Consider the following 288,358-nt stretch of genomic DNA (forward strand, 5'->3'; position numbering starts at 1 on the left):
TCTGTGTTTCGTGTAGGCGTACATCACCGTGCCAATTTTATAACTGTGTAGATATCCATAGGACAAGGTAACTCTGATCAATATTGGCTAAATATAAGCAAAGATAAAAAAAAATTGTAGAGTGGATTTATGAAAATATGTTGACAAACGTTACCTTATCCTAGTGAGATTTACACGGGTATCAAAACGTCGAGGCGGTTTAAGCCTGCACGAAACACAGACCTTATTTGAAGTAGATCAAGACATTCTCTATGGAAGACATGAACGGTAAAATAACGAAGGAACCCCTTTCAAATTCAGCCGCAAGTTATTACAAACACGTCGACTATTTCTCTCTAAACCATATACCTTTGACTAATCTGGAAACTATCACCTCGAAAACAAAACGTTTATTCCGTTCCGTATTTTATTTAACGGGTGGCATCCATGAGTCTAAATATTCCTGTTACATTGCACAACCTTCAATGTTGTCATAATTACGTAAAGTTCTGGCAAATTAGTTCGCAAAGAGCCAGGCGGCCCAAACTGTTGCATATACCCTGACTCTGCGTGCAATGAACGCAAGAGAAATGACACAATTTCACCTGGTTAATATTGCCTGCTAACCTGGAATTCTTTTAGCTAAATATGCAGGTTTAAAAAGATATACTTGTGTATTGATTTTAAGAAAGGCATTGATGTGTATGGTTAAGTACACATTGGAGCAATGACAGTCATTGATTGATTGTTTAAAGTTTAATGCTTTAAAGTTTGTTTAAAGTTTAATGCTAGCTAGCAACTTACCTTAGCTTACTGCATTCGCTAACAGGCAGGCTCCTCGTGGAGTGCAATGTAATCAATGCAAGAATATTCTAAAATCCGCATGAATAAAATATGCAGATTATCCAACCAGATGTGTTTCCATCAAGTTCAGTGTTTCTCAATAAGCATACTACCATACTATACACTCATGTTCCAAGTGCATTCTCCGAGGACGTTCTCTTGAGTACGTTCTTGTGAGGAAGAGAGTGTGGAGAAGGCATAAAATATTTCATTTGAGATACCACTCACACTCCCTCTACCCTATAATTACAAATTTAAAAAACAGAAGTATTAAGTGTAAGTATTCAGACCCTTTACTCAGTAATTTGTTGAAGCACCTTTGGCAGTGATTACAGCCTCGAGTCTTCTTGGGTATGACGTTACAAGCTTGGCACACCTGTACTTGGGGAGTTTCTCCCGTTCTTTGCAGATCCTCTCAAGCTCTGTCAGGTTGGATGGGGTGCGTTGCTGCACAGCTATTTTCAGGTCTCTCCAGAGATGTTAGATCAGGTTCAAGTCCAGGCTCTGGCTGGCCCACTCAATGACATTCAGAGAATTGTCCCGAAGCCACTCCTGCGTTGTCTTGGCTGTGTGCTTAGGGTCGTTGTCCTGTTGGAAGGTGAACCTTCACCCCAGTCTGAGGTCCTGAGCACTTTGGAGCAGGTTTTCATCAATCTCTCTGTACTTTGCTCCATTCATCTTTGCCTCGATCCTGACTACTCTCCCAGTCCCTGCCACTGAAAAACATCCCCACAGCATAATGCTGCCACCGCCATGCTTCACTGAACCAATCAGGTTCTTGGTCACTTCCCCGACCAAGGCCCATCTCCAACGACTGCTCAGTTTGGCTGGGCAGCCAGCTCTAGGAAGAGTCTTGGTGGTTCCAAACTTTTTCCATTTTAGAATGATGGAGGCCACTGTTTTCTTGGTAACCTTCAATGCTGCATAATTTTTTGGGTACCCTTCCCCAGATATGTGCCTCGACACAATCCTGTCTCTGAGCTCGATGGACAATTCCTTCGACCTCATGGCTTGGTTTTTGCTCTGACACGTACTGTCAACTGTGGGACCTCATACAGACAGGTGTGTGCCTTTCCAAATCATGTCCAATCAATTGAATTTACCACAGGTGGACTCCAATCAAGTTGAAGAAACATCTCAAGGATGGTCAATGGAAAAAGGAGGCACCTGAACCCAATTTTGAGTTTCATAGCAAAGGGTCTGAATACTTATGCAAAAACGGTATTTCTGTTTTTTATTTTTTATACATTTGCAAAAATTTCAAAAAATCCGTTTTGCTTCATCATTATGAGGTATTGTGTGTAGATTGTTGAGAAAAATGTTTTATTTAATCCATTTTAGAATAAGGCTGTAACGTAACAAAATGTGGAGAAAGTCAAGTGGTCTGAAAACTTTCCGAAGGCACTGCACTTAAAAAAAGTATATTTGACTTATATCCACTAAACATATTTAAGTATACTTAAAAAAGAAGATTCATAATATGCTGTTCCTCATTTAGCTTTTTCAATTGTTTTGATGTTCATTTTCCAACTGAGTAATCGTGTACTTTTAACTAAACCATGTTTTATGTTCATTTATCACCGTAATGTGAACAACTAAAGTGCTAAATGCGACTGGTGCACAGTTGTACATTTTTTTAAATTTAAAATTGCCCCTTCAGCCACAACTGTTTTGCAAATAGCCTGTTGTAACATTGGCTGAGAGGATGTCTTCATCAATCATTGTAACCTTTACGTGGCTAATTACAATAGCCAATGTGGTATTACTGAGTAGGTGTAAAAGTATACCTGTAACACATTATAAGTACACCGTATTCATAAGGAATATACAGGAATTCTAATTAAAATACCATTTAATTGATCATGCTAGTATACTAATAATATAATGACGTCGATGGGTCAACTACATCAAACTTAGATTTATACAAAACATCAATTTAAGTATAATTCTAATTTATGAGAAATATACATAAAAAGTACCTAAAGTGTATTCAGCGATGAAGGATAGCTGAAGCTGCTGGTAGATGGATTCAATTTTAGACTGAAAAAAAAAAAAAGTAAGAGAAACGTATTGCAGAGCTCAAGAGAGCCAGTGAGGAGGGCGGGGAAAAACAGAAGCAATTTGCTGCCAGAAACAACTCAACAGATACAGATCAGGGAATTTTCAGAATGTGAAACCCACTTCCTTGAAACACATTAACTGACACTGTCTTTGTTGCATCCAAGATGATTAATTGCATGCCTTTTCCATTGTCTGTTATGGCTACTGGCCAAACTGTGTTTGCTCATGACAACAGTTTGCAGTGAACTGTTTTAAATCCCCCCATTTCATGTTAAAAAGCTATCTCACCAGGATCAAATGGCACTAGGCAATGCAGCCTTCCACAGGGAAGTATACATGCAAATCCACCGCTTTCCCCATCTGTAAGTCTTCCTGCAACTTCTAGTAATCTTCTATCTACCCGTACCATGCCAGTCAAATCTAATTACATAGTTGTCAAGAGTTAAACTGTCTAAGTATCAGGATATGATTTTATTTGGAAAGAGGGTCAACTTTGGGTGTAATCATTTTGAAGGGGTTAGAGAGATGATGAGAAGTCTCGGCACAGCTATCGAACAGTCTGGTGGGGAACTAACTAACTAACCAATCAGGGTTAGGGGTAAGTTACAGTCAGTGTTCTTGATTATCATGCATGCCCAAAGCCAGGGGACAAAGGTACAATACAAGAGACTAAAGCTTGGCCCATGGAATCACAATTACCAATTCATCGGGACTATGGATGTGTGAGGACCTGACTGAAATAAAAATGTATGAGATGTTGAAGGATCTATCACTGAAAAGGTGATATGCCTTATTTAAACGCTCACAGAACTTGTGTAACATCAACATAGTAAGAGAACGAGTGCAAATGTTTGCTTAAACAAAAGAGCAATGTTTGTGCAGTTCTATTGACATATTCTAAAGAGCTACCATGTACCAACACAGTCAGATGAATCATCTTGACAGACACATCTAACATTTGAGTGTTGGTTTGACACCAATTACAGATTTCCCCTTGGTTAACAACACCAATGAAAATATTTTTTTAAACTAAACCTGTCATGGAATTTGTTGATGCATATTCAATGGGCCCCACCTTACAACATCATACACATTCTTTTTGTAATATATTTTAATTGAAGAGTTGAAAGTGCAGAAGAGTGCCAACGCTGTTACACTTCTATTTTATATCCCAGATTGAACATCTCTTTCATAGACACAGACCGACTCACTCAAACCTTGATTCACCTACTATTACAGAATATCATAGTCACTCATCTTGTCTTCAAACTAAGGGCCTCTTCACACTACCGTACTTTAACAACTCAAACTAGGTCCAGCAGTGACACTTGTGTAGTGTAAAGAGACAGAAATAAAATTCAAATATCTCTTTAAAAGGTGTCTCCCATGCTAACTCCTGAGGTAGTGTTTGAGACATCTACACCACATGCCCCCCTCTGAGTGCTACAGTGTAAAGACAATGGCTCTCCTACACCACATGTCCCTGCAATTATTGCCTTAATTACCTTAGTAGTAGTAGACAGCATTTTTGCTCTGTTAGCCAAATTGAAAATTAAAGGCTTTTATGAATAATTACATGAATCAAGTGTGCAACACTATGTCAAATCAAATCAAATGTTATTTGTCACATGCGGCGAATACAACAGGTACAAATACGAATACAACTTTACCGTGAAATGCAGTTCAAGAAATAGAGTTAAGAAAATATTTACTAAATAAACTAAAGTATAAAATGTAATTTAAAGTAACACAATAAAATAACAATACAGAGGCTATATACAGGGGGTACCGGTACCGAGTCAATGTACAGGGGTACAGGTTAATCAAAGTTATTTGTACATGTAGGTAGGGGTAATGTGACTATGCTTAGATAATAAACAGCGAGTAGCAGCAGTGTAAAAACAAAGGGGGGGGGGGGGGGGGTCATTTGTAGTCCAGGTGGCCATTTGATTAATTGTTTTATGGCTTGGGGGTAGAAGCTGTTAAGGAGCTTTTTGGACCTAGACTTGGTGCTCCGGTACCACTTGCCATGCAGTAGCAGAGAGAACAGTCTATGGCTTGGGTGACTGGAGTCTTTGCCAATTTTTGGGGCCTTCCTCTGACACCACCTAGTATATAGGTCCTGGATGGCAGGAAGCTTTGCCCCCTCTGTAGCGCCTTACAATCGGATGCCGAGCAGTTGCCATACCAGGCGGTGATACAACCGGTCAGGATGCTCTCGATGGTGCAGCTGTAGATCTTTTTGAGGATCTGGGGACCATGCCAAATCATTTCAGTCTCCTGAGGGAGAAAAGTTGTTGTTGTGCCCTCTTGGTGTGTTTGTTCCATGATAGTTTGTTGGTGATATGGACACCAAGGAACTTGAAACTTTCAACCCGCTCCACTACAGACCCGTTAATGTGAATTATGTACAAAATGGTTTAGACGATAAGCTCCTGTATAGTTGGAATTGCTATCCGTTATCGTCTGCAAGCCCTGCGACATACAACAAGCATCGTAGCCAGTGTAATAGAATTCCACCTTCCTCCTATATTGTAATGTTTCATGTTTCATGTTTCGTCGGAGGTCTTAGCGGGATTTCTTGTCTGCGTCCATGTCTGTGTTCCATTCATTGTAAGCGGTAGCTCTAATGGGTAGAATAAAAATGGTCTAGAGTTTTAGCGCCCCCTAGTGGCGCAGGAGACGTGTCGGTAGATGTGAGGTAGGATGGTTTTAAGTCTCCCCTGTGTTAAAGAATCCGCCCACCAGCAACGCCACCTCTGGGTAAGCGGTTTCTTATTTGTTTATGGCCCCATACAGTTTGCTGAGTGCCAGAGTAGTGTTGGCCTGTGGAGGAATGTAGACAGCTGTGATAATTATGGATGAGAACTCTCTTGGTAGATAAAAAGGTCTGCATCTTACCGGGTGTTAATCCACTTCACTTACTGTAGTTCAATAACCAAAATATATATTTTTCAAACTCAAGGTGTCATCATAACTGACATCCCATTCTTACTGCAGAAATCTTTGAAATAGATAAGACTTTTTTGAAAATGTGGTCACATAAAAAACAGATTTTACCGGCATCCTGTTACCAAACTTTACATCTGCATTGTTCTTCGAGTAAATGTGTTTTTGTTACATTTTCAGTGGAAATTAATAAAAGTAGTCCTTGTGCATGGAGTTGGATGGTTTGTTTAACTTCACAAGGTTTTTGTTTGGCATACTTTTAAAGTAAACAAATTCTGTTACTGTAGAATTGCCCACTGGCCAAGTACTTACTTTCTGCCCTGGGAGTTTAACACTTATTCAGACTGAAGAGTGATGAAGCAAAAACCTTGCTCTGCTATTAAGATTTTTACTGTTGGAGTGTTGGGCTCAAAGAGACAATTCAGTTTAAATTGTCCTGCTTGGAGGGGGGCAACTCTCGGGCAAGGGTCGTGTGCTACCTCCGGAGGTAGCGTTCGAGACGTGAGAAATTTGCAGCTTTACATTACAGTAATAAAACTAATCTCAGAATTTGTTTAATACCTCTCAAGAATCTCCTTAAATCTCCTGAAATGTTTTAGTCTACTGTATGTGGAGGCTATCCCCCTCTTCTTCAGTCAGAGCCTTTCACTATCCCATACCTTAGACATAGGCCCATGCGGCTTTACCTTCTAATAATTACGTTTATATCCTTGTCTAACTGGATATTTATTGGCTTTTCATAAGATTTTTAGTATTTTAATTTAATCATGCCAAAAATGTTGATCAATGCCACATGAGATAAATTAATTCCAGCCATCAGTCTAGGTGATTGTATGAATGAACCACTGTTAAATTTGGTGCAAAGTAATCAGTTATATAGTGTAGTGGAAACCTGAACAAAAACTAGTGACATTAGTCATCATGACCTTTTGATTTGGAGAGCTTATTGACATTAGTAGAGGAAAAGTTACAGTTAATGAAAGCAAGTTATTCATTCTTAAGTTGCTTGCTTAGTAAATGTTACAGGCATCAATTTCCACTACCTGTACATAATAAATACATGTTTTTTGTGTCTTTAGTGCATGATTAAATCTGATCAGTTAAAAAATTTAATCTGGAGAGAAATGTATTACTGCAAAACTAGTGAACGCAAGATAAAGTATGTAAAAAATAAAGACCATGGAGAAAAGGACAGTATTTGGTTTTCAGTGATAATTTAATTATACAAATGTTCATTCAAACATACAGAAAGAGGGCTTTAATTTCTTTGCTCTGACTGTCTCATAAATGTGCTGCTGTAGACTCTAGCACAGCAGCAAGTCATCCATTCACCACTCTGGTGAATTCACCACTCTGGTGTCATCCATTCACCACTCTGACCCCTGAAAACTTCAAAGAAAGAAAAATCTACCATACCAAAAAAGAAGCAAACGTATCACTCAGTACATACATGACATCCAATTTTAAATAAAAAAGATAAAAATGGGGATGTGTCCCAAATGGTATGGTACCCTATTCCCTATATAGTAAGGGAACTATAAAAGGGAATTGGGGGCGATTTGAGACGCAACCAGGGAGATTAGAGGGCAGTGTATTAATTTGTTTTTAAGACAAGGAGAAACATTTGTCATTACCATGCTTCATAGGTTTCAAGAGCACATGCAATTAATCCAAGATATTATCAAATGCCGTCAGGGCATACTGTTACCTAGGCAGATCAACCATGACAAGAGGTGTGGTTCTGGACAATGATACTGCTGTGGCATTTTCATAGTACACAGTCATCCCTGGGGGTAAATGAGTGTGCTGCTGTTCGTTGCCCTACTCCCCCCTATGTAAAGAGAATATTTGAAAAAGGTAATCTCGCTAGCCAGGTTGTCAAAGTTTTCACTAGTTGCAGATGGAAAGATAACAAATACAAGATAAAAAAGGCATGTAGCCTTCCAGGCATGAAACTGAAGTGTACAGACAACTGACCATAGTAAAAGAAGCGATAGTTAACTACTCAGTGCATAGAGATTAGCCAGTTAGTGCAAGTAACTTAAAAGGTCTTGAACAGTCAAAATCATGTTTTTCATGAAATTGAATGATATTTGGATGAAACCAGATCAAAGTATGATGACCAAAGTATGAAAAATGACTGTTGCTTCTACAATGATAAAGTTGATCATAAAGTTGCTGGCCCGCTCCCCCATGTCAAACACTTGGATTCATTACTAAGGGGACATCACTTTAACTCTAATTTTAATACACTAGTGGTAACATGATACTGTCTTACCTAATTTAAATAAGTACCACCTTTTAACCAACATCGGCAAAGGTGTGTTTGGAGGGGCTTGGTTTATATAGCTACTCTACTGGTGCCAACATTTTACTGTAGGGTGTCAGCAAATTTGATGAAAAGTCTACCCTATTCATCTGTGGAAAAGACACATATATGTTTCCCCATTCATCTGTGTCTGGTGTTACTGGCTAGCTAGGTCTTCACCCAGCATGGAACAAAAGAGGGAGAAGGGTCGTTTAAAACGCCAACGCAGTTGTCAAGCCAACACATCCATCAGTGCTGCTGTGAACCGCATCACAAGAGACATGCCAAAACAAATATCATTGATGCCATTTCAATGTTGTTTGAGTTGCTTTGTGTATCACCAAATTAGCTTGAGATAATTGAATTGCAACGCCGCTCACCGCATCCAAGTTTCTTGACATAGGCATTTCAAAGAGCTGTCAGTCAAGGCGAGTTGTCGGTCATGAATAGAAGCACCCTGCCCACTCAGCCTGTCTTTTCAAACATCCTGGTAGTTAGCCATGAGAGAAAAAGTACTTTTCAGAATAACTGTTCAGAACCTTTCCCACATTCTTTACATAGACTCTTGAGGGACTAATGAATTGACTGCCGGTACAAACAAATATTTGAACGAACGAGTTGTTTAACATTTTAATGTCTGAACAAGAGGACACTAAATTGTGATTTCAGAATTTTCCCTCAACAGTTTATTCCAAAGCCCAGGATCATTAGCAAAATGGCTAGAAAATCAGAAAACATTAATCAAGCTGTGCCTTTTTCAAAGCAAATGTATAAGATCTTTGGGCAAAATAAGCAAAGATGCTTCAAAACAACATAGCTCTACATTCTGCAAATACATTCAACTCAAGACAATAAAAGCCAGAAACGTCATGGCTTTGCAACATGTGGACTTTTGCAATCTTACAGAACAAATGAAAACAAATTGAACCTACAGGGTGCTGATACAAATCTACTTTCCATGTATTGACCCTGATATAGTGGATCCTTTGAGTAAATGTTAGTTAATGTTTCTTTTTCTTTTTACAGGACTGGGCAACTGCAATTTTGATAAAGACCTCCCTCTAGTGGATGGATATACTGTAGCTCAACAGAATCAAAATGAAGCTACAGCAAATAGTGAACAGGAAATGCATGTGAATGAGCTGTTCTTCATTTGATGTTACCAGAAAACATCAACAACAATACATGCATATCAGGCTGCTGAATTTGTGGAATTACTATCCTGTCCCTGAAAAGTATACACTGTGAAATTAGGATAAAAAAGTAAGAAGAGAACAGATTACATTTTTTTAAAGTCAGTTTAGGAACTAGAGGATCAGTACGCAAAATAAATGGCTTTTCCTCCCTAGTCTGTCTCTTTCAGGTTGCACAACACACGCAAACACACACAACCACGCAAACAGACACACACTACTCCTTTCATCACTGTAGTCTCAACTGCATTCAGACACGACAACTAAAAAACAAAAAGTAAAGATCAGAACAAAAATTCTCATCGCTTTTAAAAAGATTTGTAGCACTCTCATTTTTAACTTAGCATTCACACATGCATACACTGGATGTGGGATGTTGTTGGTTGAGTCGTATGCTGGGACAGAACAGAGCAGCTATGTCTTCTGGTTTCTGTTTGTTTTGCAGTAAAGTGGAGGTGGGACTTTGCATAAGTGTTTATATGAATCTCAGGATACTCCACCAGCCACAGGTAATCCTCCCTCATTAGTTGATGTGAATCCAGGAACACAGTGCTGCCTGGTTGTGACGATGTTTCCCATGTCTTAAGACTGCCCAAAAGGATAGGGTCCGTGAATACCCTGTGGGGAAAATAAAGAAACATCTTGTGGATATAGAAAAATATTAATAAATACAAAGTTTTGGTTATACGTGTATCCCTAAGAAGTTTATTGTTGCTCCATATAGGTCTTACCTGGCTGTAAGTCACTACTGATAAGTTGCTTTGGAGACCGTTTGTTGCTATATTCACAGAGTTTTGTGACAGTCCATTTTGCTCTTGCTGCATTTCATCCGGGCCACCCTCCCAGGTGTCCGCGGGGTCCTTGAGACCACTGTCGTCACGGTGACTGTTGTCGTTGCTACCGGCGCGTTTCTGTGGAGAGGCGAAGGGGTTGTAGTCTCCCTCCACGTTGCGGGCAGGCTGGGTGTTAAACTCGGCCTGGAAGGAAGACAGCTGCTGCGTCACACCCAAGAGGCCTCCCACCTCCACGCTGAGGATCACCCAGATCATATCTACAGTGGGGAGAGAATAATGTTAACACAGGTTTTTAGAAAACTACACCTAGTATAAGCATTAGACCTTCAATATATTCAAGTGATGAAAGCATTGGTGGATTCAACATTTGACTGCGGTAACACGTTACATCAGAGTATACTTTCTAACGGATGTGGAAAGGTTTAAACAAATACATTTATAATTTGTTAAAATCGGTGCTAAACAGTTATAACAGTTGACTGCTAAATAAAGTTTCTCACCCCCATAGAAGAGTCCTGTGGCTGTGCACATCCTCCACTGGCCCTGGTACATGCCAGGAGCCGCTGGGCTACGCATCTGCACACTGACATCAGCCATCTCCTGGGGGTCTAATGAGCGCACCATCACCATGTTAACATGACCAAATTGGTCCCCTCCGACATACTTCAGACATACCCCAGGGGGCCATGACTCGGCTCCTGCGAGAGACAAACAAATTACACATTATGAAATTGATAAACCACTACCTCAATTGCCAGCCGCAGTAACGATCAGTAGCTTGTTAGGCTGTGACTGTATGCTGCTCCTAAAGGGTCTTTTCACTTCAACCAACCTGTGTTCTGTATCCTCCACGTCTTAGTGAATGGTGTGTCAGGGGGAACAGACTCCCCCTCACCGATCGTCACATCCCCAACAAAAGACATGCACGGTGCATTGATGTTGGGGCTTTCAAAGTCATAGTAGGCTCCGATGGCTGCTTGTAAGTTCCTATGAGAGACGTAAAAAAATGGGGGAAAGAAATGGATATCAGTTAGAAGAATACAACTATCCCCGTTTTGATGCAAAGGGTGGAGGTTGAAAAGAGGGGGAAATCAAGCAAAAATACCATATTTATACTAAAGGAAGACTTGTTTGAAGAAAACTTAACCCGTTACAAACACACCCCTATACGGGTTGAAACTGGCAGATTTGGCTACATAAGTGCCTGAATTCAGCCTGGTCTCAGAGACTAGACTAAAAGTATACTGAACAAAGATATAAAACGCAACAATTTCAACGATTTTACTGAGTTACAGTTCATAGAAGGAAATCAGTCAATTGAAACAAATTCATTAGGCCCTGATCTATGGATTTCACATGACTGTGAATACAGATATGCATCTGTTGGTCACAGATAAAAAAAATAAAGAGAGGGGCGTGGATCAGAAAACCAGTCTGTATTTGGTGTGACCACCATTTGCCTCATGCAGCGAGACACATTTCCTTCACATAGAGTTGATCAGGCTGTTGATTGTGGCCTGTGGAATGTTGTCCCACTCCTCTTCAATGGCTAGAAGGCCAACATCCCGGAGTCGCCTCTTCACTTTTGACGTCGAGACTGGTGTTTTGCGGGTACTATATAATGAAGCTACCAGTTGAGGACTTTTGAGGCGTTTGTTTCGCAAACTAGACTCTCTAATGTACTTGTCCTCTTGCTCAGTAGTGCACCGGGGCCTCCCACTCCTCTTTCTATTCTGGTTAGAGCCAGTTTGCGCTGTTCTGTGGAGGGAGTAGTACACAGCGTTGTACGAGATCTTCAGTTTCTTGGCAATTTCTCGCATGGAATAGCCTTCATTTCTCAGAACATGAATAGACTGCCGAGTTTCAGAAGAAAGGTCTTTGTTTCTGGCCATTTTAAGCCTGTAATCGAACCGACAAATGTCGATGCTCCAGATACTCAACTAGTCAAAAGGCCAGTTTTATTGCTTCTTTAAAATCGGAACAACAGTTTTCAGCTGTGCTAATTGCAAAAGGGTTTTCTAATGACCAATTAGCCTTTTAAAATTATAAACTTGGATTAGCTAACAACGTGCCATTGGAACACAGCAGTGATGGTTGCTGATAGGCGTACAGAGGCCCACTATGTAGATATTTCCTAAAAACATATATTTTAAAATAATTCTGCCGTTTCCAGCTACAATAGTTGTCTACACTGTATTTCTGATCATTTTGATGTTGTTTTTGTCCATTAGAATAAGTGCTTTTCTTTCAAAAACAAGGACATTTATAACTGACCCCAAACTTTTGAACGGTAGTGTACGTTGTGCAAATTCGTAACATATCTAAAACAAATTAATACAAACCATAGGGAACATCTATATATATATATATTTTTTAAATATAATTTATTCGCTTCAGGCCCCCTCATACTTGGCTCAAGGCAAAAAACACCTGTCTGTTTAAGCAAGAGATATTGGCCTTTTTCATCAATCATCAATTCCCCATAATGACAAAGCAAAAACATGTTTAAATTTTTTTAAATATATATATGAATAATGACTCCAACCTAAGTGTTTCAACCACTCTACAAAGTTCTTGTTAACAAACTATAGTTTTGGAAAGTCGGTTAGGACATCTACTTTGTGCATGACACAAGTCATTTTTCCAACAATTGTTTACAGAAAGATTATTTCACTGTATCACAATTCCAGTTAGTCAGAAGTTTACATACACTAAGTTGACTGTGCCTTTAAACAGCTTGGAAAATTACAGAAAATTATGTCACGGCTTTAGAAGCTTCTGATAAATGATGTCAATTAGCCTGAGTCAATTGGAGTTGTACCTGTGGATGTATTTCAAGGCCTACTTTCAAACGCAGTGCCTCTTCGCTTGACATCATGGGAAAATCAAAAGAAATCAGCCAAGACCTCAGAAAAAAAAATTGTAGACCTCCACAGGTCTGGTTCATCCTTGGGAGGAATTTCCAAATGCCTGAATGTATCACGTTCATCTGTACAAACAATAGTACGCAAGTATAAACACCATGGGACCACGCAGCCATCATACCGCTCAGGAAGGAGACGTGTTCTGTCTCCTAGAGATGAACGTACTTTGGTGCAAAAAGTGCAAATCAATCCCAGAACAACAGCAAAGGACCATGTGAAGATGCTGGAGGAAACAGGTACAAAAGTATCTATATCCACAGTAAAACGAGGCCTATATCGACATAACCTGAAAGGCCGCTCAGCAAGGAAGAAATCACTGCTCTAAAACCGCCATAAAAAAGCCAGACAACGGTTTGCAACTGCACATGGGGACAAAGATTGTACTTTTTGGAGAAATGTCCTCTGGTCTGATGAAACAGAAATAGACCTGTTTGGCCATAATGACCATCGTTATGTTTGGAGGAAAAAGGGGGACGCTTGCAAGCCGAAGAACACCATCCCAACCGTGAAGCGTGGGGGTGGCAGCATCATGTTGTTGGGGTGCTTTGCTGCAGGAGGGACTGGTGCACTTCACAAAATAAATGGCATCATGAGAAAGGAAATTGATGTGGATATATTGAAGCAACATCAAGACATCAGTCAGGAAGTTAAAACTTGGCCTCAAATGGGTCTTCCAAATGGACAATGACCCCAAGCATACTTCCAAAGTTGTGGCAAATGGCTTAAGGACATCAAAGTCAAGGTATTGGAGTGGCCATCACAAAGCCCTGATCTCAATCCCATAGAACATTTTTGTCCAGAACTGAAAAAGTGTGCATGAGCAAGGAGGCCTACAAACCTGACTCAGTTATACCAGCTCTGTCAGGAGGAATGGGCCAAAATTCACCCAACTTATTGTGGGAAGCTTGTGGAAGGCTACCCGAAACATTTGACAAAAGTTAAACAATTTAAAAGGAAATGAGTATGTAAACTTCTGACCCACTGGGAATGTGATGAAAGAACTAAAAGCGGAAATAAATCAGTCTCTCTACTAATATTCTGACATTTCACCTTCTTAAAATAAAGTGGTGATCCTAACTGACCTAAGACAGGGAATTTAACTAGGATTAAATGTCAGGAATTGTGAAAAACTGAGATTAAATGTATTTGGCTAAGGTGTATGTAAACTTCTGAATTCAACCGTGTGTGTGTGTGTGTGTGTGTGTGTGTATTTATATATACACTGCTCAAAAAAATAAAGGGAACACTTAAACAACACAATGTAACTCCAAGTCAATCACACTTCTGTGAAATCAAACTGTCCACTTAGGAAGCAACACTGATTGACAATAAATTTCACATGCTGTTGTGCAAATGGAATAGACAAAAGGTGGAAATTATAGGCAATTAGCAAGACACCCCCAATAAAGGACTGATTCTGCAGGTGGTGACCACAGACCACTTCTCAGTTCCTATGCTTCCTGGCTGATGTTTTGGTCACTTTTGAATGCTGGCGGTGCTCTCACTCTAGTGGTAGCATGAGACGGAGTCTACAACCCACACAAGTGGCTCAGGTAGTGCAGTTCATCCAGGATGGCACATCAATGCAAGCTGTGGCAAGAAGGTTTGCTGTGTCTGTCAGCGTAGTGTCCAGAGCATGGAGGCGCTACCAGGAGACAGGCCAGTACATCAGGAGACGTGGAGGAGGCCGTAGGAGGGCAACAACCCAGCAGCAGGACCGCTACCTCCGCCTTTGAGCAGGAGGAGCAATGCCAGAGCCCTGCAAAATGACCTCCAGCAGGCCACAAATGTGCATGTGTCAGCATATGGTCTCACAAGGGCTCTGAGGATCTCATCTCGGTACCTAATGGCAGTCAGGCTACCTCTGGCGAGCACATGGAGGGCTGTGCGGCGCCACAAAGAAATGCCACCCCACACCATGACTGACCCACCGCCAAACCGAGACGGAGTCTACAACCCACACAAGTGGCTCAGGTAGTGCAGCTCATCCAGGATGGCACATCAATGCGAGCTGTGGCAAGAAGGTTTGCTGTGTCTGTCAGCGTAGTGTCCAGAGCATGGAGGCGCTACCAGGAGACAGGCCAGTACATCAGGAGACGTGGAGGAGGCTGGGGGGGGGACAAATGCTTTTTGGTCTTAATTTAAGGTTAGGGTTAAAAATAAGGTTAGAAGTGTGGTTAAGTTAAAAATCAGATTTTAAGAAGATACATTTTATAAATAGGCGGGGTTTATGACTTTGCGGTAGCTAGTGATGACCGGTTAGTGGCAGCAAGAAATTGTGATATAAAAGGCGAATGCCAATAAGAATGTGGTAAAAATGTGGCTGTTTGAAAGGGGACCATATAAATATTGCCCAAATATTTTTCAGGCAACATATCACAAATCCTAAGTGAATTAATTATTAGATAGTCATGTTGGCAATAGAACAAGCTTTCAAATGATGCCCACCTGACCCAGATTGCAATTTATAAATGGGTTGTTTTCGGATTGGATAAAAAGCAACATAAATGTTGTTATGGCAGGGATGCAGGATTGTGTTCCAAATAAAACAACTATAAGTGTACTTGTTTTAGTTCCTAAAACGGCAAAGCTAAGATAGCTGAAAAAAGAAAAGAACCTCATAGTTGAATACTGTGATTCAAAAGTGCATTGAAATTACTCAGGAACTGTGCACACTTTGGAGAGGTGTGTGGCCATTTGGACACACCAGTTAGTCCTCTCACTCAAACCTTTGTATTTTTTTTGTCTTACGTTGCACAGTTTTGTTTTTGCGTCTTTTACATTCGGTTTTGAACACCAGCTTCAAACAGCTGAAAATACAACATTATTGGTTACTGAAAATATATATTTCACAGCGGTTAAGATGGTACAATGATTCTCTACACTAGACATTGCTTGTTTTGTCATATAAACTGAAATTAGTCAAACTATTCAGATTTTTGCAACCATGAAATGGCAGAACAATTTCTGCATATTGCAACTTTAATCTACAGACTAAACCCTGTCTTGAATTAAGACCCCTTGAAGTACATAAAAAAATATTTGATGAAAAACTTCACATTTGGCCTACTGCTATTAGCCCATACAAACACATTGAATAGTAGATTCACAACATTTAAGAGATAGCCCTCCCAAAAAAAATCTAAAAAGGAAGTTTATCTGAGAGATATAAGATCAGCTTTGAATTTATTTAAAAAATGTTTTTATATGTATTTAATGTTGGCACTAAAAACACTCTTCATATATACATCATAATTTTTTTCTCAACTGGTACCGGGGGGCCTTCAGACGACTTTTCAGACGTCAAAATATGTACCATACCAGTCAAAAATTTGGACACATCTATTCCACACCATTCCAGGGTTTCTCTTTATTTTTACTATTTTCTACATTGTAGAATAACAGTGCAGACATCAAAAATATTAAATAACACATATGGAACCATGTAGTGACCAGAAATTAAGTGTTAAACATCAAAATATGTTTAATATTTGAGATTCTTCAAAGTAGCCACTCTTTGCCTTGACAGCTTTGTACACTCTTGGCATTCTCGCAATCAGCTTCACCTGGAATGCTTTTCCAACAGTCTTGAAGGAGTTCCCACATATGCTGAGCACTTGTTGGCTGCTTTTCTTTTTCCATGCTTCAGGGTGGGAACCACACATGCGGTGATCATGCGTTCACCTACTCTGCGTCTCACAAAGACACGGCAGTTGGAACCAAAAATCTCACATTTGGAATCATCAAACCAAAAGGACAGATTTCCACCGGTCCAATGTCCATTGCTCGTGTTTCTTGGCACAAGGAAGTCTCTTCTTCTTATTGGTGTCCTTTAGTAGTGGTTTCTTCGCAGCAATTTGACCATGAAGGAAGGCCTGATTCACGCAGTCTCCTCTGAACAGTTGATTTTGAGATGTGTCTGTTACTTGAACTCTATGAAGCATTTATTTGGGCTGCAATCTGAGGTGCAATTAACTCTAATGAACTTATCCTCTGCAGCAGAGGTAACTCTGGGTCTTTCTTTTCTTTGGCGGTCCTCACTAGAGCCAGTTTCATCATAGCGCTTGATGGTTTTTGCGACTGCACTTGGAGAAACTTTCAAAGTTCTTGACATTTTCCGGATTGACTGACCATGTCTAAAAGTAATGATGGACTGTCGTTTCTCTTTGCTTATTTGAGCTGTTTTTGCCATAATATGGACTTGGTCTTTTACCAAATAGGGCTATCTTCTGTATACCACCCGTACCTTGTCACAACACAACTGATTGGCTTAGACACATTAAGAAGGAAAGAAATTCCACAAATTAACTTTTAACAAGGCACACCTGTTAATTGAAATGCATTCCAGGTGACTACCTCATGAAGCTGTTTCAGAGAATGCCAAGAGTGTGCAAAGCTGTCATCAAAGCAAAAAGGTGGCTACTTTGAAGAATCTAAGATATATTTTGATTTGTTTAACACTTTCTTTGGTTACTACATGATTCCATGTGTTATTTAATAGTTTTAATTGTAGAATAAAAGTGAAGACATCAATGTAGAAAATATAAAAATAAAGAAAAACCTTTGAATGAGTAGGTGTCCAAACTTTTGACTGGTACTGTACGTGTTCGTGAGAGTCTCGCCTGTGCACAGAGGGGTATTAGTGTGTAGCCCAAACTATTCGGACGCTACAGACAGAAATTGTCAGATCGGCTGTCCTAACTTCAGACGAGTCCCAAGATGCTTGGGACTCTACAATGGAGCCAAGCCCACTGTAGAGTAAAACTGAGAACACCATTGTGTTGGTGAGAGTCAAATCAAATGTATTTATATAGCCCTTCTTACATCAGCTGATATATCAAAGTGCTGTACATAAACCCAGCCTAAAACCCCAAACAGCAAGCAATGCAGGTGTAGAAGCACAGTGGCTAGGAAAAACTCCCTAGAAAGGCCAAAACCTAGGAAGAAACGTAGAGAGGATCCAGACTATGAGGGGTGGCCAGTCCTCTTCTGGCTGTGCCGGGTGGAGATTATAACAGAACATGGCCAAGATGTTCATAAATGACCAGCATGGTCAAATAATAATAATCACAGTAGTTGTCGAGGGTGCAACAAGTCAGCACCTCATGAGTAAATGTAATTTGGCTTTTCATAGCCGATCATTGAGAGTATCTCTACTGCTCCTGCTGTCTCTAGAGAGTTGAAAACAGCAGGTCTGGGACAAGTAGCACGTCCGGTGAACAGGTCAGGGTTCCATAGCTGCAGGCAGAACAGTTGAAACACTCAAAGAGTCATCTTTCTATAGAGAGGTTTTTCTAGGCCAAACCGTTCGGACGCTACAGACGATTTTGTGAGAAGACTGATTTCTGGGATGTCTCATGGTCTGACAAACACCACTCTAGCTGTCACCTTTCACTGCAGATGCGGAAGTGCAACATTGGCAGATGCGGCGGATTGAGACACATCCAATGCAAAAACTGATATATCTAGCTTAAACTGATGGATTTTTAAAATGGTGATTGTTTTATTATGCGGGGGCATGGACATCGACTACAGGGGGCTTTAAAGGACCTATCTTAAGGAACTGCCCAAAAACAGAGTGCATGGAGATGATTTATGGATGACCTATGCTCCTCATGGAATCAAATGGTTTAAGTCAAGTCAGTAAGTCAAAAGGTGCAATCTTGTGCCTTTAGTTTAACATTTCCACTGCTGTGGTAACTTGTATTGCTTCTTGAATCCCTCCCCCTGACACACTCTGATAAGGACAGGGAGCCAAGCCCACTTTAGCCAAGCCCACTGAAGCCAAGCCCACTGATCCACCACCCCTAAAGGCGTTTACTAACTAACAAGCTGCTGCAAGCTGAATGTACAACAACATACCTACTGTCATACGTGAGTGCAGCAGTTCCACATTTGAGACAGCGCAAATACATAGTCTCACGTGATTACAAATCAAGGCCTTCGAATGCCCATTTGCCACGATGCAGTAGTATGTTGTTAGTTAACTAGCCATAGTCAATAGCGAAGCAAAACTGTACAAATGTAATAGTCAATGAATGGGGTTATAACGTTCACAACCATGGAAGATAAACTGTCCAGTAACATTACTAATGATGAACGACGGCGAGATATGATGTGTATTGTGTACATTGTTGCATTAATAAACAAATTGTGAAACGTTTCCACAGCAGAACACTGCTGTGTGGGGGCAAACCTTCCACCTGCAACATTGCTGCATGTGAAACTTGAACTGCACCACATGCTGACTGCAGCACGTGCCCATGATCTAAAGGAGGGTCTTGGAACCATAGAGATCCTACTCAAGTACTATGTCATAACCCCTCAAAGTTCCAGAATGGTATGAAAATTGAAGCCATTGTGGTGTTCAGGGAGAAATCCAAACCAGTCTAATTGGAATGAATGGCAGTAGAGGCATTGGAGATGCATTTCCTGCTTTACTTACGCAGGAAAATAAAAGGCATGCAATATAAGAGTGTGCAATATAATTATTGTCAACCTAAAATTATTGTATAAACTATTTATAGTTCTAACTTTGACATCTAAAATATATGTAGACAGACCACAAATGTCTTAGTGTTTGTTTTCTTGGAAAGCTGTGTTATAATTATACAATATCAGTAATTGTTGCATTTATAAGTCCTATCATCAACTGATTTCAACCAGTGGATGGCTGTGGATGGACTGCATTGCTGGTATGGAACGTAGGTATATTAGCAGTTAGCCCAAGATGTACTCTTAAGGAGCTTACGGTTACTCCTTAAAGTCCAAGGAAGTTATATATTATTTTCAAAGGTATACTGGCTCTGGCAGCCAAACACTCCATCTAAATGTGAAACGATTCTCAATTGTGATACGGTTCAAGAAACAAAGCCCTTTACTTTCATATCACATAAACATAATTTCACAAATGCTAAATATACACTTACTGTTCACGGTTTTAACCGGCTTTATCACAGTTGCAACCAACAGTATTTTTCAGTGAAAACAGGTTTCTAGTGGCCTTCTGTTACACACAGATGTTCGGAGCATGCTAGATAATTAGCTATCACAGGTGGTCCCTCTGTCTTCCGTAAACATGCGCTGCAACATGGGGATATGGCCATGTGGGAACACTAACTCTATAAACAATTTAACCTTAACCTATCAATTTAACCTTTTGAAAATTATTTCTTGCTGATATGAAAGGTCTTTATGCTTCCAAATGTTCAGAACGAGCCGTGGCTCTTAACAAAACTCCTCTGTACAGAAGACACCTTCATCCAATGATTCCTCTAGTGTCTAAGCCTGGGGGAGGGTTCCACTTAACTAACATATGGAATTGTTTTAAGATGGCGACACCAAAGATAATTTTGCTATTTGATTTTGACACTTTAGGTATAAAAAAAATTACCAAATTATTTATGAAATACTGAATTTGGCTTTAGCGCTATTAGCCCATAGAAATGCATTCTGAAAGATAAGACCAGGAAACTACTTTAAAAAATGTATACATATTTAACCCCCTTTTTTTAGGCACTAAACTACCATATATACTTCCATTATTTTTCTTGTATCGGGCTATCTTCAGGTGAGTCTTGTGGGTGTCTTTGAGCAACCGACATGAACTTCTTCATAAGAAACTCACCTTTCCATAGATGGGTCATAATAGTTTGTAGGCCAAACAATTATATTGTGTTATCATATTTTGCCTATTCCAATGTTTGTAGAATGCATACTGGCATTTGAAAAAGGGAATCCGGACACACTGTGGGCACGGGGGACATTTAAATGTAGTTGTAGATGCATGATACATTTGGAATTCCATGATCAGAACTTTATGATCAGAATACTAAAGCTGCAAGTCTAGACACAGCCTTAAACCTACAATATGTAACTTTTTGGGCAACTACCAAATTTACATAGAAAAGTGGGTTATAGATATGTCATTCTCATTGAAAGCAAGTCCAAGAAGCGGTAGATCTGTTCTATGTGCGCTATTTCTATGCTACCCATTCTTAAGTTTAGTTTTTGGGGGTATTTTACTTTTGGTTTTGAACACCAGTTTCAAACAGCTGAATTTTTCATCCAAAAATGTTGGTTATGGAAAAAATATTTCACAGCGGTTTAAATGGTACAATGATTCTCTACATAGTGACTGCTTCTTTTGTTACATATACTGAAATTAGGCTAACTATTAGAATTTTAGCAACCAGGAAATGGCGGAGCAATTTCTGCATACTACACCTTTAAACTGGCTGGCTAACAAAAATGCTGTGCATATAACAATAAGATAGTGTAAAACAATGAATTTCATCACAGCACTGGCAGACCATGGCTGATCTATACTCTCCCTAACCAGCTGGCCTTTTATGCTGTCATAATAACAAATCATGCATTGAACCTTATTGTGACCTAGGTCATAATAACAATTATGTTCCTTCTAGTATTCTAATTCTATGCTTGGAACCTTGTTGTGACCCAGGCCGTGGTCTTGTAATGCCTGGACACTTTCATGTGGAAAGAAATGGATTGCTGAAAAAGAAAATCAGAGTGGACAAACGAGCCTCATCGGTTGTATTTGCCTAGCTAGATATGATGACTACTCTTGCTAAAGATGCGTTCAACGTTAATTCAAGAAGATCCTCTCCAGACATTATAATTAGTCTGACGGTAACATAACTGTACAGTGCAAAATAAAGATATGCAATTTACACGTCCCACAATAACGTTATAGAATGATAGTAAATAGACCCACATGTCAATGATTTTTCATTGAAGGAAGGACTATCCTGGCTGTAGCCAACTAGCTAGTTAGCAATCCAAATGACAATCCAATTAATTACATTTTACATCTAAGGATAGACACACAAAATAATAGTTTTTGCTCGTTGAATTGTAAATAAAAAAGAAAATCACAAACAAATTGTTGGCTGACTATCCGTCATACAGCTAACTAACTAGCTAGCTAAGTTAGCATTAGCAAACACAGAGAGGCCACAAGTCCCAAAGCTCACCAATTGGTCATGTCCAGGAAGAAGGCGCATCCAGCGGGGTTCAGTTGAAACCCAAGCAGTCTCTGAAACTCGGCAATGAGGATGTCTTTATCGGTGGTGCCCATGCAGCTAAATTTCTGCATAAGCTCCGGGTCCAGATCCAAATCCATGCCCTCCATCGCGGATTTCCCTGACAAGGGACAGGGTTCCTTTCCTAATTTAGTCCGAGGCCTCAACCTGTCATAAAAAAATCTAAACAACAACCCAAATGCGCATGACAGTGACAAATCTACGACTGATGCCGCATTCAAACCAACAGGGAACTCGGATCTGGGTACTCGGAAATCTCCGACGTCAGTGCGTTCAAAACAACTGGGAACTCGGGGAAAAAAACGAGCCCCGACTGGGATTTAAAAAAATGTAAAACGGTCATCCAACTCGGAATTCCACATCGGGAAATTGGGCCTCTTTCTTTTGCTCAGACTTTCCGACCTGAAGATAACTGATGTCATGTTTTGAGCTCGTATTTTTCCGAATTCCCAATTGTTTTGAACAAGGCATAATGGGGCTTTCAAGACAACTGAGAATTCCGAAAAAACAAGACGTCAAACCATGACGTCAGTGATTTTCAGGTCGGATAGTCGAAACTCTACGAAGGTTCCCGAGTTGGAATTTCCGAGTTGAATGACGATTCAAAATATTGTAAGGACCCTGGGTTTATAAGCGCGGAAATCGACTCTACCGCACGAGCATGCTTTTGCGGCTCAGTCGATAGCGCGCCGAACCTCGGGCTTGAAGGTCGAGGGTTCGAGACCTGCTCCCCGCTGTTTCATTACAATATGTTTCCAAGTTGGAGTTCGTTTTTTCTCCCGTGATCCCAGTTACCGTGAACACAGTGAAAAAGGAAGTCGGATAATTCCGAGTTTCCAGTTGTTTTGAACGCAGCATACGTCAACCCATGGCCAATACACGAGGGTCGATGTAGCGAAATAATCTGCCAACTCGGAGGTCACACCTAAAACGGTCAACTATTTACTTTAGTTTCTTTAATAGATCAATTAATCTGTAAATCGCTGCAACTATCAAACAACAGGTGGTGAACACAACAGATACACGCTATATTTTGTAATCGAGTCAGCGCTGCGCCAGCTCAGGCCGACCCTCTTGAACTAAGCCACGGTTGGCGTTCCAGGTCGCCTACATTGCAGACGTGCTGCGCATTATCATATCTCAGAAGAACTTTTTGCACTACAAAATTATTTCTTCTGAATGCATACAGTACTCACAAAATGTAATGCCAAATGGTCAAAACAAATGTGTCATATAATTTTATAAGACATTGATTCTCAGATTCTGTGCCCGAATAGTTTGCATTATTTGCAATACCGATAGTGGGGGGAGGTGGCGCTGCAGTTATTATGCGGACCCTAACGAGGACGCGTCTCATCCTCTCATCTTAAAGCAGTCGTTGTTTACTTAGACTTCCGGTAAAGGGAAAGGGTTTTTCAACGTTTGGTGTAAGCCAGGCTGATCGAAATGCCGAAGTAAGTGTTTTATCTTGTGTCTCTCAGTTGCATATTTAATTTATTTTGAAGGTATTTTACCATAATGAACACTGGGCATGTATATCTAATGGAAGTTCAGAACTATTGGAAGTTAGTTGGCTAATTCAATCGGCTTCAGCCAGAGCTTCAACCCTATTGGCTGTGAAGGAAGTGTAGCATCATTCATAGCATTCCTGTTTTGCTCCCTGATCTTACATTGATTTGGTTTTATTATGACAGCTGAAGTATATACTCTGGTTTTACCTACACTGATCAAGTTGATCTGGTGCTCAATGTCTGTTTATCTATCAGGTTTTATTGTGACTACTGTGATACTTACCTAACTCATGACTCGGTAAGTCTGCACAACATTGGTAGTAGAAGTGTTTACTGATTGCATGTGGTTGATTCTGTCTTTAAACTGCATGTGATGAGTTTCTTCTCTAGCCTTATTGTATATTCAGATTGTTGCAAGGTCAACATTGTGTCCAATGTACATTGATGGCTGTAATGTGTTTGGCAGCCCTCTGTGAGGAAAACACACTGCAGTGGCCGCAAACACAAAGAAAATGTAAAAGACTATTACCAGAAATGGATGGAAGAACAAGCACAGAGCCTCATTGACAAAACAAGTGAGTAACACAAGAAAAATACATACTTTGACCTGTCTTTGTTACCTTGATGTGTTTCGGCCACTATAACCATCCTAGGTGAAAAGGGGCCGGAGGGCTAACAATTTTTGTTTCTCTTAGCTGCTGCCTTCCAACAAGGGAAGATGCCCCCAACACCATTTCCAGGAGCCCCACCTCCAGGGGGTGCCATGATCCCTCCACCAAACCTCCGTAAGTGCACCAGTGCCATGTACATTTCTGTTAGTATGCAAAAAGCACATCCAAGCTTGGCCAAATTCCTCAGTTGGAGAGTAAATCTTACCACTCATTTACAAAAATGACATTATATACAAATATTTTGCTACTAATAAAGTTCTGAGTTACCTGGTAGTTGTTGTTAATGATGTTTTACGAATAGATGGCCCACCACGTCCAGGGATGCTACCAACACCCCAGATGGGTGGTCCTCCAATGATGCCCATGATGGGTGGAATGGGACCACCCCCACCTGGAATGATGGGTGGTCCAGGTAGGATAACCTCAACTTATTTCTGTAATGTACAGTGCATTCAGAAAGTAGTCAGACCCCTTGACTTTTTCCAACATTTTGTTATGTTACAGCCTTATTCTAAAGTATATTACATATAAAAATAATCTAAGCAATCTACACACAATACCTCATAATGGCAAAGCTAAAATGGAAATATCACATTTGCATAAGTATTCAGACCCTTTACTCAGTACTTTGTTGATGCACCTTCGGCAGCGATTACAGCCTCGAGTCTTATTGGGTATGACGCTACAAGCTTGGCACACCTGTATTTGGGGAGGTTCTCCCATTCTTCTCTTCAGATCCTCTCAAGCTCTGCCAGGTTGGATGGCGAGCATCGCTGCACAGCTATTTTCAGGTCTCTCCAGAGATGTTACATCGGATTTTAGTCCTGGCTCTGGCTGGGCCACTCAAGGACATTCAGAGACTTGTCCCGAAGCCACTCCTGCGTTGTCTTGGCTGTCTGCTTAGGGTCGTTATCTTGTTGGAAGGTAAACATTTGCCAAGTCTGAGATCCTGAGTGCTCTGGAGCAGGTTTTCATCAAGGATCTCTCTGTATTTTGCTCCGTTCATCTTTGCCTCAAACCTGACTACTCTCCCAGTCCCTGCCTCTCATAAACATCCCCACAGCATGCTTCACCCTACGGTGAAGGAATGGCTTCCATCTGGCAACTCTACCATAAAGGCCTGATTGGTGGAGTGCTGCAGAGATGGTGGTCTTTCTTGAAGGTTCTCCCATCTCCACAGAGGAACTCTGTAGCTCTGTCAGAGTGACTATCGGGTTCTTGGTCACCTCCTTGACCAAGGCCCGTCTCCCCCAATTGCTCAATTTGGCAGGGCGGCCAGCTCTAGGAGGAGTCTTGGTTGTTCCAAACTTCTTCCATTTAAGAATGATGGAGACCACTGTGTTCTTGGGGACCTTCAATGGTGCAGAAAAGTTTTGGTACCCTTCCCCAGATCTGTGCCTCGACACAATCCTGTCTCGGAGCTCTACGGATAATTCCTTTAACCTCATGGCTTGGGTTTTTTTCTCTGACATGTGCTGTCAACTGTGGGACCTTCTATACAGTACCAGTCAAAAGTTAGGACACACCTATTCATTCAAGGGTTTTTCTTTATTTTTACTATTTTCTACATTGTAGAATAATAGTGAAGACATAAAAACTATGAAATAACACATGGAATCATGTAGTAACCAAAAAAGTGTTAATCATATCAAAATATATTTTACATTTGAGATTCTTCAAAGTAGCCACCCTTTGCCTTGATGACAGCTTTGCACACTCTTGGCATTCTCTCAACCAGCTTCGTGAGGTAGTCACCTGGAATGCATTTCAATTAACAGGTGTGCCTTGTTAATTTGTGGAATTTCTTTCCTTAATACGTTTGAGCGAATCAGTTGTTGTGACAAGGTAGGGGTGGTATACAGAAGATAGCCCTATTTGGTAAAAGACCAAGTCCATATTATGGAAAGAACAAGACCGCCACAGGAAAGGAAGACCCAGAGCTCTGTTAGCTCTGTTGTAGAAGATATGTTCATTTAGAGTTACCAACCTCAAAAATTGCAGCCCAAATAAATGCTTCGAAGTTCAAGTAACAGTCACATCTCAAAATCGACTGTTCAGAGGAGACTGTGTGAATCAGGCCTTCCTTCATGTTCAAATTGCTGCAAAGAAACCACTACTAAAGGACACCAATAAAAAGAGACTTGCTTGGGCCAAGAAACACAAGCAATGGACATTAGACCGGTGGAAATCTGTCCTTTTGGTCTGAGTCCAGATGTGAGATTTTTGGTTCCAACCGCCGTGTCTTTGTGAGACGCAGAGTAGGTGAACGGATGATCTCTGCATGTGTGGTTCCCACTGTGAAGCATGGAGGAGGTGGTGTGATGGTGTTGGGGTGCTTTGCTGATGACATTGTTGGTGATTTATTTAGAATTCGATGACCTGGCATCCACAATCACCCAACCTCAACCCAATTGAGATGGTTTGGGATGAGTTGGACTGCAGAGTGAAGAAAAAGCAGCCAAGAAGTGCTCAGCATGTGTGGGAACTCCTTCAAGACTGTTGGAATATCATTCCTGGTGAAGCTGGTTGAGAGAATGCCAAGAGTGTGCAAAGCTGTCATCAAGGCAAAGGATGGCTACTTTGAAAAATCTAAAATATATTTTAATGTAACTTTTTTGGGGGGGGTTCAATGATTCCGTATGTGTTATTTCATAGTTTTGATGTCTTCACTATTATTCTACATTGTAGAAAATAGTAAAATAAAGAAAAACCCTTGAATGAGTAGGTGTGTCCAAACTTTTGACTGGTAGTGTAGACAGGTGTGTGCCTTTTCCAAATCATGTCCAATCAATTGACTTTACCACAGGTGGACTCCAAGTTGTTGAAAAATCTCAAGGATGATTAATGAAACAGGATGCACCTGAGCTCAATTTTGAGTCTCCTAGCAAAGGGTCTGAATACTTATGTAAATAGGGTATTTGTTTTTAATTTTTAATACATCTGCAAACATTTCTAAAATCCTGTTTTCGCATTGTCATTATGGGGTATTGTGTGTAGAATGAGGGAAAACAATGATTTAATCAATTTTAGAATAAGGCTGTAACGTTATAACATTTGGAAAAAGTCAAGGGGTCTGCATAATTTCTGTCTGCACTGTACGTACATAGACTCAAACAAGTGACGAATGTGCTTCGGAGTTTGCCAGTATTGAGAAAACATACCATCTAAAACAAAATACTATCATCTGAAAACAGGAATGACTCAAACCATAACCTGTAAATGCCTTCTTTCCTTCATTCTCAGGTATGCGACCTCCAATGGGTGGCCGAATGCAGATGATGCCTGGACATCACATGATGCGACCTCCCGGTCATCCAATGATGATGCGGCCAATGATGGCACGGCCAGACCGATAAACACTGTGGGTTTGTTCCACATGATCACTAAATCTTAGGTTCTCACTTCTCCCCTAAAGTCATTGGTTATGGAAATCTATGGTTGATTTTTAGTTGGTCTAAAGCATTTAATGAAGTTGCTGACATGTGCTACAGTCCCTTACATATAGCATTTGATCGTAGAAATATTGTTAATTTTGTCAAACTACCAAGTAGATTTGAAGGTGAGTAACAGATTCTGTGGAACTAACCTTTTGGCAATCCCTCCCCACTCTACATCTGTCTCTAGGACTTAACTTTACATAATACTGTTTTGGTCATCTTTCCTTTGCTGTACTCCCACCCATTTTCCCTGGATGGATTTCATTTTTATTATGCTACAGATTTTATAATGATTCCCTCTGCTTATTCCAATTTTCCCCGCTCATCCTTGTTAGTTCGGTGTCTTGGCACACGCTAAAGACAAAACAGGAACATATGAGGAGGTTGTTGAATGTGTTTTTGTCATTCACATAGAGGTGTATTAAGGCCTGTTTTTAGTTGGCAGTACCAGTCGGATGAAGCATTGTATCAACTGTTAATTTTTTATTTTTTTTAACAATTTTTATGAGCTGATGCTATTGACTGTGCATTTATTTTATAACGGTCTATTAAACGAAAATGATAACTTATTTGTCTGGTCGATAAGGTTTTCCTTCTCTTTGAACATAGTTATATTTTATATCCCTTGCTGTTCGCTATAAATTCAGCAGATGGCGCTAACGCAATATTTGTGTCAAAGCATGTCTTTGCTATGTCTTATGGGAAACATACAATTACACAAATTACCCGTGGTGAATAAGGGTAGTTTTTCATTCCGTTGAAGATGAGAGGTGGAGTGGAATGTGAAGAGATTATGCCTATACGCTAGCTAGCTACAAATAAATAATTTAGCTTGGTTATTCTCACCAACACCGCAATGGCAGGAATAATCAAAAAGCAAATATTGAAACATTTGTCCAGGTAAGAAAGATTCATAGCTAGCTTGGCTAACGTTAGCTAGTCATCTGCTTTAAACTTGGATGGGCCAGTTAGGTGTAATACTAGGTAGGCATGTCAACCAAAGATGGCCAGATAGAAGGATATTCATGATTTGTTACACAGCCCACTAGTTGTCTTTTGTGTTGGATAAATCCGCGGGCAATCTCTCAAGCTAGTAACGTTAGTGCAACACCAATCAAGGCTGATGCATAGTCTCGTTCTTGGAAGATTTTATTCATGTCAGTCACCTTACATAATGATTCAATACTGCTGACTGTAAATAAATGAATCCAGCATGATGGTACCATTTCTCATGAGTGTGACTGTGTAATAGAGTATGGAACCTATTATATTTAACGTTACCTTCAAGTGTTCTGCTTGGACCTCATCACCGTCAGTCATTCAACAGACATGCAGACTTTTCAGGACCGGCCAGCAGTGAGTGTCTATGGACGGGACAGCAGTAATTTATAGGCACAATATAAGCTCCTGAATGGGGTTTAAACAATTGTGTACAAAATATTTATTTTTTAGAAAAGATTACCCAGTTCCGGACCTGTAGTTACAGCCATGAGTGGAGCCACTCCGTATAGAGAACAATGAAGCTCAGGTGGCTTCAGGACTATTCATAAATTCCTGTCCCTCGTTTGAGTCAGGTTATGAGAGCAATTGCTGACTGTGGGTGTCATTTCAAGTCAATGATGAACGGCCGTTAGCCCTTCCTTCAGTGTAATTTGTTTTCACTTACAGTGGTTTGAATAACCTGGCATTACACCTCACAAGGATCTCATGAGATAGAATTAACATCAGTTGGTGTGCCTGCCTGCTGGAGTGTAGTGCTGCTGCTGTGCTATTTTGAGAAGATGGTCCAATTTTTGGCTTTTGTTGTCACAGATGGGGATGGGCATTTTACATGTTCGTGCACTCCCATAATTCTTTTCTCTCTCTCTCTCTCTCTCTCTCTCTCTCTCTCTCTCTCTCTCGTACTCAAATAATAAAAAATAGGTGTGTCTTGACCACCATTTGCCTCATGCAGTGCGACACATCTCCTTCGCATAGAGTTGATCAGGCTGTTGATTTTGGGCTGTGGAATGTTATCCCACTCTTCAATAGCTGTGTGAAGTTGCTGGATATTGGCTGTAACGGGAATACACTGTCGTACACGTTGATCCTGAGCATCCCAAACATGCTCAATGAGGGACATGTCAAGTGAGTATGCAGGCCATGGAAGAACTGGGACATTTTCAGCTTTCAGGAATTGTGCAGGGATCCTTGACATGGGGTCGTGCATTATCATGCAGAAACATGAGGTGATAGTGGCGGATGAATGACACGACAAATGGACCTCGGGATCCCATCACGGCATCTCTGCATTCAAATTGCCATCGATAAAATGCAATTGTGTTCGATGTCCATAGCTTATGCCTGCCCTTACCATAACCCCACTGCGCTGCTCTACCTTCTTAATAGCATTATCAACAAGGCAGGTCCTACAGGCTCTAGTTTTGTCGCACCATCCAGGGAAAATGCAGCAGCTACTCTTTCTGGGGTATAGCAAAATTAAGGCAGTTATACAATTTGAAAAACACTACAATACATTCATAACAGATTTCACAACACACTAAGTGATGTGTGTGTCCTCAAGCCCCTACACCACATATCTACAACACAAAATCCATGTGTACGTGTGTATAGTGCGTATGTTATCGTGTGTGTATGCATGCGTCTGTGCCTATGTTTGTGTTGCTTCAAAGTCCCCGGTTTATTTTGATCTGTTTTTTAATATCTGATTCTACTGCTTGCATCCGTTACCTGATGTGGAATAGAGTTCCATGTACAGTTGTGGCCAAAAGTTGAGAATGACACAAATATACATTTCACAGTCTGCTGCCTCAGTTTGTATGATGGCAATTTGCATATACTCCAGAATGTTATGAAGAGTGATCAGCTGAATTGCAATTAATTGTAAAGTCCCTCTTTGCCATGCAAATGAACTGAATCCCCCAAAAACATTTCCACTGCATTTCAGCCCTGCCACAAAGGACCAGCTGACATCAGGTCAGTGATTCTCTCATTAACACAGGTGTGAGTGTTGATGAGAACAAGGCTGGAGATCACTCTGTCATGCTGATTGAGTTCGAATAACAGACTGGAAGCTTCAAAAGGAGAGTGGTGCTTGGAATCATTGTTCTTCCTCTGTCAACTATGGTTACCTGCAAGGAAACACGTGCCGTCATCATTGCTTTGCACAAAAAGGGCTTCACAGGCAAGGATATTGCTGCCAGTAAGATTGCACCTAAATCAACCTTTTATCGGATCATCAAGAACTTCAAGGAGAGCGGTTAAATTGTTGTGACGAAGGCTTCAGGGTGCCCAAGAAAGTCCAGCAACAGCCAGGACCGTCTCCTATGGTTGATTCAGCTAAGGGATCGGGGCACCACCATTACAGAGCTTGCTCAGGAATGGCAGCAGGCAGGTGTGAGTGCTAGAGGTTGACCGATCTATGATTTTTCAACGCCGACACCGATTATTGGAGGACCAAAAAAAGCCGATACCGATTAATCTGCCTTTTTTTGTATTTTTTGTATTTTATTTGTAATAATGACAATTATAACACTACTGAATGAACACTTATTTCAACTTAATATAATACATCAATAAAATCAATTTAGCTTCAAATAAATAATGAAATATGTTCAATTTGGTTTAAATAATGCAAAAACAAAGTGTTGGAGAAGAAAGTAAAAGTGCAATATGTGCCATGTAAAAAAGCTAACGTTTAAGTTCCTTGCTCAGAACATGAGAACATATGAAAGCTGGTGGTTCCTTTTTAACATGAGTCTTCAATATTCCCAGGTAAGAAGTTTTAGGTTGTAGTTATTATAGGAATTATAGGACTATTTCTCTCTATACCATTTTGTATTTCATATACCTTTGACTATTGGATGTTCTTATAGGCACTTTTTAGTATTGCCATTGTAACAGTATAGCTTCCGATCCTTTCCTCGCCCCTACCTGGGCTCGAACCAGGAACACATCGACAACAGCCACCCTCGAAGCATCGTTACCCATCGCTCCACAAAGGTCGCTGCCCTTGCAGAGCAAGGGGAACAACTACTTCAAGGTCTCAGAGCGAGTGACGTCACCGATTGAAACGCTATCAACGCGCACCCCGCTAACTAGCTAGCCATTTCACATCGGTTACACCAGCCTAATCTCGGGAGTTGATAGGCTTGAAGTCATAAACAGCTCAATGCTTGAAGCACAGCGAAGAGCTGCTGGCAAACGAACGAAAGTGCTGTTTGAATGAATGCTTACGAGCGTGCTGCTGCCTACCATCGCTCATTCAGACTGCTCTATCAAATCATAGACTTAATTATAACATAATAACACACAGAAATACGAGCCTTAGGTCATTAATATGGTCAAATCCGGAAACGATCATTTGAAAACAAAACGTTTATTCTTTCAGTGAAATACGGAACCGCTCAGTATTTTATCTAACGGGTGGCATCCATAAGTCTAAATATTATTGTTACATTGCACAACCTTCAATGTAATGTCATAATTACGTAAAATTATGGCAAATTAGTTTCCAACGAGCCAGGCGGCCCAAACTGTTGCATATACCCTGACTCTGCGTGCAATGAACGCAAGCGAAGTGACACAATTTCACCTGGTTAATATTGCCTGCTAACCTGGATTTCTTTTAACTAAATAGGAAGGTTTCAAAAAATATACTTCTGTGTATTGATTTTAAGAAAGGCATTGATGTTTATGGTTAGGTACATTCGTGCAACGATTGTGTTTTTTTCCCGCAAATACGCTTTTCATAAGTCATCCCCCGTTTGGCGAAGTTGGTCTTCACACAGTTCGCAACGAGCCAGGCGGCCCAAACTGCTGCATATAGCCTGACTGTTGCACAGAATGCAAGAGAAGTGACACAATTTCCCTAGTTAAAAGAAATTCATGTTAGCAGGCAATATTAACTAAATATGCAGGTTTAAAAAATATATATATACTTGTGTATTGATTTTAAGAAAGGCGTTGATGTTTATGGTTAGGTACACATTGGTGCAACGACAGTGCTTGTTCGCGAATGCGCTTGTTAAATAACCGTTTGGCGAAGTAGGCTATGATTCAATAATAAATTAACAGGCACCGCATCGATTATATGCAACGCAGGACAAGCTAGATAAACTAGTAATATCATCAACCATGTGTAGTTAACTAGTGATTATGTTAAGATTGATTGTTTTTTATAAGATACGTTATATGCTAGCTAGCACCTTACCATGGCTCCTTGCTGCACTCGCGTAACAGGTAGTCAGCCAGCCACGCAGTCTCCTCGTGGAGTGCAATGTAATCGGCCATGATTGGTGTCCAAAAATGCAGATTACCGATTGTTATGAAAACTTGAAATCGGCCCTAATTAATCGTCCATTCCGATTAATCGGTCGACCTCTAGTGAGTGCATCTGCACGCACAGTGAGGAGAAGACTTTGAGGATGGCCTGGTGTCAAGAAGGGCAGCAAAGAAGCCACTTTTCTCCAGGAAAAACATCAAGGACAAACTGATATTCTGCAAAAGGTACAGGGATTGGACTGCTGAGAACTGGGGTAAAGTCATTTTCTCTGATGAATCCCCTTTCCGATTGTTTGGGGCATCCGGAAAAAGCTTGTCTGGAGAAGACAATGTGAGCGCTACCATCAGTCCTGTGTCATGCCAACAGTAAAGCATCCTGAGACCATTCATGTGTGGGGTTGCTTCTCAGCTAAGGGAGTGGGCTCACTCACAATGTTGCCTAAGAACACAGCCATGAATAAAGAATGGTACCAACACATCCTCCGAGAGCAACATCTCCCAACCATCCAGGAACAGTTTGGTGACGAACAATGCCTTTTGCAGCATGATGGAGCACCTTCCCATAAGGCAAAAGTGATAACTAAGTGGCTCGGGGGAAAAAACATCGATATTTTGGGTCCATGGCCAGGAAACTCCCCAGACCTTAATCCCATTGAGAACTTGTGGTCAATCCTCAAGAGGCGGGTGTACAAACAAAAACCCACAAGTTCTGACAAACTCCAAGCATTGATTATGCAAGAATGGGCTGCCATCAGTCAGGATGTGACCCAGAAGTTAAATGACAGCATGCCAGGGAGGATTGCAAATGTCTTGAAAAAGAAGGGTCAACACTGCAAATATTGACTCTTTGCATCAACTTCATGTAATTGGCAATTAAAGCTTTTGACACTTATGAAATGCTTGTAATTATACTTCAGTATTCCATAGTAACATCTGACAAAAATATCTAAAGACAGTGAAGAAGCAAACTTTGTGGAAATTAATATTTGTGTCATTCTCAAAACTTTTGGCCACGACTGTTGTCATGGCTCAATGTAGTACTGTGCGCCTCCCATAGTTTGTTCTGGACTTGGGGACTGTGAAGAGACCTCTGGTGGCATGTCTTGTGGGGTATACATGGGTGTCTGAGATTTGTGCTAGTCATTCAAACAGACAGCTCGGTGCTTTCAACATGTCAATACCTCTCACAAATACAAGTAGTGGTGAAGTCAATCTCTCCTCCACTTTGATCCAGGAGAGATTTACATTAATGTTTGCTCTCTGTGTACATCCAAGGGCCAGCCGTGCAGCCCTGTTCTGAGCCAATTGCAGTTTTACTAAGTCCCTCTTTGTAGCACCTGACCACATGTCTGAACAGTTGTCCAGGTACAACAAAACTAGAGCCTGTAGGACCTGCTTTGTTGATAGTGCAGTTAAGAAGGTAGAGCAGCGCTTTATTATGGACAGACTTCTCCCCATCTTAGCATTGTATTGTCCCTAATACAATGATTTTAGATTTTGACATATTTAGGACTAACTTATTCCTTGCCACCCATTCTGAAACTGAGGCTCTTTGTTGAGTGGCTTTACTCAATGCCAGGGGCATGTCGTTAGTAAAGATTGAAAAAAGTAAGGGGCCTAGACAGCTGCCCTGGGGAATAACTGATTCTACCTGGATTATGTTGCAGAGGCTTCCATTAAAGAACACAATCTGTGTTCTGTTAGATAGGTAACTCTTTATCCACAATAAAGCAGGGGATGTAGAGCCATAACACATTAGTTTTTCCAGCAGTAGACTCTGATCAATAATGTCAAAAGCCGCACTAAAGTCTAACAAAACAGCCCCCACAATCTTTTTATCATCCATTTCTCTCAATCATCAGTCATTCGTGTAAGTGCTTGTTGAATGTCCATCCCTATAAGCGTCCTGAAAGTCTTTTGTTAATTTGTTTACTGTAAAATAGCATTGTATCTGGTCAAAGACCATTTTTCCCAGAACTTTACTAAGGGTTGGTAACAGACTGATTGGTCTGAGAGCGTTCGGGACGCAATTGAGTGAATGAGAAACTGAGTGGAAAGGGAATTTAGGGAGAAGAACAGTGTGATGCTTGGAATAGATGAGAGACGGTTACTCATACTGTCATGGTTGTGTGTATCAGACAATAGCCATAGGGAAGGCTAGGCTGCATCCCACTTATTGAAGCCACTACGTAGGCTTACAAAGTCATCTATCTTTAAATGTAGCCTACAGTTGCACGCCTTTGTATTTAGAGTTACGTAGAAGCGTCAAGCTTTTGTTTGCAGCCATACCGGTTTAGGTCTAACTCTGACAGTTCTCTCTTCTTGCATGCCTGGCAATTACTCTCACTCTCTGTCAGTAAGGGCAGGGTTTTTGTGGTGAAATTTGTTGAGAGCTCACTCAGCTCCGCTGTATGGGGCAAAGGCTAAGAGGCATTGGCCTAACTCCAGTATGTCAGTTTGACACATGTTTTGCTTTGCTCTGTTTTCCAATTGTGGTGACTGTTAAATAAATCAGATTGTTCACTAGATAGGAGGTAAACGAGCAAATTCACAATGGCATTGAGAGCATACTGTAGCCTCTCAATTGCATTCTGACAAATGGTAAATATCCTAACCTTTTTTCCCTGTTATGGGACAAAATTAGAATGATGGCTTATTCATTGATTTTGTCTTCGGGAATTAGCCTGAAGAGCTCCGGTTCTTCTATCCAACTGATGCTTCTCCCTCCCTGTACTATGACATTTGGCTATCCCTATCAACACTGACTATCAGCTGTGGAAAACCATTGCCTAAGTCAAGACCTGCAACCCTACATTTTGTTTTTCAAGCTTCTTTAAGATTCGCTTTGTAACGAAAAACGGGAAATAAAATACATCTGTTATTATTGGTAATTGTATTCAGCCTTTGGTGTGGCTTAGGGCTTTATTTCGCCAGAGACACAATGTTGCTTTGGACTGTAGCTTCTTCAAGACTGCGAGTGCATTAGTATGACACATGGCCTGCATTAGGTATGACTGTTTCATTCCCCCTCCTTACATAAACTATAATAAGGACTTGTCAGAAAACATAACTCTCTTGGAGTGTTAGAACACAAGAGAAACTGTGCTGGAATAGAATAGCTAGCCTTGCCGTTTCAGTGCTGCAAGTGTTTGGAAGATGCAGACATCATGTTTGAGTTTGTCCTCTAGGTCAGTTCCATGTTACCCACTCAGCAACTCCCTGGCCCTGTGGAACTGCCCAACCCAGTCAGCTGTCTTGTTGTGGCACTGTTTTGTTGGCCAAACCGAGTGGTCAACATCAGTGCTCAATTCGGTTAATGTCCAATTTCCACCCAATCCATTCCTTAACTCTCACTCAATCATGGTCTTTGTCTGGGAAGAATGACAACAATCAAAATCACCAGGTTCAACCAAGCGCTGGACACATCACCGCTAGTGACAGGCTCTGTTACTGAGATGATCGGGAGCCCTGTTTTGGCTGTGCATATCATATAAAACAGGAAGATAACATCTTGGCCTAAAATTGACCAGATCTAGGTCCTATCTTGTGGCAAAAGATCGGTAGAAAGGGATATGACAAGTGTTAAACCTTAGCTATAACAAAATGTTGCCTTTTTGACCACTCCACGTTCCTCAGCAATATTCCTTGTCTTCAACACCATTGGACATGAGACTATTGAAAACACTGACTACTGTACTGAAAACAGCTAAACAGCATCCTTTCCAGCTCCTCATGAGTTATTCTGGAGTATTTCGATTTTAAGAAGAGGGAGGATTGACATACTTCCCTGGATTTTACATGGGGCCTGTGAGCAACGGGCATCAAGTGAAACACTCGAGTTGTGTTCAAAGCTTAACCCTCAGGTAGTTTGTGTGGACTTCATGATGGACTCCCACACACTGTAGTACTAAACAGGAGCTGCTCTCCCACAGCAAGCGTTAATGGGGTGCTCAGCAGTGTGTGGCTGGTTGGCTTCCCTCTGTTTGAGAGAATGCCCTGAAGTAGACGTCTGTTATGAAGGGATTTGAGAGGCTAGTTAAGGACCATATCTCTTCCATATTACCTGACACCCTAGATCCACAACAATTTGCCAACCACCCCAACAGATTAATGGATGACGCAATGGCCATTGCACTGCACACTGCCCTAACCCACCTGGACATACCTATCTAAAAATGCTGTTCATTGACTACAGCTCAGCCTTCAACACCATAGTGCCCTGCCAAACTCATCACTAAGCTCAGGGTCCTGGGTCTGAACCCCTTCATGTGAAATTGGGTCCTGGACTTCCTGACGGGCCGACCCCAGGTGGTGAAGGTAGGCAACAACACCTCTGCCACGCTGATCCTCAACATGGTAGCCCCACAGGGGTGCATGCTCAGCCCCCTCCTGTACTTCCTGTTCACCCATGACGGCGTAGCCATGCACATCTCCAACTCAATCATCAACTTTGCTGACGACATTGTTGGGCTGATTACCAACAACGATGAGACGGCTTACAGGGAGGAGGTGAGAGCCCTGGCAGAGTGGTGCCAGGAAAATAACCTCTCCCTCAATGTCAACAAAAGGAAGGAGCGGATTGTGGACTACAGGAGACAGCAGAGAGAGCACGCCCCAATCCACATCGACGGGCCGGAGTGGAGAGGGTCAAAAGCTTCAAGTTCTTTTGCGTGGACTTCACTGAGAACCTGAAATTATACCTTCACTCCTACAGTGTGATGAAGAAGGCACAACGGGCGTCTCTTCTACCTCAGGAGGCTGAAGAAATTCGACTTGGCCCCTAAGACCCTCACAAACTTCTACAAATCCACCATTGAGAGCATTCTGTCCGGATGTATCACCGCCTGGTATGGCATTTTCATTGTCCGCAACCACAGGGCTCCCCAGAGAGTGGTGCGGTCAGCTGATAAACTGTGTACGAAACCATTAAAATTTCAGTTAGCATAGGATCTCTGCAGGCCATGAGCACATCTGTGAGTGATCACTGTCCATGATGTGCCTTGATCCTGGTTGATGGACAAGGGAAGCTCACTTTGGAACTAAAACATGGTTTTACTCAGCATATTTCATATTGACTAGTAGATGGCCTGAAACCTTTTTAAAAAATGTTTTAAATCAAAGACATAACACTTTTCCAGGATACATTTTGTTCTCCCTTTCATTCATAGCCACGCCATTATGGGTTGAATAAGCCCTCGAATTGTTGTACCTCAAAACAATGCTAATCCCCAAAACATTGCTGTGGCCTAGTTTTAATAAATACCCTGATGGTCTGTGTGGTGTTCGACTACAGCCTATTTATTCTTTTCACCGGAATATATTAAAATGCACGGCATTGTTAAAAGGGTTGGATCCCCAGCTAGGACGTGTTGGATGCTGTGTTTTGAATACCTTTTTTTCTCCCTCATTATTGATCTGGGTTAGTGTACATCAAAGCTACTGAGTGTGCAGGCTTTTGTCCAGCCCTGCTCTAAAGGATGGAACAAAACCATGCATACCCAGTAGCTCTCCAGGAGGCAGTGTGCTATTCATGAGATAAAGAAATCTCAAAGTGCTGTAAAGCAACAACAAAAAGCAAGCTATTTAAAAACAAAGATCATTAATCATCATGTGTAGCTTCAAGAGACTGAAGGTTGAGAAAGTTCATGGCTTGATTGAGGTCAGCGGAGGGAGGAGGTGGTCAAAGGGGAGACGTGTAGGGTAACAGTCTATTTTCAGACATGGACATTTCATTATGGTTTGCTAAAGTGGTCTTGTGGAGTGAATGTAGTCCTTTAACCTAATAAAAACAGTTCTGTAAGAATGGGGTTGGTGCAGTAGGCCTAACGCATTATCACAGTTTATTGGCTATATGCCTGGCGTCCAATATTGTTCTTCTCAGACCATTTTTAATATATTTCAAAACTCAAGCTTTGATTGCAAAATATATCAGTTGGTGTAGCACTTGCGAGGCACAGCTGATTATAATTTGCAAACAATGAGCTTTTTTATTTTACTGGACTGATGGTACCTGCATCTGATGGTCATGGTGCTTTCAAGACAACTGGGAACACAGAAAAAAACATGGTCAAATCATGACGTCAATGATCTTCAGATCGGAAAGTCGGAGCTCTAGAAAGATGCCTGAGTTTCTGACTTGGAATTCCGAGTTGGATGACCATTAAAAACGATTTTTCCCAGTTGATCTAGTTTTTTCAGAGTTCCCCAGTTGTCTTGAACACGACATTAGTCTCAGCGGAGGGAGAGAGCAGCAGAGGGTCCGCTTCTCATGGTCCCTGTTCTGTACTTTCCTCCGGTGAGACTGACCAGAGAGAGGTGACACTGTCTACCACCTGATGGCGAAACTCAAGTCGCACCGCATCTGCCTCATGCACAAATTCCTGTTGTTCCTATGACCAGAGAAAGTGAAATATTCCTCGAAGTTAAAATAAACACAACGAGCTGCTAATAACACTAATAATAATAAAAACACAGGGCTATCGAAACACTTAGCTACTCATTCATTGTAGCTCCAGCGAGAGTGGAAATAGGGAGAGGCGCGTTTTGTAATAGTGTTGAATAAAAACACTGATAGTGCTGAATAAAACAATCCAACATGAACTCATAAAAACAGCAGCTCTTTGCTGTATTCTTTGGCACTCTCTCTGTGGTCATGGTTTTAAAAGTTGTTCAATCTTACGTAGGCTAGTATTAAACTGCTGTGGCCGGGGTCGTGGAAGCTCTGTAGGTGATTTGAGCTATCTGATTGGCCAGCGCAGTAGGCGCGCTCGATTTAGCCACATATCTCCCGGTCCACCGGGTAGGCAGATTTTTTTTTTTTTTTTTTAAACAAATGAAATGGTTTAAAATGTGAACACTTTGCTTACCCAATGCGCAGGGCTTATGAATCAAGTGCACCTACCGCCAACAGCGCAACCCCTACCCCAAAAAAGGAGCACAAGCCTTTATCACAGCTGTTATCGTTGGCTTTTCTACAGAAATGTTTGGTGATCGACTAGGAATGCCTTGAAGATCGATCAGTCGATGGCGATCGACTGGTTGGTGACCACTTCTAGAGTCAATGACACACCAGTATTGTGACTGGGATATAGATTAGGAGGAATGGTTGAGGTGGTGGAGTGGTTCACCTGTTTACCTTAGTTTAGCAATCGTAACGGAGGCTGGCTTAGAGGATATATCACTGTTATTTACAGGGCATTTCCATCTAAAAGGACCCATGAGCATCAATATGTAAAGTTCATAGGAGCATGTTAAATTGGGTGTTAAATTAAAGCTAAGAGCCAATACTTTTGAGAAATTAAGGCGTATATACACTTTTCTACCATTTCCCATCTTAAAAATTTGGAATAAGCTAAGGCTTTGATTTCTGGTCAAACAGATGGAAATGGGGTCTTAGACAACATCTGCCGGAAAAGCTCAAACATTGCGTTGTGATGGAGAAAAGCATCGCTAGTGACATATCGCAATATTTTTGGGGGATGATATTATATCGATATTTGATTAGTTTGTAGCTAGCGCTAGTTGGCTGTACCTGCGCCAAAAGTCTGGTATTTTTCATCCTCGTTCTCCATCTAATTTTTAAACTGACCCAACATATTTTCAGCACTTTTATTTATCTGAATGATCAAAACTTGTTTTCTCATGTTCTCTTGTCTTTCTGCAGCAGACATATAGTCAGCAATATGTTTGGAACATCAAATCGCAATAGAAATGTAGTATTGAGGAGCAATACATACAGAATTGTGAGAATCGCATTGCATATCGTATCGGCACCTTAGTATCATGATAATATTGTATTGTGAGGTCCCTGGTGGCGTTCTTCTCATATGCCAAAATTGAGATCCGTACCGAATAGGATTCATAAAATTTTTACCCGTAACCTGTCTCCAACAAAATCCGGGCATTACATTTAAAAAAATAAATATTCAATTCGGATCCGAGGTGATCCAGATCCGACTAGGGTGGCCACATGTTCCGGATTGTGCAGGATAATCCCTCATTTTGGCTCTGCGTTCTGCAACTAAACAATCATGTCCCTCATTTTATCAACAAACTCAGACACCACTCATTTAGAATAAAAGGTTAATTTGTCCCGTATTTGAGTCATACTTTCCGACCTGTCCCTTGCAGTCACGTTGCTCTTATGAAAATACATATATCATAAGGATGTGGTAGACTAAGCCTACTGGTGAAGCCCAGTTCCCCAGTTGTTGTTGAGATCTGATATTCTGCGCAGCGCAAGACAAAAAGTAATGTCATTGGCCTATCGCCAACCAATCATATTTCTCAAACCGTTTCGGGCTTAATTTCAGCCAAACTTGGAGAGGACAGTTAGGCCTAATTACTTACAAAAATGAGATTTCCTTTATATGAACTTTAACTCAGTAAAATCTTAGAAATTGTTGCATTTTATATTTTGGTTCAGTATAAATAACAGTAGACTGAAAGATATGTAATTTCATCAAACTTTTGAGGCTCACGATGCTCATTAAGTTGCTCATTCAACAAATGTTCTGCTACTTCACTAAATCATGCTTTAACTTCTCTTGGGTAGGGGGCAGCATTCGGAATTTTGGATAAAAAGCATGCCCAAATTAAACTGCCAGCTACTCATCCCCAGAAGATAAGATATGCATATTATTAGTAGATTTGGATAGAAAACACTCTGAAGTTTCTAAAACTGTTTAAATAATGTTTGTGAGTATAACAGAACTTATTTAGCAGGCGAAACCCCGAGGACAAACCATTCAGATTTTTTTCTTTTGAGGTCACTCTCTTTTCAATGAGTTTTCATTGGGAAACCAGATTTCTAAGGGACCTTCTTACAGTTCCTACCGCTTCCACTGGATGTCAGCAGTCTTTAGAAATTGGTTGAGGGTTTTTCCTTTGTGTAATGAAGATGTACGGCCATCTTGAACGAGGGTCACTTGAAGTGTCCTGTTTGTTAGAAGCCGTGACCAGAAAGCTAGCTACAGTTGGTTTTAATCCTGTATTGAACACAGATCATCCCGTCTTCAATTTTATAAATTATTTACGTTACAAAATACCTAAAGTTGTATTACAAAAGTAGTTTGACATTTTTTGGCAAAGTTTACAGGTAACCTTTGAGATACTTTGTAGTCACATTTCACAATTTGGAACCGGTGTTTTTCTGGATCAAACACGCCAAATAAATTGACATTTTGGATATATATCGACGGAATTAATCGAACAAAAGGACCATTTGTGATGTTTATGGGACATATTGGAGTGCCAACAACAGAAGCTCGTCCAAGGTAAGGCATGAATTATATTTTTATTTCTGCGTTTTGTGTCGCGCCTGCAGGGTTGAAATTTGCTTCGCTCTCTTTGTTTACAATGGTGCTATTCTCAGAAAATAGCATTGTTTGCTTTCGCCGAAAAGCCTATTTGAATTCTGACATGTTGGCTGGATTCACAACCAGTGTAGCTTTAATTTGGTATCTTTCATGTGTGATTTAATGAAAGTTAGATTTTTATAGTAATTTTTATAGTAATACATTTTAATTTGGCGCTCTGCATTCTCTCTGTCTTTTTGCCAAGTGAGACAGTAGCGTCCCGCCTAAACTCAGATTTTTGGATATAAATATGAACTTTACCGAACAAAACATACATGTATTGTGTAACATGAAGTCCTATGAGTGTCATCTGATGAAGATCATCAAAGGTTAGTGATTAATTTTATCTCTTTCTACTTTTTGTTAGTCCTCTCTTTGGCTGGAAAAATGGCTATCTTTTTCTGTGACTTGGCTCTAACCTAACATAATCATTTGGTGTGCTTTCGTCGTAAAACCTTTTTGAAATCGAACACTTTGGCTGGATTTACAACAATTGTATCTTTAAAATGGTGTAAAATACTTGTATGTTTGAGGAATTAAAATTATGGGACTTCTGTTGTTTTGAATTTGGCGCCCTGCAGTTTCACTGGCTGTTGACGAGATGGGACGCTACCGTCCCACATACCCTAGTGAGGTTAAGAGTCTCCCTTCCTAACTGTTTTACATTGACTGAGACCAACCAGAAAATTCCTTGGCCAAATATTTGCAGATTTTGTGGTCTCCCGTTTCTGCATCACCAAATTTTGCGCAGGCAAAAGAGTAAGCTAGGTGTGCTTCAATTGCTAATTTGTTGCGCGGACTGCAGGAGCCTCGCTCCGCCACTTCTCACAATGGTGCTTGTTTAGTAAAGTTTAGATCAAAGCTGAATCGATGTCTTGTAAGATCACATAATGATTAATTAGTATTTGACATAACATATCCAATGTATGATAGGGCTGACGACCCCATTTAGTCGACTGATCAATTGTTTGGTTGATGGGCTGTTGGTCGACCAAGATTTTTTTATTCGAGCAATATAAAAAATATATCTCATGGTGTACAAGTCAGCTGTCTGATTCGCGCCTGTCTGAGTGGACTAATCCATTGTGAGGCCCTGCCGGATGGCACAGTCCATCACTCTTAAGACATGTGCTACTAAAATTCTATATGGTTATATTACGTAAGAACAATGGTGCAACACTAATATAAATAATATTTGATAACAAATGTGCTTTCTCCTGTGTTGGATAGTGGTCGCTGTCCGCGGTTCTGAAACACCTCAGTGCGCTATTGAATTGGCGCCTTTTCCTAGACAACGTTGCTATGTGTATAAAAGTTAACCAGCATATTGGTGTTGAGAACAATGAGGCAGCTGCAGAATGAGGAGATGAGAAAAACAGCCCTTGTCTTATTGTCTAAGAAAAGTGAGCAGAGAGGAAACCTCAACTTAATTAGGTCTATAATCAAAAGCCTAACTGTTAAATGTGCCTGGTTTATGACCGTTTGAGTGTTTTAATAGCCTACTGATTCCTTGAGCAGTAAGCCTCATCCAACTACAGTGCCTTGCAAAAGTATTCACCCCCTTGGCATTTGTCCTATTTCGTTGCATTACAACCTGTAATTTAAATTGATTTTTATTTGGATTTCATTTAAATTTTTGGGGATAGGGGGCAGTATTCGGAAGTTTGGATGACTGAGGTGCCCAAAGTAAACTGCCTGTTACTCAGGCCCAGAAGCTAAGATATGCATATAATTGATAGATTTGGATAGAGAACACTCTAAAGTTTCCAAAACTGTTAAAAATGTCTGTGAGTATAACAGAACTGATATGGCACGCAAAAACCTGAGGAAAATCCATCCAGGAAGTGGGATATTTTTGATGTGGGTACTTTTATATTGAATGCCTATACAGTATGTAATGAGTTAGGACCCAGATTGCAGCTCCTATGGCTTCCACTAGATGTCAACAGTCTTTAGACATTGTTTCAGGCTTGTTTTCTGAAAAATGAAGAAGAATGAGACCATTTTTAAGTGGACTGTAGAATGAAGCAGAGCTGGTTTGCGCGCATGACCGATTGCGCACCCTTCGTTGTTTTTCCTTTCTATTGAATACGCTATTGTCCGGTTGAAATATTATAGATTATTTAGACAATAGACAACCTTAGGATTAATTCTAAACATCGTTTGACATGTTTCGACAAACTTTACCGGTACTATTAGGATGTATTCGTCTACACGTTGTGACCGCCTTTGAGCCAGTGGATTACTGAACAAAACGCGCCAACAAAATAAAGAGGGACTTTATTGAACAAAACTAACATTTATTGTGTAACAGGGACTCTTGTGACTGCAACCAGATGAAGATCATCAAAGGAAAGTGATTACTTTTATCGCTATTTCTGACTTTCGTGAATCCTCTACTTGGCTTGAAAATGTTTGTATGCTTTTGTAAGCGGGGTGCTGTTCTCAGATAATCGCATGGTATGCTTTCGCGGTAAAGCCTTTTTGAAATCTGACAGCGGCTAGATTAACATCAAGTTAATCTTTAAACCGATGTATAACACTTAAATCTTTTATGAATGTTTATAATGAGTATTTCTGTATTTTGAATTTGGCGCTCTGCAATTTCACCAGATGTTGTCGTGGTGGGTCGCTAGCGGAACGCCTATCCCTATAACAAAATAGTCCAAACTGGTGAAGTGAAATGGGAAAAAAAACACTAAGCAAGGGGCACCATGAAGACCAAGGAGCTCTCCAAACAGGTCAGGGACAAAGTTGTGGAGAAGTACAGATCAGGGTTGGGTTATAAAAAAATATCAGAAACTTTGAACATCCCACAGAGCACCATTACATCCATTATTAAAAAATTGAAAGAATATGGCCCCACAACAAACATGCCAAGAGAGGGCCGCTGCCCACCAAACCTTACAGACCAGGCAAGGAGGGCATTAATCAGAGAGGCAACAAAGAGACCAAAGATAACCCTGAAGGAGCTGCAAAGCTCCACAGCAGAGATTGGAGTATCTGTCCATAGGATGACTTTAAGCCGTACACTCCACAGAGCTGGATTTTACGGAAAAGTGGCGAGAAAAAAGCCATTGCTTAAAGAAAAAAAATTCTCCAAAAGGCATGTGGGAGACGGTACTCTGGTCAGATGAGACTAAAATGGAGCTTTTTGGCCATCAAGGAAAACGCTATGTCTGGCACAAACCCAACACCTCTCATCACCCCGAGAACATCATCATGTTTTTCATCGACATGGACTGGGAAACTGGTCAGAATGGAAGGAACGATGGATGGTGCTAAATATAGGGAAATCTTTGAGGGAAACCTGTTTCAGTCTTCCAGAGATTTGAGTCTGGGACGGAGGTTCATCTTCCAGCAGGACAAGGACCCTAAGCATACTGCTAAAGCAACACTCGATTGGTTTAAGGGGAAACATTTAAATGTCTTGGAATGGCCCAGTCAAAGCCCAGACCTCAATCCAATTGAGAATCTGTGGTATGACTTAAAGATTGCTGTACACCAGCAGGATCCCATCCAACTTTAAGGAGCTGGAGAAGTTTTGCCTTGAAGAGTGGGTAAGAATCCCAGTGGCTAGATGTGCCAAGTTTATAGAGACATATCCCAAGAGACTTGCAGCTGTAATTGCAGCAAAAGGTGGCTCTACAAAGTATTGACTTTGGGGGGGTGAATAGTTATGCACGTTTTTTTGTGTGTCTTATTTCCTGTTTGTTTCGCAATAAAAAATATTTTGCTTCTTCAAAGTGGTAGGCATGTTGTGTAAATTAAATGATACAAACCCCCAAAAAACAACAAAATAGGAAAAATGCAAAGGGGGTGAATACTTTCGCAAGACAGTCGTGGCCAAAAGTTTTGAGAATGACACAAATATTAATTTCCAAAAAGTTTGCTGCTTCAGTGTCTTTAGATATTTTTGTCAGATGTTACTATGGAAGTCTGAAGTATAATTACAAGCATTTCATAAGTGTAAAAGGCTTTTATTGACAATTACATGACGTTGATGCAAAGAGTCAATATTTGCAATACTTCCAGTAAATGTGTTAATTGTATGGTTTGTTAAACTTTGAAATCAATGGCTTTTGTTTGGCATACATTTTAAAGTGAGAAATCTGTCAAAGCATAATACAATTTCGGTGGAATTGCCCTACAGCTGACGACTGATAACCGACATGTTCCTGTACTGGCAGGCTACTGGCAGGCTAATTCAAATCTTGTTGGACTTCGGTTGATGCTCTATGTTATACTGGTATCTCAGCTTTCCAAATGTAGCCCTCTCATTAATAAAGTTATGCTGTTGGAACTTGCTATATACCAAAGGCTGCACTAGGCCTATTAGGCTACTGGACAAGCCCCTGACATCATCTTGAACCAGTGTTTCACTTGTCTCAGTAGCAATAAAATATGTTAACTAGACAGTGGACTGGTGAGTCAGTCCAGCACTTTAGTCAGACCTCTTGTGTATTGGCATTTATCTCTGTTACCACCAGCCAAAACCCAAGCAACACCAGCCTTTGTGTTGGAGTCTGAAATGTCAGGTTTTAGTTTTAATGAGTGTGCAATAAAGGTCATAATTGTCAGTCATGGTGAGTATGGTAGATTGGAACACTAACTGGTCTGTTTGTTGCCACATACTGGTAATCATCGTTTCAGAATACGTTACAGCTAGCCTACTCCTCACCACCGCCGTTTCACTGTGTAGCTTTGCTCTGGCAAATGGCTCAGCAGTTAATTTTAATCTGTAGTGGAGGGTAAGGTCAATGAAGCCAGATGGAGAGCTATGGTGGGACTCTGGCCAAGACACTGACTGTTACTACAGCCTGGGATTCAATTAGACCTACAGCATGAACCTCACAATTACATCTCACTGCCAATATCACTGCCAAAAGCCAACCTTGGTCAGACTAGCATCTCATTTCAACCACAGTGTCTCACAAAGCCTCCTAAACCTTGTAAACCGCACAAACATATGTAGAAATTATTGAACGCAGCAACATGTCTGGTTTACGTCACACGCAACACACATCTCAATGGTTTCCTTAACTAACCTCTCTCCCATTCCTTTGTACGAAGGTTCACCAAGAACCTGTCCCCAGACAAGATCAATCTTAGCACGCTGAAGGGCGAGGGCCAGCTATCCAACCTGGAGCTGGATGAGGAGGTGCTGCAGAACATGCTGGACCTTCCCACCTGGTTGGCTGTCACCCGGGTCTACTGCAACAAGGCTGCAATCAGGGTGAGACAACTGTGTTCTTCCGATAATAAACCATGTGAAATCCATATCAGTCTTTCCCTAGGGCTGTGACGTTCATGAAATTTTGTCAGCCGGTTATTGTCATGCAAAATACTGCCGGTCTCACTGTAATTGACCGTTAATTAACATAAACACGTTTGGCATCTCCCGGCCTCCACACTAGAGGTCGACCGATTTATGATTTTTCAATGCCGATACCGATTATTGGAGGATCAAAAAAAGCCAATACCGATTAAGCGACCGATTTTTTTTATATATATTTTTTTATATATATATATATATTTGTAATAAATGACAACAACAATACTGAATGAACAATGAACACTTTTATTTTAACTTAATATAATACATAAATAAAATCAGCTTAGTCTCAAATAAATAGTGCAAAAACACAGTGTTGGAGAAGAAAGTAAAAGTGCAATATGTGCCATGTTAAAAAAGCTAGAGTTTAAGTTCCTTGCTCAGAACATGAGAACATATGAAAGCTGGTGGTTCCTTTTAACATGCGTCTTCAATATTCCCAGTTAAGAAGTTTTAGGTTGTAGTTATTATAGGAATTATAGGACTATTTCTCTCTCTACCATTTGTATTTCATATACCTTTGACTATGAGATGTTCTAATAGGCACTTTAGTATTGCCAGCCTAATCTCGGGAGATGATAGGCTTGATGTCAGTAACAGCGCTGTGCATCCCAGCATTGCTAAGAGCTGCTGTTTGAATAAATGCTTATGACCCTGCTGCTGCCTACCACCGCTCAATCAGACTGCTCTTTCAAATATCAAATCATATACTAAATTATAACATAGTAAACACACAGAAATACGAGCCTTAGGTCATTAATATGGTCAAATCCAGAAACGATCATTTCGAAAAAATAAACGTTTATTCTTTCAGTGAAATACGGAAACGTTACGTATTTTATCTAACAGATGGCATCCCTAAGTCTAAATATTACTGTTACATTGCACAACCTTCAATGTTATGTCATAATTATGTAAAATTTTAGCAAACTAATTTCGGTCTTTGTTAGGAATAACAGTTCGCAACGAGCCAGGAGTCCCAAACTGCTGCATATACCCTGACTCTGCCTGCACTGAACGCAATAGAAGTGACACAATTTCCCTAGTTAATATTGCCTGCTAACATGAATTTCTTTTAATTACATATACAGGTTTAAAAATATATACTTGTGTATTGATTTTAAGAAAGGCCAATATTTGATGTTTACGGTTAGGTACATTATTGCAACGATTGTGCTTTTTTCGCGAATGCGCTTTTGTTAAATCATCAAGTTGAAGTAAGCTGTGATTCGATGATAAATTAACAGGCACCACATTGATTATATGCAATGCAGAACAAGCTAGTTAACCTAGTAATATCATCAACCATGTGTAGTTAACTAGTGATTATGTGAAGATAGTTTTTTTATAAGTTTAATGCTAGCTAGCAACTCCTTGCAGCCACAAGGTCCCTTTGATGCTGCACTTGCGTAACAGCCACACAGTCTCCTCGTGGATTGCAATGTAATCGGCCATAATCGGCGTCCAAAAAGGCAGATTACTGATTGTTATGAAAATTTAAAATTGGCCCTATTTAATCGGCCATGTCGATTAATCGGTCGACCTCTACTCCACACGTACAAGCTGCTGATGCGTCTTTGGAACATCTACATTTAAAAAAGCCTAATAAATCAATTGAATATAAAACATCACAATAAATCCATTATTTATTTTAGGCAGGTCTAAGGAAACATTATGATATGAAGAAAAAGTATTTCAGAAAATGAGTTGGCCTACTGTAGGTCTATGTTATCTGACTATGCTCCATGTCATAGGCTGTAGGCATGTTCATTAAGCTGACAACATGTGCTTGTAAGTCCTGTGCCATTTATTTTATGATTTTATAAAAGAAACTTCCTTTTTTTCAAGACCCTGTCTTTCAAAGATAATTCGTAAAAATCCAAATAACTTCACAGATCTTCATTGTAAAGGGTTAAACACTGTTTCCCATGCTTGTTCAATGAACCATAAACAATTAATGAACATGCACCTGTGTGGAATGGTCGTTAAGACACCAACAGCTTACAGACGGTAGGCAATTAAGGTCACAGTTATAAAAACTTAAAGTGGCCTTTCTACTGACTGTGAAAAACACCAAAAGAAAGATGCCCAGGGTCCCTGCTCATCTGTGTAAACATGCCTTAGGCATGCTGCAAGGAGGCATGAGGACTGCAGATGTGGCCAGGGCAATAAATTACAATGTCTGTACTGTGAGATGCCTAAGACAGCGCTACAGGGAGCCAGGATGGACAGCTGATCGTCCTCGCAGTGGCAGACCACATGTAACAACACCTGCACAGGATCGGTACAACTGAACTTCACACCTGCGGGACAGGTACAGTATGGCAACAACTGCCCGAGTTACACCAGGAACGCACAATCTCTCCATCAGTGCTCAGATTGTCCGGAATAGGCTGAGAGAGACTGGACTGAGGGCTTGTAGGCTTGTTGTAAGGCAGGTCCTCACCAGACATCACTGGCAACAACGTCGCCTGTGGGCACAAACCCACCGCTGCTGGACCAGACAGGACTGGCAAAAAGTGCTCTTCACTTACGAGTCATGGTTTTGTCTCACCGGGGGTGATGGTCGGATTTGCGTTTATCGTCGACGGAATGAGCGTTACACCGAGGACTGTACTCTGGAGCGGGATCGATTTGGAGGTGGGTAGTCCGTCATGGTCTGGGGCGATGTGTCACAGCATCACTGGACTGAGCTTGTTGTCATTGCAGGAAATCTCAACGCTGTGCGTTACAGGGAGACATCCTCCTCCCTCATGTGGTACCCTTCCTGCAGACTCATCCTGACATGACCCTCCAGCATGATGATGCCACCATCCATACTGTTTGTTCTGTGCGTGATTTCCTGCAAGACAGGAATGTCAGTGTTCTGCCATGGCCAGCGAAGAGCCCGGATCTCAAGCACGTCTGGGACCTGTTGTATTGGAGGGCGAGGGCTAGGGCCATTCCCCCCCAGAAATGTCTGGGAACTTGCAGGTGCCTTGTGGAAGAGTGGAGTAACATCTCACAGCAAGAACTGGCAAATCTGGTGCAGTCCACGAGGAGGAGATGCACTGCAGTACTTAATGCAGCTGGTGTCCACACCAGATACTGTTACTTTGACCAGATACTGTTATTTTGACCCCCCCCCCCTTTGTTCAGGGACACATTATTCAATTTCTGTTAGACACATGTCTGTGGAACTTATTCAGTTTGTCTCAATTGTTGAATCTTATGTTCATACAAATATTTACACATGTTAAGTTTGCTGAAAATAAACAGTTGACAGTGAGAGGACGTTTCTTTTTTTGCTGAGTTTAGTAAGAAAAATAACTGAATAAAATAAAAAGGATATTTTCACCCATCAGACTATTCTCAATTTAATCTTGTCTTTCCTAGTATGTATAATTTGTTTTGATTTAGAATGGCCCATTATCAAATGGGCAGGAACAGGGGCAGGAGAAAAAAAGACCTGTCACCTGCATTCACTCGAATAGTGAATGGAGGCCGCACGCTTTCCCAATGAGTCGTTTTTCAATGATGCCCGGTAGGCTGCTTTGGTTTTATAACGGAGGATGTGCTTAATATGAGCAGCTGAGAAATCAATATAATTACAGTTATTTCACGCCATGCCTCAACCACTATTTGAGGAGCATGCTCTCGCTGCACACCAGGTGATATTCCGCCCAAACTCTGTATGCCATGGGCTCTCCAACCTTGTTCCTGCAGCTACCCAGTGCTTCATTTGGGAAAATCGATAGTAACATGTTTTCGCAAACAAAAAAATATTTCACTAAACTGTTGACAACCCCTTTTTCTGCGCTTGAGAAAGGAATGAAGGAGAGAGGGAAGGAGATATTCTCTAGCTAGGCTGTGTAAAGGCTATTTGACCAAGAAGGAGTGTGATGGCGTGCTGCATCAGATGACCTGGCCACCACAATCACCCGACCTCAACCCAATTGAGATGGTTTGGGATGAGTTGGACCACAGAGTGAAGGAATAGCAGCCAGCAGGTGCTCAGCATATGTGGGTACTCCTTCAAGACTGTTGGAAAAGCATTCCTCATGAAGCTGGGTAAGAGGATGCCAAGAGTGTGCAAAGCTGTCATCGAGGGAAAGGGTGGCCGACTGAAAGCAAAATATATTTTGGTTTGTTTAACACTTTTTTTTGGTTACTACATGATCCCATATTGATGTTTTCACTATTATTCTACAATGCAGAAACTAGTCAAAAGAAAAACCCTTGAATGAGTAGGTGTGTCCAAACTTTTGACTGGTACTGTATATCACAGCATTCATTATGTAGTTAATATCATGACAATAGGCGAGACCCAAATGCAGACACAGGAGGCAGATGGTTGGAGTTCAAGATGTTTAAAAAATCCAAAGGGAATAGGCAAGAGAAGGGTCGTGGACAGGCAAAGGTCATAACCAGATCAGAGTCCAGGAGGTACAGAGTGGCAGGCAGGATCGAGGTCAGGGCAGGCAGGCGGGTACAGAGTCCAGAACAGGCAAGGGTCTAAACCGGGAGGACTAGAAAAAGGTGAAAAGGCAAAGCAGGGAAACGGGAAAAACCGCTGGTAGGCTTGGACATACAAGACGAACTGGCACAGAGAGACAGGAAACACAGGGATAAATACACTGGGGAAAACAAGCGACACCTGGAGGAGGTGTGACAGTTAAAGCTGGAATCCTTCATGGTGAAACAGCAACATCCGATTGCCACGTCTGTTACTGCAAACAACGAAAACAGCCCCCCCCCCCCACACACACACAGAAATCATTGCATGTGTGATAGAAGAGCACAATATGTACTCTAAATATTTTTCCCATGCTGCGGACACTCCTCGGCTCGGTAACAAAAACAATAAGAATGATGGTGGCCAGTGGCACTGTATCCCGCTACTGCGGATTCAATCTTTAAGGTCATAATTTGCAGACCAAAGGAAGATTAATGTCAAAGCAGCAAAGCACTGCCAGGCAAAACCTATTGTGAGCGGTTTGACAAGACCATGTTATTGTGGTTTCACCATGTAGCCTTTAGCTCCATCAATGAAAGCCACAGAGGGCATAAGCTACCCATGCTCCCTGGTAGCAGTCCAGAGATAAGCAGCACTGCGGTCTGATAACACTGAGATCAGTGCACGTGTCTCTAGACTCACTGCTATCTCAAGATAACAGAGAGTGAGAAACAGCGTGGAAGAACACAAAAGGTCAGAGGCTAGCAACAGCACTGGCCACAGCCCTGAATAGAGCAGCCTGTTTAGGGAGATGTGGACTAGATCCGAGGAGATGAGCTCTGTGTGGGTTGATTCTGTAGGGCCCTGGTGTCCCTTTTCTCTTCAGTATTACTAGTTTGAAGCCAGTCTAGGTCAGATATTAGTCTGTAAGGAGAGGTCTAAAAGCACAAGCCTCAGTGTTTCTTGGTGTAAGCTCTCTTTTGCACAGTGAATGATGAACATTCCAGTAGAACAGTGCTGAGGAAAGTGTTTGTGCATGACTGGTCCGTGCTGTTTTGTCTCCCTTAGATACAGTGGACAAAGTTGAAGACCAGCCCTATTTGCCTGGTATGAATTCTGCCCTTTGTTCTATTCCTCCATGAGTTTGTTGACTTTTCTCTTTTTCTTTCTCTCGCTCTCCATCTGTCCCTCTCCCTTTCTTTCTCTTGTAACAGATTGTATTGGTTTCATGTTGTTATACTGCTATCATGGTGTGGCCTCAGGCTATAGCCTACAATGTTGACCCATGGTATCCTTGCAGTTCCTGGACAAGGTAGAAGTGGAGATGAGAACGTGTGAGGAGCCCCGTGCCCCAAATGGCCCCTCCCCTATTGCCATCACTGCTGGCCAGAGGTATGCCTTATCTGTTCTCTGTTTGGAACCTTTTGAGGGATTTTATTGTTCATGCTCTTTACCAGTGAAAGGATAGGTACATAGTTATTTGCAATTGTTCATATGTTGTAAAAATAATGTGATAAAGTCTACATTCTCATCAAATGTTCTATTCCTGTGTTTTTCTGCAGTGAGTATGGCTTTGCTGAGAAGGTGGTGGAGGGTATGTCAGTCATCATCAACTCCATCACCATCAAGGTGCAGTCCCGTGCCTTCCACGCCTCCTTCGAGCTCTGGCAACTCCAGGGTAACAGTCTCAACCCCAAATGGCAGAAGACTGACCTCCGCTACACCCGCATCACGGACCCAAAAAGAGGAGAGGTACGCTCACATAATTTAATTAACACGGTTATATTGCATTTATGCATATACCTCCCCCTGTGTTCACCTTCCTTCCTGTCAAGCCACAGTATATATTGTACAGCATGTCCAGATTACATGGTACAGTTAGTACAGCATGTCCAGGTTCAGATGGTACAGTTAGTACAGCATGTCCAGGTTAGATGGTACAGTTAGTACAGCATGTCCAGGTTAGATGGTACAGTTAGTACAGCATGTCCAGGTTAGATGGTACAGTTAGTACAGCATGTCCAGGTTAGATGGTACAGTTAGTACAGCATGTCCAGGTTAGATGGTACAGTTAGTACAGCATGTCCAGGTTACATGATACAGTTAGTACAGCATGTCCAGGTTACATGATACAGTTAGTACAGCATGGCCAGGTTACATGATACAGTTAGTACAGCATGTCCAGGTTAGATGGTGCAGTTAGTACAGCATGTCCAGGTTACATGATACAGTTAGTACAGCATGTCCAGGTTACATGATACAGTTAGTACAGCATGTCCAGGTTCAGATGGTACAGTTAGTACAGCATGTCCAGGTTACATGATACAGTTAGTACAGCATGTCCAGGTTACATGGTGCAGTTAGTACAGCATGTCCAGGTTACATGATACAGTTAGTACAGCATGTCCAGGTTACATGATACAGTTAGTACAGCATGTCCAGGTTCAGATGGTACAGTTAGTACAGCATGTCCAGGTTAGATGGTACAGTTAGTACAGCATGTCCAGATTACATGATACAGTTAGTACAGCATGTCCAGGTTAGATGGTACAGTTAGTACAGCATGTCCAGATTACATGGTGCAGTTAGTACAGCATGTCCAGGTTACATGGTGCAGTTAGTACAGCATGTCCAGGTTAGATGGTGCAGTTAGTACAGCATGTCCAGGTTAGATGGTACAGTTAGTACAGCATGTCCAGGTTACATGATACAGTTAGTACATCATGTCCAGGTTAGATGGTACAGTTAGTACAGCATGTCCAGGTTACATGATACAGTTAGTACAGCATGTCCAGGTTACATGATACAGTTAGTACAGCATGGCCAGGTTACATGATACAGTTAGTACAGCATGTCCAGGTTACATGGTACAGCATGTCCAGGTTCCAAAGTCACTGTATCTATTTTTCAGGCCAGCAGTAAATCACTTAATTCGGCCAATTGCTTAGTGGGGTCTTTTTTGTTACGATTTTTTTGCCCCTCTAAATGAGATCCAGTAATCAAGTTATCAGGAAATGCATATGCGTAAGCCTCAGAGATGACCTCTTTTACATGGTCTCCCTGTTTGTCTCGTAAAGACAAAGATTGTTAGGCCAGTTTACATCTGGCTCCTCCTACACACTGGTTTCCTAATATGTATATTGTGTCTGTCTGTTCAACCTCCCAGGTATTGACGTTTAAGGAGATCAACTGGCAGAGTCTGCGTATCGAGGCCGATGCCATAGAGAGTGAGGACCAGGACCTGAACAGCACCCCACTACGCCTCATCACCAACCAGGGACGCATCCGCATTGCCTTGAAGCGCAGGGTAAGACTGGGCCATGGGGGTGGGGTTTTCTTGATGTGACTTTTCCCCAACAGTTTACCCATGTTACAGTTTCTCAAATGCAACTGTTCTCATGGTGTATCATAGGTAAATCAACAAACAACATTGTGTCATTGAGTAAGCAGTAAAGTGATTGTCTTATGACGACTAACCAGGTTTCTCCTCTCTTTAATCATACCCCAGCTGAAGGACTGTAACGTGCTGGCCTCTAAGCTGCTCTTCATCCTGGATGATCTGCTGTGGGTGCTGACGGACTCTCAGCTCAAAGCTGTCATCCACTACGCCAAGTCCCTGAGCGAGGCTATGGAGAAGTCTGCCCAGCAGAGGAAGAGCATGGCCGCAAAGTCCCTACAGGTACCATCCTTCCGCCTTCCTCTTATGTGTTAGAAACAGTACAGAGTCTGCAGCCCACACTTATATTCTACTGCAGTTCAAGTCTAACTATATTACTGAACTGCTGTCTATCTACTCTCAAACATTTTGTATAGATATTATAATAGCCTGTGTAATAATTGCAGTCATATTGTTGATATTATTCTCTCTGTGTTAGACTGCACCACCTTCCCCTGGTATTCCGGCTCTATGGACAAACCCTCCACCCTCTCCCAGTGGTGGAGTCCCCAGTACCCTGGACCAGTACTTTGATCAACACGATGTCAAAGAGTCCTCCTACCACACCTTCATCTCTCGTCTAGACCTGCACATATGCAACGACAGTTCCTCAGCAGACCCCGGTTAGTCCCACAGACACCCCAAAGATATGCCATGCACAGAATTAGACTATAACCTATGACCCTCAAACTCAACTCTGGACCTTGAAGCCAGTTCCACTGCGTTTTTTCAATGTTGCCCTCTAACCAGGGACTGATTTAGAACTGGGACACCAGGTGTGTGCAATTAATTATCAGGTAGAACAGAAAACCAGCAGGCTCCAGACCACGTAGGTTAAGAGTTAAATAGCGCTGACCTATGACCTTTGTAGCTTTTCTGCCTGAAGTGATCTTATCTCTCATTTCTGGTTGTCTTTAATTTAGACAATTAGTGGGTGAAAACACGCTTTGGTAATGAAATGTCACTTCCTATTGTTATAAAATAAAAATGCGATGCTGCTTCTCGCAGCGACTTTTGAGGATTTTACATGGTGGTGTGGTCAAATCAAACTTTATTGCTTACTTTACAAGCCCTTAACCCACAGTGCAGTTCAAGAAGAAGAAAATATTTACCAAGTAGACTAAAATAAAAAGTAACAATAAAAAGTAACACAATAAGAATAACAATAACAATAACAAGGCTAATACAGGGGGCACCGGTACCGAGTCAGTGTGTGGGGGTACAGGCTAGTTGAGGTAATCTGTACATGTAGGTGGGGGCGAAGTGACTATGCATAGGTAACAAACAAACAGCGAGTTGCAGCAGTGTACAAAAGGGAGGGGGGGGGGGTCAATGTAAATTGTCCGGTGGCGATTTAATGAATTGTTAAGCAGTCTTACGGCTTGGCGGTGGAAGCTGTTGAGGAGCTTTTTGATCCTAGACTTGGCACTCAGGTACTGGTGGTCTTCTGCAAAGTTGTTTCCACGGGTGGCAAAAAGCTAAATGAACATGACACAAGCTGAATTAAATGTAAAAGGCTTTGAAAATAAACATCCGCAGTTTGCCTCAGTGCGCCGCTGACATTTCAGAGATACGCTCGTTTTTCAGAGAAATCTATATATGGAAAGCGTATACTAAAATATTAAAATACTACATTTAATTTCTCTAAATCAATAACGGTCTTACATCTATATTGTTTTATGTCCTCCGGATTGGATAAGATGACGAGTTCAACGGTGAGCCTGTCAGTTTGCCTTAATTCTCTCACAGCATCCAGCCTAGCTGCCCTTTTCCAGATTGTTGACCACTTTTTTTCTCTGGCCTCCATTTATTTAGTCGCCCTAATATTGGCCCTCCTGCTAGGGTAAAAAACTCCAATAACATTTGAACAGATTTTGATAGAGCAGGGGTTCCCAAACTTTTTTGGCCGATGACCCCAACCATGTGAAAATAATTATGTAATTAACAGCCAATGTTAACTTTTTTTATTTGGTGCTATTGCAGTCAATTGAAAAAAATCGAACAGTATTTTTGATTGTCTTCTCAACTCACCATCGCATACTTTTAATGTGGGGCTGTATGATAGTCGATTGCAAATAAGTCTGATATAATGTCTCTTATCTCACCACCACAAATGAGATGGGTGTGCTTGATAAATGTTGCGTTGGAGCTTCTTAAAATCAGGGGACGTGGTTGACAGTGTGCACTAGAGGTCGACCGAGTAATCGGAATGGCCGATTAATTAGGGACGATTTCAAGTTTTCATAACAATCGGAAATCGGTATTTTTGGACACCGATTATATTTTTTTACACCTTTATTTAACTAGGCAAGTCAGTTAAGAACACATTCTTATTTTCAATGACGGCTTAGGAACGGTGGGTTAACTGCCTTGTTCAGGGGCAGAACAACAGATTTTTACCTTGTCAGCTCGGGGATTCAATCTTGCAACCTTATGGTTAACTAGTCCAACGCTCTAACCACCTGCTTTACATTGCACTCCACGAGGAGCCTGCCTGTTACGCGAATGCAGTAAGATCTTATAAAAAACAATCGATCAATCATAATCACTAGTTAACTACACATGGTTGATGATATTACTAGTTTATCTAGCGTGTCCTGCGTTGCATATAATCGATGCGGTGCGCATTCGCGAAACAGGACTGTCGTTGCTCCAACGTGTACCTAACCATAAACATCAATGCCTTTCTTAAAATCAATACACAAGTATATATTTTTAAATCTGCATATTTAGTTAATATTGTCTGCTAACATGAATTTTTTTAACTAGGAAAATTGTGTCACTTCTCTTGCAACAGAGTCAGGGTATATGCAGTAGTTTGGGCCGCCTGGCTGATTGCGAACTGTGTGAAGACTATTTCTTCCTAACAAAGACAGCCAACTTCGCCAAATGGGGGATGATTTAACAAAAGCACATTTGCGAAAAAAGCACAATGTTGCACGACTGTACCTAACCATAAACATCAATGCCTTTCTTAAAATCAATACACAGAAGTACACTGCTCAAAAAAATAAAGGGAACACTTAAACAACACAATGTAACTCCAAGTCAATCACACTTCTGTGAAATCAAACTGTCCACTTAGGAAGCAACACTGATTGACAATAAATTTCACATGCTGTTGTGCAAATGGAATAGACAAAAGGTGGAAATTATAGGCAATTAGCAAGACACCCCCAATAAAGGAGTGGTTCTGCAGGTGGTGACCACAGACCACTTCTCAGTTCCTATGTTTCCTGGCTGATGTTTTGGTCACTTTTGAATGCTGGCGGTGCTTTCACTCTAGTGGTAGCATGAGACGGAGTCTACAACCCACACAAGTGGCTCAGGTAGTGCAGCTCATCCAGGATGGCACATCAATGCGAGTTGTGGCAAGAAGGTTTGCTGTGTCTGTCAGCGTAGTGCCCAGAGCATGGAGGCGCTACCAGGAGACAGGTCAGTACATCAGGAGACGTGGAGGATGCCGTAGGAGGGCAACAACCCAGCAGCAGGACCGCTACCTCCGCCTTTGTGCAAGGAGGAGCACTGCCAGAGCCCTGCAAAATGACCTCCAGCAGGCCACAAATATTTTTAAACCTGCATATTTAGCTAAAAGAAATCCAGGTTAGCAGGCAATATTAATCAGGTGATATTGTGTCAATTCTCTTGCGTTCATTGCACGCAGAGTCAGGGTATATGCAACAGTTTGGGCCGCCTGGCTCGTTGCGAACTTATTTGCCAGACTTTTACGTAATTATGACATAACATTGAAGGTTGTGCAATGTAACAGGAATATTTAGACTTATGGATGCCACCCGTTAGATAAAATACGTAACGGTTCCGTATTTCACTGAAAGAATAAATGTTTTGTTTTCGAGATGATAGTTTCCGGATTCGACCATATTAATGACCTAAGGCTCGTATTTCTGTGTGTTATTATGTTATAATTAAGTCTATGATTTGATAGAGCAGTCTGACTGAGCGGTGGTAGGCAGCAGCATGCTCGTAAGCATTCATTCAAACAGCACTTTCGTGCGTTTTGCCAGCAGCTCTTCGCAATGCTTAAAGCATTGCGCTGTTTATGACTTCAAGCCTATCAACTCCCGAGATTAGGCTGGTGTAACCGATGTGAAATGGCTAGCTAGTTAGCGGGGTGCGCGCTAATATCGTTTCAAACGTCACTCGCTCTGAGACTTGGAGTAGTTGTTCCCCTTGTTCTGCATGGGTAACGCTGCTTCGAGGGTGGCTGTTGTCGATGTGTTCCTGGTTCGAGCCCAGGTAGGAGCGAGGAGAGGGACGGAAGCTATACTGTTACACTGGCAATACTAAAGTGCCTATAAGAACATCCAATAGTCAAAGGTATATGAAATACAAATGGTATAGAGAGAAATAGTCCTATAATTCCTATAATAACTACAACCTGAAACTTCTTAACTGGGAATATTGAAGACTCATGTTAAAAGGAACCACCAGCTTTCATATGTTCTCATGTTCTGAGCAAGGAACTTAAACGTTAGCTTTCTTACATGGCACATATTGCACTTTTACTTTCTTCTCCAACACTTTGTTTTTGCATTATTTAAACCAAATTGAACATGTTTCATTATGTATTTGAGGCTAAATTGATTTTATTGATGTATTATATTAAGTTAAAATAAGTGTTCATTCAGTATTGTTGTAATTGTCATTAATACAAATACATTTTTAAAAATCGCCCGATTAATCGGTATCGGCTTTTTTTGGTCCTCCAGCTTCACACAGATATGAGCTGGCGAAGGGTAGTCTACCATGAGTTTTATGGTGTTTTCAAGACAACTGGGAACTCAAAAAATACGAGATCAAATCATGATGTCAGTGATCTTCAGGTCGGAAAGTCCGAGCTCTAGAAAGAGGCCTGAGTTCCTGAGTTGGAATTCGGAGTTGGATGACTGTTGAAAAATATTTTCCCAGTCGGAGCTTGTTTCTTTCAAAGTTCACAGTTGTCTTGAACGCACTGAAGTCGGAAGTCAGAGATTTCAGAGTTCCCCATTGTTTTGAATGCGGCATTAATGCGCAGAGGGAGACGGCAGGGTATTTCCTTTGAGTCAGGAACCAAAACTCCTCCATAGTGACCCGGGAATGCGTTGTCTGCAGCATTCGGTCACATGACAGCTCGACCAGCTGTTCGATTTCACTTCCTGGCATGTTAACTGAGCCAGGATCACAGTCAAATGGATTGGGTAGTAGGTCCCAAAGTGTTCTTCCAAGCGTTGGATGTGAGCAGTCACCACTTGTGTGGGACACTCACTGATGCTGTTTTCTGTTATTTTCTTTTCAATACAGAAAGTCAACCAAGTCTGTATTTTTTTACATCCTTTGTGAACGACAACAGTTCCTCTCTCAATGTGAAAAATGTTTCCAACACTCCCCCTGGATAACCACTAAGCCTCGGTTTGAAATAGGAGACACATTCATAACTAGATTGCAGAGGCCTGCCCGCCATCCCGGCATAGATGGAGCCTCATCTGTGCAAAAGCCCACCATTCGATCCCATATGGAATCTGTTTTTCGTCAATATAGCCACGCAGCACACTGAACATCCCCTATGCCGTTTCATGCTCGGGAATCGTAAGACAGAACAATATGTACTCATGAATAGCTTCCCCCTACATGTATAGCGAACAAAAGTCAATGCATGGGCATCTCTGCCCTCACAGCTGATGTCCATTTGGAGAGCATAATCTCTCCGTTTCCCAGTCTGCTGTCCCCACATGCTTCAAGATGGCCACCATTGTTCCTGTACCCAAGAAAGCAAAGGTAACTGAAATAAATGACTATCACCCCATAGCACTCACTTTTGTCATCATTAAGTGCTTTGAGAGACTAGTCAAGGATCATATCACCTCTACCTTACCTGTCACCCTAGACCCACTTCAGTTTGCTTACTGCCCCAATAGATCCACAGACGATGCCATCGCACTGCACAATGCCCTATCCCATCTGGACAAGAGGAATACCTATGTAAGAATGCTGTTGATTGACTATGGCTCAGCATTTAACACCATAGTATCCTCCAAGCACATCATCAGTACTCCCTGTTCACCCATGATTGCGTGGCCATGCACGCCTCTAACTCAATCAAGTTTGCAGACGACACAACAGTAGTAGGCTTGATTACTCACAATGACGAGACAGCCTACAGGGAGAAGGCTCTGGGAGTGTGGTGCCAGGAAAATGACCTCTCACTCAACGTCAACAAAACAAAGGGGATGGTCGTAGACTTCAGGAAACAGCAGAGGGAGTAACCCCTATCCACATCAACGGGACCACAGTGGAGATGGAAAGCTTCAAGTTTCTACACATCACTGACAAACTGAAATGGTCTAACCACAAAGACAGTGTGGTGAAGAAATTTTTTGAGGCACCTAAAAGCCTCACAAACTTTTACAAAAGTTCAAAAGTATCTATATCCACAGTAAAACAAGTCCTATATCGACATAACCTGAAAGGCCACTCAGCAAGGAAGAAGCCACTGCTCCAAAACCGCCATAAAAAAGCCAGACTACGGTTTGCAACTGCACATGGGGACAAAGATCGTTCTTTTTGGAGAGATGTTCTCTGGTCTGATGAAATAAAAATAGAACTGTTTGGCCATAATGACCATCGTTATGTTTGGAGGGAAAAGGGGGAGGCTTGCAAGCCGAAGAACACCATCCCAACCGCGAAGCACGGGGGTGGCAGCATCATGTTGTGGGGGTGTTTTACTGCAGGAAGGACTGGTGTACTTCACAAAATTGATGGCATCATGAGGGAGGAAAATTATGTGGATATATTGAAGCAACAGCTCAAGACATCGGTCAGGAAGTTAAAGCTTGGTCGCAAATGGGTCTTCCAAATGGACAATGACCACAAGCATACTTCCGAGTTGTGGCAAAATGGCTTAAGGACAACAAAGTCAAGCTATTGGAGTGGCCATCACAAAGCCCTGACCTCAACCCCATAGAAAATGTGTGGGCAGAACTGAAAAAGCGTGTGCGAGCAAGGAGGCCTACTCAGTTACACAAACTCTGTCAGGAGGAATGGGCCAAAATTCACCCAACTTATTGTGGGAAGCTTGTGGAAGGCTACTGAAACGTTTGACCCAAGTTAAACAATTTAAAGGCAATGCTACCAAATACTAATTGAGTGTACCGGTATGTAAACTTCTGACCCACTGGGAATGTGATGGAAGAAATAAAAGCTGAAATAAATCATTCTCTCAACTATTATTCTGACATTTTACATTCTTAAAATAAAGTGATGATCCTAACTGACCTAAAACAGGGAATTTTTACTGGGATTAAATGTCAGGAATTGTGAAAAATGTAGTTTAAATGTATTTGGCTAAAGTGTATGTAAACTTCCAACTTCAACTGTACATAGACGTTAAATCACTGGCCACTTTAATAAATGGAACACCAGTCACTTTAATAATGTTTACATATTTTGCATTTATCATCATCTTTATATACTATATTCTATTCTACTGTGTCTTAGTTTATTCCGCTCTGACATTGCTCGTCCATATATTTATATATTCTTAATTCCATTCCTTTACTTAAATTTCTGTGTGTTGTTGTGACATTTTTAGTAATTACTTGTTAGATATTACAGCACTGTTGGAGCTACAAACACAAGCATTTCGCCACACCCACAATAACATCTGCTAAACACGTTTATGTGACTGATACATTTTGATTTGATTTGATCAAAGTCTCTGTAATAATGTGCAGTTTCATAGTGTAGATGGCATAGCCATTCACTGTGGGAATGATTCAAGTGCAACGGTCAGGTACGGCCTTTTCCCATGATCTAAGGGGCGCTCTCTCGTTTAATTTTATCTTTTAGATTTTAAGAATTTTCATGTAGATTTTTAAGGTTAACCACATTACAATGATTTTGAGATACAAAGACGATGTATATATTTTTTTCTTCTTCAGGATATTGGAAATTCTCCCGCGATCCCATTGTTTAGTTTCCTTAGAGGAGTATTTACACAAAAATCCACCCTCCAATTAGTCTTGATGATGAAAGTTAGTTGTCAGTTGTCAGAGGTGAACAAAGCTTTTGACCTCTGACCTCTCATGTCACACAGATGAGCCTCCTCCTCCATGCTCCCATGGTGCAATGCAGCTGACCTTCCGTAAGCTTGGTTTTGACTACTACCCCATCCACAGGCCTGGTGAGTGTACTAACCCCCGATCGGTCAAGAGACTTGTGCTACTATTTGTTATAATTAGAGCTCACGTTTATTCACTGCTGTCCACAACGTTCTTTGTTAGTGCTCCCACTGAAACCTCAACCTACATTCAGACTTCTAGTAAGCCTCCTCTCCATTCATTCATGAAAACTAATAGCCTTTTTGTACATAGTTTTAAGGGACCAAAAGTATTGGGACAAATTCACTTATGTGTGTTAAAATAGTCAAAAGTTAAGTATTTGGTCTTAATACTCATATTCATAGCACACAATGACTGCATCAATCTTGTGACTCTATACATTTGTTGGAAACATTTGCTATTTGTTTTGGTTATAATCCTGAATGAATCGTGAATAATGATGAGTGAGAAAGTTAGACGCACACATATCATGCACCCCCCCGCCAAAATAAATGCTAACCTACCCTGTTATTGTAATGGTGAGAGGTTAGAATGTCTTGGGTCTTATGATATTTGTGTGTCTAACTTTCTCAATCCGTATTATTCACGATTAATTCAGGCTTATCTGTAATCATTGTAACATGATTCCTAGTATATGAAACCTCAACCTCCATTCAGACTTCTATTAAGCCTCCTCTCCATTCATTCATGCAAACTAATAGCCTGGATGGCGAAGGATGCCCATTGCTATTATTCTCAGTGGAATTATTTGACTGTAGAATGTGGAGCACCTCAATTCCTTCTAAAACTCTCCACTTCACTTCATCAGAACTACTGGTCTGTTACACAATTATGGAAAACACATTTTAAGGGAGATTGGATTGGTTTGCTTGAGCAATCATGCTAAATCCCAGATCAAATAGTAAAAACAAAGCTTTGGAAAAAAATACTTTAAGTTGATGTATATAACTGGGATGTTATATATATATTTTTATTAGGGTGAGAGATGGAATCTTTTCAACAATAACCCTGGTGATGCAGTGAACCCTATTGTATAACCTTAATGTATGACTTTGTATGATATGACCTGCAGGTGATGGCTGTCGGCATTGGGAGCGTCACTGTGGGGCGATGGATGCCCGGGCCCAGTGGGCTGGCTTACTACTGCAGGAGTTCCAGAGGAGGGTGGAAGCGTCAGGGATCCCTGGGCCAGACTCTAAGGTCCCCAACCAGGTCAAGGACTTCCCCGCCAAGAGGACCCAGGGTGAGACTTACTACAACACACTGCCAGGTCCTCTTACTGTAGTAGGAATCTGATCCAACAACAGACAAATACTACATAAACAAAAGTATGTGGACACCCCTTCAAATTAGTGGATTCGGCTATTTCGGACACACCCGTTGCTGACCGGTGTATAAAATTGACCACACAGCCATGCAATCTCCATAGATATCATTGGCAGTAGAATGGCTTTACTGAAGAGCTCAGTGACTTTCAACGTGGCACCGTCATAGGATGCCACCTTTCCAACAAGTCAGTTGGTCACATTTCTGCCCTGCTAGAGCTGCCCCGGTCAACTGTAAGTGTTGTTATTGTGAAGTAGAAATGTCTAGGAGCAACAACGGCTCAGCCGTGACGTGGTAGGCCACATAAGCTCACAGAACGGGACCCCAAGTGCTGAAACATGTAGGGCTTAAAATTGTCTGTCCTCGGTTGCAACACTCACTACCGAGTTCCAAACTGCCTCTGGAAGCAAATTTGGGTTTGGCGGATGCCAGGAGAACGCTACCTGTCCGAATGCATAGTGCCAACTGTAAAGTTTGTTGGAGGAGGTATAATGATCTGGGGCTGTTTGTTATGGTTCGGGCTAGGCCCCTTAGTTACAGTGAAGGGAAATCTTAACGCTACAGCATACATTGACATTCTAGACAATTCTGCTCTTCCAACTTTGTGGCAACAGTTTGGGGAAGGCCCTTTTCTATTTCAGAATGAAAAGTCCATACAGAAATGGTTTGTCAAGATCGGTGTGGAAGAACTTGACTGGCCTACAAAGAGCCCTGACCTCAACTCCATCGAACACCTTTGGGATGAATTGGAATGCCGACTGCGAGCCAGGCCTAATCGCCCAACATCAGTGCCCGACCTCACTAATGTTCTTGTGGCTGAATGAAAGCAAGTCCCCGCAGCAATGTTCCAACATCAAGTGGAAATCCTTCCCGGAAGAGTGGAGGCTGTTATAGCAGCAAAGGGGGGACCAACTCCATATTAATGCCCATGATTTTGGAATGAGATGCTCGACGAGCAGGTGCCCACATGCTTTTGGTAATGTAGTGTACCTACTGATGAGAATAAATGGTTATTTACAAGTCACAGATACTGACGCTAAAAGTTTGACTTATGATATACACAGATGGACAACCCACCCCCAAGGCCAGCCCTCCTGAAAGGGAACAGATCTCCAAGAGGACCTCAATAGCACAACCTCTCCCGGGGAACCCTCTTAAGAGGCTCCGCTCCAGCTGTGTGGTGGTACGAATGGATGACCTGGATATACATCAGGTGAGACAGGACTACCTATGTACATCTCTCCGTTAGGCTTCCTCTGACATTGTTTTCTGTAATGAAGGCAGTCAAAGTATGCTATTCATTTTAAAAGGCTATCAATGGCAAGGACAGAAGACATGGAATGTAGCCGGTTTGCTCAGAATCGAGACTGGTTGAAGACAGGAAAGCCATGTGAAGAAAATGAAATACTCTCTATGCACTATTACATGAATTCCTAACCTGGCAATGTAGTCTTAGTTATATCACAGTAAGAGGGGAAACCCTTTTCTCCTCGCCACACTCGAGTGCCCTAAAGCTTGTCAGCTGTGATGTAGAAAAACCCCTGCCAACACAAATAGAGCTAAGCAGTTCCTACTTTTACAGCCATAGAGGAAATCAGATATAATATGCAGCAAGCCATGATAAGGGGTATTTTGGGCTTGAGTTGGTGGTAATTCCCCTTTTCTCTGTAGAAAAAAAAAGTAAGACCTTTTGTAGTTTCCTTTCATGAGAACCAGAGGTATTGGGACAGTGACAGTGTTTTGTCGTTTTGGCTCTGTACTCCAGCACTTTGGATTTGAAAGGATACAATGACTGAGGTTAAAGTGTAGACTGTCAGCTTTAATTTGAGGGTTTACTATTTTCATCCATATCGGGTGAACCGTTTAATAATTACAGCACTTTTTGTACATAGTCCTCCCATTTTAGGGGACTAAAAGTATTGAGACAAATTCACATATGTGTATTAAAGTAGTTTCTATACACTTCTACATTAATGTGGATGCCACCAAGGTTATGGATAATCCTGAATGAATCGTGAATAATGATGAGGGTGAAAGTTACAGATCCATAAATGTCATACCCCCCCAAAAATGCTAACCTCCCCTGTTATTGTAATGGTGAGAGGTTAGCATGTCTTGGAGAATATGATAATCTCCCCTGTTATTGTAATGGTGAGAGGTTAGCATGTCTTGGAGGTATGCTAACCTCCCCTGTTATTGTAATGGTGAGAGGTTAGCATGTCTTGGAGGTATGCTAACCTCCCCTGTTATTGTAATGGTGAGAGGTTAGCATGTCTTGGAGTTATGCTAATCTCCCCTGTTATTGTAATGGTGAGAGGTGAGCATGTCTTGGGAATATGAAATTTCTACGTCTAACTTTCTCACTCATCATTATTCACGATTCATTCAGGGTTATCCGTAACCATGGTGGCATCCACATTAATGTAGAAGTGTTAAGAAACATATTATATTCTTATTTACAATAAAAGTGAATGAAAATACAAAATACATGATTTATCATAAATTTTTATTGGGCACAAAATAATCTGAAATACAACCAAAACAAACAGCAAATGCATCCAACAAATTTGTAGTCTCACAAGCTTGATGTAATCATTGCGTGCTATGAATATGGGACCAAATACTTAACTTTTGACTACTTTAATACACAGGTCGCAAGTGCCAGGTCGCAATTGTAAATGAGAACTTGTTCTCAACTTGCCTACCTGGTTAAATAAAGGTGAAATAAATAAATAAAATAAATAAACAAGTGAATTTTCCCCAATACTTTTGGTCCCCTAAAATGGGGGGACTATGTACAAAAAGTGCTGTAATTTCTAAACGGGGAAAATACCCTCAAATTAAAGCTCACAGTCTGCACTTTAACTTCGTAGTCATTATAATTTCATCCACAGAGCCAAAACAACAACAAAATTGTCACTGTCCCAATACATTTGGAGCTTACTGTAGTTAGTGCATTAAGTTCCTTTTACACTACTTTCACTCTGACAGTCAGAAAACTCATCATTACTTTTAAGGTTTTGTGTGAGAAAAGCACGTAAGAAATCAAATTAACATGAATCATTATTACCACCCCCTCCCCTCACACAGGTGTCTACAGGGGGACGCCACAGCAAGAAGACCCAGTCCTTAATATCCTGTAACCGCAAGGCCCTGAACCTAGCAGACAATATACCAGCCATCCACCTGCAATTCACAGAGTATTACTTCCCTGACGACCCCGGTTTGCCTGGTATGAGCTAACCATATACTGTTGTGTGTGTTTCTTGCCAACTGCTATTTAGTCATTATCCTAGTAAATGATTCAAACTGTAGTTTCTTGCTGATCCTCCAATTAAATATTCAGTTCTCTTCTGGTGAAAGAAACAAACCATTAGAATATTATCTTACAACTGAAAATATGTCCCTCTCTCCATCCCCCTCTCCTTCCCCAGTACCCAATACTAACCTATATGCCCAACTGAACGGCCTACAGCTGTGCCTGGACCCTGCCAGTCTTCTGTGGGTCAACCTGTTCTCTAGGGGCCTGATGCGTACCCTGGAGCAGGTCAAAGCCTTCTACCACCTCCAGGACAGCAGCAAGGCAGAGGAGCACATGGACATCCACATGGACGCAGCTCAGATCAAGGTGAGACTGGTTGAATAAACCCAGACCAAGCTGTCAGAAGAAGAGTTGCATAATTGCAGTCAGTGGTCCCTTTTGGCAGCAGAGTACAGCTCATTACACAACTTTAAGTCATTTCAAGTGTTTCTAGTGTTGTTCAACCTTCCAGATGTTTGCCCTTAGGGACTTTTGTGTAGAAATACTGCTCTATTCGGTAATGGGTATGCAGTTCAGTTTTGTAATGCTTCTGGCTTTCGTCTCCAGTTTTCTCTCCAATGAAATGGAAAGGGCCCATTTAAACATTGGTGTTGGTGTTATTACTGGGTTAGTGTATCAGGTCAGGAGATGACATGTTCCTGTTTCTGTGCCTTTCCCCTGTCTGTCTACAGCTGATCATTCCCCTGGAGTCATCCATTATGGACCACCAGGACCGGCCCCAGTCCCTAAGCGTCACCATCCCCCAGATGGTCCTCAGCAACACACGTCACTCTCCCCACGGCACCCGGGCCGACCTCCACACCACCTACAGCAGTTTCTCCACCTGCCACTTCTTCCAGTCAACTCCCCCTTGCTCCTTCCCCCGAGACCAGAGCTCCTTCCTCCCGCTACCCTCTGCCTTCCTCCAGCACTCCCTGGAGATGGAGCCCCTGTCCCTGTCTGAGAGGAGGCCCCTAAGGCCCAAGGATGTTTGGTTCCTCAGCCTGTCCCGTCTGTCCATGAGCTTCGAGGGAGCGAGGAAAAGCAACCGGGGCAGAGCTCACCCCTTCGTGGAGCCTTTCACCATTTCTGTGTGGATGTGTCGTCCGTCTGCGTTTAAGGGCAGTTCCCTGGGCTCCTCCCCCAATAAACCAGCTCCTGTTGACCCCAACCATAAAACCCCAGAACAGCAGGAGAACCACCTCCCGCCCAACCTGGAACACAACCAGGACAGTCGACAGGAGGCTGCAGTGGCTTCTATCCACTTCCTGGCCCAGGCCATCACACCGGTCAAGGTGTGGCTCAACCACTACCAGTATGTTGCCCTGTTGCGGATGAAGGACACCCTGGCCAGGCTGGGGCATGAGCTGGGCCGGGACACCAGGGACGCTAAGCAGGCCAGGGGCCAGGAGGCTAACCCCCCTACGGTGTGCCTAGCCCTCCTAATGGACTCAGTGGAGCTGGGGCTCCTGCTACCACCTGCAGCCACGGAGCCAGAGGAGGCCCACACCCCAGGGTCTGAAAGCCCCAGCCTGACAGACTCCGATCTCTCCCCCACTCACCAGGCTACTTCGCCAGGCCCTCTGGAGGACAGTGGGATAGGAAACACCACTGCCACCGTCAACAGCTCTCCTCCACTTGAGCAGGAGGTGGATGGTGTGGTAGAGGAGGCTAGCGAGGCAGTGGAGGTCATGGAGGGGGAGATGGCCCAGGGGGATGGCAGTGGTCCTGTTCCCTCTCCTCCCTTCTCCCCTGAACACCATCCCTCCCTCCTGTCCAGGGACCCCTCTACCTTCAGCCTGGAGGGAGAGCTGTCCACTGCCCTCACCTCCACCAAGGACGTCACCAAAGATGCCTTTAGTGCCTCCCTGGACCTGACTAAAGGGGCGTTCTCCATCACAAAAGATGCCTTCAGCTTCATGAGTCGCGGGTCGGGGATGAGCAAGCTGTTCAATCCACAGGCGAAGTAGGTTTCCCAGCATGCTCTCCTGCTGTGCTGTTGTCATTACACCATATGGTTCAGCTCTTCCAGGTCCATATTGTAAACTGTATGGATGTGGTTTTACTGGTGTGAATGAACATACAGGCTGTTGACCCAAACTCACCCTCTGTTTCTGTTTGTGTAGGGAGCAGCGCGACGAGGTGTCCCACATGGCCAGCCTGCGGCTCCAGTCCATGAACCAGTCTCTCTCACAGCACTCATTTGACAGTGACATCCTGGATGGCAGCCTGCCCAACGACCACCTCTCAGTGGAAAGCGACGCCAGCGAGAACGTTGTCATCCTCATGGATGGTAACTCCCCACAATAGCAACAGTCACTTCAAACTCTACAACACACATGCATATTGTATCAAGAGAATAGAGAACATTTAAAAATTAAGATATACTATCTATCTAGTAAGATGATTTAAAAACAATAATCTTGAATCCCATTGGACAATAGAGTTTTGTCCCTGTGCGTTCTGTTGTGGTTTCAGAGTCAGGGGTAGAGTCCATGATGCGACCCAACGGCACCCCGGAGCCCAGTGGAGGCAGTCCTGCCCTGAGGACAGAGGGGGGGTCCTCAGCTGACCTGAGCAGCTCCCTGTCCCAGAGCATTGAGGACATCACACAGGACACAGTGGGTCCCATTCACATACATACACTGTCCAGTGTGACATTACAGAGGCATTGTCAGCACTTTCACTGTATATGCTCAGCAATCATACTGTATTTGTAAGCTGAGCCAAGCAGAATTGTTATTGTGATTAACTGATTGTGCTGTGGTGTTCTGTGCAGACCTCTGTGTTGTTGCTGGTGCTCAGTGGGATGGCCTGTGTGGCAGACCTGAAGGGAGAGGACCTGGTGGTGGCAGTGGAGGCCCAGGATCTCATCCTAAGACAGATGGGCAACGTCAGGGTCTCTGACCTGCTGGCCGAACTGATGCCAGGTAACTGCAAGCTACGGATGGAACTATACTTTTATCCATTTTGGATGACCGCCAGACGCAGATTTGGATAATAATCCAGCGTAAAAACACTGCCTCTGTCAGTCATCGAAAATGAAGTAGAACTTAACTACCTAAAGACCCTGCACCTTACTGAGCATCAGTCACACAACATCTGTCTCAACATACTGGCTCTCAATTTCAAATAAAAATGGTTCCTTTTGTCAGAGAACACGCTGTCCTCCCAACACACTCATTCTCTCCGATTCCCTGTAAAACACCTGTTATATCCACTCACAAAAATAAAAACTACACCTTATGGGGCAACGCAGACTGTGAAGAGACACACAGGCAAACACACTTGCAAATTCACACAGTGGCTAGCACACACTACACGCACGTACATTTTAATATTGAATATATTGTAGTGTTATACGTTTTGTGTTGTAAAAATGTAGTGGTGTAATGATGTTATATGATGTACTGTTTTATATTATTTGTTTTTTTGTGTGATGTGTGTGTCTTAATGTGCTTAGACCCCAGGAAGAGAGCAGCTAATAGGCATCCATAATAAATATAAATAAATACTCATATTGTGATATAATCACTCCTGTAATCACCTCACTCTCCCAGTGTAACTACTAAAGACTCTCAATGCTACTTTTAGACCACTCTGCATCCATAATACCCATTCTTTGACTACACAACACACCATTTTTTACATGATGTCCGTAGCGCCAGGTGGGTCTACCGTTGGCCAGAGGCAAGGCTGCAGGGCAGTTCCCGTGGTGGGCATACGGATGGAGATGGGTCCTTCTGCAGCGCGGCATGGTTCTCTGTCTGCGTTGGTGGGTCACCTGGAGCTGGGTGTGCGAGGCTGTCGGGTGGATCTGTTGGTTTCTACCCTGGCCACCCTGGGGCCCTTCCTGGAGGATGAGCTCAGTGCTGACGTCCAACCCATTAAGATCTGGCTGGAAAACATCACTATCACTCTGAAGGTCAGCTGGTAACGGAGACTATGGAACTCTGTTGGTGTCAGATAATGTTATTTGATGTGTAGCCTGTTTTTATACGTGGTAAGATCCCAACAGCGTTCCATAGGATACAGATTGACTAAATGACAGTTAGCCTGCCATCCATGTAATGGAGTTAACCAGTGTTTTCCCCCCCTGTTTAGGATGATGGTCCCAAGGTCTACCCCACGGCCCCCCAGCCCCAACCTGTCACCTTTACCATAGACCAGGTGGTTGTGGAGCGATCTGATGACGGCATATTGAGAATCAAAGGTGATTGGGGGAGAGGAGACGGACATGTCTTTGAATATTACAATGATTTTGTCTCTTTCTGCTTGAATGACATCGAATAACATTGCTAAACATGTATGGTCTTGTCTTGCAGGTGGTGAAGGCACAGTCCCAAGAGACTCAGCAGGTGGTGCTGTGGTATGTTTGGAGAAGCCAGACAGTTTTTGTTCTGTCCAACAATCGCAGATCACGGTAGATCTCTACACCCACACACTGGCTCACCAGTATCAGTAAGGATTAGGCTAGTTCGAACCACCATGTAAAATGAAAGCATAGCATACATAAAGTGATTATTCACGATAGCACAGTCCCAACAATAGTTGCATTGTACTTATGGTTTTTAACCTTAAATGTGTGTGAAACGGTTGATATAGAAACGCATGTACTCACAGGGCTTAAATTGAATACTTTTAAGTTACATTTTGGATGATTAGATAAAGATAAGGCCACACTGCCATCAACCATGCATCTACTGATACAGATCCTGTGTTCCTGTTGTAATAGCAGAAGGATCAATTCCTACCGAGACAGCTGTAGTACTCTTGTTCTTGTCTGGTTCTCTTGTTAACGCTAAGAGGGGCCAAATCAGGGTAGCAATTACAGCTGAAGAGATTTAGCATACTTGCCCTGGCAAATAAACATTATTTAGAAGTGAAAAGCAATAAAGACAACAACCTTTTCCCTTCAGAATACTTTCCTGGAGTCGCAGCTATCGGAAGCTCAGTCGGCCCTCTCTCAAGCCCTCACTGACCGAGAGCGTCTCCTCTTGGAAGTCAGGAAGTATGACCCCATGTTTGACCTGTGACCGCTTTACTTCCCCGGCCAGCAGAGGGCAATATACTGGCACTGCATCAATAAGGGAGTAAAGGAACTGAAAGAAATGTCTGGACAAAATTAGCTGTCTGAACCCAGGCATATGACAATTTCTTAAGAACAGTGATGAGTACCTAACAGTGGAATCCACCCTGATGGTTCCAAAGTTAAAGCTCTTGTAATGAATTGCACAAACAAACAGTGTGTCACTTCCAGAGAACACATAGGGGGCCCCTGTAGAAAACAGGAGCCCTACTGTAGTCACTCTTTACACACTGAGGTATATGACGGGTATTGCTGTACATTTAAAGCTATTTATACCTAGTTTGAATTTAAACCACCATAGAGAATAGTTGACTCGTTGTTGTGCTGCACATCACTGGCCATCTATCTTTAGCAAATTTTTTATTTGAAGAACACATGCCAAAATTAGTGTACTAGTGTTTACTAGTGTTTTCTATGCAGAGAACTGTCAGTTTAGTAGTGTTAAGAGTCCGTTGATGTTTCCTGTACAAATCTTTCACTGTCAGGCATGCCCTGTGAAGACCACTAGAGCGCTAGGAATGTTGGTGTGTGGGTTTACAAACACCCACCAAGCTGCAACTATAAACTGTTCGCTATTGTAAAGTAGATCCTGTTCATAGTTGTACATGACGGTACGTCTGTATAGTTAGTAGCTGTTATTTTAGATGCATTCATGTAACGTTGTTTAGGACGAATGTGTATTAAATAGAAGTGGGAAAGGGAAAGAAAAACACTGACTTAAAGCAGTACTGCACTGTAAACATGGAGCTCCTGTCTGTGGGCTCACCAGACACACCTCCTCATATCTATCCTTTTGAATGGTTGTGTATCCGAGATGGGGAAAGCTCTCTCCACACTGTTCTCAGATACCAGGTCAAAACATTCCCCAGTCTTATTTTTCTTGCATTTAAAAAAAACAAAACGTGTATGACTTTTTGTTACTGTAAAACTAAATTTGGTGGTTGAATGTTCAGATGACACATGCTTTCTGATCTTTTGAGGACAGTTAAGACAATGGTTATGGTACATTAACTGGTTTAGTTTGTTACTTGAGAGGTGTACCCTGCACTCAGACAGGTATTAGTTGATCTCCTTTACTCACCCATCTGCATGGAGAAACACCATCTAGGCATATACTAATACCTCACTGACCATCCGTAGAATTAGACTTCAATAAGTCCTTCTGCTATCCCTAACTTTTAGATACAGGGGAATGGATTGGGGTATATTCATCTATGGTTAGATGCCCCTGTTTTGGATCCCAGTATGGATGAAATGTAGTGTTATTATTTTGATATGAACTGTTACAGGCAGTCATGAATATTTACTTATTGCAGCTATTTTAAATAATTTTTGATAAGACGGTGTTGCTACTAGCAATCTCAACAAACACATTGCACAGCCATCAGATCAAAGAATACATAGAGATACTGCATCTTAATTGCGTATATATACACAAAATATGTATAATGCTAATGCTTTTATCTACACTAAAACTGACAGGTGCACTAATGTCAATTTGTTGTATTCTACCCATTGGGTACCTTTCTATTACTATGGAACACCTGTGAAGCCTTTGTACTAATTGGAGTTATATTATTTAATGTGGTTATATAATTAGATTTGTGTTAGTAATTATAGGATATCTAATGTGGAGGTGACAAAGTTTATTATTTCTAAAATGTTTCTGTTGTCTCAGAATATTGGTACTTGAGAGGAGAGACATTGGGTTAACGTTACTTAGATCAAAGTCACACTCAGCAAAACAAGTGTGAATAGGGAGAAAGTCAAATGGGTCAAGAAGAGACTTGCGTATGTGGTATGGTGCTAACAAGTTAACTAACCCTTGGTTGAGGTTTTAGCATCATTCTCCACTCTCTTCTGAGTGGAACTGCGAGACCTCTGGTGGCCATAATAATATACCACTGTACCAAGCCTCTGGGGTTGTTTCTCTGGTTGCCTTCTGATATTAATGTATGAATTATAGTGTTACATTCTGATTGAGGGATGTAGCATGAAGCAATTATGTTTTACCCATAGCCTGAGAACAGTTTTAAGCTATTTTTATTTTTTTTAAATGTAAAAGTGCAAATGCCTAAGGTTAACAAATGAACAATTGTCTAATGTGTCAGTTTTTTCCCTTGTCATGCATGTTTGTATTTGAACATTCCCTCAAGGCCATATTCAGTGTAACAAAGCAGTGATTCCGTTCTCAATAATATCAACAACTCTCAGAAAATACATACTGCTACCCAATTGTTTTTTTGATTGTAGATATTTGCTTTTAGTTTTTTTTTGTTGCATGGCCTTGGCTGTAGCTAGGTTTCCATCCAATTGGCGACAGATTTTCATGTGAATATTCTATAATACGCATTAAAACAATATGCCCATTTTCCCACCAGTCGTTTCCATCATATTGATTTGTTGCGGTTAAAGGTTGTGCGCGATGTAGTGCACATAAAAATAACTTTTGCGGTTAAATTCCCATGTACCGAATCAAAAATAAATGTTCAACTCTACTGATGGTTTTGTCACAAAAAAATGTGCGTTATATAGACGGGTTGGTTGTTTAAGCAATAAGGCCGGAGTGGGTGTGGTATATGGCCAATATACCACGGCTAAGTGGTGTTCTTAGGGACTACACAACTAGAGTGCCTGGATACAGCCCTTAGCCGTGGTATATTGGCCATATACCACAAACCCCGGAGGTGCCTTATTGCTATTATAAACTGGTTACCAACGTAATTAGAACAGTACAAATAAATGTTTTGTCATACACGTGGTATACGGTTTGTTATACCCCGGCTGTCAGCCAATCGGCATTCAGGGCTCGACCCACCCAGTGTATAATTAAGAACAGCAGGCTTAGACACTTGACAACATTTTGTCTCAAAATGTATTTATTTTTAAACAAATACATTTGCACAATAAGCACTTGTCTCTCAAATACATTGTTACGGTTATTGGTTAGCTAGTGAATTTTTGCTATATTAGCACAGGCATGACATTGGTCAAACTCTCAAAACAAGACATGGCATCAATAACATTATAAACTGGATGGTTCGAGCCCTGAATGATGATTGGCTGAAAGTACCGTATACCACGGGTTTGACAAAACATTTATTTTTACTGCTCTAATTGCGTTGGTAACCAGTATATAACAGCAATAAGGCACCTCAGGGGTTTGTGGTATATGGCCAATATACCACGGCTAAGAGCTATTTGATAAAAATAGAAGTTTCGCAATGACTACGTTGTTAGTAGTGTACTGATATAATTAGGACTCGTGACAACCCGGTAACTTTGAGAAAAAACACGTTTTATATAGTTTGTGCCTGGTCTTCACAAACTACCACAGCTTCAAAAGCAAACACCGCCCATTTCTAAAATGTATCTTCTTAAAATGTGATTTTAAACTTAACCTCAACCACACTGCTAACCGTATGCCTAACCTTAAATTAAGACCAAAAAGCACGTTTTTGTTTATTTATTTTCACGTAAACAATTTTGACGTTGTGGCTGTGATGATAACTAGTGGAAACCGCTGTGCTTGTATCTGCACGCCCATTGGCTAGAATGGTCCCACCGCCTCCCGACCGCCTTCCATTTTTGAAGAGGTTTAATTGTTTGAGCAGCCACTAGAGTATCTGGTCAATATAATGTGATACGAGCTGAAACGAGCCACATTTGATTTCCCACATAGCTAGCAACAATGACAAGAGGCTGCCATCTGACCTTTCAGGATCATAATGCACGCCTTCCTGCCATATCGATGCGCGCACATTTTCTTGACGTTGTCAGCCAATCCGTCTAAACCTGGTTATTGTAAGTGATGTGGAAGGAAAATGATGTCCCTAGTTAGAAAGCTGCAGTTATGACTGACCAAGCTCGTCTAAAATCCATGCTCACCCCCTCCTTAGAACAACTCTGTAAGCCCTCTCCGTCCGCAGCAGGGTGACCACTCAGCCCCCAGCCAGCTTCCTCTTCACAGGGGGCAGCCTGTCAAGTTACCATGACAACAGCCCTGAGCCAGCCAAATAGTGCCATGCATGAGGGCCTGGCATACTCTGACCCTTTAGTCATTAGAATGACTTTGCAAAAATATAGTATTCTCATTGTTGTGGAAGGAGTGAGTGCGTGCATGTAATAACTGAATGGATTGTTATTTTGCTCTGTGGATTATTTGCACTTTTAAGTGTGGTACATTAACTGGAAATTGCACTTGCTTAGTGCGACAGTGAGAGATAATGTCCTGATACATTTGTTGAGACCCTCTGACTGTGTTGTGTAACATTTGCTTAGAATTCCTCACCCAACATGTTTTAATGTCATTCAATAAGACTCATGTAAACTTGGTTCTGTGAACCAAATTAGTATGTGAGAATTTTGTGATAAAAAGTGATAAAATATTGACGCAACCTTTTTGTGCCATCTATTCTCCTAGTGTAGGGTGGTGACTGGTTTTTACACATTTATTGGTCAGAGATTAGGTTTGAGGTTAGTGTCCTATAACATGCACACACACACAAGCTCAATTTACGAGACTTTACCTGTCATCTAATGAGAAGATAATACATTTTATTTATTGAAATACATCAGGTACTGACACAAATTTTGTATTAAAACAATTTTTTCCATGAGGCACTAGAAGGTACCAATTTTGGATACATTCTTTCAGCTTTATGCTTCAGCTCAAATAATAAAGCTTCACACATACAAACACTAAGTAGATCTAATATTTTCATCAAACCTTGATGTTGTTCTATTATTGACAAGTATATCCAAGAAATACCCTCAACTAACACAGAGATTGACTTTGGAGTTGGACTATTCCTGAAAGCAGTATACTGCATTTGCCTTCATGGCCAGACATTCCCAATGCCAGTGGACATTGGAATAGAGAGAATGAACATGATAAAGTGGTGTGTAAGTTGCCACCATCTGAAAGGTGGAATACATCCCTGCTTGGCTCTGTCCGTCTATAATCAGCAAGGCATGAGTGGCTCAGTGGAAGAGAATGTTCTTGTGCTTTATATTGGGATTCTGTTCTTTAGCCTCTCTCATGTGCTTGGGCTGCAGGGGAGGCATGTCTCCCCTCTTCTCACACGTCCACAGCTGCAGGGCCAAACAGAAGAACGTCAGAGTAGTCAAAATGCCGCAAAGTCTTTGTTGGTGGAGATGCAAGACAATCAAGAACTCATCTGGTCAATATTGACCCAGCGATGTCCTTTACTCACCTTCTTCCACTATTTCTCCAGCAAATACCGGACAAGGCGATAACCACATTTTGAGAGACTGAGGATCCTGTGATGGACTGTATCAGCTGTAACAACCAGGTAAAGATATGTTGAAATACATGCATCAGTGAATTTTCTGATTGAAATTGAACAGATTCAGATGAAATATTACATAACTGCCTAAAGGTCTTACCTTCTTTATAGCAGCTTTAGGGAAGGCAGAGCGTCTGTACATCTCATAGCAGTTAAAGCTGCTCCTCATAAAATGAGGAGACAAACCCTGGACAACACGAGGGGGAAATGTTAATGTACGAATTCTTGCAACAAATATTTGTCTTTGTGCAGTTACCACAAACACTTTGGTAATATAATGTAGAGTATCTGAATCTTACTGCATCTTCTGTATGTCATCCTCAACCTTTTGGCACCTCTCTGTTTTCTTCTCAGGCTCCACTTTCAGCTTTTTGGAAGCAGGGTGACCTGTGGTTACCTCATCCTCATCTCCAGCCACAGAGTCCTTCAGCAGGTCATGCGAAGTAAACAGAGGATTGTAGGGAAGATGTAACAAATAGTTAACTATATCTTGAATGCGGCTAGTGAGCTCTGTTGAGGTTGTTGTAGGGTTCCAGTACTTTTGGGGCCAATTTTCTTTCTATATCATGACACTCTATAAGTTATTTTATGTCCGTCCTCCATCATGAAAAATGATAGTTCTCTGAATTATATATTGTGTTGAAAACTTGTGGAATTAGGTGTGGCTTGAATGTGTGATCACACTTATGTTGAGGTGGGTCCTATTTTGGCCTTAAGTGCCTTTCTGCACTTAACGTTACCGGTTTGTTGATTGATTGCGAGGATGGATCTTCAGTGTCTGCATCCGAGGTCACGGGTACTTCTAAAGTGTCTTCGGTTTTAAGACTTTCTCCAGCAGCCAATGATTTCGCAGAGTTGGATTCAGTCTATCAGAGCCGGGTCTGCCATAGCTCATTTGAAATCTTACCACACCGATCGAACTTATAATTCTGCAACAGTCAAAGCGGCAATGGTCGACTCCAGAAACAAACTAGCTAAGTTAGCTGCTAGCAAAAAAATGACTTCACAGCTAACGTTAACTAGGCTAACTTACTAGCCTCTTGGAACTCAGTATATCTCGTTTATTGACGGTTAGGTGCTTTAGTAAAATACTAGCTAAAGCGCGAAAGAAAAATGTTTTGAAGCAACATCAATTTTTTTTTTAGAACATTCGCGGCCGGAAGCTGCTGCTGAAATCCACTTCCTTTTCCCGGGTCGTCACTAGTTACCATAGCCACAAAATCATAAACCCCGCCCATTTCTAAAATGTCTTTTTTAAAACCTAACCTTAATCACACTGCTAACCTTACGCCTAACCCTAACCTTAAATTAAACCAAAAAGCAAATTTTTATTTTCATGATTTTTTACGATATAGCCAATTTGGACATTGTGTTTGTGGTAACTAATGACAACTCCTTTCCAACTGTATTGTTCTTTATTGAGAGAATACTGAAAACAATTTGCGATTTTGTTTATAGTTATGTCTTTTCTCTGTCAGTTGAGTAAAGATACACACACTCAGTTATATTTTGTCCAGTGCTTTAGTTGAGTATTTCCATTCAACTAGGCATAATGCTTTGCTTGTCAATGGGAAATAAAATACTATGCTTTTTTTTCAGATGATGCTCTGGCTAAATGTCATTTGGTAATCGAAGTTTTAAATTATATCAATATGTCAATAGCCTCTTATTAACTGGAAAATACATTGAACTCTGGCACCCACATTTATTTTGTGTTTAACGATCCTACAGTTTTGTTTTTAAAGGAGAGAAAAAGGATGCCAACAGCTTATTATTGCATGTACAACCATGTGCACATGCACAGTGTACTTAATGTACACTTATTGTATTTAGTACAAATATATATTTAGCGCATATTTGGTAATAGAATAATCACCAAAATTAGAAATTATGAAAAAAATGACTGATCGACGTCAGATAGGGCCAGTTTCGAGGAAGTGACGCGCGCATGAGACTGGGCAAAGGAAGTTTGCTCCGTGGTACTGAACGAAACTTTTCCCCGGAGCTACAGTGGAAGATCAGAACAATCCTGGAGAATTGTGTTGCTGGGAGAGTGATCCAGTCGTGCAGGGAACCATTGTTTTCCTCAGTACGCCTGTGAGATTGGTAGAGAACCGCAAAGTATTTTTTCTCCCGTGTTCTAACCCCCTACTCTATCCGAGATGGGGAAGGAGCAGGAACTCCTAGAGGCGGCGCGCACTGGAAATCTTGCCGCTGTGGAAAAGCTTCTTTCTGGGAAACGACAATCGACTGGAAGTGGCAGTGGATCATCGGGGACTGGTGGAAGCAGCAATATCAGTGGTCACAATGCTTCTCACCCGCTGTCCAGCCTTCTCAGGTAGGGGAGATCAGTGGATGAATGGGAGGCAGAGCGCGAGGTGTTCCGATCAGGAACGTCGGTGCATGGGCGCGTTGTAAACGGCACAGCCACGTTCAGTAAACAACCTCCCGGATCAATCAGTTTATTGTATTTCGGTTGCAAGAACAGCAGCAGCAGCTATTAATTTGTTAGTTTGCATCCATGCAGTGGACCCTTGCTTCGCCATGTTTAATAACATGTTCACGTAGCCATGCACGCGCAATGAAGTGCCTCTTTGTTAGATGATCGTCAGTGAAAAATAAATACATGTAATGCAACATAAAACTCGTTACATATTCAAGATATTCATATGTAGTAGATTGCAACCTCGAGTCCTCATTTGTTTGTGTGGGCAGCTAAACTACTCACATGCTTTTTGGTTTGTCTAGACATTTTGGAACGTTGAGAAAAATAGTCTACGATCGCCCTAGCATAATTATAAAAATGTTTTTTATTGTCACAGGTGCAGTGAAATGTGTTATTTTATACATGGTCAGCCATAGTATTACGGAATTAGGGTTACGTGCCTTGCTCAAGGGCACATCGACAGATTTGTCGGCTCTGTATTCAATTCTGGGACATTTCGGTTACTGGCCCAACTCTCTAACCAATAGGCTACATGCCTATTAATGTTTGACGCCAGACCCATTCATTTTCGTATGCCACGGTGAAATTCGTTTACATAAACCAAGAAAAACGCAATAAAACAGGATCTGTGAGTGAAATGGGTCATGATTATTCCCCCTACATTTTGTTGCACCATGCCCTCCCGAAACTTGTCTCTACTAGCAAGTGGAAGGAATTGAGTTTGTCGGTGGACTGGGCAGTTGCATGCTCTTTTTTTACTTTTTGTTTTATTTTTTTTAACTTTGAGTCTATCTTGCTCAAGGTTATTAAATAAATAACACATTTTGTGCTTTTGGGATTAGAAAGATGGAGTGCACTTGGAATGCCCACTGAGAGTAGTGAGAAATAATGTCAGAGAGACTAATTTTGGTGACACTTTTGCTCTACAGCCCTTTCATGTAAAGGTTGCATGAGAAATGGGATGAAGGGAATACACAATGACCTAGGCTATTAGTAATTGCCCTGGGACCAGTGGTGCCCTTTGTGTACTCAGTAACATAACTCAAGGGGCATTTTAAAGAGGCCATTGTTGTTATGTTATGGTGCGTACATGGTAAACAAGAGAAGGGCAGTGTGCTGTTGGGGTAGTGGAAGACCCTCCTGCACCTTGTCTGAAACTACGCTACACATAACGACCAACCCTACAGAATAAACATGGGAAAAGATTGGGGATAACATGTTGAGAACATATTTCTCTTGATGTCTATGCCACAATACACATGCCAACGAGAGAGGTTTTTCATTATTTCCTGTTTTAAACGCTAGGACTAGATAAACCACTTGCAATTAGAATGCTGGCCACACACAGGTGCATAGCAGCCTTGTCAATCAACCTCCTAAAAGCCTCATCGAGGTGCCTACGTCCCATGGCTGAGACAAGTGGTTGCTAAAAGCCCCTAGGTGATGCGTCACTGTGCTACTCATGCCAGGCTGTACACTACACTGAATGTACTCTAGCTAATTACATGAAACCCTCTTAATCGGAAAACCAATTCAGGGATGTCATGATGCATTCAAGGCTGCCTCCATCCCTGCCTGTCTGTTACAGATCTGTGGGTGGACAGGGAATGAAGAGCCCATTGTATCAAATCAAATTGTATTTATCACATGCGCAAAATACAACTGGTGTAGACTTTACAGTAAAATCCTTGCTTATGAACCTTTTCCAACGATGCAGAGTAAAATAAATAAAAGTAAATAACGAGGAATAAAATAAAATACACAAGAATGAAGCTATATATAGCGAGTACCAGTACCAGATCAATGTGCAGAGGTACGAGGTATTTGAGGCAGATATGTACATGAAGGTGGGTAAAAGAGTAAAATAAAGAACAGAGTAGCAGCAGCAAATTATGAGTGTAAAAGAGTGTGAGTTTGTGGTGTCGGTATGCGTGTGTGTTATGTGTGTGCGTATGTCGTGTATGTGAGGGAGTGACATATAAAGTCTAGTGAGTGTGCTTAGAGTCAGTGCAAGAGTGTCAGTGCAGATTGTTTGGGTACCATTAATTGACTATTTAGCAGTCTGGCAATTTAGGGGTCTTATGGCTTGGGGGTAGAAGCTGTGCCGATGCTCTAGTACTGTTTGTCGGACGGTAGTAGAGTGAACAGTCTATGGCAATTTTTCAGGCCTTTCTCTGACATCGCCTGATTATAGAGGTCCTGGATGGCAGGGAGCTCAGCCGTAGTGATTTACTAGGCTGTCCACACCACCTCTGTATTACTTTGCGGTCAAGGGCAGTGCAATTGCCATACCAAGTGGTGATGCAGCCAGTCAAGATGCTCTCGATGGTGCAGCTGTAGAAGTTTTTGATAATCTGAAGGCCCATGCCAACTCTTTTCAGCCTCCTGTGACGGTAGAGGTGCTGCCGTGCCCTCTTCAAGACTGTGCAGGTGTGTGTGGACCCTGTTAAGTCCTTAGTGATGTGGACGCCAAAGAACTTGAAGCTCCCTGGTCTAGCTCACCGAATCAATGGCTGGCAACCAACCTCTTAGAAAATGTTTGTCTAGCACTTGTTGGAAATAAATATACCGATGGTCTATAGACTGTGAATATCTCCAGCCTAGTAATATCCACTTTTCTGAAGATCTGTGAGCGCTTTAGCTTTTCAAATATACTGTTGGCATTGCCTCTGTGTATATATGAGCTATACGGAAGTATGGACATGTAGCCTATGCTTACCCCCAAGTGGCCCAGGGGGAGATCTTCTATTATTTGTGACATTTGATTTAGCGCATGTAATGAAATGACAATACATTTAGGGCACGTGTCAAACACTTTCCATGGAGGGCCGAGTGTCTGTGGGTTTTTGCTCCACCCTTGTACTTGATTGATGAATTAAGTTCACTAATTAGTAAGGAAATCCCCTTACCTGGTTGTCTAGGTCTTAATTGATGACCAAAAACCCACGGACATTCGGCCCTCCATCAAATGAGTTTGCCCTCCCCTGGTTAAGGAGCATCTGTGAAATTACCATACTGATTCAGACATCGGTTCAATAGAGTTCTTTCACTAAAGACGGTTGGCCTGTTTGTGTGCAGCTTGCTCGGCTTATTTTCATGGTGGAAAATAACTTATCTTTAGGCCTAGGCCCACATCTGTGCATGTTCAACTTTCATGTTGAACTACTTCACCTGCAAAAAGTGGTTGTTGTTACAACTGATGTAGAAATTTGACATGGTGCAATATTATTTCCAGAAAACCCATCTAGGTTGTTGTTACATTGACATCTGTTAATAGCACAGGCACAGCATAGGTAGTTGCCCTTCTTTGCACAATGCATGCAACAGTATTTGTATTCCCACAGTAACTGTCAGCATTGGTGATGGTGTGTTGAATTTGTGCAGAATTTTTGCCATTCTTCCTATGGAATGGAGTACATGTTGAGACTTGTGGTGTTTTCGTAGCCAGGCAGGAGCACAGCTTTGCTCTGCAGAATGTCTGCTCTTCCTTAACACCTGAATGGAAGATGCAATTGAACAGACAATGAACCCTTCATGTTCAGAAGCCCCACATTTGCGTTGTGTTACTCTGAAACAGAAAGAGAAATGGATGGAATGACACTGGATAGCATTCCCCACAGCTATCCTAGTGAGAGACAGGGAGCCCAAGGCGTCAACATTACCTTCTCAGCATCAATACTAACCTTCCAGACTGAACAGCAGCAGACTGACGCCTGATAAGGCTTTCCTGTTTACCAGGGTTGGGTTCAATGACATGCCACTGCCAGTCAATGCCAGAACATGTGGTATTCAGTTGACAAGTTGAATATCAATTCACTTCCTGAATTCACTTCCATTTAAATAGAATTTACCTCTGTTATTTTAGATTGCTTATATGGCCTTTTGACTGCCGCTGTGCAAACTTCTCTACAATAGCCTAGGCTTTATCACATGTTCTATGTGTCAATGGATGTGTTTTATTCCAGTGGCTCAAGATCAACAAAGAAGCAGAAGTGGTGAAGCACTATGTCATACATTAACGTCAAGCTATGCCTTTACAAATAGTGTACTGTACACTTACTGCAACGTACTGCCCGCATCTCACTCTGGCCCCATGATCCGTCTCGATCCTGGAGGTCCACAAGAAGAGCTCCTCTCTGGCACTTCCTGTCCCAGGTTGTCCAAACAACCCCAGCTGCTGGTACTGGGCTAGAGGCCGGGGTAAACGGAGTCCATGGCAGGCCAGGGAAAGAGAGAGAGCCTGGCCTGCCCATTGTGGGGAAATTAGCAGAGGAATGCGTGGAGCAGCACTGACTGAACTGACACTCACAGAGTTAAGCCAGATGAAGGGTTGTCTCCTAAATTCACAGCCAGCTCCTTTGTCCCATTGACACAGCACAGAGAGGATCGCTTTTCATATTTATCAGGCCCCAAGGAACAGTTTGGGCTTTTTCTAGACTAAGTGTCCAAATGGAAAAAGAGAGCTTTCAGTGCAGTGGTACAAAATACCTTTTTAAATGCATTCCCTTTTCTCCAAATTGACTATTTTAATAGTACTGTAGGTCCTTAGTCAGTCAAGAAAGCTGGATAGACTTTGGCTGTTTTGTAGCTAGATACTGTGGCAGTCGGGATTAGGTTGTTCAAGTAGGCCAACTGAAATGTAAGCCTGCGTTTCGCTTCTGTCACCATTTGTGAAATGTCATTGTGGGGAAGTGGTCAAGGGACAGGACCTGCTGCCAGAGGAGGTTTTAGGAAGTTTGAATTAAGTTCTTGCCCTGAGTGACCCAGAGTGTAGGCTACATACACACTGAGGCCTCTAAGTTCTGCAGGTTTGTTGGTCTTGTTTTGCTAAAATATGCATAAAAAACACATTTGAAGAAATATGTAGCCTAGACAGAGTTTACAGAGTACAGACGTCAGATGGATCCTAACCAGTAACCACAGAGGAAGGTACTGGGAGGAAAGATGTGTGCCAGCCAGGCTCAGCTCTTTTGCTCAAATCCGAGTGGTGATTATAATAAGCCCCAAGCTGCAATTGTGCAACAACGGTCACAGAAAGTGAATTGTGTTTCCACTCAAATCTTCTTGCATGTAGGGTTTCTGGTCAGTCCCTGTGTAGTTGGACCTCCCTTGTGAAAATGTAACTTGCTAGCTACCAGCTCGTAACTTGCTAGCTACCAGCTCAAGACCAAATAGCCAATGCCTTGTTAGCACATTATTTTTTTTAGCTTAGTCCAGGGGTTTTCAAATTTTTCTTGCCCAGGGACACCCACCCAGGCAAACCGGCAACCCAGGGACCCCCTCATGTTAGCAAAAAAATAAATGTCTTATCAGGTGAATAATAATGACAAGTAGAAGTAATGCATTTTTAAATGAATAGATTTGGTAGAAAGTTTCATTATTTTAACTTCCCCACAGTTCTTTGGAAGAGGGAGTGTAAACTCTAACATACCTTTCTAGCTAATAGGCTATCTTGGCGGCAGAGAGAATTTTGTCGTTGTAATGCATGTTTTCTGCAATTCTACAAATGTTTCCACTGAGCTGAGAGGACATTTTTGCAGATTTGAATCAAATTTCCAGTAATTCTACATAGTTTGCTATGGAACCGAGATCCAATCTAGCCGTTTTAAAGCTAACTTCCTGAAATTCTATGCGTTTTGCCATGACTAATGCTGTGTTCCTCTGCTCAAACATTATAACAACATCAATAGTTATGTGCCCTGGATCACTCTTTAAAAAATAAAATAAAATCCAGTTTTCTGAGTGTCTAGCTTTTGTTTTATTGTTAGTTCTCAAAGATGGTATTATTAAAAAAAAATATATAGTTCAATATATTTTCTGCATGCTTTCTATCTGGTTTTGGTAATTTAAGTTGACACTGAAACTGTTTTTACATCCCGAAAATGAACATTTAGACGCCCAGCCCGACTAAGAAATTTCTATAAAGAAAAATAACCTGTAATTAGCTCCAAACACTGTAATTTCCACCATATTAAAGGGATGGTTTGATATTTTGGCAATGAAGCCATTTATCTACTTCCCCAGAGGTGGATGAACAGGAACAGCTAGCATGCTAACTGTTCCTGTAGACTTCGAGTCATTGTGCTAACGCTATTTAGCATTGGCTTTTGAACCTACCTCCAACTTTCTTCATACTGGATGCAGAGACATAAAAATGGTGCCAAAAATGGTATTATGTTGTAGCTTGCGATATTCATTAAAAAAAATATTTTTCAAACAAAAAATCCCTCTATATATCTATATATATATTGTTTGTTTAATAACAACAGAAGTGGTTGCAATGGAACGATGCACATATTTAATGAAATAAAGCCATTTGGTTTCTCTGTTATGCATGCATGTTCTGTCCTTCATTTAGCATGACTGGTTTGTCCACTTTGTGCAATTTGAATGTTCATATCTGTCCGTGGCAGGGAAACAGCAAAGGGTGTCATAAGTATTCACGTAGTCATTTCAGCCACTCAAGAGACCATGGTGTCTCCACAGACCGTAGAGCTCTCTGCAGGAATCACTTATGCATTCCTAGAATCTGTCTGTGGTTTAATGTTAACAGTGATGTGACGCTACCCACCCAGGCATGTGGTGAACCAGGAAGAGAATGCTAATTAAATGGTAGTTCAGTAGAATGCCTGGCACCCAGGTAGTGTCTCCTGTAGCTAAGAGCTAAGTTAAAAGTTTGGTAAACAGCATGCAGTGAGTGTCACGTTCAGGGGATGGAGTGGTGATCTCTGAACTTCTTTCTGGTTCCATCCAGGAGAGAGAAGTGGTAGCTGTAAAATCTAACACCCATGTGTTGGTATTCCTAAAGTATTTGAATTTGGGATGACAGTCTGAATGTGAGGCCATGTAAGATTTACAATCAACATGTTTGTCTTGTCAGAGAAAGCTGAAGAAAGCAGTAGGCTAATAGACATAGGTGGCGGGCCTCCTTTACCCATGATGAATTCCACAGACTTGGGGGTGAAGACAGAGAGATGCTTCTGTGAAGAGGCCTCTCTTGGCCCTGCCATGTGACAGTGGCAGATTATCATTGCTGTAAGCTATGAAAATAAATAGTTACACGCTCTCGCTCTCACTCTCTCTCTCATATATATATATATATATATATATAGAATAATAGTGAAGACATCAAAACTACGAAATAACATATGGAATCATGTAGTTACTAAAAAAGTGTTGGCAAAGTGTTAAACAAATCAAAATATATTTGAGATTGTTCAAGGTAGCCACCATTTGCCTTGATGACAGCTCTTGGCATTCTCAACCAGCATCACCTGGAATGCTTTCCCAACCTTCTTGAAGGAGTTCCCATATATGCTGAGCACTTGTTGGCTGCTTTACCTTCACTCTGTGGTCCAACTCATCCCAAACCATCTCAATTGGGTTGAGGTCGGGTGATTTATGTAGGCCAGGTCATCTGATGCAGTACTCCATCACTCTCCTTCTTGGTAAATAGCCCTTACACAGCCTGGAGGTGTGTTGGGTTGTTATTCCTGTTGAATAACAAATTATCGTCCCACTTAGCGCAAACCAGATGGGATCGCTGCAGAATGCTGTGGTAGCCATGCTAGTTAAGTGTGCCTTGATGTCTACACTATTATTCTACAATGTAGAAAATAGTCAAATACAGAAACCCTGGAATGTGTAGGTGTGTCCATACATTTGACTGGTACTGTGTGTGTGTTATATATAACACACACACACACACAGTCAGCACCTCTACACAAAATGATTTTCTCTGGGTGTGCACCATCTCATGCTTTTTACATGACTATTGCTGCCACTACACATCTATAAATACGGTTGAAGTCGGAAGTTTACATACACTTAGGTTGGAGTCATGAAAACACATTTTTCAACCACTCACTACAAACTATAGTTTTGTCAAGTTGGTTAGGACATCTACTTTGTGCATGACACAAGTCATTTTTCCAACAGTTGTTTACAGACAGATTATTTCACTTATAAATTCACTGTATCACAATTCCAGTGGGTCAGAAGTTTACATACACTAAGTTGACTGTGCCTTTAAACAGCTTGGAAAATTCCAGAAAATTATGTCATGGCTTAGAAGCTTCTGATAATTCACACCATTTCAGTCAATTGGAGGTGTACCTGTGGATGTATTTCAAGGCCTACCTTCAAACTCAGTGCCTCTTTGCTTGACAGCATGTGAAAATCAAAAGAAATCAGCCAAGACCTCAGAAAGAAATTGTAGACCTCCGCAAGTCTGGTTCATCCTTACGGCAATTTCCAAACACCTGAAGGTACCACGTTCAGTACAAACAGTAGCATGCAAGTATAAACACCAGGGGACCACGCAGGCGTCATACCGCTCAGGAAGGAGGTGCGTTCTGTGTCCTAGAGATGAACGTACTTTGGTGCGAAAAGTGCAAATCAATCCCAGAACAACAGCAAAGGACCTTGTGAAGATGCTGGCCTAAACGGGTACAAAAGTATCTATATCCACAGTAAAACGAGTCCTATATCGACATAGCCTGAAAGGCCACTCAGCAAGGAACAAAAATAGAACTGTTTGGCCATAATGACCATCGCTATATCTGGAGGAAAAAGTGGGAGACTTGCAAGCCGAAGAACACCATCCCAACCGTGAAGCACGGGGGTGGCAGCATCATGTTGTGGGGGTGCTTTGCTGCAGGAGGGACTGGTGCACTTCACAAAATAGATGGCATCATGAGGAAAGACAATTATGTGGATATATTGAAGCAACATCTCAAGACATCAGTCAGGAAGTTAAAGCTTGGCCTTCCAAATGGACAATGACCCAAAGCCTACTTCCAAAGTTGTGGCAAAATGGCTTAAGGACAACAAAGTCAAGGTATTGGAGTGGCCATCACCAAGCCCTGACCTCAATCCCATAGAAAATTTGTGGGCAGAACTGAAGAAGCGTGTGCGAGCAAGGAGGCCTAGAAACCTGACTCAGTTACACCAGCTCTGTCAGGAGGAATGGGCCAAAATTCACCCAACTTATTGTGGGAAGATTGTGGAAGGCTACTTTCTGACCCATTGGGAATGTGATGAAAGAAATAAAAGCTGAAAAAAATCATTCTCTCAACTATTATTCTAAAATTTCACATTCTTAAAGTAAAGTGGTGATCCTAACTGACCTAAGACGGGGAATTTTTACTAGGATTAAGTGTCAGGAATTGTGAAAAACGGAGTTTAAATGTATTTGGCTAAGGTGTATGTAAACTTCCAACTTCAACTGTAGATTGTTTCACTGCATAACTTTGATTGTGCTCACAGTCCTATTCAAATCAAATCAAATCAAATTTTATTAGTCACATACACATGGTTAGCAGATGTTAATGCGAGTGTAGCGAAATGCTTGTGCTTCTAGTTCCGACAATGCAGTAATAACAACAAGTAATCTAACCTAACAATTCCACAACTACTTCCTTATACACGCAAGTGTAAAGGGATAAAGAATATGTACATAAAGATATATGAATGAGTGATGGTACAGAACGGCATAGGCAAGATGCAGTAGATGGTATAGAGTACGGTATATACATATACATATGAGATGGGTAATATAGGGTATGTAAACATTATATTAAGTGGCATTGTTTAAAGTGGCTAGTGGTACATTTTTACATAATTTCCATCAATTCCCATTTTTAAAGTGGCTGGAGTTGAGTCAGTATGTTGGCAGCGGCCGCTAAATGTTAGTGGTGGCTGTTTAACAGTCTGATGGCCTTGAGATAGAAGCTGTTTTTCAGTCTCTCGGTCCCTGCTTTGATGCACCTGTACTGACCTCGCCTTCTGGATGATAGCGGGGTGAACAGGCAGTGGCTTGGGTGGTTGTTGTCCTTGATGATCTTTATGGCCTTCCTGTGACATCGGGTGGTGTAGGTGTCCTGGAGGGCAGGTAGTTTGCCCCCGGTGATGCGTTCTGCAGACCTCACTACCCTCTGGAGAGCCTTACGGTTGTGGGCGGAGCAGTTGCCGTACCAGGCGGTGATGCAGCCCGTCAGGATGCTCTCGATTGTGCATCTGTAGAAGTTTGTGAGTGCTTTTGGTGACAAGCCGAATTTCTTCAGCCTCCTGAGGTTGAAGAGGCGCTGCTGCGCCTTCTTCACAACGCTGTCTGTGTGGGTGGACCAATTCAGTTTGTCCGTGATGTGTACACCGAGGAACTTAAAACTTTCCACCTTCTCCACTACTGACCCGTCGATGTGGATAGGGGGGTGCTCCCTCTGCTGTTTCCTGAAGTCCACAATCATCTCCTTTGTTTTGTTGACGTTGAGTGTGAGGTTATTTTCCTGACACCACACTCCGAGGGCCCTCACCTCCTCCCTGTAGGCCGTCTCGTCGTTGTTGGTAATCAAGCCTACCACTGTAGTGTCATCCGCAAACTTGATGATTGAGTTGGAGGCGTGCATGGCCACGCAGTCGTGGGTGAACAGGGAGTACAGGAGAGGGCTCAGAAAGCACCCTTGTGGGGCCCCAGTGTTGAGGATCAGCGGGGTGGAGATGTTGTTACCTACCCTCACCACCTGGGGGCGGCCCGTCAGGAAGTCCAGGACCCAGTTGCACAGGGCGGGGTCGAGACCCAGGGTCTCGAGCTTGATGACGAGTTTGGAGGGTACTATGGTGTTAAATGCTGAGCTGTAGTCGATGAACAGCATTCTCACATAGGTATTCCTCTTGTCCAGATGGGTTAGGGCAGTGTGCAGTGTGGTTGCGATTGCGTCGTCTGTGGACCTATTGGGTCGGTAAGCAAATTGGAGTGGGTCTAGGGTGTCCGGTAGGGTGGAGGTGATATGGTCCTTGACTAGTCTCTCAAAGCACTTCATGATGACGGAAGTGAGTGCTACGGGGCGGTAGTCGTTTAGCTCAGTTACCTTAGCTTTCTTGGGAACAGGAACAATGGTGGCCCTCTTGAAGCATGTGGGAACAGCAGACTGGGATAAGGATTGATTGAATATGTCCGTAAACACACCAGCCAGCTGGTCTGCGCATGCTCTGAGGACGCGACTGGGAATGCCGTCTGGGCCTGCAGCCTTGCGAGGGTTAACACGTTTAAATGTTTTACTCACCTCGGCTGCAGTTTTAAAGATTAACAGTATATAAGGAACAAGCTAGCTTAAGCTCTTGCCTTACAATGATCATCATTGTGGACTGGGGGCCTAAACAGAATAGAACCCTCCCCCAATTGGGTTATCAAATTAGATTTTGCGATTTGGGTAGATTCCAGAAAGACAATTACACAAAACTTTTAAGTCTCAACTGTTCCAATGTTATTTTCTCTGCCCAAAATGAGAAGGCAGAAATAGAAGCTAATCTTGACAGGAAAACTACAGCGCATTAGTTCCAGATAAGAACTTGGATCCCGACAGAAACCAGTGTTATTTATAGGTTCCCACTGCGGTTACTGTGTTAAAACAAACAGAAAAAGGACCCGCCTCTCGACTGTGAGTCTGGTATTTCACTAGAGAAACAGACACCTCTAATGAACTCTCAACTACGATGTGTTTGTTTGAATGACCCTTCTTCCACCCCTCACAGTGAATAACGTCAGTGGTACTGGAGGACAAAATGTGTGTCCTCCTAATATGAGAGACAGAGTTGTGTGTGGCATGATGTGTGCATTAGTATTTGAAAAAGTCTGTTTATAACTAGTTCCAGAGACATACAGTAACACTTTCACCCAGGCATGTTTCTGAGCCCAGGCAACAAGGGAGCTCCTGCCCCAGAAGTTATGGTCTCCCTGGCATGGTGTCTCTCCCTCTGTCTCCTTCTCCCTCACTGCTGCTCTCAGCGGTCTCCTGCCCACCTGCTGGGACCCCAGCCAACCCCCAGACTTCAAACATGTTTTACTTGAAGTCAGGAGAGAGAAATAATTGTCCTCAATAAAATGCACACAGGCCACCAATTTAAGCCCTAGCTCGTTTTAACTTCTGCTTTGCTGACATTTTCATGCTTTTCCAAGCTCATTCTTATTTATTTTGTTTGAGGAAGTCTGTTTATATTATGAAATGTCAGTGCTAAAATGGTTGTCTTGAACAAACCAGGCTAATCTGTTTTCTCCAGAGTCTATTTGCACTTCCCACTATCATATTGATGTGAACATTGATGGATGCATATACTGTTATTAGAGCAGGTTTCTTCAGTGTATTCTGGATGACCGTATGTTGACTGGTGTAAGACATTTTATTTTTTATTCGCCACTTCCTGATCTGTTGGGAAATCATGTCCTCTTTCAATTAAATTCAATGGCTTTATTGGCATGGGAAACATATGTTAACATTGACAAAGAAAGTGAAGTAGATACTAAAAGTGAAATAAAAAATAAAAATTAACAGTTAACATTACACTCACAGAAGTTCCAAAAGAATAAAGACATTTCAAATGTTATATGTCTATATACAGTGTTGTAACGATGTGCAAATAGTTACGGTAAAAAAAGGGAAAATAAATTAACATAAATATGGGTTGTATTTACAATGGTGTTTGTTCTTCACAGGTTGCCCTTTTCTTGTGGAAACAGGTCACAAATCTTGCTGCTGTGATGGCACATTGGTATTTCACCCAGTAGATATGGGAGTTTATCAAAATTGGGTTTGTTTTCAAATTCTTTCTGGATCTGTGTAATCTGAGGGAAATATGTGTCTTTAATATGGTCATACATTTGGCAGGAGGTTAGGAAGTGCAGCTCAGTTTCTACCTCTTTCTCTCTACACCTCTCTCTTTCTCTCTCCCCACACCTCTCTGTGCATACAACATACATTGTATGTGGTGTCTGTGGCCAACATCTAGCAGAGCAGGGAGGAAACACAGAGATACACGAGGAGAAACCTTGGGTCCTTGGCATGACTGGGAATTGCTGCTGCCTGGTTCGTCCGGGTGGATTGTAGCTGTAACTAAACAGCAACTTGCTATTTCAAATAAAATGCCGGTAGAGGATATAGCAAGGGTCTCCATCAGGTTGATCGCCGCCCACCTATCAGTAGCTCATCCAAAAATTCTGAAAATACATGCAAATTTCACGTTCCACCGCAAACTATCATAAACAAGTATCAGACACCGCAAGCTCCCAGCTGCTATATAATCAACTCAACATTGCAGTTAACACAGGAGTGGGATAATTTTTTTAACCTTTATTTAACTAGCCAAGTCGGTTAAGAACAAATTCTTATTTTCATTGACGCCCTAGTGGGTTAACTGCTTTGTTCAGGGGCAGAATGACAGATTTTTACCTTGTCAGCTCGGGGATTCGATCTTGCAACCTTTTGGTTACTAGTCCAATGCTCTAACCACTAGGCTACCTGCCACCCCAATGTCAAAGTAGGCTTACTGTATAGTACTGTATATAATTTATAGCGATTATTTATATATATATATATATATATATATATATATATATATATATATATATATATATATATATATATATATATATATATATATATATATATATATGTATATATATATGTATATATATATATATATATATGTATATATATATATATATATATATATATATATATGTATATATATGTATATATATATAAATAAATTTATTTTTTTAAATTTGCCATGAAATGAGCAGCAGCAGTACAGAACCATCGCTAGCCCGGCACATTAGATGTCACATTCATCACTTGCTAGATGCACAACTAAAGGGAAATTACACTCAAAAACCAATTTGTTCTACATTTTAAAAAATATAATGTATTTTGATGTGATTTAAGCATTGATATGGACTCAGAACATCCAATTTAGTTGTTTCTCTATGAACAATTGTAATTTTGAGTGAAAAACAAAAAATCTAAAACCAGGAAAAATAAAACTGAGAACCTAATGTGGGAAAATATAAAACAGAATTTGGGGAAAAATAACCAGATTTTATAGGGCCCCCTTTAGAGTGGTTTCTTAAACATTATTTGAGCAGTTACAGTGCATTCGTAAAGTATTCAGACCCCTTCATTTCCCCCCACATTTTGTTACAGCCTTATTCTAAAATGAATTAAATTAATTGTTTTCCTCATCAATCTACACACAATACCCCATAATGACAAAGTGAAAACAGGTTTTAAAAAATGTAAGCAAATTTATTTAAAAAATTACATATTATTTACATAAGTATTCAGACCCTCTGCTATGAGACTCAAAATTGAACTCGGGTGCATCCTGTTTCCATTGATCATCCTTGAGATGTTTCTACAACTTGATTGGAGTCCCCCTCTGGTAAATTCAATTGATTGGACATGATTTGGAAAGGCACACACCTGTCTATAAGGTCACACAGTTGACCGTTCATGTCAGAGCAAAAACCAAGCCATGAGGTTGAAGGAATTGTCTGTAGAGCTCCGAGAGAGGATTGTGTCTAGGCACAGATCCTGGGACGGGTACCAAAACATTTCTGCAGCATTTAAGGTGTTTTTCAGCGGCAGGGATTGGGAGACTAGTCAGGATCGAGGGAAAGATGAACAGAGCAAAATACAGAGAGATCCTTGACGAAAACCTGCTCCAGAGCGCTTAGGATCTCAGACTGGGGCAAATGTTCACCTTCCAACAAGACAACGACCCTAAGCACACAGCCAAGACAATGCAGGAGTGGCTTCGGGACAAGTCTGAATGTCCTTGAGTGGCCCAGCCAGAGCCCGGACTTGAACCCGATCTAACATCTCTGGAGAGACCTGAAAATAACTCGGCAGCGACGTTCCCCAGCCAGCCTGACGGAGCTTGAGAGGATCTGCAGAGAAGAATGGGAGAAACTCCCCAAATACAGGTGTGCCAAGCTTGTAGCGTCACACCCATGAAGACTCGAGGCTGTAATCACTGCCAAAGGTGCTTCAAGAAACTACTGAGTAACGGTTCTGAATACTTACGTAAATGTTTTTGTTTATACATTTTTGCAAACATTTCTAAAAAAAAAAACTGTTATTGCTTTGTCATTATTGGGTATTGTGTTTTAGATTTAATGAGGAAAAACAAATGTAATACATTTTAGAATAAGGCTGTAACGTAATAAACTGGAAAAAGTCAAGGGATCTGAACTTTCTGAATGCACTGTAAATTGACAGAAAACACAATTTTTATTTTATTTTTTATTTTTATTTCACCTTTATTTAACCAGGTAGGCAAATTGAGAACACGTTCTCATTTACAATTGCGACCTGGCCAAGATAAAGCAAAGCAGTTCGACACATACAACAACACATAGTTACACATGGAGTAAAACAAACAAACAAATACAGTCAATAATACAGTGAAAAATAAGTCTATATACAATATGAGCAAGTGAGGTGAGATAAGGGAGGTGAAGGCAAACAAAATATATATATAAATAAATAAGAAGTATAAAAAGGCCATGGTGGCGAAGTAAATACAATATAGCAAGTAAAAAAAATAAAAAATATAGTAGAGATAGTAGAGACAGAAATAATGGGGTGCAAAGGAGCAAAATAAATAAATAAATACAGTAGGTAAAGAGGTAGTTGTTTGGGCTAAATTATAGATGGGCTATGTACAGGTGCAGTAATCTATGAGCTGCTCTGACAGCTGGTGCTTAAAGCTAGTGAGGGAGATAAGTGTTTCCAGTTTCAGAGATTTTTGTAGTTCGTTCCAGTCATTGGCAGCAGAGAACTGGAAGGAGAGGCGGCCAAAGGAAGAATTGGTTTTGGGGGTGACCAGAGATGTATATACCTGCTGGAGCGCGTGCTACAGGTAGGTGCTGCTATGGTGACCAGCGAGCTGAGATAAAGGGGGACTTTACCTAGCAGGGTCTTGTAGGTGACCTGGAGCCAGTGGGTTTGGCGACGAGAATGAAGCGAGGGCCAGCCAACGAGAGTGTACAGGTCGCAGTGGTAATAATGCACTAATAATGCACTACTTTCTATTTTACACTAAAGACCCGGGGAAGGGTTGCAGGGGAGAAAAGTCGAATGTGCCTTTTTTGAAAGCTAGAGAGAAATTAATAGCTCGCAACATTTTTTTACTTCTTTAGTAGCACTCATTCTAGAAAAGTTTGGATACCCCTGCGATATAGCATGGAGTGTGAGTTTGGCAAGGCTGTGTAGTTACTGCCATGGCTTCTGTTGGGAAATCAGTGTGGGTAAATGCCAGCCTGTTTTGAGGGACATGCTGAAAGAATTATTTTCTCACACCATCTGATCCTCCTCATCTTTCAAATTCTGTATCTTTCTTTTCCATCTCTTTGGCACCAGTGTGCGTCTTCTTTTGGACCATTAACATGCTCTACTGTCAGAGCGGCGTGTGGCGTAAGCAGTTTATCCTCACCTCCTGCTGCATCACAGATGCTGTGTGAAACAGACGCTCACGGAGAGCTGTTCACGTGCCATGAAGACTCAATCATGCTACACAGCCATACACACAGGCTGAAATGGTAAAAATATTCTGAATTAACAACTAGATAAAGCTGTCAACTAACTATGATTGCTAATGAGCTAAACCTGACAGGCTGCCTCTGTCCATAACTATTATATGCAGGGATTTTGCTTCTACTCTCTTTTGACTAAGGTGTTGGTTACCATTTCAAGGCCAAGGATGTCTCTCTTGTCAAAATATATTTTCTTTGCCTCTAAAAATCTAGTTGCGAGAGATTTTAGGACTGCTTGTTAAGTTAGGGCTTTGTAAGCTCTTACTCTGGATGTTTTTTTTCTGTATGCAATATTGTGTTAAAGAAATGTGTGCTTTCCAGGATAAATTGTATGTTCCATCTAAAAGGACCAATGACCACCAATATGTGAAGTTCATAGGAGCATGTCAAATGAAAGCTAATAGTCTCTATATTTTTGAGAAATTAAGGTATATTTAAAATGTTCTACCATTTTTGCTCCTACAAATTTGGAATAAGCAAAGACTTCTGTTTTTTGTCACACAGATGGAATAGATGTCTTTTAGAAAACATCTACCAGAGAAGGTATTAAGGTATTACAAATACATAAAAACATACTTGGATGCAATGTTACCTACATTTTGGGAGGGCACTGAGCGATTTCAGGTCTGCTGAGTGTAAACTTGAACATTGTAAAAATTCTGTGATAACTTCCGACGAGTTTACCTTTAACACTGAGGTTGTACTTACTTGAAGTTACAGTTTTAACAGTGGTCTAGTGGGCTACTCTGGCTAGCTGATCATAATGTAAGCCTACAAGAGTGCCCTACTATCAAAAACAATGGAGCAAATGCATCCCATAACATTTTAACATGGAAATACAGTGACAAGAAAAAGTATGTGTGAACCCTTTGGAATTACCTGGATTTCTGCATAAATTGGTCATAAAATTTGATCTGATCTTTATCTAAGTCACAACAATAGACAAACGCAGTCTGCTTAAACTAATAACACACAAACAATTATACGTTTTCATGTCTTTATTGAGCACACCGTGTAAACATTCACAGTGTATGGTGGGAAAAGTATGTGATCCCTTGGATTTAATAACTGGTTGACCCTCATTTGGCAGCAATAAACTCAACAATGTTTTTGGCAGTCAGATAGCCTTACATTCTCCTGCAAAATGTCTTGATAAACTTATTCATTTTTCCGTCGATGATAGCAAGCTGTCCAGGCCCTGAGGCTGCAAAGCTGCCCCAAACCATGATGCTCCCTCCACCATACTTTACAGTTGGGATGAGGTTTTGATGTTGGTGTGCTGTGCCATTTTTCCTCCACACATAGTGTTGGGTATTCCTTCCAAACAACTCAACTGTAGTTTCATCTGTCCACAGAATATTTTGCCAGAAGCGCTGTGTAACATCGAGGTGCTCTTTTGCAAACTACAGACGAGCAGCAATGTTTTTTTTGGACAGCAGTGGCTTCTTCTGTGTTGTCCTCCCATGAACACCATTCTTGTTTGGTGTTTTACGTATCGTAGACTCGTCAACAGAGATTTTAGCATGTTTCAGAGATTTCTGTAAGTCTTTAGCTGACACTCTAAGATTCTTCTTAACCTCATTGAGCATTCTGCACTGTGCTCTTGTAGTTATCTTTGCTGGACGGCTAGGAGAGTAGCTGAACCGTGCTGAACTTTCTCCATTTATAGGCAATTTGTCTTACCGTGGATTGATGAACATCAAGGCTTTTAGAGATACTTTTGTGTAACCCTTTCCAGCTTTATGCAAGTCAACAATTCTTAATCTTAGGTCTTCTGAGATCTCTTTTGTTCGAGGCATGGTTCACATCAGGCAATGCTTCTTGTGAATAGCGAACTCAAATGTTGTACGTGTTTTTTATAGGGCAGGTCAGCTGTAACCAACATCTCCAATCTCGTCTCATTGATTGGACTCCAATTTAGCTTTTGGAGAAGTCATTAGCCTAGGGGTTCACATACAGTGGGGCAAAAAACTATTTAGTCAGCCACCAATTGTGCAAATTCTCCCACTCAAAAAGATGAGAGAGGCCTGTAATTTTCATCATAGGTACACTTCAACTATGACAGACAAAATGAGAAAAAAAATTCCAGAAAATCACATTGTATGATTTTTTATGGATTTATTTGCAAATTATGGTGGAAAATAAGTATTTGGTCAATAACAAAAGTTTCTCAATACTTTGTTATATACCCTTTGTTGGCAATGACAGAGATCAAATGTTTTCTGTAAGTCTTCACAAGGTTTTCACACACTGTTGATGGTATTTTGGCCCATTCCTCCATCAAAGTGCTGTAAAGAAACCCAGCCTAAAACCCCAAACCGCAAGCAATGCAGGTGTAGAAGCACGGTGGCTAGGAAAAACTCCCTAGAAAGGCCAAAACCTAGGAAGAAACCTAGAGGGGAACCAGACTATGAGGGGTGGCCAGTCCTCTTCTGGCTGTGCCGGGTGGAGATTATAACAGAACATGGCCAAGATGTTCATAAATGACCAGCATGGTCAAATAATAATAATCACAGTAGTTGTTTCGGGGGTCAACAAGTCAGCACCTCAGGAGTAAATGTCAGTTGGCTTTTCATAGCCGATCATTGAGAGTATCTCTACTTCTCCTGCTCTCTCTAGAGAGTTGAAAACAGCAGGTCTGGGACAGGTAGTACGTCCGGTGAACAGGTCAGGGTTCCATAGCCGCACGCAGAACAGTTGAAACTGGAGCAGCAGCACGGCCAGGTGGACTGGGAGGAATGGGTTGGTTCATTGTGGTTGCAACTTTAACAAAAAAGTAGCATCATCTTTAAATGGGTGATTGAATTTATGAACACACCCATAGCTAAACAATCAGCTGGCTAATGGTTCCTTTTGATCAGGAACCTATGTTCTCATAATTGAGTTAACTCCGTGTGTGGGCTCTAGCATACATACCTAACGTAGATCGGGCAACGAGAGAGGAGCTACGAGCCACGCAGTCGAAATCTGTGCTCTTTCGATAGATGTTTGGACAGATTGCTTGTGTTTCCCCCCTTACAAGAAAAAGTCTTGTTGCACTTGTGGCAACGAGCATTGTCAGCATCGACTCTGACTCTTTTGAACGTTTAGTTCTCTCCGCCATCGTCACTAATTAAGAGCGGGATCTTTTGTGTGTGTGTGTGTGTGTGTGTGTGTGTGACACAAGCTCCGCGCCAGAGAGATCTCTCTTCTGGATTGGGTATAGCGAAAATGCATCATAGACGAATGTCTTCATCTTATTGCAAATTAGAAATGGTTGGTGAGATAAAATGTGCAATATAACATTTATGTAGCAATAATAAATAGGCCATTTTATTTTTCTTAATTTCTCCAGTACCGAAACTAGAACCAATAACGTCAGAGCTTATCGATACTACGGTCTTTCATTATTTAGCCCCTGGGCCCGTTTAATACCGGGTTTCAGTACCCATCCCTAATCAGCTGCATAGTGCATCTTTAACTTTATTAGCAGTAGGCCTATGTTTTGAGAAGTGGGAAATGTGTGCACTGTAGCCATGGTGCTCAGTGGTTCCATCGTCTCTCGCTCGCTCGATCGCTCGCTCTTGTGCTGTGTTGGACTGACCCTTCAATAATGGCTTGAATATTAATAGGTTAGTCTGAGGAGTTATTTTTTTTTAGGCGGAGACCATTTTCTCTAGTGCACTCGGGAACAACAGTACAGCGAAGCCTAATCATTACAACAATTATTATAGGTGATGTTTTTTATATATAGTTGCACTGGTGCTCCTAATATAAAACAGCAAGTTGCACAGCAAAACATTTAGTAACATATGCGACTAAAATGGTCACACTTTAGAGCCCTGTGTGAGGGGGGTTCGTGCGTGGCTTTTGATCATTTCTTGGGGTTTTACTAATTGGTAGGAAGAAGTTTGGTCCAAACCGAATGTTACGTACTATTATTATCTGAATCCTATACATTTAAATGGCTAATTTTGGCTGCAATCAATTAGCTTAATTTCTCCAAGATATTATGTTGTTGAAATAAAATGTTGTTTCGGTAATGACGATCTCACCTGTTTCTAACTACAGACACCGTTTCAGAACAATCTGAGATGGTGGGTGTCATGGCTTGTTGAAATGACATGGAATGACTCAGCCCTGACATGCGCAGTTGTCAGTCTTACCTCAAGCTGCTGTACGCTACAGCCCTGACATCATTAAGTCATTGTGATTCAGTATAATCCACTGTGAGAGCTAGGACATTGGCAGGTAGAGAAGTGCCAGTCTCTCTAATGGGGACTGGAGACCGTACAGTACAGGTAGTGGACACTGTCTCTGAGAGGCTTGCTGAGCTACTGGCAAATGGCGCATCTGGTCTCAATGCCCGACCTGCAGCTGTCCCTCTGCTTAATTAAGCCCAATTGCCCTGGCAGTGCCCTCACTATGCGCCAGGCACCACTGGACAGCCTGCCCCAGGGTACTGCTGCACCGCTAATCCCTAGCTGTGTGGTCGCACTGCTTAATTGGCCTGAGGACAAATCTTTTTATTTGACACGGGCTCAGCCTCACCTGGTCTTTCCACCCAGCAGCACAGCGATCAGGTCCCTAAAGTCCCAGGACTGCTGCTTTCCCCTTCCACGTCACCTTGTCATGTTGTAATACTGTTGAAATGGACTTGTTTTGACATAGCTACTAACTTGAAAACCACAGGGTTGTTTGGCTCATAGCACTGTAGATGCTGCCGTAGTGGATCCGAAAGAGACAAAGACAAATGGCAAAAAGAGAGCAGCAACAGAGGCTAAAAAGGGATTTCCGTTAGAGTTTTTGGGAGAGTGACACAGAGGATAAAGGCAGAGAATGGGGTCCGTGAAGACGTCTTGGGCGTCCAAGAGTAGCTTCATCAGTCTTCTCCTTAAACACAAAGAATGCAAGAGAGAGTGAGAGGAATGGTATTATTATCATTCGTCCTTTTACTGGCCAAGCTTTGTGCAACATTAAAGCCCCCAGAATCTCTTTCAGACTTCATCGTCATCAAGCTGATATTCCCTCAGGGATATTAGGGATTAGCTCTTTCCTTTCAAAGAGGAATTCTTAAGTCAGTTGCCATGCATCATACCCCTCCCCTCCCCACTCCAACCAAATCAACTCCATTTTATCCCCGCCACCTTGCTTCTTTAAGCTCTGACTGTCCCTCAGTCCAGTTGGTCCTGAATCGCTCTAGCTATAAGGGGATGAAGTGTATTGTCAAGTGCCACTAGCACTGACTCATGCCCCTGTTAAGATGCGCAGGGGAGGTGGTGAGCCTTACCCTTAGAAGTTGCGGTAGAAGGGCCTCTTTCTGCCACATTTTAGGCTATATTTCAAACTGCTTCCAGTCAGTGTCTGTCCTGCATTCTATAACAGCCTTTCATGCTTGCAGTCAGACCTTGCCTATACTGTATGTAATCATGCAGGCAGTACAACAAGACCAGAGCATTTTTCTAATTTGGTTATGCATTTTTTGCAGTAATCTGTTATATAAAATATTTTATTATCTGGGACAGCAACTAGCGAGCTGACATTTTAGTTTTTTCTTCCGCTAGGTTTTTGTGCATGGTATGTTCAGTGGGCATGAAACTGGAAATGTGCAGTACTCCTCACTACTTAGCTGAGGTGCTTGGGGTGCTGGTCTGGACGGCATTGGACCTCTAGGGGATATCCTTCCCCTGGCAGAATAATATACTTCCCCACTATAAGTGCCTTCAGAAAATATTCACACCCCTTGACTTTTTACACATTTTTGTGTTTCAGCCTTAATTTAAAATTGGATAAATTGAGATTTTTTTTCACTGGCCTACACACAATACCCCGTAATGTCAAAGTGAAATTATGCTTTTAGAAATTATGGCTGACCCCATTTAGTCAACTAGTCAATTGTTTGGTCGATAGGCTGTTGGTCGACCGAGATTTGATTATTCCAGCAGTCGCAAATATATATATATATATATATATATATATATATATATATATATATATATATATATATATATATATATATATATATATATATATATATATATATATATATATATATATATATATATACTTTATTTTTTATGGCACAAGAGACACCCGTCTGATTCACACCTGTCTCAGTGGACTAATCCATTGTGGAGGCCGCGGGGATGACACACTAAAATTACCAGTAGTACATTTACTGTTCTAATCTGCAATCTGTTTGTTTGGTTAAGGTCATTTCTCTTAATGCATTCAATATATTATTATTTCAGTTTTTTACCGTTCTCATTGTCAGAATGGACAAGTTGTTTGCCGACCGCACAACCTAGGCTACACTTGTGTGGAAACGTTGTAAAATAGGCCTACCTGATTACTTCTTATCCCTTGCGCAAATAGTCTACAGCTGTTTCTGTCTGGAGTTTGGGGAAACTCTGAGCGCCCAGAATATTTTATACAATGTTGCAAGTTTGTTAACAAGAGCTTCATGCCGACCAAGTTGATAGTTGATACAATGTTGCACATTCCTTGCAGAGAGGCCATGCATAGCCAATGTGATTTATGGGATATTTATTTTTATCAAGATATTTTCTACCTGCAGGTTGCAATGTTTTTATTTGTTGGATTTATGTAAGCTATTTTAGTCCAAATAGCTGGTAATGGCAAAATAAGTTACTTTTAGAATTTTTATATACCACATGATGATGATTTTGAGATACTAATACTTTATTATAAATTAAATGAAACTTCCACAAAAATGTGCACATGAAAACATAACTGGCACGCAGATCGGTAGAAATTAGAGGTCGACCGATTATGCTTTTACCAACGCCGATACCGATACCGATTATTGGAGGACCAAAAAAAGCCGATACCGATTAATCGGCCGATTTAAATACTTTTATTTTTTATTATTATTATTATTTTTTAATAATGAAAATTATAACACTACTGAATGAACACTTATTTCAACTTAATATAATACATCAATAAAATCAATTTAGCTTCAAATAAATAATGAAATATTTTCAATTTGGTTTAAATAATGCAAAAACAAAGTGTTGGAGATTAGAAAGTAAAAGTGCAATATGTGCTATGTAAGAAAGCTAACGTTTCAGTTCCTTGCTCAGAACATGAGAACATATGAAAGCTGGTGGTTCCTTTTTAACATGAGTCTTCAATATTCCCAGGTAAGAAGTTTTAGGTTGTAGTTATTATAGGAATTATAGGACTATTTCTCTCTATACCATTTGTAATTCATTAACCTTTGACTATTGGATGTTCTTATAGGCACTTTAGTATTGCAAGTGTAACACTATAGCTTCCGTCCCTCTCCTCGCTCCTATTTCACTTCGGTTACCCCAGCCTAATCTCGGGAGTTGATAGGCTTGAGGTCATAAACAGTGCAATGCTTGACGCACAAAGAAGAGCTGCTGGCAAAACGCACGAAAATGCTGTTTGAATGAATGTTTTTACGCGCCTGCTTCTGCCTACCACTGTCAGATACTTAGATACTTGTATGCTCAGTCCGATTATATGCAACGCAGGACACGCTAGATAATATCTAGTAATATCATCAACCATGTGTAGTTAACTAGTGGTTATGATTGATTGTTTTTTATAAGATAAGTTTAATGCTAGCTAGCAACTTACCTTGGCTTACTCCATTCGCGTAACAGGCAGTCTCCTTGTGGAGTGCAATGAGAGAGAGGCAGGTCGTTATTGCGTTGGACTAGTTAACTGTAAGGTTGCAAGATTGGATCCCCCGAGCTGACAAGGTGAAAATCTGTCGTTCTGCCCCTGAACAAGGCAGTTAACCCACCATTCCTAGGCCGTCATTGAAAATAAGAATGTGTTCTTAACTGGCTTGCCTAGGTATATAAAAAAGATATAAAAAAATCGTCAAATCGGCACCAAAAATACCGATTTCCGATTGTTATGAAAACTTGAAATCGGCCCTAATTAATCGGCCGACCTCTAGTAGAAATGGTAAGATAATTTGGCACTCCAAATGGAAAAGGTTGCCGACCCGTAGTGTAGCCTATTACTGGCAGCTTCAGGAGCATAATGGCAGAATCTGCAAAGGCCAGCAGCAAGGAGGAGGGTCGGGAACATGTTTTTTATTCTGTTTTTCTTGATTTCTTTCTCCCTCTTGAGTCATTTGAGTGTCTTAATCTGTTTGCTTAAAGCATAAAACTACTCATTAGCCTACATATAGGCTAGTTGATATTTTAAAAACACATAGGGTGTGTAAATATATGGAAAAATACACATTTTAAAATGTCTACCAATCGATTGTTTGAAAGAACAGTCGACTCTCGGTCGACCAACATTTTCTTTAGTCGGGGACAGCCCTATTAGAAATGTTTATACATTTAAAATTTTAAGCTGAAATGTCTTGAGTCAATAAGTATTCAACACCTTTGTTATATTAAGCCTAAATAAGTTTACGAGTAAACATGTGCTTAACAAGTCACATAATAAGTTGCATGGACTCCCTCTGTGTGAAATAAGTGTTTAACAGGATTTTTGAATGACTACATCATCTCTGTACTCCACACATACAATTATATGTAAGGTCCCTCCAGTATAGCAATGAATTTCAAAAACAGTTTACACCACAAAGACCAGTAAGGTTTTCCAATGGCTAGCAAATAAGGGCACCTATTGGTAGATAAAATAACAAATACATTGAATACCCCTTTGATCATTGTGAAATTATTAATTACACTTTGGATGGTGTATCAATACACCCAGTCACTACAAAGATACAGGCGTCCTTCCTAACGCCGTTGACGGAGAAGAATGAAACCGCTCAGGCCAATGGTGACTTTAAAACAGAGTTTAATGGCTGTGAGATCAACAACGTTGTAGTTACTCCACAATACTAACCTAATTGATAGAGTGAAAAGACGGAAGCCTGTACAGAATAATACTTCCTGTTTGCAATAAGCCACTAAAGTAAAACTGTCCTGAATACAAAGTGTTATAGTTGAGGAAAATCCAATACAACACATTAGTCAGTACCACGCCATATTTTCAAGCATACTGGTGGCTGCATCATGTTATGTGTGTGCTTGTAATCATTAAGGATTAGGGAGTTTTTCAGGATAAAAAATAAATGGAATGGAGCTAAGCACAGGCAAAATCCTAAAGGAAAACCAGACACTGGGAGATGAATTCACCTTTCAGCAGGACAATAACACACAATCTACATTGGAGTTGCATACCAAGAAGACTGTGAATGTTCCTGAGTGGCTGAGTTACAGTTTTGACTTAAATCTACTTGATAATCTATGGCAAGACCTGAAAATGGTTGTTTAGTAATGATCAACAAAACATTTGACAGAGCTTGAATCATTTTTAAAAGAATAGTGGGCAAATGTTACACAATCCAGGTGTGGAAAGCTCTTAGAGACTTACCCCGAAAAAGTCACAGCTGTAATTGCTGCCAAAGATCTTTATACAATGTATTGACTCAGGGGTGTGAATACTTATGTAAATTAGATTTCTGTATTTCATTTCCAAAAATATACAACTTTCTCTCCACATGTTTTCACTTTGTTATTATGGGGTATTGCGTGTAGATGGTTGAAAAATGCATGTAATACGTTTTGAGTTCAGGCTGTAACACAACACAATGTGGAATAAGTCAAGGGGTTGAATACTTTCTGAAATCCCTCTATATCCTCCTTGCTCCCTCTGCTAGTATAGCACTAGCCTGTGCCGCAGACTGTGCCACTGGTATCTTCCTCTCCTGCTGACTGAGATGCTTGTAGCAGGCCTATAGGTCCATACATGCCTGCAATTGGGGTTGATTAGGCGATGGTAAGAACTGCTGATGTAACACTATATAGGGAAGGGCTCTTCTTACAGATTCTCTACTTCCTGGTGCAGAGCTTCGGCCTGTATTGTTCTGGAGGATAGAATGGAGAGACACTTATTTAATGAGACTTCTCCGACTGGGTTATTGCAGACTGCTCTCAGAGTTATTATGGGAGCTTTATTTTAGGGGACAAAAGCGACCGTTACAGCCAAGTGACAAAAACGAAAGGGGCTCATTTAAAGCGATGCCAGTGTGGAGCTGTGAAGGGTTGAAGGGGGGCTTCCTGTTGTCCGTGCCCTCCTACTGCCTTGTGCCCCCCCCCCCCCCCCCCCCCCCCTCTCCACAGGCAATGGTGATGTCATCATGTTGTCACCATCATCGCCCCATTCGTAAGACCTTCCTGAGGTTAAGCATCATGTCAGCACTGTAAAGTGTGTATGCGCGCCCTCCGTTACTTTTTCAGGTTATGTGCGCATGTATGATATGGATTAATGTTATGTGAACTCTGTTTCCCTTTTTATCTGGGTCAAATGTTAGATTAAATGTTAGTGTGGTGCTGCAGCAGCATCATCATCATCCCTACTCTTGATACAATCCCTCTCTAGTTTCCTCTTCAGTGTGCTGTCTTCTTGTGAGCCATCTCCTTCTCATTTCTATTCATGTGAGCCATCCCATCTCTCCTCTCTGACCATTGTTTTTCCAGTGCTGTGCTGGAATTTTCTTTTCACATGGTTCATTTAGAATGTTCTCACTGTGCAGTCACTTCCCAGTGGTACTGTAGGCCTACTGCTGGCATGGCATTCTATTCTCCCAGGACCCAGGCTTCCATTTGCCTGTTTAATTACTCCCTCTCTCTGTCTCTCTATCCACTGATTAAAAGAAACAAACCATCTCAGCTGACAGCTGAGTTCAGTTGTAAGTGGATGACAGATCTACAGCTATTAACCATTTTAGCCTGTATATCCCCCAGTCCAGACCCTTCAATAAAAGCTCTCTAACCACATTTGATGCAGTGGGGGGGACGAAGTGATCAAAGGGTGGGTTGATAATGCCGTTAATGGACTAATTATGCACATACCGAAATTTGGTTTTTTTCAGATTGTGTTGCACAAATATTGGATAACTGGCTATTCCACTGCACTGAGGCTGAACAGAGATGTTTTATTATGGTATAGGAGTGTTTTCCAGGGCTATGTAGGTAATGACTGAATTAAGATACTATGTTCCTGATAGGCCTATGTTTGCTCTAGGCAAACATGAGTAACTCGGTATGGTTTGCACTTGTATGTTTGTTGATGTAAGGGGGCTTTGTGGACACTGACCTGTGACACCAACCTTGCTGCCCTCCTGCTGTGTTAGTGTTTGTGTGTACATACTGTACCAACCCCCTCCCTCCTCCACTGCCTAGTGCTGCTGGCTTGGCCCATGCTTCCTCATTCCTTTCCCTCTCCCTCAGTCCTGTGGTAGAATTCCTTAGGAAACGCCTCCCACCTGGGTTTGAGCTGAACTGGGCTGAGCTAGGCTGTGAACCATGGTAAACAACAATACTATTTGGGGCTGGGACGTTATCAGTTTTGTTCAGCCTCACCCACCTAGTATTCCTAGCCCTGTATTAGGCCCTCCCTCTGGCTGTGTGGGAATACACTCAGATCTCATTCAGCAGGGAGATAACATTGTGGATCGTACAGGTAACTGGAAAAATATGGGAAACACTAACATAGTGTCTTAATAGGGCATTGGGCCACCAGAACAGCTTCAATGCACCGTGGCATAGATTCTACAAGTGTCTGGAACTCTACTGGAGGGATGCTACCCCATTCTTCCATGAGAAATTCCATCATTTGGTGTTTTACTGATGGTGGAGGAAAATGCTGTCTCAGGCGCTGCTCCAGAATCTCTCTTAGGTGTTTAATTGGGTTGATCTGGTGACTGACACACACACACACACACACACACACACACACACACACACACACACACACACACACACACACACACACACACACACACACACACACACACACACACACACACACACACACACACACACACACACACACTTTATACCCCCTATGCTCCTTAAAGACCCGTCTTTCAAAGTCACTGAGATCTCTTCTTCTAGCAGTGGTAGACAAACATATCTAATTTACATAAGCAGTCACACTCCTGAGTCAATGCATGTTAGAATCACCTTATGCAGTAATTACAGCTGTGAGTCTTTCTGGGTAAGTCTCTAAGAACTTTGCACAACTGGAATGTACAATATTTTCCCATTCTTTAAAAAGTTATTCATGCTCTGTCAAATTGGTTGTCGATCATTGCAAGACAACCATTTTCAAGTCTTGCCATGAGTCAAAACTGTAACTCGGACACTCAGGAACATTCACTGTCTTATTGATAAGCAACTCCAGTGTAGATTTGGCTTCGTGTTTTAGGTTCTTGTCCTGCTGATAGGTGAATTCATCTCCCAGTGTCTGGTGGAAAGCAGACTGAACAAGGTTTCCCTCTAGGATTTTGCCATTGCTTAGCTCCGTTTTGGAATTATTTTTATCCTGAAAAACTCCCCGTTCCTGAAAGGCGTAATTAAGCTCTTCCCTCACCTGAATTATACAGTGACCTTTGTTACATGATCTAATGTTCCCTCTTTCTCTCCACAGTATCTGGAGGGGTCCTAATGTAAACTGTGTGGACAGCACTGGATACACTCCTCTACACCATGCTGCCCTAAATGGACACAGGTCGGTCTATAGCGAGTCCTGTTCTTTTGTCATGGGAGTTTAGATTGATTGCCTTTGATGTGAGTTGGGGTCACCCTGTGTGAAATGCAGGGCTTGACATTAGCTTTTTTTTCCCACTTGTCCATGGGCAAGTAGGACAGATTTATTAATTTTTTTTACTTGTCTGAAATCTCACCTGTCCAACAATTTAAAACAAATCTGTAACACCATGGGCCAAAACGGTGACTGAAAAGTTTGTTTCAGCAAGGAACCACTTCCCAAATTACAATTCATTATTATCACTGGTATTGACAATGCAAGGCTGTTGGTCTCTGATCCCATGTATTATATCTCCTGCCGTTGTGGCCTTGAGCAAGCCACCCCACAAAGTAAAATACTGTGCTGATAGGCTACTGTATAAAATGTATGTTGTCAACCCTTCATCTGGAGAGCTACTGGGTCTGCAGGCTTTTGATCCAACCCTGCTTAAACATACCCAAGTCAGCTTATCAAGGGACTCTTAAGCAGAGGATTCTTTACAATGTGTTAGTGCAGGGCTGGAGCAAAAGCCTGCACACCCAGTACCTCTCCTGGAGGATGGTTGGCCACCCTGCAACATTACAGTTACAACCCAATACTTTTTTTTGTCTTTATAAAGTAATTCCATCATTCAATGAACAAGGTATCAAATGGCTGAGGTGGGTGACTTTTTAAAGTAAGGTAGCTAACTAAGACATGTTTACCTGTTTTGTATAGCTAGAATATGACATTTTCAGGGGAGATCTTGACAGCATATGAGTTACTTGTCAAATAGGCTATTCTAAGATTATTTATTTTTTACGATGTCAGAATTGCATGGCCAGTATTGAATGGAAAATCCCAGCTTTCCAACGGTGTCAGAATTATTTCACCCAGTTTTGAGTGTTTTACAACCGGAGTATGCAGCATTAGTTTAATCTGCACACCCGTATCAACTGTGTGACGGCCATTTGTGGTTGTACACAAGTGACTGTGGAAAGTTGTTGGATATGACAATAAGATGAATACATGCTAATACCTAAATAGATAACCAGCAAGATAACCAGCCAAACTATGCAATATGTTTGTTTGATGTTTATAATTATTTTACCTCCCCCAGGCTCGCTTTAATTAAAAAAAAAATGCATCTTGTGATTGAAAGACCGGTCGTGCCTGTCAATGCAGGCCTACAACAATGATTTGCCGATGCACTCTGCAGAGATTGGGAGAACAGTGTGCAACACATCCACGTTTTTTACATGTTCATTTGGACAACTTCAATCTAGAATCTGCTTGTCCAACAATGGGTTTTACTTGCCCCTGGCAAGAGGACAAGCATTAATGTTGATCCCTGAAATGCTGTAATTATGTGGTTAACACAGTTTACTGTCAACATCACCTACATAATGAACATGTACAACTCTTCTGACCCCGTTTGTCCCATCCGCAGTGAGGTAGTGGAGGCGCTGCTACGTAACGAGGCCTTGACCAACATCGCTGACAATAAGGGCTGCTACCCCCTGCACCTGGCCGCATGGAAGGGGGACCAAAGGATCGTCAGGCTACTCATTCACCAAGGCCCCTCACACCCCAAACTCAACGAGCAGGTCTGACTTCCCCCTACTACCTGTAGCTCCCTTTTCACTATCCATGTTCCCCTTTCCCACGCCTCAATGAATCAGTCTTCTTCTGCTCAGAGTAGCAATGCTTTGTTTTTTTAATCAATCTGATCTGTGTATGAGAAGGAAGGAACAGGTCTGTGCAGTTAACGTTTCACAACTCACTAACTAGTCAGTCAACTCTAGTGTTACTTCCTGTACCTGTTAGTCACGTGCAGTTTTAAAGAGCGAGATCTGGCCTATACAGCTCATCATTCATTTACACTTTTGACCTCGCTGAGCTCCTTTCTATAGCATTGATTTTTAACTAAGTACAATGTGGACAGTCTTACTCGACTCGCTCTGTCTGTGGTTTGCCGAAACCATTTGCCTTTCTTTGAGAATTGCATTTTGTAGAATACAGTATGGCATAGCTTGTTTTTTTCAGTGCAAGACCATACACATTAACTGCATTGCAGCATGAGTTCAAATGCACTAATATTTGTGTTGAAGTGACTAGACGCCAGCCAAGTGAATGTGTCTTGATTGATCTGTTTATGTTGTAATGTGTTAAAACCAGGCATGGTGTGTAGAGACTGCTAACTGCACAACCACCAGGAGCACCTTCAGTCTTTAACCTGTCCTGTCTGTGATCTCAGTATCTTTACCATTTGGGAAGAAATTACCCATTATGAGGCAATGGAACAAATTAAATCATAGCCATAAGTTTACCATCACTGTAGTACTTACCAATAGTACTTCAGAGACATTTGAGTGTATTAGACTCCCAGTTTGCAGCCATGTTAATGTATTTCTTTGATCCATTGCCATCACATTTCGTGTCATTTCTCTTCACTACTATGCCTGTTCATAAACACCTGTTCATTCATTAACTCAACTTTGTTCATATTTCTGTTAATTTATTTTGATAAATTTTTGCAACTGACTGTCATTCATTGCCTGTATGTGAGTGAAATACCATTGCCTCATTATCTTCCCTCCTAGAGCTCCTCTGTAGAGCACAAAGAGTTGAAACGCTGTGGGCCCTTTGACCTACATATTAATGCCAAGGTGTGTACCCAGACAGACAGACAGACTGCCCTATTATGCTCTTTCCTGCTTCCAAAGTATGCACACAGCTAGTTGTGCACCAGCTGTTCGCCATGCTTGGGTTTGATGCTTGGGTTTGATGCTGAGCTTGCACTGCTGGTCTGTTTCAAAGATAAGAGAACTGGACACTGACTTTTTTACTTTTTCTGGGCACATTTCTTTTGATTTCTTGGGGTTCTTTCTCTAGATAATTTCACCTTCTGGCAGGGGTAAGGTGGTACGGTGTCCCGGCAAAATAAATAGTGGGGGTATGCCGTACCGGTAAAACATGAGCCTGTCACGATAATTAAACAAAAATGTCAACAAATTGTAGGCTATTACAATAATTTTGATCATTACCGCATGTCAAAGACATGAACAATGAGCAAATGGATTTGAAAACGGGTGGATTTGATTTACAGTACCAGTCAAAAGTTCGGACACACCTACTCATTCAAGGGTTTTTCTTTATTTTTACTATTTTCTACATTGTATAATAGTGAAGACATCAAAACTACGACATAACCCATGGAATCATGTAGTAACCCAAAAAGTGTTAAACATATCAAAATAGATTTTAGATTTTAGATTCTTCAAAGTAGCCACCCTTTGTCTTGAAGACAGCTTTGCACACTCTTGGCATTCTCTCAACCAGCTTCATGGGGGAATGCTTTCCAACAGTCTTGATGGAGTTCCCACATATGCTGAGCACTTGTTGGCTGCTTTTCCTTCACTCTGCGGTCCAACTCATCCCAAACCATCTCAATTGGGTTGGGTGATTGGGGAGACCAGGTCATCTGATGCAGCACTCCATCACTCTCCTTGGTCAAATAGCCCCTACACAGCCTGAAGGTGTGTTTTGGGTCATTGTACTGTTGAAAAACAAATGATAGTCCCACTAAGCGCAAACCAAATGGAATGGCGTATCGCTGCAGAATGCTGTGGTAGCCATGCTGGGTAAGTGTGCCTTGACAATGTCACCAGCAAAGCACCCCTACACCATCACACCTCCTCCTCCATGTTTCACGGTGGGAACCACACATGCAGAGATCATCCGTTCACCTACTCTGTGTCTCTCAAAACACGGCGGTAGGAACCCAAAATATTAAATTTGGACTCATCAGGCTAAAGGACATCTAATGTCTAATGTCCATTTCCCGTGTTTCTTGGCCCAAGCAAGTCTCTTCTTATTATTGGTGTTCTCTAGTAGTGGTATCTTTGCAGCAATTCGACCATGAAGGCCTGATTCACAGTCTCCTCTGAACAGTTGAGATGTGTCTGTTACTTGAAATCTGTGAAAAATTTATTTGGGCTGCAATTTTTGAGGTTGGTAACTCTAATGAACTTATCCTCTGCAGCAGAGGTAACTCTGGGTCTTCCTTTCCTGTGGCAGCCCTCATGAGAGCGAGTTTCATCATAGCTCTTGATGGTTTTTGCGACTGCACTTGAAGAAACTTTCAAAGTTCTTGAAATTTTCCATATTGACTGACCATGTCTTAAAGTAATGATGGACTGTCGTTTCTCTTTGCTTATTTGAGCTGTTCTTTCCAAAATATGGACTTGGTCTTTTACAAAATAGGGCTATCTTCTGTATACCACCCCTACCTTGTCACAACACAACTGATTGCCTCAAACGCATTAAGAAGGAAAGAAATTCCACAAATCTAACTTTTAACAAGGCACACCTGTTAATTGAAATGCATTCCAGCTGACTACCTCATGAAGCTGGTTGAGAGAATGTGCAAGTGTGCAAAGCTGTCAAAGGCAAAGGGTGTCTAGTTTGAAGAATATCAAATATAAAATAACACTTTTTTGGTTATTACATGATTCCATATGTGTTATTTCATAGTTTTGATGTCTTCACTATTATTCTACAATGTAGAAAATAGTAAAAATGAAGACAAACTCTTGAATGAGTAGGTGTGTCCAAACTTTTAATGGTACTGTATATCCTACACTCCAAAATGCATTGTAGTTCGACCAGAACACTGACATTTTGCCAAGGCAGAGATGAGTGTCCAACAGCAGTGGCCGACAGCATAAATTCTGGCCTAATGACAATCGCTAAATGTCCTTACAATTGATGGTGTTTTGTGTAACAGATGTCTCTTTCCATTCACCACTGTTTGGAGGCTGGAAATATGTTGTGAGTGGATGAATGTGCGCGGGTAGCCTAGTAAAGGAGCCTTCTGAAGTGAATGTTTGACAAACAGATGAAAACATCATGACCGGTTGGGTTTATGCCACGATAAAAGGTAATACATTTTAAATGATACATCTATACGACTAGGCCCACAGAGATCATACAAATATTATACAGTATTTGTAATTATATTATTAGGCCCATAAAACATTTTTGAGGTCGATACTGGAATACATTCATTCTACTTTCACCCCTGTCTTCTGGTTACTGAGAAGTAATTGTTAAAGGTGAATTTGCGATGTTATTACCGTTGCTGCTGTTGTTCTATAGTCCGTTTTTCTGTTTACACAGTCACATGACGTTGAAGAACTTTGATGTACATCTCTTTGGGATCATCCTAATTAGTCATGAATATGAATGAATCCCCTGGGGACAGAATAGGGATGTGACGGTCATGACATCTTGTCAGCCGATTATTGTCAGGCAAAAGACTGACAGTGTCATGGTAATTGCCGTTAATTAACATAAACACGTTTAGCATCTCCAGGTCTCCACGCGTTCCAAAGACGCATCAGCGGCTTGTACATCTACATTTTGAAAAAGTCTAATAAACCAATTGAATATACACCATCACAATAAATCCATTATTTGATTTAGAATGGCCCTTTATCAAATGGGCGGGGGGAAAAGACATGTCACCTGCATTCACTTGAATAGTGAATGGAGGCCGCACGCTTTCCTGCCAGTCCTTTTTTCAATGATGCCGGTAGGCTACTTTGGTTTTATAACGGAGCCTGTGTTTAATTAGAGCAGCTGAGAATGAAATATAACACCACTTATTTCACTCCACACATCAACCACTGTTTGAGGAGCCTTCTCTCTCTCTCTGCAAGACACAGGATATTCTGCCCAAACTCTATGCCATGGGGGCTCCAACCTTGTTCCTGCAGCTAACCAGTGCTTCATTTGGGAAACCAGGTGAAATCTGTTGGGGAACATCGATATTAACATGTTTTCTCAACAAAACCATATTTCGCTAAACTGTTGACAGCCCCCCTGCGCGCTGGAGAACGGAATAAAGGAGAGAGACAGGAGGAGATGGAAACACATGGTGGTGAGATATTCTATATAGCTAATGGGAATGTGTCACCCAATTTGATTAGGAAAATATTTTAAAAAATCACTATTACTAGGCTGAACAAAATCAAATACGAATTCAATAATTGTAGGCTAACTGTAAACCGCACTGCACAATCAATGAACCAACAGCATGGCCTCGGGCTATATGTTCTCTCCCAGACTCATGGATAGACATTTTACAGCGTAGCAGAAGGTAACCAGTCCAGCCAGTATGCATGATAATACAGTCCACACTCAAAGGAGATTACTCAAATGTCTTTAAGTATGTACCAAAGACACCTTAAATCAGTTTTGTTTTATGTTTCTCTGCCCTGCGTAATATGCGGTAGAATTGTATTTCGGGCTTGGGCTCATAAGCCTGCATTAGCATGCATCATCTCTAATGGTCTCTGCTCAAATGCATAAGCACTGGGTGTTTTGAATGAATCATCACCTTAGAAAGCGCTGTTGTTGTGTTAGGCTTTGAAACAACATCCACCACAACCATGTTTTACACTGTTTCAACCTGCTGTTGAACTTCTTTCTTCAAACTGATCATCACACTAAGGTGAGTTGTAGAGGTATTTTAGGCCTTATGATGTGATTTCCCATTTCATTTGCATTGATGTCAGAGGGGTTAGAGGGACAATAGAACCCTGAGTACCAGGCCATTAGTACCTGATGGAGGGACAATAGAACCCTGAGTACCAGGCCATTAGGACCTGATGGAGGGACAATATAGCCCTGTGGACCAGGCCATTAGGACCTGATGGAGGGACAATAGAGCCCTGAGGACCATGCCATTAGGACCTGATGGAGGGACAATAGAGCCCTGAGTACCAGGCCATTAGGACCTGATGGAGGGACAATAGAGCCCTGAGGACCAGGCCATTAGGACCTGATGGAGGGACAATAGAGCCCCGAGGAACAAGCCATTAGGACTTGATGGAGGGACAATAGAGCCCTGAGGAACAATCCATTAGGACTTGATGGAGGGACAATAGAGCCCCGAGGAACAAGCCATTAGGACTTGATGGAGGGACAATAGAGCCCTGAGGAACAATCCATTAGGACTTGATGGAGGGACAATAGAGCCCCGAGGAACAAGCCATTAGGACTTGATGGAGGGACAATAGAGCCCTGAGGACCAGGCCATTCGGACCTGATGGTAGTTAGCAAGTCGGGTACTACTAAAGCATGTCCAGAGTGCATAAGAGGAGATTACCGTGGCTTAACAGTCATGTGGAATTTTGCTGAGGTGATACGGTCACCGCACAGCCCTAGGACAGAACCACAACTTGGAATGGATGCATGTTTATCCATCGTTACGATGAGATTTTAGTGACGTAGGTGCTGTGTGTCCTGAGTCATTTCTGACCTGTGCCAGTTCCTTGGTGTTGCTGTTTACGTTTTACTTTGTGCACTAAACATGTACATGCTCTTGTTTGTCGAGGGTCATTTACGTCCTGCTGTATGTGTAGAAGCACCATTTAACATTCAATCTAGCCTAATGACAGAGGCAATGTTCACAGCAAATTGAGGCTAACACCATCACTGGAGTGTTGAGAGTTCAAAGCTTGTGTTTTGTGACAAGTATCTTGAAATTAAACTCTTTGAAATTGTCACATTTCCTCAGTGCTAATTTAAGCGTCTTAGTTTTGGGTGCCTTAAAGCGACATGCAGAATATGTTTCACCAAAAACTGCATCATGGTGTTGAGACCATCAAACGAGTATAATTAATGCTCTTCTTAATGCAAACATTTTTATATGTGATTTAGTTGACAGACTGACCAGTTGCCATCTGTGGAGCTTAGCTTCTCTGTTGGTTTTGGAATACAGTAGTATCGGGTCCAGTACCTGGCCACAGCAGAACTAAATAATGGATAAGCTGTAATGAATACACTGTAAATCAGAAACATGGATGGATGCTCTGGCAGTGGTCACATTGGTGGTTATTGTGATGGCATCATGTGACTGGGGATCTCTCTCTGGGTCCCCCCACGGAGCCTTCCAGTTCCTACCATCTCAGTTGTGTTGTTAGAACCATAGAAACGTCTTAGAAGGAGAGGGAGCTTCTCTGTGTACCTGTCTCTTTACATCAATGTCACGCAGAGTGTGCTCTCTGCTGAGTGTGTGTGTGTGTGTCTTTACAGCAATGTCAGGCAGAGTGTGCTCTCTGCTGAGTGTGTGTGTGTGTCTATCTCCCTCTCTCTGTTTTTCTGCATGTGAGTCTGTACCACTATGGAAGAGAGCAAGGGAGAGGCGGGATGTTGTCATGGTAACCGTGCCACGGCTGATTGGTCATGCAGCAGCGGTGACTGACCCAGTGGAACACGGCCCCGAAGTTAGCTAGCTAGAGATGGTAGGGGCAGTTGTGGGCATGGGCATGGATTTATAGAGGAGGCCCTTTAAGTGCAGGCTCTCTCCCTCAGGGAAGCGCCGTAGCTCAGCCTGGACACCGCTCCAACAGCCCCCTCTCTCTGTCCTCATGGCCCCGTGCTGCCCAGCTCTAATGTTTATTCAGCTTTTATACAGCAACGTGCTCAGTGTTAACGTCTCCAATGGGCTTGCCACTTTGATGATATTCCAATAGTGCCCCAATAAGGAAAAGCGATTCATCATAGATGCGGTAAAGAGGTCAAACAAACTCGACCAAAACAATGGAACTGCCGTGAAAACGCATGTGGGAAAGATCCAGAAACTCCTCATTGCCCCAACACTTGTTCATGTCATCGTCACCAATCAGCTGCATTACAGTTAAAAACGACTTTGACTACCACCACCAATTTCTGAATGCTAACTATGCTACCAGCTTATACGAACAGGAGTTAGCATTTAGCAATCACTTCTTTTAAACCTGAAAAGGGACAGCTTCTAAATGTTTTGCAGCGATAACAGCCACATATATGCAAATTGGACTTAAGTAACCACGTTGTGGCCCTGTTACGAATATCCAGATTTGTTGAATGTGTGCCAATATGGTCAATGGAATGGTCTGCATTCAATTGACTCCTTTTCCACATCCATGGAAGCTTGATTGTGCCGCAGGGAGCCCCTCTCACCCAGACTGACCTAGATAACCTAGATTTGTCTGTTAATATTGATCTGGGGACTAAAATATAACACTTAGTCATCATTCCTTGCTTATTGTTGTTCTCTGGCTCCTATTTTAAAAACAATGTGGGCCTCCTACTGGCCCTCCAACACCACTTCCAGCAGCATCTGGTCTCCCATCCAGGGACTGACCAGGACCAACCCTGCTTAGCTTCAGAAGCAAGCCAGCAGCATACCACCCTGCATACCACTGCTGGCTTGCTTCTGAAGCTAAGCAGGGTTGGTCCTGGTCAGTCCCTGGATGGGAGACCAGATGCTGCTGGAAGTGGTGTTGGAGGGCCAGTAGAAGGCACTCTTTCCTCTGGTCTAAAAAATATCCCAATGCCCCAGGGCAGTGATTGGGGACACTGTCCTGTATAGGGTGGCGTATTTCGGATGGGACGTTAAACGGGTGTCCTGACTCTCTGAGGTCATTAAAGATCCCATGGCACTTATCGTAAGAGTAGGGGTGTTAACCCCGGTGTCCTGGCTAAATTCCCAATCTGGCCCTCAAACCATCATGGTCACCTAATAATCCCCAGTTTACAATTGGCTCATTCATCCCCCTCCTCTCCCCTGTAACTATTCCCCAGGTCGTTGCTGCAAATGAGAACGTGTTCTCAGTCAACTTACCTGGTAAAATAACGGTAAAATAAAATAAATAAATAAAAATAGAAAAACCCTTCTGTCTGATAGTGGTGGTATTTGCAAGGTATGTGGTGCTCATGATGAAGTATTTCAATGCTGCATGTCTAACAGTCCTCGGTCTCCAATATAGGTCACCTGTCTAACAGAATGTACCTTCAGATGGTTGGCTTACTGCTGTAAATATGAACACAGTCACCGTCACGCAGCCAGCTCCCCAGCTTTACACTCTATAGAGAGCGAATGAGATGGCAGTGGCACCGACTTAAAGACACACTAATATACACACTGCTTGCAGTAGACCTACACTGTCCTGAAAATAATACCAGAGAACCTAAAAAGAGACCCGGGTGAAATTTCAGTCAGGCTGTGTTTCACACCAGGTATGAGACCTAATATTGAATGGCAATGTAATGTATTTTTTTTTAAAGACTGCTGCCTTATCGGAGTGGCCAGCTTGTCTGAGGAGGGAGGTCTTGCTTGCCGCGGACACACTGCTAGCGTTCACACTGGCTTCAGCTCAGCCCTTGTGTACATCTGTCTATTGCCACACATCACATCCGACACTAGCCCCTTTTCTCGCTCCTATCTCCCTCATCATTCCTTTCTCCACTGCCATCCGGATATTAGATGCTTGAGACTGAGGAGGGTGTCTGTCCATGTGATAGGCAGGTTGCTTTTCTGTTCATTCTCTTGGAAGCATAATCACATGTAGTATATGTTTGGTTTTGTGCTCTAGAATCAGCTGCTGCTTGGTATTTTGTTAGGATCCTCATTAGCTGTTGCAAAAGCAGCGGCTACTCTTCCTGTTGTCCTTCCTTGAGACCAGTGGGGGAGAGAGAGCGAGATGCTGGAGAAAGCGGAGATGTGCATCTTGACTATCTTCATTTGAGATGATCTTGCCTCGTACCTGTGTCTTTTTCTCTTGATATGTGTGCACTGAATGAGAAACGGAGATTTACAATTCTGGGTGTGTACTGCGAGTAGTCGCGTGTAGCGATGCCGGCTACCTGTGGCCGCAACAGCGCCTTGCCCCTCCATCCCCCGCCCCCTCGGGGGGGGAGAGTGACGTAACCCTGCCTAGCCTTCGCGCTGCGCGAGTGCGTCACTAACCAGAGGTCGCTCCGTGTTAGCATCTCAGCCAGTAGCCCTACACAAGTTTCTTCTCTTCCGGAACTGGAAAATTCTAGTGTGAGTGAGAATGACTGGCATCACAACAGGGCAGAGATTAGGACTGATCTCCACATGTTCCTGGTTAGTGTTCTGTTGAGCATTTCAAAGGGCACAGAAAAACTTCAGTTTGAGTCTAGACTAGGAGAAAGACACATTTGTAATGTACTGTACCTTTGTGGAATCTATGACTGTCTGTTCATACTGGGTTCATATTGAATGTTCTCTCCAGGGATACCTACACACTTGACTTACATAATGTACTTATCCTTGTCTTGATTGTAGCTGCCCAATCAGTCAACTCTGCCCTTTGTATGACCAGGACACGTGTGTGTGTGTGTGTGTGTGTGTGTGTGTGTGTGTGTGTGTGTGTGTGTGTGTGTGTGTGTGTGTTTGTGTGGCTTTCCTTTATGTTAGCATGAGAACGTCTGTTGGTTTGCCGTCTCACATGGACCTCTGTGTGCAGTTGGCTAGTGTGGAGGGAAGGAGGCGGCTCAGGGTAGGTCTGATTCATGCTGCTCACCCTCCGCTCTGCTCCGGCACAGAGAGGCCAGCCATGGCTAATACGATCATAAGTTGTCAGACTCACAGCCATGGAACGAACAGCACTGGCCACACCACTAGGATGGAGAATAATAATATAAAACATGTTCTTCTGAAGTAGCCCGCATCTAACAGTATGGAGTAAATCTCTTTAAAAAGCTTAGGATGACAAAACAGTTGACGTGTGTCACAGATGCGAGACGGCATGCTCCTTTGTGTGTGGTTGTGCCATGTCCCTGCAGCAGAAAGAGAGGGAGGGAAAGAGAGGGAGACCGAGAGTAACCAAGAACAAGAGATCCTTAATTTAGGCCAAAAACACATAGGGGAAGCAGGAAGAAACAAGTTGTCAAATCCCAAACCAACAAATCTGCAGTAGAATTGAAGTCGCGGAGGCTTGTGGTTTATTTCCACAGAGGCTTTTTATTTTCAAGTGTTTTCTTCTGCGCTGTGGTCTTTGTTTAGTGCAGTTCACACAAGGCCAGACTCAGCCACTCAGTCTGTCTTTCTCTCTCCAGGGCTCTCTCCGCATCTCCAGAAAAGCAGGTGGCGTTTTGTTTTCCCTCTGCCTGATCATATTTTTTTTTTTACTTTCTCCTCCTCTCTCTCAGCTCAAGCTGTGACCGGCCTCTGTCAGTGAGATACTACCTCTCTCTCTCTCTCTCACTCTCACTCACTCACTCACGCGCATCTGGAGCCTCTGCTTTGTGTCAAGTCAGAGAGGAGGGTCCAACACATGTCCTGGGTGCCCTGTAACCTCCCCCTAACCCCCAATCCCTGTCTCATGGCCCTGCTTCGGTGACTCCATAACTGGCAGAATAGAGGCCCAGCTGGCACCTCCTCCCACAGGGTGTGATCCAACCTGGCACACCGTGTGTGGGTATTCTCCTGCCAGCTGTCGGCTACCCCGCTGTGGCATGACTGACACTCGGGCACAATTCTTGTTGACTGGCACAGAGAAGCTAGGCTAGGGGGGATCTAGGGGTTTCTCTTACAACGGCATCAGTATTTCATTCATTACCTTTAGGCTTGCATTATGGTTATCATTAAACCTGTATGCAAGACCTGTGTGTTCGCTCTCAGACCTGTCGTCGACAGCATACTGCCTGTAAACCAGGGGTTCCCAAACTGGTTTGGCCCGCGACCCCATTTTGATATAATAAAAAAAAAGTGAGAAATGTCCAAAATTAATCAACGGCCAATGTTTACTTTTTAATTGGGGCTATTACAGTCTTAAAAATCTTGAGTACTTTTGACCGTATTTCAATCTGAAGGAAGTATGGTTTGAAATGACTGAAATTCATCAGAAAAGTATTGGGAAGTTAATAATCTATAATCTTCAGTTTAGAGAAGAACATCATTGATTGTTATTTTTCCCCTATTCAGATTTAGTGCCTGGTCTTGTCTCCTCTGTTCTAATGAGTCCTGCGCAGCTTGTGGGCATTTTAGAGGGAAACAGAAGACGTGTTCCTGAGCTTTTGTAGCTTAATCGGTTCAAAGGATAGAGACACATTTGTAGGAAGAAAACACAAACCGCTCTGTTTTATTACATCCGCGTCTCGCGGTCACTGATGTAACCCCGGTTCTAAGAACCAAGCTTGATTTTAAAATGTTTTATATACAGTACCAGTCAAAAGTTTGTACACACCTACTCATTAAAGGGTTTTTCTCTATTTTTTACTATTTTCTACATTGTAGAATAATAGTGAAGACATTAAAGCTATGAAATAACACGTATGGAATCCATGTAGTAACCAAAAAAGTGTTAAATAAATCCAAATATATTTTAGATTCTTCAAGGTAGCCACTGTTTGCCTTGATGACAGGTTTGCACACTCTTGGCATTCTCTCCACCAGCTTCATGGGGCAGTCACCTGGAATGCTTTTCCAACAGTCTTGAAGGAGTTCCCACATTATGCTGAGCACTTGATGGCTGCTTTTCCTTCACTCTGCGGTGCAACTCATCCCAAACCATCTCAATTGGGTTGAGGTCGGGTGATTGTGGAGGCCAAGTCTATCATTGAGTTGGAAATGCATTGGATATTAAGACTATTATTCAATCTCAGCTGATCTATCAGACTCAATGTATTGTACGCCCCCTTCTGTCTGCTGGTGGTAGGACTTGAAAATAAGAGTGGAGATTTGAAAACAAGCCCACTCTACTGAATATGCTGCTGACATAGGCTAGAGGACATTTGTAATGATGTTAACATGTTGTTCCAATATTAATATATGGGTCTTATCCTATCTTGCGGTGTTATGAAATGATCTCTAATATTTTCTATTTGATTTAGAGATTACGTTTGGCTACTGCATATGCTGCAACTCACTCAGCATCGGCTTTATCTTGGAGTGTGGTTGCTTTTTGAGTGGAAAAGCCTGTTGTAATGTTGTCATAGTGAACATATTGGTTTGATCCTTTCTCTCTGCACTTGGAGATGATCTGTATTTAAAGATCTTTGCTCTGTCCACTCCGTCTGCCTTCCTGTGTAGTCAGAAATGTGACATTTGAGCATCCATCCGCTGTTCTGCTCTCAGGGACACTGACTGTATTGACATGAGTCTTATCCCTCTAGCACTGTGCTCGCTGGGTCACCCTGGTAACGTATGCTTGCTGCCTCTGCATGTGAAGCGCTGCATGGATCACACTCACCACGCTTTGTGTCTGTCACCACGCTTTGTGTCTGTCACGACAACACTCACCTCTCTCTCTCACACTGGTGGTCACCCCAATCTCTGTCTGCATGAAGCAGTTACTTAAACAACCAAGCGACACATGACATATTGTCATCACAGAAGTGTCTTTCCTGAGTCTGGTGGCCTTTACTAAATGTCAACAGACTGTCCTTTTGTCACATTTATAGCAGGCCATGCCATATAAGAAGCAGCTGTTAGCCAGCTCTACTAAACAGGGACTGTTACCAATCACGACTTCAGTCCTCTCTCCCCAGCAATCTCCCAGCAACCCCTGCTCTCAGCCAGCCAGCGCTCCCCTTTGGCTTTGTCATCCTGGTTGGTGCTCCTAGAAAACCTGCTGAAGCACAACCAAATTTCGAAATTGCACCTATTGTATTCTACAATTCTAACCCTCAACAGTAAGTTGAGACCCTGACTGAGTTCCTAAACGGGGGCAACCTTATTGGAAATGTATCCGCGTTCCTTCAAAAAATGTGGGCCACCAGTTGCCCAACCCGGATGTGACCATGACTCACGCCCCCTTCCTTCTGTACTCCCAATACCCACCACACCTACTTCTATCTCAACCACCTCTATGTTGATGCTCACCCCTTGCCTTCATTTCCTGGTCGCCCCCCCCCCCCCAACAGAACAACGACAATGAGACCCCCCTCCACTGTGCCGCCCAGTACGGCCACACCCAGGTGGTGCGTCTGCTGCTGGAGGAGCTGACCGACCCCACCATGAGGAACAACAAGCTTGAGACGCCGCTGGACCTGGCGGCGCTCTACGGCCGGCTGGAGGTGGTCAAGCTGCTGCTCACCGCCCACCCCAACCTGCTCTGCTGCAACACCAAGAAACACACGCCGCTGCACCTGGCGTCACGCAACGGACACCTGGCCGTTGTGGAGGTGCTGCTGGCAGCCGGCATGGACATCAACTACGAGGTGAGGACTGAGGGGAACACTGAGTCTGTCTCCTGCGTGCTCAATGATTATTTTCAGTGTGTTGGTGTGAGAGTGTAGAGTTGTGTGGATGTATAGAGACAGAATGTGTCCATAATAATATTTTGTATAAACACAATGTGGTATGTTGTGATTGTGTCAAATTATGTTGGATCATGGATGGCTTCATCTGCTGTTTCCAGCATTTAAGCCTACATTCAGTGCATTCGGAAATTATTCAGACCCCTTGACTTTTTCCACATTTACTTACGTTACAGCCTTATTCTAATATGAATTAAATCATCAATGTACACACCATACCCCATAATGACAAAGCGAAAACAGGTTTTTAGAAAAGTTTGCAAATATATTACAAATCAAAAACTGAAATATCACATTTACATAAGTACTCAGACCCCTTTACTCAATACTTTGTTGAAGCACCTTTGGCAGCGATTTACAGCCTTGAGTCTTATTGGGTATGATGCTTGGCACACCTGTATTTGGTAAGTTTCTGCAGATCTTCTGAAGCTCTGTCAGGTTGGATGGGAAGCGTCGCTGCACAGCTATTTTCAGGTCTCTCCAGAGATGTTCGATCGGGTTCAAGTCCAGGCTCTGGATTGGCCACTCAAGGACATTCAAATATTTGTTTTTAACCTGCGCATGACCCCAAGACTAAGGACTTATTAGCCAGCCCTACTCTGTTGTTTATGATTTTGTTGTCATGGAGGAATGATTGGGCTCATTGATTGGAGTTGAAAAATAAACACTGCGCTCATGGAATGGCATGCTTTGAGCACTACTGAAAGTACTATTTACATGTGAAAAATGAATGCATATGCTGCATTTGCTTAGGCCTATTGTTTACTTTTTTGTTGGTGATATCTGGATAATATGCAGCTGTTTAAAGGGCAAATCCACAGATGAAACAATAGTAAAATGGTCGCCGCGCCTCTTTTGGTAAAAAACTGAGGGATGGGCCTGGAGAAATGTAACCACTCTCAGATTAATAGACAGAGCTATGGATGCAAGGACTGACCATCCATGATATCAACATTATTGTTTTAACCATGTTATGAGGCTATATAGTGTTTGTTTACATTTACAAAGTTTACAAACATTGGAGGAAAATCAGCTTATATTTTGGGTTTTCATGGAGTGTGATAGTTGAACTAACCTCATGAGGCATTTATAAGTTATATTCTTCAAGAATCAATGGATATATGTATCCAAAAATGCATGTAGCAACTACAGATTGCCCCTTTAAGTCTATCAAAAGTGTGCGAGTTTGCACGTGTCCATTAAGCCTATGGATTCAAAAAATGTATTAGCATGAATTAAATTGAGCAATAAAAGCCCCACTTTTATTCCATAGGCTGGGATCCACACTGTGCAGCTGTTCACTTGGCTGTCCACTGGTTTCAAAAACAATGATTGATAGGCAGCTAAAACTTCTTGAATTCAACCATTATTGGGTTCAAATACACATTTTAGACTTGTGAACAGCCATCCACAACAACCACAATCCGTAAGGCGAAAATTGCTAAATGAGAGAGCAGCAGTGTTATTCACATGCACTATGTAGATATCAATAATAAGTGATATCCGTATCGCCATAGACTACACCACTGCTCTCATCCTTACCTCCAAGCGTTTATTTAAGTTGGATAATGTTTGGATGCCGACAGCAGTCACACCATTGGAAGACATAGCTTGGACTGTAGCCTACAAAAGCCTATTCCTGATTTTTTCCCGCGATCCATCAAACCCATTTGGTGTGTCATCATAGTGGTCTCTGACTTGTGGTCAGACTTGCTCGGGTGGAACAAACTTAAACTTGCTCCTTTTTTCAATGCTGATTTCAATGTCATTGAGAAAACAGAGAATTGTCAAAGATTTTGTTTTTACAAACATCCTTTCTGAATTTAAAAGTAATCCTCAAAGTAATAACATTTTTCAAAAGTATCTGTAATCTGATTACAATGTTTTTGCTGGTAACATAATGGATTACAGTTACCAGTTTTTAGTAATCCCTTACATGTAACGGATGACATGTAATCCATTACTCCACAACCCTGGTGCTTAGGGTCGTTGTCCTTTTGGAAGGTGAACGTTGGCATCAGTCTGAGGTCCTGAGCGTTCTGGACCAGGTTTTCATCAAGGATCTCTCTCTACTTTGCTACGTTCATCTTTCCCTCGATCCTGACTAGTCTCCCAGTCCCTGCAGCTGAAAAACATCCCCACAGCATGATGCTGCCACCACCATGTTTCACCTTAGGGATGGTGCCAGGTTTCCTCCAGATGTGGCGCTTGGCATTCAGGCCAAAGAGTTCAATCTTGGTTTCATCAGACCAGAGAATCTTGTTTCTCATTGTCTGAGAGTCTTTAGGTGCCTTTTGGCAAACTCCAAGCAGGTTGTCATGTGCCTTTTTCTGAGGAGGCTTCCGTCTGGCCACTCTACGATAAAGGCCTGATTGGTGGAGTGCTGCAGAGATGGTTGTCCTTCTGGAAGGTTCTCCCATCTCCACAGAGGAACTCTGGAGCTCTGCCAGAGTGACCATTGGGTTATTGGAACCTCCCTGACCAAGGCCCTTCTCCCCCTATTTCTCAGTTTGGCTGGGCGGCCAGCTCTAGTAAGAGTCTTGGTGGTTCCCAACTTATTCCATCTAAGGATAATGGAGGCCACTGTGTTCTTGGGGACCTTCAATGCTGCAGAAATGTTTTGGCACCCTTCCCCTGATCGGTGCCTAGACACAATCATCGCTCGGAGCTTATGGACAATTCCTTCATCCTCATGGCTTGGTTTTTGCTCTGACATGCACTGTCAACTGTGGGACCGTATATAAACAGGGTTGTGCCTTTCCCAAATCTTGTCCAATCAATTGAATTTACCAGAGGTGGACTCCAGTACAGTTGTATAAACATCTCAAGGAGGATCAATGGAAGCAGGATGCACCTGCTCTCCATTTCGAGTCTCATAGTAAAGGTTCTGAGTACTTATTTAAATAAGGTATTTAATTTTTATTTTTATACATTAACAAAAATTTATAAAAACCTGTTGTCATTTTGGGGTATTGTAATGAGGATTTTTATTTATTTAATCCATTTTAGAACAATGCAGAAACTAACACAATGTGGAAAAAGTCAAAGGGTCTTGAAATGATGGCTTTTGGCCCTATCCCCTTTCAAACTGTGCCATCCATCTGTCGTGTCCTACCTCCACTCCCCTCCTCTCTGCTGTATAGCAGGTCTGGGCCAATGTCAAGAGTCCTTCAGGCTCTGCTTCCTGCAGGTTTCCATTAGCATGGTGCTGCGAGCTGGAAAATGATCTGCTTTGATTCCTCAACCAAATAATTGTCCGTAGCAAAACACGCTGGGGTGGCAATCGGTGGGGTATAAGTAAACTCGCCAAACTTCTATTTCACGCAGGTCAAACCTGTCCTGTGTGTTCAAGAATTATCCTGCAGGTTTAGCTTTAAGCTGTATGTCCTAGCTGACCAAGATAAGAGGAGTGGAATCGAAGTCAAAGTGGTGCGGTGGGATAGATAGGTCTTCACCTGTTCCTCTCAGCAGGGAGGGTTAGACATCTGACCTCTGCTGTATGTTACTGGCGGGGAGTCTACTTTGATGTCTTTACGTGTTTTGTTATTGCTCAACCTTGCACTGTTTCGATTCTGGTTTTATTGTAGTGTGTTTGTTGGGTCTCTCTGCAGACGGAGAAGGGCAGCGCCCTCCATGAAGCAGCTCTCTTTGGGAAGACTGACGTGGTGCAGAAACTTCTGAGTGCAGGTCAGACACGGATGCCTCCAAGACACAACACAACACATTTCTATAACTGCCGAATAATGCAGATATATGGCCTAACCCTCTGCTCATTTGTCACTCCTCTCCTATTCCCCTGCTCTGTCCTCTATGTCTCTCGTTATGTCTCCGTTTGTCCTGCTCCAGGGGTTAATGTGAACATGGTGGACAGCAAGGGCCTGACAGCGCTGGACACTGTCAGAGAAATGCCCTCTCAGAAGAGCCGACAGATAGCAGCTCTAATCCTGGGTAAGAAGTACATATATCATTGGTTCCCTGTGGGACTTAAAGAAAGGTAAAGAAAGGTTACCTTGACTACAAACTGATTTCAAAAAGTCTGTTTTTGTCTCACTAATGATGTTATTTGAATGACCTTTTCTTCCGTATCTCTCTGCAGGCCATATGTCAGGAAATCCCCCTGTTTTACACTTGCCTCCTCCCCCTGTCCCTCCACCTAATGAGAGCCCTAGCCTTCGGAAAAAAGGTATGTCATAGCAATACAGAAAACCTTGAGTTGAGTGAGCAGTGACAGGATATGGTGTTTAACACGTAACCACCAGCCAAGGCTGTGTACTGGTGTGAAGCTGTGCATGTCTACCTGTTTTTGTATTGTGTGTCAATATATTAAGATGCTTAAGTGTGTTGTAGGTGAGCTGGGGGTGGTGAGTGAGCTGATCTCGGGGCTGGCCCCGGGGCCTGAGGAGGAGAGCCCATATGAGGCGCTGTTTGAGGCCACTTCCTGTCACTCTCTGGACAGCCTGGCCAGTGGCAAGTCCTCCGACAGGGACTCTGGACGACCTGACAGTGAAGCCGGAAAGGTTTGTCTGGAACTGCCTTACACAACAGAAACACACATGTGACAGAGATTTTGAGTAGATGGGCATCTAAATACTTTTCCTCCACTAGAGGGCAATGGTTCTCTGCATGTAATTGTTGTTGAGTTGAGTGGACTGGATTTACAAATCTTCCTGTCAGAATTTTGACAGCATATTTCTTAAAGACAAAATCTATGTTTGAATTCAAGGCTCCAGTTCTCATCTTTTCAGCCAACCTTGTAGTTCAAGATAATGTGTCAATCTAATGTCTGAGCACAATCACTGATTTCATTCTCTGTTTGCCAATTACAGAAAGACCGGCTTGCTCACCAATCCCAACATGCCCCAGGCCAGGAAGAGGAGCTTAACTCAGAGGTCAGTATCGTTAGCAAATGTTAGTCAGCCGCTTAGAATGTCAGTGGTGCTGCGGACGCCTTCGTGACGATTCTCTCCATGTCTGCTCAAATCACACAAACCCTTCATGAATATTAATCTGAGTGTGGCGTTGGTTAGAGGAAGGAAGAGAAGAGGAGGAGCGATAGGGGTGAAGTGGAAAGGGACTGTACTGGTTATGGGAGAGAGGGAGCAGACTCTATCTATTCAGTGGCTGACAAGGGGTAAACATGGTATCACGACACTGTTGTGGAATTATGGAAAGTACTGCCAGTGTTGGGATTATATGATGGTGTTAGTTTTAAATACCCTAGTGCCCTTAGTCACACCCTTTATTTAATGGTGTCCTCTTAAAAGCTAGGGTAGTGTTTACCCAGCCGTACAATAACCATATATGCACTCCACCCTCTGTGGTTTTGGGGTAATTTTGTATTTCTAAAAGTGATCAATTATTTTGAGCAGCCCCATATCCCATAATTCCTGCTTCTTTAGTGTGCTATGCATAAGCTGACAACTGTGGCCAAGAGTCTCACAACAGCCGTTAGAGGGCGCTGTGGAGGGACTTTTACATCACTGTAGGAGTCACCAGCATCACAGCCTGAGAAAAGTATTGATTAGCCTTATACAAATGATAATGATGCTGTGTTTTTGACCTGCCTTCCCTCTACCTACAGGCCCTGTACACTAACAGCAGCATCGATGAGAGAGGGGAGGAGGATCACACGTATGAACTGCTGCTCTCCGCCCATACTGAAGTCCCCCAGTCCGCACAGGACCCCCCATTACAGAAATGTACAGGTAACAACACACTGACAGTGGGACAGGGAGTGTAGAAAACTGTTTGGATATTCCAATTCCCTTCATGTTTCCTGACCAATGGCAGTATATGTGGGAGTAAACATTGCACCCTCAGCCTGGAGAATAAGAAACACTTGCTAACCTTTCCCCTCTCCCGCACCCCAACCACTCACAGCCCTTCCTGGTGCGTTGCAAAGTGTGACCCCTCATTCTTAACAGGATTACACCAGGGCTGGAAAGGAGCAGGGGTCAGTTTCCAAACCACTCCCTAAACCCCTCCTCTTTAGCTCTGTCTGGTAGTAACCCTGTCCCCTAACACCGCTATGGTTTAACCTCATCACCAGTAGGACAGAGCGTGGAATATTCTGCTTACGTATGATATCAAAATCAAATCACTTACATAGTTTACAGCATGTATAAATGGAGCAGTAAAAGGCTGTGTGCTAGCTCGGGATGGTCCATCCCGTATCGGGTGACTCATTCCTTAACTTTTGAATAACACTGCATTTCTTTGTATTAAAGGGGATTTCATTAACAGCTAATTGGATTCCCTCTCTGTTGATATAGATGTTTTAACAGTCCCCCATGGTTTCTGTTGTGTCACATTCATAATAAATTAATAGGATGTCATTAAACATCGTCATAGGAATGAATGTGGCGGGTCTAATTGCTGATGTAATCGCGTTCCCTTTTATGTGGATGAAAGACTGTTGGAGAAAGGATGACGTCCAATCATTAACTTGCAGTCCTCCGTAATGATGTTAAGATGTTAAATAGGGGGCTTCCCGAGTGGTGCAGCAGTCTAAGGCACTTTCTCGCAGTGCTAGAGTCGTCACTACATACCCGGGTTTGATCCTGGGCTGTATCGCAACCGGCCGTGATCGGGAGTCCCATAGGGCGGCGAACAATTAGCCCAGCATCGTCCAGGTTAGGGGAGGGTTTGGCCGGGGGGGATTTACTTGGCTCATCACGCTCTAGCGACTCCTTGTGGTGGGCTAGATGCCTGCAGGCTGACCTTGGTCATCAGTTGAACAGTGTTTCCTCCGACACATTAGTGCGGCTGGCTTCCAGGTTAAGCGGACGGGTGTTAAGAAGCGCGGTTTGGTGGGTCATGTTTGGGAGGACACATGACTCTTCCTTCGCCTCCCGAGCCTGTTGGGGAGTTGCAGCGATGAGACAAGATCGAAATTGGGGAGGAAAAAGGAGAAAAAATATAAACCAAAAAAAAGATGTTAAATGGTTTGTTTGAAGGAAGGTTTGTTTTTGATGGCTGCTTCATCGGCAGCTATTCTCTCTGTTTTAAAATGACTGAGGTTCGACCATGGTCACCAACACTACCCATATACCATATGCATAAAACATTATCTTTATTGTACTTCCCTTTCCTATTCACTTTGTATAATATCACCCCCGGAAATCTTGAGCTGAATTAAATAGAAATTAAATGATATGATATTAATTGACTGCCTTACTCATGATGACCTAACTAACTGCTGTCTGTCCTGTCTCCACAGATGAGAACGCTACCTCCCAACAGTCTTCCAACAGTCTTCTACCTCAGGTATGACCTGCTGTGCCTCTCCTCCTTCTCTCATCCTTCCATCTATTTCCCATGCAATCTGTCATCTGAGTCACTGTAGAGCGCGAGATTCCAACTGCAGGCTCTAGCTTGCCTGTGCTCAGAGTATGGAACACTGACAAACAACAAGTTATTTACAGCCAGCTAGCTACATATGTTTCCCTCAGTCACACACTACTTTCCTCTCAGTGGCACAGAGCACAACATTGACCCAGAGCACGACATTGACCCAGAGCACGACATTGACCCAGAGCACGACATTGACCCAGAGCACGACATTGACCCAGAGCACGACATTGACCCAGAGCACGACATTGACCCAGAGCACGACATTGACCCAGAGCACGACATTGACCCAGAGCACGACATTGACCCAGAGCACGACATTGACCCAGAGCACGACATTGACCCAGAGCACGACATTGACAAAGGGCTACAGAAAAGGTCCCTTGGCTCCTCCACATGCTTTGACATGTTTCTCTAAACATTTATTTTCCCTGTATGGTGCTGCTCCATGGGAGGTGTAAATCTCTCCACATACAGGTACTTCATCAGGCAATATGGCTCCCTGACCAAGGTCTTCTGTCAATCTCTCTGTTTAGTGACTCTGTAGCCGACCCTGGCCACCGAGACTCCTGGAGATTTACAGCCTCACCCTCGCTCCTCTCCGCTCTCCATCTCTTTTAATTCCTCCTTTCCTGAGATATAACCCGAGGTCCCTATGAAGCTGTCCTTTCTATTTATTATCCTATCATATCTATTTATACTGCCTTTTCATTTTTATTATCCAGTTAGCTGCCACAAGGTTTTATTTGCATTGCCCTCTCCTCCTATAAAATGTAATCACATCTGTTTTATTCCCTTTTGGAGCGACTGCCTAATTATAAAAGACAAGTCTCAGTGGCTGGCTGGCTGGCTGGCGTCCTTTGTGTTCTAATCAACAGCCAGCCATCTGAGGCTATCATCCATATTAGGTATGATGATGCACTGCAACTGTCGCTGGCAGCGGCAATGGAAGCAATCACTGGGACGCTTTTTTCACTAAATATCAGAGTGTGGGGTGAATTAGAGCTGTGGTAATAGTCTGATTTGCTGCTGTTAGTGTTTTATTAGGATCCCCATTAGCTAGTGCTAAAGCAGCTATTCCTGGGGTCCAGACAAAACATAAAACATGACATAATACAGTACATTAATAGAACAGCTCAAATACAGAACCACATACAGTCATGTGAACAAGTAAGTACACTGTTTGGGAAGTGGTCTTTTTCCCCCCTCGTATTTGGACACATGGATATTTGAGCTAAATTTTAACCACATTCATTGATAAAGGAAACCCAATTTAACAAAGCACACAGGGAAAAAAATTACTTTGAAAAAACAAAAATGCATTTTCCTTATGCAGAACAAAATAGTACACACCTACCTAAAATGTCAAAAATTGGGATCAGGTGCAAATTATTAGGAAATCATTATAGTACCTTGGGGGGGTCCAGCCTTCCATTAAGATTAGAAAGTTGGTCTGTTTTGGTCTTAACCTTATGGGTGTGTGGTAAGACATCATGCAAAGATCAAAAGACCTCAGAGGCCCTCAGAAGAAAGATTATTGATGATGCCCGTGAGTCTGGGAGGGATTACAAATCCATTTTCAAGCAATTTGAAGTACATCGTTCCACTGTTCGACAGATCATCTACAAATGGAGAAAATTCCAGACCACTGGCAATCTACCTAGGAGAGGTCGTCCCACCAAATTCAGACCAAGAGCTGACCGAAAGATGCTCATAAAAGTCTCTTAACCCCAGAGTAACATCAAGGGGTATACAGGCCTCTCTTGCCACAATCAATATCGAAGTGAGTTGATGAGTCAACTGTCAGAAAGAGACTGCACAAACTTGGCCTACATGGGAGGTCAGGAAGGAAGAGGCCGCTGCTCTCAAAAAAGAATATCAAGACAAGACTGATGTTTGCCAGACAACACCTGGGTAAAGACCAAACTACTGGAACAATGTGCCCTGGACAGATGAGTCAAAGGTGGAGTCGTTTGGCAGCAATGTCAGACGCCATTTGTTGTTTGTTGAAGACAAACACTGCCTTTGAACAGAAGAACCTCATACCGACCGTAAAGCATGGAGGCGGTGGCTTTATGTTTTGGGGCTGCCTGAGGGCCAACTTGGAATCATTTAGTCAACCATGAATTCCATATTGTACCAGAGAATTCTTGAGGAGAATGTGAGGCCATCTGTCAAAAAAGCTGAACCGTACATGGATCTTGCATCAGGACAATGATCCAAAACACATAAGCAAAGCTACAACAGAATGTCTCAAAGATGAAATGGAGGGTTATGGAATGGCTGAGTCAAAGCCAAGATCTCAATCCTGTCAATGCTGTAGGGGGACTTGAAGTGGGCCGTGAAAGCAAGAAATCCCTCCAACATGACAGTTGAAGCAGTACTGTAAAGAAGAGTGGGAAATTCCTCCCAGTCGATATACTGTAAGACTGATAGACAGTTACAAGAAACGGCTACATTAAGTTATTTCAGGCAAAGGGGGCTTCACCAGCTATTGAAGCTAGGGGTGTACTCATTTTTTCCTCACTATGGAATTGCATATCTGTCGATTTTTGATGTATAAATTATTGCAAAGTTTAATATTTCAGTTTAATTAGGTTACCTTTCTGTCAATAGTGTTGAAGTGAAGATTACATGTCCATCTGTCAAAATATTTACAAAAAAATACAACTTTCCAGGGGGTGTACTTACTTTTTCACGTGACTGTACATTTAAAGTAAGAATACCCGCTTTCATACATTTATGCCTTAACATTCCATGTATCATGTACTCATAATCATCATCAATGTTAACGGCTATACTACAGCCATTCATTTTCACATACATTTTTTCCGTACATGCTCTACAGATACAATTACTTTCTCTAAGCTGGCCATGATATCCACATCTCAAAGCTCCAGTATTCTCTAAACATCAGGAAGGCTCACGATACAATATCAGCAACAATCTTGTCCTTGTACTTTCAGCTGACTGAGGCCAATATTATTAACAGATACCGTTTGTACGTTGAATCAAACATTCAAGTCTAAGATCCTTAGCACAAACAGATGCTGGCAGGATCATGTGTTTACCATCCTTGGTGCTTCCGTCGGACGTCAGTATTCTGCATAATCACACGATGCTATTGAATGTAAACGCAACACTTCACTCACTGTGCTGGCAGTGGTGAGTGTGGTGGTGGTTTTAGTTGTAATTGACAGCTGTCACTGTGCCCATCTCTCCACTGGTTTCCTCCAGCAGCGGAAGCCCACTGACCCTAGTGACCTCCGACCTTCAGGCCAGACGGGCGACAACCTGAAGCTCCCCGGACCTCCTGTGGTTGGGCCGGGACGGACGGGCCTCGGCCTCACTGGTGGTGAGTTACACCCTCCACATGCTCTACCTGCTGGACGCCAGGGACCTGGCGTGGGAGGTTTGTTTCTAAGCTCCACATTGACACTGTGAGGCCTTGAACCACAGTGCCTCAAAACCGAATCTTACAGAAGTAATTGCTCACTGCTATACCCCAGTTAGAGCTCCCGGGTCATGAGCAAATCTGTGCTCTCGGACTCTGAGGAGCCAAAGGAGAGAGGCAAGTTTTTAGAGGAACAAGCCTGACTTTGCCAAATATAATCCATGCATGTCGCTCTAACTGTAATGTGAGAAATGTATTAGCATCTGACTGCAGCGTGAGATTGGTCTGGTTGGATTAGTGCTGCCTGGAAATTCCAGAGGCTCAGCAGCTCTGGGTCTGGATTATGCTTGTTTAGAACAGGTTGATTGACATTCAATGGCAAGCCAGCTGCAGAAAACTAGTTTGGTCTGTCACATGGGACAGAATGCATGATCATATTTGACCATATTCCTATCTAAGAACCCCCAGCCTACTTACTTTAATACAGTACTAGTAAACCAGCACGAGATGATGGGACAATTTCTCTCATTCTCTTGCCTCTAGTTCTTTGTTTATCTTGCTGCGTTCTCCTGTTCTCTCACACCATAGAAGACTCATGCATGTCCAAGCAGGCAATAATCATACACACAACACAGACACATACCGACACATAGCTACTAAGCATGCTGTTTCTGTGAAAGAGATGTGTGCTGTTTGGGGACTCTAATTGAAACAGAAGTGGGCCCAGTCCCTCTCCATTTCCATCTGAAAGCAGCTGCCTCTCAGGGATGGGAATTAGGGCTCTGCTCACGCTCCCTGCTACTCTCAGCCCCCTCCCGTCACGTCTCTCCCCCTCCACATTGTGTGTGTGTGTGTGTGTGTGTGTGTGTGTGTGTGTGTGTGTGTGTGTGTGTGTGTGTGTGTGTGTGTGTGTGTGTGTGTGTGTGTGTGTGTAGACTGTTCTCTCTGTCACCACACGGCAAGCGGTACCGGAGCTCCAAGTCTAGGTCCAAAAGGCTCCTTTAACAGCTTATACCCCCAATCCAAAAGACTGCTGAACAGTTAATCAAATGTCTACCTGGACTATTTACATTGACCCCCTTTTTTAGGCTGCTGCTACTCACTGTTTATTATCTATGCATAGTCCCTTTACTCCTACATACATGTACATATTTCCTCCATTATCTCGACTAACCTGTACCCCTGCACATTGATTCGGTACCCCCTGTATTTAGCCTTGTTATTGTTATTTCTTGTTACTTTTTTAAACTTTTGTTTATCTTTGTATTTTTTAAAGCATTATAGTATTTTCTTGAATAAAACTGCATCGTTGGTTAAGGGCTTCTAAGTAAGCATTTCGTGGTAAGATCATGTTGTATTCAGCGCATGTGACAAATACGATTTGATTTGTATGATGGAGACATGCTATGTCAGCAACAGAGACGGATCAGAGCACCTGTCACACACTTTGCCTTCCTCAGCAGGAAGGAATCTCAGAAGATGTCCAATAGATTCCACATGCTTCCTGTTTCACAGGCATCTTAGCATGCATAGTGCATTATGCTTGGTAAGATTTCACATACCCCATAGTGATTAAGTTATCTGCCATAGTCATAACAATATCCTATGACTATCAACCCATACATGAGAGGCTAGCATCACTAGATAGATATGCTATGTTCTTAGGGCATATCTATGTTGCTAGTGAAAACCACATACAGTGCATTAGGAAGGTATTCAGACCACTTTACTTTTTCCACATTTTATTGTTACTTATTCTAAAATGGATTAAATTGTTTTTTCCCCTCAATATACACACAATACCCCATAATGACAAAGCAAAAACAGGTTTTTAAAAATAAAACTGAAATATCACATTTACATTAGTATTCAGACCCTTTATTCAGTACTTTGTTGAAGCGATTACAGCATTGAGTCTTCTTGGGTATGACGCTACAAACTACCATACCCTTGTCTGTACAATATGCCCTGACTCTATCGTACCACGCATAGAAATCTGCTCCTTTTATTCTCTGTTCACAAAGAACTAGACGACCAGTTCTTATACCCTTTAGCTGTACCCTCATCCTACTCCTCCGGCGTTCCTCTGGTGATGTAGAGGTTAACCCAGGCCCTGTGTGTCCCCAGGCGCTCTCATGCGCTCTCATTTGTTGACTTCTGCAACCGTAGAAGCCTTGGGTTCATGCATGTTAGCATCAGAAGCCGCCTCCCTAAGTTTGCTTTATTCACTGCTTTAGCACACTCCGCCAACCCTAATGTCCTAGCCGTGTCTGAATCCTGGCTTAGGAAAGCCACCAAAAATTCTGAAATTTCCATCCCCAATTACAACATTTTCCGTCAAGACAGAACTGCTAAAGGGGGCAGAATTGCAATCTACTGTAGAGACAGCCTGCAGAGTTCTGTCATACTATCCAGGTCTAAGCCCAAACAGTTCGAGCTTCTACTTTTTAAGATCCGTCTCTCCAGAATTTCGTCCCTCACTGTTGCAGGTTGTTATAGACCGCCCTCAGCTCCCAGCTGTGCCTTGGACACCATATGTGAATTGATTGCCCCCCATCTATCGTCAGTTCGTACTGCTAGGTGACCTAAATTGGGATATGCTTAACACCCCTGATGTCCTACAATCTAAGCTAGATGCCCTCAATCTCACACAAATTATCAAGGAACCTACCAGGTACAACCCAAAATCCATAAACATGGGCACCCTCATAGATCTCATCTTGACCAACTTGCCCTCTGAATACACCTCTGCTGTTTTTAACCAGGATCTCAGCGATCACTGCCTGATTGCCTGCATCCGTTATGGGTCCGCGGTCAAACGACCACCGCTCATCACTGTCAAACGCTCCCTAAAACACTTCAGCGAGCAGGCCTTTCTAATCGACCTGGCCCGGGTATCCTGGAAGAATATTGACCTCATTCCGTCAGTAGAGGATGCCTGGTTGTTCTTTAAAAATGCTTTCCTTAGCATCTTAAATAAGCATGCCCCTTTCAAAAAATGTAGAACTAAGAACAGATATAGCCCTTGGTTCACTCCAGATTAGACTGCCCTTGACCAGCACAAAAACACCCTGTGGTGTACTGCACTAGCTTTGAATAGTCCCCGCAATATTCAACTTTTCAGGGAAGTCAGGAACCAATACACACAGTCAGTTAGGAAAGCAAAGGCCAGCTTTTTCAAACAGAAATTTGCATCCTGCAGCACTAATTCCAAAAAGTTTTTGGACACTGTAAAGTCCATGGAGAATAAGAGTCCCTCCTCCCAGCTGCCCACTGCACTGAGACTAGGAAACACTGTCACCTCTGATAAATCCACGATAATCGAGAATTTCAATAAGCATTTTTCTACGTCTGGCCATGCTTTCCACCTGGCTACCCCAACCCTGGCCAACAACTCTGCACCACCCGCAGCAACTGGCCCAATCCCCCCCCCCCCCACCACTTTTCTCCTTCACCCAAATCTAGACAGCTGATGTTCTAAAAGAGATGCAAAATCTGGATCCTTACAAATCAGCTGGGCTATACAATCTGGACCCTCTCTTCCTAAAACTATCCGCCCCCATTGTTGCTCTTGCTGCGTGTGATTTTTTTTTTGTTGATTTACCTCTACTCAGACGACACCATAATGTATACATCTGGCCCTTCTTTGGACACTGTGTTAACAAACCTCCAAATGAGCTTCAACGCCATGCAACACTCCTTCCGTGGCCTCCAACTGCTCTTAAATGCTAGTCAAATGAAATGCGTGCCCTTCACATTACAGACTTCACAGACTCACATTAAGCATCTTCAATCCAAAAATAAATCTAGAATCGGCTTCCTATTTTGCAACAAAGCCTCATTCACTCATGCTGCCAATCCTACCGATCCTTGACTTCGGCGATGTCATTTACAAAATAGCCTGCAACACTCTACTCAGCAAATTGGATGCTGTCTATCACAGTGCCATCCGTTTCGTCACCAAAGCCCCATATACTACCCACCACTGCGACCTGTATGCTCTCATTGGCTGGTCCTCGCTACATATTCGTCGCCAAACCAACTGGCTCCAGGTCATCTATAAGTCTTTGCTAGGTAAAGCCCTGCCTTATCTCAGCTCACTGGTCAGCATAGCAACACCCACCCGTAGCACGTGCTCCAGCAGGTATATTTCACTGGTCATCCCCAAAGCCAACACTTCCTTTGGTCACCTTTCCTTCCAGTTCTCTGCTGCCAATGATTGGAACGAATTGCAAAAATCACTGAAGTTGGAGACACATCTCCATCACTAACTTTAAACATCAGCTGTCAGAGCAGCTTACCGATCGCTGCAGCTGTACACAGCACATCTGTAAATAGCCCATCCATCCAACTACCTACCTCATTCCCGTTTTTGTGTTTCTGCTCATTTGCATACCAGTATTTCTACTTGCACATCCTCATCTGCACATATATCACTCCAGTGTAAATTGCTAAATTGTAATTACTTCGCCACTATTGGCCTATTTATTGCCTTACCTCCTTACTTCCTTTGCAGACACTGTGTACAGATTTTTCAATTGTTATTATTGGCTGTATGTTTGTTAATCCCATGTGTAACTCTGTGTTGTTTTTGTCTCACTGCTTTGCTTTATCTTGGCCGGGTCGCAGTTGTAAATGAGAACTTGTTCTCAACTGGGCTACCTGGTTAAATAAATTTTTTCAATAAATAAAATGAGGTGCCTTTTGGCTAACTCCAAGCGGGCTGTCATGTGCCTTTTACTGAGGAGTGACTTAAGTCTGGCCACTCTACCATAAAGGCCTGATTGGTGGAGTGCTGTAGAGATGGTTGTCCTTCTGGAAGGTTCTCCCATCTCCACAGAGGAACTCTGGAGCTCTATCAGAGTGACCATCGGGTTCTTGGTCACCTCCCTGACCAAGGCCCTTCTCCCTTTGATTGCTCCGTTTGGCCGGGCAGCCAGCTCTAAGAAGAGGTGGTTCCAAACTTCTTCCATTTAACAATGATTGATGCCACTGTGTTCTTGGGGACCTTCAATGCTGCAGAACTTTTTTGGTACCCTTCCCCAGATCTATGCCCTTGACACAATCCTGTCTCGGAGCTCTACGGATAATTCCTTCGACCTCATGGCTTGGTTTTTGCTCTGACATGCACTGTTAACTGTGGGACCTTAAATAGACAGGTGTGTGCTTTTCCGAGTCATATCCAGTCAATTGAATTTACCACAAGTGGACTCCAATCAATGTAGAAACAGCTCAATGATGATCAATGGAAACAGGATGCACCTGAGCTCAATTTCAAGTCTCATAGCAAAGGGTCTGAATACTTATGTAAATAAGGTATTTATTTCTGTTTTCTTTTTTCTTTATTAGCAAACATTTCTAAAACCTGTTTTCGGTTTGTCATTATGGGGTATTGTGTGTAGATTGAGGGAAAAATAGTAATTTAATCAATTTTACAATAAGGCTGTAACGTAACAAAATATGGAAAAAGTCACGGGGTCTGAATACTTTCTGAATGCACTGTATCTGTTTATCGATTTCTACGTGCTGTGGGGACCTGTGGAGAGTAGCCTCTGGCCTTGCACTTGGCCAATTGTGAATGACTGGAATTCGGGTGTTCTCCAGAACACACAGACTAGTGAATTTATCTGTCATATGTCACACAATGGATAGTTTACATCAACAATGTCCATTTATAAGGTATTCACCTTCTCGGTGTCTGTCACATAATTATACACATGCATACATAAAAGTTGCCCCTTAACCAATAACCCCAATGGAATCATTTGTTTTCTTCCATTAGGATTGAAGTTAGAATATCAATAGTTTTGCCTCTAGTTCTAAATTGAATTATAACATATGACATACAGAGCTAAGTATGCTCTCCAATCTGAGTAACGAAAAGCAATTTCCCCAGGGCCTGGAAATAAATGGACTTTGGGCCAACAGACTGTCTGCGACATCAAACATAGCAGTAACTGTAGACTTAGCATGACATCACTTTTAAAACTCTCAGCTCACAAGGACAAATTAAACACACACACACATGTTCTGTAACCAGTGACCTCATCCCTCCATAAAAGCAGTCTAAATATCCGTTTGTCTTTCATTAGGGGTTACTGTGACTGGCTCATTGTTTCCAGCCCCCGTCAGACCGTTGAATCTTGGGTAGGATAGTAGTCTGGGTCCTGGGGGTTTAAGGAAAGGCTTCCTAGAGCTGGGACAATAAACCGAAAAATTATCGACACCGACCGTACCGATCACTTATCGCAGGCATTTTGTGATATTGTTCATGACGATAAGTAGCCTGTACTAGAAAAATGTGAAGTTTGAAATGTAATAAGTTCTCTAATATGGGTGATTTGTTTATCTGGTACAATTGATGGCTACAACCATCAAACTAGTAGTAGTAGGTTAAAGGATAATAAAATAAACTGTGGTGCACATTCATTTTACAAACGTATCATTCTATTTATCGATACTGCATCAATTCGGGCATTTTATCACAATTTATAAGGAGTTTTGGCCATATCGCCCAGCTCAGCACAGTGGATTATTGTTGAAGGGAGCCATAGCGATTCGCTCATTGGGCGTTCACTCTCTCCAGCTTCCAAGGACAGGGTGGGTGTTTGGCTGTGGTCTCTCCATATGTTTATACACCCACACTGCCACACATATCTTTCCTAATTGAGTAGTAGGCAGCTGAGCGTAGATGGGCACAGGGCGTTGGTACTCTGCCTCACTGCAATCGGCCTGTAAGCTAAACAGTGCATATAGATCATAGTGTAGCAGCTCCTAGTTGAACTGTATTCATCACCACCCAGCTGACTTACAGGGGGGAGTAGCTGTTACTGTTTCCCCTGGACAGATAGTCATCTCTAACGCAACAGCTCTTTATACAGTTTAATAAATCCCTTTGATAGGTGTTTGAATGACAATGGTATTGGCAACCCTATGTCCTGTTGAGAGAGAATACTTGGTGTAACTGCAGTCCCGATCTATCTGTCCTCTGCTCTGACGGAAAAACTAAAACAGAGCGACTGGATCACTGCCCCGCTGTTACGTCACTGACACTGTCCCAGTTTCCCTGTCACCAAACACCACGACCCTCTCACCCTGAATGTCAGAGTGTCAGTGAGAACACACACACACAGGGCAGTACGGCACAGAGCAGCCCCCCACCCTACTCCAACACACAAACACTTACCATGTATCAGACTCCGAAGCCTAATTATCAGAATTTGGTACAAAGAGTCAGACTTTCGAGTGGATCGAGTGATCCCAGAGTTTCCATTCCCGGAGCTGCAGTCAGCGGCTAGTCAGTCCAGTGTGGGGCTAGTCAGTCCAGTGTGGGGCTAGTCAGTCCAGTGTGGGGCTAGTCAGTCCAGTGTGGGGCTAGTCAGTCCAGTGTGGGGCTAGTCAGTCCAGTGTGGGGCTAGTCAGTCCAGTGTGGGGCTAGTCAGTCTAGTGTGGGGCTAGTCAGTCTAGTGTGGGACTAGTCAGTCTAGTGTGGGGCTAGTCAGTCTAGTGTGGGGCTAGTCAGTCTAGTGTGGGGCTAGTCAGTCTAGTGTGGGGCTAGTCAGTCTAGTGTGGGGCTAGTCAGTCTAGTGTGGGGCTAGTCAGTCTAGTGTGGGGCTAGTCAGTCTAGTGTGGGGCTAGTCAGTCTAGTGTGGGGCTAGTCAGTCTAGTGTGGGGCTAGTCAGTCTAGTGTGGGGCTAGTCAGTCTAGTGTGGGGCTAGTCAGTCTAGTGTGGGGCTAGTCAGTCTAGTGTGGGGCTAGTCAGTCTAGTGTGGGGCTAGTCAGTCTAGTGTGGGGCTAGTCAGTCTAGTGTGGGGCTAGTCAGTCTAGTGTGGGGCTAGTCAGTCTAGTGTGGGGCTAGTCAGTCTAGTGTGGGGCTAGTCAGTCTAGTGTGGGGCTAGTCAGTCTAGTGTGGGGCTAGTCAGTCTAGTGTGGGGCTAGTCAGTCTAGTGTGGGGCTAGTCAGTCTAGTGTGGGGCTAGTCAGTCCAGTGTGGGGCTAGTCAGTCATACAGCTACAGCTTTGTCTCAACATAGCTCCGGCTCATGAAGTACTAGCTAGCAGGGAGGGACAGAGGGGGGAGCTTGACAGGCAGAAGGGGAACAGATGCACAACCTGGCTCAACTCTCAACCTGTGATTTGATGGCGGAAAAACAGGCTTGGGTGGCAGTAGCTCCTTGGAGAGAGAGTGAGAGAGAGAACCTGTTTTTGTAAGGTAAAAAGTTAATTATTTTCAACTGAATCAGCTGTACAGAATATGTAAGCAGGGATTGTTTTCATACTATAGCTCAAGGCGGAGGAAGTACGTTCTGTTTGTTCTCATGTTTGTCTGTGTTTTAGTGTGTGTGTGTGTGCTCGCACGCACAGTATATGCAGTATGCTTGTTGTCTTGCTCATATCCTGTTTCTTCCTCTGCTGATTTTCTTATGGAATTCCTCAGTGCTGTATCATTTCTGTGGAACCTGACCTCATACAGGGGCTGCTGCTGGTTAGCTCATAGGGATTGAGAGACGGAGAGAGACAGGGATGAAAAAAGTGAATGAACTGCCGAGCATTGAGTAATGTAAAAATCTTCCAAGTACCCAGAGAGATGTCAGATGGCTGAAAGCTGGGATTGGAATTCTGTAACTCTCCAAGTGCTTCGGACAGCATTCTCTAGATCCGCCTCTCCCTCTTTCCCTCTCTCTCATGCCCGTTTGAAAACAATCACCGATCTGTTTCTGGGGCTGTGTGGGCGTTGTTCCTATTAGCCCTGCTAGATATCTCCCCTCAGTCTCAGTCCGGCCTCCTGCCTGCTCGGGTGCACCACTCCTTACTCCCTGCTTCCTCTTCTTTAGTCTCTCCACCTAACTCTTTCTCTCCTCTCTACTCTCTAGATAACTCCTTGCTCGGCCAGGACCTGGTCGCAGTACCTGAAGTGTTCACAGGCCTCCTGCACGGATCCTCGCCCGTCTTTGACTGTCGGGAGGAGTCCATCAGCAGCCTGCCAGGTGGAGTACTGACACAGTCCAGCCAAGGCCAACAGCCGGCGCCAGCTCCAACAGCACCCACCAAAGCAACAGAAGCTCCGCCTCCTCCAAACAATCCAATCAACATGTCTGCCGTCCTGACAGACTGTGACCCCAAAGCTATCTATGCCACCGTGTCCAAGGGGGAGCCCAGGGACAGAGACAGGGACATTGGGTCTGGGGCTGTGCCTGCTGGCAGGATGCGCCCACCTGGGGATTTGAAGCTGGCTCGCAGCTTTTCCAAGTCGGACTCAGACCTGCTGGTGTCGCCGCCTAGCGAGGAGGAGGGAGGGCTGGGCAGCCGCAGTGAGTCCGTCTCGAACTGCAGCGCAGCCAAAAAGAGGCTGGAGAAGTCGCCCTCGTTCGCCTCTGAATGGGACGAGGTAAGAGCGCAGCCTCACTGTTAGTTTGTTAGATGTTATTATATGGCTGTTGCTGTTGATACAGTTACATGCCCTCTACCATAGAAAGAACTCAAGCTTACCAATACTATATGCCTGGAATCAATGGGGAATTCTATACCATAGTGTCTGAAGTAACTCTAGACCTCATCATGGAGTTTCCAGATAGAGTTGAAGGGGTTAAGCTGTATTTAGCTGCTGTATTTAGCTACCGTCAGGAACATTAGGCATGCATGAGTGATATCCACACAAATCCCTCTCTTTAGCCAAGTTAGCTCTCCTTCAAGAAATCATTCATATCTGCCATTTCCTGCCTGAAAACTGCATAATAACCCTGCTGGAATAGGAACCCAGCCCGGTCTATCACTGCAGTAAGTCATCCTGTCGGTGAGAAGATCATTTTCTTGATTTTATATATCCAGCCATTCAGAACTGAAATAGCCTGTCAGAGGGGCAGATAACGAAGAATAAAGAGCCGGGGAGAGAAAGAGAGAGATTAGAAGTGACGAAAAGATGCGGATAAAAACTGAGGCAGAGCGGGAAAAGTAACAGGATAGGCCTAGACAAAAGGTCGGAAAGTGAGAGGAGGAGAGGGCAGGGCCATTGAGCTGCAGCTCTATCCTCCATTCAGGACTGACCCCGGCTCCTCGGGTTGCCATGGCGTTACACTCCAACCTAACCTGAGTTCCCCTGGAGATGGACACACTGTTTATTGAGCTGACTGGAATACACACACTCTTTCCATTCAGTATTCTAAAATAGAGCCATTTACAATCATTGTTATCCGCAACAAATTGGAAATGCATGTAACTGCACCATTATGGCATTTAGAGATGCAATCTGCATGGATCGTTGAATCCACCTTACACTTCCCTCTATTTAGTGATTCAGTATTTAAATTCATTGCAAACTGTCAATGTAACGGCTCCAAATGACTCTATTCCCCTATTTTGTCTGTGGCAGAATTATGCCATGATGCATCTGTGATGCCAGAGTAAGTCAGGGGCTCAAGTAGCAGCCTCTACACAGTGACCAGATCACGTTGCTCTGCGGTCAGTTGGTGTTCCTTTACACAACTCTAGAGGTGGGGTCGATATCTCGGCTCATCTTTTCTGTGGTTAGTATGCAGGTGGCCGGTGCAGAGCCTGCCTGTGTGCCCGACCTTGAGTGTCCTGCACAGCAGTAGACTTTTATAATGAACAAAAATATAAACACAACATGTAATGTGTTGGTCCCATCTTTCATGAGCTGAATTAAAAAATCCCGGAAATGTTCCATATGCACAAAAAAGCGTTGTCAAGGTCATTCAGAGGTCACCTAGTAGATACGGCGTTTTCCAATATCGAGTTACTTCAGTTGACTAACAAGCCTTGTATGCTCTCTCAAAGTTAACAGTCCATTAGAAGATGCGTGGAATGAACTTTGTCCCATTAGCTCAGTGTTCTGTCATTCTAGTCACCTCCAGCAGGCTGTATTACGATTATCACTAAGGTTCTTCTTCCTGTAGTGTAGAGCAGTCAGGCCCAAGTGGGTAATGGTCACCAGACTGAAACAGCTTGCTGCTTGAATCTTTAATTCCCCGGCTGAAACCTTCAGCAATATGAGACTACTGTATAGCCTCCTGATAATACTGTATCTGCTGTGGCTAGCCTACATTATGAGTGAGACAGGAGTCGGATCAGACACTACGCTGTAATTACCCACCGTTTGATTAAAACCTCACCTCATAGGTGTGGAGCTGGGAGATATCATGTGGTCTTTCCAAGAGGCAGGCTGTGAATTAAGTCATATTAAACCTGGGTGGCAGTGATGTAATGTACTTAAGTATAAATACTTTAAAGTACTACTTAAGGAGGTTTTTGGGGTATCTGTACTTTACTAATAATATTTTTTACAACTTTTACTTCACTACATTCCGAAAGAAAAATGTACTTTTTACTCCATACATTTTCCATGGCACCCAAAAGTACTCATTACATTTTGAATGCTTTGCATTACATGAAAATGGTCTAATTCACACACTTATCAAGAGAACATCCATGGTCATCCCTACTGCCTCTGATCTTGTGGACTCACTAAACGCATGCTTAGTTTGTAAATGATGTCGGAGTGTTGGAGTGTGCCCCTGGCTATCTGTAAAAAGAGAAAGGTGCCGTTTGGTTTGCAATGATTTTTACTTTTGATACTTACGTATATTTACTTTTACTCAAATACGACAATTGGGTACTTTTTCCACCACTGCTAGGTGGTGATAGGAGGACGCCTCGTTTAGGTTCTCTGTCCTATTGAATGCCCTGATCTGTTTTGAGTTATTGTACCACCTTTTAAGTAGTGGCGTCTTTGGATATCTGTCTTTGACACTTTTCATGTCAAGGTTACCAAAGATCTTAGTTCCTACAGAACCTGACGTGTCCCAGGCAGGCAACACCCATCATTGCCTTCTTGCTTGTGTATGCACAGGCTCCCTGTCACTCTCTGTCAACCCCTCAGCCTGCAGTCTGTCAGCTGGTCAGATAGGATCTCTCTTTGTGGTGTGGCAGCCCGAAGAGCTGTTGACAGTTTGCCACACTGTTGACAGTTTGCTCAACCACATAATGCAGAGCTCTGAGCTGCAGTGTTCAAGATAACAGCTCAGTGCTGCTTTTCAACGCATCACACGGATTAGCATGTAGCCTATGCAAGTTATTTTATGTGGCAAGAAATAATTCATTTTTTTTGCATTTTTGATGTCCTCGTCTTCATGATTATTCATTTACTTTTTAAGTCTATTGAATAGTTAATCCATTTTTCTTTCACTAGGAGTGGGTGGACTATTACCAGGGCTGCGGTTCTCTGTCACCCAGGAAGGGTTGCCCTAGGTTTCAGTACACCTGACACATCACCTATTCTACAGTTTTCTTTGAAAGTGTGCCTAGATGAAAAAGTGAGAGAAAAAAATGATTGAAAGAGAAGAATATTAAAAATCCTGCAGTACTCTTCAACCTATTGTAGTCCCAGAGGAGCTGGGTTAATATTAATGAGCTCTGAATCTCAGAGATCATTGCTCTGGAGAACTGAAGCACACAGACTGTGCCTCTCTCATATGTTTCTCCTTTCAAGAAAACATCAGTCAGGAAAGTACATTGCACCACACCATTCATGGAAAATGCATTGCAAATGAAAGCAGCAGGCAGGCAATCTAACAAAGGTTGGTTGTTTTAGAAGCTTCCTTGCCCTTTTGTTTAGTATTTTTACAAGTTTGTGAATAGCCTATCCTCTGAAAGTAGGGCACTTTTTCTTCCCCTTTTATCTATTGCTGTTTCCTTCCGTCTCTCTCTCTGTTGCTGTGCGAATGAGAGAAGCAGCCCGGCTAACGGGTGCAGGCGGCCATCTTGCTGGTCACGGCTGGCTGCTCTGGAACACTCTACTGAGCTGTGTGACAGCGTGTGGGCGAGGGGTCCCAGGACACCAAAAAAGCTATTTATTTGTGTGTCTGGGTCTGCTAACTCTTCCTTTTGTTAAACCCTCTTCTCTTTCTCACACTCACATACACGCACACACACACACACACACACACACACAACTATAGTCTGCCTCTACTTGCGAGGAGACAAGGAGATTTGACTTGCATGAGGTCTTGGCCTACGTGCCTGCATTTAAGGGTGCGTGTGTCTGTTATGCTGTGTGTGTCAGGGTGTGTGTCAGGGTGGGTGGGTGTGTGTGCTTGTGTTTAAGGCGCATGCTAATGCAGGTTTGTCTCGGTCTTGGGATCAGATTGAACATGACAATCCAGGGGGCACATTGTGTGGGCCAGTTAGAGTAGACCCACAGATGGGAGGGGAGAGAGAAAGAGAGAGAGACGTATTGACACACTAGAGAAGAGAGGGCAGTCATCTAACAGCCCACTTCACTTTTGCTTCGTTTTCTGTCCCGCTCCCCACGGATCCAATAACCACTATGAAGCCAGCCTTTGTGAGTATCAATTATCTGATTTACACAGCGCAGCTCATAAGTCTTTTCATTTACCTGCCATTAATGGGGTTGATAAATTGTGTTGTGTAGATCTTTCTTTAAAGGGCCAATCAGCAGTTATAACAAAAACAAATTGCCTCCCCACCACTGTTTCAGTAAAAAGCTGAGTGATGGGGCTGGAGAAATGTGATCACTCAAATTCATAGAAATTCATGGATGCAAGGATTGACCATCCATAATATCAAAAAGATTGGTGTTTGTTTACAAACATTGGAGTAAAACAGGCTTATATTTTGGGTTCTCATGGAGTATGATAGTTGAACTAAGCTCATGAGGCATTTATAAGTTATATTCTTCAAGAATCAATGGGTATATATAATTAATTTATAAGTCTAAAAATGGATGTAGCAAATGCTGATTGCCCCCTTAAGGATAGACCTAGTTTCCAGATAAATATTTGCTTTTGCATTTCATTTACTTGAAATTGGAGTATAAAATGGGAAAAGCAAACGAGAACTTTAAAGGTTTATTTTCTGTGGCATTTTAAACTCCACAGGCTGTGTTTTGGGATTATATCCATGTTGCTATGATATTGTTCTGCATCTGTTGGCATGTTGAATGTAAACTCTGGTTGTTTAGTGATGGTTAAGGTCTTTTCACAGACTCTCTGTGTGCTTGAGATGAGAGTGTTGGAGACCCTGGATGATAAGAGCGTTGAATCCCTCATGCTGTGTGGGACATGCTGCCCAGATCAAACCCAACTCTATATGGTGTGTCATCACTGGGGGTGGCCAGCGGGGGACACTGTACACTAACATATCGCTCACCATATGTTTGCTGGAATGGACAAGAGAGAGTGATGAGGAAAGTTTAGATCATCATGGAAATAAAAATGCTGAAAACAAATTGGCTCCCTATTTAAAAAATAAAAAGAAGTACTAGAGTTTTGTTGCTGGTACATCTCATGCAAAATAATATTGCGATATTGTCGAGATGATACGATATATCGTCAAAAATAATATCCCGATATGTAACTATCGGTTTTCTTTCCCCCATCACTACTATAGATGTAGGCTATAGAACAGACAATCCTCTGAAGATATTGAACGGACTTCAACTCTTTGCTGAGTGGCTGGAGGATAGAGAGGCCTCCGTTCTCCTCTTTCTTTTTTTTAGTTTGGACCATGTTTGGGAGTTGTCCTCTGTAGTTGGGTTCCATTCTGTTGTGCAGATTTGAGCTTCAGAGTAGAGGCCATCACGGGGCCAAAAAGTTGGATCCGTTCTGAAATGGACATGGGGCTTTCCCATCCGGATCCAATATGCTTTCCCATCCGGACCCGAGAACATCGAGACCTGGTCGGATCCAGACCTGGTCCGATCCGAGTGAGGGAAGCAGCAGAAAATAACATGTTTTAAGCTACTTTATTAACCGGAGCTGATAAAGCGCCAGGGAAAGGAGATAGAGAGGGGTGACGCTCTAGCAGGAGCCATGCTGTTTGTGTAGGCTACCAGGGTGTGAGCAAGTGACACGGAGAACAGGAGGGAGGTGAGAGACTGCAACCAACCAAGCCAACTTGCGCCATAGTAGACTAATAGCTGCCATAGTGGATGATAAATAACCTAGCTATGATTATGTGGTACCTGTCTTGACTGCATTAAACCAGGAGAAGCTAGTTAAGCTTCTCCTGGTCAGAAACATCAACTCCATTCAGAATATAATGTAGCAGCCTACCTGTTGGCTCTGGGTTGTTGTAGTCTATCCTTCCCTTTTAATTCCATCTTCCATTGATTTAGATTTCTCCCAACTTTTGCCCCACACGGAGGCTCTATGACTGTAGCCTATTGCTGCTTTGACTTATGATTGGCCAACAAAAGCAAAAATCAGCAGCATTCATGATACAATTTCTCTTTACTGCAGCAATCACGTTCGGATCTATATGGGTCCTTCCAGACAAGTAAGTTAAAATTACACATACCCGAGACTAATGACAATCAAAACAGATCCGACCCAGACCCGTGACATTATTTAGAACAATGGACCGGACCTACTCGGGTCCCGGATCGGTTCTCGGGTGTTCGGGTACAGGTGGATCTGTGAAAACCTCTACTTCAGAGATAGTGGAAGACATTAATACGAAGTTTGCAAGTTATTGATGGCAAGATGGTACCATTTTCTAGCTCTTAGGTAAGTTTGATATTACTGCACTGTTGGCGCCAGAAACACAAACATTTCGCTGCATCTGCAAATCTGTGAACGCGACCAATAAACTTGAATTTGATTTTGATTTGACATTGGAATGAACTGTTCTACCGTGATATATCAAGTGTTCTGGGGACTGCTGATAGCTGCTGTGCGCATGCATCAATGTAGTCTAGAGGGGGTTGTCTTTGTGTTCAGGCTCTCTGATTGGTCTCTCCTCTCTGCTCTCTCTCCCTCTTCTCTCTTTCTCCATTTTTTTATTTGCATCGCTCTGACCAACCCCCTTCCCACCTGGTAGCAAACCCCCTTCCTCCTTAGCTGTTGACCTTTAACACTGTGCTGACCTCTGACCCATGGTCTTTCTATCAGGCAGATGCTGCTCATAGAGACTAGAGCCCATCACAATGGGAGACTCTCTAGGTCTATGTATGGATTCAATCTGTAAAACCCCACACTGCTCTGCAGCTCTCGTTCTTCTTCTCTGATATTAACTCTCTCTAGTCTGTGCTGTGTTTCGTCATGAGTATCTGTCCCAGTGAGAAGCCATCTTGGTCGTGTGTTGGTCTATAAGCTCTACCTTGAGGAACCAGAAGGCTGTTATATCCGCAGCTCAGATCAGGATTTATTTACTCAACCTTTCACAGTATATTAGACCTGCCTGTCAAGGCCTGCAGCCTCTAAAGTGGATTGGACCAGTTATTCCCCTCTTTACCATATACAATTTCTATTTTGGATTGAGGGAACCGAAATCCCCAGGTTGAATCAAATCAAACTTTATTTGACACATGCTCCCTTAACCAACAGTGCAGTTCAAGAAGAAAATATTTACCAAGTAGACTGAAATAAAAAGTAATAATATAAGTAACACAATAACGAGGCTATATACAGGGGGCACCGGTACCGAGTCAGTGTGCGGGGGTACAGGCTAGTTGAGGTAATCTGTACATGTAGGTGGGAGCGAAGTGACTATGTGTAACAGTATAACTTTAGTACGTCCCCTCGCCCCGACCTCGGGCGCGAACCAGGGACCCTCTGCACACATCAACAACTGACACCCACGAAGTGTCGTTAGAGCAAGGGGAACCACTACTTCTAGGTTTCAGAGCAGGTGACGTAACTGATTGAAACGCTATTAGCACGTACCTGCTAACTAGCTAGCCATTTCACATCCGTTACATATGCATAGGTAACAAACAAACAGCGAGTAGCAGCAGTGTACAAGAGGGGGTGGGGAGGTGTCAATGTAAATTGTCTGGTTGTGATTTGTATTAATTGTTCATTAGTCTTATGTCTTGGGGGTAGAAGCTGTTGAGGAGCCTTTTGGTCCTAGACTTGGAGCTCCGGTACCGCGTGCCGTGCGGTAGCAGAGAAAACAGTTTATGACTTGGGGGACTGGTGCTAGCACAGACTGCACACACTTATTTGTGTGTGTGTGTGTTTAGGAGCTCAGCTTGGTCTGTCTACATCTGTGTGATATCACCAATCACTGCTATTTGCACCTTGGGGGCCTCATGCTGGAGGGGGGTGTCAGGGTGATGTCCTGCGGCTGAAGGGAGGAGATAGATTGCAGATTCCTTCGTAAGAGCCAAGGGTGTAGCATGACATTAGTCCAGCACTTTCCCCTGAGAGCCACAGCTTCTAGACAGATTACCAGTGTACAGTACAGCCACTCAGACAGAGACAGAGGCTGCTGGGGTCTATTGTCCAACACTGCTCATTACTAGGAACTGATGACACTCCCAAGGTTTTATTCTCAGGCAAACACAGAGCCTGGAGCCCTTAATGACGCCACAGTCCTCTCATCTTTATCTGGGCAGGCTACAGTTAGAGTTTTGTGTATCCACTTTACAGCATTCCTCCACAGGGTGATTTTAATAACCTCTCCTGTTAATTACAACATAAGGGCTGGAAGGTAAGACATTTTACAGTGAAGCCAATGATACCATGGACAATGTTTGTTATAAACACGAGTGAAAATACATTTTGCGCTAACTATAAATAGATATTTGGAAAATGCAGTGTGTCCTTTTGAATAATAGCCTACAACAATGTTAATGTCCTTATTACCCTTTCCTGTCTTTTATCCAGCATGAATAATGGTTATTTCTCATTACCAGCACTCCTCTATCCCGAGTAAGTTCTATATAATAACCCTGTCCCATTTGAAAATAAATACCACCGTCCATGAGTGTCAAGATGGTTCATTGGATTCACATTCATGAACACATACATAGCCGATATATCTGCAGGGATTGGTTTCCCATCAGCATGGCGATATACAATGGGAGGAGGGTTCTGTGCTGTGTACATTGTGAAGATATCAATGCCGGCGCCACGGAGCGGACGACTTCATGAGGCGGGAGGGGCAGAGAGAACAGAGGGGGATCAAAAAAGCTCAGTGAACCCCTCTTTCCCCCCCTATTCCACAGGCTAACCCCTCTTGTCCCCCTTCTTTTGAGCATGCAGCTGCCTCATCCTTAGTGAGCACACAGAGAGGAGTGCCAGTATGGAGGTTGCCAGCTATGGAGACGCAGCAGATGATGATGGGAAGTTTAGTCCCCGCTCTTTCAAATCACCTGACTGAGTCAGCCAGCGTGTCGCTAGCTGTCATAAAAAGTCCCAAGCTGTCGCTTGTGTTTCTGTTCATGATTGTTATGCTCTTCACATGTTTATTTGTCAGCAGAGCCTTTAGCTGCAGTATTGTTGTTTTTCTGACACCTGGAGTGTAAAAAGAGAGCCTTCTCGGATGGCACTGCATGGAGAGGTTTGTGAGTGTGTTAAAGTTGTTTATGATCTGTCTAGGGTGACGGTGGGGCTGATTATTGTTCTGTATGGACTGTGTTGCTCCTCAGTGTAGGGTGTTAGAATTGGGAGATAGAGATGAGAGAGAGCATGAAAGGGATCAAAGTCACTTCTATCTTTCACACTGCATTTAGGTGAAAATGCAGTGTCTTCCATGCAGGTAATCAGGATTAACTTTGAAAATGAATAATGGAAAAGATAAGTTCAGAAGAGTAATACCGCCCACATGCTACATCTCTTTAAATGATCAGCAGGAGGGCTGTATGATGCCGGTTCATAGTTTACAAAATGGTGTTGATGCTGTAATGACCTAATATGGATTAAGACCTTAAACAGCCGGACATCGCTCGTCAACAAAGTACTCTCACAATTGCAGTTCAGTTTTTGATGCAGGATGTTCTTATCTTTTTTTTTTCTTCTTATTTTTTCTTTCTTTCTTTATTTTAATTTTACCCCCTTTTCTCCCCAATTTCGTAGTATCCAATTGTTAGTAGTTACTATCTTGTCTCATCGCTACCACTCCCGTACGTGCTCGGGAGAGACGAAGGTCGAAAGCCATGCGTCCTCTGAAACACAACCCAACCAAGCCGCACTGCTTCTTAACACAGCGCACATCCAACCCGGAAGCCAGCCGCACCAATGTATCGGAGGAAACACCGTGCACCTGGCGACCTGGTTATTAGCGTGCACTGCGCCCGGCCCGCCACAGGAGTCGCTAGTGCGCGATGAGACAAGGATATCCCTACCGGCCAAACCCTCCCTAACCCGGTCGACGCTAGGCCAATTGTGCGTCGCCCCATGGACCTCCCGGTCGCGGCCGGCTGCGACAGAGCCTGGGCTCGAACCCAGAGTCTCTGGTGGCACAGCTAGCACTGCGAAGCAGTGCCCTAGACCACTGCACCACCCGGGAGGCCCTGCAGGATGTTCTTTTCAATGAGGACCTTTGCTAAGGCCGTAAGGGATTTTTGTTTTATGTTTTCCATTTTTAGGGTTGTTCATGTCGGAAGACTGGTCTGGTTTCACACATTTTGCACTGCTGGGCCCAAAATGATTTGTGGATAGAAATGAATATGTGAAAATTAAAACAACCTGACACTCTCTCAGCAGATGCCTCCCACACTACCTCTTCTGAGATCTCAGTCCCTTGAAAGTGTAAGAGTGCACTTCCTTCATACATCTTCTGGTCCTCTTCTCTTTCTGTGGTGGGGCTGTCCTCTTCTTCTTTTTGATGGAGGTGAATAGGACTTCTTTTTGGGAAGAACCTTTTTGGGGATACTCTTGTAACTCATCAGTCTAACCTGTAGTCTGTTGTTCACTGCTTTGTATGCAAGGCAAGCAACCTAGTGAGTGGGATTCCTCAAAGTATACCTGTGCTCAATTGCTAGACATTTCGTATTCACCTTGTTTTATTGCGCCCATCGGTGTTAGCTACATCTTCCCATGATGATTGAACAGTTGTCACTCTCAACACTAATTTCCACTCTTATCTTTTTGCTGGGAATAATGAATGGCATCAAGTGTCAAACTGGCCAAGGTATCCAATTAAAATGATTTCCAAGGTAGTCTTCTCCTGTGGGGCTAATGCATCACTCTCCTCTTCCACTGTAAGGTTACATAAGAGGCCAGGCCGGGTTCTTTGTGCTTTGACCTGAGAAACTGACAATCACCTTTTGTACAAACTCGGAAAAAGCACATATAATCAATGCCCATTATTCTGGTCTAATGTGTATAATTTGGGATAACTCCCAAAGAGAGCAGTAGATGGTCGTTTTGTACCTCGAGGCAGCATGAAGTCTCAACCAGAGGTGAAATCAGACAATATGTTGACGTGATCTCTGAGAGAGGGGGAGGGATCAGACAATATGCTGACGTGATCTCAGAGAGGGGGGGGGATCAGACAGTATGGGGATGTGATCTCTGAGAGGGGGGGATCAGACAGTATGTGGACGTGATCTCAGAGAGGGGGGATCAGACAGTATGTTGACATGATCTCTGAGAGAGGGGGGATCAGACAGTATGCTGAAGTGAACTCAGAGAGGGGGGAATCAGACAGTATGCTGACATGATCTCTGAGAGAGGGGGGATCAGACAGTATGCTGAAGTGATCTCTGAGAGAGGGGGGGATCAGACAGTATGCTGAAGTGATCTCTGAGAGAGGGGGGATCAGACAGTATGCTGAAGTGATCTCTGAGAGAGGGGGGGATCAGACAGTATGCTGAAGTGATCTCTGAGAGAGGGGGGGATCAGACAGTATGCTGAAGTGATCTCTGAGAGAGGGGGGGATCAGACAATATGCTGAAGTGATCTCAGAGAGGGGGGGATCAGACAATATGCTGACGTGATCTCAGAGAGGGGGTGGGATCAGACAGTATGTGGACGTGATCTCTGAGAGAGGGGGGGATCAGACAATATGCTGAAGTGATCTCAGAGAGGGGGGGGATCAGACAGTATGTGGACGTGATCTCTGAGAGAGGTGGGATCAGACAGTATGGGGACGTGATCTCTGAGAGAGGGGGGGGATCAGACAATATGCTGACGTGATCTCTGAGAGAGGGGGGATCAGACAGTATGGGGACGTGATCTCTGAGAGAGGGGGGGGGATCAGACAATATGCTGACGTGATCTCAGAGAGGGGGGATCAGACAGTATGTTGACGTGATCTCTGAGAGAGGAGGGGATCAGACAGTATGCTGAAGTGATCTCTGAGAGAGGGGGGGATCAGACAATATGCTGAAGTGATCTCTGAGAGAGGGGGGGATCAGACAGTATGCTGACGTGATCTCAGAGAGGGGGGGATCAGACAGTATGTGGACGTGATCTCTGAGAGAGGGGGGGATCAGACAATATGCTGACGTGATCTCAGAGAGGGGGGGGATCAGACAGTATGTGGACGTGATCTCTGAGAGAGGAGGGGATCAGACAGTATGCTGACGTGATCTCAGAGAGGGGGGGATCAGACAATATGCTGACGTGATCTCTGAGAGAGGGGGGGGATCAGACAATATGCTGACGTGATCTCTGAGAGAGGGGGGGGATCAGACAATATGCTGAAGTGATCTCTGAGAGAGGGGGGGATCAGACAATATGCTGACGTGATCTCTGAGAGAGGGGGGATCAGACAATATGCTGACGTGATCTCTGAGAGAGGAGGGGATCAGACAATATGCTGATGTGATCTCAGAGAGAGGGGGGATCAGACAATATGCTGACGTGATCTCTGAGAGAGGGGGGATCAGACAATATGCTGACGTGATCTCTGAGAGAGGAGGGGATCAGACAATATGCTGAAGTGATCTCTGAGAGAGGGGGGATCAGACAATATGCTGAAGTGATCTCTGAGAGAGGGGGGATCAGACAATATGCTGACGTGATCTCTGAGAGAGGGGGGATCAGACAATATGCTGAAGTGATCTCTGAGAGAGGGGGGATCAGACAATATGCTGACGTGATCTCTGAGAGAGGGGGGATCAGACAATATGCTGACGTGATCTCTGAGAGAGGGGGGGATCAGACAATATGCTGAAGTGATCTCTGAGAGAGGGGGGGATCAGACAATATGCTGAAGTGATCTGAGGGGGGGGATCAGACAGTATGCTGAAGTGATCTCTGAGAGAGGAGGGATCAGAACCGGCATCTGACCTCTCACATGGATGCAGTCTAAAAGAATAGAGAGGGCTCTTCCATAAAGTGCTTTAGGCAACTAAATTCCATTGCTTTTAAATTTTGAGCCTTTTTCTTTACTACTGTGCAAAAGAACTGTTGATATTTGACCGCATCATCAAACACAAGGATTTTCACATCAAAACCATAAAATGAGTCCTGTGTGAAATGACTTCTCTCATTGAAAGTGATCACAGATCACTGATAAAATGAAGTGTCAGTCGTGAAATAACCATCCGTTCCAAACTATGAAAAAGGGGCCTCATGTAGGAAAAGAGTCTGTCTCTCATGACAGAGCACATATATCCTGTATGGTGGAGATGAAAGTGTTTGGCTGACAGTGGCTGACAGCTCTGACAGCAGTCTTTGTTGGCCCTCCTCTGTCCCCATCCCAGGGCCGGGCCTGGAGGAGGGCGGGCTGTGACAGTGGTCTGTGGTGTGTGTGACAGGTGTAATCTCCCTGCTGTACGGTCCACTGCTGCTGTTTCTTCGCTGTGCTGCTGAATGGGTGTCAAGAGATGGCTCTGGGGGTGTCTGCGTGGGGGTGTGTGGGTTTGCTTTCATGTGCATGGGTGAATTATCTGTGTACCCGTGTATCATCTCTGTAGTATAGGGGGATGATGCATGAGATGGGAAGGTGTGTACTGTGTGTGTCAGAGGCATGCTCAGTTGTGGTATATTCAGTAACACGTCTCTCTTGGGTTTGCATGTATCGCCTGGTGGTGGTCATATTGTGGTCTATTGTAAATTTACAAAGCAGACAGCAGAAAACCCAAAGGTCCCAGACATAGGGAAATAAAACCATCAACTTTAAGATGCAACCCCAGTTCCCATCTGATTCAGTTTGCCATTAATTACTAGAAGGCTGTAATATTAAGCCTAGCTACATTGTTACATTGTTTTGACTGCAGGCTGCAAAGACTTGAAATGAAGTTAACCAGGCTATACAGTAGTCCCTCTAAAAATACAGTTGTAACATGATACTCACATAGTCATTTTGTATCAATTCTTACTAACAGGTCTATATTTTGGTTAGCCAATTCTCTTCACACAGCCCCCAGGCCTCAGTCTGGCCAGCAAGATGTACATTATTTGTCTACCATTATGTTAAGTGTTCAGTGTTTATGTGAAGTCATGAAAGCCAAGTTCTGCTTTGATAAGGGTTCATTGTGGGCTACTGTACTGCGGTGTTGAGGTTCAGTGCATGGGGGTAACTCTTGTCCCCTTGGTGGTGAGAGGTGTGGCAGCCATCTTGTCTCTTCCTCTGACACTACTCTGTTCCCCTCCTCAGATTGAGAAGATCATGACGTTGATTGGAGCAGGCATTGATTTCTCTAGAGACCAGCAGTACTCTACCCCAGGTAAGATGAGTCCCTCACCCTAAGCATTTTACGTGACTAAAGATATTATAATAGCATATGCAATTCATCCACTTATTCCACTTAGTGAAGATGGTACAGGTAAAATTTCCCCTGTCACTTTTATTTAAGAGCATTCATACTTAAATATCTGCTCTGTTATTGGAAACTGGATTTTCAAGTAAGCCTATTCTAATATCCACTACATGACTAAAAGTATGTGGACACCTACCTGTTCATCAAACATCTCATTCCAAAATCATGGGCATTAATATGGAGTTGGTCCCCCTTTGCTGCTCTAACAGCCTCCACTCTTCTGGGAAGGCTTTTCACTAGATGTTGGAACATTGCTGCGGGGACTTGCTTCCATTCATCCACAAGAGCATTAGTGAGGTTGGGTACTGATGTTGGGCGATTAGGCCTGGCTCGTAGTCGGCGTTCCAATTTATCCCAAAGGTGTTCGATGGGGTTGAGGTCAGGGCTCTGTGCAGGCCAGTCAAGTCCTTCCACACCGATCTCGACAAACCATTTGTGTATGGACCTCACTTTGTGCATGGGGGCATTGTTATGTTGAAACAGGAAAGGGCCTTCCACAAACTATTGCCACAAAGTTGGAAGCACAGAATCGTCAAGAATGTCATTGAATACTGTAGTGTTAAGATTTCCCTTCACTGGAACTAAGGGGCCTAGCCCAAACCATGAAAAACAGCCCCAGACCATTATTCCTCCTCCACCAAACTTTACAGTTGTTCTACTGGCATCTGCCAAACCCAGATTCATCCGTTGGACTGTCAGATGGTGAAGCATGATTCATCACTCTAGAGAACGTGTTTCCACTGCTCCAGAGTCCAATGGCGGCGAGTTTTACACCACTCCAGCCGACACTTGGCCATGGAAACCCATTTCATGAAGCTCCCGGGCAAACAGTTCTTGTGCTGACGTTGCTTCCAGAGGCAGTTTGGAACTTGGTAGTGAGTGTTGCAACCCGAGGACAGGCGATTTTCACGAGCTACGCGCTTCAGCACTCTGCGGTCCCGTTCTCTATGCTTGTGTGGCCAACCACTTCGCGACTGAGCCGTTGTTGCTCCTAGATGTTTCCACTTCACAATATCACTTACAGTTGACCGGGGCAGCTCTAGCAGGGCAGAAATTTGACAAACTGACTTGTTGGAAAGGTAGCATCCTATGATGGTGCCAAGTTGAAAGTCACTGAGCTCTTCAGTAAGGCCATTCTACTGACAATGTGTGTCTATGGAGATTGCATGGCTGTGTGCTCGATTATATACACCTGTCATCAACGGTGTGGCTGAAATAGAATCCACTCATTTGAAGGGGTGTATTTTGCATACATTTACATACTTTACATAAACATGACAACTCATTCTCGTTAAAACTCCCAAAACCCATCTTTCGGGTGTCCAGCTTGACATTAGAAAGATGGTGGGTATGTGTATATATATCTATATCTATATAGAAGAAATAAATGAGTTTCTCTCCTCTAGATTTGATCTTCCTTTTATCCTCTTGTGTAATACAATCCATCCCAGTTAGAATGATGTGCTCTGTGAATCCAACCCTGTGTCCCTGATGCTTTAAGATACAACTCTTCATTACACAGTTGGCTATTTTGGCCGAGATGATTCAACAAGTACCTCGTGATTTTTTTGTTTGTTCCATTTCACAGCTTTCTGTTTTCTTCAAAGCCACATCCATTAGTCTTAATAAAGTGTATAATACAGCTGGCATTGTTGTACACGCCTTGGGATCCTGTGTGTGTGTGTGTGTGTGTGTGTGTGTCTTTAGTCATTCTGTTAGGGAAGTCACCACCACCACTTCATGTGAATACTATTTGGGCTTTGTAATGGTCTCTGGAGACCAGTCATTTGATCCATGCGAATGGCTTAAAGCCGGGGAACTGAGCCGGCTATTGAAAGATACAGTACATGCCTGAATAATGATAACCACACTGGCGGTATAGAGAGCGTGTGGGAAGTGATGAATGGAGTGATGTTGGTGATGACTGAGCCAGAGACACAAAGGTACCATCCGGGTGGGAAGCTGGCTCTTTGAATAGCACATAAGAGGGACCCATTATACAAGTGGGTCGGTCACAAGAGATTACTTTAGTGCCACATGGCTTTATTTTGAATGTAGATCAATAGTTGAGTTGAATCGACCATTGTCAGAAATGACCTTCAACAATTCCCAGTGTGTTCTATGTAGCCTAAGCAGAAGGTTTACTGTAAAGACATGGATCTGTTTGGCTCACGCTGTGGCTGTCCTTGGTTTAAGGCTGTTTATTCAGACACTTTTCTGACCCATATTGGTACCCCACTTCTGCTGGTTTTGCCCATGTTTCCTTTGTGGCTGTAGGACAAAATGGCTGAACTAGGAAGGGACCAGGTGTATTACCGCAAATTGCAGTGAATAATGTATACCACACATGTTAGCCTGCAATACTGTCTGCAGCACTCCTATAGCATGAAGCTGCCTGTCCTTTAGGTCTGATGGATGGTCACTCGGGGACCATGGGACTGTGGTAGTGAACCAGAACCATGTCCTCCATCCCTGTCAGCCTCCTCCCCCATCGTCCCATTTTCTTCTCTACAATATGCTTCTCCTTTAAAGTCACAGAAGGAAGATGAACTAGCCTAACCCAGACTCTTAAGCCGACGGCTATATTCCAATGAAAAGAGAAAAAAGGAAAACCGTTGGCCATCTCGTTATTGCATTCTGGCAGTTTTTTGCTTGTTTGTTGTGGTCTGCTTTGAAGTGAGCTGTTAAAATATTAACAGGCATCTATGTTAGGGGATGAGCTCATGTTCCCTTGCAGACTTGCAAGAATTAGTCAAGCCCACTGCAGCTGTTGTTATTACCCTGGCCTGCTCCTTCTGTGGCTGTTTGGGTTGTTACCCTGCCTCTGAATTAGTCTACATCAACTACAGCATCTTAACCACCAGCTAGACCTGCTTCGCTAAGACCATAGAGGTAAAACTGGTGTTATCTCTATGGCTCCCACTCCCCCAGCACTATCTCAACGAGCAGTAGCGGTGCTGAGGTAAAATCACTGGGGAAGCCATTCCAAGAAAAAAAAGCCAAATTACAACCGATGTGTTGTGAGAATTGCGTTGTTTGCTCTATAATCTGCTAGTTCATATAACTTGCCACTGTGATATATAGTCCGAAACAATAAGAAGACACAGTTGTAGAATACATTAAACTACTCCTTTGTTTCATCACGAAAACTGAGAGCAACATCTGTCTGGTGAAGTCCACATAATCCAGGTAGAATCAGGAATTCCAAAGGGAAGCTGTCTAATCCACTTACTTTTTTCAATCTTTACTAGCGACATGCCACTGGCATTGAGTAAAGCCAGTGTGTCTCTATATGCGGATGACAACACTATACACGTCAGCTACTACAGCGACTGAAATGACTGCATCACTCAACAAAGAGCTGCAGTTAGTTTCAGAATGGGTGGCGAGGAACCGTTAGTCCTAAACATTTCAAAAACTAAAAGCATTGTATTTTGGACAAATCATTCACTAAACCCTATACCTCCACTAAATATTGTAATGAATAATGTAGAAATTGAGCAAGTTGGACTGTCATGGTCAAACATATTGATACAACAGTAGCTAAAATGGGGAGAAGTCTGTACATAATAAAGTGCTGCTCTGCCTTTTTAAGAGCACTATCAACAAGGCAGGTCCTACAGGCCCAAGTTTTGTGTCACCTAGACTACTGTTCAGTCGTGTGGTCAGGTGCCACAGAGGGATTTAGGAAAATTGCAATTGGCTCAGAACAGGGCATTACGGCTGGCCCTTAAATGTACACGGGACGCTAACATTTAATGATATGCATGTCAATCACTCATGGCTCAAAGTGGAGGAGAGAGTTTGACTTCATCACTACTTATTTTTGTAAGAAGTGTTGACAAGCAGAATGCACCGAGTTGTCTATTTAAACTAGAGGTTGACCGGCATGGCCGATTTAATTAGAGCAGATTTCAAGTTTTCATAACAATCGGTAATCAGATTTACATTGCATTCCACGAGGAAACTGCGTGGCAGGCTGACCACCTGTTACGCGAGTGCAGCAAGGAGCTAAGGTAAGTTGCAAGCTAGCATTAAACTTATCTTATAAAAAACAATCAATCTGCACATAATCTCTAATTAACTACACATAGTTTATGATATTACTCGGTTAACTAGCTTGTCCTGCGTTGCATATAATCAATGCGGTGCCTGTTAATTTATCATCGAAAAACAGCCTACTTCGCCAAACGGGTGATGATTTAACAAAGGCGTATTCGCGAAAAAAGCACAATCGTTGCAGGAATGTACCTAACCATAAGCATCAGTGCCTTTCTTAAAATCAATACACAGAAGTATATTTTTTAAACCTGCATATTTAGTTAAAATAAATTAATGTTCGCAGGCAATATTACTAGGGAAATTGTGTCACTTCTCTTGCGTTCAAGAGTCAGGGTATATGCAACAGTTTGGGCCGCCTGGCTCGTTGCGAACTAATTTGCCAGAATTTTACATAATTATGACATAACATTGAAGGTTGTGCAATGTAACAGCAATATTTAAACTTGGTGTTGCCAACAGTTCGATAAAATACGGAACGGTTCCGTATTTCACTGAAAGAATAAACGTTTTGTTTTCGGAATGATCGTTTCTGGATTTGACCATATTAATGACCTAAGGCTCGTATTTCTGTGTTTATTATATTATAATTAAGTCTATGATTTGATAGAGCAGTCTGACTGAGCGGCGGTAGGAAGCTGCAGGCTCCTAAGCATTCATTCAAACTTTACTGCGTTTGCCAGCAGCTCTTAGCAATGCTTGATCACAGCAGTGTTTATGACTTCAAGCCTATCAACTCCTGAGATTAGGCTGTCAATACTAAAGTGCCTATTAGAACATCCAATAGTCAAAGGTATATGAAATACAAATGGTATAGAGAGAAATAGTCCTATAATAGGATAAATATATACATTCCTATAATAACTGCAATCTAATATTTCTTTACTGGGAATATTGAAGAACTGGGAATATTGAACCACCAGCTTTCATATGTTCTGAGCAAGGAACATAAACGTTAGCTTTTTTACATGGCACATATTGCACTTTTACTTTCTTCTCCAACACTGTGTTTTTGCATTATTTAAACCAAATTGAGCATGTTTCAATATTTATTTAAGTTCAGTATGTGTGTGTGTGTGTGTGTGTGTGTATATATATATATATATTGGCCGATTTAATCGGAATCGGCTTTTTTTGGTCCTCCAATAATCGGTATCAGCGTTGAAAAATGAAATCGGTCTACCTCTAATTTAAACTACTGGCACACAGCTCGGACACCCATGCATGCCCCACAATACATGCCGCCAGAGGTCTCTACACAATCCCCAAGTCCAGAACAGAATATTGTTTTAGTTTTACTTAAATACGCAAGTCAGTTAAGGACAAATTCATATTAACAATGCGGCCTACAGGGGAACAGTGGGTTAACTGCCTTGTTCAGGGGCAGAACGATAGATTTGTACCATGTCAGCTTGGGGATTTGATCCAGCAACCTTTCAGTTACTGGCCCAACACTCTAACCACTAGGCTACCTGCCACGCAGTACTACAGTACATAGAGCCATAACTACATGGAACTCTATTCCACATCAGGTAACTGATGCAAGCAGTAGAATCAGATAAAAAATATATATACACTGCTCAGAAAAATAAAGGGAACACTTAAACAACACAATGTAACTCCAAGTCAATCACACTTCTATGAAATCAAACTGTCCACTTAGGAAGCAACACTGATTGACAATAAATTTCAAATGCTGTTGTGCAAATGGTATAGACAAAAGGTGGAAATTATAGGCAATTAGCAAGACACCCCCCAAAAAGGAGTGATTCTGCAGGTGGTGACCACAGACCACTTCTCAGTTCCTATGCTTCCTGGCTGATGTTTTGGTCACTTTTGAATGCTGGCGGTGCTCTCACTCTAGTGGTAGCATGAGACGGAGTCTACAACCCACACAAGTGGCTCAGGTAGTGCAGCTCATCCAGGATGGCACATCAATGCGAGCTGTGGCAAAAAGGTTTGCTGTGTCTGTCAGCGTAGTGTCCAGAGCATGGAGGCGCTACCAGGAGACAGGCCAGTACATCAGAAGACGTGGAGGAGGCCGTAAGAGGGCAACAACCCAGCAGTAGGACCGCTACCTCCGCCGTTGTGCAAGGAGGTTCACTGCCAGAGCCCTGCAAAATGACCTCCAGCCGGCCACAAATGTGCATGTGTCAGCATATGGTCTCACAAGGGCTCTGAGGATCTCATCTCGGTACCTAATGGCAGTCAGGCTACCTCTGGCGAGCACATGGAGGGCTGTGCGGCCTCACAAAGAAATGCCACCCCACACCATGACTGACCCACCATCAAACCGGTCATGCTGGAGGATGTTGCAGGCAGCAGAACGTTCTCCACGGCGTCTCCAGACTCTGTCACGTCTGTCACATGTGCTCATGTGCTCAGTGTGAACCTGCTTTCATCTGTGAAGAGCACAGGGCGCCAGTGGCAAATTTGCCAATCTTGGTGTTCTCTGGCAAATGCCAAATGTCCTGCACGGTGTTGGGCTGTTAGCACAACCCCCACCTGTGGACGTCGGGCCCTCATACCACCCTCATGGAGTCTGTTTCTGACCGTTTGAGCAGACACATGCACATTTGTGGCCTGCTGGAGGTCATTTTGCAGGGCTCTGGCAGTGCACCTCCTGGCACAAAGGCGGAGGTAGCGGTCCTGCTGCTGGGTTGTTGCCCTCCTACGGCCTCCTCCACGTCTCCTGATGTACTGGCCTGTCTCCTGGTAGCGCCTCCATGCTCTGGACACTACGCTGACAGACACAGCAAACCTTTTTGCCACAGCTCGCATTGATGTGCCATCCTGGATGAACTGCACTACCTGAGCCACTTGTGTGGGTTGTAGACTCTGTCTCATGCTACCACTAGAGTGAGAGCACCGCCAGCATTCAAAAGTGACCAAAACATCAGCCAGGAAGCATAGGAACTGAGAAGTTGTCTGTGGTCACCACCTGCAGAATCACTCCTTTTTTGGGGGTGTCTTGCTAATTGCCTATAATTTCCACCTTTTGTCTATTCCATTTGCACAACAGCATGTGAAATTTATTGTCAATCAGTGTTGCTTCCTAATTGGACAGTTTGATTTCACAGAAGTGTGATTGACTTGGAGTTACATTGTGTTGTTTAAGTGTTCCCTTTATTTTTTTGAGCAGTGTATTAAACTTCCATCCTCTCAGGCCAGGGGACAATGTATGAATTTATGGTTGGCCGGTATGGAGAATTAAGTAAAACCACAAGTCCAAATCCCTATCTCCATCCATGGCTAATTTTGGAAATTGATTTTAGCTAGGTAGCTAGCCACCGGAGGACAACAACACAACAAAATGCAACTATTTTTCTCCTGTAAATTACATTGACATTCTGCTTTTGATGTGCTTGGTGTGAAGCCAAATCCAAACTGGCTTCCCTTGACACTTTTGTTGTTGTTGGTGCACCAGGACCATTCACAGTTGAGCTCACCCAGTTTAACTCAATGCTGATTGGCTATTATTTAATTAAAAACAATATCAAGGGAGGCCAAATGCTTGCTGGCTTCCCTTGCATTCGATGTTATGGGCGGCAACAATGTGACCAGACAGCATCAGATAGATGGGCTTGGGCTACAGAGGCAGAGGGGCTCTGTCTCGCTCGCTCGGATGCTTTCTCCGGTGAGATACATTCATCCTCTTATGAATTGAAGGAACATTATGAAACACAGAGAGACACAAGAAGCCTGGCCACTGCTGTCAGGAGATCATCATGGGACCTGCAGCAGGAGAAAAGCTCTTTTTTATGCTCACCATGTGAAAAGGCACTGTACTGTACTCTCTCTCCTCTGATCGAGCCCTGTGTATTCCTCTTTCTGCATAGTGGTGGTGGTAACTAGCAGGGGGTGCTGTGAAGTTCCCTGTTGCTGGTCCCTGTAATACCGGTCCCAACACCCTCGTCCTTCATTTCCTGCTAGCTGATGAGTTTCTTAGCAAGGACAGATGGAGAGATTTCCAGAGTAAGAAAAGAAAAGGATTGAGATCAGAAGAGCAAGGATCAACAGTGGATGTAGTGAGGAACAGGGGTCCATGTAGGTGCTTGGAATGGCAGCAGCTCACAGACCATGAACAGCAGCCCCGCAGTGTATCAGAGAGAGGGGGAGCGAGAGAGGGAAAGGGTGGGAGAGAAGGGAGGGAGTAATGGGGACGCGAGAGTGAGGAGGGGAGTGAGAGCGAGCAAAAGAAAGCGGGAGGGAGAGGAGAGGAATCGCAGGCAGAAGTACTGTGAACAGTCAGGACAATGGAAGGACACCACCCTGAGCATCTCTAGGATTTTGTGTGGACCGTTCGTTTGCCTGAACACCTTGTGTGGTGTATTGGAGTTTTAACAGAAGGAGCTGCTGTTTTAAAGGAGGGAGCCGGTGAATTACACTGTGTGCATGAAGAGTGAGCTTGAAGAGCAGTGTAGCCTGGAGACTTGAAACGGGTCTAAAAAGCCGGATGAAGTATAAGACTCTGGATACTTGCTAGATTTGTTCATACTTCAAAGTGTGCTGGCTGCGGAAAAAACTGAAGTCTGTTTGTTTGTGTGGTGTGTGGAATGACAGGAGCAGAACTCTGTGTGGACTCTGGCAAGACATTGTGTTTTAAATAGGGTCCCAAACCAAATTGATTGTTAAATAGATTGTTTTTGTATTAGTCTGTTGTAGGATTTGATGCCTTTGTATTGAGGAGTTTGATATATCTTCTACATCATTGAGGCACAGAAAAATAATTGCATCTCAAGTGCTCCTATTTAAATATTTAAATGATTTGCAATTAATTTGAATGATACTAGACAAACTGTGTAAGAGGCGATGGCAGATGTCTGCACTGAGGACAGATTATTTTAGCTGGGATGTTTTAATATTCAGCTTTGCCTTAAATTAGTCATGTCGATCACAAGTCACGAAAGCTTCTGACCTTAGCATTCTAAACGATTAGGATTAACGCACAGGTTCATGCATTGAGTTAGCTTTTATCAGAATGAACTAGTTAATGTATTAGATTTAAATTGTTCACCGGTCCAGGGTCAAAGCACCAGCTCAACCTTTGCTCATCACAGCATAGTGTATTCCCTGTTTCAGGAGCCACAAGGAGGCCTTGACTTAATACCAAGCATAGCTGGTACACCTGATTTGATTTATCATAGTCATCTCAAGCTTATTATCGTCACTCTCTGGTTTTCTGTTAGTACCTGTCGCTCCTTTCTGACACGCTGGGTTTCCTGATTCACACGTCATGTGATCCAGGTGGGAGATTCCTGCCTTGTGCGTGACAGTGTGTGTATGATCTGCTGACTGTGAGGAGAAACAGGGATGGGCCATGGGATGCACTGTTTTAATCACCCATCTCCTTGCTGCTCTGTGCGAGTTCTAAAGAACTTTTCACTGGGCCGGAACGAATTGCCTAACTTCTGTGATAGATTGTTCTTCTCTCTCGTTTCAGAGACCCTCTCCCTCATTAACAACTAGAGCAAATTAGCAGAAAGATGAATCTGCTTGCTTGCTACTTTAGACAGAATAGCCTATTTCCTATTTTAAGAGAACTCATCTTGGAGTGTTAAGGCAATTTGTTTTGTGCCAATGGAACATTTTGTTTTGTTGTTGTCATTCTAAGCAGAACAATGTTACATATGTGGCTGTTCTCGACTCTTTTCAATCTACACCTGTTTTTGAGTGGGTTTGAGCTGGTGAACACAGCAGTCTGGACACAGGACTCATACTGTTAACCAGCAGAGGGGACCCCAAACCCCTTTGACACCCAAGCCCCTGAGACCCAGGGGTTTGTTATTAAACCCGATCCTAAGTCATTGGTTTGGCCCCCGCTGCTGTGCGGGAGCTGACGCATGCCCACTGTGGTGCCACCGCCAAGCTGTCTCCCCTGCCCTCTTGGTGCTGGTGCGCTCGGCTCTGCTGGCCCAGGATGATGTGGCAGTGCCATGTTTCGTCGTCAGAGTGCCGCTGCTACCGGCTCAATGGCTTCTCCCTGCTCAAGCGCTTCCCTCTGTCTGCAGGTGGGTCGGCTGGGCGGCTGCTGGACCAGCCTGTGGGAGACTGGCTGGAACACGTGGGGCTGCCGCAGTACGAGAGCAAGCTACTGCTCAACGGCTTCGACGACCTGCACTACATGGTGAGTGACTAGTACACACCCCTCCTTCTTCTCTCTCTCTCTCTCTCTGTTTCTCTCTCTCTGTGTCTCTCTGTCACTCTCTGTGTCTCTCTGTCTCTCTCTGTGTCTCTCTGTCGCTCTCTGTGTCTCTCTCTGTCTCTCTCTCTGTCTCTCTCTCTCTGTCTCTCTCTCTCTGTCTCTCTCTCTCTGTCTCTCTCTCTGTCTCTCTGTGTATCTCTGTGTCTCTCTGTCGCTCTGTGTCTGTTTGTCTGTGTCTGTTCTCTTATATTGTACCTACGTCTCACTCCTTCTGGGCTTATCTGTGCTGTCTCATCCCCTCCTTCCTCTCTCTCTGGCTCACTGTCTCTCACCAGCTCTGGCTAACTGGCTCTCACCGGCTCTGGCTCTAACCGGCTCTCACCGTCACTCTCTCTCACTGTCAGTCTCACCATCTCTCTCTGGCTCACTGTCTCTATCTGTCTGTATCTGTCTCTATCTGTATCACTGTCATTCATCTTCTGTAATTATCTTTTATTCTGTTCTACCTGCCTACCTACTTTCAAAGTCAGAGAGTCAGTCTTCTCCTTCTCCTCCGTCAGTGGGTATTAATCAAATATCGCTGCAGCCGTCCGTTAGCCTTAGCAGATCCCATTAGCTTTCCCTGTAAATTCCAATTTACTTAAACCCCCCTGAGATTCCTGCCTCCTCCTTTCATTCAATCACACCTTTGTGATTCTCCTCTCTGCATTAAGACCCAGGTGCTCAAGGGGTCCTGTCCTTGTGTGATGTCTGTTTCAAATATTTCATTCACATACAAGCTTTTTGAAATCTTGCCTTTTGTTCAATCACAAAGGTTATACCTGAATTGCGTGATGATGAAGCTTTTCCTTTAAAATATTTGAAAAATGGTGTATGTTTATGTAGCGAACATTCCATCCAATTTGCCTTGTTGGAAAATTGAAAACAGTTCATACTGTACATTAAATGACCTGCTCAGATGACATCAATAACGTTCACCTCAGAAAGGTAGGCCTTTAGCCCTCCTGACAGGACTGTAACAGTTGGTTGGTTTGATGCCTGGATCAGGCTGGATGTTGATTAGATTTATTGGGGCCCCTCCACTCAGTGGCTGTCTGATTAGATGATGTTCACCCGACTGGTGGTGACAGGGGGCATTGGCATCACATCCCAATAATGTGATGTTCCTGTTTACTGGGCCAGTGGCTCTAAATACCTCTGTAAACGCAATTAAACCAAAGCCTTTAAAGATGAAAAGACCAGCGAACTCCCTAGGCTCCCTTTCTATCAAACACACACACTGACAGTCAGTCACGAATGCCTTGAATAAATGACTGTCAAATATTTTCAAGGACTCTGGCACGATAAAAAAAAAGAGCCGCAGTCAAGAACATGTCACAGCGCAGCAGATGGAGCAGTCAGGCTAGAGCGAGGGGGGCATGTGGAAAGGGTTAACACGAGAGCTAACTAGACTCTGTGTTAACAGAACAGAAAGCTGCACAGTGCACACCAAACCTATTCAGCCTATTCACAGGTTTTCAAGTCCAACATGACCTGTGTTATCACCCTGCTGTCAGCAGTTATGTGTTTGATGTCGTTATTGCTGTTGGGATCACCATTTACCTCCTACCACACTCTCACCTTACAGCTGCTCAGCCAATACCGGCATGGTCTCAAATTCATTCACTCGCAATCAATTGGCTGCCTGAGTACCAGCTGCTGCCTCACCGTAATATAACTATCTCAATAACCGTCGGGCTGGTGTTGCCGGGCCGACGGGGGTTATCCAGCCCCCAATGTGCTGTATTGTTGTTTTCCAGCCCTGTTTGGTTTTTAGCAGCTGCAGGGGGTATTGATGGAGGGGAGGATGGAGGTCCCAGCTGGCCTGGCAGGGGAGTGGGCTGCAAGGTGTAAATTAGAGGGCAATGTTGTCCCATCTCACCAAGGCTTACTGCTGTACCTACACACACACACACACAGCTTTGTTTTTGTGAATTTTCAGGATTTTTTGCGGAGTAAAATGGATTCCCATTTAAAATCCTATATCCCCTAACCCCTGAACCTAACCTTAAACCTAACCCGTACCTTAACCCTAAACCTAACCCGTAAGCCTAAAATAGCATTTGAACAAATTTGGGGACATGAAAAATGTCCAGACTTGTTCTTGTTTTCCTACCTTGTCCAGACATTCTGGTGACTTGTCAGAACATTGTGGTCCTGATAAGGTAGGAAAACATGTACACACACTCACACACACCTCCCTGAAATATTCATTTCACTCTCAGATGAGTGTGGTGTGTGCGTGTGTGCTTCCCCCCTAAAATATCTACAGTCACAGGTGCTGAATGTGTCCTTCCCTACTTAGAGGGGACATGATGCATTACCTACCGTTTTTAGCAGAGTGTTGGTGAAGGGATGCAGTCACAGCACTTTCTGGTTCCAATGTCTTTACTCTCTTCTCCAGACAGTGAAGGTCAATGGGAAGTGTTGATTGTCTGCTGTGGTTACAGTGATTTACGTGAGGGACTGTCATAAATTGTAGCCGAAGTGGGTCTACGGAAAAGACCGCATTCCCTTGTTCTCTCTCGTTGTATTTCCTGTTCATTTTTATCCTCCCTCAGTGGTTTTTCTTTGTCTCTGATCTAGTCACACAAGAGTGGATCAAATTCACCCATGGCTTAACCACAACCTCAGAGGCAACAGCCTGACCATCAGCAGTTTGGCCTGGGTTTATGATTCCCAGCCTTGGCCTTGTCTATATTGGCACTTTGGTTTGATGGCTGAATGGAGCAGCTGTGTCAGAGTGGATATGCTACATTAAAATGCACCTGCTATGATTATCTTTAATGAACTGTTGCATCGTGGGAGCATATTCAGCATAGGCAGGCAAATTGCAGAACATTCTCCAGTGTGATTTTTAGAGGGCTGTTCTCTCACACCTGATTAATTTATTTCTCTGGGTTTCTGCACAGACTCTGGAGCTTGGGGGAAGGATGTGGTGTTGGGAAGGGGTGACAGGTTTTGGCCTAAGATTAGTCAACTTTTCTCTCCATCCCTCTCTCTCTTGACACCAATACCTGTGTTAAATTCTCTGACTTGAAGCTCTGTCGGTTTCCTCTTCTCTCCCTCCCTGCCTTCCTCACTCCTCCCTTATCCCCTCATTTTATTCCTCCTCTTTCTGGCAATTCTCGGCACTGACAATTTCCTATCTATTTTCCTGGGCTCAGACCACCAGCTTTGCTCCATTCTGTAGGAGGGATTTGTACAAAAGCAGTAACCATTTTGTAACATTTCTTCTTGTCAGCTATTTCAGTAAATGGTGACCTGAAGGGTTCTCAATGTGTGCCTCGAAATCAGAAGTTCCCTGTTGTTACTTTCCAAAGTGCTCCCACCCACATGACTCAGTACATTCTCTCAGATGTGGGTGGATTGGTTTGTAATCAATCAAGCATTTCAAGCTTGAGACCCATATAAACAAATGTAATATATTTGCCCGGAGGTGCGGCTGTATTGGCTCTACAACAAGTACCATTTCATGCATGCTAAGCACCAGTGACTCTACATCCCTCCCTGTGCACTATGGATATCTGATGTGCACAAATCATCAGTGAGGCATCGAGAGGGTGTGTGTTTGTGTGTATTCCAAGATCTTCTTTGGGTCTCTGTCTGGGAAACAATGTGTGTATGTTTGTCTGCTCTTGCCAGCTGTACTGGGCCTGTCATTTTTACCTAATTTGGAAGGAAGTTTATATTCTTCACCAGAAGTAATGAAAACTGTACTTAGCAGGCAGATAACTATATTTAAATGAATCCCTGGACTTCTGGCCCATTAGCAGTAGGTTGTGATAGCTGCACATAAGCCCCTCATACACCCCTCTCATTAATAAACCTTCTCAGCACTGAGCGCCACATGTCGGCCAGTGGGGTACACAAACATCACACACTCCAAAAATGTCAGTCTGAAGATGCCTAATAGAGTGAGGTTTGAGTACGAAGACTGCTTTGCCAGCTGTTCAACAACTCAGATTTTAGGTTCAGCTACTCAAAGTATGTGCTGTCAGAAAATGAAATGACATTTTTGAAGCATTTTTCCCGTCTTCAAATCATACTGACTGCACAAAAATAAATGTAGGATTGAAAAGATTGTCGCCATCTGAAGCTTTTACCCTTGGTTATGGGGTGAGTCAGTGTTGTTGTGATGTGTGGTCTACAGAGCAGCCTTGACAGTTCCTAATTAAACTCAATTTATTCCAGCAGGCAGAGTACTGTGATCTCTCCTTGGCCGCGCCCACCACCAAATCAATACGATAACAGTGATTGTATTGTGTTGTCGGACACAAGCGAAGGAGAAGCCCTTCATAAAATTAATGAGATACGTTTCTCTATTGACCCAGAGGGAACGAGTCGAAGAGGCAAGCATCCCTTCTAAGACTCTCTCTACTCTGTATGCTGACAGTTAAACTGGTAATGCCTGTCGCCAAAAAATGACACTTCCTCTTTGTACATAAATTACTAGTCTAACTCAAAGAGCATCTTACTAGTGGCAGCCGGTACTGTGAGGGAAACAACACTGAGTTGGCGTTCAGTGTCTCGATCTTTTTCGAGGCTCCCGCTCTGTTGGTGAGACTTCACAGCAGCGTGTTCATCAATGCAGTCAAAAGGAATGAATTTCATTGAAGTCTCTGAGGTCAGCAGAGGAGTCGCAGGCATACACAGTAGCGGTAATGATTGCCCAGGGAAGAGACTTAGACTGCTGCTCGGCTTGCAATCAAACATCACAATGATGGCAATGAGCAACATCAGAGGAGTGGCGCAGCCAGCCAGCCAAACAGTCTTCCTCTGTGACTCCGCCAGCCTGTGTGATCCTCACAGTCCAGTCTCCCTCTCTCTCTTCATCTCTTCTGTTTCTTCGTTCTCTCGGCACAAATCAGTCACGTAATGAACACACTGCAGCCTCTGATGACTAGGTAATGGTAATATGGTAATAGCAGGACAGACTAACTGCCATGCCTTATCAACTCAAGGAGAGCGGAGGAATGGCCTAAGGGATTTTTACATTGTTATTGTGTGCATTTAGACATTTTAAAAAGGATTAGCTCAAAGTTGTAAGTTATTTTGTTGACGTCCATTTAACAATCTGCATACATACCCCCACACAAACACAACACATTTGATGCCCCTCCAGTCATTTTATTATTTAGTTGGCATAACATACTGTAGGTGGGCTAGTCCATAGCCAGGCTAACTGTCTCAGTCTCCCAAGCTCATGACCCTGCTTCTGAGAGTTAACACTTAGTCTGGAGCAGTCATGCACCTCAGGTGTAACGCTAGGCAGAACAATCCAAGCAGAGAGAAAGCAGAATTCTAATGAAGTGCCAGGGAGAGCAGAGGGAGCAGAGCTTTATTGAGATGTATGGAACGGAGGACAAACTATGACAGAAAAACAACAGTTTGATCCATTAGGTACATTATATGTTGTAACAGAGGTTACAGGACTGTTTTTGAACAAAGCATTGCATAATTTGGGTAGAATAATGTAGGTTCCTGTACCGCTGGTCCTTCATGTCTCTGTATAGTTAAAAAGTGAGGTCATTTTTAGGAGTTTTATAACTTTTCGAGGACCCTTGCATTGTTGAATTGAGTTCTGTTCACTGGTGGTATAAGATGTGATCTAAGATCACCATTTTAGCCACCATTTTAGATTCCTCTGGCATTCTATCTCATTTCCTCATTCACTGAAGCTTATCAATAGCAAAAAGGACTGTTTATCTTCCCCTTACTCACACTTGGCACTTGTTCTAAAATGTTTTGCATTCCCTGAGATTAATAAATCATTTTTGATAATTTTTTGTCGATCTCATTTGATGTACAGGTTACTGATTTTATAAACACCCACGCTCACTCACATGCTACTTTACTGTGCTTTAAACATACTGTACATTGCACATACTATGCATACCAATGGATGGACACAGGTACACAACAACATACACATGCAGTTAATGGTTCAGTCCCCTATGGTGCAGACAGCTCCCTCTCTGTAATGTATTCTTACTATAACCTGCAAAGAGAAAACATTAGTCAAAGGGCTTTAACGAGATTACCCCGTAGAGTTCCTAGTCATTTGAGTCTGATTGAGACTGTTTATCACAAGTTCTCCTGCAGTTTGAGGCCATGGCTGATGGGATTAGAATAAGCCTTATACAGGGGGAGGTGGAGGTGAATGTTGGATTTTGTCTCATATCAGGCAGTTGGAGAATTTCATCCACTCAATTGCCTTTTATTAGGAATTGGATAATCCCCTTCAAGGTTCCTTTGTCATTGAGGCAAGGGCACTCCTCTAGTCTCCGTGGTAACTGGGGTAGATGTGGGGAGTTGTCAGAGCGGTTTTAGTACAGTATGTGTGTCAGGATCAGAGAAATGCAGTCAGCCAGGGATGAGGGATTGTGTGTTACTGTGTTAGTCCTAGAAATCATCTCTGTATCGACATGGATGGCCGCCTCTGACCCCATCAGTGACTGACAATAACACTGCAAACACACAATGTCCGATTGGTCAGACCAGCATTGAATAGTCCTTACCACGGGTACTTCCTGTTTGGGTTTCTGCCTATAGGAAGGGAGGAGCAGGATGGAGGCGTGATCTGATTTGCCAAAGGAAGGGAGGGCAGGGAAGGGCCTTGTAACCATCCTGGAACGGAGAGTAGCAATGGTAGAGTTTTTGAAGCGCGAGTGGCGCAGGCGATGTGTTAAAACTTCGCTAGTGTTTTCTTCAGATTTCCTTTATTAAAGTCCCCAGCTACAATAAATGCGGAACCAGGATATGCATTTTCCAGTTTGCACAAAGTCCAGTGTAGGTCCTTTAGAGCCGTCTGTAACAATGTATTTGAGAAACAACAAGTGCTCATTGTGCAAATGTATTTGTTTTCAGTAAATATTGGAGACTAAATATAGTTTACATGTTGTCAACAATCAATGCAATCCCATTAGGTGCTTCTACACCTGCATTGCTTGCTGTTTGGGGTTTTAGGCTGGGTTTCTGTACAGCACTTTGAGATATCAGCTGATTTAAGAAGGGCTATATAAATACATTTGATTTGATTTGCCCCATAGTTGTGCACCCGTCAGTTTTGTTGCTAAACAACCAACCCATCTATTGAGAACAACATTATGCTATCACTCAGTTGAATAACTCCCCCTTTACATTTTGGATCCTCATATGGCCTCATTTGAAAATAAACTGATATGTATTATTTACCATTGGCTTGGAGCATTTTGCCACTCACTGACTCCCTGGCCCAGCATTAGCAGTATACCAATGTGTGGCAGTATGTGTTCCATAGAGGTCTTTGGTATACTGTACCTGTGTTGCGTAACGTTATTGAATCCTGGTGCTGATGTGAACGGTAGCTGCTCCTCCTTTAGCATTCCAAACACAGCATCAGTGGTGTGCTCCACACTCTAAACACTCCACATCTAGATGGTGTGGGCAGCTCTGCTCTCGCTTCTTTCCACTTCATCATCAGCTGGAGAGAGATGAATGAATTGATCAGGTCTGAGTGTAGTTGTGCTCCGAGCCGTCATTCCACTATGAGTTATTAGATGAATAAAGGAAAGATTTGTCCCTGATAACATTTTGACGGCCTCTCCCTTATGGCTCTTCTCTTACTTTCTCTCCCTCTCTCTTTCATTCTTTCCCTCACTCTTTCTCTCCCTCTCTTTTCTCCTCTCTCTCTCTTTATCTCCCTCTATCTTCTCCCTCCTCTCTCTCCCTCTCTCCCCTTGTTTTCCCCCTCTGCCCATCTCCCATTAACACACACATAATCCTAACAGAGTGGAAAATACCTGAGTCATGATCTTTACACACGCTCAGGTTAATACAGTAGAGCCAAAAGAAAGTGCACCCGCACACAGTTATATACACACACAGTGCCTGCCTCCCTGCCATGGCTGAAACCACAGGGAACAGCAGTCCACTCAGCAGCCTGTTGTCTTAATTACTCATTTCACCCCTGTGTAGATTCCACTGTGCCATAGGCACACACTGATGCCCCCTCCCTCCTATCCATCTCCCAATTTCCCTCCCCTCTCCATCCCTCCATCTTTCCATCCCCCTGACTGCTCTCATGGTGGGATTAACACAGGGCTCATACACAACACTGCAGAGGATCCTAAGTGTGTGTCACCTCCCAAGTTGATGCTCGTACAGTAGCAGATTTTGAGCAACTTAATGCACAGTGCGTACAGTACCTCACCTAGCTAATTGGTCATTTGAGTAATGGCAAATGATTCCTCTTCAGACCAATGGATGGACCCATCGAGTGACCCCGATCAATGGCGCTCGGTGGAGGGAGGCTCTTTTCAGTCAGCTTCACCCTACTGTCCTTCCATTCCCTGATTGATCCATTGATTAGTGATCCGTTGCTCCTGCCTGGCTGTTCCAGCCTTGGAGATGGTATTGTGTGGGACTGTAGATGGTATTGACCCCCTCTCACCCCTTTCTAATGCCTGTCTCCCTCCCTCCCCCATACACTTAAATTACATGTCATTTAATGTATTGACGTTTATTACTGTACAGTATGTGAACTCTATGGGAGAGGAGGGTCAAAGTTCTTGACACCCCAGAGGAATTGACCCCTTTCCGCAATGACACCATCTGGGCAGGTAGATCAATAACCACCCATATGTTTGGTCTTTGTCTTAGTCCCGTTTTATTGTGTTAGATTTAACCTAAAAGCCCTCCAACACTAAAATGATGCATTAGATTTCCATTGATTATATGGAGAAAACCACTACCTCTGTTGAATTAATCATTGTGTTATCAAATTCCTTGTCTGCAGCTAAGCCTGGCGTTATGGCGACATTGAGACCATGTCGGTAGGATCATTGTGATGTATGTCATTCTAACCTGAACTTCCTCTCTCTCTGTTACAGGGTAGTAATGTGATGGAGGAGCAGGACCTGAGGGAGATAGGCATCACAGACCCAGGACATCGAAGGAAGATCCTGCATGCAGCTCGATCCCTACCTAAGGTTCCCCCATGGCCCCTTTGCAGCATTATAGCTGTACTAGTTAATGTGACTGGCCCTGACTGTGTGAAGTGATCATTGTGTGACTGTGAGTCTCCCCCTGCAGGTGAAGGCCCTCGGCTGCGACGGCAGCAGCTCTCTGTCCTCCTGGCTGGACCTCCTGGGCCTGCAGGAGTACCAACACAGCTTCCTGTCCAGCGGATACCGTAGCCTCGACTCTGTCAAGAACCTGTGGGAACTGGAGATTGTCAAAGTGAGTGTGTCTCTCTGAAATGTAGTTTGAGCGAGAACATTTCGAAGTAGCTATTTAATTCAATAGTTTATATGTGTCAAATGGCAACATGCTCTATGGTTGTGTTTACTTGTGTCTCTCCAGGTGCTGAAGATCTCCCTGCTGGGACACAGGAAACGGATCATCGCTTCGCTGGCCGAGCAGCCTTATGAGGAACCTCCTGTCAAGCCCCCCCGCCTGTCCCAGATCAGGTGTCAGGACCTGGTATCCCAGACCTCCTCTCCCATCAGTCACATGGACTCCTATACGGGCCGCTCCATGGACCCCATCCTGCCCCTGGGGGAGCCTGGGGGGAGGAAGGGGCCCGACCCCGAATACGATGTGGCCCCCCACCGTTCCCGCAGTGAACGACACCGATCACATGAGAGGTATGAGGAGCGGCATCGTGAGCCTCGTCTGACCCTGCGACCCCCCAGCCTGGCAGCACCCTATACCCCTGTACAGAACTGGCACCACCAGCCTGAGAAGCTCATCTTTGAATCCTGTGGATATGAAGCCAATGTAAGGGCTCTCTTCCTGTTGTAACTCACTAAGGGCTTTCTTTAATACAGATGGTGTCCCACTCTCTGTACTACTATATTAATGTTCTGCTCTCCCCTCTCCTCTCTCCAGTACCTGGGATCTATGCTCATCAAGGAGCTACGGGGGACCGAGTCCACCCAGGATGCCTGTGCCAAAATGAGGGTATGTCTAGCCTCTGTTTCTCCAGAGAGACTGTATCTAACATTTCAGCTTATATCTGTTGATTTTTCTCCCCTTTGTTGCAACTTGTATTTTCTTAAATTTGATTAATTGTACCAGCTGTTGCTCTTCATTGGGACCTGCGCTTTCCTGATTACAGGAACCCAAGCTAATGTTCTCCTTTTCATGCTATACATCTCTGTTGCTCAGAGGTCAACAGAGCAGATGAAGAAGGTCCCCACCATCGTCCTCTCCATCACCTATAAAGGGGTGAAGTTCATTGATGCTGCCAATAAGGTTGGTTGGCGGGGTGCCCCCTTTTCACCTTAGGGCTGATCCATACAGTGATATCTGACAACTAGACAGATTAGTCTCTCTCATACACACACCCCAGCCATGGAGGCTAGACACCAGAGTAAGCAGCCCAGTATCACACCACACCTGTCACATTGATCCAGCCCAACCCTCTCCCTCCTACTAAATTTCACCCCTGTCTATTAAGTGAGTCATATACATGACAGATAGTCCTTTAATAGGGCAGTAGGTCGAGGGGTCACAGGGTTTAACTTTTTAGGTGTCATATTAACAATTTTTTCCCACGATGGAGATGTGAAAGTGGTTGGTGTTATTGCCGCTGTGACTCCACATTAATATTGGTTCCTCCTCCAAATACAGAACATCATTGCAGAACATGAAATCCGGAACATCTCGTGCGCGGCCCAGGACCCAGAGGATCTGTGCACGTTTGCCTACATCACCAAGGACCTGCAGACCAACCACCACTACTGCCATGTGTTCAGCACAGTGGACGTGGTGAGAATACCTGCTTACACATCAGCCCACTCATCTACTCTAGCCTGCCGTGGCTTCATTGTATACTATGCTATTGGATTAGTTGCAGAATACATCTAACTTCAGGCTGCTCATAAGAGCTCTACTTCCGAAATATTGCCCTGCACTGTGACAATTCCATGCAGAGACACTGTTCCCCTGTCCTGTCCACAGAGCATAGTTTCTCTCTGATATCCTCTCCTTTGTCCTCATATGGGATACTTCCCAGCCACCGTCTTCAATCCTCAGAGGAGATGTGACTGACTGGCAGCAGCACTTGCATCACTGGTATCTTTACTTTCTCGACCCGCTCACGTCACTGTGAGGTTTCTCACTTTGGCTACACTGATGGCATTCATTCTTCACCACACCATTCCTCCTGATAACTTATTATCTGACTAAACTCTAAGGCTTCTCAAATATAATACCGCAGGGGTCATCGAAGCCACTGACTGACTACTGGAGTCTGGTCACATAGAAATACAATTCATAGAATGACCATCCCCATTCAAGTCAATGGGTGTTTGTTTATGGCTGGTTCCACCTTTCTGATATGTCTGCTGATGACTATCTGGGGTGGGGGAGTATAAGAACCCTGAGATGTGATCAGAGCTTTTAAACAGTAATGACCAGGCTGCTACTGGACACAGGCTCATTTTTCACCAGCCCACACAGTAGTACAGATCCCAGATCAGATCAGAGGATATAAACAGAAATACATTTCCTCAGAGACACACAGGAATAAGCGGTGTTTCTGTTTTTCTTAGGGTGGAATTGTTTTGTCACTTAACTTTACAAGATTGGGTTTGGTGTTTAATTATGTCTCACTTGAGTGCGTTGAGCTGCCCAGTGGTGCTGTATGTGTCAGAGGAAGCCATTCAAATCTTTCTCTTTGGAAACAAATCAAGGACCTTTGGGGTGTACAAATAAACACACACACACACAGACCCCCCCCCCCCCCACCCCCAATGTTTTGGTCTCCGTCTCTGGTCCTGAGTGTGTTCACCTTCACCTGGTCCTAGCCACTAATTAGAATCTGTGTTTTAATGTGATGCAGCTCCAGACCCAGTTGGTTTGCAGTAGCAGGTGTTTGCAGCCAGGGGACAGAGAGGGAACAGCTTGCTGTCTCGCTCCCCTTCCTCTCTACCTGACAGCTCTGCCTGCCATTGAGTTGGGTCTGTTTACAAAGTGGTGCAGGCAAATAAACATAACAAATTAAGTCATATATTCCATTGTCTGACGAAGAGCATCTCTCCTGGAAGTTACTCTTCACTTTTCCACTTCAATCTGAGTGATGCAGCAGCATTCATATTCAGGAGCTCTGTCTGTCTGTCTGTCTCTGTCTGTCTGTCTCTGTCTGTCTGTCTCTGTCTGTCTGTCTCTGTCTGTCTGTCTCTGTCTCTGTCTGTCTCTGTCTGTCTCTGTCTGTCTGTCTCTGTCTGTCTCTGTCTGTCTGTCTGTCTGTCTGTCTGTCTGTCTGTCTGTCTGTCTGTATGAGAGACGGGAGGAGGGAGTAGAATACTGAGTAGGATTCTGTCTCCTCCCCCTCTGGTAGAACCTGACCTATGAAATCATCCTGACGCTGGGACAGGCATTTGAGGTGGCCTATCAGTTAGCTCTCCAGGCCCAGAGGACCAAACAGCACCAGGGCATCCCAGCAGGACCCGGGGCAGAGGTCATCGAGACCAAATCCAGCCGGCCCGTTCCCAAACCACGGGGTGGCGTAAGGAAATCAGGGGTGAGTTTGTCACATGCGCACACAGACAATTCTCTTCTGATTTGGACAGGAAACAAACAAGTAATTTATCAAAATGATCCTGCAGCTCCTCACATCATTGTGAATACATTGAAAATCTGCCAGTAGCATTAAAACATTAAGGAATGGATTGCCACTGAACACATGCGGCTGGTGGTACCTTAATTGGGGAGGACGGGCTCATTGTAATTGCTGGAACGGAATAAATTGAATGGTATCAAACACATGGTTTCCATTCATTTGATACAGGTAACTGCCAAAATAAAGGGAACACCAACATAAAGTGTCTTAATAGGGCGTTGAGCACCACAAGCCAGAACAGCTTCAGTGTACCTCAACATAGATTCTACAAGGTTCTTGGAGGGATTGATTACACACAATTTCTTCCTTGAGAAATTCCATAATTTGGTGTATTGTCTCTGGCGCCGCTCCAGAATCTCCCATAAGTGTTCAATTGGGTTGATCTGGTGACTGAGACACACACCACACTTTAAACCCCCTATGCTCCTTTGAGACCCCTCTTTCAAAGTCACTGAGATCTCTTCTTCTAGCCATGGTAGCCAAAATAATGGGCAACTGGGCATTTTTATATATGACCCTAAGCATGATGGGATGTTTTAATTGCTTAATTAACTCAGGAACCACACCTGTGTGGAAGCACCTGCTTTCATTATACTTTGTATCTATAATTTACTCAAGTGTTTCTTTATTTTGGCAGTTACCTGTACCATTCAATTCACTCCATCCCAGCCACTATTATGAGCTGTCCTGCTCTCACCAGCCTCCTGTGCCACTGAATGATAATGTGCTGATCACAGGGCTGCTTGGACTATTTATTATATATAACAAACAGAAGGTGTCTTCATACACAATCCTTTCCCTTAGGAAAATGGTGTTATTTTGACATAGCATGAAAACAACACAATTACGAACACCCCTAAAAACAAGCTACCACACCGTCGTCATAGCTGTGCTTTGGGATTAATAGCTATATACTGACGCTATTAGCAGAGGGGTTTCTTTATGTAATGTCTTTCTCTGCAGGAGGTATCAAATGACAGGTACCAGTCCCATCCCTCCCATCGGTACACACACCTGAATCAACACATCTCATGTCCCCCAGTTACTGGACTAAGCAGGGTGTTGTGAGAATCTGTTCCTTCTTCCTGTTCTGTTTCAGTCCTCCCCATTCTGTTGTTCCACCGTCCCTGGACTTCCCTTATTTCTTCACTCTCTTGTCCTTTCACTTCCCCTGTGTTAATGTCTGTCTCTCGCTCTCTTCCTGTCTGTCCTGTCTGTCTCTCCCAGGACTCTCCTCCCCTGCTGGACAGTCGCTCCTGCTGTTACTGTCTCACCTGCACCACCCACCGTCCCTCCTTCCTCCCACTGCACCACTCTGCCAGCCCTGTTGCCCAGGTGCTGCTCTCTCCTCATCCTCCTTTCTCCCCTTCCTCATCCTTTGATCATCCACCCTTTCTACATAATTGTATGTGTTACTGCCTTGGCTTGATCGATCCCCCTATTACCAATTCTTTACCAAAAACTCACATTTCTCTCCTCCCCTTCAATCCATCCACATTACTCCTTGGTCTCTCCTCTTCACGCCTCATTTCTTCTCTGTTTTGTCTCAATGGGGTTCTCAACCTGGAGTCACATTACTTTTTTCTTTCAAAAGATGGCGTCATGTTGAGACACCATCAACTCTCTGTTGGTTACTGTGTTGTTCTTTACTAGACCCCTTGATAGTTGTAAAGCCCTTGGGAGCCCCCTAGTGGCATGAACATTCCAGGTTGGGAATCACACTTGATTTGCTGATGTGATGTAGTATATCTTGGTCCTCACTGGTTCCTCTGTTAAGGTTTTCTTACTCACACTTAGTACATTTTACTGTGCTTCAATGAGTCATCAGTTCCTGTCATGATCTCTCTGTTTGCACAACATGTTCAGGCACAATACACTGTCGTAGCGGTATTGTTAGAGAGGAGTAAAGATGGATTTTGTTTGGGCGCCAGGCAGGCTCCGTGCAGGATTTCACCACACCGTGATCTTAGAATGACTAACATGTAATTCAGCACATTAATTGCATTTATTTGTCTGTTGATTCTCACCCTAAGAAGTGTCAAATCCTGTATCTGAGCCCCCTCTGTGTCCCCTACCCCACCAGGTGGACCCGTTGGAGCTGGAAGTGGACTCCCAGTCCCAGGGCAGCACCACGTGGCTGGTGGACCCTGTCCCCAAAGACTCCAAGAGGACCATCAGCACTAAGTACGAGACCACCATATTCTGAGTGGACCTGACACCTCTCCTGCCCTCTGCCCTTTGACCCTGGGCTTGACCTTCTGACTTACTGTACCTTTCCTCCTCCTTCTGTGTGCCTTTCACTGTGACTCTGCGTCCTGCCTCTTTCTCTGGGCCAGAACCCTCCTGCCCTCCCCTGTCTCCACCTCTCCTCTGCCTCCACCTCCTCTCCTCTGTCTCCTCCTCTCCTCTGTCTCCACCTCTCCTCTGCCTCCACCTCCTCTCCTCTGTCTCCACCTCTCCTCTGCCTCCACCTCCTCTCCTCTGTCTGCTGAAAGACTCAATGTCTCTCCTCCCCCTGTCTGTTATTCAGTCTACCATTATGATACCTGCCTCTTCTGTCCTTGCCTTGCCACTGCCTCTCGCCCTGACCACAAATCTCTTTGTGGGGACTAACTGGACAACCTCCTGGACTACACCCTGATCCCTACTCCTTTTCGCTGTGTTAAACTGCTGACTCCTCTGGGCCCTGAATCATTGCTCTGTGATCATCGTACAGTATGTTCCTAGGCATTTGGTTCCCCTTGCCTCTGTGAAGCATGATACTCTACCTTGTCCTTCCACTTCCCTCACATTGACACTGTTAGTTCTGCTTAAACTGTTCTAATGTATGGTGCTGTTATTCAGTACCCTAGCTATGATGTGTGTAGGACAGCTAATGTAATCCACAAATCCAGTCACTGATTCAGTCTGTTCAGTGGCTGCTATCTCCATTCTACCTACCTACCTCCCCACTCCTCACCATTCCTCTTTCCCTCGCCCCAAATTCTCTTAGGACAATCCTTAATTTTTCTATCCATCTATCCCTCCTTTCTTTTTCCTTTCTCCTCTGGTTGCGTTTACTGCTCTACCAGGCGACGGCCACTGTGAGGCGCTCTTGAAGAACTTTCCCCTTCCTTGTTTTCTCTCTGTGAGAGACTCCCTGTTCCAATGTTGTAGTTCTACGCTCATTAGTAGGAACATTGCCTGTTTCTCTGCAAGCGGATGGAAGACAACTCTGGACTAAACCCTAATTCCCCCCCCCCCCCCTAGGATTGGTCCATTTGGGTAAACAGAGGGAAGGGCATGTTGATGCGTATCCTGTCTGATTTATTTTTGCTCTTTGTGTCGGTTTCCCATATTTAATCTGAGTCTGGGAAACTAGCACTCTGTGTTATGCTACCAAAGTAGGCTAGGGTCCAGCACTGTGATAGGAGATCTCTACTGATAACTAATGGAGTTAACATTGATGGGGGATAGATAGGACACAGAGGTTCAAACAGATATAGATGTCCTCACTGTTATAGACAGCAGTGTGGGAAATCAATCTGAGCATGTCTTGCTCTTTGACTGAGAATTTAATATCTAGTGCAATCCTTATTTGGAGTGTCATGAAAACTTTGTGAATGCTTGGATGCTGGGGAAATATGTGCATCAAAGATGATATGACGAGAACTTAAATTGACTGTTTATTCAATAGAGTATGAGCCAAAATGCATGAATTCTGCTCTAGCCACCAGTAATAGACTTGGGTGACGGTTTCAGTCTAATTACCCAGCCTTGCCGGTAGATCCGTCAATATAGGGCTGATCGGTTATATTAACCTTCATGAGGAGGAGAGCTCATCAAATCTCACTGGAGAGGAGTGGTTAGGTGAAATGCGTCAAAAGAATAAACTGCTGCACCATCCATCTTTCCTAATCCAAGCATGTCTTAATGGACTGAAAGATGAAGGCATAACCTTGTCAAGGCACATATTCTGTTTAGTTGGCATCTAGTCTATCCACTGTGGTTAAACAGAGGCTGATGTATACAGATTAAAAGTACAGCATTACATAATGTTGCTATACTTTAGGTATAGTGCATTCAGTGTTCTCATTTGAAATTATATCACTCTTTGCATCGATCAACATTTCTAACTCATCGCCATATTCCAAATAGTGCCACGATGCAATCAACCCAATGTCTGTTGAAAGTAAACAGTGAAATAGGGGACTTTCCTTTTTACCCTTTTTAAATTTCCTTCTTTTTTTTCACTACTCATACAGTTTCTCCTTTATGTTCATCATGTTGTCATTAATGACTGTCTGTGTTTGTTTTACTATTCACCCTGCCTCAGTCGATATTCAGTGCTAACATGGAAGCGGAATTTAATCATTATCTAGAAAAATCTGTCATTTTGATATCTACGCCATTTTGTTTTCAGTTGGCTCAGTTATGTTTTTACATTATTTTAACCCCAGTGCTGTGTTGGTGTGTGTCTCCCTTCCATGTAGCTGACTACCATGACCGGACACCCAGCCAGAGTGAGAGGTCAGGGGTGACCCATACCCATGGGGTTGTGTTGTGGGGCAGGAGGCATTTTTGGAACCAGGAGAAAGGCCACTTTCCATGCACCCTTCCTACCAGTACCACTGGAGACATGCTTGCATACACCAGGAAGGCCCTACCTCCTGTCTGACACCCCTGGCCCTCTCCTCATGCTCCACTCCTTCTCACCTCCACTGAGGTGTTCAGCTCCAGGGGTCAGCGCTGTAGCTCTGTATCACACAGACAGGAAGTCAGCCCCCAAGCAGTAGGCCCAAACAACCAATATCCTCACTGCATCCACTTACTTACACTGGAAAATGGACTCAATATGTCAAAGCTTGGTCAGTTATCCAGAGACTGAAAGGTGGGTGTTTGTTTGGTAGGCATCTCTTTCAATGTGAAGCACTCGACTTTAACATCCCTCCTTTTCTGTTTGTTTTTTACAAATGGAAACATGTTTATCCTTGACAGGCCAGTGAATGCTGTTCAGACAGTGTATTTTATCTATGGGGGTTTGAGAGTGTCATGTTCCCAGTGGTTGTTCTTCCCTGACATTTTGTGACTTGTGTATCCATTCCATGAGAGTTGAAGATGGATGCTTCTCTAGATCGATCCCTCAGAGGGGCCTTTCCCATACACTTATATGTGTCTTCGCTGAGGGCTACGCTAAGCTAATGTTTACTCTGACATGGAATTTTATTAAGGTACAGACAGTGGTAATCAACATAAAAATATTTTTTTGAGAAAAGAAGTAGAGATCTACCTGGATATCTCACTGGGAAATGGGAGACCGATTTAGATAAAGGAACGCATTAAAGTTGTCCTCGGTATGCTATACTCACTAGGGTACGATTGGGTAGAATAATTACAATGCGAGATGCAGCAGTACACTCACAGGCGTTCACATGTCCATCCATTCAAGCACCGGGTCAGTTACATCAAAGCATCGCTTTATCTTCATTTTCTCATTCATAACATACAGAACTGTGATAGTTAACGTAATAGTGTACAGGAGGAATAATCTGACATGGATGAAGTTTGGAGGGCTGTTCAACTGACACTACAGCAACTTTTAAAAACAGGGGAAGTGTCTTTTTGTATGTTTAAACTGTTCAGTTACTGGAAACTATAGGACCTGTTAAGAGGTACTGTGATCGCCTTTTATTCCCCCTGATTTGATTTGATTTATTTTAAACTAGTCAATGCAGAAAACCAGTCCTGTAAGATTTTAGGTACAATGTGGTACAATGTTTTCTCCCCATATGGTATCTCTCCTGGTACGTTGACTGTTTTGGGTACTCTGTGGTCAGCTGGAGTGTTGAGCCTCTGTGGGTACATAGACTAGCTATATGGTACTCACTCTATATGATACAGCTGTCTTTAGCTGGTTGATGTGAGTGCCTGCAGCCATCAACCTGGTCCTGTCTCCGCGTTTGCACATAAGGATCATGGGTAGTACAATGGGACTATTCTGAGGATATTAATGAAGACTATGATGATGATAACAATGATATTGGATTGTAAATTAATCTCTAGCAGTCGGTATTTTGATACTTGAATGATTTTGTTTTTATAGATATCTATGTATATGTATGTACCTATGTAATTGTTTTGCCACATTTGTAAAAAGGACTGTCTTATTAAGTTCAACATATCTTGATACTGTTAGGTTCTAATTTTGAGTAAATAACTCACGGACACTAGAGAAGCTTAACCAAGTTTAATTCTTCCCAAAGGGTTGTTACAGCTGTAATTCAGACACCGACATGGCTTCCCCAGTGGTAGTATTCATACCCCACTTTGGGTGGAGTCTCCTTATCTCTAAACATTGCATCATTCTTGCTAAGCAGGGAGCTAAGTGATATGAGCCTTCGACAGTTTCTCCCCTTATCAGTACTGCCACATGCAATTGTGTTCCCTGCACTCAGCCCCTCCCAAGCTTCATTATGGCACCCCTCATGTCTCTTTAGTACCTAATGTTCCTATACTTCTGAGTATAACAATGTTCAAAGTTTCACCCCGATTCCAACAATACCCAACGATTGAAAACAGGCTGAGAGAAAGAACTTAGAGAGACATCACTACAGAAACAAAGAAAAAAGATTGTAAATGACCTTGGGCTTCCAGTCCTTTTTTATGATTATTATTTTTCATAATTGTACAACTAATAAATGAAGAAATGATGAACCAGATTCCTCTGGTCTTTTTTCTATGTACTTGACAATCATTCAGCCATGAAGAAATTCATACTGTTCTTAGTACTGTAGACTCTGATTAAATGTGTGTAGTCACAACAAGACAGAGAAAAGGTAATGATGATAGTAGGATGAACCATCATGATCACGTCTTAACATGCATGGTTACCTGACAGGCTTGGTGTTGCATCTACTGACACATTCAATTTGATATTCAGACAGTTACCAAAGTGAAATCCCCATTGGACGTCAGTGGTTAATGTTTACTGAAGACCTGGATAGTCAATAACATCTCTAACTACATTTCTATAGAAATGTTTTGTTTTATTGCTTTATACCTTAAATGTGTAAAAGCTGAATTGTCACATGCTTGTTGGGTGTCAAACCTGTAAGAGCTTGTATATGAAGGGGAAATGCAAACCAGTGACTGTGATGAAGGGTGGGTGTTAGTTTTGCATCGCCCGGAGCCATGAGTGGGCAGAACTTGCACATTTTAGACCATCTATTGGTTCTTAAGTGAAATCTCCACCTATCCGGCGCACTGCAATGCAAAACGAGCGTGCCGGTATTTTTCAAGACAAAGCTCAATCAATCAAATGTATTTATAAAGCCCTTTTTACATAAGCCGATGTCACAAAGTGCTGTACAGAAACCTAGCCTAAAACCCCAAACAGCAAGCAATGCAGATGTAGAAGCACGGTGGCTAGGAAAAACTCGCTAGAAAGGCCAGAACCTAGGAAGAAACCTAGCGAGGAACCAGGCTCTGAGGGGTGGCCAGTCCTCTTCTGGCTGTGCCGGGTGGAGATAACAACATGGCCAAGATGTTCAAATATTCATAGATGACCAGCAGGGTCAGATAATAATAATCACAGTGGTTGTAGAGGGTGTAACAGGTCAGCACCTCATGAGTAAATGTCAGTTGGCTTTTCATAGCCGGTCATTCAGAGTTAGAGACAGCAGGTGCGGTAGAGAGAGAGTCCAAAACAGCAGGTCCGGGACAAGGTAGCCCGTCCAGTGAACAGGTCAGGGTTCCATAGCCGCAGGCAGAACAGTTGAAACTGGAGCAGCAGCATGACCAGGTAGACTGGGGACAGCAAGGAGTCATCAGGCCAGGTAGTCCTGAGGCATGGTCCTAGGGCTCAGGTCCTCTGAGAGAAGAAAAAGAGAGAAATAGAGGGAGCATACTTAAATTCACACAGGACATCTGATAAGACAGGATAAATACTCCAGATATAACAGACTGACCCTAGCCCCCGACACAAACTATTGCAGAATACATACTGGAGGCTGAGACAGGAGGGGTCGGGAGACACTGTGGCCCTGTCCGACGATACCCCCGGACAGGGACAAACAGGCAGGATATAAACCCACCCACTTTGCCAAAGCACAGCCCCCACACCACCAGAGGGATATCTTCAACCACCAACCTACCCTGAGACAAGGCCTAGTATAGCCCACAAAGATTTCCCCCACGGCACGAACCCGAGGGTGGCGCCAACCCGACAGGAAGATCACGTCAGTGATTCAACCCACTCAAGTGATGCACCCCTCCTAGGGACGGCATGGAAGAGCACCAGTAAGCCAGTGACTCAGCCCCCGTAATAGGGTTAGAGGTAGAGAATGCCAGTGGAGAGAGGGGAACCGGCCAGGCAGAGACGAGGACGGTTCATTGCTCCAGTGCCTTTCACACCCCTGGGCCAGACTACACTCAATCATAGAACCTACTGAAGAGATGAGTCTGAAATAAAGACTTAAAGGTCGAGACTGAGTCTGCGTCTCTCACATTGATAAGCAGACCATTCCATAAAAATGAAACTCTATAGGAGAAAGCCCTGCCTCCAGCTGTTTGCTTAGAAATTCTAGGGACAGTAAGGAGGACTGCGTCTTGTAACCGTAGCGGAAAGATAGGTAGGAGCAAACCCATGTAATGTTTTGTACGTAGGTTAGCAGTAAAACCTTAATCAGCCCTATCCTTAACAGGAAGCCAGTGTAGAGAGGCTAGCACTGGATTAATATGATACAATTTTGGGGTTCTAGTCAAGATTCTAGCAGCCGTGATTAGCATTAACTGAAGTTTATCTAGTGCTTTATCCAGGTAGCCGGAAAGTAGAGCATTGCAGTAGGCTAATCTAGAAGTGACAAAAGCATTAATACATTTTTCTTTATCATTTTTGGACAGAAAGTTTCAGATTTTTGCAATGTTACGAAGATGGAAAAAAGCTGTCCTTGAAACATTCTTGATATGTTCGTCAAAAGAGAGATCAGGGTCCAGAGTAACGCCACAGTTTTATTTGAGATAACTGTACAACCATCAAGATTAATTGTCAGATTCAACAGAAGATCTCTTTGTTTCTTGGGACCTAGAACAAGCATCTCTGTTTTGTACGAGTTTAAAAATAAAACATTTGCCGCCATCCACTTCCTTATGTCTGAAATACAGGCTTCCAGGGAGGGCAATTTTGGGGCTTCACCATGTTTTATTGAAATGAACAGCTGTGTATCGTCTGCATAGCAGTGAAAGTTAACATTATGTTTCCAAATGACATCACTAAGAGGTAAAATATATAGTGAAAACAATAGTGGTCCTAAAACGGAACCTTGAGGAACACCAAAATGTACAGTTGATTTGTCAGAGGACAAACCATCCACAGAGACAAACTGATATCTTTCCGACAGATAAGATCTAAACCAGGCTAGAACTTATCCGTGTAGACCAATTTGTGTTTCCAATCTCTCCAAAAGAATGTGGTATCAAAAGCACTAAGGTCTCGGGGCACAAGGACAGATGCAGAGCCTTGGTCTGACGCCATTAAAATGTAATTTACCACCTTCACAGGTGCAGTCTCAGTGCTATGATGGGGTCTAAAACCAGACTGAAGCGTTTCGAATACAGTGTTTGTCTTCAGGAAGGCAGTGAGTTGTTGCGCAACAGCTTTTTCAAAAATGTTTGAGAGGAATGGGAGATTCGATATAGGCCGATAGTTTTTTATATTTTCTGGGTCAAGGTTTGGCTTTTTCAAGAGAGGCTTTATTACTGCCACTTTTAGTGAGTTTGGTACACATCCGGTGGATAGGGAGACGTTTATTATGTTCAACATAGGAGGGCCAAGCACAGGAAGTGGCTCATTCAGTAGTTTAGTTGAAATAGGGTCCAGTATGAGGCTTGAAAGTTTCGAGGCCAAGACTAATTTCAATGTGTCAAGAGATATAGTATTAAAAAACTTGAGTGTCTCCCTTGATCCTAGGTTCTGGCAGTGTTGTACAGACTCAGGACAACTGAGCTGTGGAGAAATACGCAGATTTAAAGAGGAGTCTGTAATTTGCTTTCTAATTATCATGATCTTTTCATCAAAGAAGTTCATGAATTTAATCACTGCTGAAGTGAAAGCCATCCTTTCTTGGGGAATGCTGCTTTTTATTCGTTAGCTTTGCGACAGTATCAAAAATAAATGTAGGATTGTTCTTATTCTCCTCAATTAAGTTGGAAAAATAGGATGATCGAGCAGTAGTGAGGGCTCTTCGATACTGCACGGTACTGTCTTTCCAAGCTAGTCGGAAGACTTCCAGTTTGGTGTAGCGCCATTTCCGTTCCAATTTTCTGGAAGCTTGCTTCAGGGCCTCGGATATTTTCTGTATACCAGGGAGCTAGTTTCTTATGACTTTTGTTTTTAGGGGTGCAACTGCATCTAGGCTATTGCGCAAAGTTTAATTTAGTTCCTCAGTTAGGTGGTTAACTGGTTTTTGTACTCTGACATCCTTGGGTAGGTGGAGGGAGTCTGGAAGGGCATCTAGGAATCTTTGGGTTGTCCGAGAATTTATAGCACGGCTTTTGATGATCCTTAGTTGAGGTCTGAGCAGATTATTTGTTGCGATTGCAAACGTAATAAAATGGTGATCTGGTAGTCCAGGATTATGAGGACAGGACAAAACTAGGTCCAGAGGTCCAAACTAGGTCCAACTAGGTCCAAACTAGGTCCATGTGGCAGTGAGTAGGTCCGGAGGCATGTTGGACAAAACCCAATGAGTCGATGATGCCTTTTGGAGTGGGTCTGTGGACTTTTCCATGTTAATATTAAAGTCACCAAAAAAAAAGTGAATATTATTTGCCATTACTACAAGGTCAGATAGGAACTCAGTGAGGAACGCTGTATACGGCCCAGGAGGCCTGTAAACAGTAGCTATAAATAATTATTTGAATAGGCTGCATAGATTTCATGACTAGAAGCTCAAAAGACGAAAACGCATTCTTTTTTTTCTTTTTTTCAATTTTAATTTGCTATCGTAAATGTTAGCAATACCGCGGGGGATATGGTGTAACCAGGAGGAGAGGCCTCATTTAACAAGTAAATTCATCAGGCTTAAGTCATGTTTCAGTCAGGCCAATCACATCAAGATTATGATCAGTGATCAGTTAATTGACTATAACTGCTTTGGAAGTGAGGGATCTAACATTAGCCCTATTTTGAGATGTGAGATCACAATTGCTTTCAATAATGACGGGAATGGAGGAGGTCTTTATTCCAGTGAGATTGCTAAAGCGATGTTTAGTTTTGCCCAACCTAGATCGAGGCACAGACAGTCAGTCTCAATGGGGATAGCTGAGCTGAGTACACTGACTATGCTAGTGGCAGACTGCTGCCTGGACTGCACCCTATCTCAGTGTGGAGCTAGAGCCCTGTCTATGTTCATAGATAAGATGAGAGCACCCCTCCAGTCCGTCACTCCTCAGCAGGCCAGGCTTGGTCTTGTTTGTGGGTGAGCCCCAGAAAGAGTGCCAATTATCTACAAATGCTATCTTTTTTGGAGGGGCAGGAAATAGTTTCCAACCAGCGATTGAGTTGTGAGACTGCTGTAGATCTCATCACTCCCCCTAACTGGGAGGGAGCCAGAGACAATTACTCGATGCCGACATCTTTCTAGCTGATTTACATGCTGAAGCTATGTTGCACGACCTAGGTAAAGACAGTTTCAAGTTGGACATTCAACGGATATTCGCGCTTTCAAACCACTTCAGCCACAGACTCCAAATAAGTGTCATGATGTTGGAAAAAGTGCGCACAACATTGCACGGGTCTTATTTTCACGATTTGGACATTAATTCGCTTTCCAAAGCTAATAAACATGTGGAAATGTGAGCAGCATTTTGTATTCCTAGTTGAATTAGTTAGGGAGCGTAAACAAAGTACAAAAAATGTTTTACATTCGAATTTCAATAGTTCCTTGGTCATGTGACCTAATGACTTCAAACAAGGTTCATTATGTCCACCGACTACCCTTCTATATTGCACACCCTTTAGTTTGTTCATTTTCATCTCACATGATTTTACATTAGTTTTTCTAAATGTAAAATTTCAATAGCTCCTTGGTCATGTGACCTAGTGACTTCAAACAAGGTCCATTATGTCCACTGACTACCCTTCTATATTGCACACCCTTTAGTTTGTCCATTTTCATCTCACAAGATTTTACATAAATCAATAGCTCCTTGGTCATGTGACTTCAAACAAGGTTCAGAATGTCCACTCAGTGGGCCTACACATTGCACACCCTTTAGTGTGTCCATTTTAATTTTACATCAGGTCATGTGACCTAGTGACTTCAAACAAGGTTCAGAATGTCCACTCAGTGGGACTACACATTGCACACCCTTTAATTTGTCCATTTTCATCTCACATGATTTTACATACATTTTTCAAAATGTAAAATTTCAATAGCTCCATGGTCATGTGACCTAATGACCTCAAGCAAGGTTCAGAATGTCCACTGACTATGCCTTCATATCGCACACTCTCATGTTTGTCTACTTTCCTCTCATACTATTAAACTTAAATCTGTAAGCTTGCAGGCCTTCATTTTACATGGGTGTTAAAAAAAAATTTAAGTTAACAAATGTTCCACCCTCGCAATAACTATCTTTCACATGGACACTGAAAAGATCCGCAAATGGCTGTATGTGGTATGGACCAAGGACAGGAGAGGTGTTCAAACAGAGGTGCTTAAACGAAGGCACAGGTAGGCCTCATGAAAACAATGTTTCATATGCTCTTTTTAATCACAGTAATAGGCAGTGATTTGTCAGTCAGAGTGAGCTTGATAACGTGAAAGAATCCTTTTCATAGCATCACTTTCATATACTGTACATTAAGACAAATCCTTCTACGTTGAGTATTAGAACGCAGTTTACAGAACCTGATAATGACTTGATATTTGAGTGCATTCACAACAAGCCACCTGCAGACAACTTACAAAATGCAATAGTGCATTTGAGGGTTCCTTTTTCTGATGAATATAGTTATTTGATGCATAGCCTACTATTTCTAACTGGGAAAATAAATTCCTGCGTCTTTTGTGAGTAAAATCCTTTTTCCAAAATTGATTTAGATACATTTTTGTGAAGAGGTATGAGGGTTGTGATATGGGTCATTTAATAGTAAAATCATTTAAGGGATCAATACATTTCTATATTGCTTCCCCAGTATCTGCATGAACCATCAGGCCAAGTGTTTTTGGTTGACCCTGCTGGACAGAAAGAGAAAGAGGAATTGGAACACGCTGCATTCAAATTCAGGTCTTAGTTATTCCATTGTACTGGATTTAATACATATTAGCATTTTACATACATTCATAAGTGTAATAATTTTTTATGACATACTATGAAAAACTCTCTTGGCTGCTGGCTCTGTCACTTTCAGACATGCACAGAGCAGACTGAAAGGGGGAGGGTAGCTCTTGACTTGAACCACAGGGGTTCTCCGTAAACAGAGGGTAATCCAAAAGGCACAGACACACCCCTTGACTTTCAATTGGCATCCTTGACCTGTATGTATTCTCTCCTGATTGGCTCTGTGGTGCAAAGTCTGGCAGTCTGACTAAAGTGCCAGAGGTATGAGGAGAGACATCCTCCTTTGTATTTATGGGAACAAATATTTCCTAACACTTTGGATCCTATTCTTGGACAGTTAGAAGGCTGTTAAAAGATCAATGCAAAAAAATATATAATTACTAATTACTGTCCATGAGTAACCTCAACCTTGTGGGTGTTTGGGTCAATAAAGTGCCAACTCAATTCTACCACTGACTAGTCTCTCATGCCCTTATGAACGGGGACACAGGGCAATAGTTTTTCATCTAAACCAGACCTTTTTTACTGGAGTACACTAACCCCTGATTGGGGCTCTTTTCTTGACACATAGTAGCAGTTTACCAGATAAGAAGTCAAGAAGATCAAAAAGTAGATTGTTGTAAGGGTGTATTTTGTCCTGTGCCCCATTGTCATATCCATTCTGGATTCTGAGTGGGAAAATCATAGCTGAAAAATGCCTCTATGTATGTGTATACATTTTCCGCCAACACAGAACTGCCAAAGGGAGTGGAGTTGCAATCTACTGCAGAGACAGCCTGCAGAGTTCTGTCATGCTATCCAGGTCTGTGCCCAAACAGTTCGAGCTTCTACTTTTAAAAATCCACCTTTCCAGAAATAAGTCTCTCACTGTTGCCGTTTGTTACAGACCCCAGCTGTGCCCTGAACACCATATGTGAATTAAATGCCCCCCATTTATCTTCAGAGTTTGTACTGTTAGGTGACCTAAACTGGGATATGCTTAACACCCTGGCCGTCATACAATCTAAGCCAGATGCCCTCAATCTCTCCCAAAATATCATGGAACCTACCAGGTACAACCCCAAATCCATAAACTCGGGCATCCTCATAGATATCATCCTGACCAACCTGCCCTCTAAATACACCTCTGCTGTCTTCAACCAGGATCTCAGCAATCACTGCCTCAATGCCTGCGTCTGTAATGGGTCCGCGGTCAAACGACCACCCCTCATCACAGTCAAACGCTCCCTAAATAACACTTCAGCGAGCAGGCCTTCCTAATCGACCTGGCCCGGGTATGCTGGAAAGATATTGACCTCATTCCGTCAGTAGAGGAGGCCTGGTTATTCTTTAAAAGTGCTTTCCTCACCATCATAAATAAGCATTCCCCATTCAAAATATGTAGAACCAGGAACAGATATAGCCCTTGGTTCACTCCAGACCTGACTGCCCTTGACCAGCACAAAAACATCCTGTGGCTTACTGCATTAGCATCGAATAGCCCCCGCGATATGCAACGTTTCGTCACCAAAGCCCCATATACTACCCACCACTGCGACCTGTATGCTCTCATTGGCTGGCCCTCGCTTCATATTCGTCGCCAAACCCACTGGCTCCAGGTCATCTATAAGTCCTTGCTAGGTAAAGCCCTGCCGTATTTCAGCTCACTGGTCACCATAGCAGCACCCACCCGTAGTACGCGCTCCAGCAGGTATATTTCACTGGTCACCCCCAAAGCCAATTCCTCCTTTGGCCGCCTTTCCTTCCAGTTCTCTACTGCCAATGACTGGAACGAATTGCAAAAATCACAGAAGCTGGAGACTCATATCTCTCTCACTATCTTTAAGCATCAGCTATCAGAGCAGCTTACAGATCATTTCACCTGTACATAGCCCATCTGTAAATAGCCCATCCAACTACCTCATCTCTATATTGTTATTTTTTTTCATTTTTTTTTTCTTCTCCTTTGCACTCCAGTATTGCACATCTGTCACTCCAGTGTTTATTTGCGAAATTGTAATTATTTTTCCACTACGGCCTATTTATTGCCTTACCTCCCTAATCTTACTTAATTTCCACACTGTATATAGACTTTTCTATTGTGTTATTGGCTGTGCGTTTGTTTATTCCATGTGTAACTCTGTGTTGTTGTTTGTGTCACACTGCTTTGCTTTATCTTGGCCAGGTCGCAGTTGTAAATGAGAACTTGTTCTCAACTGGCTTACCTGGTTAAATAAAGGTTAAATAAAAAATACATTTAAAAAAAATATATACTGTATGTGGGAATGTCTAATGTCTGTCCTCCGTGTAGTGTTGGTACATGGAATATTCCTCAACTGCATATATCATAAATTGCTATTGCAAATAGAAGGATTATGTTCAACAACTGACATTTTCAGATATTATTTTGACAAACACACTTTGGTGCTTACAATTCATTCTCTATTGTCATAGATTTGGTGGGCACTGTCATCTGTGATCTTTGTGATATGACTTTCTTTAAGCCCGTACTGATGAAACTGTCACTTAATATTTTTTTCTTAAAGTCTACAAACGCTCTACATGTATTCACTCTGTGATAGGGTTGGATCCTATATGCTACTTTTATTATTGTCCTGTAAATGGTTCAGTGCCTATAATTTAGGCTGTGTGTAGAATGGGGCATAAAGGAAACTACATCTACTACTAAATTACTACTAGATTATAGTGATAAGGAAAACAGCATACACATTTGGCCTGTGTATTCATTTGCCTTGAACTAATCATAATCCCATTATGTCAGTGGACATACTGAACCTTGATTGAAGTCACTAGGTCACATGACCAAGGAGCTATTGACATTTTACATTTTAAAAAATTCATGTAAAATCATGTGAGATGAAAATGGACAAACTAAAGGGTGTGCAATATAGAAGGGTAGTCAGTGGACATTCTGAACCTTGTTTGAGTCCATTAGGTCATATGACCAATGAGCTATTGAAATTCAACAATGCAAATAAATAATTTAAAATAGTGCAAGATGTAAATCGACCAAATAAATGTGTGCAATGTGTGTCTATGCCATCAGGTTAGCTAGAACAAGTTTTGAAAGTTTAGGAGTAATTTAGTAATAGGTTAAAAGCTATTTAAATTTGAAAAATGTGATTTGTCACTATGTTGACGGTCCCTAACTGCTGTTGGTGGCGGTAAGGAAAACTACAGGCGAATATCGGACCTGAAACTGTCTTTACCTCGGTTGTTGCACTTGGTGATCTCTGTTTCATCCTAACATCGTTGGTGCCGACGTGGATAACAATATCCCTATATACTCGCCAGTTTTAGCCTTAGCCAGCACCATCTTCAGGTTAGCCTAAACGTCAGTAGCCCTGCACCTTGGTAAACAGTGTATGATAGCTGGATGATTATTTTTAAGTCTAATACTACGGGTAATGGAGTCGGCAATGGCGTTCAATTTGTCAGAGCTAATGGTGGAAGGCTTCGGCATCCCAGATCCCGTGAAGGGTGGAGGAGAGACCAGAGAGACACTGACTCTGACTCGTTGCTTAATTGGGAGAACCGGTTGAAAGTTTCTGTCGGCTGAATGAGAGACACTGGTTGAGCATTCCGACAGCGTTTCCTTCTGGAAACCATGAGAAAATTGTCCAGCTGCGGGGACTGTGCGAGGGGATTTATACTATCTGTACTTATTGGTGGCACAGACGCCATTTCATCCTTTCCTACACCTAAATTACCCTTGCCTAACAATTGCGTCTGAAGCTGGGCTTGCAGAACGGCTATCCTCGCCATAAGGCGATCGTTCTCCTGTATATTATGAGTACAGCGACTGCAATTAGAAGACTTAATGTTACTACTAGCTTCGGCTGGTGGAGGTCGTGTAGAACCATGTCCAGTTAAAGCGTTGTTGAATAAAAGTTGAAAAGTTGAATAAAAAAAAAGTCGAGCGAGGGTAAAATAAAATATAAAACGGCAATTAAAAAGTAAAAACCGTAAAGTTGGCAGTGATGGTAAACTTAATAAATGGCTCAATCTACCTTTCTGCTTAATTTGATATAAGCTGGACAGAACATGTTTTTAAAACTTTTTTTTGTCACTATGTTGGTTCTTTGCTTTTAAATTATTACAGGAATATTTGTTCATCAGAGACGTATTGGTTGTGAATTGGTGGGCAATGAAAAGCAAGGCCAACTCATGATAAAGGAAGTGTTCAATGGAATTGATGGAGGTGTTCTGAACTTCAACAAACTGCAGTACAATTAACATCCTATGTGGCCAGAACTTGAGTTTAATCAACAAAGGACACAGTACGTTCAAATGGGTCTTGACAAGGTTTATCTCCCTATTTGCATTAAATAATTGAAGGACTACCTGAAGAAAGAGGAGAAACTCGTCATGAGAAAAGGTAGGCTTTGTGGACTATAAAAAAATAAATAGTCATGCCAATGCATAAACAGTAGAACCAAATATTATTGTTATGCCATTATTATACCATGTGTAAAAAGCATCAGGAATACAACCGGAGAAAATCTACAGTTGATCCATTGATACACATTTCCTCCTCAGTGAGTCCTAGAGTAAGATTCATTTAAAAAGAAACACAGATTCTGAAGGAGCCAAGAACACCTGCCTGGCCTTTCTACCACCGCCACATCAACCTCACCCTGCTGAGAGAAAGAGCCTGTGGCAGAGCATGAGCTCAAAGGGGGGCAATTGCTGCCGAATTGAGACTGGACGTACCAGCTGAGAAAGAGTCTGACAATCACTGTCCAGGGGCTGTGAGAGACACAACTACACCTGCACTGCCAGTCAGTATGGACAACAAGCTGGATGTCAGTTGGGGTAAGACTAGGAGCCAAGGGATGCTCTGAGATACAGTATCATCAGATTATGTGCTTTTTAACAACCATTATGGTCCACCTCTGTTAGAGGTTACAAATTACAAAGTTGTTCCAATAATAAATATTAGTCATTTAATACTGTCATGTATACATCATTTTTCCAATTGAATGTACTGATAATATTGTGTTTGTATTCATTGACAGATCCTGATACTAGCCCAGATAGCGCCTCCATCATTCCAGTCGTCCTGGTAATGGCAGTCGTGTTAATTCTGATTGGGAGCCTTGTTGTTTTTGGCATGTGGAAGTGGAAACACGCAGGTGAGTTGGGTTAGAAGAAGAGAATGGTGGTTACAGATGCAGAAAGTGTTTGGATGCTGATAACTTCTGTATTTGGAGTGATGGGTTTCATTGGTTGAACTAATGCAATAATTGATTGAATTAGGCTGCTCTCTTCAGGTGGAGAATGGTCTTACATGGACATATCATCCATGGATTGATGAGGCATTGGAAAAACTGTATGTTTGAAAGAGATGGGGCAAAAGGAGTGGCTAATACGTCTGGCTGCACATCTGACTTACTGCAAATTAAGAAATGATGTGACTGAACTCAACAAAAATAAGAAAAGATTGTATTATGAAGTCAGATCAATGATATAAAGAATTACGGGAAAAAACTTGAGTACTTTAAATAAGGTTATAGGCAGACAGACAAATTCAACTCCATCTTTCATTGAATCAGATGGCTTATTCATCACAAAACCATTTGATTTTACCAATAATTTTTATGATTACTTCATTGGCAAAGTGGGCAAATTTAGGTAGGAAATGCCAACAACGAACAGTGAGCCATCTTGTTCATGCATTAAAAAACTAAGAAGAGTGCAGTTTCTTGGCAATTTCTCACATGGAATAGCCTTCATTTCTCAGAACAAGAATAGACTGACAAGTTTCAGAAGAAGGTTCTTTGTTTCTTGCCATTTTGAGCCTGTAATCGAACCCACAAATGCTGATGCTCCAGATACTCAACTAGTCTAAAGAAGGCCAGTTTTATTGCTTCTTTAATCAGAACAACAGTTTTCAGCTGTGCTAACATAATTGCAAAAGGGTTTTCTAATGATCAATTAGCCTTTTAAAATGATAAACTTGGATTAGCTAACACAACGTACCATTGGAACATAGGAGTGATGGTTGCTCATAATGGGCCTCTGTACGCCTATGTAGATATTCCATAAAAAATCAGCCGTTTCCAGCTACAATAGTCATTTGCAACATTAACAATGTCTACACTGTATTTCTGATCATTTTGATGTTATTTTAATGGACAAAAAATGTGCTTTTCTTTCAAAAACAAGGACATTTCTAAGTGACCCCAAACTTTTGAACGGTAGTGTACGTGTCAGAAACCACAGCTAATGAAGTCACTGAAATCCTTAACAAGGAGTTGCAGAACGTTTTAGATTGGATGGCCAGTAATAAACTGGTCCTGAACATCTCTAAAAGTAAGAGCATTGTATTTGGTGCAAATCATTCCCTAAGCTCTAGACCTCAGTTGAATCTGGTAATGAATGATGTGGCTGTTGAACATGTTGAGGAGACTAAATTACTTGGTGTTACCTTGGATTGTAAATGGTCATGGTCAAAACATATAGATTCAATGGTTGTAAAGATGGGGAGAGATCCGTCCATAATAAAGAGATTCTCTGTTTTTCTGACACCACTCCAAAAAGCAAGTCCCGCAGGCTCTAGTTTTGTCTTACCCTGATTATTGTCCAATCATGTGGTCAAGTGCTGCAAAGAAAGACCTAGTTAAGCTGCAGCTGTCCCAGAACAGAGGCATGTCTTGTTCTTCATTGTATTCAGAGGGCTAATATAAATACTATGCATGACAGTCTGTCTTGGCTAAGAGTTGAGGAGAGACTGACTGCATCACTTCTTATTTTTATAAGAAACATTAATGTGTTAAATTCTAAATTGTTTGCATAGTCAACTTACACACAGCTCTGACACACACACTTACCCCACCAGACATGCCACCAGGGTTCTTTTCATAGTCCCCAAATCCAGAACAAATTCAAGAAAGCGTACAGTATTATATAGAGCCATTTTTGCATGGAACTCCCTTCCATCTCATATTGCACAAATGAACTGCAAACCTGATTTCAAAAACAGATAAAGCAACACCACACGGTACAAAGCCTCTCCCCTATTTAACCTATATATTTTGTGTGTATGTATTGGTGTGTAGGCTGTTTGTGCTGTTTTAATATACAGTGGGGCAAAAAAGTATTTAGTCAGCCACCAATTGTGCAAGTTCTCCCACTTAAAAAGATGAGAGAGGCCTGTAATTTTCATCATAGGTACACTTCAACTATGACAGTGTCACGATCGTCTTGAGGATAATGAGTGGACCAAGGCGCAGCGTGAGAGAAATACATCTTCCTTTTATTAGACGAAGACGTAACACGAAAACGAAACACTCTTACAAAACAATAAACGACCGTGAAGCTATAAACGAAAGTGCACACACAAGCTACTAACGTTCAACATAGACAATTACCCACGAAAACCTACTGTCTATGGCTGCCTAAAATATGGCTCCCAATCAGAGACAATGAATGACAGCTGTCTCTGATTGAGAACCATTCAGGCAACCATAGACAACTATACTAAGCCCAACCCCATACACTCAACAAAACCCCCTATACAAAACAAACACCCTAAACTAGACAAAACACACAAACATCCCCCATGTCACACCCTGACCTAACTAAACTAATAAAGAAAATCAATATAACAGAGGCCAGGGTGTGACAGACAGACAAAATGAGAAGAAAAAAATCCAGAAAATCACATTGTAGGATTTAATGAATTTATTTGCAAATTATGGTGGAAAATAATTATTTGGTCAATAACAAAAGTTTCTCAATACTTTGTTATATACCCTTTGTTGGCAATGACAGAGGTTAAACGTTTTCTGTAAGTCTTCACAAGGTTTTCACACACGGTTGCTGGTATTTTGGCCCATTCCTCCATGCAGATCTCCTGTAGAGCAGTGATGTTTTGGGACTGTTGCTGGGCAACACAGACTTTCAACTCCCTCCAAAGATTTTCTATGGGGTTGAGATCTGGAGACTGGCTAGGCCACTCCAGGAACTTGAAATGCTTCTTACAAAGCCACTCCTTCGTTGCCCGGGCGGTGTGTTTGGGATCATTGTCATGTTGAAAGACCCAGACACATTTCATCTTCAATGCCCTTGCTGATGGAAGGAGGTTTTCACTCAATCTCACGATACATGGCCCCATTCATTCTTTCCTTCACACGGATCAGTCGTCCTGGTCCCTTTGCAGAAAAACAGCCCCAAAGCATGATGTTTCCACCCCCATGCTTCACAGTAGGTATGGTGTTCTTTGGATGCAACTCAGCATTCTTTGTCCTCCAAACACGACGAGTTGAGTTTTTACCAAAAAGTTATATTTTGGTTTCATCTGACCATATGACATTCTCCCAATCTTCTTCTGGATCATCCAAATGCTCTCTAGCAAACTTCAGACGGGCCTGGACATGTACTGGCTTAAGCAGGGGGACACGTCTGGCACTGCAGGATTTGAGTCCCTGGCGGCGTAGTGTGTTACTGATGGTAGGCTTTGTTACTTTGGTCCCAGCTCTCTGCAGGTCATTCACTAGGTCCCCCCGTGTGGTTCTGGGATTTTTGCTCACCGTTCTTGTGATCATTTTGACCCCACGGGGTGAGATCTTGCGTGGAGCCCCAGATCGAGGGAGATTATCAGTGGTCTTGTATGTCTTCCATTTCCTAATAATTGCTCCCACAGTTGATTTCTTCAAACCTGCTTAAAAAGCTGCTTACCTATTGCAGATTCAGTCTTCCCAGCCTGGTGCAGGTCTACAATTTTGTTTCTGGTGTCCTTTGACAGCTCTTTGTTCTTGGCCATATTGGAGTTTGGAGTGTGACTGTTTGAGGTTGTGGACAGGTGTCTTTTATACTGATAACAAGTTCAAACAGGTGCCATTAATACAGGTAACGAGTGGAAGATAGAGGAGCCTCTTAAAGAAGAAGTTACAGGTCTGTGAGAGCCAGAAATCTTGCTTGTTTGTAGGTGACCAAATACTTATTTTCCACCATAATTTGCAAAAAAATTCATAAAAAGTCCTACAATGTGATTTTCTGGAATTTCTTTCCTCATTTTGTCTGTCATAGTTGAAGTGTACCTATGATGAAAATTACAGGCCTCTCTCATCTTTTTAAGTGGGAGAACTTGCACAATTGGTGGCTGACTAAATACTTTTTTGCCCCACTGTATGTAGTTCTGTCCTTGAGCTGTTCTTGTCTATTCATGTTTTGTGTGGACCCCAGGAAGAGTAGCTGCTGCTGCTTTCGCAACAGCTAATGGGGATTCTAATAAAAAACGTTTACAGGATGATTATCTTTTAATGTTTAGCATCTTTATCAACAATGTATCATTTGTGGGCAATATGACATGTCCCATTGGTGATCTACCTGTGTCAATGTGTTTTTCTAGGCTTTCCTCCATTTTCTGGACATATAAACTATGTTGCCAAAGATACTGGTACTTTGGCTTTATACCATATCATTATGGCTTGTACTCAATAATTCCTGTCCAATAATACTCCTCATATTGTGTTAACCATTCTCTTCCAGAGACAGAACAGAGCAACTCTTCTTTAGAGACAGAATCAACAGATTCTTGATACTACTGTACTCATAACATCTCTGCTGAAGATGAAAGGAAGTGGATGATGGTCACCTATTTCAAAAAAAAAAGAAGTAATAATTAATCCTCAAGCAAGCTTTGCACTCCAACAATGTCCAGGGTAACTCACTAATATGGTTAATGGCACAGGGATAGCCTAAACTGTGTAGCTGAATGTTATACAGTATGATTTCATCAACATACACATCTTTTTATTTATTTTTATTTTACCTTTAGAATATATATTTACATTTTCATAAGACAAATCAAATACAATGTTAAACAATAAGTCCATCCATTGTATTGCGCCATGAACTTTTAATGATTGCTACAGTCCTCATTTAAGTCGCATATCTGTAACTGTAGCCTGTAGTGTATTGCCAGTCTTGCCGTATCGAAAAATGACCACAATGGAGATAAATCCAATGAAAAATGATTTATAATTGTATTGTATTCAATTTGATACCGTAAAATGTAAATAATAGTAAATGTACTGGCTGTATAATGTGTTTCTTAAATTGTCAAATAAATCAATCCATGCTTATTCATCTGAAATGGTTCAGAATAATCTATAATTGATGGAGGTGCAAGTTGACAATAAGGCTCAACACCCCCCATCCAATTTGAATCACTGTATTCTCTCACTGAGTATGTGGCAGAAGGTAGATAGTGTATCACTGACCTAAGTATCCTAAAACCACCAAGGAGGATTAAGCCACCACTAATTTATAGGGATTATGCCTGTGTTATTTTGGTTAATCGTTGACCTGAAAATAGGACAAGAGAAGGACTGTACTACACAACTGCTCATGTCACTCCGAAAGGTTTATCTACTAGTTACATGCCCATAGATAAAAGTAATTACTGAGAATGTGTTGCTCTCCTCTCTCTGACAGAGAGAGTATGGTTAATGATTTCCCATCCCCCTCCCAACAGCATTCCTGCTATTCTCCAAGCCTCTCTGCGTGTGTGCGTGCGTGCGTGTGTGTGGAAATACATGCTATTCTGGAACAGCAGAGTGCACCATGTGCACACAAGACGTGTGTCAATAACACACCTCAAATAAGTCTCCTTTTTATTCATTAATGTATACACAACATATTTTATTGTATATATAATATGTTTTCTGTTCCTATTAGCCTATTTGTTAGCGTGTTTAACATTATTCATGTTGATAAACAAATTATCGGCATTATAGTGTGCCGTAAGTATACTCCATAACTTAGTAGCCTACATGAGGGTGTCTGCTCATCAAATCAGGTGGTTTCAGAACTAGGAATACAAAGCTCTGAAATCTAAACACAGGCACAAGTCGTCACTAGTTAATTAGTGACTGACTGAGCCTAATGTCAACATGGCTAACAATGCCATACCACTATTTCCCAAAGCTTACTCTCTGTTTTCCATATTTTTAGAAAGGACTCTTGCAAAACACTTGACCCATGAACTTATATTTTCGCCAAGAGCTTTGTCTTGATACTGTATGCATGTGTTAATACTTAAAGGTAAGTGGAAATTCAGTTCCACAATGCCAAGACAAATATTGATTTATGATTTTCCTCAATAACAGGGAACAGGTATGCAAGCTACTGTATTCCTCATACCAGCCTCATTACAAGGGCTTCTATTCTTAGACTGAACAAGGTCATTAACTACCAGTGTTTATACCATGGCATTGTTGAATACACATTTCTGATTGGCTTGAAGGGCATTCTATAGCGTGCATTATTTCCCTTTATAAATGTGGTGGTTCGAGCCCTGAATGCTGATTGGCTGAAAGCCGTGGTATATCAGACCGCATACCAACAGGTATGACAACACATTTATTTTTACTGGTCTAATTATGTTGGTAACTAGTTTATAATAGCAATAAGGCACCTCCGGGATTTGTGGTATATGGCCAATATACCACGGCTAAGGGCTGTATCCAGGCACTCTGCGCTTCGTATTTTGAATTCGATTTTCATGATGGCAAGCTAGGATTGATAGTTTGGTTAGCTAAACTAGCAAATCTGTTTGTTTGGTTACCACAGCAACTACTGTAGCTATCTAGTAAACTTGCTAGCTACTTCAGTGGATGTTGAACACATTTCTACCGAAAGTGAACACATTTCTAGCGGAAAATGTATTAAATTATAACCATGGTATAAAATGAATAATCAACTCTGGTCCCTATGTGTTTTCCAGAAAATAATGCAATTCTGTAGGTCAGTTCTGCTTGGTCATGGAACAATGGAACACACTTCACATGTTGTTCATTATTTTACATAGAACTCATGATAATGCCCGAGAAGCCGGTGTTTGGAGGATATTCTACAAAGGGTTGGTCAAAACAAGCATTGTGATTGGTTGAGGCGCGTTCTAAATCATAAAAAAATAAACATTTGGCACGGGTAAGCCTATGATGAAAACATTTTAGAGTGGCCTTTTATTGTCCCCAGCACAAGATGCACCTGTGTAATGAACATACTGTCTAATCAGCTTCATGATATGCCACATTTTTCAAGTGGATGGATTATTTTAGCAAAGCAGAATTGCTCACTTACAGGGATGTAAACAAATTTGTGCACAACATTTTGTGTGTATGGAACATTTCTGGGAACTTTTATTTCAGCTCATGGAACATGGGATCAACACTTTACATGTTGCATTTATATGGGTCGTGTCTCTGGCAACCTAACCAATAGAATGAACTGACATATTTTCTCAGCCAGTTGAAAGCATGAATCAGCATAATTTTTATGGATATATACAAATAAATGTCAATAGCAAAACAGGTCAAACGACATGAAATACCGCTAGTTTGCTGTCTTACCAGCTTCAGTTTGAAGTGAATTAGCTGTGTAGTTGGCTACCTCCTCTGAACTGTCCTGACGAGAGAGCACATTTTAAATGCCAGGCGATCATTAGCTCATTGTTATATATGTATCCAAAACACTGCCAGAGATGCGACCCAGTCGTCTTTTTGTTCTAAATCTATCGACGCGACCCAGTCATTCGTTCTAAATGTTCTGTTGCCATGATGGCTGGCAAAGTTCTTCCCTTGCTTGCTAGCTAGCCAAAGTTGGCTAACAGAGTCACGTCAAACAGTGTAGCCAGAATAACAGCAAAGTAGCTGCATTTTCATTTGTTTAAACTGTCTTCTAGTGATTTTGGGGGGGATACATCCATAACAATGCGCTAATGATGTGCGATTTCGCCTGGCATAGGCCACACTGCTCAGAATAGATAGAGATAGCCAACTACTCAGCTAACACAATCACTTCAAACTGAAGCTAGAATGACAGCAAATGAGCTGCATTTTGTGTTTTTCTATTGACATTTCTTAGTATTTATCCATAATAAAATGTGGCTGATTCATGATTTCGACTGGCTGAGAAACTGCCTGCCAGCCTGTCTGTCTCCTCCAGTTTCCCAACACTTTCATTACCATACATAGGGACTGCTGGAGATCGAATTTCAATGTTGCAAATGTCGGAGAGGCAGACAGCAAGGTTATTACAAACCTCTGCTGTTGAAAACCAAATGCTAGTCTAAAATAAATGTTAGATAATGTCTAGATTCCTTTCACCGTGTAGATCTAGAATATAAATAGCCTGGCTGAGTTGACGAGACAGTGGATTGCGCAGTCAAACGGAACAGAGTAAATACGTCATAGATTTAGCCGGTGGTAATTTGTGGATCACCATCCAGGATTGGATCACCATCCAGGATTAGACCCACCCGTTGTATAATTTGACAACAGTCATCATGGAAATATGTGTTATAATGTGTGCAGTGGAAATACTCTATGCAAAGTTATTGATTTTCATTTTTGGAATGACAACCATTGGATTTATGTAATTGCAAATCCATTGCAGTTCATGTATGTTGCATACAGTCCAACGGCTTTGTACTTCACTTAAGATATGTGCAGGTAGCCTAGTGGTTAGAGCGTTGGGCTAGTAACCGAAAGGTTGCTAGATCGATTCCCCGATAATTTTGCCTAGTTAAATAAAGGTTAAATAAAAATATACAAATAAATGTATCATATGTAATATATCATACCATTAGCCTACATGTCAATGAGGCCTAATAAATTATTTGTGCATAATATTCAAGTATGGATCCAGGTTCACTGAGAGTTAATAAGAAAAGATTTATAACACCCGTATTGCCAGTATTACCCCTGTGTACCCCAGTGTCATTATCCTGCTTGAAACGTGGGCAATTTCTCTGTTATCCCATTGGCTCTACCAAAGACACGGTAGATCAGATATGTGCTGATTGGACACAATGGAATTAGGGGGCGGGAGTCTCACTCACCTGAACTTCAACAAGACTGATTTGACAAGGCAGATAGGATAGTTGCACAGAAAACCGTAATTGTATTTAAATTACTTTGGATAATTTTGAAGATATCACGTTTCTTTGAGTGCAAAGTAACTTTGTGAAAAGGGAATTACTATTCTTCTGCTCTCAGGTGCGTTTCTCTTGTTATACTTGCATTGTCCTTTAAGTATTTAGGCTCTACGAAACGTTCAAGTTTTTATGCTTTCACGCATCAATTGACAAGGTTGGAATCCTTTGCGATGTGTAGATCATCCATAGTCTATGAGGCTACACTATTCTTGGTAATGGTAATGGTAACAATATTTTACTGAACAGTTAAAAAAATATATAATTATGACCAACGTTTGACTGTTGGTCCGCTGTGGAATACAGGTTAGCTTTGGACAGAGGCTTAATTTACATGAGTGTCATGCTGTCAGGGGCAAGGTTATTATAGTTTTGTGTTTTTATAGTCGTTTTTACTTCTATTAATTTTAATATTTGTATTTGACATTCAGTTTAGTTTCAGTTAGTTTTCAGATCCACTTTAATAGGTTTTATTAAAAAATATATATATTTATAGTTTTAGTATTAGGGACAGAAAGAACTCTATGCCTTGGCTAGGAACCAGTTTTTTGTTTTTAGGGATGTAACTCCTTGCCACTGTGGGTCAGTAATGCATAAGGGGATGGGTCAGGTCATAGTGTAGGTTAGGTTTAAAGGTAGACTCAGTGAGCTGACGAGGACGCATGAAGTAAACTGTAGAAGTGGGTCAATTTCCACATCAAGGAGCGTTGAAGCGCAAAGCTAAACTATTCAGCTGTTTTAGTCCCATAGCTAGCTGGGTCATTCCTACAATGCATGTGGTTCCTTGTTTTTTTTTGCATTATTTCAGAAAAAGGACATATATATATATATTCTAAAATATACTGGTTAAGCTGACACTTACATTATTTTTAGGTGCATTTTCCAACCTGCATAATCCTAACAGGGTGGACATTTGGAGCCTAAATTAGCCATAGCTCTGTGAGTGAATAAGATTGAGCAGTTGAACAGGATTTTAACTTCTCTATGAAAAGTATTTGGGCATTTTTACATTTGGTAAAATGTCTCTATAATTTAGCCTAACGAGTGGACATTTATGAGTGGGACATGCAGACTAATAACATGAAAAATGGATAAAACTGAGTGTTTATATCTAGCTTTGCCCCATTGTTTTCCCACCAAAGAAATGATGACACTTCCTGAATGTGGTGTCATTGTAGGACAGGGTTGTTTTCTTAAATGGAGAATTACAACAAACTAATGAAGGAAAGTGATATCAGGGACACACAGAAAATCTAATATAAAATAATCATAAATACAATTAAAAAATGTATTAATGAGAGAATTTAACTAGGACTATAAATATTTTATTATTTTATGGCTTAAATTTCTCGTGTGGAAAAAAACCCAGGCTACATCCACTGAAGAAAAGTGTTCAAAATGTATAAAATTCAATTTCAAGATCCATATTTTTGTGTTTTTAAGGTAAAGGACACCTGACCTTATATTTAAAGCCATTTGGAATCCACATTTTACACTAAATGAGAAGTGATATTTCCTGGGGATAGAAAAGCGCATTGTAGGAATGACCCGGCTACCATGTTGTAGCAGCGTGAAGCACACCCGTACACATGCGCAGATACTCTGTGTGACTGTCTGAGAGCAAAGTCTTTCATCATGCTCATTTCGATGGTCACCGCCTTTCAAAGTTTGTTGCATTCTGGAGATAAAAATTGTCTGACTTGCTCCAACATGTTGGTTAATGGAGTCAGACAGGTGTACCGTGGGAAGGTTTTCCCATGAGAGATGATTGACACATGATTCAACATCATTATCACTGTTATGTGGTATGGTGGCAAAACCAAAGGGTGTGTTCTAATGTGAGCTATAGGTTAGTAATATGTGTCAATGCATACCTGAGATTTGCCAATTCACAAAACCACTCCCAAAGCCGGCCCAACATTGACATTATAATGGTGCAGGTGCAAACTGACTCAGTAGCAAGCTTCACATTCATGCATGTTATCTGTGCAGGTTGGGAGTTGCACAACATGTTGTGAATGTCTGTTTATTTACTGTAAATCATTAACTAGTTCTTGCTCTGCCTGTCCTTCATGTTACAGGACACATATTTCCTTTTTTATCGACACAGTAAGATCATTGTCACTCATTGAAATGGAATCCAAGGCAATCACCATCCTGAATCCCACAGCTTTCAACGGTTCATAGTGCATGGAAGGGCAAGCCAGACAGTGGACACCAGTGCTACCCTTTTTGTTAACAATGCACCTGATAGGCTCTCTCTATATTTCCTATTCTGCTTTGTAATTTACCTGAAATGCACAGAGGTACATCATCGTATAGGGCGCCAGCCAGGGTGCTTAGTTCAATGACAAACCATAGGAAGTAGGCAAAGTGACATTCCTAGGTGTATTACATCTCTGTGGTGGGTGTAGTGAGTATAGGCTTCTGTCTCTCCCAGTACCGCCCTGTAGGTGTGTAGGGAGGTGCTGGGACATTCTCTTTCACTCTGTTGCTCATACCATTATGTCCTCACGGGAGGGGCAGGCAGAATACCTAATTATCAGCCTCTAGACTAACTGGGTGGGAGCCCTGGAATACTGTGTTAACAGATAGTGGGCTTTCTAGTTGGTTGTTGCCAACACCGTACTGTGTGGCCGATATTGATCCAAATGTTTCTTAAGCTGCCGTTGTTTCATTGGGTGGGGTGATATTCTGTACAGAGTGCCAGGATATATTTGGCAATAGCTTAATATTAGTGTAATTAATATTTTCTGTATTAATTGTCCCAACCCAAACCCCAAGGTAATTCAGCAGCATTGTGTGGCCTGTTGACGGATCTTCAGGGTTTTGGTGGAAATAACGCACTGTAGCCTTCAATGGAAATTCACTATCATTACTGTTCCTTTCTGTTTGTGTATGTGTAATCAAATGGTCTCATGATAGAAGTCAATAAAACACACAGTTATATTGCCACTGACTCACCTGAAAGAGTTGAGCAACAGTATAGGCTTACTCCTCTCCCCTGTAACTATTCCCCAGGTCGTTGCTGCAAATGAGAACGTGTTCTCAGTCAACTTACCTGGTAAAATAACGGTAAAAAAAAAAAAAAAGGCTGTTAGGTCTATGTCTCGGTAAAATGAATGAAAACAATCTGAATAGTAACTGATGGTCAAATGTAATTTGATATTTTATGTTCTAATGAAATTGCTATTAAAAAAACCTTCATGCATTTTATGTCAACACTAGTACATCTACAGTATTTTGACTACTGTAAAGCCTGGATGCCAACAGCTTGTTGGTGGCATGGCTTGGCATGGGGGTGATGGGATTCACACAGTGCAACTTTATAAGGTTTAGTAGGAGCTTAGGTACGTCTGTAGCCCGGATAAGAATATTGTGTGGTTAAAGATCTTACACCTCTTTGCTCCAGGTGGAGCTTAAAGTCCACAACAAGACCATGCCGTATGCCGGACGCTCCTTTGCACTTTAAAGATATACAGCGCATTCGGAAAGTATTCAGACCCCTTGACTTTTTCCACATTTTGTTGTTACAACCTTATTCTAAAATGTATTAAATATAATTTTTCCTCATCAGTCTACACACAATATCGCGTAATGTCAAAGCAAAAACTGTTTTTTAGATTAAAAATAAAAAGTATTAAAAATAAATATCTCATATCACATTTACCCTTTACTCAGTGCTTTCTTGAAGCACCTTCGGCAGCGATTGCAACCTCAAGTCATTTTGGGTATGATGCTACAAGCTTGGCGTACCTGTATTTGGGGAGTTTCTCCCATTGTTCTTTGCAGATCCTCTCAAGCTCTGTCAGGTTGGATGGGGAGCGTCGCTGCACAGCTATTTTCAAGTCTCTCCAGAGATGTTCGATCAGATTCAAGTCCGGGCTCTGGCTGGGCCACTCAAGGAAATTCAGAGACTTGTCCCGAAGCCACTCCTGCCTTGTCTTGGCTGTGTGCTTAGGGTTTTTGTCTTGTTGGAAGGTGAAACTTCACCCCAATCTGAGGTCCTGAGTGCTCTGGAGCAGGTTTTCATCAACGATCTCGGTGTACTTTGCTCCGTTCATCTTTCCCTAGATCCTGACTAGTCTCCTAGTCCTTGCCACTGAAAAACATCCCCACAGCATGATGCTGCCACCACCATGCTTCACCGTAGGGATGGTGCCAGGTTTCTTCCAGACGTGACGCTTGGCATTCAGGCTAAAGAGTTGGTCTTGGTTTCATCAGACCAGAGATTCTTGTTTCTCGTGGTCTGAGATTCCTTTAGGTGCCTTTTGGCAAACTCCAAGTGGGCTGTCATGTGCCTTTTACTGAGGTGTGACTTCCGTCTGGAACTCTGGAACAGAGTGACCATCGGGTTCTTGGTCACCTCCCTGCCAAGGCCCTTCTCCCCCGATTGCTCAGTTTGGCTCAGGTGCAAAGCTTTAGGAAGTGTCTTGGTAGTTCCATTTAAGAATGAAGGAGGCCACTGTACCCATCCCCAGATCTGTACCTCGTCAGTCCTGTCTCCGAGCTCTACGGACAATTCCTTCGACCTCATGGCTTGGTTTTTGCTCTGGCATGCACTGTCAATTGTGGGACCTTTATATATACAGGTGTGTGCCTTTCCAAATCATGCCCAATCAATTGCATTTACCAGAGGTGGACTCCAATCAAGTTGTAGAAACACCTCAAGGATGATCAATGGAAACAGGATGCACTTGAGCTCAATCTCGAGGCCCATAGGAAAGGATCTCAATTCTTATGTAAATAAGGTATTTCTGTTTTTTTGCAAACATTTCTAAAGACCTTTTTTGCGTTGTCATTATGTGGTATTGTGTGTAGATTGATGAGGAACATTTTTTACTTCATTCATTGTAGAATAAGACTGTAATGAAACAAAATGTGGAAAAAGTCTGAATCCTTTCCGAATGGCTCATTAATAGCTTCTCCTTTTCTCACTGCTTGAGCTTTGGCCAGGGCATTGTCTGTGTATCCCTCTATTGGATAAGGGCACATAGATGCTAAATAGAGAGACAGTATGCATACTATTGTCACTCCTGTACACGGATATACAGTACTGTCAGAGATGTCAAATAAAATGTGATTTGTCACATGGTTCGTAAACAACAGATGTAGATTAACAGTGAAATGCTTACTTACGGACCCTTATCAACAATGCAGAGAGAAAAAGAGTAGAAAGATAACACGTGGAATAAATACACAATGAGTAACGATAGCTTGGCTATATACATGGGGTACCAGTACCGAGTCGATGTACAGGGGTACAAGGTAATTGAGGTAGATATGTACAAATAGTTAGGGATAAAGTGACTAGGCAATAGGATAGATAATAAGTGGTAGCAGCAGCGTATGTGATGAGACAAAATAGTTGGTGCAAAGGGGGGTCAATGCAGATGGTGCGGATAGTTATTTGGTTAGCTATTTAGCAGTCTTATGGCTTGGTGGTAGAAGCTGTTCAAGGTCCTGTTGGTTCCAGACTTGGTGCATCGGTACCACTTGCTGTGCGGTAGCAGAGAGAACAGTCTATGACTTAGATGACTGAAATTTTTGACAATTTTTACGGCCTTCCTCTGACACAGCCTGGTATAGAGGTCCTGGATGGCAGGGAGCTCAGTCCCAGTGATGTACTGGATCGTACTTTTTGAGGATCTGAGGGCCCATGCCGAATCTTTTCAGCCTCCTGAAGGGGAAGAGGCGTTGTTGTGCATTCTTCACGACTGTGTTGGTTGTGTTGTGTGTGCGGACTATGATAATTCTTTAGTGATGTGTACACCGAGGAATTTTAGCTCTCGACCCTCTCCACTACAGCCCCGTTGATGTGAATGGGGGCGTGCTCCTTTGTCTTGCTCTACCATGATATCACTGATCAAACTTTGTCACTGCTAAAAAAGTCCCGGCTTAAAAGCAATAGTATGAGTATATAACATGTCCTAATCTTTAACCACACAGGCTGTAATAGAGAAATGCCACAATTTACACAAGGGAAGCTCTGTAGAATGATCATCATGATGATGTAATGATTTTTGCCTCAAGCGTTAACTTCTTTATTTTTCTCCCCCAGTTACTTCCCCATCTGGACCCATCTGTGACTTCCAGCCAATTAGCAGAGGCCCCCTGAAGCCCTGGCTCCTCCCGCTGTCCCTGTGCCATGGCGAAGAGTGACACGTGGCCAGGCGGCGTTGCCATGGAATCCTTGATCAATATGGACAGCGCTGGGAGCTATGACAGTGTGGTCAGCATGAACTCTGGCTTTGTGCGTGCAGAAGCTATTTCCTCCTTTACCCTTAACCACTAACCAGCAGAATAGCTGAGACTCGGATTTCACCGGTTTATGTTTTCTTTTGTTTATGTGCTGCACTGCTGCCATTGTGGTAAACATTTTGGAATTGATCTAGCTAGATGCAATATGTCAAAAAATGAAAGAGTGCCTTTCTCGCTCCCGTCTTGGATTTGATTTATTGACTATGAATTGATATGTTTATATACAGTAGTACAACTGTCTCCCAATGCTAAGAGTCAGTGGGCTACTGGGCTTGTTCATGTTGTGGGTGAGAGATTCAGATGTTTGTTCAGAGAGGGGCCTTTGAGAGGTTCCACAGAATGAGAGAGAAATGAGAGAGAGAGCGACTGCTTTGAGGACCCAGTCTGTTCATTTCAGAGCTGTTCAGTGGCCCCTCACTAAAATCCACTGCAATACATTCCTCTGGCAGGGCAGTATAGGATGAAAGCTAAAAGCTAGCCGGGAGGAGTACTGAGGTCATTTCTAACTCCCTCCCTGCTGTGTGAAAGGTAAACGTAACTTTGATCCGCGCTGTGTCTACAGTCTCACTGGGCTTCAATGTGCTGTTCAGCCTACATTAGCTGAGAGAAACAGAGAGACTGATTATTAAGAACTGAAAACCAAGCCAAAAGAGTTTGAAGGCCTTACCTAATTTTATACAAGGATATATTGTTCACAGACATACCTCCCAGCTAGCATATTTGGTTTCTTGGAAGTTGTGGAAACGTATATTGTTAGTTTCACATTGGTTGTGGGAACGAAGCCATACATTTCCTGACTGGTAAAACTGAAACTGTTTTAAAACTTTGTGAGAACAGGTTATAGGTTATTTGGAGGTTTATGAATAACTTCCTTAACTTTCATTGAATGTTTTAATAACACTGCTAACTTAAAAGCGCAGATGGAAATGTATTTCCTTAGTCATGCAAACGCATGTATTTTTTATTGTGACACGGTATCAGTGAGATTCTAACCTATATTCTTCTGTTTTCTATCCATGGAATTAATCCGCTGAGCTAGCATGCAAAAACAACAAAATTACGCATACAAAGCTTTTCATTTTAGTTTATTGAAACACACCCCATTTCAAAGGAAATAAGCACTCATTAAGATCAAGAGCTGCCAATTAGAGGGCATGGCCAACACACCTGAACACACTTAACATGATTGAGGAAAGAGAGAGTTTTGTTGATGCTGAGAATGGAATGTACAGTACCAGTCAAAAGTTTGGACACAACTACTCATTTCAGGGTTTTGCTTTATTTTTACTATTACATACATTGTAGAATAATAGTGAAGACATCAAAACTATGAAATAACACATATGGAATCATGTAGTAATCAAAAATATGTTAAACAAGAGATTATTCAAAGTAGCCACCCTTTGCCTTGATGACAGTTTTGCACACACTTGGCATTCTCTCAAACAGCTTCATGAGGTAGTCACCGGGAATGTATTTCAATTAACAGGTGTGCCTTGTTAATTTGTGGAATTTCTTTCCTTCTTAATGCATTTGAGCCAATCAGTTGTGTTGTGACAAGGTAGGGGTGGTATACAGAAGATAGCCATATTTGGTAAAATAACAAGTCAATATTATGGAAAGAACAGAGCAAATAAACAAAGAGAAACGACAGTCCATCATTACTTTAAGACATGAAGGTCAGTCAATCCGGAAAATTTAAAGAACTTTGAAAGTTTTTTCAATTACAGTCGCAAAAACTATCAAGTGCTATGATGAAACTGGCTCTCATGAGGACCGCCACAGGAAAAGAAGACCCAGAGTTACCTCTGCTGCAGAGGATAAGTTAATTAGAGTTACCAGCCTCAGAAATTGCAGCCCAAATAAATGATTCACAGAGTTCAAGTAACAGACACATCTCAAAATCAACTGTTCAGAGGAGACTGCGTGAATCAGGCCTTCACGGTCAAATTGCTGCAAAGTAACCACTACTAAAGGACACCAATAAGAAGAGACCTGCTTGTGCCAAGAAACACAATCAATGGACATTAGACCGGCGGAAATCTGTCCTTTGGTCTGATGAGTCCAAATTTTAGATTTTTGGTTCCAACCGCCATGTCTTTGTGAGACACAGAGTAGGTGAACAGATGATCTCCGCATGTGTGGTTTCTCCCGTGAAGCATGGAGGTGGGTGGTGTGAGGGTGCTTTGCTGGTGATACTGTCAGTGATTTATTTAAAATTTAAGGCACACTTAACCAGCATGGCTACCACAGCATTCTGCAGCGAAATGCCATCCCATCTGGTTTGTGCTTAGTGGGACTATCATTTGTTTTTCAACAGGACAATGACCCAACACACCTCCAGGCTGTGTAAGTGCTTTTTAACCAAGAAGGAGAGCGATGAAGTGCTGCATCAGATGACCTGGCCTCCACAATCACCTGACTTCAACCCAATTGAGATGGTTTGGGATGAGTTGGACCGCAGAGTGAAGGAAAAGCAGAGCTCAGCATATGTGGGATCTCTTTCAAGACTGTTGGAAAAGCATTCCAGGTGAAGCTGGTTGAGAGAATGCCAAGCGTGTGCAAAGCTGTCATCTAGGCAAAGGGTGACTACTTTGAAGAATCTCAAATATATTTGAGAGTTGTTTAGCTCTTTTGGTTACTACATGATAACATTCATGTTATTTCACAATGTTGATGTCTTCACTATTATTCTACAATGTAGAAAATAGTAAAAATAAATAAAAGCCCTTGAATGAATAGGTGTGTCCAAACTTTTGACTGGTACTGTATATGTTTTAAAATAATATTTTTAGACCGTTCTTTGGACATTACTAAAGATTTCTTGTGTTTTTTTTAATGGGAAGTTTTTTGTTAATGTTCTCGGAACAATTTGAGAACATGACTTAAAATAAATCCATGAGGAAACCTGTAACAAACGTTATGCTGAAATACTGAAATTCCCTCAGAAGAACGTTGTTTCTGAACATTTTCTAAACTCTTTGAGAACTTTTCCAACATCAAACCAATTGGAGAACGTTTCTAGAAAATTACCAAAATGTAACCATATTCTAACATTTAGGAAAAGTTATGTTAAAGTAATGAAATACCAAGAACATGTTTTATGCAAAATGACCATAGAACAACCACGCTCCCACCAAGCTCTAAGAAACATATCGTTCTCAGAACATTATGTGCTAGCTGGGCTGGCATACAGTTCTACATACAGTAGTAATGTAATCTTGATTAAAGGGTAGCAATTAATTGCATTGTTATTTTATTCTGAATCTGTTCGTACTCTACATTTCTAGTTTGTCTATGTTTATGGGTTTCTTCTTTTTGTTGTCTTTGTGTTTGTGTCTTCTTTGTGTGTGTGTGTGAGGCAGAGTGATGACAGTCTGGAGTATCTCTCTGTTGAGGAGCGGGCGTGCCTCATGTTTCTAGAGTCCACCATTGAGTCCCTGGAGATGGAGGAGGACAGTGGCCTGTCCAATGATGAACCAGACCCCAGCAGCCTGGTAGCCAAACATGACCACCTCTCTATGGGACAGACTAGACTGGAGGGTGAGTACGACTAAAAATAGTTTCATCAGGATTTTCCCATGCAGGACACTAAAAAATGTGTACAGGTTTTAGGTCAGGATTGTGCGAGCCAGTTTAGCAACCTGTGAGAATTTGATAGTAAAATAATTCCTGCTGTTTCTGCCTGTCTTCTAGATGTATCAAAACTCCAGCATGACGACTCAGGAAGAGATCGGAAGTCCTATCTGAACTGCCGAGTGCCTACACCACTTCTTCTGGCAAATGGCCTTGCCAGTATCCAGCTCAAAGTCACAGGGGCAACCACCCATCCCAGTGTCCCAACTGCAGCAATTGAGCCCAAAGCCCCATTAGTAGCAACCCAGCCGAGAACCCCAGGGGCAGTCACTGATCTGAAACCCCAAAAGGTAATCACTGAACCCACAGTCCCAGAAGTAGTCACAGACCCTAAAGCTCCAAAGATAGCAACTGTGCCCAAGACCTCAGAGTTGTCTTCTGACATCAAAGCTCCTGGGTTGGCCACTATCACAAAGGTTCTGGTGGTGTCCACTGAATCTAAAACCTCCAAAACAACCCCTTCATTAGCCACGTCAGATTTACCCACAGATGATTCTGTGGACAACATGCCTAAAGGAGTCTCTGTAGACAGCAAGCCTGCGAAGTGCAACACTAAGGTTCCGTCTGAGCTGGATCTGAAGCTGATTCCCCCTCCCTCAGACTTCAGGGATGATGAGCTAGAGGAAGAGAGTGATCCTCCAGTGCCTGCAGAACTCAGAGGTCCTCTGACCTACAGTGAGCTGGAGCAACTACGCAGGCAGGTCTCCATGAAGAGAGCTGCACCAGCCTCCCCTGGAGCCCAAGATGCACCACCTTCTAAACCCTGTGTTGATCTGCCTGTCAGTACCCAAGCACTACCCTCCCCCTCAGATGTCCTACCCACCCCCATTCCTGATGCCCTGGAACCAAAGAGCCGGCCTGCTGTGGCCCCTAAGCCCAAGAGGCTTCCCTCCAACATCATCCTGAAGTCTCACAAGTTAGACAGTCACCCAGGCCCCTCGCCCATTGGCAGGTCAATGATTGACCCCCAGAAGGTGCGCAGGGAGGCCCTACGGAAGCTTGGGCTCCTGAAGACTGAGGATGGAGACTCAGGCCCTGTTGTTTCATCCAAATCCAGGAAGTCATGGGCACCCCCTCCTTCTCACAGCCTGGTTACCACCCAGACCAAAGCCCCAGCCCAAATCCCTACCCCAGCTCCAGTCCCAGCCATCACCCTTACCCCAGTTCCTGCCCCAGCACTAGTCCCAGCCCCAGTTTCAGCGACTACCCCAGCCCCTCCCACTACCTCAGCCCCAGTCCCCATCCCAGCCCCAGTCCCAGCCCAATTCAGTGACAATGCCAAAGCTCTGCCCTCACCTGCTACACTTCCTTCACCACCCAAGCATATTCCCCCTCACATAGGGGTCAAATCAGCGACTCTGGAGCGCTCCGGCAAGGGCCTGAGCAGCTACATGGCCAGTAATGCCTCCCTCAGGGCCAACCAAGGTCCCAAAGTTGCACTGTCCCCTGGCAACCTGCGCAACTCTAGACCCCGCCCCGCCTCCCTAGGAACTGGGAAAGACTTTGTGAATGTTCAGGGTGAGGCCTCCCACCCCCAGCCAGGTCATGGGGAGTCCCAGAACAAGCTGCCCCGCTCCCATGGCATCAGTGTGCTCATCTGCCCCAACAGCAAGAGTGGAGAGGACCGACGGGAGGCCCTGAAGAAGCTAGGACTGATGGGGGACTGAGGGCATGAAGAGGGACAATGGAACTGCACCATTACAGAATCCATATGAGGGGTGAGGTCTGAGGAGGATGTTCTTAATATGGATTCCGTACGACTAAGCCATCCTCTAGTCTTTGGTCACTGGGACACTTACATTTATGGGAAGATTATTCTCCCCATAAAAATGCCTTCTTTAAAGCAATATGCAAGGAGCACTATTTGATTGATGGAGAATTACTTGGCTCTACAGACAGCTACAGTATATATTCATAGAGGGCAGTGTCTTTTTGCCTTACTGCACAGAAATGCTGTATGTACCCGAAGACTGCCTTTTAATGAATATCATGATTACAATATACTACTATGAGATACTACACTAACTACAGTATGCAGTACAGTAGGTAAATGAAAGGCTGTTTGTAAACCTCATTTGACATATTCAGTAATTTTCTAAATAAAATATAATAAACTCCATGAGGGATGTTGTGTTATGAAATTGTATGGCATCCTCTTATGAAGACCAATACACAATCTGTTTTCTAAAATGGGGAATACACATGATGTTATTGTTACAGTTAAGGATGTGCCTTTATAAGTTCTCATTCCACGTAACCTTTGACAAGAATACTATTGTTTTAACTTCCTCTAACCTCCCCTCAAAGTTATTGTTTTTTTGGGGGACCATGGCAACCAGTAAAAATGTTTTTGCTGATTTGCAATTTGACTCTGACTCAATTCAATGTGTCAAAAGACTTTGTTTGATGTAGTGATTGTCAGTTGTCAAGGAACCAAATTAAAAGGTAGAAAAATTCACTACTACATAGCGTACAGGACGTAGATAGAAGCTTCAGTCAGTCAGTGGCCAGTCAGTGATAGGAATCTGAAACATGGTTTTAGGTGTGACGCACATCACAACCCATACTAACTGGTTGCTGAGCAGCAGCCACAATGTCCAATATAGGTCTGTCAGTGGTGAGATTAGTGAAATACTGATTTTATAGTTGAGAGAGCGACTTCCTGATGGTTCCTAAAATTGTATCACCTCTTAAGATTCTACCAGTTTGGGTTTATGTAGTTACTATTCATTGTCTGTCAAAATTCATCACTCTCAAACTGTTAGCGTAGCATTTAGAATTGAAAGAGAAGGGAAAGGGGATGCCTAGTCAGTTGCATAACTGAATGCATTCAACTGAAATGTGTCTTCCGCATTTAACCCAACCCAGAAGTGGCTCATTAAGTGTTACCCGTGGCAGGACTTTTTAAACCATGTCAATGTTTGTTTTGTAAATAGAGAATAGACCTTGAAACTATCTTCATATGAACTCTTAAATTCATACAACACTTTTAACATGATGAGTATGGTATAGTGCTTTATAATATAAAATGGTTGGTCCAATGGATTTTGTTGTGAAAACAGAAGGTCAATTGCAGGTTACAGGTAGAATAACACATTGTTGATATGTGCCCATCGAAGCAGAAGGATGTTATGTTATTTATCTGTCAGCTTCATTGGGCTCTGCCTACATATGACGTTAGGAGCGTCATAGGCCCTGGTTTGTCATGTCAACGCGTACACTGTCAACAAATCGGTGTTACAGCTGCAGTGTCAGTAGTTTCATCTGATGTGACAAAAAACTGGAGGAACCTTTCATTAACTCATATCAACCATTGACTCATATCAACCATCAACTCATATCAACCATCAACTCATATCAACCATTAACTCATATCAACCATCAACTCATATCAACTCATATCAACCATCAACTCATATCAACCATCAACTCATATCAACCATCAACTCATATCAACCATCAACTCATATCAACCATCAACTCATATCAACCATCAACTCATATCAACTATTAACTCATATCAACCATCAACTCATATCAACCATCAACTCATATCAACCATCAACTCATATCAACCATCAACTCATATCAACTCATATCAACCATCAACTCATATCAACCATCAACTCATATCAACTCATATCAACCATCAACTCATATCAACCATCAACTCATATCAACCATCAACTCATATCAACCATCAACTCATATCAACTATTAACTCATATCAACCATCAACTCATATCAACCATCAACTCATATCAACTATTAACTCATATCAACCATCAACTCATATCAACCATCAACTCATATCAACCATCAACTCATATCAACCATCAACTCATATCAACTCATATCAACCATCAACTCATATCAACCATCAACTCATATCAACCATCAACTCATATCAACTCATATCAACCATCAACTCATATCAACCATCAACTCATATCAACCATCAACTCATATCAACCATCAACTCATATCAACTATTAACTCATATCAACCATCAACTCATATCAACCATCAACTCATATCAACCATCAACTCATATCAACCATCAACTCATATCAACCATCAACTCATATCAACTCATATCAACCATCAACTCATATCAACCATCAACTCATATCAACCATCAACTCATATCAACTCATATCAACCATCAACTCATATCAACCATCAACTCATATCAACTCATATCAACCATCAACTCATATCAACTCATATCAACCATCAACTCATATCAACCATCAACTCATATCAACCATCAACTCATATCAACTCATATCAACCATCAACTCATATCAACTCATATCAACCATCAACTCATATCAACCATCAACTCATATCAACTCATATCAACCATCAACTCATATCAACTCATATCAACCATCAACTCATATCAACCATCAACTCATATCAACCATCAACTCATATCAACTCATATCAACCATCAACTCATATCAACCATCAACTCATATCAACTCATATCAACCATCAACTCATATCAACTCATATCAACCATCAACTCATATCAACCATCAACTCATATCAACTCATATCAACCATCAACTCATATCAACTCATATCAACCATCAACTCATATCAACTCATATCAACCATCAACTCATATCAACTCATATCAACCATCAACTCATATCAACTCATATCAACTCATATCAACCATCAACTCATATCAACCATCAACTCATATCAACCATCAACTCATCAAACTGCAACAACCTTTCTATTCCATCCATTATTGTTCATGCTCTGTATGACTTGATTTAATGGTCATCATTTAGAAAGATTTGTGATTCAAATTTTAAACATGGTTTACACACCCTTGTTAATAAGGGATACAAAATATATCTGCTCACCATAGCATTTTGACTATGAGAATTAGGGCTGGATTCAATCTGTATCACAGAAGTATCGCAGAAGATCCGCGTTATAGCACGATTTACATGTAAAGGCATTGTCCGCAGAGATTGCATTCACAGTAAATACTGCATATGTCGTCTCAATCGGAAATTACCTTTACATTTTAATGCCGATTTTCTGTGATACGTATCGGATCCAGCCCTGAATTAAATTCTACAGCACTGGATAGAATCTCAGTACAATTTTGGATTAAATTGATGCTAGAAGGATTTTCTTGTCTGTTTCCATCCCAATTTCAAGGGTCAGTCAGAAAGACCAGTACCCAAACCCAGTACAGAAAATACTACCTGACACACCCCTTATGGATGGATTTTAAGAAAAGGTTATTGTCTGAGATGTCCTTAGTCTCATAAACATCTTTAAGGAAAAGGGCTACCTTAAGACATCAAATAATATTCAAAATTAAACTCAATTACAGTATGTTTATTTTGATAAGTGTTTTCATTTCACCTCTGTACATACTCTTTATTTTTTTTACTTAATTTTTTTATACAGTTGATAAAGTTACATGTACGTGTGCATCTTCATCTTTATGGGTTGAACACAGTGAATGAGCATTTTAAAGAACAAACGAGAGCTACAAGAAATGTAAGAACACCAATTCCATTCATTTAAAAAGACAATACAAAATCCAGACATTTTTACATGAGAAATAACAATTTTCAAGTGCAAATACCATTATCAACTCTATGATACATCATAGCAAACGCATGTTTAAAAAAAAGCTACAAAACAGAAACATCTGACGTGTTCAGGTTGCAGGGACAGAGGGAGGAAGATGGAGGGAGGGAATGGTGAGTTGGGGTAGGTGGGAGCAGTGAGCGCTATTGACATCGAAATGCTGAAGAAAAAACTGGATGATATAAATAGTAATGGCAACTTAAGACAACCATAAATGTAGCTAGGCTTTTTTTGGAAACATTCAAAGGGATACAGATATGGCATTATGTGTGACTTGTATTAAACAGTTCCTCTGGTCTGCAAGGCTAGACCACCCTTGTCATACAATTTAGCAATGTGGTCAAAATCCCTTTCCCTTATCCAGAAGCACATGTACACTATCTAAAGGTTGTGTACAGTAGCTTTTACTGTTTACACTTTTAATTTTCTCTTTTATATACAACAAAAACTGAAGAAAAAAACCCCACCAGAGTTTGCAAGGGAAATCCATATGATGTTTATGAGCAGTAATATATTTATTTGTCTTCAATGAGGGTTTGAGAGTGTTGAGGGGATTACTTGTTATCATTGTCATTAGCTTTTACATTGACAATGCAATTGTTAGCAATAATTCAATTGCAATATTATTGTATTGATCAACTATATTGGTTTTTCACGATTATTGTAGTGGGATGCTGAACTTTATTCACAACCCTAATGTCAGTCACATTTGTTTTTAAAGAAATCCAAGAATATGTTCTCAATATGTGTTGGCAGATTAAAACATTGTTATTTAGTATTTCTCTGGACACAGAGAGAGGTGTAACACAATGGAGACTTAATTCATTACACTTATACAACAAAGGTAGGATGACAGGCTCTAGATCTAGTGCACAAGATAATAACTTGGCCTGCCGTGCAGGCAGTCTTTGGAAGAGCTGGTCTTATTGGGACAGAATCTGACATGGGTGTTTGGGAAGGAAGGGGGCTGGGGTGGGGTACTTGGATTAGGGAGAGGGTGAAGCGGACATGGGTGGAAAATAGTTTGGGGTCCTGCTCAAGATAATTAGGATTAAAAGGATTCAATCCTCGTCTAATTTATTTTCATTATTTACAAGATTGAAAGAAAAATTCAATAAAATGGGTTGGTAGGCCATGGATGAAGAGACAAATGTGATGTGACTATCATTTACATGAGGACAGGTGGTAGAATTATATTTATACTTATGATGCATCTCTCTCAACTTTATTTTATATTAAAGCAGGGGTGTCAAACATACGGCCCGTGAGGTCCAATACGGCCCGCGGGTGGTTTGAGTAAAACAATAAAAACTTGAACGTTAAAACGATTTCAAAATTCCCAAACTGATTGACAGCAAGGAAATATTAAAAAAATTCAGTGCGGCCCTCCGGACCTTGTTGAAGACTGAATGCGGCCCCTGGAGCAAAATGAGTTTGACACCCCTGTATTAAAGCAATGGACTGTTAGTGTGATGCGAGGTCAGAAAACACCAGAAAAATAACTTGAGATTGAAGAATTAAAGTGACCTTTTTAAAAGAAGCAGCAAACGTATGTCCCTCAAAGACATTTCTCTGTCTCTCTCTCACAGAGTTGTGTCCAACAAAGACATTGTCTGTATCACAGAGGCGTGTCCCTTAATTAAGACGTCTCTCTGTCTCTCCCTCACCAGTCATGGTCCACAGAGACATTTCTCTCTCTCTCTCCTGTGGCTTTCACAAATCTAGTTTTCTATTTATTTTCCAAAATGTCCATCACGTTCTGGAAAAAATTATAAACTACATTGTATACGCTTTGTTAAGTTAACTTGGAAATAGAATAACAGAAAATGTCTGAACGTAGGTAACAGACAGTTATACAATCTGGACAGAAGAAAAAAACATAGAATAACTGTTTTAACAGTAATACCTTAACAAGAAGTTGCTCTAAGAGCTCAAAAATAGTAAGGCTTTGAATGTTGTGGAATGTAACTGAAACTGTCAGGTCCTTCTCCTTGAGGCTTGTTCATTGAAGATATAGATCTACAAAAGGTTATACATTTATCAAAACAGACTCGTCCTGGAATGGATTGAGCTGAAGCTGGAACTCAAGTGAAAGACTATTTATTAAAGCACATTTACGATAACTCAGTTCCAGCTCTAAACGAATGTGACAAACATATTACCCTTGTAACATCCTTCTTCTTGTCTGACAAAAATGCCACTACCGTTGTCCATTTTGTCAACACAGACTTAACATGCGTCATCTGAAATACGCACACATCCTTCGCATTGGGGATTGCTGTGAAAATGACATACAAGGTCATACATGCTAATAGAAACAGCAAAAAAACTAAGACACCAACATATTGTATTGGTGATAAATATTCAGAAAGAAGAGATGAGAAAGACAGCATTTACTGTACTTTGACTCAAGTTGGTTGACTTCATGGACTGTATGGTTTTGGAGGAAATGAAATGGCTTAAAACCAAACAGATGGAGAAGATCAACATGTGGTACTGCATAGCGAAGTGTGTCGTCAAAGCCTCTACAGTATGAAAAAATAGATTTATTTTAATTTTATTTTGGTCAACTTGTTAAAAGTCCTGTGAGAGTTCTGTGTTTGGCCTGTAAGAGGGGGCGGGGTCTGGTGCTTTAGGGGCGGGTTTGGTGTGGCAACTACTTATATGGACGCAAGAAGCCGGAGACTTTGCTGCTTATGAGGCGTATGAACGAGCGCGGCAGCATCTCGTTGGACTCCCGAGTGGTGTACTTGAAGTAGTTGTTTGGGTGGGCCAGCACGTCGAAGAGAGTTTTAATCAGCTTTTTATCCTGATGGAAAGAAGACAACAACACAGCACACTTATACAATTATATGACAAGTATACAATTATTCAGAGAACACCTGACTTGAACATGAACATGACCCACTAAGGGATGTAATAGTATGTATCTTAGCAGCAGGCACTAACCTTTAGGATTTCTTGATGGTTTTCAGAGGCATAGAGTCTTCCATCCCTGACAATATCCTCTACAAGCTGTTCATAATCCTCTGTAAATACACAAAAAAACATGATACATTAAACACCAAACAGCTCAGAATCTGAGGACTTACCCACTCTGTTTTACCATTGAGAGTTCATGTGATGGGTGAGAGTTTACCATCGTAGGTGACATAGGGGATCTGGAAGCCTCGGGCACTGTTAGCCTCGTTGGACTTGAAGTTGATCCAGAGTCTGCGGGAGCGGGCGGTGAAGGCGATGGGTCGCTCGTACGTCTGACATGTCTCATAGGTGGTGATGGACGTAGCCGACCCTGGAAGAACGGACATGAATAACAGAAGATTGACTGAATACTCTAACTTGGCATACTGGATTGATATTATGGTTGTGGAACACCACACTGGTTAGAGAGGAGGCTGGTGAAGGGAGGAAGGCTCATAATAATGGCTGGATGAAATGGAATGGTATCAAACACATGTGCTGGGATATATGAGAGTTCTCACAGTTCTTCCTCATAACCAGTACGTCTCCACACTCGTCCTCTGAGGGCAGGAAGATCTCAGGCACCACAATGAGGATCTTGCGTTTGCTGGGCGGGTTGATGTTCCAGATGCATTCCACGTTAGCTGGGTAGTTCCCGGGGTAGTTGGGGGACTCAATGTAACCTGTGAACTCGCCCATCTCTCCTCCGCATTCTCGGTCTAACATACACATACATACACAAAAGAATACACGTTATTAGTGAATGCATCTGGAGCTTTGGAAAGAGAGACAATATCAAAAAAAAAATACAATAGATTTTCATTTGGCTGGATAAATGAAACATTTTTCAATTAGTCATGTGGGAATTTTGGAAACATTTGGATAATTTATGCATCCTGTATTTTGAATTTGATATTCTGAGAAAAGGCATGGACCTTTTGAAAGTCCAAAAGTGAAAGATTTTCCCTTTGAAAATGATTCCTATATGCAGATAGCAGGTTTATACAATCAGGCCCTTACTCTTGCACTGAGAGACACTGGTGGCCCCATCAAAGTCTGTAGTGGTGTTGCCAGGACAGGTAATGCAATAGTTCTGTCTGAACTCTGTCTGGTAGCTGCCCAGAGGGCAACGAATACAGCGGTGCACCGTAGTGTTGTAGTAGTGGCCAGGGGAGCACTGAACTGCAGAGAGGAGAGGGATGACACATACACACATTTACAAACCAGATCTGAGATGAAATATTGAACTGATCGCACAGATGTGTGGATCTCTCTTGTCGTGATGTGTGTTTTGTCCTACATTTTTTATTTGAATACCCCGTCCCCACAGGAGGCCTTTTGCCTCTCGGTATGCCATCATAGTAAATAAAAATGTGTCCTTAATTGACTTGCCTCGTTAAAGGTTAAATAAAATAAAAATAATATGATGTAACTGGTTGGATAAACCACTGACCTTTGACCTCACAGTCATGGAAGGAGCTGGCCCCCTCCCGCTTGGTGCTCAGCCCCCCTCCGCAGGGGAAGCACAGGGTTCGTCCCAGGTCTGGCTGGTAGGAGCCATACGGGCATGGCTGGCATGGCTTAAACCCATCACTGGAGTAGTACCCAGTGGGGCACTGACCTTGATGTAGACAACAGTGACAATAGACACTTTCAGTCAGATAGAGATGTACAGTACACCGTGCTACACTCCACCATAGGCTATTGCACAATGTTTGCACATGCAGACATACGTATGGAGATTAGTGCGCTCTGCCATCAGGGGTGTGTATGTACCTGCGCAGGAAGAGATGTTGCGTGCCCCGGCAGGACCATGCCCGTCACTTCCAGGGCACAGGTCACAGGCCAGCTGCCCTTCCCTCTCCTGGAAGGTGCCAGGTGGACACTGGACGCAGCGCTCCTGTTCCCCGTGGTAGTACGATCCCGGCAAACATCTGACTGAGAGAATAGCCAGAGGGGCTCTGGTGAGAGAGCTATGCAGTCCAGTACACACACTGACACCAAAAACTCTTCTTAGCCCCAAACTAACTAGCACAACACATCTCTAGAGATGTTTGTGTATTCAGTACATAAGACTCTAAAACTACATAAATACATAAGAGTCATAAATAGTCATGACAACGGATGTAAATTTATGGTTAGCGTCGTGACATTGTCTTGACTGTTTATAACATCTGTTATATTAGCATTATAACAGTTTCAGGCAGAGTCTGATGGTGGTAAATAGTGACAGAGAAAGATGGCTGCCTAACTGGTCTTACCACAGTGTCCGCTATCCTTCTCACGGCCTGGCCCACAGTTCTCATGGCTTGAGGCGACCTGGGGCAGCTTCTGGGCCACCTCATACTCCAGCCCAGCCACGCGGATCAGGAAACGGTCCTGGTTGATCGACTTCTTCAGGGCCTTGATGTACGTCTTCACCTGCTTCTCCATGCGCTGGCGCAGGCAACTCAGGTTACAGCTCCCTATGGGGGAGAAAGGGCAGTACAGGGTAATATTATCTGTAACTGTGCGACCTGATCAATCAATCAAAATATATTTATCAAGCCTTTTTTGCATCAAGTGCTTAACCTGGTCCAGACCCACAAAGAGCAAGCCGCAGCATGGTGGCAAGTAGGTATATCAAAGAGGACATCTTGTAAATCCTAGTATTGGTGTCCAGACTGACTGACCTGTGGTGTCCCCTGGCTTGACTTCTGCCTCCAACTCAAGGGTGATGCGTGTCACTTCCTTATTGGTGGGGTTGCGGGCACGGCGCCCTTTGGACTTCTTGGTGGAGTCACATTTGAGGTTGACAAACGTCACCAGGCAGTTATTGCAGGGCTGTCCACCTCCTAGAAGCATAAACATTACCTTGTGTCAGGAATTAGGATCCATTTTAGGGGTTAGTTAGGGGTTAGTTAGGGGTAGCAGCACTGGTTTGGGAACAACAGCAAATAAGACAGATTATTGGCTTCAAGACACAATCACAGTGATAGTTGCTATGTAGTGTACATAACAGCCCACAAACCCCCAAATGCTTGATATGCACATACTGAATATGAGACATACAGAGAAAAAGAATGCAGGTCTTTTTGTAAGGCCATCATTACCAAGGTCTGGCATGTAGGCCGGATGTGGCCCCTCACCTGGCCCCAGCGCTCGGCCCCTGTCCTCGGCCCGGCCCGTCAGCTTGGGGTGCAGGTGGCACTTGGCATCTTTGATCTTGAAAGAGGCAGTCTGCTTCACTGGAGGGGCGCCTGTCTCTACAGGTAAACAGAGCAGTGTAGGCGGATGGGTGTAAAGGAGGATTGCACTAGAACAGAACCATTCAGTCCACGAAACAGTGGCAAAGATAGGAACATTATACAAATACATTGATACTTACCACAACCTTAACTCCAGATGTAACCATATCCTTAACCTTAACTCCAATGTAACCCTATCTCTAACCCTAACTCCAGATGTTACCCTAACCCTAACTCCAGATATAACTCTAACCCTAGCTCCAGATATAACCCTAACCCTAGCTCCAGATGTAACCCTATCCCTAACCCTAGCTTCAGATGTAACCCTAACCCTAACTCCAGATGTAACCCTATCCCTATCCCTAGCTCCAGATATAACCCTAACCCTAACTCCAGATGTAATCCTAACCCTAACTCCAGATGTAACCCTATCCCTAGCTCCAGATATAACCCTAACCCTAGCTCCAGATGTAATCCTAACCCTAACTCCAGATGTAACCCTATCCCTAGCTCCAGATATAACCCTAACCCTAGCTCCAGATGTAATCCTAACCCTAGCTCCAGATGTAACCCTATCCCTAACCCTAGCTCCAGATATAACCCTAACCCTAACTCCAGATGTAACCATATCCCTAACCCTAACTCCAGATGTAACCATATCCCTAACCGTAACTCCAGATGTAACCCTATCCCTAATCGTAACTCCAGATGTAACCCTATCCCTAACCGTAACTCCAGATGTAACCCTATCCCTAACCCTAGCTCCAGATGTAACCCTATCCCTAACCCTAGCTCCAGATGTAACCCTATCCCTAACCGTAACTCCAGATGTAACCCTATCCCTAACCGTAACTCCAGATGTAACCCTATCCCTAACCATAACTCCAGATGTAACCCTATCCCTAACCCTAGCTCCAGATGTAACCCTATCCCTAACCCTAGCTCCAGATGTAACCCTATCCCTAACCGTAACTCCAGATGTAACCCTATCCCTAACCCTAGCTCCAGATGTAACCCTATCCCTAACCCTAACTCCAGATGTAACCCTATCCCTAACCGTAGCTCCAGATGTAACCCTATCCCTAGCTCCAGATATAACCCTAACCCTAGCTCCAGATGTAACCCTATCCCTAGCTCCAGATATAACCCTAACTCCAGATATAACCCTATCCCTAACCCTAACTCCAGATGTAACCCTATCCCTAACCCTAGTTCCAGCCACAACCTTCTACCAAACTCCTAAGAATGAGTCTGAATCTGTGGGACACCGTACCTATGCAGCTCTGACTGCTGCTTGTGTTCAGTCTGGCTGGGTTTTTGCCTCGAAGGATGGGGATGCCACAGCTCACTGTATAGCTGCTGTCAGATTCTGCAAAGGATGAAACATATTGTTACAGCTTCAGTCAGAAGTCATTCAAATAAATAATAGCATATCACGTTAAGAGAATAAGAGCTGCAGCAATGTGAATGGACTTGGTTATTGTATGTGGATGTCACTACCTGCCAGATAGTGAGCCTTGGAGGCGCAGGTGAGGGAGCAGCTCTCTTTCTTGCCCGTTTTACTGCAGGTCAGAGTGGTCTTGGGAGCTAGGCCAGGCAGACATTTCACCAGCTCTGGATGAACATAAAAACATCATCACACAATCATACACTACTCTTTAAAGGTGCAATATGCAGAAATCGCTCCGCCATTTCCTGGTTGCTAAAATTCTAATAGTTTGCCTAATTTCAGTTTATGTGACAAAACAAGCATAGTGCAGAGAATCAGTGTAAACCGCTGTGAAATATATTTTCAATAACCAAAAATATTGTATTTTTTCATCCTTTCATTTTCAGCTTGATTGAAGCTGGTGTACCAAACAAAAGTAAAAGATACAAAAACGAAAAGTAAGAACAGGAATCATAGAAATAGCGTGCACAGAACAGATCTACCGCTTCTTAGACTTGCTTTCAATGAGACAGATCTATAACTCATGTTTCTATGTGAATAGAAAATTACACAATACAGCCTTAATTACAGGGATAGGGTTACATCTGGAGTTAGGGTTAGGATTACATCTGGAGCTAGGGTTAGGGTTACATCTGGAGTTAGGATTAGGGATAGAGTTATATCTGGAGTTAGGGTTAGGGTTATATCTGGAGTTAGGGATAGGGTTATATCTGGAGTTAGGGTTAGGGTTACATCTGGAGTTAGGGATAGGGTTACATCTGGAGTTAGGGTTAGGATTACATCTGGAGTTAGGGTTAGGGTTACATCTGAAGCTAGGGTTAGGAATAGGGTTATATCTGGAGTTAGGGATAGGGTTATATCTGGAGTTAGGGTTAGGGTTATATCTGGAGCTAGGGATAGGGTTATATCTGGAGCTAGGGTTAGGGTTATATCTGGAGTTAGGGTTAGGGTTATATCTGGAGTTAGGGATAGGGTTACATCTGGAGTTAGGGATAGGGTTACATCTGGAGTTAGGATTAGCAATAGGGTTACAGGCAGCAGGCTGTTAGTCAGACTGCAAGCTTAGTGGAGTCTGCCACTAGCACAGTCAGTGTAGTCAGCTCACCTATCCCCATTGAGACTCTGTCTATGCCTCGAACTAGATTGGGCAAAACTAAACATGGAGGTGTTCGCTTTAGCAATCTCACTGGAATAAAGACCTCCCCCATTCCTGTCATTATTGAAAGAGATTGTGATATCTCACATCTCAAAATAGGGCTACTTAATGTTAGATCCCTCACTTCCAAGGCAGTTATAGTCAATTAACTAATCACTGATCATAATCTTGATGTGATTGGCCTGACTGAAACATGGCTTAAGCCTGATGAATTTACTGTGTTAAATGAGGCCTCTCCTTCTGGTTACACTAGTGACCATATCCCCCGCGCATCCCGCAAAGGTGGAGGTGTTGCTAACATTTACGATAGCAAATTTCAATATACAAAAAAAAAAGACTGCGTTTTCGTCTTTTGAGCTTCTCGTCATGAAATCTATGCAGCCTACTCAATCACTTTTTATAGCTTCCGTTTACAGGCCTCCTGGGCCGTATACAGCGTTCCACACTGAGTTCCCTGAATTCCTATCGGACCTTGTAGTCATGGCAGACAATATTCACATTTTTTGTGACTTTAATATTCACATGGAAAAGTCCACAGACCCACTCCAAAAGGCTTTCGGAACCATCATCGACTCAGTGGGTTTTGTCCAACATGTTTCCGGACTTACTTATTGCCATAGTCATACTCTGGACCTAGTTTTGTCCCGTGGAATAAATATTGTGGATCTTAATGTTTTTCCTCATAATCCTGGCTATCGGACCACCATTTTATTACGTTTGCAATCGCAACAAATAATCTGCTCAGACCCCAACCAAGGATCATCAAAAGCCGTGCAATAAATTCTCGGACAACCCAAAGATTCCTAGATGCCTTTCCAGACTCCCTCCACCTACCCAAGGACGTCAGAGTACAACAATTGGTTAACCACCTAACTGAGGAACTAAATTTAACCTTGCGTAATACCCTAGATGCAGTCACACCCTTAAAAACAAAAAACATTTGTCATAAGAAACTAGCTCCCTGGTATACAGAAAATATCCGAGGCCCTGAAGCAAGATTCCAGAAAATTGGAACGGAAATGGCGCTACACCAAACTGGAAGTCTTCCGATTGGCTTGGAAAGACAGTACCGTGCAGTATCGATGAGCCCTCACTTCTGCTCGATCATCCTATTTATTCAACTTAACTGAGGAGAATAAGAACAATCCCAAATGTATTTTTGATACTGTCGCAAAGCTAACTAAAATGCAGCATTCCCCAAGAGAGGATGGCTTTCACTTCAGCAGTGATTAATTCATGAACTTCTTTGACGGAAAGATCATGATCATTAGAAAGCAAATTACGGAATCTTCTTTAAATCTGCGTATTTCTCCAAAGCTCAGTTGTCCTGAGTCTGCACAACACTGCCAGGACCTTGATCCTTCAAGGGAGACACACATTTTTTAATACTATATCTCTAGACACATCGATGAAAATAATTATGGCCTCTAAACCTTCAAGCTGCATACTGGACCCTATTCCAACTAAGCTACTGAAAGAGCTGCTTCCTGTGCTTGGCCTTCCTATGTTGAACAAAATAAACGGCTTCCTATCCACCGGATGTGTACCAAACTCATTAAAAGTGGCAGTAATAAAGCCTCTCTTGAAAAAGCCAAACCTTGACCCAGAAAATATAAAAAACTATCGGCCTATATCGAATCTTCCATTCCTCTCAAAATGTTTTGAAAAAGCTGTTGCGCAGCAACTCACTGCCTTCCTGAAGACAAACAATGTATATGAAAGGCTTCAGTTTGGTTTTAAACTCCATCATAGCACTGAGACTGCACTAGTGAAGGTGGTAAATTACCTTTTAATGGCGTCAGACCAAGGCTCTGCATCTGTCCTCGTGCTCCTAGACCTTAGTGCTGCTTTTGATACCATCGATCACCACATTATTTTGATGAGATTGGAAACCAAATTGGTCTAAACGGACAAGTTCAGGCCTGGTTTAGATCTTATCTGTTGGAAAGATATGTTTGTCTCTGTGGATGGATTGTCCTCTGACAAATCAACTGTAAATGTCGGTGTTCCTCAAGGTTCCGTTTTAGGACCACTATTGTTTTCACTATATATTTTACCTCTTGGTCACAATGTTAACTTTCACTGCATTTCCGGATGATACACAGCTGTACATTTCGATGAAACATGGTAAAGCCCCAAAATTGCCATCCCTGGAAACCTGTGTTTCAGACATAAGGAAGTGGATGGCGGAAAATGTTTTACTTTTAAACTCGGACAAGACAGAGATGCTAGTTCTAGGTCCCAAGAAACAAAGAGATCTTCTGTTGGATCGGACAATTAATCTTGATGGTTATACTGTGAAGGACCTCAGCGTTACTCTGGACCCTGATGTCTCTTTTGACGAACATACCAAGACTGTTTCAAGGACAGCTTTTTTCCATCTACATAACATTACAAAAATCAGAAATGTTCTGTCCAAAAATGATAAAGAAAAATCTATTCATGCATTTGTCACTTCTAGATTAGACTACTGCAATGCTCTACTTTCCGGCTACCCTGATAAAGCACTAAATAAACTTCAGTTAGTGCTCAACACGGTTGCTAGAATCTTGACTAGAACCCAAAAATGTGATCATATTACTCCAGTGCTAGCCTCTTTACACTGGCTTCCTGTTAAGGCTAGGGCTGATTTCAAGGTTTTACTGCTAACCTACAAAACATTACATGGGCTTGCTCCTACCTATCTTTCCAATTTGGTCCTGCCATATATTTGTTTTAATTTAACCTTTATTGAACTAGGCAAGTCAGTTAAGAACAAATTCTTATTTACAATGACGGCCTAGGAACAGTGGGTTAACTGCCTTGTTCAGGGGCAGTACGACAGATTTGTACCTTGTCAGCTTGAGGATTTGATCCAGCTACCTTTCGGGTTACTGGCCCAACGCTCTAACCACTAGGCTACCTGCCTCCCCGTATATACCTACACGTACGCTATGGTCACAAGATGCAGGCCTCCATATTGTCTCTAGAATTTCTAAGCAAACAGCTGGAGGCAGGGCTTTCTCCTATAGAGCTCCATTCTTACGGAATGGTCTGCTTATTTATGTGAGAGAAGCAGACTCGGTCTCAACCTTTAAGTCTATTGAAGACTCATCTCTTTAGTAGGTCCTATGATTGAGTGTAGTCTGGACCAGGGGTGTGAAGTTGAACGGAAAGGCACTGGAGCAACGAACCACCCTTGCTGTCTCTGCCTGGCCGGTTCCCCTCTCTCCACTGGGATTCTCTGCCTCTAACCCTATTACGGGGGCTGAGTCACTGGCTTACTGGTGCTCTTCCATGTCGTCCCTAGGAACGGTGCGTCACTTGAGTGGGTTGAGTCACTAACGTGATCTTCCTGTCCAGGTTGGCGCTCCCCTCGGGTTCATGCTGTGGGAGAGATCTTCGTGGGCTATACTCAGCCTTGTCTCAGGGTAGTAAGTTGGTGGTTGAAGATATCCCTCTAGTGGTGTGGGGGCTGTGCTTTGGCAAAGTGGGTGGACTACCTGGCCTGATGACTCCTTGCTGTCCCCAGTCCACCTGGTCATGCTGCTGCGCCAGTTTCAGCTGTTCTGCTTGCGGCTATGGAACCCTGACCTGTTCACCAGACGTGCTACCTTGTCCCAGACCTGCTGTTTTCAACTCTCTCTCTCTACCGCACCTGCTGTCTCTAACTCTGAATGATCGGCTATGAAAAGCCAACTGACATTTACTCCTGAGGTGCTGACCTGTTGCACCCTCTACAACCACTGTGATTATTATTATTTGACCCTGATGGTCATCTATGAACATTTGAACATCTTGGCCATGTTCTGTTATGATCTCCACCTGGCACAGCCAGAAGAGGACTGGCCACCCCTCATAGCCTGGTTCCTCGCTAGGTTTCTTCCTAGGTTCTGGCCTTTCTAAAGAGTTTTTCCTAGCCACCGTGCTCTACATCTGCATTGTTTGCTGTTTGGGGTTTTAGGCTGGGTTTCTGTATAGCACTTTGTGACATCGGCTGATGTAAAAAGGGCTTCATAAATACATTTGATTGATTGATTGACCATCCTTTCCATTACTTGGGACCAAATCACAATGTATGTTTCAATCTTCTGACCACTGGGTGGCAGTGTTGTTACATACCAATGCAGTCCTTCTTGTTCCAGTGAAGCTTGTATCCAGGTGGACAGGTACACTCGTAGCTGCCCAGAGTGTTTACACAGCCATATTTACAGCCACCGCGGTTTATACTGCACTCATCAATATCTGCAAAGGGAAGAAGACAGTTATGACCATGTATGTCTAGACACAGAGTCTAATATACTCATTTACATTTTAGCAGACACTTATCCAGAGCGACTTGGGTTAAGTGCCTTGCTCAAGGGCACAAGGACATCTTTTTTACCTAGTCAGCTCAGGGATTCAAACCATCGACCTTTCAGTTACTGACACAATACTCTTAAACGCTAGGCTACCTGCTGCCCCACACTCATATGAGTGGAAATCCAAAACACACCAAACGCATAGACATATGCACAAACACTCACTCACTCACTCACTCACTCACTCACTCACTCACTCACTCACTCACTCACTTACTCACTTACTCAAACCTGGTTGCAAGAGAAGAAATAACATCAATATAACTGAGCTATCATGATAGATGAGAGAGAATAATTGAAAGAAACAAACGAGAATGTGTTCTGACAGCTGCAAATGAACAGAGTTTCTGTGAAGTCAATTCTACTGTCAGTGATCACTTCTACAGAAGATGAATGTGTGTTTTGGTAAACCAGGCTGATTGCTCATTTGAAGTCTAATCCAGGGCATGTGATATCACTGCTCTGCATTTCCCCTTAGTCGAAACTTCAACTTCTCTTCCCCCAAATCTCACTCTCTTTGGGAAGAAGAACATTTGGAGGGACTTTACAGAGCCAGATAGGAGTAAATTATGATCACTTTTTAACACACAGAAACCAAAACCACTCAAACCATACAGGAACCAGATGGAGGTTGCCTAGGAACCCAGACAGAAAATGACTTTATTAGCGTGATGAGGGGGACAAGGCAAGGCAGTGTGGCTCGGGGTTGAGCGCTCAGCCAGGCTAAGTGACAGGGACACCAGCAGAGGAACACAGATAATGACAGTGATTGATGATGTGGCCTGCAGATAGAAAATGTTCCTCCCTGTTCTGTACGGCGTGAATAAAAACAGCCTGCGAGCCTCCAGTGCTCTGTCCCGCCATGGAGATGATGACTTCATCAAGAGTGTTTGGCTGGTGTTGAGTTGCCAGCTCCGCTCAATGCGAAGGAGATGCATCCGTCTGTCAAACAACTTGTCTGAAGTCTAACCTTCATGTTGAAGAACTCCATTTAAATAATAGAGAGCGGGAGATGGAGAGAGAATCACTTCTCTATGCCAAGCAAAGTTGATTTTTTCCTTTTATTCTTCTCAAGCTTGAATGTGTGAATGAATATGTGAATAGACTTTGAGTATGCTTTTATCAAGCCATCTCTAGAGCTAGCTCTATCTGTTTCTGTTTCTGCATCCTCAGAGGAAATCAACTCATGTATCCCAGAGGCCAATGTAGGACAGGAACATAAGGGGGGAGAGTCAAAGAGAGAAGTAAAAGACTTTCAGATTGGCATGCATGCTGACAATTGTATGTGGCTGCTATCATCCGCTGGTGTCGAAGGCATTACTCCAATTCCAGGGGGGAACAAAAAGAAATAGGAAAATAAGCTAGCTCAGCCGGCAGCTCTTGCTTTCTTCAATAGACATCAATACCTATCATCTCCCCGACACGCAGACACACATTCTTCTGCCCCAAACTCGGGTGAGACTGAGAGGCTAAAGAATAGGCTAATCACAGTTTGACTGTGAAGGTCAACAGTAGACAGACAGCCCCACGTCTGTAGAGCATTGATCTAGGGCTGTTAGCTATAATGGGGTACCTTGTCTCAAAGATAGGTTCTTTGGGACCTTTCTTGTCTTCATTAGTCTACTCAATGCTTATCACGTGATTGTAACCGAGTCAAATAGAACATGTATATAAATTGTATCTTAGTGAGCAAATATCAACTTGGTTTTATGTAAACAACATATTGATTCATTCAGATGGATTTATCATGTACCAGACAGTAACATCTATCAACTCTATAGCTAGCGTGCCACCTTATATCATGCCTCTCACTTTAACACCACAGTGCAACTCTAAGGGGATGTTTTGCTAATGGCTTGGTGGAGAATGTCTCAGTTGGGGAAGTCTTTCTCGGATGTCAGCTGAAGCCAGTGATGACAGGCCTCCACACTTTCCCTGACAGCAGGTCACTGACCTTATAGGGGTTGTTTGGGGTGAGTCCATTGTTAAGCACTGAGCAGCAGTCTCTGGAGTGTTTGGGAGCTATGTTTCAACTGATAAGCTACGGGGAATAACACAACCTTGGTCACTGCTGAAGAAGAGGAGGTGCAGGGGAAGCAACATAAATCTCAGGGTTATCTAACAGTTCTGAGGGGAGAGAAGAGGGAGGGAAGAGTCATTCATCATTAGGAGGACTCTACAATGGCACACAGATACACACACAGGTCTTATGCCAGGCAATTGTCCTGCCCTCTCCATCCCTCTCACTCACACATATTACCACATTCCATGTCCTGGAAATATGCTATCATAACATTCCTGCCGTGGTAGACTTGTCAAAACGAACAAGAATAGAGAAGAAATAATTGCAATGTGTTTTGTGTGTGTATATAGGCTCTCTCTCTCTCTTCCTCTCTCGCTCTCTTCCTCTCTCTCTCTCTCTCTCTCTCTCTTTCTCTCTCTTTCTAACCTACACCTCCTCTGAGAGGCCCTCAGGCTCTGGAGACGGCAGCAGATTCAGAGTTGTGATACACAGACCATGAAAGGGCCGCTGAAACAGCCTGATGCGCTCAAACGGGCCCCCCTCTCTCTCTGCCCTGCAGATCTGGCACACGCCAGCCGCCTGGAACACGAGACTGCCTCCTTTATTTCTACCACACTGGAATAGATCAACACCTTTACCACAGCATCAAGCACATAACTCTTATAATAATTGTTTGTTTAGTGCAACAGGTGGAGTCATGTGTGCTACTGTGTACTACTCATGTCACAAAAATCAAGTCTTCCTTCACCTCGGGATTGCTAGCATTAGACTTGACTGGTCTGGTAAGCAATATGAACTAGGGAGCCATACAAACAGGCTACAAAAAACCAAGTTGCTATAGAAGCTAGCTGAAGTAATGATCATGAAGATTCAAGTTACTATGGATAACCTAGCAGGCAGGTGTGGTTTCTAGAGAAGGTGAGGTGGACTGTGTGAGTAATGGTGTACAGACATGTGGAGAGGGGGAATAAGTGTCACCTCACCTCCACAATGTGCCAGACCGTAGAGAACATAGCCTTTATGACAGAAGCACTGGAAGCTGCCGGGGGAGTTGACGCAGGAATGGTCACACGTCCGGTCAAAAGAACACTCGTCAATATCTGGGAAGAGGGGAATATAAAGAGACAGGTATAAGTTCACATTATTCACTGACACAACTTCTCAAAACTCATTTGAGATTTTATAATAGAAAAAATATATATATATGACAATTTGGATTAGAAATAAATTGCGATGGGACACAGCAAAATAAATAAATAATGTTTTTTAAATTGAATACCATTTTATTTGGTATGAGACATTGGTTGCCAGTCTGAGCAGTAGCAGTAGCACTGTTTCACCTACTGATAACAGGAGCTTTGGGCCATTTTTCAATTCCCAAGATACCTGTCAATCGTTTCACTATACCACTGTTTCTTCCACAAAAAAATGGAAAATAACCATTTAATGAAACTCACTATCTCAAATGTCTTATTATTGTGTTCTGAAGCCAAGTGGAAATCATTTGTCTGAGAAGCAGTCCTGCTTATCTAGGAATGTGCTGTAACGTGAGACCAGAGAGGGGTCATGAATCTGTCCGTCAAAAGAATCTCTCCAGCCATCTTCCCTGACACTGACCCCAGGCCCACCACCTTGCACTGGGTGCACGAGAATAACTTCCTGTCTGTTGTTACTTCCTCTATCCTTATTCCCTGCCGGACTTTATCAGATAATTGGAACACCACTGGATTCTCATACATGTACCTCTGATATCACTCTCCTTGCCTGTGAATTAAAATGGAGTCCTGGCTGAGATCATTAAAATAATCAGGTGGAGGACATTTGGGTTCGGTAGCCTACTATCCAATGTTTAAATGTCAGTAATTACATATGTCAAGTCCAGACAGCGTCTACAGAGAAGAGAGCTCGGAACTGGAGAGAACGGGGCCTAGTTACATCTTTACTGGAAATTTAATTGGCTAAATTGAAAAGGATAGAAAACGTAGGGAGGTTCCCAGGCATTTCATAGTCTATATTCTCCCCATTCTGAACTTTGTCTTACCTGGCTCTAAGGCACTGTCAGCCCAACATCAAAAAGATGATAATGGTTTGATAGTATACATTACATGGCAATTATAGGAATACTGCTAAAGCTAAAAAAGACTGGGTTACCAAGAACAAGAAGGAAGATCTTAACTTTGTCAGCTGCAATATAGGGCGTTTTCTTTCTCTTTTTACCTTCTAGCACAGTGGACATCCCCAAATCTTCATAGTTGAGGCGTAATCCCTTAGACCATTGAACTCTGTCCAGCCTTGAGAGAGAGGTTACTAGTCTAGGGATGCGTCACAAATGGCACACCATTTCCTATTTATTGCATTACTTTTGACCAGAGCCCATAGGGCGCCATTATATGGGGAATAGGGTGCTATTTGAGACACAGCCAAGGAGTTTTGGCAAGCCTCTTGTGAGAATACCTCCAACCAAAGACATGGGATTGGGTTGAGATTAAACAACTATTAAGTGATCAGCTTTCAAAGATTCCGTGCTTCAGGAGGAACACCGGGTGATGTCGAAAGTTTCAAAAACCCCTAAAAGGCAACTTGGCATAAAGAGTAGATATTCATCCAGCTAAAGAAGTGGAAGTGAGCCCCACTATGTTCACTTTGTGAACTCTTTCACAATAACTTGAATGGAATCTTATAGTGTTATTGTTTAACACTGGGCCACTGAGAAATGAGAGATGCTGAGCGGTTCGTTTTATGTATTACCACATTGGTTTATTATTTCTCAACTCCAAAGTCAAAAATAGAAATGAACTAGAATGATTTGTTTTGCTTGAAGGCACCCTTCTGGGATATTGGGATGCTAGCCAGCATCTCAGGACTGGTGTTGACTGGGGACATGCTTTGCTGCTGGGACATACTCTACTCGTCTCTGATCAATAGGATTCAATGGGAAGAAGCAACCTGCAGCGGTGGATTGTACTGCACTGTACAAAGCAAGGGATGGGCTTGGATGTGTCAGGAGGCCTGGGACTACGGTCGGTGTTTACCAGCAGGTACGGTGAGGTATGCGGGGGTTGGCAGGGCTAGAGGCCCATGTACGTGCAAGGGGACACGGGACCAGAGATGAGGGACACACTGAAAGAACAGTGACTGCTGTTTAGAATAGAATACAGACCGAAACACCCTCGTCTTGCCCTTCAATCTGAACAATCTCACATTTCTGTAAGTGTGTTATTTATGGGGTGCCAGGCATATCGCCCCTACAGTGTAAGATTGAAAGACAATGAAAATAAAAAAAGCTAAGGCCACAGGTTTCTTTCGACAATCCTCCTCCGTCGCAGACTCACAGTGTCCCAGACTGGCCTACGACTCACCCCATCACCTCCTCTTCCCCCCTCAGTTACACAAAATAACAATCCTTCAGAACAATCCTTCAGAGTTACAACAATAGAACGGTGAAACAATGCCTGGCCGAGGCTGTTTACACAGAGTAGATAAGGCCTTTATCAGTGATGCTCCTTCTGAGGGAGACCTACTAGGATCTGATAAGGGTACTCCCACCATGCCCTCATTGGGATCAGCAGGGGATGGGGGAGGACAGGGGGCAGGAAGGGGTAAGGAATGCCTCCAGGCCCTGGACCTGCCCGGGCCAGACATGTCACGTCTTGATTGATGGGCCACGCGTGGTACGCTGTCAGCTGGGAAACACTGACTGTTCAAATCAAGATAAAAGGTTGTGAAGTTCAGTTTATATATCCCAAGACTGTACTATGCACTTTCTGTACTGTAGTAGGTCATTTTTTTACAGAATGTTACAGCACAGCCACATCTCTGATAAGGCAGGACTTCTTATGATTGAGTTTCTAGCTCTTTAATTCACTCATGGCACTGGCTTTAAGTGGGTAGATGAGTGTTATTTGGCTTCATGCTCACCACATGTCCTTCTTCCTTTTTGCACCCCAAACTTCCCAATAACAATGGCCAGCCAGGCCAGGTCTCAGCTAGTTGGGATGTAGCCCCTGCTCCAGTCACCCAGCGGGGCCTGAGAAAGTGCTGGTGACACACCGCTTAACTAAGAATGAGTACATTGCTGTTGATCTTAGGACATTGTCCACTCAAAAAAAGATATTAATGAAAAACACAGCTAAGAAAAAAAATGTCCAAGCAGTATATTCACCCATAAGCCTGTTCAGCTGTGATACTCTGTAGCGCTTATGGTGGTGTGATGTTTTGTCTGCTATCTGTCTGCTGCGTATAAGATGTCACTGTCATTGAGCAAAAGCCAAGTGGCTGGTGTTGGGCTGAAAACCCTGAGGTTCCCAGGCAGCTACCTGTCATGGAAATACTGTACGGTCATGTGGGACTACCTAAACATGATATCCTGAAGGTCAAAACATCTAATTAAAAAATAGGAGGGGGGGGGAATCAGAAGCACTGAAAAGCCAGTAGTCAACTAGAATCACACTATAGACCTGCTGAAACCTATGGCTCCCTTCCATGGCCCAGTCAGTCAGTCAGTCAGTCAGTCTGCCACCTACATGTAGAAAACACACAGAATTACCCTACCAGCTGCACCAACCTGAGAGCAATTTAGAGAAATTAAGCTTTTATTGTTGGGCGTGCTCTCTCTACTTCTTTTCAGTTGTCAGGGAGCAAGGGAGGGATAGGGATAGGAGCATGAGGAAGAGTAGACTAGACGGATGAGTGTGCAGCGTGATGTAGTGTAGTTTGGAGTGTAGTGTAGTGTTGTGTAGTGTAGAGTGGTGTAGTGTAGAGTAGTGTAGTGTGGTGTAGTGTGGTGTAGTGTAGTGTAGTGTGGTATAGTGCAGTATGTTGTGGTGTAGCGTAGTGTAGTGTAGTGTGGTGTGGTGTAGCGTAGTGTAGTGTAGTGTGGTGTAGTGTAGTGTGGTGTGGTGTAGTGTAGTGTGGTGTAGTGTAGTGTGGTGTGGTGTGGTGTAGCGTAGTGTAGTGTAGTGTAGTGTGGTGTAGTGTAGTGTAGTGTGGTGTAGTGTGGTGTGGTGTGGTGTGGTGTAGCGTAGTGTAGTGTAGTGTGGTGTGGTGTGGTGTGGTGTAGTGTGTTGTAGTGTAGTGTGGTGTAGTGTAGTGTAGTGTAGTGTAGTGTGGTGTGGTGTGGTGTGGTGTGGTGTGGTGTGGTGTAGCGTAGTGTAGTGTGGTGTAGTGTGGTGTAGTGTAGTGTAGTGTAGTGTGGTGTGGTGTGGTGTAGTGTGTTGTAGTGTAGTGTGGTGTGGTGTAGTGTAGTGTAGTGTAGTGTGGTGTGGTGTGGTGTAGTGTAGTGTGGTGTAGTGTAGTGTGGTGTAGTGTAGTGTAGTGTGGTGTGGTGTGGTGTGGTGTAGTGTGGTGCACTGTAGTGTGGTGTGGTGTAGTGTGGTGTACTGTAGTGTGGTGTGTTGTAGTGTGGTGTGGTGTGGTGTGTTGCAGTGTAGTGAAGTGTGGTATAGTGTAGTGTGGTGTAGCGTAGTGTAGTGTAGTGTGGTGTAGTGTGTTGTGGTGTGGTGTTGTGTGGTGTAGTGTGTTGTGTTATGGTGTAGTGCAGTGTAGTGTGTTGTAGTGTAGTGTAGTGTGGTGTAGTGTAGTGTGGTGTAGTGTAGTGCAGTGTGTTGTGGCGTGGTGTGGTGTAGTGTAGTGGAGTATAGTGTAGTGTAGTGTAGTGTGGTGTGGTGTGGTGTAGTGTAGTGTGGTGTGGTGTAGTGTGGTGTGGTGTAGTGTACTGTAGTAGTGTGGTGTGTTGTAGTGTAGTGTGGTATAGTGTAGTGTGGTGTAGTGTAGTGTGGGGTGGTGTAGTGTGGTGTAGTGTAGTATGGTGTAGTGTGGTATAGTGTAGTGTGGTGTGTTGTTGTAGTGTAGTGTAGTGTGGTGTGGTATAGTGTAGTGTATTGTGGTGTGGTATAGTGTGGTGTAGTGTAGTGTAGTGTGGTGTGGTGTAGTGCGGTGTAGTATAGTGTAGTGTAGTGTGGTATAGTGTGGTGTAGTGTAGTGTGGTGTAGTGCGGTGTGGTGTAGTGTAGTGTGGTGTGGTGTGGTATTCTGTGGTGTGGTGTGGTGTGGTGTAGTGTACTGTGGTGTGTTGTGGTGTAGTGCAGTGCAGTATAGTGTAGTGTAGTGTGGTGTAGTGTGGTGTGGTGTGGTGTAGTGTAGCGTGGTGTAGTGTACTGTAGTGTGGTGTAGTGTAGTGTGGTGTGGTGTGTTGTAGTGTAGTGTGGTGTGGTGTAGTGTAGTGTGGTGTGGTGCAGTGTAGTCCTGTGTAGTGTGGTGTGGTATTCTGTGGTGTGGTGTGGTGTGGTGTGTTGTGGTGTGGTGTAGTGCAGTGCAGTATAGTGTAGTGTTGTGTGGTGTAGTGTGGTGTGGTGTGGTGTAGTGTAGCGTGGTGTAGTGTACTGTAGTGTGGTGTGTTGTAGTGTGGTATAGTGTAGTGTGGTATAGTGTGGTGTGGTGTGGTGTAGTGTAGTGTAGTGTAGTGTGGTGTAGTGTAGTGTGGTGTGGTGTGTTGTAGTGTAGTGTGGTGTGGTGTGTTGTAGTGTAGTGTGGTGTGGTATAGTGTAGTGTGGTGTGTTGTAGTGTAGTACGGTGTAGTATGGTGTAGTGTAGTGTGGTGTTGTAGTGTAGTGTGGTGTGGTATAGTGTGGTGTGGTGTAGTGTGATGTGGTGTGGGTGTGGTGTAGGTGTGGTGTAGGTTAGTGTAGTATAGTGTGATGTGGTGTAGTGTAGTGTGTTGTAGTGTGGTGTAGGTTAGTGTAGTGTGGTGTAGTGTAGTGTAGTGTGGTGTAGTGTAGTGTAGTGTGGTGTGGTGTAGTGTAGTGTAGTGTGGTGTAGTGTAGTGTAGTGTGGTGTGGTGTAGTGTGGTGTGGTGTAGTGTGGTGTAGGTTAGTGTAGTGTGGTGTGGTATAGTGTAGTGTGGTATGGTGTAGTGTAGTGTGGTGTAGTGTAGTGTAGTGTAGCCTGGTATAGTGTTGCATGGTGTAGTGTAGTGTGGTGTGGTGTACTGTGGTGTGGTGTAGGTTAGTGTAGTGTGGTATGGTGTAGTGTAGTGTGGTGTGGTGTAGTGTAGTGTGGTGTGGTGTAGTGTGGTGTAGTGTGGTGTAGTGTAGTGTAGCCTGGTGTAGTGTTGCATGGTGTAGTGTAGTGTAGTGTGGTGTGGTGTAGTGTGGTGTGGTGTAGTGTGGTGTAGTGTAGTGTAGTGTGGTGTGGTGTAGTGTAGTGTGGTGTGGTGTAGTGTGGTGTGGTGTAGTGTGGTGTAGGTTAGTGTAGTGTGGTGTGGTATAGTGTGGTGTGGTGTAGTGTAGTGTAGTGTGGTGTAGTGTGGTGTAGTTTGGTGTGGTGTAGTGTGGTGTAGGTTAGTGTAGTGTGGTGTGGTATAGTGTAGTGTGGTATGGTGTAGTGTAGTGTGGTGTGGTGTAGTGTGGTGTAGGTTAGTGTAGTGTGGTGTGGTATAGTGTAGTGTGGTGTAGTGTAGTGTAGTGTGGTGTAGTGTAGTGTAATGTGGTGTGGTGTAGTGTAGTGTGGTGTAGGTTAGTGTAGTGTGGTATAGTGTGGTATAGTGTAGTGTGGTATGGTGTAGTGTAGTGTGGTGTGGTGTGGTGTAGTGTGGTGTAGTGTAGTGTAGCCTGGTGTAGTGTTGCATGGTGTAGTGTAGTGTGGTGTGGTGTACTGTGGTGTGGTGTAGGTTAGTGTAGTGTGGTGTGGTGTAGTGTAGTGTGGTGTGGTGTAGTGTGGTGTAGTGTGGTGTAGTGTAGTGTAGCCTGGTGTAGTGTTGCATGGTGTAGTGTAGTGTAGTGTGGTGTGGTGTAGTGTGGTGTGGTGTAGTGTGGTGTAGTGTAGTGTAGTGTGGTGTGGTGTAGTGTAGTGTGGTGTGGTGTAGTGTGGTATAGTGTAGTGTGGTGTAGTGTAGTGTGGTGTGGTGTGGTGTAGTGTGGTGTGGTGTAGTGTGGTGTAGTGTAGTGTGGTGTAGTGTGGTGTAGTGTGGTGTGGTGTCATGTGGTGTGGGTGTAGTGTAGTGTGGTGTGGTGTGGTGTGGTGTCGGTGTAGCGTGGTGCAGTGTAGTGTAGTGTGGTGTAGTGTAGTGTGGTGTAGTGTGCTGAAGTGTGGTGTGGTGTAGTGTGGTGTGGTGTAGTGTAGTGTGGTGTGGTGTAGTGTGGTGTGGTGTAGTGTGGTGTGGTATGGTGTAATGTAGTGTAGCATGGTGTAGTGTAGCGTGGTGTAGTGTAGTGTGGTGTGGTGTAGTGTGGTGTGGTGTAGGTTAGTGTAGTGTGGTATGGTGTAGTGTAGTGTGGTGTGGTATGGTGTAGTGTAGCGTGGTGTAGTGTAGTGTGGTGTGGTGTAGTGTGGTGTGGTGTAGGTTAGTGTAGTGTGGTATGGTGTAGTGTAGTGTGGTGTGGTATGGTGTAGTGTAGCGTGGTGTAGTGTAGCGTGGTGTAGTGTAGTGTGGTGTGGTGTGGTGTAGGTTAGTGTAGTGTGGTATGGTGTAGTGTAGTGTGGTGTGGTATGGTGTAATGTAGTGTAGTGTGGTATGGTGGAGTGTAGTGTGGTGTGGTGTAGTGTGGTGTGGTATAGTGTGGTGTAGTGTGGTGTGGTGTGGTGTAGTGTGGTGTGGTATCGTGTGGTGTAGTGTGGTGTGGTGTAGTGTGGTGTAGTGTGGTGTGGTGTCGTGTGGTGTGGGTGTAGTGTAGTGTGGTGTGGTGTCGGTGTAGTGTGGTACAGTGTGGTGCGGTGTGGTGTGGTGTAGTGTAGGTGTGGTGTGGTGTAGGTTAGTGTAGTGTAGTGTACTGTAGTGTAATGTGGTGTGGTGTAGTATGGTGTAGTGTAGTGTGGTGTTGTAGTGTAGTGTAGTGTGGTATAGTGTAATGTGGTGTAGTGTCGTGTGGTGTGGTGTAGTGTAGTGTGGTGTAGTGTACTGTAGTGTAATGTGGTGTGGTGTAGTGTGTTGTAGTGTAGTGTGGTGTGGTGTGGTGTAGTGTGGTGTCGTATAGTGTGGTGTGGTGTGGTGTGGTGTAGTGCAGTGTGGTGTAGTGTACTGTAGTAGTGTGGTGTGTTGTAGTGTAGTGTGGTATAGTGTAGTGTGGTGTAGTGTAGTGTGGGGTGGTGTAGTGTGGTGTAGTGTAGTAGGGTGTAGTGTGGTATAGTGTAGTGTGGTGTGTTGTTGTAGTGTAGTGTAGTGTGGTGTGGTATAGTGTAGTGTGGTGTGGTATAGTGTGGTGTGGTGTGGTGTAGTGTAGTGTAGTGCAGTGTAGTATAGTGTAGTGTAGTGTGGTATAGTGTGGTGTAGTGTAGTGTGGTGTAGTGCGGTATGGTGTGGTGTAGTGTAGTGCTGTGTAGTGTGGTGTGGTATAGTGTGGTGTGGTGTGGTGTAGTGTACTGTGGTGTGTTGTGGTGTGGTGTAGTGCAGTGCAGTATAGTGTAGTGTAGTGTGGTGTAGTGTAGTGTAGTGTGGTGTGGTGTGGTGTAGTGTAGCGTGGTGTAGTGTACTGTAGTGTGGTGTGTTGTAGTGTAGTGTGGTATAGTGTAGTGTGGTATAGTGTGGTGTGGTGTGGGTGTAGTGTAGTGTGGTGTGGTGTCGGTGTAGTGTGGTACAGTGTGGTGCGGTGTAGTGTAGTGTGGTGTGGTGTAGTGTAGGTGTGGTGTGGTGTAGGTTAGTGTAGTGTAGTGTACTGTAGTGTAATGTGATGTGGTGTAGTATGGTGTAGTGTAGTGTGGTGTTGTAGTGTAGTGTAGTGTGGTGTGGTATAGTGTAATGTGGTGTAGTGTCGTGTGGTGTGGTGTAGTGTAGTGTGGTGTAGTGTACTGTAGTGTAATGTGGTGTGGTGTAGTGTGTTGTAGTGTAGTGTGGTGTGGTGTGGTGTAGTGTGGTGTCGTATAGTGTGGTGTGGTGTGGTGTGGTGTAGTGCAGTGTGGTGTAGTGTACTGTAGTAGTGTGGTGTGTTGTAGTGTAGTGTGGTATAGTGTAGTGTGGTGTAGTGTAGTGTGGGGTGGTGTAGTGTAGTAGGGTGTAGTGTGTTATAGTGTAGTGTGGTGTGTTGTTGTAGTGTAGTGTAGTGTGGTGTGGTATAGTGTAGTGTGGTGTGGTATAGTGTGGTGTGGTGTAGTGTAGTGTAGTGCAGTGTAGTATAGTGTAGTGTAGTGTGTTGTTGTAGTGTAGTGCTGTGTAGTGTGGTGTGGTATAGTGTGGTGTGGTGTGGTGTAGTGTACTGTGGTGTGTTGTGGTGTGGTGTAGTGCAGTGCAGTATAGTGTAGTGTAGTGTGGTGTAGTGTAGTGTAGTGTGGTGTGGTGTGGTGTAGTGTAGTGTGGTGTAGTGTACTGTAGTGTGGTGTGTTGTAGTGTAGTGTGGTATAGTGTAGTGTGGTATAGTGTGGTGTGGTGTGGTGTGGGTGTAGTGTAGTGTGGTGTGGTGTCGGTGTAGTGTGGTACAGTGTGGTGCGTAGTGTAGTGCAGTGTAGTATAGTGTAGTGTAGTGTGTTGTTGTAGTGTAGTGCTGTGTAGTGTGGTGTGGTATAGTGTGGTGTGGTGTGGTGTAGTGTACTGTGGTGTGTTGTGGTGTGGTGTAGTGCAGTGCAGTATAGTGTAGTGTAGTGTGGTGTAGTGTAGTGTAGTGTGGTGTGGTGTGGTGTAGTGTAGTGTGGTGTAGTGTACTGTAGTGTGGTGTGTTGTAGTGTAGTGTGGTATAGTGTAGTGTGGTATAGTGTGGTGTGGTGTGGTGTGGGTGTAGTGTAGTGTGGTGTGGTGTCGGTGTAGTGTGGTACAGTGTGGTGCGTAGTGTAGTGTGGTGTGGTGTAGTGTACTGTGGTGTGTTGTGGTGTGGTGTAGTGCAGTGCAGTATAGTGTAGTGTAGTGTGGTGTGGTATAGTGTGGTGTGGTGTGGTGTAGTGTACTGTGGTGTGTTGTGGTGTGGTGTAGTGCAGTGCAGTATAGTGTAGTGTAGTGTGGTGTAGTGTAGTGTGGTGTGGTGTGGTGTGGTGTAGTGTAGCGTGGTGTAGTGTACTGTAGTGTGGTGTGTTGTAGTGTAGTGTGGTATAGTGTAGTGTGGTATAGTGTGGTGTGGTGTGGGTGTAGTGTAGTGTGGTGTGGTGTCGGTGTAGTGTGGTACAGTGTGGTGCGGTGTAGTGTAGTGTGGTGTGGTGTAGTGTAGGTGTGGTGTGGTGTGGTGCAGGTTAGTGTAGTGTAGTGTACTGTAGTGTAATGTGATGTGGTGTAGTATGGTGTAGTGTAGTGTGGTGTTGTAGTGTAGTGTAGTGTGGTGTGGTATAGTGTAATGTGGTGTAGTGTCGTGTGGTGTGGTGTAGTGTAGTGTGGTGTAGTGTACTGTAGTAGTGTGGTGTGTTGTAGTGTAGTGTGGTATAGTGTAGTGTGGTGTAGTGTAGTGTGGGGTGGTGTAGTGTGGTGTAGTGTAGTAGGGTGTAGTGTGTTATAGTGTAGTGTGGTGTGTTGTTGTAGTGTAGTGTAGTGTGGTGTGGTATGGTGTAGTGTAGCGTGGTGTAGTGTAGTGTGGTGTAGTGTGGTGTAGTGTGGTGTGGTGTCATGTGGTGTGGGTGTAGTGTAGTGTGGTGTGGTGTGGTGTGGTGTCGTTGTAGCGTGGTGCAGTGTAGTGTAGTGTGGTGTAGTGTAGTGTGGTGTAGTGTGCTGAAGTGTGGTGTGGTGTAGTGTGGTGTGGTGTAGTGTAGTGTGGTGTGGTGTAGTGTGGTGTGGTGTAGTGTGGTGTGGTATGGTGTAATGTAGTGTAGCATGGTGTAGTGTAGCGTGGTGTAGTGTAGTGTGGTGTGGTGTAGTGTGGTGTGGTGTAGGTTAGTGTAGTGTGGTATGGTGTAGTGTAGTGTGGTGTGGTATGGTGTAGTGTAGCGTGGTGTAGTGTAGTGTGGTGTGGTGTAGTGTGGTGTGGTGTAGGTTAGTGTAGTGTGGTATGGTGTAGTGTAGTGTGGTGTGGTATGGTGTAGTGTAGCGTGGTGTAGTGTAGCGTGGTGTAGTGTAGTGTGGTGTGGTGTGGTGTAGGTTAGTGTAGTGTGGTATGGTGTAGTGTAGTGTGGTGTGGTATGGTGTAATGTAGTGTAGTGTGGTATGGTGGAGTGTAGTGTGGTGTGGTGTAGTGTGGTGTGGTATAGTGTGGTGTAGTGTGGTGTGGTGTGGTGTAGTGTGGTGTGGTATCGTGTGGTGTAGTGTGGTGTGGTGTAGTGTGGTGTAGTGTGGTGTGGTGTCGTGTGGTGTGGGTGTAGTGTAGTGTGGTGTGGTGTCGGTGTAGTGTGGTACAGTGTGGTGCGGTGTGGTGTGGTGTAGTGTAGGTGTGGTGTGGTGTAGGTTAGTGTAGTGTAGTGTACTGTAGTGTAATGTGGTGTGGTGTAGTATGGTGTAGTGTAGTGTGGTGTTGTAGTGTAGTGTAGTGTGGTATAGTGTAATGTGGTGTGGTGTAGTGTGTTGTAGTGTAGTGTGGTGTGGTGTGGTGTAGTGTGGTGTCGTATAGTGTGGTGTGGTGTGGTGTGGTGTAGTGCAGTGTGGTGTAGTGTACTGTAGTAGTGTGGTGTGTTGTAGTGTAGTGTGGTATAGTGTAGTGTGGTGTAGTGTAGTGTGGGGTGGTGTAGTGTGGTGTAGTGTAGTAGGGTGTAGTGTGGTATAGTGTAGTGTGGTGTGTTGTTGTAGTGTAGTGTAGTGTGGTGTGGTATAGTGTAGTGTGGTGTGGTATAGTGTGGTGTGGTGTGGTGTAGTGTAGTGTAGTGCAGTGTAGTATAGTGTAGTGTAGTGTGGTATAGTGTGGTGTAGTGTAGTGTGGTGTAGTGCGGTATGGTGTGGTGTAGTGTAGTGCTGTGTAGTGTGGTGTGGTATAGTGTGGTGTGGTGTGGTGTAGTGTACTGTGGTGTGTTGTGGTGTGGTGTAGTGCAGTGCAGTATAGTGTAGTGTAGTGTGGTGTAGTGTAGTGTAGTGTGGTGTGGTGTGGTGTAGTGTAGCGTGGTGTAGTGTACTGTAGTGTGGTGTGTTGTAGTGTAGTGTGGTATAGTGTAGTGTGGTATAGTGTGGTGTGGTGTGGGTGTAGTGTAGTGTGGTGTGGTGTCGGTGTAGTGTGGTACAGTGTGGTGCGGTGTAGTGTAGTGTGGTGTGGTGTAGGTTAGTGTAGTGTAGTGTACTGTAGTGTAATGTGATGTGGTGTAGTATGGTGTAGTGTAGTGTGGTGTTGTAGTGTAGTGTAGTGTGGTGTGGTATAGTGTAATGTGGTGTAGTGTCCTGTGGTGTGGTGTAGTGTAGTGTGGTGTAGTGTACTGTAGTGTAATGTGGTGTGGTGTAGTGTGTTGTAGTGTAGTGTGGTGTGGTGTGGTGTAGTGTGGTGTCGTATAGTGTGGTGTGGTGTGGTGTGGTGTAGTGCAGTGTGGTGTAGTGTACTGTAGTAGTGTGGTGTGTTGTAGTGTAGTGTGGTATAGTGTAGTGTGGTGTAGTGTAGTGTGGGGTGGTGTAGTGTAGTAGGGTGTAGTGTGTTATAGTGTAGTGTGGTGTGTTGTTGTAGTGTAGTGTAGTGTGGTGTGGTATAGTGTAGTGTGGTGTGGTATAGTGTGGTGTGGTGTAGTGTAGTGTAGTGCAGTGTAGTATAGTGTAGTGTAGTGTGTTGTTGTAGTGTAGTGCTGTGTAGTGTGGTGTGGTATAGTGTGGTGTGGTGTGGTGTAGTGTACTGTGGTGTGTTGTGGTGTGGTGTAGTGCAGTGCAGTATAGTGTAGTGTAGTGTGGTGTAGTGTAGTGTAGTGTGGTGTGGTGTGGTGTAGTGTAGTGTGGTGTAGTGTACTGTAGTGTGGTGTGTTGTAGTGTAGTGTGGTATAGTGTAGTGTGGTATAGTGTGGTGTGGTGTGGTGTGGGTGTAGTGTAGTGTGGTGTGGTGTCGGTGTAGTGTGGTACAGTGTGGTGCGTAGTGTAGTGTGGTGTGGTGTAGTGTACTGTGGTGTGTTGTGGTGTGGTGTAGTGCAGTGCAGTATAGTGTAGTGTAGTGTGGTGTGGTATAGTGTGGTGTGGTGTGGTGTAGTGTACTGTGGTGTGTTGTGGTGTGGTGTAGTGCAGTGCAGTATAGTGTAGTGTAGTGTGGTGTAGTGTAGTGTGGTGTGGTGTGGTGTGGTGTGGTGTAGTGTAGCGTGGTGTAGTGTACTGTAGTGTGGTGTGTTGTAGTGTAGTGTGGTATAGTGTAGTGTGGTATAGTGTGGTGTGGTGTGGGTGTAGTGTAGTGTGGTGTGGTGTCGGTGTAGTGTGGTACAGTGTGGTGCGGTGTAGTGTAGTGTGGTGTGGTGTAGTGTAGGTGTGGTGTGGTGTGGTGCAGGTTAGTGTAGTGTAGTGTACTGTAGTGTAATGTGATGTGGTGTAGTATGGTGTAGTGTAGTGTGGTGTTGTAGTGTAGTGTAGTGTGGTGTGGTATAGTGTAATGTGGTGTAGTGTCGTGTGGTGTGGTGTAGTGTAGTGTGGTGTAGTGTACTGTAGTAGTGTGGTGTGTTGTAGTGTAGTGTGGTATAGTGTAGTGTGGTGTAGTGTAGTGTGGGGTGGTGTAGTGTGGTGTAGTGTAGTAGGGTGTAGTGTGTTATAGTGTAGTGTGGTGTGTTGTTGTAGTGTAGTGTAGTGTGGTGTGGTATGGTGTAGTGTAGCGTGGTGTAGTGTAGTGTGGTGTGGTGTAGTGTGGTGTGGTGTAGGTTAGTGTAGTGTGGTATGGTGTAGTGTAGTGTGGTGTGGTATGGTGTAGTGTAGCGTGGTGTAGTGTAGCGTGGTGTAGTGTAGTGTGGTGTGGTGTGGTGTAGGTTAGTGTAGTGTGGTATGGTGTAGTGTAGTGTGGTGTGGTATGGTGTAATGTAGTGTAGTGTGGTATGGTGGAGTGTAGTGTGGTGTGGTGTAGTGTGGTGTGGTATAGTGTGGTGTAGTGTGGTGTGGTGTGGTGTAGTGTGGTGTGGTATAGTGTGGTGTAGTGTGGTGTGGTGTAGTGTGGTGTAGTGTGGTGTGGTGTCGTGTGGTGTGGGTGTAGTGTAGTGTGGTGTCGGTGTAGTGTGGTACAGTGTGGTGCGGTGTGGTGTGGTGTAGTGTAGGTGTGGTGTGGTGTAGGTTAGTGTAGTGTAGTGTACTGTAGTGTAATGTGGTGTGGTGTAGTATGGTGTAGTGTAGTGTGGTGTTGTAGTGTAGTGTAGTGTGGTATAGTGTAATGTGGTGTAGTGTCGTGTGGTGTGGTGTAGTGTAGTGTGGTGTAGTGTACTGTAGTGTAATGTGGTGTGGTGTAGTGTGTTGTAGTGTAGTGTGGTGTGGTGTGGTGTAGTGTGGTGTCGTATAGTGTGGTGTGGTGTGGTGTGGTGTAGTGCAGTGTGGTGTAGTGTACTGTAGTAGTGTGGTGTGTTGTAGTGTAGTGTGGTATAGTGTAGTGTGGTGTAGTGTAGTGTGGGGTGGTGTAGTGTGGTGTAGTGTAGTAGGGTGTGGTGTGGTATAGTGTAGTGTGGTGTGGTATAGTGTGGTGTGGTGTGGTGTAGTGTAGTGTAGTGCAGTGTAGTATAGTGTAGTGTAGTGTGGTATAGTGTGGTGTAGTGTAGTGTGGTGTAGTGCGGTATGGTGTGGTGTAGTGTAGTGCTGTGTAGTGTGGTGTGGTATAGTGTGGTGTGGTGTGGTGTAGTGTACTGTGGTGTGTTGTGGTGTGGTGTAGTGCAGTGCAGTATAGTGTAGTGTAGTGTGGTGTAGTGTAGTGTAGTGTGGTGTGGTGTGGTGTAGTGTAGCGTGGTGTAGTGTACTGTAGTGTGGTGTGTTGTAGTGTAGTGTGGTATAGTGTAGTGTGGTATAGTGTGGTGTGGTGTGGGTGTAGTGTAGTGTGGTGTGGTGTCGGTGTAGTGTGGTACAGTGTGGTGCGGTGTAGTGTAGTGTGGTGTGGTGTAGTGTAGGTGTGGTGTGGTGTAGGTTAGTGTAGTGTACTGTAGTGTAATGTGATGTGGTGTAGTATGGTGTAGTGTAGTGTGGTGTTGTAGTGTAGTGTAGTGTGGTGTGGTATAGTGTAATGTGGTGTAGTGTCGTGTGGTGTGGTGTAGTGTAGTGTGGTGTAGTGTACTGTAGTGTAATGTGGTGTGGTGTAGTGTGTTGTAGTGTAGTGTGGTGTGGTGTGGTGTAGTGTGGTGTCGTATAGTGTGGTGTGGTGTGGTGTGGTGTGGTGTAGTGCAGTGTGGTGTAGTGTACTGTAGTAGTGTGGTGTGTTGTAGTGTAGTGTGGTATAGTGTAGTGTGGTGTAGTGTAGTGTGGGGTGGTGTAGTGTGGTGTAGTGTAGTAGGGTGTAGTGTGTTATAGTGTAGTGTGGTGTGTTGTTGTAGTGTAGTGTAGTGTGGTGTGGTATAGTGTAGTGTGGTGTGGTATAGTGTGGTGTGGTGTAGTGTAGTGTAGTGCAGTGTAGTATAGTGTAGTGTAGTGTGTTGTTGTAGTGTAGTGCTGTGTGGTGTGGTGTAGTGTACTGTGGTGTGTTGTGGTGTGGTGTAGTGCAGTGCAGTATAGTGTAGTGTAGTGTGGTGTATTGGAGTGTAGTGTGGTGTGGTGTGGTGTAGTGTAGTGTGGTGTAGTGTACTGTAGTGTGGTGTGTTGTAGTGTAGTGTGGTATAGTGTAGTGTGGTATAGTGTGGTGTGGTGTGGTGTGGGTGTAGTGTAGTGTGGTGTGGTGTCGGTGTAGTGTGGTACAGTGTGGTGCGTAGTGTAGTGTGGTGTGGTGTAGTGTACTGTGGTGTGTTGTGGTGTGGTGTAGTGCAGTGCAGTATAGTGTAGTGTAGTGTGGTGTGGTATAGTGTGGTGTGGTGTGGTGTAGTGTACTGTGGTGTGTTGTGGTGTGGTGTAGTGCAGTGCAGTATAGTGTAGTGTAGTGTGGTGTAGTGTAGTGTGGTGTGGTGTGGTGTGGTGTAGTGTAGCGTGGTGTAGTGTACTGTAGTGTGGTGTGTTGTAGTGTAGTGTGGTATAGTGTAGTGTGGTATAGTGTGGTGTGGTGTGGGTGTAGTGTAGTGTGGTGTGGTGTCGGTGTAGTGTGGTACAGTGTGGTGCGGTGTAGTGTAGTGTGGTGTGGTGTAGTGTAGGTGTGGTGTGGTGTGGTGCAGGTTAGTGTAGTGTAGTGTACTGTAGTGTAATGTGATGTGGTGTAGTATGGTGTAGTGTAGTGTGGTGTTGTAGTGTAGTGTAGTGTGGTGTGGTATAGTGTAATGTGGTGTAGTGTCGTGTGGTGTGGTGTAGTGTAGTGTGGTGTAGTGTACTGTAGTAGTGTGGTGTGTTGTAGTGTAGTGTGGTATAGTGTAGTGTGGTGTAGTGTAGTGTGGGGTGGTGTAGTGTAGTGTAGTAGGGTGTAGTGTGTTATAGTGTAGTGTGGTGTGTTGTTGTAGTGTAGTGTAGTGTAGTGTGGTATAGTGTAGTGTGGTATAGTGTGGTGTAGTGTGGTGTGGTGTGGTGTAGTGTGGTGTGGTATCGTGTGGTGTAGTGTGGTGTGGTGTAGTGTGGTGTAGTGTGGTGTGGTGTCGTGTGGTGTGGGTGTAGTGTAGTGTGGTGTGGTGTCGGTGTAGTGTGGTACAGTGTGGTGCGGTGTGGTGTGGTGTAGTGTAGGTGTGGTGTGGTGTAGGTTAGTGTAGTGTAGTGTACTGTAGTGTAATGTGGTGTGGTGTAGTATGGTGTAGTGTAGTGTGGTGTTGTAGTGTAGTGTAGTGTGGTATAGTGTAATGTGGTGTAGTGTCGTGTGGTGTGGTGTAGTGTAGTGTGGTGTAGTGTACTGTAGTGTAATGTGGTGTGGTGTAGTGTGTTGTAGTGTAGTGTGGTGTGGTGTGGTGTAGTGTGGTGTCGTATAGTGTGGTGTGGTGTGGTGTGGTGTAGTGCAGTGTGGTGTAGTGTACTGTAGTAGTGTGGTGTGTTGTAGTGTAGTGTGGTATAGTGTAGTGTGGTGTAGTGTAGTGTGGGGTGGTGTAGTGTGGTGTAGTGTAGTAGGGTGTAGTGTGGTATAGTGTAGTGTGGTGTGTTGTTGTAGTGTAGTGTAGTGTGGTGTGGTATAGTGTAGTGTGGTGTGGTATAGTGTGGTGTGGTGTGGTGTAGTGTAGTGTAGTGCAGTGTAGTATAGTGTAGTGTAGTGTGGTATAGTGTGGTGTAGTGTAGTGTGGTGTAGTGCGGTATGGTGTGGTGTAGTGTGGTGTAGTGCAGTGCAGTATAGTGTAGTGTAGTGTGGTGTAGTGTAGTGTAGTGTGGTGTGGTGTGGTGTAGTGTAGCGTGGTGTAGTGTACTGTAGTGTGGTGTGTTGTAGTGTAGTGTGGTATAGTGTAGTGTGGTATAGTGTGGTGTGGTGTGGGTGTAGTGTAGTGTGGTGTGGTGTCGGTGTAGTGTGGTACAGTGTGGTGCGGTGTAGTGTAGTGTGGTGTGGTGTAGTGTAGGTGTGGTGTGGTGTAGGTTAGTGTAGTGTAGTGTACTGTAGTGTAATGTGATGTGGTGTAGTATGGTGTAGTGTAGTGTGGTGTTGTAGTGTAGTGTAGTGTGGTGTGGTATAGTGTAATGTGGTGTAGTGTCCTGTGGTGTGGTGTAGTGTAGTGTGGTGTAGTGTACTGTAGTGTAATGTGGTGTGGTGTAGTGTGTTGTAGTGTAGTGTGGTGTGGTGTGGTGTAGTGTGGTGTCGTATAGTGTGGTGTGGTGTGGTGTGGTGTAGTGCAGTGTGGTGTAGTGTACTGTAGTAGTGTGGTGTGTTGTAGTGTAGTGTGGTATAGTGTAGTGTGGTGTAGTGTAGTGTGGGGTGGTGTAGTGTAGTAGGGTGTAGTGTGTTATAGTGTAGTGTGGTGTGTTGTTGTAGTGTAGTGTAGTGTGGTGTGGTATAGTGTAGTGTGGTGTGGTATAGTGTGGTGTGGTGTAGTGTAGTGTAGTGCAGTGTAGTATAGTGTAGTGTAGTGTGTTGTTGTAGTGTAGTGCTGTGTAGTGTGGTGTGGTATAGTGTGGTGTGGTGTGGTGTAGTGTACTGTGGTGTGTTGTGGTGTGGTGTAGTGCAGTGCAGTATAGTGTAGTGTAGTGTGGTGTAGTGTAGTGTAGTGTGGTGTGGTGTGGTGTAGTGTAGTGTGGTGTAGTGTACTGTAGTGTGGTGTGTTGTAGTGTAGTGTGGTATAGTGTAGTGTGGTATAGTGTGGTGTGGTGTGGTGTGGGTGTAGTGTAGTGTGGTGTGGTGTCGGTGTAGTGTGGTACAGTGTGGTGCGTAGTGTAGTGTGGTGTGGTGTAGTGTACTGTGGTGTGTTGTGGTGTGGTGTAGTGCAGTGCAGTATAGTGTAGTGTAGTGTGGTGTGGTATAGTGTGGTGTGGTGTGGTGTAGTGTACTGTGGTGTGTTGTGGTGTGGTGTAGTGCAGTGCAGTATAGTGTAGTGTAGTGTGGTGTAGTGTAGTGTGGTGTGGTGTGGTGTGGTGTAGTGTAGCGTGGTGTAGTGTACTGTAGTGTGGTGTGTTGTAGTGTAGTGTGGTATAGTGTAGTGTGGTATAGTGTGGTGTGGTGTGGGTGTAGTGTAGTGTGGTGTGGTGTCGGTGTAGTGTGGTACAGTGTGGTGCGGTGTAGTGTAGTGTGGTGTGGTGTAGTGTAGGTGTGGTGTGGTGTGGTGCAGGTTAGTGTAGTGTAGTGTACTGTAGTGTAATGTGATGTGGTGTAGTATGGTGTAGTGTAGTGTGGTGTTGTAGTGTAGTGTAGTGTGGTGTGGTATAGTGTAATGTGGTGTAGTGTCGTGTGGTGTGGTGTAGTGTAGTGTGGTGTAGTGTACTGTAGTAGTGTGGTGTGTTGTAGTGTAGTGTGGTATAGTGTAGTGTGGTGTAGTGTAGTGTGGGGTGGTGTAGTGTGGTGTAGTGTAGTAGGGTGTAGTGTGTTATAGTGTAGTGTGGTGTGTTGTTGTAGTGTAGTGTAGTGTGGTGTGGTATGGTGTAGTGTAGCGTGGTGTAGTGTAGTGTGGTGTGGTGTAGTGTGGTGTGGTGTAGGTTAGTGTAGTGTGGTATGGTGTAGTGTAGTGTGGTGTGGTATGGTGTAGTGTAGCGTGGTGTAGTGTAGCGTGGTGTAGTGTAGTGTGGTGTGGTGTGGTGTAGGTTAGTGTAGTGTGGTATGGTGTAGTGTAGTGTGGTGTGGTATGGTGTAATGTAGTGTAGTGTGGTATGGTGGAGTGTAGTGTGGTGTGGTGTAGTGTGGTGTGGTATAGTGTGGTGTAGTGTGGTGTGGTGTGGTGTAGTGTGGTGTGGTATAGTGTGGTGTAGTGTGGTGTGGTGTAGTGTGGTGTAGTGTGGTGTGGTGTCGTGTGGTGTGGGTGTAGTGTAGTGTGGTGTCGGTGTAGTGTGGTACAGTGTGGTGCGGTGTGGTGTGGTGTAGTGTAGGTGTGGTGTGGTGTAGGTTAGTGTAGTGTAGTGTACTGTAGTGTAATGTGGTGTGGTGTAGTATGGTGTAGTGTAGTGTGGTGTTGTAGTGTAGTGTAGTGTGGTATAGTGTAATGTGGTGTAGTGTCGTGTGGTGTGGTGTAGTGTAGTGTGGTGTAGTGTACTGTAGTGTAATGTGGTGTGGTGTAGTGTGTTGTAGTGTAGTGTGGTGTGGTGTGGTGTAGTGTGGTGTCGTATAGTGTGGTGTGGTGTGGTGTGGTGTAGTGCAGTGTGGTGTAGTGTACTGTAGTAGTGTGGTGTGTTGTAGTGTAGTGTGGTATAGTGTAGTGTGGTGTAGTGTAGTGTGGGGTGGTGTAGTGTGGTGTAGTGTAGTAGGGTGTAGTGTGGTATAGTGTAGTGTGGTGTGTTGTTGTAGTGTAGTGTAGTGTGGTGTGGTATAGTGTAGTGTGGTGTGGTATAGTGTGGTGTGGTGTGGTGTAGTGTAGTGTAGTGCCGTGTAGTATAGTGTAGTGTAGTGTGGTATAGTGTGGTGTAGTGTAGTGTGGTGTAGTGCGGTATGGTGTGGTGTAGTGTAGTGCTGTGTAGTGTGGTGTGGTATAGTGTGGTGTGGTGTGGTGTAGTGTACTGTGGTGTGTTGTGGTGTGGTGTAGTGCAGTGCAGTATAGTGTAGTGTAGTGTGGTGTAGTGTAGTGTAGTGTGGTGTGGTGTGGTGTAGTGTAGCGTGGTGTAGTGTACTGTAGTGTGGTGTGTTGTAGTGTAGTGTGGTATAGTGTAGTGTGGTATAGTGTGGTGTGGTGTGGGTGTAGTGTAGTGTGGTGTGGTGTCGGTGTAGTGTGGTACAGTGTGGTGCGGTGTAGTGTAGTGTGGTGTGGTGTAGTGTAGGTGTGGTGTGGTGTAGGTTAGTGTAGTGTACTGTAGTGTAATGTGATGTGGTGTAGTATGGTGTAGTGTAGTGTGGTGTTGTAGTGTAGTGTAGTGTGGTGTGGTATAGTGTAATGTGGTGTAGTGTCGTGTGGTGTGGTGTAGTGTAGTGTGGTGTAGTGTACTGTAGTGTAATGTGGTGTGGTGTAGTGTGTTGTAGTGTAGTGTGGTGTGGTGTGGTGTAGTGTGGTGTCGTATAGTGTGGTGTGGTGTGGTGTGGTGTGGTGTAGTGCAGTGTGGTGTAGTGTACTGTAGTAGTGTGGTGTGTTGTAGTGTAGTGTGGTATAGTGTAGTGTGGTGTAGTGTAGTGTGGGGTGGTGTAGTGTGGTGTAGTGTAGTAGGGTGTAGTGTGTTATAGTGTAGTGTGGTGTGTTGTTGTAGTGTAGTGTAGTGTGGTGTGGTATAGTGTAGTGTGGTGTGGTATAGTGTGGTGTGGTGTAGTGTAGTGTAGTGCAGTGTAGTATAGTGTAGTGTAGTGTGTTGTTGTAGTGTAGTGCTGTGTAGTGTGGTGTGGTGTAGTGTACTGTGGTGTGTTGTGGTGTGGTGTAGTGCAGTGCAGTATAGTGTAGTGTAGTGTGGTGTAGTGTAGTGTAGTGTGGTGTGGTGTGGTGTAGTGTAGTGTGGTGTAGTGTACTGTAGTGTGGTGTGTTGTAGTGTAGTGTGGTATAGTGTAGTGTGGTATAGTGTGGTGTGGTGTGGTGTGGGTGTAGTGTAGTGTGGTGTGGTGTCGGTGTAGTGTGGTACAGTGTGGTGCGTAGTGTAGTGTGGTGTGGTGTAGTGTACTGTGGTGTGTTGTGGTGTGGTGTAGTGCAGTGCAGTATAGTGTAGTGTAGTGTGGTGTGGTATAGTGTGGTGTGGTGTGGTGTAGTGTACTGTGGTGTGTTGTGGTGTGGTGTAGTGCAGTGCAGTATAGTGTAGTGTAGTGTGGTGTAGTGTAGTGTGGTGTGGTGTGGTGTGGTGTAGTGTAGCGTGGTGTAGTGTACTGTAGTGTGGTGTGTTGTAGTGTAGTGTGGTATAGTGTAGTGTGGTATAGTGTGGTGTGGTGTGGGTGTAGTGTAGTGTGGTGTGGTGTCGGTGTAGTGTGGTACAGTGTGGTGCGGTGTAGTGTAGTGTGGTGTGGTGTAGTGTAGGTGTGGTGTGGTGTGGTGCAGGTTAGTGTAGTGTAGTGTACTGTAGTGTAATGTGATGTGGTGTAGTATGGTGTAGTGTAGTGTGGTGTTGTAGTGTAGTGTAGTGTGGTGTGGTATAGTGTAATGTGGTGTAGTGTCGTGTGGTGTGGTGTAGTGTAGTGTGGTGTAGTGTACTGTAGTAGTGTGGTGTGTTGTAGTGTAGTGTGGTATAGTGTAGTGTGGTGTAGTGTAGTGTGGGGTGGTGTAGTGTGGTGTAGTGTAGTAGGGTGTAGTGTGTTATAGTGTAGTGTGGTGTGTTGTTGTAGTGTAGTGTAGTGTGGTGTGGTATAGTGTAGTGTGGTGTGGTATAGTGTGGTGTGGTGTGGTGTAGTGTAGTGTAGTGCAGTGTAGTATAGTGTAGTGTAGTGTGTTGTTGTAGTGTAGTGCTGTGTAGTGTGGTGTGGTATAGTGTGGTGTGGTGTGGTGTAGTGTACTGTGGTGTGTTGTGGTGTGGTGTAGTGCAGTGCAGTATAGTGTAGTGTAGTGTGGTGTAGTGTAGTGTAGTGTGGTGTGGTGTGGTGTAGTGTAGTGTGGTGTAGTGTACTGTAGTGTGGTGTGTTGTAGTGTAGTGTGGTATAGTGTAGTGTGGTATAGTGTGGTGTGGTGTGGTGTGGGTGTAGTGTAGTGTGGTGTGGTGTCGGTGTAGTGTGGTACAGTGTGGTGCGTAGTGTAGTGTGGTGTGGTGTAGTGTACTGTGGTGTGTTGTGGTGTGGTGTAGTGCAGTGCAGTATAGTGTAGTGTAGTGTGGTGTGGTATAGTGTGGTGTGGTGTGGTGTAGTGTACTGTGGTGTGTTGTGGTGTGGTGTAGTGCAGTGCAGTATAGTGTAGTGTAGTGTGGTGTAGTGTAGTGTGGTGTGGTGTGGTGTAGTGTAGCGTGGTGTAGTGTACTGTAGTGTGGTGTGTTGTAGTGTAGTGTGGTATAGTGTAGTGTGGTATAGTGTGGTGTGGTGTGGGTGTAGTGTAGTGTGGTGTGGTGTCGGTGTAGTGTGGTACAGTGTGGTGCGGTGTAGTGTAGTGTGGTGTGGTGTAGTGTAGGTGTGGTGTGGTGTGGTGCAGGTTAGTGTAGTGTAGTGTACTGTAGTGTAATGTGATGTGGTGTAGTATGGTGTAGTGTAGTGTGGTGTTGTAGTGTAGTGTAGTGTGGTGTGGTATAGTGTAATGTGGTGTAGTGTCGTGTGGTGTGGTGTAGTGTAGTGTGGTGTAGTGTACTGTAGTAGTGTGGTGTGTTGTAGTGTAGTGTGGTATAGTGTAGTGTGGTGTAGTGTAGTGTGGGGTGGTGTAGTGTGGTGTAGTGTAGTAGGGTGTAGTGTGGTATAGTGTAGTGTGGTGTGTTGTTGTAGTGTAGTGTAGTGTGGTGTGGTATAGTGTAGTGTGGTGTGGTATAGTGTGGTGTGGTGTGGTGTAGTGTAGTGTAGTGCAGTGTAGTATAGTGTAGTGTAGTGTGGTATAGTGTGGTGTAGTGTAGTGTGGTGTAGTGCGGTATGGTGTGGTGTAGTGTAGTGCTGTGTAGTGTGGTGTGGTATAGTGTGGTGTGGTGTGGTGTAGTGTACTGTGGTGTGTTGTGGTGTGGTGTAGTGCAGTGCAGTATAGTGTAGTGTAGTGTGGTGTTGTGTAGTGTGGTGTGGTGTAGTGTAGCGTGGTGTAGTGTACTGTAGTGTGGTGTGTTGTAGTGTAGTGTGGTATAGTGTAGTGTGGTATAGTGTGGTGTAGTGTAGTGTAGTGTAGTGTAGTGTAGTGTAGTGTGTTGTAGTGTAGTGTGGTGTGGTGTGGTGTGTTGTAGTGTAGTGTGGTGTGGTATAGTGTAGTGATGTGTGTTGTAGTGTAGTACGGTGTAGTATGGTGTAGTGTAGTGTGGTGTAGTGTGGGTGTGGTGTAGGTGTAGATGTGGTGTAGGTTAGTGTAGTATAGTGTGGTGTGGTGTAGTGTAGTGTAGTGTGGTGTGGTGTAGTGTGGTGTGGTGTAGTGTGGTGTAGGTTAGTGTAGTGTGGTGTGGTATAGTGTAGTGTGGTATGGTGTAGTGTGGTGTGGTGTAGTGTGGTGTAGTGTGGTTTAGTGTAGTGTGGTGTGGTGTCGTGTGGTGTAGTGTAGCGTGGTGTAGTGTAGTGTGGTGTGGTGTGGTGTAGGTTAGTGTAGTGTGGTGTAGTGTGGTATAGTTTAGTGTGGTGTAGTGTAGTGTGGTGGGGTGTAGTGTGGTGTGGTGTAGTGTCGTGTGGTGTGGGTGTAGTGTAGTGTGGTGTGGTGTGGTGTGGGTGTAGTGTGGTGCAGTGTGGTGTGGTGTAGTGTGGTGTGGTGTAGTGTGGTGTAGGTTAGTGTAGTGTGGTGTGGTATAGTGTAGTGTAGTGTGGTATGGTGTAGTGTGGTGTGGTGTAGTGTGGTGTAGAGTGGTTTAGTGTAGTGTGGTGTGGTGTCGTGTGGTGTAGTGTAGCGTGGTGTAGTGTAGTGTGGTGTGGTGTGGTGTGGTGTAGGTTAGTGTAGTGTAGTGTGGTATAGTGTGGTGTAGTGTAGTGTCATGTTGTGTAGTATGGTTTAGTGTGGTGTAGTGTAGTGTGGTGTAGTGTAGTGTGGTGTTGTAGTGTGGTATAGTGTAGTGTGGTACAGTGTAGTGTAGTGTGGTATAGTGTGGTGTAGTATAGTGTCATGTTGTGTAGTATGGTTTAGTGTGGTGTAGTGCACTGTAGTGTGGTGGGTTGTAGTGTAGTGTGGTGTAGTGTCGTGTGGTGTGGTGTAGTATAGTTTGGTGTAGTGTACTGTAGTGTAATGTGGTGTGGTGTGGTGTAGTGTGTTGTAGTGTAGTGTGGTGTAGTGTGGTGTGGTGTGGTGTAGGTGTGGTGTGGTGTAGGTTAGTGTAGTGTAGTGTACTGTAGTATAATGTGGTGTGGTGTTGTAGTGTAGTGTAGTGTAGTGTAGTGTGGTGTTGTAGTGTAGTGTAGTGTGGTGTGGTATAGTGTAATGTGGTGTAGTGTCGTGTGGTGTGGTGTAGTGTAGTGTGGTGTAGTGTGGTATAGTGTGGTGTAGGTGTGGTGTAGGTGTGGTGTAGGTTAGTGTAGTGTAGTGTGGTGTAGTGTAGTGTGGTGTAGTGTGGTGTGGTGTAGGTTAGTGTAGTGTGGTGTGGTGTGGTGTAGTGTAGTGTGGTGTAGTATGGTATGGTGTAGTGTGGTGTAGGTTAGTGTGGTATGGTGTGGTGTGGTATGGTGTAGTGTAGTATAGCGTGGTGTAGTGTAGTGTGGTGTGGAATAGTGTAGTGTGGTATGTTGTGGTGTGGTGTAGTGTGGTGTGGTGTAGTGTGGTGTAGTGTAGTGTAGTGTGGTGTGGTGTAGTGTGGTGTGGTATGGTGTAATGTAGTGTAGCGTGGTGTAGTGTAGCGTGGTGTAGTGTAGTATGGTGTGGTGTAGTGTGGTGTGGTGTAGGTTAGTGTGGTGTAGTGTAGTGTGGTGTAGTGTAGTGTGGTGTGGTATAATGTAGTGTAGCGTGGTGTAGTGTGGTGTGGTGTAGTGTAGTGTAGTGTGGTGTGGTGTAGTGTAGTGTGGTGTGGTGTAGTGTGGTGTGGTGTAATGTAGTGTAGCCTGGTGTAGTGTAGCGTGGTGTAGTGTGGTATGGTGTAGGTTAGTGTAGTGTGGTATGGTGTAGTGTAGTGTGGTGTGGTATGGTGTAGTGTAGTGTGGTGTGGTGTAGTGTAGTGTGGTGTGGTGTAGTGTGGTGTGGTATAGTGTGGTGTGGTGTGGTGTAGTGTGGTGTGGTGTCGTGTGGTGTGGGTGTAGTGTGGTGTGGTGTGGTGTCGGTGTAGTGTGGTACAGTGTGGTGCGGTGTAGTGTGGTGTGGTGTAGTGTAGGTGTGGTGTGGTGTGGTGTGGTGTAGGTTAGTGTAGTGTAGTGTACTGTAATGTGGTGTGGTGTAGTGTAGTGTGGTATTGTAGTGTAGTGTAGTGTGGTGTGGTATAGTGTAATGTGGTGTAGTGTCGTGTGGTGTGGTGTAGTGTAGTGTGGTGTAGTGTACTGTAGTGTAATGTGGTGTGGTGTAGTGTGTTGTAGTGTAGTGTGGTGTGGTGTAGTGTGCTGTGGTGTAGTGTGGTGTGGTATAGTGTGGTGTGGTGTAGTGTGGTGTGGTATAGTGTGGTGTGGTGTAGGTGTGGTGTAGGTGTGGTGTAGGTTAGTGTAGTGTGGTGTGGTGTAGTGTAGTGTGGTGTAGTGTACTGTAGTGTGGTGTGTTGTAGTGAAGTACGGTGTAGTATGGTGTAGCATAGTGTGGTGTAGTGTAGTGTGGTGTTATAGTGTAGAGTAGTGTGGTGTGGTATAGTGTAATGTGGTGTGGTGTGGTGTGGTGTGGTGTAGTATAGTTTGGTGTAGTGTACTGTAGTGTAATGTGGTGTGGTGTAGTGTGTTGTAGTGTAGTGTGGTGTGGTGTGGTGTAGGTTAGTGTGGTGTAGTGTGGTGTGGTGTGGTGTAGTGTGATGTGGTGTGGTGTAGTGTGGTGTGGTGTGGTGTAGTGTAGTGTAGTGTAGTGTGTTGTGGTGTGGTGTAGTGTGGTGTAGTGTGGTGTAGGTTAGTGTAGTGTGGTATGGTGTAGTGTGGTGTGGTATGGTGTAGTGTAGTGTAGTGTAGCGTGGTGTAGTGTAGTGTGGTGTGGTATAGTGTTGTGTGGTATGGTGTAGTGTAGTGTGGTGTGGTGTAGTGTGGTGTAGTCTGGTGTAGTGTAGTGTGGTGTAGTGTGGTGTGGTGTTGTGTGGTGTAGTGTGGTGTGGTGTCCGTGTAGTGTGGTGCAGTGTGGCGCGGTGTAGTGTAGTGTAGTGTGGTGCGGTGTAGTGTGCTGCAGTGTGGTGTGGTGTAGTGTGGTGTGGTGTAGTGTGGTGTAGTGTGGTGTAGTGTAGTGTAGTGTAGTGTAGTGTGGTGTAGTGTAGCGTGGTGTAGTGTAGTGGGGTGTAGTGTGGTGTGGTGTAGTGTGGTGTGGGGTAATGTGGTGTGGTATGGTGTAATGTAGTGTAGCGTGGTTTAGTGTAGTGTGGTGTGGTGTAGTGTGGTCTGGTGTAGGTTAGTGTAGTGTGGTATGGTGTAGTGTAGTGTGGTGTGGTATGGTGTAGTGTAGCGTGGTGTAGTGTGGTGTAGTGTGGTGTGGTATGGTGTAATGTAGTGTAGCCTTGTGTAGTGTAGCGTGGTGTAGTGTAGTGTGGTGTGGTGTAGTGTGGTCTGGTGTAGGTTAGTGTAGTGTGGTATGGTGTAGTGTAGTGTGGTGTGGTATGGTGTAATGTAGTGTAGTGTGGTATGGTGTAGTGTGGTGTGGTGTGGTGTAGTGTGGTGTAGTGTAGTGTAGTGTGGTGTGGTGTAGTGTGGGTGTGGTGTAGGTGTAGATGTGGTGTAGGTTAGTGTAGTATAGTGTGGTGTGGTGTAGTGTAGTGTAGTGTGGTGTGGTGTAGTGTGGTGTGGTGTAGTGTGGTGTAGGTTAGTGTAGTGTGGTGTGGTATAGTGTAGTGTGGTATGGTGTAGTGTGGTGTGGTGTAGTGTGGTGTAGTGTGGTTTAGTGTAGTGTGGTGTGGTGTCGTGTGGTGTAGTGTAGCGTGGTGTAGTGTAGTGTGGTGTGGTGTGGTGTAGGTTAGTGTAGTGTGGTGTAGTGTGGTATAGTTTAGTGTGGTGTAGTGTAGTGTGGTGGGGTGTAGTGTGGTGTGGTGTAGTGTCGTGTGGTGTGGGTGTAGTGTAGTGTGGTGTGGTGTGGTGTGGGTGTAGTGTGGTGCAGTGTGGTGTGGTGTAGTGTGGTGTGGTGTAGTGTGGTGTAGGTTAGTGTAGTGTGGTGTGGTATAGTGTAGTGTAGTGTGGTATGGTGTAGTGTGGTGTGGTGTAGTGTGGTGTAGAGTGGTTTAGTGTAGTGTGGTGTGGTGTCGTGTGGTGTAGTGTAGCGTGGTGTAGTGTAGTGTGGTGTGGTGTGGTGTGGTGTAGGTTAGTGTGGTGTAGTGTAGTGTGTTGTAGTGTAGTGTGGTGTGGTGTGGTGTAGGTTAGTGTGGTGTAGTGTGGTGTGGTGTGGTGTAGTGTGATGTGGTGTGGTGTAGTGTGGTGTGGTGTGGTGTAGTGTAGTGTAGTGTAGTGTGTTGTGGTGTGGTGTAGTGTGGTGTAGTGTGGTGTAGGTTAGTGTAGTGTGGTATGGTGTAGTGTGGTGTGGTATGGTGTAGTGTAGTGTAGTGTAGCGTGGTGTAGTGTAGTGTGGTGTGGTATAGTGTTGTGTGGTATGGTGTAGTGTAGTGTGGTGTGGTGTAGTGTGGTGTAGTCTGGTGTAGTGTAGTGTGGTGTAGTGTGGTGTGGTGTTGTGTGGTGTAGTGTGGTGTGGTGTCCGTGTAGTGTGGTGCAGTGTGGCGCGGTGTAGTGTAGTGTAGTGTGGTGCGGTGTAGTGTGCTGCAGTGTGGTGTGGTGTAGTGTGGTGTGGTGTAGTGTGGTGTAGTGTGGTGTAGTGTAGTGTAGTGTAGTGTAGTGTGGTGTAGTGTAGCGTGGTGTAGTGTAGTGGGGTGTAGTGTGGTGTGGTGTAGTGTGGTGTGGGGTAATGTGGTGTGGTATGGTGTAATGTAGTGTAGCGTGGTTTAGTGTAGTGTGGTGTGGTGTAGTGTGGTCTGGTGTAGGTTAGTGTAGTGTGGTATGGTGTAGTGTAGTGTGGTGTGGTATGGTGTAGTGTAGCGTGGTGTAGTGTGGTGTAGTGTGGTGTGGTATGGTGTAATGTAGTGTAGCCTTGTGTAGTGTAGCGTGGTGTAGTGTAGTGTGGTGTGGTGTAGTGTGGTCTGGTGTAGGTTAGTGTAGTGTGGTATGGTGTAGTGTAGTGTGGTGTGGTATGGTGTAATGTAGTGTAGTGTGGTATGGTGTAGTGTGGTGTGGTGTGGTGTAGTGTGGTGTAGTGTAGTGTAGTGTGGTGTGGTGTAGTGTGGGTGTGGTGTAGGTGTAGATGTGGTGTAGGTTAGTGTAGTATAGTGTGGTGTGGTGTAGTGTAGTGTAGTGTGGTGTGGTGTAGTGTGGTGTGGTGTAGTGTGGTGTAGGTTAGTGTAGTGTGGTGTGGTATAGTGTAGTGTGGTATGGTGTAGTGTGGTGTGGTGTAGTGTGGTGTAGTGTGGTTTAGTGTAGTGTGGTGTGGTGTCGTGTGGTGTAGTGTAGCGTGGTGTAGTGTAGTGTGGTGTGGTGTGGTGTAGGTTAGTGTAGTGTGGTGTAGTGTGGTATAGTTTAGTGTGGTGTAGTGTAGTGTGGTGGGGTGTAGTGTGGTGTGGTGTAGTGTCGTGTGGTGTGGGTGTAGTGTAGTGTGGTGTGGTGTGGTGTGGGTGTAGTGTGGTGCAGTGTGGTGTGGTGTAGTGTGGTGTGGTGTAGTGTGGTGTAGGTTAGTGTAGTGTGGTGTGGTATAGTGTAGTGTAGTGTGGTATGGTGTAGTGTGGTGTGGTGTAGTGTGGTGTAGAGTGGTTTAGTGTAGTGTGGTGTGGTGTCGTGTGGTGTAGTGTAGCGTGGTGTAGTGTAGTGTGGTGTGGTGTGGTGTGGTGTAGGTTAGTGTAGTGTAGTGTAGTGTGGTATAGTGTGGTGTAGTGTAGTGTCATGTTGTGTAGTATGGTTTAGTGTGGTGTAGTGTAGTGTGGTGTAGTGTAGTGTGGTGTTGTAGTGTGGTATAGTGTAGTGTGGTACAGTGTAGTGTAGTGTGGTATAGTGTGGTGTAGTATAGTGTCATGTTGTGTAGTATGGTTTAGTGTGGTGTAGTGCACTGTAGTGTGGTGGGTTGTAGTGTAGTGTGGTGTAGTGTCGTGTGGTGTGGTGTAGTATAGTTTGGTGTAGTGTACTGTAGTGTAATGTGGTGTGGTGTGGTGTAGTGTGTTGTAGTGTAGTGTGGTGTAGTGTGGTGTGGTGTGGTGTAGGTGTGGTGTGGTGTAGGTTAGTGTAGTGTAGTGTACTGTAGTATAATGTGGTGTGGTGTTGTAGTGTAGTGTAGTGTAGTGTAGTGTGGTTTTGTAGTGTAGTGTAGTGTGGTGTGGTATAGTGTAATGTGGTGTAGTGTCGTGTGGTGTGGTGTAGTGTAGTGTGGTGTAGTGTGGTATAGTGTGGTGTAGGTGTGGTGTAGGTGTGGTGTAGGTTAGTGTAGTGTAGTGTGGTGTAGTGTAGTGTGGTGTAGTGTGGTGTGGTGTAGGTTAGTGTAGTGTGGTGTGGTGTGGTGTAGTGTAGTGTGGTGTAGTATGGTATGGTGTAGTGTGGTGTAGGTTAGTGTGGTATGGTGTGGTGTGGTGTGGTATGGTGTAGTGTAGTGTAGCGTGGTGTAGTGTAGTGTGGTGTGGAATAGTGTAGTGTGGTATGTTGTGGTGTGGTGTAGTGTGGTGTGGTGTAGTGTGGTGTAGTGTAGTGTAGTGTGGTGTGGTGTAGTGTGGTGTGGTATGGTGTAATGTAGTGTAGCGTGGTGTAGTGTAGCGTGGTGTGGTATAGTGTGGTGTGGTGTGGTGTAGTGTAGTGTAGTGCAGTGTAGTATAGTGTAGTGTAGTGTGGTATAGTGTGGTGTAGTGTAGTGTGGTGTAGTGCGGTATGGTGTGGTGTAGTGTAGTGCTGTGTAGTGTGGTGTGGTATAGTGTGGTGTGGTGTGGTGTCGTGTACTGTGGTGTGTTGTGGTGTGGTGTAGTGCAGTGCAGTATAGTGTAGTGTAGTGTGGTGTTGTGTAGTGTGGTGTGGTGTAGTGTAGCGTGGTGTAGTGTACTGTAGTGTGGTGTGTTGTAGTGTAGTGTGGTATAGTGTAGTGTGGTATAGTGTGGTGTAGTGTAGTGTAGTGTAGTGTAGTGTAGTGTAGTGTGTTGTAGTGTAGTGTGGTGTGGTGTGGTGTGTTGTAGTGTAGTGTGGTGTGGTATAGTGTAGTGATGTGTGTTGTAGTGTAGTACGGTGTAGTATGGTGTAGTGTAGTGTGGTGTAGTGTGGGTGTGGTGTAGGTGTAGATGTGGTGTAGGTTAGTGTAGTATAGTGTGGTGTGGTGTAGTGTAGTGTAGTGTGGTGTGGTGTAGTGTGGTGTGGTGTAGTGTGGTGTAGGTTAGTGTAGTGTGGTGTGGTATAGTGTAGTGTGGTATGGTGTAGTGTGGTGTGGTGTAGTGTGGTGTAGTGTGGTTTAGTGTAGTGTGGTGTGGTGTCGTGTGGTGTAGTGTAGCGTGGTGTAGTGTAGTGTGGTGTGGTGTGGTGTAGGTTAGTGTAGTGTGGTGTAGTGTGGTATAGTTTAGTGTGGTGTAGTGTAGTGTGGTGGGGTGTAGTGTGGTGTGGTGTAGTGTCGTGTGGTGTGGGTGTAGTGTAGTGTGGTGTGGTGTGGTGTGGGTGTAGTGTGGTGCAGTGTGGTGTGGTGTAGTGTGGTGTGGTGTAGTGTGGTGTAGGTTAGTGTAGTGTGGTGTGGTATAGTGTAGTGTAGTGTGGTATGGTGTAGTGTGGTGTGGTGTAGTGTGGTGTAGAGTGGTTTAGTGTAGTGTGGTGTGGTGTCGTGTGGTGTAGTGTAGCGTGGTGTAGTGTAGTGTGGTGTGGTGTGGTGTGGTGTAGGTTAGTGTAGTGTAGTGTGGTATAGTGTGGTGTAGTGTAGTGTCATGTTGTGTAGTATGGTTTAGTGTGGTGTAGTGTAGTGTGGTGTAGTGTAGTGTGGTGTTGTAGTGTGGTATAGTGTAGTGTGGTACAGTGTAGTGTAGTGTGGTATAGTGTGGTGTAGTATAGTGTCATGTTGTGTAGTATGGTTTAGTGTGGTGTAGTGCATTGTAGTGTGGTGGGTTGTAGTGTAGTGTGGTGTAGTGTCGTGTGGTGTGGTGTAGTATAGTTTGGTGTAGTGTACTGTAGTGTAATGTGGTGTGGTGTGGTGTAGTGTGTTGTAGTGTAGTGTGGTGTAGTGTGGTGTGGTGTGGTGTAGGTGTGGTGTGGTGTAGGTTAGTGTAGTGTAGTGTACTGTAGTATAATGTGGTGTGGTGTTGTAGTGTAGTGTAGTGTAGTGTAGTGTGGTGTTGTAGTGTAGTGTAGTGTGGTGTGGTATAGTGTAATGTGGTGTAGTGTCGTGTGGTGTGGTGTAGTGTAGTGTGGTGTAGTGTGGTATAGTGTGGTGTAGGTGTGGTGTAGGTGTGGTGTAGGTTAGTGTAGTGTAGTGTGGTGTAGTGTAGTGTGGTGTAGTGTGGTGTGGTGTAGGTTAGTGTAGTGTGGTGTGGTGTGGTGTAGTGTAGTGTGGTGTAGTATGGTATGGTGTAGTGTGGTGTAGGTTAGTGTGGTATGGTGTGGTGTGGTATGGTGTAGTGTAGTATAGCGTGGTGTAGTGTAGTGTGGTGTGGAATAGTGTAGTGTGGTATGTTGTGGTGTGGTGTAGTGTGGTGTGGTGTAGTGTGGTGTAGTGTAGTGTAGTGTGGTGTGGTGTAGTGTGGTGTGGTATGGTGTAATGTAGTGTAGCGTGGTGTAGTGTAGCGTGGTGTAGTGTAGTATGGTGTGGTGTAGTGTGGTGTGGTGTAGGTTAGTGTGGTGTAGTGTAGTGTGGTGTAGTGTAGTGTGGTGTGGTATAATGTAGTGTAGCGTGGTGTAGTGTGGTGTGGTGTAGTGTAGTGTAGTGTGGTGTGGTGTAGTGTAGTGTGGTGTGGTGTAGTGTGGTGTGGTGTAATGTAGTGTAGCCTGGTGTAGTGTAGCGTGGTGTAGTGTGGTATGGTGTAGGTTAGTGTAGTGTGGTATGGTGTAGTGTAGTGTGGTGTGGTATGGTGTAGTGTAGTGTGGTGTGGTGTAGTGTAGTGTGGTGTGGTGTAGTGTGGTGTGGTATAGTGTGGTGTGGTGTGGTGTAGTGTGGTGTGGTGTCGTGTGGTGTGGGTGTAGTGTGGTGTGGTGTGGTGTCGGTGTAGTGTGGTACAGTGTGGTGCGGTGTAGTGTGGTGTGGTGTAGTGTAGGTGTGGTGTGGTGTGGTGTGGTGTAGGTTAGTGTAGTGTAGTGTACTGTAATGTGGTGTGGTGTAGTGTAGTGTGGTATTGTAGTGTAGTGTAGTGTGGTGTGGTATAGTGTAATGTGGTGTAGTGTCGTGTGGTGTGGTGTAGTGTAGTGTGGTGTAGTGTACTGTAGTGTAATGTGGTGTGGTGTAGTGTGTTGTAGTGTAGTGTGGTGTGGTGTAGTGTGCTGTGGTGTAGTGTGGTGTGGTATAGTGTGGTGTGGTGTAGTGTGGTGTGGTATAGTGTGGTGTGGTGTAGGTGTGGTGTAGGTGTGGTGTAGGTTAGTGTAGTGTGGTGTGGTGTAGTGTAGTGTGGTGTAGTGTACTGTAGTGTGGTGTGTTGTAGTGAAGTACGGTGTAGTATGGTGTAGCATAGTGTGGTGTAGTGTAGTGTGGTGTTATAGTGTAGAGTAGTGTGGTGTGGTATAGTGTAATGTGGTGTGGTGTGGTGTGGTGTGGTGTAGTATAGTTTGGTGTAGTGTACTGTAGTGTAATGTGGTGTGGTGTAGTGTGTTGTAGTGTAGTGTGGTGTGGTGTGGTGTGGTGTAGGTTAGTGTGGTGTAGTGTGGTGTGGTGTGGTGTAGTGTGATGTGGTGTGGTGTAGTGTGGTGTGGTGTGGTGTAGTGTAGTGTAGTGTAGTGTGTTGTGGTGTGGTGTAGTGTGGTGTAGTGTGGTGTAGGTTAGTGTAGTGTGGTATGGTGTAGTGTGGTGTGGTATGGTGTAGTGTAGTGTAGTGTAGCGTGGTGTAGTGTAGTGTGGTGTGGTATAGTGTTGTGTGGTATGGTGTAGTGTAGTGTGGTGTGGTGTAGTGTGGTGTAGTCTGGTGTAGTGTAGTGTGGTGTAGTGTGGTGTGGTGTTGTGTGGTGTAGTGTGGTGTGGTGTCCGTGTAGTGTGGTGCAGTGTGGCGCGGTGTAGTGTAGTGTAGTGTGGTGCGGTGTAGTGTGCTGCAGTGTGGTGTGGTGTAGTGTGGTGTGGTGTAGTGTGGTGTAGTGTGGTGTAGTGTAGTGTAGTGTAGTGTAGTGTGGTGTAGTGTAGCGTGGTGTAGTGTAGTGGGGTGTAGTGTGGTGTGGTGTAGTGTGGTGTGGGGTAATGTGGTGTGGTATGGTGTAATGTAGTGTAGCGTGGTTTAGTGTAGTGTGGTGTGGTGTAGTGTGGTCTGGTGTAGGTTAGTGTAGTGTGGTATGGTGTAGTGTAGTGTGGTGTGGTATGGTGTAGTGTAGCGTGGTGTAGTGTGGTGTAGTGTGGTGTGGTATGGTGTAATGTAGTGTAGCCTTGTGTAGTGTAGCGTGGTGTAGTGTAGTGTGGTGTGGTGTAGTGTGGTCTGGTGTAGGTTAGTGTAGTGTGGTATGGTGTAGTGTAGTGTGGTGTGGTATGGTGTAATGTAGTGTAGTGTGGTATGGTGTAGTGTGGTGTGGTGTGGTGTAGTGTGGTGTAGTGTAGTGTAGTGTGGTGTGGTGTAGTGTGGGTGTGGTGTAGGTGTAGATGTGGTGTAGGTTAGTGTAGTATAGTGTGGTGTGGTGTAGTGTAGTGTAGTGTGGTGTGGTGTAGTGTGGTGTGGTGTAGTGTGGTGTAGGTTAGTGTAGTGTGGTGTGGTATAGTGTAGTGTGGTATGGTGTAGTGTGGTGTGGTGTAGTGTGGTGTAGTGTGGTTTAGTGTAGTGTGGTGTGGTGTCGTGTGGTGTAGTGTAGCGTGGTGTAGTGTAGTGTGGTGTGGTGTGGTGTAGGTTAGTGTAGTGTGGTGTAGTGTGGTATAGTTTAGTGTGGTGTAGTGTAGTGTGGTGGGGTGTAGTGTGGTGTGGTGTAGTGTCGTGTGGTGTGGGTGTAGTGTAGTGTGGTGTGGTGTGGTGTGGGTGTAGTGTGGTGCAGTGTGGTGTGGTGTAGTGTGGTGTGGTGTAGTGTGGTGTAGGTTAGTGTAGTGTGGTGTGGTATAGTGTAGTGTAGTGTGGTATGGTGTAGTGTGGTGTGGTGTAGTGTGGTGTAGAGTGGTTTAGTGTAGTGTGGTGTGGTGTCGTGTGGTGTAGTGTAGCGTGGTGTAGTGTAGTGTGGTGTGGTGTGGTGTGGTGTAGGTTAGTGTAGTGTAGTGTAGTGTGGTATAGTGTGGTGTAGTGTAGTGTCATGTTGTGTAGTATGGTTTAGTGTGGTGTAGTGTAGTGTGGTGTAGTGTAGTGTGGTGTTGTAGTGTGGTATAGTGTAGTGTGGTACAGTGTAGTGTAGTGTGGTATAGTGTGGTGTAGTATAGTGTCATGTTGTGTAGTATGGTTTAGTGTGGTGTAGTGCACTGTAGTGTGGTGGGTTGTAGTGTAGTGTGGTGTAGTGTCGTGTGGTGTGGTGTAGTATAGTTTGGTGTAGTGTACTGTAGTGTAATGTGGTGTGGTGTGGTGTAGTGTGTTGTAGTGTAGTGTGGTGTAGTGTGGTGTGGTGTGGTGTAGGTGTGGTGTGGTGTAGGTTAGTGTAGTGTAGTGTACTGTAGTATAATGTGGTGTGGTGTTGTAGTGTAGTGTAGTGTAGTGTAGTGTGGTTTTGTAGTGTAGTGTAGTGTGGTGTGGTATAGTGTAATGTGGTGTAGTGTCGTGTGGTGTGGTGTAGTGTAGTGTGGTGTAGTGTGGTATAGTGTGGTGTAGGTGTGGTGTAGGTGTGGTGTAGGTTAGTGTAGTGTAGTGTGGTGTAGTGTAGTGTGGTGTAGTGTGGTGTGGTGTAGGTTAGTGTAGTGTGGTGTGGTGTGGTGTAGTGTAGTGTGGTGTAGTATGGTATGGTGTAGTGTGGTGTAGGTTAGTGTGGTATGGTGTGGTGTGGTGTGGTATGGTGTAGTGTAGTGTAGCGTGGTGTAGTGTAGTGTGGTGTGGAATAGTGTAGTGTGGTATGTTGTGGTGTGGTGTAGTGTGGTGTGGTGTAGTGTGGTGTAGTGTAGTGTAGTGTGGTGTGGTGTAGTGTGGTGTGGTATGGTGTAATGTAGTGTAGCGTGGTGTAGTGTAGCGTGGTGTAGTGTAGTATGGTGTGGTGTAGTGTGGTGTGGTGTAGGTTAGTGTGGTGTAGTGTAGTGTGGTGTAGTGTAGTGTGGTGTGGTATAATGTAGTGTAGCGTGGTGTAGTGTGGTGTGGTGTAGTGTAGTGTAGTGTGGTGTGGTGTAGTGTAGTGTGGTGTGGTGTAGTGTGGTGTGGTGTAATGTAGTGTAGCCTGGTGTAGTGTAGCGTGGTGTAGTGTGGTATGGTGTAGGTTAGTGTAGTGTGGTATGGTGTAGTGTAGTGTGGTGTGGTATGGTGTAGTGTAGTGTGGTGTGGTGTAGTGTAGTGTGGTGTGGTGTAGTGTGGTGTGGTATAGTGTGGTGTGGTGTGGTGTAGTGTGGTGTGGTGTCGTGTGGTGTGGGTGTAGTGTGGTGTGGTGTGGTGTCGGTGTAGTGTGGTACAGTGTGGTGCGGTGTAGTGTGGTGTGGTGTAGTGTAGGTGTGGTGTGGTGTGGTGTGGTGTAGGTTAGTGTAGTGTAGTGTACTGTAATGTGGTGTGGTGTAGTGTAGTGTGGTATTGTAGTGTAGTGTAGTGTGGTGTGGTATAGTGTAATGTGGTGTAGTGTCGTGTGGTGTGGTGTAGTGTAGTGTGGTGTAGTGTACTGTAGTGTAATGTGGTGTGGTGTAGTGTGTTGTAGTGTAGTGTGGTGTGGTGTAGTGTGCTGTGGTGTAGTGTGGTGTGGTATAGTGTGGTGTGGTGTAGTGTGGTGTGGTATAGTGTGGTGTGGTGTAGGTGTGGTGTAGGTGTGGTGTAGGTTAGTGTAGTGTGGTGTGGTGTAGTGTAGTGTGGTGTAGTGTACTGTAGTGTGGTGTGTTGTAGTGAAGTACGGTGTAGTATGGTGTAGCATAGTGTGGTGTAGTGTAGTGTGGTGTTATAGTGTAGAGTAGTGTGGTGTGGTATAGTGTAATGTGGTGTGGTGTGGTGTGGTGTGGTGTAGTATAGTTTGGTGTAGTGTACTGTAGTGTAATGTGGTGTGGTGTAGTGTGTTGTAGTGTAGTGTGGTGTGGTGTGGTGTGGTGTAGGTTAGTGTGGTGTAGTGTGGTGTGGTGTGGTGTAGTGTGATGTGGTGTGGTGTAGTGTGGTGTGGTGTGGTGTAGTGTAGTGTAGTGTAGTGTGTTGTGGTGTGGTGTAGTGTGGTGTAGTGTGGTGTAGGTTAGTGTAGTGTGGTATGGTGTAGTGTGGTGTGGTATGGTGTAGTGTAGTGTAGTGTAGCGTGGTGTAGTGTAGTGTGGTGTGGTATAGTGTTGTGTGGTATGGTGTAGTGTAGTGTGGTGTGGTGTAGTGTGGTGTAGTCTGGTGTAGTGTAGTGTGGTGTAGTGTGGTGTGGTGTTGTGTGGTGTAGTGTGGTGTGGTGTCCGTGTAGTGTGGTGCAGTGTGGCGCGGTGTAGTGTAGTGTAGTGTGGTGCGGTGTAGTGTGCTGCAGTGTGGTGTGGTGTAGTGTGGTGTGGTGTAGTGTGGTGTAGTGTGGTGTAGTGTAGTGTAGTGTGGTGTAGTGTAGCGTGGTGTAGTGTAGTGGGGTGTAGTGTGGTGTGGTGTAGTGTGGTGTGGGGTAATGTGGTGTGGTATGGTGTAATGTAGTGTAGCGTGGTTTAGTGTAGTGTGGTGTGGTGTAGTGTGGTCTGGTGTAGGTTAGTGTAGTGTGGTATGGTGTAGTGTAGTGTGGTGTGGTATGGTGTAGTGTAGCGTGGTGTAGTGTGGTGTAGTGTGGTGTGGTATGGTGTAATGTAGTGTAGCCTTGTGTAGTGTAGCGTGGTGTAGTGTAGTGTGGTGTGGTGTAGTGTGGTCTGGTGTAGGTTAGTGTAGTGTGGTATGGTGTAGTGTAGTGTGGTGTGGTATGGTGTAATGTAGTGTAGTGTGGTATGGTGTAGTGTGGTGTGGTGTGGTGTAGTGTGGTGTAGTGTAGTGTAGTGTGGTGTAGTGTGGTGTGGTGTGGTGTGGTGTAGTGTGGTGTAGTGTGGTGTAGGTTAGTGTAGTGTGGTATGGTGTAGTGTGGTGTGGTATGGTGTAGTGTAGTGTAGCGTGGTGTAGTGTAGTGTGGTGTGGTATAGTGTAGTGTGGTATGGTGTAGTGTAGTGTGGTGTGGTGTAGTGTGGTGTAGTGTGGTGTAGTGTAGTGTGGTGTAGTGTGGTGTAGTGTGGTGTTGTGTTGTGTGGTGTAGTGTGGTGTGGTGTCGGTGTAGTGTGGTGCAGTGTGGCGCGGTGTAGTGTAGTGTAGTGTGGTGTGGTGTAGTGTGCTGCAGTGTGGTGTGGTGTAGTGTGGTGTAGTGTGGTGTGGTGTAGTCCGGTGTAGTGTAGTGTGGTGTAGTGTAGTGTGGTGTGGTATAGTGTGGTGTGGTGTAGTGTAGTGTGGTGTAGTGTAGTGTGTTGTGGTGTAGTGTCATGTGGTGTGGGTGTAGTGTAGTGTGGTGTGGTGTCAGTGTAGTGTGGTGCGGTGTAGTGTAGTGTGGTGTGGTGTAGTGTGGTGTGGTTTGATGTGGTGTGGTGTGGTGTCGTGTATTGTGGTGTGGTGTGATGTAGTGTGGTGTGGTGCAGCATAGCACAGGGGTGTCGCAGAGGATGTTGGCTTGACAACACCTCACTTAACTGGAGGCCAGTTTTATCAACACCCTTAATCTGCAGACAAAACAAACTGTTCCTAACAATCTCAACACTGTTCCCAAGTAGCCCTACTCACATACAACACAACATCACCCTCCTCCTCTCAGCTTGGAATATTCCCAAGACCATGTGACTGAGTTGGTTGTTGTGAAGTGCTACAGGAACATTAAAGATGTGTTTTCAATTCTCCCTTGGGTCATATTGTTTGTGTTAAATGTGAGAGGCCTTGGCTAAAAGCATCTGCCAAATGACAGCATTATCTAGATAGATTCCAAATGAGGAGAGAAAGAGCTGACCCCCAAATAGTCAGATTGATGTACCTTTACACGTTCTCAACTTCAATTACAGAAACAGTTGGTCTCTTTACAGTGAGTTGGACAGCATACACTTTAAATGCCCATACTTGTCATAGATGTGCATGCTTGGGATGATGTGTTTCAATGTTGAGCCCATGGCATGTCACTGATATGTACCAGCCTTGATACTGATTGACCACATCAATACACTCATTTCCATAGTTCCATAGTTCTTGCCTTGGCTTCTCTTCCCAGCAGTGCCAGATGTTTGGGAGGGAGATGGTTTGCCTAAGTCAAGACCCAGAGGTTTTTTAGACTTAGAGCACTTATTCCACACCTGTAGTAGTAGGCCTGCATGGCAAACTGTTTATTTGTTCTGTGGGTGGCTCCGCTGGCTCCCGCTGAACTACGGCTACCGCCAAATCTTAGAAACAAACAAGCTAGAGAGAGGCCTGGTTTGGCAGCTCCTCTCAGCAAGCTGAAGCCAAAACAATTAGGGAGGAGTAAGACGACTTATTATTATCACGACAATGATATTACCTTCCCATTCACCTCAGTAACAGGGTGAATAAACAACCTGCCTAACTCATAACCACCTAAATCTATGTCATTAGGTGAAGGGCACACAGAACAGGCGGTAGCCGATGATTGGTTGGGGGGGTGGGTTCCTACCTTGGCAAGTCCTCTCATTGGTCAGCAGCTTGTAGCCCTTCTTGCAGCTGCACTCGAAGCTGCCCACTGTGTTCCGACACACGTGGTCACATCCCCCGTTGTTCAGGCGGCACTCGTCAATGTCTGAGGACAGAAAACACATACAGCAGAGAACTCACTCCAAAGCACAGACAAGGAAGAGAGAGAAAGAACAAGAGAAGGTGCAGTAGAGAGGGTGAGGGCAAGAGAGAGAGAGCGAGAGAGAGAGAGAGAGAGAGAGAGAGAGCAAGAGAGAGAGAGAAAGAGAGAGAGAAAGAAAGAGAGATAGAAAGACAGAAAGAAAGACAGAAAGAAAGAAAGAAAGAAAGAAAGAAAGAAAAAGAAAGAAAGAAAGAAAGAAAGAAAGAAAAAAAAGAAAGAGAGAGGAAGAGAGAGATAGAGGGCAAGGATGTGGTGTGCGTTTGAGGGCTGAAATATGTATGTGTGATGGATGACTCTGGGGCCTAGCAGTCGGGGTGTTAAGTAGAGTACGATGATCCACACGGCTGACTGGAGACTCATCCCAGAGAGAGAAGAGAGAGATGCACAGGGAAAGTGCATCAGGGATTTCTCCTTAGATCTGGGACGGGTATGATCTGGGTCTGTATGTGTTTAGAATAGATCACAGCTCTTACAGAGACAGCAAGGGGAGAACTATGTCTCAGCAGCACAGCCCCACCACAGCTCGACCATTCTTTTCATCGTCAATAACAAATCAATACATTATATGGCTCACCCGGGCTTTGATCGGGACTTGGACTGGCAGGTTCGATCAGACTAACTCTGAATCATCATTGTAAATGAAGCATCCGTCTCTTGAGGGACAGTTTAGTACATCATCTGGTTAAAATAAATGCATCAGAAATTGAATAAAATAATAATTCTCTCCTGTCTCTCTCTTCATCTCTCCCCCCTGAGAGGTCCCTTGCCCGCAGCGGGCCCCTGTTTTCTCTTGCCAGTGCTGTCTGAGGTTGTTTTCCTTTTCTTTCCTCTCAAACCAAACTAATAAACCCAATGTACTTTTATCAGAGTTGATAGCGTAACGTTATGAGTACTGAAGGGGAAGCAGACTCCTATTCTAGGCTTTTTGGCAGCATCAACAGTCTTGAGTTTCTCCACAGAGCTCTTCTCTCTCTCTCTCTCTCTGTTATTATCTCCTTGAAATGTACTCCTAATCTAAACCGTTCTTACTCCCATGCTCTTGTTTGTATAAATTAAGAACAGCTTTTGATAAGTTGTGAGGATATCAAGCTATTTGTATTTGACAGCAACAACATATGGGTAGCTTGACAAATGGATTTGCTGCCAAAGCAGTACCCAGAACAGCAGGGTCATTCGAATATATACAGTATTGAAGTGTTGGCATCATTAGACCTCAACTCTCCACTCCATCCCAATGTAAGAGCTGTGACAGAGGCAGAGGCTTTCGATGAGACAGAGGGGATGAGGCAGAGCAGGGTGGCAAAGGCGCCACTGGGGAACCAGACAGCAGCAGTCCTACACGCCTCAACGAGCCTACAATGCATCTCTGATTAGAGTGTCAGGTCCCTGCTCTCCATGGCCACTGTGCGTGTGTGTGTGTGTGTGTGTGTGTGTGTGTGTGTGTGTGTGTGTGTGTGTGTGTGTGTGTGTGTGTGTGTGTGTGTGTGTGTGTGTGTGTGTGTGTGTGTGTGCGTGCGTGCGTGTGTGCGTGCGTGCGTGCGTGCGTGAGTGAGTGAGTGCGTGCGTGTGTGTGTGGGGTGGGTGGGGCAGTAAAAACTTAGGAACCAGACAGATAGACCAAAAGGAAACACTACAAAGGATGAGTGGATAGTTTAGGAAGGAAAATAATGATTGACAGGATTAACTGGTACTGTAACAGGGTGGAGCTTGGGTGACTGACAGAATGCTATGCTTTAGAACATGAAGGACAACGTGTGGGTTAAGTCTAGTGATAACACATTGTATGTGTGAGAGGTTGGGAGACTGTATGATTGACAATGTGAAAGGGGTGGAGATAATGTAATTGACGGGTGGATAGTTGCTGTTTGAGAGGATGAGAGGTGAGAGTGGGAGACTGGCTTTATGTATGTGTGTTAGGTTACCTTTGCAGGTCTTGCGGTCTGGCTGGAGAGTAAAGCCAACAGGACAGCTGCAGCGCACTCCGGTCACCGCGTCATGACACGTGCTGTCACAGCCACCGTTGTTCACTGCACACGTCTCTGCAGAGAGAAACACACATGCAGTACATCACAGTTAGACACACACACCGGGATCTATAGGTGGTGGAACTGGTCCCAAAACCGGATGTTTTTCATTATCCTTTCAAAAATATGTCTATTATAGAATGCAGTTCCAAAGAGGATAATACAAAGACAGAGAAGAGACAGGAAAGTGCTTCAGTAGTTTGCTCCTGTGTGGAACAAGGGAAGTGAACAAGAGAGCACAGTTAGATAATGCAACACATGATACTATGAATGATAGAGGATCAGAGTACTAAGAGCATAGTGTCAAGACATAAACAAATGAGTGTGTGCACACGTGGATGTTTGGCTGCTTTTGGGACAAGGTGAGTTAAACTCCCCCCACCCCCATTCCTCCCCCAACTTCCTCACATGACATCAACCAACTCCTCTCATGAGGCCGGCAGCTCTTCCTCCAGACAGTTGAGGTCAAAATCATTTTTTTTTACCCTGGCTTTGACAAGAGCTTCCAGGCATTTTGGGGATAAAAAAGCAATTTCACCGGGCCAGTCCGTGAGTTAGCCTGATTGATTTGAAGAATGGAGGTCATTTAGTCAGGGAAGGGAGGGTAGTCCAGCTCCTCTCTAGACACTGACACATTTCACAGAAAAGACTGACTTTTAACAAAAAGCAGAAGAGAAGAAATTTGTTAGCACTTTAAAGAGCTTGGTGTCCGTCTGCGAGCAGTAACAGGCTTTTGGCAGCCATCGCCAAAAGCTTCAAACACTCTGGAGAAATAACACCATTAAAAAACAAAACCTGATCTACTCGGGGAAATCACGATACCTTGCTACAAGGGCATCTGGTCACTCTTAGAGAAGCACATAGCATCACTTTTCCTCTAATAAGCTGAGGGATACCAGTCGGCAGTTATTTCACAAACTAGGTCTATTAAATACCCAAGAGCCTATCTCATAAAGTGCACCAGAACAGCTGGCCTGGCCGTGGGCTTCACCGCAGACTGCTGAGAGGGTTGAAACTGGTATGGAGAGGGCTTCTCACACGTGGCACCACAGAGGAAGTACAGCTGCCCCAGTCTCCACAGAGAATAACTGAATCTCTGTGGGGAATACCTAAGCTAACATAAAACTGTGCTGCAGGGAGCAGCCATGATGGGGCAGACCAAACCCTTTTGATACACATCAACTCTACTGCAAGTCATAGATCAAGGAATGCTATTTAGGTGGGAGAAAGTGTTTAAGTGTTTATTGCTTGTTTCACATCTGGAAGACAGTGTCATCACGGCGACACTGTGACAGAGATCCCAAGCAGTTTGGTGCTGATATGGGCCTGGGGCTGGCTCTGGCTGTAACTTAAAGACCATGACTCAGCCATCCTGTGGAAGTCCATGGGTGCTGCGCTGGGGTAGAGAGAGAGAGCATTCCTAGCGAACCACGGTGGTGCTGTGCGGGGGAGAGTGGCACAGCCAGTGTGTTTGTCCAAGTCACACACTGTCTGTGAGGCACTGAGAGTTGGCAGACAGGGTGATGCAGCACTGTCACGACATGCCTCCAAAACGCTAAGAGAGGCAGTATCACACCAAACACTAATGATCATGAGGGTAGAGAAATATTTATGATGATTATGGCTTGCCAAAAAGGAAGAGGGAGACACGCTCTGGTATGTGTGTGGGTTGTGTTTTCTGGATGCAGGATGCAGACCAGCCACGTCCACACTCAGTGTATTGGGTTATATGGGCAGACTTTTGTAAATATTCACAATATGAAGGCTCTGATATGTACGGTGTTGATTTGTATCAGTTCCATATGTTGATGTAATGTACAGTTTACCTATCTCCCAGAAGCAATAACAAAGCTTTGTCATTTGACTGCCAAATTACACCTACGTGGTGATAAGCTTTGGTTGTTTGCCAAGGGGCGACATACCTCTTGCTGGTTGCCAATAAAATACATTTGATTTTGGGAGGAAATTGTCTGTTACCACCAATTGGATAGTTGAACCAAAGATTTTATAAGCATTCAAAATGAGAAATCAGCATTGAGTTATATATGGTTTATTTGAACAACGACAAAGAAACACAGACACACACACACACACACACACACACACACACACACACACACACACACACACACACACACACACACACACACACACACACACACACACACACACACACACACACACACACACACACACACACACACACACACCTCCAAATCCAAGCCTCTGAGTTCACCTAGCAGCAGACATGCAGTTAGAATTGGGTTATTCTGAAAATAGTGCACAAAAAGGTTATTTCAGACGTAAGAAAAATGATGTAGGGAATGCTTTTTCAATAATAAAAAAAACAATAGGACGATAACAACCCCTGAAAATGGTTTGCAAATTTCCTTTACTGCTTTAGCTTTGAAAGCAACCCCAAGAGCGAGCTTTTGTCAGACTTGGCTGTATGGATTTCTGGGCTCATTAAGCAATGCTCTTTGAGCTCGGTTTGAGCTGACTGAAACCTCAGCAGAAAGCATGAGCCACCATGGTAACTCACTCACAATGATCTACCCCCCCCCCCTCTCTCTCTCTCTCCCCCTCTCTCTCTCTCCCTCTCTCCCTCTCTCTCCCTGTCTCTCTCTCTCCCTCTCACTCTCTCCCTCCTCCTCTCCCTCTCTCTTCCTCTCTCTGCTTATTTTTCTTGTCACTTCTGTCAGATCATAACAGCATAATTTATACAGCAAAAAAAGTAAATCTCCAAATCATATTGATCATAATATTGAGCTTGATAGAGAGAGTGACTGTTGTACACTCTACACCCAATCTTAAATGTTAAGCGTAATCTTGAAAAACATCAAACCTGTAATGTACATTTCTCCAAGTGGAAGAATACGTGAAACTTTAGAACAGAGAGGTATTCTATGTTCAGTCTATTGTGTGGCTGAGTGTCAAGTCATGGCCGTGCCTCTGGCTCCCTCTCAAGCACTAACACTCTGTGAAAGCATTCCAAAACCGGCCACAGATAGGTGCTCGGCACAGCACAGGGCTTAATTCTCTTCCTAGCAGTTGTATCAAAACACAAATAAACATCAGGGCCCTTGGCTTGGCCTGTTTCTAAAGAGCCATCACAGTAATTGGAAGAGAGAGGTTGAGGACTTTGAGTCGGGCTATTCACTTAGCCTAGCTTTCACCAGCACATCCACATACAGCCATCAAAGGAGGCATAGAACGTTTATGAAAGGGTCAGACAGAACAGATTGGCCAGGGATTAACTCTAGGTAGGGAAGGGCTGCTCTATGATACAGATCCAGGAAGTCTATTCTAAAGCCTCTATATTGTAGCATTCAATACATCCCATATATCTCTTACCTGTCTTTCATTTTCATCATATTGTTTTGTGCTGGTAAGTTGAAGGCTTATTTTCCTAACAGCAGCTGTGTTTTGAAAAGGCGTGGTTTGACATGGGCAGCCACCATTGTTATTGAAAGGGCATTCACAGAAGGAAGAGGAAGGTGGGGAGGTGTCAAAGGTCAGGGGTCAGAGAGGGATGATGCCCCTTTGGGAGGGGTGCAATGTGTGTTAGGTTAGTTAGTTTCCCCCGGGTCGGTCGGCCTACACCCCACACCCACATGGAAGGACAGAGGGGCGCAGTCAGGAGGAGGGGGTCAGTGGAGCCCCCCAGAGAGGAGGAACAGAGATATTTACCATTGGGGAACAGCTGTGGGGCTGCCTGGTTCTGGAGACTCCTCTCCCCTGCACACACATACACATACATTGCAAAAATACTGCTTTAGTGCTCCATTTAGAAACATGCGCCGAACATCTGAGATGTCATCATGAGAATAATCCTCTATGTATATAATACCGTACTTTAGTGGTGTACTGTTCAATGGAATTGCCCCCATTTCTGGGTTCACTAAGCATATTCATGAAACACATAAGTCATCCATCTCTCCCAGATGAAACACTCAGAATCAATGCCCAGAGGAGTTGCAGAAAACCATTGATTTGTCACAAGGGCAAAACTATTGATAATAATTGTACTATTGATAACGAATGGATGGCTGGCCAGACAATGTTGTGTACATTCTAAATCAAAACAGAAAATGGCTATGATAGATAACTCGCTAGAACAAAAGGGTCACCTCTAATGACAAAGGCAGACAAAGGCAGAAACCCACACCATGCAATCATGCACATACAAGAGCCACACGTTCAAGAAGGATGCAGACTTGAGGTAAAGCCAAGTTAGTGCAAACTCTGCAAGCCATTATAGCAAGAGTCATATACAGTAGTTAGTGGTTAGTAAGAGAAGACAGGTCATAGACGGACAGATTCACCATCATGCTTTGCTGCCAGGCATTCAGGGTTAAAAATAGGAAAGTTGTGGCATCGCACAGCATGGTGCTACTGTTGTGTTATGCTGTGTGACACTCAACTCTCTTCAACATGCTTAGAACATGTATTCCTCTGGTGTCATTCAGGTGAATTAGGGATTACACATGTCACTCTCTGTTTTCATAGAAACGCATGAGAACCGTTGAGGATTCTTTACCTCAGCGAGGAGACCGCACACACAGCATGCACTGTTTCCATCCTCTGTTGCCATAGATATGCCAATATTCTGTCATTCTTTCCAGGTCTATACCCAAACAATTCGAACTTCTAATCTTAAAAATGAATCTCTCCAGAAATAAGTCTCTCACTGTTGCCGCCTGCTATCGACCACCCTCCGCTCCCAGCTGTGCCCTGGACACCATTTGTGAATTGATCGCCCCCCATCTAGCCTCAGAGTTCATTCTGTTAGGTGACCTAAACTGGGATATGCTTAACACCCCGGCAGTCCTACAATCTAAGCCAGATGCCCTCAATCTCTTACAAATTATCAAGGAACCCACCAGGTACAACCCTAAATCCGTAAACATGGGCACCCTCATAGACATTATCCTGACCAACTTGCCCTCCAAATACACCTCCGCTGTTTTCAATCAGGATCTCAGCGATCACTGCCTCATTTCCTGCATCCGTTATGGGTCCGCGGTCAAACGACCAACCCTCATCACTGTCAAACGCTCCCTAAAATACTTCTGCGAGCAGGCCTTTCTAATCGACCTGGCCCGGGTATCCTGGAAGGATATTGACCTCATCCCGTCAGTCGAGGATGCCTGGTCATTCTTTAAAAGTAATTTCCTCACCATCTTAGATAAGCATGCCCCGTTCAAAAAATGCAGAACTAAGAACAGATATAGCCCTTGGTTCACTCCAGACCTGACTGCCCTTGACTAGCACAAAAGCATCCTGTGGCGGACTGCACTAGCATCGAATAGTCTGGAAGACATCTGGAAGACAGTGTCATCACGGCGACACTGTGACAGAGATCCCAAGCAGTTTGGTGCTGATATGGGCCTGATATGCAACTGTGATATGGAACTGTTCAGGGAAGTCAAGAACCAATACACGCAGTCAGTCAGGAAAGCAAAGGCTAGCTTTTTCAAGCAGAAATTTGCATCCTGTAGCTCTAACTCCAAAAAGTTCTGGGACACTGTAAAGTCCATGGAGAACATGAGCACCTCCTCCCAGCTGCCCACTGCACTGAGGCTAGGTAACACGGTCACCACCGATAAATCCATGATAATCGAAAATTTCAATAAGCATTTCTCAACGGCTGGCCATGTCTTCCTCCTGGCTACTCCAACCCCGGCCAACAGCTCCGCCCCCCCCCCCCCCCGCAGCTACTCGCCCAAGCCTCCCCAGCTTCTCCTTCACCCAAATCCAGATAGCAGATGTTCTGAAAGAGCTGCAAAACCTGGACCCGTACAAATCAGCTGGGCTAGACAATCTGGACCCTCTCTTTCTAAAACTATCCGCCGCCATTGTTGAAACCCCTATTACCAGCCGAGATCCCTAAAGATTGGAAAGCTGCCGCGGTCATCCCCCTCTTCAAAGGGGGTGACACCCTAGACCCAAACTGTTACAGACCTATTTCCATCCTGCCCTGCCTATCTAAAGTCTTCGAAAGCCTAGTTAATAAACAGATCACTGACCATTTCGAATCCCATCGTACCTTCTCCGCTGTGCAATCCGGTTTCCGAGCCGGTCATGGGTGCACCTCAGCCACGCTCAA

The 288,358-nt window shown here is 43.4% G+C and overlaps 6 protein-coding genes and 1 pseudogene across 17 annotated transcripts in view; 5 read left to right on the top strand and 2 right to left on the bottom strand.

Moving 5' to 3' along the window:
- Positions 1–7,029: 7,029 nt before the first annotated feature.
- On the bottom strand, positions 7,030–22,407 carry LOC129860837 (protein ILRUN-like). Its single transcript, XM_055931666.1, has 5 exons — positions 22,048–22,407; positions 10,960–11,114; positions 10,628–10,825; positions 10,065–10,384; positions 7,030–9,951 (listed from the first exon to the last, which is right to left on the bottom strand). Exons 1-5 carry the CDS (start codon positions 22,203–22,205, stop codon positions 9,916–9,918), a joined length of 867 nt encoding a protein of 288 aa, XP_055787641.1. The 5' UTR covers positions 22,206–22,407; the 3' UTR covers positions 7,030–9,915.
- A 1,062-nt stretch (positions 22,408–23,469) lies between these two features.
- Positions 23,470–28,304, top strand: LOC129860838 (U1 small nuclear ribonucleoprotein C-like). The gene is made up of 6 exons (XM_055931667.1): positions 23,470–23,570; positions 23,883–23,925; positions 24,094–24,202; positions 24,323–24,412; positions 24,600–24,710; positions 27,542–28,304. Exons 1-6 carry the CDS (start codon positions 23,563–23,565, stop codon positions 27,652–27,654), a joined length of 474 nt encoding a protein of 157 aa, XP_055787642.1. The 5' UTR covers positions 23,470–23,562; the 3' UTR covers positions 27,655–28,304.
- A 93-nt stretch (positions 28,305–28,397) lies between these two features.
- LOC129860832 (bridge-like lipid transfer protein family member 3A) lies at positions 28,398–75,633 on the top strand. The gene is made up of 21 exons (XM_055931648.1): positions 28,398–28,635; positions 47,448–47,610; positions 53,213–53,251; positions 53,445–53,536; positions 53,707–53,896; positions 55,311–55,451; positions 55,653–55,823; positions 56,020–56,203; positions 63,673–63,759; positions 64,770–64,940; positions 66,088–66,236; positions 68,114–68,255; positions 68,458–68,651; positions 69,017–70,290; positions 70,451–70,617; positions 70,803–70,945; positions 71,104–71,254; positions 71,987–72,249; positions 72,429–72,537; positions 72,650–72,747; positions 73,244–75,633. Exons 1-21 carry the CDS (start codon positions 28,592–28,594, stop codon positions 73,358–73,360), a joined length of 4,089 nt encoding a protein of 1,362 aa, XP_055787623.1. The 5' UTR covers positions 28,398–28,591; the 3' UTR covers positions 73,361–75,633.
- A 5,030-nt stretch (positions 75,634–80,663) lies between these two features.
- On the top strand, positions 80,664–188,935 carry LOC129860833 (ankyrin repeat and SAM domain-containing protein 1A-like). Of its 8 annotated transcripts, XM_055931653.1 has the most exons (26): positions 80,664–81,060; positions 109,976–110,056; positions 111,504–111,660; positions 112,657–112,722; positions 124,778–125,074; positions 128,785–128,860; positions 129,020–129,121; positions 129,270–129,356; positions 129,521–129,690; positions 130,000–130,062; positions 130,755–130,878; positions 132,393–132,439; positions 135,761–135,878; positions 144,790–145,304; positions 159,227–159,296; positions 169,460–169,575; positions 178,506–178,604; positions 178,708–178,854; positions 178,978–179,394; positions 179,506–179,577; positions 179,785–179,871; positions 180,250–180,387; positions 181,961–182,143; positions 183,470–183,577; positions 184,326–184,426; positions 186,715–188,935. In XM_055931653.1, exons 1-26 carry the CDS (start codon positions 80,885–80,887, stop codon positions 186,716–186,718), a joined length of 3,621 nt encoding a protein of 1,206 aa, XP_055787628.1. In that variant the 5' UTR covers positions 80,664–80,884; the 3' UTR covers positions 186,719–188,935. The 8 variants fall into 8 exon arrangements, with proteins under 8 accessions (XP_055787628.1, XP_055787624.1, XP_055787625.1 ...); XM_055931649.1 differs by having other exon boundaries at positions 184,326–188,935; XM_055931650.1 differs by having other exon boundaries at positions 135,764–135,878; positions 184,326–188,935.
- Positions 188,936–198,984: 10,049 nt separating this feature from the next.
- LOC129861434 (uncharacterized) lies at positions 198,985–207,732 on the top strand (annotated as a pseudogene).
- A 1,671-nt stretch (positions 207,733–209,403) lies between these two features.
- LOC129860841 (specifically androgen-regulated gene protein-like) lies at positions 209,404–221,771 on the top strand. Of its 2 annotated transcripts, none has more exons than XM_055931674.1 (4): positions 209,404–209,574; positions 215,572–215,763; positions 219,137–219,314; positions 219,468–221,771. In XM_055931674.1, exons 2-4 carry the CDS (start codon positions 215,659–215,661, stop codon positions 221,072–221,074), a joined length of 1,890 nt encoding a protein of 629 aa, XP_055787649.1. In that variant the 5' UTR covers positions 209,404–209,574; positions 215,572–215,658; the 3' UTR covers positions 221,075–221,771. The 2 variants fall into 2 exon arrangements, with proteins under 2 accessions (XP_055787649.1, XP_055787650.1); XM_055931675.1 differs by having other exon boundaries at positions 215,572–215,742.
- Positions 221,772–224,756: 2,985 nt separating this feature from the next.
- Positions 224,757–288,358, bottom strand: part of LOC129860840 (signal peptide, CUB and EGF-like domain-containing protein 3) — a 135,376-nt gene continuing 71,774 nt past the window's right edge. The window contains exons 7-23 of one of the 4 annotated variants that reach the window (XM_055931669.1): positions 285,940–285,987; positions 282,148–282,264; positions 280,046–280,168; positions 241,176–241,292; positions 237,931–238,053; positions 232,724–232,837; positions 232,497–232,592; positions 231,089–231,241; positions 230,669–230,830; positions 230,258–230,461; positions 229,773–229,934; positions 229,450–229,617; positions 229,017–229,178; positions 228,518–228,715; positions 228,175–228,327; positions 227,985–228,064; positions 224,757–227,844 (exon numbers count right to left, since the gene is read on the bottom strand). In XM_055931669.1, coding sequence (XP_055787644.1) covers positions 227,692–227,844; positions 227,985–228,064; positions 228,175–228,327; positions 228,518–228,715; positions 229,017–229,178; positions 229,450–229,617; positions 229,773–229,934; positions 230,258–230,461; positions 230,669–230,830; positions 231,089–231,241; positions 232,497–232,592; positions 232,724–232,837; positions 237,931–238,053; positions 241,176–241,292; positions 280,046–280,168; positions 282,148–282,264; positions 285,940–285,987 — 2,333 coding nt within the window. In that variant the 3' untranslated portion in view covers positions 224,757–227,691. The remainder of the gene's footprint in view (positions 227,845–227,984; positions 228,065–228,174; positions 228,328–228,517; positions 228,716–229,016; positions 229,179–229,449; positions 229,618–229,772; positions 229,935–230,257; positions 230,462–230,668; positions 230,831–231,088; positions 231,242–232,496; positions 232,593–232,723; positions 232,838–237,930; positions 238,054–241,175; positions 241,293–280,045; positions 280,169–282,147; positions 282,265–285,939; positions 285,988–288,358) is intronic. The other 3 variants (XM_055931670.1, XM_055931672.1, XM_055931671.1) reach the window with 3 other exon arrangements.

Source organism: Salvelinus fontinalis, chromosome 8 (genome assembly GCF_029448725.1).
Source record: "Salvelinus fontinalis isolate EN_2023a chromosome 8, ASM2944872v1, whole genome shotgun sequence".
NCBI lineage: Eukaryota > Metazoa > Chordata > Actinopteri > Salmoniformes > Salmonidae > Salvelinus > Salvelinus fontinalis.

What these genes read in the sequence shown, in the direction of transcription:
- LOC129860837 (XM_055931666.1), bottom strand. Translation starts at nt 22,205, where the DNA reads ATGGAGGGCATGGATTTGGATCTGGACCCGGAGCTTATGCAGAAATTT. An exon ending in TTCCTGGACATGACCAATTG is followed by an intron (nt 11,115 to 22,047) that starts GTGAGCTTTGGG and finishes CGTCTCTCATAG; the next exon opens with GAACTTACAAGCAGCCATCG. An exon ending in CAGTAGTGACTTACAGCCAG is followed by an intron (nt 9,952 to 10,064) that starts GTAAGACCTATA and finishes TTTTCCCCACAG; the next exon opens with GGTATTCACGGACCCTATCC.
- LOC129860838 (XM_055931667.1), top strand. An exon ending in CTTACCTAACTCATGACTCG is followed by an intron (nt 23,926 to 24,093) that starts GTAAGTCTGCAC and finishes TGTGTTTGGCAG; the next exon opens with CCCTCTGTGAGGAAAACACA. An exon ending in GATCCCTCCACCAAACCTCC is followed by an intron (nt 24,413 to 24,599) that starts GTAAGTGCACCA and finishes TTTTACGAATAG; the next exon opens with ATGGCCCACCACGTCCAGGG.
- LOC129860832 (XM_055931648.1), top strand. Translation starts at nt 28,592, where the DNA reads ATGGCAGGAATAATCAAAAAGCAAATATTGAAACATTTGTCCAG. An exon ending in GCATTGCCTTGAAGCGCAGG is followed by an intron (nt 55,452 to 55,652) that starts GTAAGACTGGGC and finishes ATCATACCCCAG; the next exon opens with CTGAAGGACTGTAACGTGCT. An exon ending in ACATCACTATCACTCTGAAG is followed by an intron (nt 72,250 to 72,428) that starts GTCAGCTGGTAA and finishes CCCCCTGTTTAG; the next exon opens with GATGATGGTCCCAAGGTCTA.
- LOC129860833 (XM_055931649.1), top strand. Translation starts at nt 80,885, where the DNA reads ATGGGGAAGGAGCAGGAACTCCTAGAGGCGGCGCGCACTGGAAATCTT. An exon ending in GCTGCCCTAAATGGACACAG is followed by an intron (nt 110,057 to 111,503) that starts GTCGGTCTATAG and finishes TCCCATCCGCAG; the next exon opens with TGAGGTAGTGGAGGCGCTGC. An exon ending in GGGAACTGGAGATTGTCAAA is followed by an intron (nt 178,855 to 178,977) that starts GTGAGTGTGTCT and finishes GTGTCTCTCCAG; the next exon opens with GTGCTGAAGATCTCCCTGCT.
- LOC129860841 (XM_055931674.1), top strand. Translation starts at nt 215,659, where the DNA reads ATGGCGAAGAGTGACACGTGGCCAGGCGGCGTTGCCATGGAATCCTTG. An exon ending in TCAGCATGAACTCTGGCTTT is followed by an intron (nt 215,764 to 219,136) that starts GTGCGTGCAGAA and finishes TGTGTGAGGCAG; the next exon opens with AGTGATGACAGTCTGGAGTA. An exon ending in GGGACAGACTAGACTGGAGG is followed by an intron (nt 219,315 to 219,467) that starts GTGAGTACGACT and finishes CCTGTCTTCTAG; the next exon opens with ATGTATCAAAACTCCAGCAT.